The sequence below is a fragment of the Tauraco erythrolophus genome, chromosome 4, assembly GCF_009769465.1.
Source record: "Tauraco erythrolophus isolate bTauEry1 chromosome 4, bTauEry1.pri, whole genome shotgun sequence".
Lineage (NCBI taxonomy): Eukaryota > Metazoa > Chordata > Aves > Musophagiformes > Musophagidae > Tauraco > Tauraco erythrolophus.
In genome coordinates this window covers 35,326,501-35,598,856 of record NC_141468.1, presented here as the reverse complement: position 1 = coordinate 35,598,856, position 272,356 = coordinate 35,326,501, and the positions used below count along the sequence as shown (strand labels likewise).

Sequence of the window (272,356 nt, the reverse complement as noted above, 5' to 3'; positions counted from 1 at the left end):
GCCAGCAAGATGCCATCGTGTGTGTGTGTGTCTGTGTGTTCAGACTTACATGGGATCTTCTCCAGATTCCTGCTCTCTACCTGCCCCGGGTTGGTTTGACTTTCCATAAGCTCCACAGCTGGTTTAGTTGTTTGTGTGAAATATCTTAATGCACGGGGATCACTTCAATATGCAAACCCTATTTTCAATACTGTACTGTTGGGACAAGAAATAAAAAGAGGCTACGTGACCAAAGCCATATTATTCTGAAAGAGAAATGAAGAATAAAGCAGTGCTTACAAATTATGGGCTGAAAAGGTTGAATTTGTAAGGAATGCATCACAAACAGTGGAGGCAAAACAGGAGAGGAGGAAACTGCCCAAGGTGACAGCATCTTTTGAATACTCCAGTAGTCATGTTCTTGCTTTTCTTCAGCATCTCTCTTATCACTTCAGAAGATTGTCATGCAACCTGGACAGGCAAATCTTCCATCAATATTACCACTGTGCATTGTTAATTTATAAGAGAAGTCCATATATATGCTTTTTACAAAATGGAATTATATTCCTGCAAACAGATGTTACTTCATTGTGTTTCATGTACAGCAGGAGATCAAAGGAATACCATGCAACTATATGTAGCTGGTAGGCATTCCTTTGAGCCCTAGTCTCTGCTGAGTATTGGATGTTTATGGAGCAGGGACTACAAGAGATGCCAGGCCACTTACAAACAATACAAACAGAACCAAGACATTAAAAATCTGAAAAAAATGCAACCCCCCCGAATTGATAGTCTACATTGGACCATTAAAGCTGTGAAGATTTTCAGACCAAATAAACCTTTTCCCTCACCTAGTCTGTAAATAACAGGTACTCAAGGGTTTTACTGAATTGTCGAGTTCCTGGCAAGCTGCAGTTTTTAAAGAAGTGTTGGCTCCTTGAAAAAGAAGCTGCTTTCTCTGCAGTGTTCTCTTGCCTGCTACTAATTGTGAAGAGGTCATGTTTTCCTTTCGGATGCAGAGGCACATCTTCAGTGGATTTTGGTGACAGCTGCTTGCCTGTTTCTGAGAGAAGGTTTAGCAGAAGATGTTACTGTTTAGGAATTGCACTTCAGTTTCATTGAAGAATAGGTATAAGGTAAACATAGGAAATGCACGAAGACCAGACTTCTCTTTTTTTGAAAAGGGCGAACATTTTTCAAGGGCAGAATCCTTGGGCTCTGGCAGAGGCTGTGGAAAGCTCTGAAGGAAAGCAGTGGTGCTGGCAGAGAGAAGAGCAGTTATCCACAAAACAGTTGTAAGCATCCCCATTTTGGGTCCATGAATAGATAAATTATGGGTGAGGTAAGTGTCCCTGCCCTTAATCTGGTTCAGTGCATCCACCAACATCAGATTTAGACCCATAACAGATATGAGAATTGGAAGGAAAATTATCTCTATTTTTTTCTCAATCCTTTCTCGAAGGCAGAGTAATACTGGTGTTTAATCCCAGCTTTAATCAAAACGAAAATGGTGTATAGATGGAAAACAAGCATCTCTTTCCTTTTGTTGCACACCCTGACCTGAGTATTGTAGGATCATTCTGCTATTGTAAGTAGGTAAGGCACAGTGCAATACACTGTGAAACAGGCTAAAAAGCTGAGAATTGAGACATAACATACTAGCTAAACCTTGAATCAAATCCTTGGAGAGACAGTCAGTGTTACATGAATGTAAAGAACAGAAATCATACTGCTGAACGAAGCTGGAATTCTCTGCTAAATAAAAAATGAGAATGGCTTGAGTGAATATTATCTAATTTATCAATGTTCAAGGTTACTAATCAGTTGGGAGTTCTTCTAAAGGTCAGCAAACTCCAGTGAGACACCTCAATGACCCTTGTTTTCATTCCCTTTCACCTCCTCTTCCCAATTTCCCTCCTGTTCAGTCAAGCCAGTAATTAGTAGCTCATGTTTTTAATTTTCCTTGAAAAGTAAATTTAAATATTATTAAAAATTGATGTCTAATTTCCAGGACTAAATTATCTGTCAGATGATATAGTCCATAAAAAAATTATATTTCTGGACAATGCAGGTACGTTGTGCTCTCTTACTAGCCTTTCATTATTGATGCACTGTTTGCAGTACCAGAATTCAATAACTTCTATAAAGGAATTGTCACCTCTCTGCAGAGTAATTGCCTTAAGTTAATAGACCTACAGGTATAAAGGCAGAGATGTCTTCAGTTACAATGCTGAATTCAGTGCTATAATGAAACAAGCTGACAAAAAGCAGCAGTATTGTAAACTGTTGAAAAGGGAGCTAACTGTGTGGCTGCAGATTTCTGATAATCACAAATTTGCCATGGGCAAGAACAGGGGGCTGGCTGCCTCAGGCCTCCTTATGGCTAGGGAAGTCTTTACCTTCTGTGAGAGCTCCACCTTTAACAGCGCAGCTGGTAAAACATGGTCATTGAGTCATAGCTGAAAAACTAGCCATTGCTTTTTTCTAGGATGCCTAAAAGTGGATATTTACATAGAGAGTGTTGTCAAACTGCCCTCCTTCAGTGCCAGCCCTTAACTGCATTGGGCTACAGCAGATTCGCCCTGGAGCACCTTGACAAAGCACAACCTCGTGAGCCACAGAGCCCAGATTCCAGATCTTTCCCACTCCAAATGCAGGATGTATATCATAGAATCATAGAATGGCTTGGATTGGAAGGGACCTCAAAGATCATCTAGTTCCAACCCCCCTGCCATGGGCAGGGACACCCTCCACTACACCAGGTTGCTCAAAGCCTCATCCAACCCGGCCTTGAACACTTCCAGGGATGGGACATCCACAACTTCTCTGGGCAACCTGTTCCACTGCCTCACCACCCGCAGAGTGAAAAATTTCTTCCTTATATCTGACCTAAATCTCCCCTCTTTCAGTTTAAATCCATTGCCCCTTGTCCTATCAGTACACGCCCTTGTAAAAAGTCCCTCTCCAGCTTTCCTGTAGGCCCCCTTTAAGTACTGGAAGGCTGCTCTAAGATCACCCCAGAGCCTTCTCTTCTTCAGGCTGAACAGCCCCAAGTCTCTCAGCCTGTCTTCATAGGAGAGGTGCTCCAGCCCTCGGATCATCTTCGTGGCCCTCTCTGGATTCGCTCCAGCAGCTCCATGTCCTTCTTGTGTTGGGAACTCCAGAGGTGAATGCAGTATTCCAGGTGGGGTCTCACGAGAGCAGAGTAGAGGGGCAGAATCACTTTCCTCTACCTCCTGGCCACGTTTCTTTTGATGCAGTCCAGGATACGGTTGGCTTTCTGGGCTGCCAGCGCTCATTGCCGGCTCATGTTGAGCTTCTCATTGACCAGCACTCCCAAGTCCTTTTCCTCCGTGCGGGGTGGCATTTCCTCCGTGCGGGGTGGCATTTCCTCCTCCACGGACATGGTGAGTCTCACCTTGAATGGATCACCTGTGTCTCTGCTATGGGGAAGTGCTCAGCTGTGGGGTAGGTTGCATGGGCCAGATGGTATTTGTGGAGGAGACTCTCACTGCAGCACAGTGACGGTGCTCAGCTCACGTGGCATCTCAGCAGGCGGGGACTCCCTGGATTTCTCAGATAAAAATAGCAGCAGCTTTAAAGTAGAGCTCAGCTAGTTATTTTTTAATGGTGAAACTTACTTACAGGCAAATGTAGTTTAACTCGTCCCCAAACCAGTTAATAATTTAAGTTAAAAATCACCAGATAGCTTTTGCCAACTATGTAAAGAAAATCCAAGTAAGAAGACTCGAGCAGCCCTGGCATCTCCTGAGTGGGTGACGTCTCTTCTGCAGTGTCCCAGTGAAGCCCGCTGCTGTCGTGTCCTGTGCCCAAGCCACAGCCGCATTCGCGAAGTTGCAAGCCTGGCCATCTCTCTGTCGCTATTTTAATTTCTAATTAAAAATCTAATACTTCTTCTTGCTTTAGCATGGTGGCCAAATATCTTTCCTGAGAGGAACGGCAAAGTGTACCAGTGGATTTTTGAGTATGAAGGAGGCGTTTTGGAGAGGAGCTGAAAAGAAAAAGACAGTGTTGCAAACCCGATTTCTCAGATCTGTGTGGCTGTTCATCGGCCACATGAACAGCCACTAGCATGCCAGTGTATTTCACTTTTTTGTTTTTGGCAGTATGGTACTAATGCAAAATGAGAAAAATAAAAGATCAATTGTTAAAATCAATTACTCATCTAGATCTGCACTAATCAGTATTTTCTTATTGCCAGAGTTCACACGGTCTGTAAAATGCCAAATAGGCATTGTTTACTATAACACGAGATTTGCAACCCTATATTCTACTAATTTGTTCATAGATTATTTCTGTAAGATGAAACTTTAACTACTACAAACCATAATAATCTATTGATCACATAATATTTCATCCATAAGAGAGCCAAACTCAATTACTATGCTTCATCTTAAAACCTGTTTTTATCAGTAATCTCATTTTACCATTTTAGACTTCAAATGTAAATCCCACAATGTCATTCATGTAACAGCAGCATTGCTTGGAACTGTAAAATTAAATTGTTGAAGGGCTTATTTTAGGACTGAGTCATATTTGAAAACCAAAATAACTAGAACTGCATCACCATGGCTAGAGCATCTGCCTAAACAGAACAGCAGAAACAAGTGCTGACTCAAGTGGAATTTCATGGTGGGGAGGGAAGGCTATTTCATCGAGTGGAGAAGGGAACAAAACAGAAAAACACCCAGAAATCCCTCTGAAGCTAACTCAGTCCTCTCCCGCTGTTAATGACCACTGATCTGAACAAGAAGAGGGATGCAACCTTTTGCATAGCTCCCTTATTTGTTAGAAGACATTCCTCAGCTGATGCTACTTTTGGATGTTTCATCTGACTGAGCGGGCCACAGCCCTTTCCTGTTTATTTTTTCTTAGTAACCTCAGTAAAAGTGTACAAAATGCTCAGGAGCATCACAATGCAAAGTTTTTTTTCCCAAGGTTGGGAAAACTGGGTCACTTCAAACCCAGGCACTGCACCACAGCTGGAGCACCCTGTCCCTAGGCAAGCTGCAGGCACCACTCCGGTGGGGGAGCAGCATCTGAGCTAAAGGTGTCTTTGTGCAGTTTTGCTCTTTTATTAGCTATATGTAGTTGGGTCCTCCATAAGCTGTGACAAGAACGACCCAGCTCAGACTGGCTCCTCTTGCAACCTTGCAAGGCATAATAAACTTCCCTTTTGGCTACCATACATGGATTTTGCAAGTCAAGTGGTTTGTCAATGCAGAGGGATGCGGGGGTAGGACTGGGACTCACCCAGGAGCTCCTGTATCACCCTAACATATGCAGCCCACAGCCCAGGGAAGCTAAGGTCTGCCTTCAAGTCAGGAACAAAAAATTCTTATTGTCTGAAAAATATTTTTCCCTGGGAACAGGCAAGAAACCAGGCCATTTATTTGCTTTCCAAGGCAAAAATCCTATGTTCACTTCATTCACATCAACCGTGAACAAAATGTGAGTGCTCACAAAAGCCACTCGAAGTGCAGTTCTCTCACCTCTTTGGTGTTTTGTGGTGATATGGCTCTCATATGATTCCAAAGAAGTTACCCTAGCCAACTGGGAGTGAGCCCCCCCTCCCACGGCCAGCTTTCCTTCTACAGGACCTTCTTGGGGAGATGGCTGTTGATGCTGCTTTGCAGCTGGTGCCCGCGTTGCCTGGGCTGGGCATCTTCCCTCTCCCAGCTGGGATGGGCTAGTAACAAACAGACATTAAGGCCCAGCTAGTGCAGATGGTGTGAAAATTTAGCCTTGCAGACATTGCTGGTGGCAAGGTAAGGGAGTAATATTGATACTGCTTAAATGATCTTGTTTTAATTAGTCTGTTTTGCCTTTTTAAGTTTCCATTAGATAATAATTACATTTGATGGTCCCTGATGCTCCTGTGAAGAACACAGCGGGTGAGGAAGGAATAATTCGCCTTCCTCACTGGTTAAACTTGAGAGGCTGCTCAGCTGCCCCTGCCTTCAAAAGAAGGAGAGATGCAACCCACAGAACCTGTGATCCCACCAAAACCAGCACAACTCAGCAGAAACACACATGGCACCTGGACCCTGTCCCTGCCTGCTCCAGGCAGCTCCTGCCCTCCAGCCTCAGCAGCAAGAGCACTTGCTTTTAACGTCCCCCTCACAACAAATGAACTCCTTGTCGTGGTTTAGGCCGATCCGGTAACTAAACTCCACACAGCCGCTCTAATAAAAGAGCTGAGGGTCGAGACAAGAACAGAGGGAGCACCCACCAACCATGGTCCCGGGCAAATAGACTCAACTTTCTTAAAGCAAAACAATTTATTAACAGTTACTTAAAAAACAAAGACAAGCAAAACTAGTTACTTAAAAGGATAAAAAGAAAACAAGGCCAGATCTTAAAATCAACACCTCTCCACCCCCCTTTCCTTTTCTTCCCAGCTCTACCTCCTCCCCCCAGCGGCGCAGGGGACAGGGAATGGGGGAGTGCAGGTCAGTTCATTCCATGTTGTTACTGCGACTCCTTTCTTAAAGGAGAAGGAGTCCTTACACCATTTTCCCTTGCTCCAGTGAATCCTCTGCTCACGAGGAAAATCCACAAACTTCTCCAGCATGAGTCCTACCTGCAGGACGCAATCCTTCCCCATCGGATTGCTCTGGTGCGGGCTTTACCATGGTCTCGGATTCTTAGGGAGTTGTGGCCACTCGCTCCGGCGTGGGTCGTCATATAGACTCTAAATGCGTCTCTACCTGTGCCCATGCTTCACGACTGTCCTCAGGCTCAGGCATCTCCTTTAAACAAAACACCTCCCCATTGACAGGGGTCATCCCATGGACTCTAGATGTATATCATCGTCAGGCTCAGGCATCTCTTCTCCGACGTGGGTTCTCCACGGGCTGCGAGTGGGTCTCTGCTCCACCAAAGACCGTCCTGGCTGCAGGGTGGCCACCTGCCGTCTCGCCACCAGTTGCAGGGGAAACTCAGCTTCGGCACAGCTCATCCTGTTCCATCTTCACTGACCTGGTGTCGGTGTGGCCGTTTCTCTCAGATCTCAGTCCTCTCTGGGTGAACTCGGCCCAGTGGGCACCCCAGCAGCAGGGCTCTCCCCGAGTTCCCCAAGCAGCTCCGCCATGGCCATCCTCAGCGGGTGGCGCCAGCCCAACGCGGGCAGCCGCCCGGCCGGGTGCTGGGGGGCAAGGGCAGTGCCCCCTCCCCTCTCCTCCCTCTTGGGCAAAGGCACACCTTTCCGGTTCCTTTGTCCCAACTTAAATAGGGCAATTCGCAGAGGCGCCAATTGGCTCAAACCCCAAGGGGGATGGGAGTCCGATCTGGTGGCCAGCCCCTGCCACCAGAACCTCCCCCGCCTCCATCAAACCATGACACTCCTTCACCATAAAGCTACTGGGTTGGTTTCCTCTGGCTGGCAACAGTGGGGAAAGGGCAACATCCTGGGTTTTGCAACTACATTACCCCTTGCTTAGTGTTTTATTCAGAAAATTATGTGCTGCTCCCACCTACGTCTCCTCTGCGGGCACCAATATCAGAACCTGACAAATCACTTTCAGTGCTGGCCCATCTCAGCAGGGCACTGATGTTTCCCGTAACACATCATTTTGTTTTGCCATGTCTTCAAACTTTCTTACACAGAATTGATTACTCCTTGGGCTAGACATCACTCGTGTGGCTTTAGAGGTTTCAGCCAGTGTTAAATATCTCTTTACAAACTAAAATATATACATTCCCACTGAGCATTTTCTATGTTCCTAAGAACACTGAATTTGTGTCACTGAATTTGAATAAATTAACGTCACTGAATTTGAATAAATTTGGAGTCAAATTCTTACTTTAGTCCCAATTTTCAGAGTTCAGACTCGTCTGTATTTCCTGTTGCTCTGGGACTTGAACCAGACTGAGGAAATGGTTGCTGAAATCCTAATTATCTTTGGTTTTCATTCTGAATGAAGACCAAAGCAAACCAAGGATCCAGATTTTCTTTTTTTAGCAGAAGCAGCTTCCAAAATCTGCAGCCCAGAAGGCCGGTTTGCACCCTCACACTCACAGGTCTAAATTCTTGGATCACCTTACACCAAAATTTAAAATACTTCACCAATTCCCAGCAAAATTATAGATATTCAGACATTTATACAGTCCTTTTTATTTCTTATATAGCAAGTTTTCATCATTTGTGTAACTTTCAAATGATTTTTGCATTCTTCATGTACTTGAATTGCTTCTTGTGGGTAACATCCATTTGCACATAAATCTTCTCAGCTGTTGCATTTGGCTTTCTTGAGCTATTCGAATTTAAGGATCATACATGACATATATCCTTGTGTACACCTGGTCAGCAGAAGGAAAACCTATGGAGAGCTGAATTTGGCCGTGTACATGTAATAGTGAAGGCAAACTTGTGTTTGATTTAGTATTTGAAATAGTTTCTGTGTTTTATTGTGTTCCTCAGCGGTGTTCCAGCAGTTTTGCATTAATGTAGTTTATAACTATAAACCCGGATTTCTGAACAATCAATCAGTACAAGGCCAACTGCGGCCATTGCCGGCAAGGTGTGAATCAAAACTTAAGACACGTGGGCATTTGTAACAATATAGAGAAGCAGAAATTTCACTGTAACCAAAATGCTTTTCATGTACAAAAATAAATATACGGAATGGTTTCAAGTGAATTAGGTAATAAATTTTTCCCCAGGTTTAGTGAAAGCAAGATCAGAGGAAAACTTAGATGTGAATTTAAAGTGTATTTACTGAGTGCTGTACTGCTCTACACTAGAAAATCATGAGACAGCCCCAAATGGACAGTGCAGATATTGGTCAGCTGTTAAAAAACTTCCTCAGGATGAAAAAGTGTCCTGGACTGAAAAACTTCTGGTGCTGAGCTTGAGACACGTTGCACGACTGATTAAAGGCACCTGAACACGTGGTAAGATGGTGATGGAGGAGCAGTTTAGGGATGCTGCTGTCACCTCCTCTCTGCTGTAGTACAGCCGACTCCTCTGTAGCTCCCCTTACAGTGGGTTAGGAGCAGGCACATGGCAGCTACTGCGCTGTGACTGAAGATCTTCAGGAGGTGGACAACTTCTTGTGGATGTCTAATCATACCCTCAGTATCGGTTCATGTTAAATACACCTAATTTTGAAAGGAACCTTCTGTCACGGAGACCTTGCAGCAGTAGGAGAGCTGGTAAAAAGGCTGCCAACCATTAGCTGGCTTGCTTGAAGGGACAGGACCTCTGGCCAAGGAGGCACCAACCAGACATCAGGGAGTGGATCCAAGGCCCAGGAATATCAACAGAGATTTTTCCCTCACCTTAGAACCCAGGCCCTGAAATATTTATGCACATGCTAATTGAAAGAGCACTATCAACTCATGGTTTTTGGTAGGATATATCATATATGGCATGGTGCAGACGTGCTCTTCCATCACTTTCTCTGCAATGATGAAGTGCAAAGAGGTTAAAAATATAAACCTGAAAATTATGTTTACTAGAAATAAAGTTAGTCTATTTTGTTTCACCAAGATAAAAAGAAAAAAATCTGTTTTAAAGTTACTCTGTTTTCCAAGAGGGAGCTGGGGTCGGTAACGTCAACAAGGCCCTGGCTATATCCCTTGGAGTGTTGCAAAGGAAAGGATCCATTTGATATAGGGCAGCTTTTCAAAGGGTGCAGAATTAGGGGCAGTGATGCAAAAAATTATAGGCGCAAAGAACAAGAAAGACTTGCAGACATGTGACTGGAACACCATGGCTGTGGAAAGAAAGGTCCAGTGTGTCCAATTGTGTGCCGTGGTGCCCCCAATTACAGATTCAACCTGTTGGTGTATCTTCAATAGTTTAGCAAGAAGATTATTTTTGCAGTGGTTCCCTGATAAATGTCTGCTTGCTCATTGACACAGCCGACATTTCCTAACTCTGCTCAGATTTGCAGGCTGAACTAATCCACATCCTATTTAGTTCACAGGCTAAAGTTCAAATGGAACAAATTCTTGATCTTATTCATAAGACTGCATACAATTTCCCTCCCTCCTTTATGGTCAGAATAATAGCTTCAAACCTAGAAAAAAAAACAAAGCAAAACAAAACCCCTAAAGCAGCGGAAAGCTCATGTCTATTTATTCTGGGACAAAACCGCTTTTTAACTCTGAATGTAATTTCTTCTTCTTAATCACTTTCACCTTTCGTTCTGCACAGTAGCAGTTCCTCAAATCTGTATTTCTTTCATACTTGGCCTATGCTATAGGTTTACATATGGAACCTATTAAAACAATATTTTTTCAATGTATTCAATGAAAAGAGATGGAGAAGCTCACTGGATAATGTGTATTGTTAGAACTGGCAATGTTTTTGATGTGGAACAATGACATAACATGTCAAACCAAAGCCTGCTTTAAAGAATGCCATTTATCACGGCCTGAATTTGTAAGGTATATATCAGAAAATGTTTAGCCTGAAGAAATGAACAGAACTTGAGAATTCACTGAAATGTCTGCTTCAACACTGTAAATTTTCAGAGTGCAGTAATGAATCAGGTGAATGCTTGATTTCAAGGGCTCCTTGGGACAAGCTAGAATTACTCGCCTAAATAAAAGCTGTTCTCAGCCGAGCTGCACTGCAGTGACACATCTCAGTGCTCTTCTGGGATGGAGAAGCCTGGAGTGTAAGACCCTTCTCTGTCTCCTTCTTCACTTGCCCAGGAAGCAAGTGCCCAGCTGTTACCCCTTGCATCCTTCTGGTTCCACTCCAACCTTTTCCCTATGCTTTTTTTTTTTAATCCAATTAAAAAAGCCATTTATCTTCCCAGCTGAGTGCTGTAGCCTTGAGCCTAGCCCTGCTATCTTTAGCTTGGTTTCTTTTTTGCCCAGGACATTTACATTCCTGGATGCCCAGCCACGGCAAGGCATGGGGTGGGCAAGAGGAAGGATCCACCATCAACATGCCTCTTAAGACCTGTGGCGGAGGCTTTTAAATGTCCTTTAGTGAGTGCCTCTTAGGAGACAGAAAGCCAAATGCTACAGACCAAGGATCCAGTGATAACACGTTGTCAGCACTCGCAACCCACACAGATTTAGAGCTAATCAAATAGCAGAATGGCAGCTGATCAGGAACTTGCCCATTTTGTTTATGGACTGTAGAATCTTTTTGGAAGTATAGTCTTACAGGAAAATAAAAGCATTTAATGATTGATTTTTGATAAAAAAAATAAATTCACACAGGAGATAATCTCAGTGTCATTTTTAACTTATTAAATAGCTTTTATCACTGGACGGCACATTCTTTTGTTAACATGAAAATTCAAAAATGTCATATTAGTCACTGGAGAGTTCCCATTCTATTCCCTACCTACACTAGAAACAAATAGAGCATTACAAGGGAAGCATTAATAAAAAATTGACACTCAGGGCTACAAGGACTGATGCAAAGTGCATTTCCTCATATACATCAAGAGCTAACGAGATAAAAAATTCCATACAATTCATGGTTAATATATTGTGGTTTGATTTTTCAAAAAGAACAACATATTTTACAGTAGACCTAAAATTGTATTCATAAATAATAAACCTCTTGAAAGCATTAGATCAGTGCAGATGAGCAGAAACAGTGGCATTGTAGTGGCTTGTATTATGGTACCGTAGAGTCCCTCCCATGTTTGGGTGATAACAGGCAGGTAAGGAACCTGATCTTCCCTTTCTGATCACAAGCAATTTACACTGGCATGGAAGAATTAAAGTCAGTGAACCCCGCAGAGCACATGAACTCACACAGCCACCACAAGTGGCCAAGAAGGGAGCTGATTCTGCACCACATTTAAACCAAAGGAACTTGTTCACTTCTGTGTGAAGGACTTCTTGCTTTTCTTTGAGGGCCATTAGTGGGACAGAAAAACAAACCAAAGGCCCAGCTTGGGCATTTTTCCTCCTCCCTTTTCCGTTCCCTGGTCTTGCTTTTATGTGTTCCTGGGGTTTTTCTGCTGAGGTTCCTGGCACTGCATGCACAACGATTACACTCGTTAGGCTTGCATTGCTTTCGTATTCTCTGACCACTAAAACCAAACCTAACAAAACAAGACACTGAGGAATACCCAGTGCGTCTGGAAAAGCCAATAGGGCTGTTAGAAGACTAATATATAGACCATGCATTGCATGAACAAGAGGCAATTTAGAAGAACAACCTCATGTCTTCATAAGCAAAAGTGGCTCATTTTCCATGTAGTGGCATGCTTTTGAACCTCTTTCTTGTCTCCCAATTATACGCTTGTCAAAGATAGAGCCAGGAGGTCATGACCACTTTACTCTCCTCACTATATAAATCAGCCAACCAAAACTACTACTTCTTAGTGCATTTCAATTATTTATGACCCCAAACCTAGTTGAACAAATACACTTCTAGGCTTGAATTCGAAAGCTAAAAGGGAAAAAAACGACGTCACGTATCAACAGAAGTGAGCAACACTAGACTGGGGAATACAAGCCCCCTGAAATAGTGAGAAATCTTCCCAACATCCCTTCATTGGACCACAAGTGAAGGGGAGTGTAGGGGAGTGTAGGCATTCTACAGTGGTGTTCTGCAGTGCTCACTGTTGGGGCCTGTTCTCTTTAACATCTTTGTCAATGATCTGGATGAGGGGATCAAGTACACCCTCAGCAAGTTTGCAGATGACACTGAATTGGGAGGTAGTGCCGATCTGCCTGAGGGTCGGGAGGCTCTACAGAGGGACCTAGACAGACTGGATTGATGGGCCAAGGCTAACTGTATGAAGTTCAACAAGACCAAGTGCCGGGTCCTGCACTTGGGCCACAACAACCCCCTGCAGCGTTACAGGCTTGGGGAAGTGTGGCTGGAAAGCTGCACAGCAAAGAAGGACCTGGGAGTGTTGGTTGACAGCTGATTGAACATGAGCCGGCAGTGTGCCCAAGCAGCCAAGAAAGCCAACGGAATCCTGGCTTGTATCAGAAGCAGTGTGGCCAGCAGGAACAGGGAAGTGATTGTCCCCCTATACTCAGCACTGGTGAGGCCACACCTAGAGTACTGTGTCCAGTTTTGGGCCCCTCACTTCAAGAAGGACATTGAGGTGCTGGAGTGGGTTCAGAGAAGGGCAACAAAACTACTGAAGGGTTTAGAGAACTTGTCCTGTGAGGAGTGGCTGAGGGAGCTGGGACTGTTTAGTCTGGAGAAGAGGAGGCTCAGGGGGGACCTTATCGCTCTCTATAATTACCTGAAAGGAAGTTGTAGGGAGATGGAGGTGGGTCTCTTCTCCCACGTTATGAATGACAGGATGAGAGGGAATGGCCTCAAGTTGCGCCAGGGGAAATTTAGGTTAGATATAAGGAAGAATTTCTTTACAGAGAGGACTGTGAAGTATTGGAACAGGCTGTCCAGGGAGGTGATGGAGTCCCCATCCCTGGAGGTGTTTAAAAAACGTGTAGATTTGGTGTTGAGCAACATGGTTTAGGGTCCCTGGCAGTGCAGGGTAAATGGTTGGACTCGATGATCTTGAAGGTCTCTTCCAACCAGATGATTCTACGATTCTATGATTTGGCTTTCTTTACGTTGTTTGGAGCGTTCATTTGAAACTCTGCCATCCTGATATATGCATGTACAGCTGAGACACATGCAAACCCATGCACACCTCCCAAACAAGTAGACTGGATTTAATTTATGTGAGACTAGATGTGCTAGACAGCTCAACACTTAGCTCCTGCTGAAGCCTTGATGGGAGTCAAAATAAACATCTCATCAGTTATATCTGACCTGAGCTATATGCTTGAAAAATATCTTTGCCCAGCTCTCAAAAGCAAAGGCTGGAGTCGGTCCTCCTTGTTAAGGGGCTGCTGAATCTGGCAGCCCCAGAGGGGGACCCTGCTGCAGCTCCCTGTCCCTGGGCCATGCCTCCAGGTGCTCTGCTCTCAGAAACGTCCCCGCCTTGGCCCCCAGACCACATGTCCCGCTCACCAGCTGGTCTAGCTTGGTGCTGGCCAGGGCCGCTCACTGATAGCATCGTGCCCCGTGCTGACACCACAGGCACTCCCACCCCTGGTCCACCCCTAGCACTCAGACCCCAAGCACACGGGCACACAGTCCAGAGAAAATCACTAGACAGGGAGTTTAGTCAGAAGTCGGGACTGACTGCATCCTGGCCAGTGCCTGACTGCACAGGATCAACTCCTTTTCTCCTCTTTTCCCTCTGTTTACCCACACTTGTCCCTCCCCAAACCACCATGATCTCTGCCTTCCCTTCCCTACACATCCCATAATGAGTCCTATGCAGTCTCCAAAAGCTCTTCCCTGCAGCCTACAGAGAGCCGCAGGCAGCGACTCCAGTCTGTGGGGTGACCTGGACAGCCTCCTTGCTGACTCTTGGTGCTGGGTGTCCCCTGGCCGGTGAGGCTGGGGCTGTCCTGGGACAGTCCTGGGGCCAGAGCAAGGTCTCCTGTCTCTGACTGGGACATTGGGGTCCTCCCTGCCATTGTGCCTTCAGGGCTGTGAGGATGAGCTTTTCATGGGCTGGTCGTCCCTGTGAGGCCCCAAGAGGAGCAGGGAAGGGGTGTACTGGGGTTTCCCCAGCTGTGGTGTTCTTTGGGTGTGTGTGTGCAGCTTTTGTCATATAGCCCACCACTCCCCACCATCCCCTATCCAAGAGCATGCTAGGTGACTGTTGGCTTATAGGGACTTCCAGTTGGATCTCACACAGTGATTGTGAGTGTATCCCATGGGGCATTCTGGAGCAAAGAGCTCTCGTTGGAAGTCAGCTGTAATAAACTCTATATTGACAAGGAATTGCACTGCAAATTAGCCAGAGAAGTCATTCTTATGCACCTCTCATTGATATAATGAATATTTAAAGCAGAATGGAAATGCTTCAATAGAATGAAGATGGTGTCAGGTTCTATGAAGCTTTCCAGGACAGAGCTGGCTGTAGCTAAACAGTCGCACTCTCCCGAACAGCAAAACAGAGTGGAAGAGTTATTCATTGATGCAGAGAGTATTTCTGACACAATATTTCAGGTAAAACATGGAACAGCTCTATCCTCCTTTTCCTAGGAAAGCCCTCACTCCTCATTAGCTTTGGCAGGAGGACCTACCTTCAAAAAAGACAACTCAACTGCGCAGTCCAGCTAAGAGGCACCTCAGTCCCTGTGCCTACCCATATGGCACCAATCATTCTTACCCAGCTGGACTGAGTTGAAGATAATGAACTAATTACTCTAATCAACTCAAGGTACCTATCCTGCCTACAAGAGGCAGGCCATTTCCTCCTGTGGAAATGTGGAGGATGCAACAGCGTCCTTGGTGCTGCAGCCCAGGCTGGTGAGCAACAACTGGTGACCCTGACGTGATACATCTGTGAGACCCTGGGAAGCCCCGACTCCCTCGCCAAGCCGAGAGCCTGAGCCAAAAGAGCTGGAGCTGGGAGCTTGAGCGAGAGTCCTTTGGAGAAGAACGTAAAGCTGCAAGCCCTGACGTGGTATTTGTGGGAGGGAAGCGTGCTGGAGTTGGATGAATGGGCCGGGTCTCTGCTCACCCATAAAGCCTTTGTGAAAACAGAAAAAATGGTAAAACAAAAAGGGGGAATTATGGCACCAATCATTATTACCCAGCTGGACTGAGTTGAAGGTAATGAACTAATTACTCTAATCAACTCAAGGTACCTATCCTGCCTACAAGAGGCAGGCCATTTCCTCCTGGCTGTGGAGGATGCAACAGTGTCCTTGGTGCTGCAGCCCAGGCTGGTGAGCAACATACCCACAGCGGAGTTGCTGGACATTCCCAGGGTGTTACAGTCATGAGGAGTCCCCATCTGTCTTCACAGACCAAATCTGGACCTGCAGGGTCCAGCATGAAAAGGCACAGGGTTTGAAGGGATGGCAGACTTTCTGATGGCACCGTAGGTGCGGGAAGCTCTTTGCATGGCATGGCCAGGAGGTACCCACGGACCCTGGCTGGGCAGCACAGGTCCCAGCATAGGGTACACAGCCCTGACCAAAAATCTCTGGGGCATAAGCAGGGAGTTGCAGACACTCCACAGGCTCAGCTTAGTGCTGGTCAAGGGGTGGACTCCATGTCCTATGTTTTCTGCACATTAGATACCTGTATAGATCATCAGGCTTGTTTCTTGTGTTTTCATTATGAGGCTTGTTTATGTTAATTGCTGGGCCTGGGTTTTATCTCCTCTCGTTACTCTTATGGAGCCAGGTTCACTCTGTGTTTCTGTTTGCTTTCGAGGGAATATTGAGGAACGTTCCTACCTGGCTTGCTTTGAAAGAAACCCCAGAAAGCCACTCACGGCCAGCAGCCCATGAGATGAACAAGGTCTGAGCCTGGGAAATACAGCTCCTCCCGGATTGTCCTTTTGCTGTGGCCGTCTGAGCAGCACTTTGTCCATCTCACTGGTAGTGCTTTCTGAAATCGAAATAGGCTTGTTTATCCCCTTGCTTACTTAAATGTGACAGACAGAACGGCTATTTTATGCAATGGTGGTCAGCAGAACAGATGCTTAGGACGTGAGTGCTAGTCTATCATTAAAAGACCTCCTTTGGGATACTGCAGCCCTCTGGAACTTTTTGGCTTATTAAGAAAGTTTTGAACTCCTGCGTTTCTCTAGCAGGGATAAAATAATGTGAACTTGCTACTGGTGTCAAATATTGTAGCCAGGAGCATGTCCTTCTTGTTCCCATCAAAGTTTCTGGATCTTCAGACTTCTTTATTTTGGCTTTTGTAGGTAAGAGACTTAGAGAAGAAAGAATGAAATATCTTATGTTGTTGTATATTGAAATCTTGATTTCTTGCAAGTACCTGCAGGTACTCTTCAATTTATCTTGTAATTTTTTAATTCTAATAGATGAAATTTTCTACTCTGTTTTTCTCTTGTATACTATTTTCTAGATAAGTGATCATTTTAGATGCTTAGATTAATAATTTCAAGGATACAAAATGGATTTGGATGCACACATTTCCTTGAAACGAGCAGCAACTGTGTTTCTAATTTAATGGAGTGATTCTGAAAAATTGCAGACTTACAGCTTATTTTTAATGAAAGAGTTATTTTCTTTTAGTGAACAAATCATCTGTAACATGGAAAGCTACAGCATGTCAGTTGGTTTCTAGCTACATCTGTTTTCACCAGAATAAAATCTAGCAGTGTGTGGTCTATATTTCTTTGGTTAATAATGTGAATTAAGTTGCATTTGGTAAATAGAAAGGTGTGTTGCAAAAGTTTTCCAACATCTCACTTAGAGCGTAATAAACTGTGTGTTGTTTGCCAGCTTTGCAGCTCCTCTAAGTTTCTTATCGTACGGTGTGAGAAAAATCGATATCTCATTTCTCACATCAGCCAGATGGATAGGCCAGGCAAGGGCTTCAGCCAAGGCTTTGTGCCATTCTGACAGGGAAAAAACATGTTTTCACTATTTCAAGCTCTACTGTTTACAAGCAGCTATTGACAGCTTTGCAGTACTTTCTCCAGGTAAGATCTATCATGGTGGAGCTTTAAAGTCTTGCTGGCTCTCCTGCATTTCTCACCCTTCCTCAATTGCCAAGTACAGTTATAAATTCTTAAATCGGTTCTTACTTTTGCATGTTCTCATTAAATGTTGAGATTAGCCAAGGAATAAAGAAGATGTTCTGAATTTACAGTCAGCCTGACTTATGCTGATCTTCACAAAAAAAGGTGTCATGAGATTTTGGCTTACAAAAGCCTGGCAACTTTCATGCCTGCTGATGAAATTAGTTCCCCTGTATGGCACAGCTCTTTATATCTGTTGCAGAACAAGTTGGTGGAGAACCAACTGGCAGCAAAAACAGTGTGTTTTTCTGCTCTGTGGATGTCATAGAACACATTAAAATAACAGGTAATTTTTAATACCGGGATTAGGGATAGTACCAATATTAGTATTAAAAAATATCTTCGAAGTTGGAAGAGAGCTGAAAAGTTATATTTTGCAACGCACTCACTAATAAAATTAAAAATGTTATTAGTGAAAGCATTGATTTTCTACTTTTACACACAATATATCATAATCACATCCAAAAAAGAGTATTAAAAGATAATTGGACCTTGTGATTGCCAAGTGAATCACTCATTGTACAGGAATGCCAAATAAGAATTACCCGTTGAGCTCTGGTTGGCCATCCCATTCACAGTGCTTATTACACATTATTTTTTTCCATAGAGAGACACTGCTTGGCAAAAGGAAACTCCATTCATTTGCCTGATTCATGCTTTCTTGTAAAACCTCTCTATTAACATGGGCCAAGAGTACAGAGTCCTCCACGACAGTTTCATCATAGCTGTGTCACTGCCTACAAGCTGGTTGTGAAGTTGGCTTCAAGAAAGCTAGTGCTAGCATTTAGTGCATCTAAAGCACTATCAGTACAGCCTAAATCCCCTGTAATACAAGAAATTTAAAATTCAAATGCAGGTGCTCCATTTTCCACATGTCACCATCAGGAGAGCTACAGAGGCGGCTGAACTCACAAAGGGAATTTGTGTGCAAATGCAGGCCCTCCATACGCTGGTGGAAAGCAGCAGAATACAAATGAGATCTGTGCAACGCTTTTATATTAAATCCTCTTAAAAGTTCAGACCAATCCAAGTTCTGTGATGAACCCAAGATCTCGAACTGGGCCTTCCCTCTGCTTTGCCACATCCAGTTCCTTCAGATCTCAAGGTCTCTGGGAAGTCAGTCTGCATGCAGATGCAGAGTGACAACAGTCCCCCCTGGGCTGAGTTTGGTTAATCTGGGGCCTCATTTAAACACCCTACCCTGACGTGTTCTATCACAGTGCAACATTATAAACTCACTCTCATCCCTTCATTTCCGCTTGAGATTTCTGGTTTAAAATTTCAAACTGAAACCAGGAGGCTCAAACCTAAGGCAATATTCAAGTGAGTCTCAGAGAATGAAACCAGGAGAAAACGATGACACAGTCCTCCCTGATACCTGGGAAAAACTGTGAAACATAGTGGGACTGCTTAAAGCTTCTTAAAGAACTGAGAGGAAGCCTTGGAAGTCAGCTTTTGGTTTGCAAAATTAGATATAGGGAGGTATGGATCCACTTCCTTTTCATTTGTAACTTCTGAAGTATAGCTGATTCAGACAAAAGGTTCTGTTTTGGCTGATACCAAATGGAAGCTCAAAATCAATGACACCACATATCAACACAGGCAAAGACAGAATATAATGTTCCCTATTGTACTTTTTGAAGCTTACTTTTGTTAAAAGTATACTGTACTGTTCTTCTAGAAATGGATTTTAAAAACAATTTTGTCAGAGACGTCGCAACATGCAAAGAAATGACATTTGCACAATTCACTTTTAGCTGGTCTAGCTTCAAGACAGAAATTTGAGTTAAGGAGGGATCACAAACCATGACTTAAAAGCAATGCTCCCTCCTTTTCTAGCCGATTGCGTGCACAGATTGCACTTAAAATTCTCAGGTGATGTACAGATTGAAATAAAATATTGGTTTGGTGTAATGGAAGCATAGAGGTCATAGCTATAAGCTATTTTTGTAAAGCATAAATCAGTGTCTGAGCATCAAACTGTGGGAATCTAGTATTCAATTCATATATTACCACTAATTATAATTTTTTACTTGACATTATATCATCACTCATGCAAGTAGCTATAAGCTATTTTTTCCACCCATAACCACACAACTTGTGCACAAGGCGATGACTGCTGAAAACTGCCAAGCATAAATAAGAAAAGGGATATTTTTGTTATTGGTAATTCTGTACCCAGCTGAGAAACTGTTCCTTTCTACTACAACCTAGGGCATCAGACAGTTCCTTTCCCAAAGAGTTTATTTTTTAACAAGGCAAGGCCAGTAGAGGCTCAGAGAACGAGATGCATCAGCCAAGAATCCAGACTGAGTGAGAGTTTGCGGTCAGCATGTTAATTCACTGCTTTTTTTTTTTTTTTTCTTAAAAAAGAAACACCTGAAAACACTGTAAGCAAGGATGGGGTATAGAAGCTGTAATAGGGAGAATCTTGACAGCTTTGGAACAAGAGACTAATTAATATGGAGGAGGAAAGGCTTCAAGTTCAACGTGCTGCTGTGACTTGTTTCCTAAACTGTTGGCCTCCTTGATCAGTTAATTTTCAGCATTTCTCAGTATATGCCCTCATGCTCAACCTGCAGCTGAGAACATTGCCTCTGGAATTGGGTTCTGCAGAGCAACTGCCAGCGCTTTCACTCTGGGCTCACAACTCATCAGTGGCTCACAGATGTCTGCTGGCACCAGCTGCAGACGTGATCCTCACTACAGCCCTTTCTGTAGCTGTCTTCATCCTTGCTCCCTTCGCTGAAGATACCTTTCTGATCTCCCACGCTGCATCCTTTTTCTTCCTTTCCCACATCGATGTGAGTCAGAGCATGACACGTTCATTCGGTCCAAGTGTCCAACAGCATCAGAGGTCTATCTTAGATCAGCCTTACAGTGTTTTGAGGTGTTTTTTGGAACGAGTATGTCTTTCCCCTTAATATTATGATCAAGTTGCAGCAGCTCCAGCTAGCTGGAATTGCTCTGATATGACAAAGGAGTTCAGGCTGAGCTTCACTCAGTCCTTTGCCTTTAACCATGTTCACCAAAGCCTCCTACGTTACAATAAAATCTTGCCAATCATCCTGCATTGGTAACCAAGAGCCCTCCAGCTTCAGCCAGACCTGCAAGACCTCGCTGCCCAGAGGGCTGGGGTGGTGGCTGCTTGCCTGCCCTGCTGTCCCCAGATTTCACTGGTCTTTGCTGTAGTCTTCTGGACACCACTTATGCTAGCGATTTCAGCCACACCTACCACCCACCGCTAGTAATTTGCTGTGGGGGAGTTTGCACAGCTCCCTCTTGGTAGCATGCCCAGAAAACAATGGCTCATGTGGTAGCCAAGCAAGTGTGCACAGCCAATGTGAACACAATACACAAAACTGCACCTTCTGCAAGGGAGATTGCCCAAAACTGGTAACTGCCCAAAACTGTGAGGAAAGTAGGAATGGTGCAGTTTACTTGAGACAAGCATCAGACGGATTAAACAGTAGACAGGGATTACCAGGAGACTTAAGAATGTAGAAAGAGTCAGCCTGGAAAGAAGTTTCAAGGATATGTGAGAAGTTGTGACTGGGAACAAGATCTGAGAGCGGAAAGAGGGAAACTGGCCACCGAAGCCAGGGCCAGCATCCCAGAGGGGGGAGGTGTCCCTATCCGTGCACATGTTTGTGTGTGCGTGTGCACGCACTTAGAAGTTTTGGGGATCAGTCATGGAAGGGCGCTTAGAAATTTCTGGGTGTTTAGCAACATTTCCTAAGTGTCTTGAATTGTGGTTTATCTACTGTGTTGTCGATACTGATCCTAAATATGTACTTGAACGCTTGCCACTTTAGTTAGGTGCTTCTGATAATCAAATAAATGGCTCCTATCCCCTCTGACATAGCTTGGAGAGCTAACTAAGCTCTCTCCCTGTGGAGCACACTATGCCTGTCCTCCATGCTGTGACCTCATAAACCCTGGTGTTATGGGATGAGACTGGATGACTTTGCAATCCAACCATCAGGCCTCAGCAGCACCCAGCTCCTGCTCTCTCCTCATGTCGTCAGTGAAAGCAATTAATTTGGTGCTGCCTGAGACTGAGGTGCATTTGGCTGGCTCCAGCATAGATGGCCAACTGGTTTTCAACCTCAGAAGCACCTTGGTGGACCCTGTGGTGAAGGTGGAGCTCGTGGGAAGAGGCTACCTGAGGTGGCTTGAGGAGGATAATCCAGAACTGACCTATGACAAGAGCACAGCTTTCACCAACCAGGCTCTCTACGTCTCCAAAGAAAAGAATTTCTACATAGAGGGTAAAACACTGAAATGAGATGTCATTTAACTGAACAGCATCTTGGCATTGGGCTAGGGAGGGTGAGGAAAGATCTTTTCCACTGGGGAGGAAATCTTCCTTTTTCTAATGTCTATGTGCTCTATTTTTATCCTGTGGCATACTCCTTTTCACTATGTCACATGGCAACCAGGGCTTCACAATGAACAGCAGCATTCTGTTATGAGAGTGTGAGCAGTCCCCCACTAGTCAGTGGGTGTATCTGTGAAGTGATACACAGGTCTTGTTGCACAGTAATCTATCACAACCTGTCTAGCAGCAGGCAGGAAACCCTTAGTTGCAAGCGCATCACTGAAGCATTCTTTGGTCATCTAAAATGCTTGTCTTCAGTGTTCTTGTTGACTTATGGGTCAGCAAGTATCCACTGCGTATACAGGCTTTGCTATATTTGCAAGGATAGTAAAGGCATTATTAGAGCTACTGCTGTATCTTCACCAAGACAAGAAAAATGTGAGATATGCTGAAAACATCTGCGAAAGTGTGATTATTTCACTGAATCACAGAATCGCATAATGGTTGAGATTGGAAGGGACCTCTGGAGGTCAGCTGGTCCAACACCCCTGCTCAAGCAGGACCACCTAGAGCCGGTTGCTCAGGACCGTATCCAAACAGCTTCTCATTTTCTCAAAGGAAGAAGGCTCCACAACCTCTCAGGGCGACCTGCATCATAGTCCTGATGTTCAGAGGAAACTTCCTGTGTTATAGTTGACTCTTGTCCTGTCACTGAAAAGAGCCTGGCTCCATCTTCTTTGCACCTTCCCCTCAGATATCATACACCCCAACATGCACACACATCAATGCAGAGCTGACTATTCAAATAAACAGATCTATTAAAATCAGTAAAGTTAGCAGGACGTAATGATCACCTAAGACAGTTTTCTTTGCAGACCAGTGAATTATTCCAGGGGATGCTTAAAGCAAATGGAAGCCTCCTAGGAGGTGCACACCCCTTTCTCAGCTTCTCTTTCTTAGGGTCTGAAAATTTATTCTAGAGATCATAGGTGGTCACTGCCCTAGATTAGTTTAGTACTGAAGTTAGGCTGTGCCAATGTGTGGAAACTGTGCTTTTGAGCTGCTATCTGCAGTGGTCAGGCTTCATTTCCTCCCAGACTTGAAGGTTGTACCTCACCCAAAGGTCATTTTCCCCTTATGCATGCATTAGAGCCTTAGCCTTGATGTACAGCAGCATGCCGATGCTTCCTGTGGGCTACCAGATGTTACAGCCCTGACAGAAAAGAGGGAGAAAGGCCAAGTGTTAGAAAAATTATTTTTGCCATTATAAGAACAAGTACCTGAAAAGCTCCTCAGTTCTGGATCCTTTCACCTAAAGTGCAAATTGGTGTTGCCTAAAGACACTTGAATCCATATTCTGCCACCTACACATGTATTCCTGTTTTCAAAAGACTTGAGCACCCACATCCATCAAAACTTGCCAGTGCAGTACAGTTTAATAACAGATTTTTACTACTGTAACTCAGTCTTTTTCCTCCTTTTCCATGACTGATTACATCTCTGTAGAAGTGCTCTAACAAGTCCAAGAAAGCCATTTTAAAACATGAAAGAAGATACAGACCTGACCCTTCTTAGCCTGAATACCCTGTGCCCCGCACTGCTGTTGGCGTACAAGGAATGTATGTTTGAACAGATTGCTTCCTGCGACAGCTTTTAACACTCAGCTGCTAATATGCTCTTGATAGCATGTTACTATCTGGTATTTGATCTACCACATGCCCTACTCCGGTCACATCTGATGTCTCTGTAAGAAGTGTATATACATGGATCCAAGCGCCTGCTGACATATTTCTTTTTAACCTTCACACGAGATACTCAGTATTTTCTCTCTGTGAGATAAAGAGCGCTAGAGGAACTGACTCCTGGCAGTCATTGAATAAGACTGGTAACAACTCTAGGATAATTAGATCCAGAAAAGAAAAAGATGAGTTTCAGCGTTACCAAAGATAACCATCCTCATCACCAGCCGAATTCCCCCAGTCAGAGCAAACCAAAGGCAGGAGCTCACACACTACAGGCAGTCCGAAACTTTTCAAGCACTGCTGTGCACCATCAGTCACCCCCAGGAAATCCCTTGTGTCCTTCAGAGAAAGATCACCCTCAAGTCACTCCTACCAGCAGCCTCTTTCCACTTTCCCCACAGTTGCAGTCATCCTCTCCCACAATGGGAAATGCAAGATAAAACACTTTTTGGATTAGGTAACACAACACATTATCTAGAATTGACTTAAATTTTCTGATGTGACTGAAGTTCCCAGCTTCTGCTGAACATCAAGAATGTGATAACCCCAGGTGCCTCCAAGGAGCTAACTCTTGGGGGCACCCTGCCGCCCCTGCAGCTGCTGGGAAACTTTCTCCAGCGGAATTAACTCTGTTGCATGGTTTCAGAGGAATAACGTTTTTGGCACCCACATAGAGGGGAGATGCTCTTGTGCAACGGGGCTCACACCCCTCAGCCATGGGGATCCAAGGAATGTGAGTCCACCCTCTTTTCCAGGGTGAATTCGGGGACGTTGTTTAAGGCCACCGCTCTTTTGAGACAGAAGGCTTGTGTCGAAAGTTAAGCACAGCTTAGCAAGCAGGCACAATTCAAAGAAGTCTCTTTAGAAGTGATGCAAAACAAGCCAGAGGAACTGGGCAATGAAATCAGTACCTGCAAGCCCTTTTGCACCTTGACTGGCCTACTTCAGCTCTGCAAGCAGAACCAGGCTCTCAGGTCATTCCTGCAACAGCGACTGAGAAATTTGAACTCTTTCAGTAAATCCTCACTCTGTGCTGGGGCCGCAAAACAGACCGCTCACACGATGCTGGGCCCAAATGCAGATCGTTCCAGGACGAGAACACTGATTTCTTTCAAGGTTAAATTGCAGATCCACTCCCAGTTCAAAGTCCTTCCTTCTACTTAAAACACGGAACCTTGCCAAAATAACTTTGAGACAATGTTGTGTAAGTGAGATAAGGTGATGGGAATATCAGGTTTCTACAAACTGTCAGAATAGAGAACATGACTTTCTTATATTGCAGTTATCTAAGAGGTTGATGAATTTTAGTTTCCTTTCTTTCAGATTGTTTTAGGCATTTTTTTTCTTCAGAGTTACATCTCTGATTGATTGAAAATGCTGTTATGCCATCTGGTACATCTTCCATGCTGTGAGGAAACTATATCCAGGCTCTTCTGCCAATAAGAATATCCAGTTTAGATTATTAAAACTTGAGGCATCGTTGAATTCATCTGCAAAAGGATGCAGTCAGCAGGACAAAATTCTAGCAGTCTCACATCCCCTAATACTATTGTTCAAAGTGAAGTTTTGGCACAAGCTATTAGGAGGAAGAAAACCTTAAGTTTGGATGATGAAACTGCCAGCAGATGCATGTGTTTAAAAGAAACAGATCTTGGTTGAAGAAAAGAGTCAAGAGCTGGCCTTATCTGGCCAGAAAGGGCCAAAGTTGTCCTCGCATAAGTGGGACAGTCCTTCATTACAGTCAGTGAGACCTCACCCACACAAAATCAAATTTGATTAAGAGGAAGTGGCACAGAAGAAAATACATTTGAAGGAATAGTTCATAATTTTCCCATCTCACAGTTATGCAGAGAAGGTGTCAAATATTTTTTTTTTTTGTGAGTAGAGTCTTTTGCACAGGTGAAATAAAAGTTTCAGATCATACGCACAGACGTTGTAGACAATGATAAAAGAGGAGTGAGAGTTACACAGCTTTACTCTCAAAAAGCCTATTAGTGCTTATCCAGAAAATTAAAAGACTGTGGCACTACATTTTGATAAGTGAAAATCCTAAACAGTTTGTAAGGAGCTGCAGATTTGCTGACCTTGTGTCAAAATGAGGCAGATCAGCAGTTCTCAAATCTGACAACTGGTAGGGGGCCATACAACCAGCAGCTGACCTGCAGAGACAAGGCACAGTCCACGCCATACCATGCCTTTATGGTACTTTGAGTGCAATACCAGATGGTAAGGACACTTTGGATTCTGGGAGAAACATCAAGGTTTCCGTAAGGTACAATTATCCTAAATGTTTAAAAGGCTTCTGATAGCAGCATGTTGTTTGGCTTTCAGATGGCTGGCTGGATTCTGGGGTCCACACCTTTGACTTCTGCTTCAGCTTTCCTCCAAGTATTCCCTCCACATTCACCAGCAAGATTGGCTGCGTCTCCTACTTTGTTCAAGGGACTTGCTGCAGCCACCAAATTGTCTTAGCTAAAGAGGAGAGATGTTTACTGTTGCAAGGAACTGCTGGTGACCACAGGAGCCATGTCAAAGACATGGTAAGGGGAACAAACTATCTGAGTTGGAGACAGATAGACCTAACCTGTTTTGATCCGGAGCTGTAACCACTTACTGCTGAGTGTCCACAAACTTTTAGCTCTTTGAGTCCTCCTTTTAGCATTCAAATGACAGTTCAATATCTTCTACCATCTTTGCCCTAGGGCTTGCACCAAAATATTTCTTTTCTAGCATACAAGGTGTATTGTTAAGATTTCAAGAGTGACATGTAGGGAGTGCTTTGAGATCCAGAATGAGGAAATAGGGAGTTAATTTGGAGTCTAAGCCTTGGGAAAGCATCATGAAATGGGAGGTGCCTTTTTTACCAAACTCTACCTAGACTGGAACAATCAGTCAAAGGTCATCAAGACAGCTAGAACATGATGCTTCCCGTAATTTTGTGTCCATCCTCTAAATTTGGGTATGGATAGCTAAAGGTGACACTGCTTACGTGTGCACACATGAATTCCTTGCACAGATGCTCGGGAGGACTGTGGAAATTCAGCCATGTCACATTTGGTGCAGTGAAGAAAACTGTCCTCTGGGTTAACGGTGGGGCTTGTGGGGAGGGTTGTGCAGCCTCAGCTCTTGCCTGACCCTGCCTGGAGTACTGTGTTCGGCTCTGGGGTCCCCAACATAAGAATAACATGGACTTGCTGGAGCTGGTCCAGATGAGGGCCAAAAAGATGATCCGAGGGCTGGAGCACCTCTCCTGTGAAGACAGGTTGAGAGAGTTGGGGTTGTTCAATCTGGAGAACAGAAGGCTCTGGGGAGATCTTCTAGCAGCCTTCCAGTACCTAAAGGGGGCCTACAAGAAAGCTGGAGGGGGGATTTTCACAAGGGTGTGTAGTGATAAGACAAGGGGCCATGGCTTTAAACTGAAAGAGGGGAGATTTAGATTAGATCTAAGGAAGAAATTTTTTACAGTGAGGATGGTGAAGCACTGGAACAGGTTGCCCAGAGACGTAGTGGGTGTCCCATTCCTGGAAGTGTTCAAGGCCAGGTTGGATGAGGCTTTGGGCAGCCTGGTGTAGTGGAGGGTGTCCCTGCCCATGGCAGGGGGGTTGGAACTAGATGATCTTTGAGGTCTCTTCCAACCCTAACCATCTTATGATTCTATGATTACGGGTTTATGCATGTGGTGCTTGGGAGTCACCCTCTATCCAGCAACAAGAACTCACTGTGCTTTGCCTTTCCATTCACTCTCTCCATGCAGGCCCCACTGGTGGTGGAAGCTAGGAAGGATATAGTATATTTCTGCTGCTTCAGTTGTGGCTCTGTGATCCTTCAGATTTCCTTGGAGAAAAGAGTATTTTACCCTGGAGAAACCATTGTTTTTGTGACAGACATTGTCAACAGAACATGCACGTACGTTAGAAAGGTTGTTTTTACTGTATACTGCATTGTCCTATATAGTGGTTTCAGCAGCAGGGGAGAACGACTCTTCTTGGAAGACCGAAGCGAAGTGACAAAGTTGGTGTCCTGGGCAGACACGGCCCCCTCTGAGATCATGAGAGTTACCAGTGCGCTGGTTCTGCCAAAACCCCTGCCTGTCACCAGCACTCTCATGGATAATAAAATCATGTCATTCAGGTACGAGCTGGTAGGCACCTCCGACCTTCCTTGCACCACATCCACCATCGTGGGCAGAGTGCCCATCATCATAGCAGCCGCACCGGAGCAAAGCACGATGACTCTGCATGAAAATGAAGGTAACAGCTCAGAGGGAGCCATCTTTCATAAAGACATTTCTGAAAATGACCGAGGAGCAGTTGCCAGCAGATCTGTGGAATAAAGGATTTTTCTGCAAGATCCATGCACCCTAGCTCTATGCTTCCACAGGAGGAGCCTACTTTTGCAGTGATGCATCACTGATTTCCAAAACAAGAGGAGCAAAGCTAGCCAAAGCCCAAGGTCAGGAAGGCACATAGGGCGAGCCCGTAATTCTGTTAAACTGACTCCTGGTAGCTGGATAAGGAAGAGCAGGAGACTCAGCAGTGGCCTAGGCAGAGAGGGGACACTTTGCAGGCCCAGGGGATGGCCATGTTCCTGCCCATGGGAAAGCAGCCACATGCAGAGCAAACCCTCAGCGAGCTGGTGGGTGGTGTGGTGCTCGGGAGAGGTCGACACAGCAGGAGGTCATCCTACCATCCAGAGGGATCAGGGCAGGCTCGAGAAGTGGCCGGTCCAAGGAATATGGTGCACGTGTAGCCCACACTGCAGTCATGTGCACATGTGTGTCAGTGTGTGTGACCAGAAGGTTTTGGGATTAGAAGAGTATTTAGGATTTTATTGGTATTTATTAAGTGTCCAGTGGTGCGGTTTAACTGATGTATTGCTGGTATTGAACCTGAACGTAAAGTCCACGGATTGCTGGTTAGTTAGCTGCTGTTAACTGAATGAATCACTCTGATCCTGGTGTGACCCAAGCCACACGAGCCGAGCACTCTGTCCTGGGGCGGGCTGCTGTGGTGGTTTGCCCCAGTGCTGCTCTGCCCGTGCCCCTGCGTGCTCTCTGGGGGCATGGGCAGGGGGGTTGGGCTGCCACCCCAGGGCACAACCTCAATCTCATCGAAGGGCTCTTGTGGCAGCCATCTGGTGTGACTCACCTATCTGCACAGCCTTGGCCTCAACTAACACCGGCACACAAGCAGCAGCACTTCCCGTCCCTCCTGTCTCCCACCCCTGCACCTCTACACTTTGTTCCATGGGAAGGGCGGTAAGGAGTGAGGAAGATAAGCTGAAGAACAGTGGATGCCCCTGGGCCACATTCCTTACATCTGTCTTTGTACCCAGTGGCCCTTTATAGGACCAAGAAAGCACCATTCACCCCAATGGCTCAGCCTCACTAAACACTGGCATGCATCTCAGTGTCCCTCACCTCCAGCCCACCCTCTGTGTTTTTGCACAGTTGCCTTCTGCCATGCCGTCTTTGGCACCATCCAAAATCCTTTCCTGGTCTCCAGACCAAAATAGCCATCACCAGCCAGGCTGGGACAAAAGCTGCTCCCGCTGCACTGAGGTCCCCATGCCAGAGGAAGCTTGCTGCGTCTCACCCACGCTGAAGTATGCTGACACCAGCAACCAGATGGAACCAGATGGAGGCTTCACAGATGAAATGCACAGGCAAAAGATACTTTTCTGTCTGTGCCCCATAAAGTGATGGGATAGAAGACACAGAGCGTGGCCTTGCTCTACCTCCTTGCCCCACCGCCAGACTGGGGCAGAGGCATGGGGTGATGCCACCTTCCCTGGTGCCAGGCACTCGCTGTTAGGAGACATGTCTTGTCACTCTGTGACCAGGTCATCCCGCTTGCAGAAAGCCCCAGATTTCCTCTCTTACCTCTCTTACCCTAATGCTGACCAACTTTAATTTACAGCAGTAGCAGGTCCGTTAGTAGTGACTTCCCATGTGCTTTTGGTAGCAAATTGCCCGGCAGCCCCAGCCCAGGGTTTTGCATGTCTGCAGCTTTCTCCAAAGCTGCCCAGGTGCAGGACCAGGGTTATGCTGCACAAGACTTGGAGGGAGGGCAGCGTTTCACCCACCGCCTGCCTTTGCCCATTCCCTGTGTGTGCACAGATTGACTTTGATCGGCAAAACACCCCAGTCTGGCTGCACACAGACCAAGACACAGCAAAGCACTTGTCACGTTCTGCTGTTCACTTACTCTCTCACCGGGCTAATGTTTCCCCTCATCTTCTCCCTAAAAATAGTATTTATCACACTGACACTGGCTGGGTGCTTTCACATCCCAGATGAGACTGTATATCAGGATGCTACGTGAAGAATCCCATTACAAATAGATAGTTGTTTTACAGGTCTCCCTGTTTCATCATTCAAGAAAAAAATAATGCACTTACAGAGTACGTGACAGGAACATGTTAGAGGAATATTTTTCACTGCTTGTCTTTTGAACTTCCAGCATTGCTTCTCAGTGACACTTGATACAGCTGAAGGAAAAACACAGCTTGGTATAAATGCTGAAGTTGATATCGCATAAACTCTGGCAGTACTTGCATTTACTGTGAAAAGGTATTTAACTACTTCCTTTTTTGCAAAATATCATTTGCAAAGAAACAATAGGATGTCAACATTCAGGAGGTTAGAAGAGCAGCTTTGTAACTTCCTTGCATGTTACTTGCTGTGATAGGAAGCACTGTTGAAGTCTCTTTTCTGGACTCACAATGTCTGAACCCAGACTGAGATCAGTGAACTCAGGAAGGCAGTTGAGGAAGAAGTGAAGTATTTCCACTTCTCATTATGGTCACCCTGAAGGCATTTTCATAGCAGGAGGCAACGGGTGTCTGATACTAGCAAAACTGCTTTCTGATTTCAAAAACTTTGTTTCTCCGGATGGAATACAGGCCAGGGTAAAATATGCCTGCCCCTGTTCCTAGGATGTTTCGTGTCATGCCTGTGTCTATGTGAATCTCATGAAGCAAGTAAAACATCTGACAGCAACAAACTAGAAAGGCCAAAGTCCTAATAGAATAGACAAGCAGCAGGATATCTGACTTCTGGGAACTTGGGCAAGTGACTTCATGTCTTAGCATTTTAATTTTCCTTTCTACCTTTGCATCTCTTTCGTATTGCAAATTCTTCAAGCAGTTCCTTTCCAATCTTTATAGTCTTATTTGTCTAAGACACTTACGTGTTACTGTGGTATAAATAGTAGCAAGAGCAATGCAGTGAGTGGTTAGTTTGAGTAAAGTATGTTTTTCCAACAGATCACAGAAGATGGAGCAGAGATGTCCCTAGGAAAGGTCTTCCCAATGCCTGGTTCACTTCTTTGAAGAGATGGTGGAGATTTTTGTCATGTAAAGTTGGAGCCATGAAAACATTTGCGCTATCTGTGTTTAATCCTTCATGTGCCTTTTACAAGGCATTAAAATATACCCAAATGATCTAGATGCCTTTGAAGTCTAGTCAGATCAGTATTACACTGTGTCTTGGTAACACTCTTTAGAGCAACAGGGCTAACTGTCTAGGTGGAGCGACCTAAAATAGCCATATAGCTCACGTGGACCTGAGCTTGTACCTTTGGACGGCCCTGCATGAATTTCACGAACCTGTTAGTGCAGACCGTTTGCTAACTAAGGACCTGTCACTGTGCCGTCCTATGTGCAGCAACACACATTTCCATGGAGGTTTCATTAAATACTGCACACTAAGCCTACCCATAGTTGATAGGTTCAAGAGTTATACTGGCCCTCGTAGGCAGACTTGCTGTGAAAATGGAGCAGGAGGTTACTGTTGACTTCTGCCATGTCTGTTCTAGCTGTGTTTATATAAATAAAAAACTCTTCAGACCTTGGAATCAATATTCTTTTTTCTTTTCTTTTTTTTTTTCTTTCTGAATGAACAATGCCTGAAGTCTCTCCAGAACTCCATAGGAAAGAGTTTGATCTCTGCCCCCTTTGGGATTATTTCTGAGGAGCAGCTTTCCTGTGGAGCTGGTGGGATTTGTGCAGGTCAGAAGCAATGGAAAGGGTCAAAAGAGAGTAAAGAGATGACACACATGAAGGTAAAATAGGTATATTGTCTGCTCACAATTTAGCTCTAACCTCACACAGATTTTGGAAAACATTCCATTTTTGTATAGCTGATTGAAGCAAAAATAGAAATTTTTATCTTTCCAGTAACCGTGGAAACATAGAAACAATGATTACTGGAAATTATCTGTACTTGTGGGATTAGGTTTGTGTTACTGCTGGATGACATAGAAGTTAAGCCACGCATGCATCCTCAGCAATGTTTCCTGGCACGGCTGCCACAGCCAACAGGGAATGAACCTCACAAAGGTCCTCAAACATCGGGAGCAGCTGGAGCTGCTGCAATTCTGGAATATATTAACTCTAGCTGCTGTTGGCTCAAGCTATACCAGCTTTCATCAAATGATTTTATGAACGATTAAATATTGAAACTGGGACATGTTTGAGTGTATGTTTCAGTGTCCAAAAGACTTATTAGCCACCAGCACATCGACCCCTTTTATGTTCCCCTAAACCTGTCAAGGAAAGGTCAGCAAGGCATGCAGTGTCTCAGAAGCAGTCATCATCGTCATTTATCTCTATTCTAAGGGAGGGAGAGTCCATCAACACTTTTTTTAAAAGCTATTTTTGAATAAGATAGTCTTTTATTACCTAGTTCCTTTGCCTTTGTCTTTCTGTCTTTTAAAATTACACAGACTCTTCAGATAAGCTACTGCTTTAAGACACAAATGTGGATTAAATCGTATTGATTTGTTTGATCTTTATACATTCATCCTCTCCTTTACTGCTTAAACCTCCTGATTTTCTGCAAAGTTGTCAGTCTCCCTTTCACATTTAAGTAATCTGCCACCTTCTCAGACAAGAAGCTGAACTGGGCCGGCTTTCTTCTGATCACCTCTGCTAGACTTGCTGGGAGGTAAGGGCTCCTGAGCGGCACTAGCCAGTCCTTAATTAAAACAAAAGAAACCTTTGACCAGCTTAGCCTTCACCCACATTACATGCAAGCATCGGTCTCTAATCTGTTTTTCCTTTTGGAGGTCAGTTCTAACACTCTTGTGTGTGCAGACACACACGAGGCCAGTAATGGAAAGTCAATATAAATGGAAGTTCAAGAAGAAAGAAGACTTTTTTTTTCAGTTAATCTGAATGATTTTTTGGTTAATAAAGATACCAGTATGGTGGTATAGATTAATGATTAAGGCAATGCATAAGTTCAGCAATTCGTTTCCTACTGACCACTCCAAACAGGTTTTCCAAAAATGTAATAATCCATTCTACTAATGGGTGCTACTGGTTCTTCTAGATGAAATATAATACAGTATGACTCTTTCATGAGTAATTTTAAACATGCTCTCAGGGTAATTGATTACATGAGCCAAGGATTGCAAATTGAAGAGATAACTGACTTCTTCAATATGCAAATACAGTAACAGGCAATAAACAGATATCAGTTACATCAGTACAAAATATAATTACAATGAACTTCAGTATCACAAAGAAACTGTCTTGATTTTCTTCAATGCTTGCATGCCATTTTCTGCTTTCAGTTAAGTCTGTGTAGCATCCAGTAAGAGCTGGTGTGGATTCACTCCCACCGGGCAGAGTGTACCTGAACAGGGCCATGCTCACATCTTGATAGCTCTGGCTTCACACTGTGTCACTTGTCATGGTTTGCACGTAGTTTGATCATTGGCACTTATTACTACTGGGAGTCTCTTTTGGAGCTTTCTACCAGTGGCAAAATTTATACAGCAATACCAAGAAGGTTTTGGAACAAGTTACCCAGGGAGGTTGCGCAGTCTCCATCCTTGGATATTTTCAAGACTTGCAAAGATAAAGCTCTGAGCAACTTGGTTTGAGCTCAGAGCTGACCCGCATTTGTACAAGAGCTTGGCGAGAAATCTCTTCCAACCTGAATTATCCTATGAACCTAAGAAATTGAAGGTGAGGTCAGCAGAGAGGAAAGGAAGAGCCCAAATGGAAACTGCAGAATGATTTTGAGGAGGTTGAGAATCAAACAGATTTAAATAGTGAGAAATGAGAGGAAAGGATCCCATGGGAAAAAGAAACAATGAAAAGGATTAGTTGAAAGCTAAGGAAATGTTCTGATCCATCTCAAACTGCCTCTCTGAAAGATGGCAAAAAGGAGGGAGCAAACAAGCAGTCAGTATTGAATTTTTAGAAAAAAAATATTGCATTTCAGTTTTGACCACTATGACTCCTTTCTACTTGTCTTTCTCATTTCCCTGACCATACGTAGGAATTACACCACGATCAGGCACACCAACAGTACTTGTTTGTCTGAAGAGAAGAAAGGATTCTGCTCTTTCTTAAAATCCCCAGCCTTGAAGCTATGCCAGGCAGGACACACTGCGGGTCTGTGCATGAGCAGGCTGAAAGCCTCTTTTCCCCAGGAACTGAACAGCTAGAATGAAGGCAGACTTGAGGAAAACATCTATTATGTTCATGGGGCTCACATCTCCTTTGAGTGTAGCTGACAGCAAGGCAGGTTACTTGCAACAGAAAAGACAGGGCTCTGCTCGTTTTAAAGAAGTTACACAGTTATGCATCTTCTTGAATAAATACATCGAGTCATAAAAATAACTCTGTCTGTAAACATTCCTTTGTAATGCTCCATGGAGGGACTTGGTTAGAAGGACGCAAAACCTTTCTGGAAGTACCATACAGTGTCACAATGAAACATTGGCACTAGATCTGTCCCTAGGTTGCGACAGAGCCCTAGGAAAGGTACCTGTTGTTGCTTTGGCAGAATCTCCTTGGCTGGGCAGAGCCTGTGTACAGATGGTACTATATCAATAACAACAATTACGGGCCTTTGGTGGGTGATTTGTGGTTTAGGTCACTAACAATAAAAATTTATTGGAAATAAAAACAGAAGAATGAAACAGACTTTAGGGGGGGGTGTGAAAAAATAACAGGAATTTCACAGTCAGTCCCTATCGCCGGCTATCTTTGAATCTGTATCCTGTCACAAGAATCAGTATTAAAATTTGTTGTTTTAATATAAGTTTCCTGAAACTTTAATATCATAGAATCATAGAATGGCATAGGCCGGAAGGGACCTTAGAGATCATCTAATCCAACCTCCCTGTCATGGGCAGGGACGCCTCTCAACTAGATCAGGCTACTCAAGGCTCTGTCCAACTTGGCCTTGAACACCTTCAGGGAGGGGGCATCCACGGAAGATGACTCATTGTGGTGCCGGAGAGGTCCCTGAATAGGTTAGGCAAACACCCTCCGACTCAGTGGGCAGTCCAGGGTGGGCAGGCAGGTTGGATACAAGGGTCTTGTCTTTCTTGGGAAACTGGTAGACTGGTCGAATTGCTCCTGACTTTTATTGAACTGACCTCTATTGGTCAGATACTGTGTCATTCTGTGACAGAAAAAAATAAAGAAAAAAGGAAGAGAAGAAAGAATTCGATATGCAGAGAAGTGCTCCAGATGTCACAAAGCAGCATGAGACCCACATCTATAATCTGCCTGCAGGAATCAGATAAGGTGCTCTTTGGCAGACCCCAATTGCTACACATCAAAGGAAAAGCATGAGATTAGAAGTATCTCTGGGACTGTGCTGCTGCTGTAACATAGATTTCTGAAAGGATTTGATGCTACTTCACTCTTCTTTGCAAAGTAGCTGGATTCATGCTTTTCCTTTCTCCAGCAAGGAGTTTGTCGTGTAGAGTACCAGCCTCACAGGCTTTCTCCTCCGTAAGTTTCTTATCTACTTCCCATTTGGAAAACTACCCTTTTCCTCTAAACAGTGAAAAGCTGCTGACATCTCCCATGCAGAGGAGGGAAATAAGACAGTGTTAAAAGCTAGTCACCCAGAAGAGCTACTCACCCAGAAGTCACCTGGAAGTTGACAATTGTTTGTGAGCATTTGGGAACTAGGACTCACTGCTTCTGTTTGAATATTGAAGGGGATGGAAAAGGTTTCTAGTGATTTGCTGTCTCTCCATTTGTCCCCTTGTGTTCCTATGAAACAGGACTTCCATTTGCATCGATTTACCTCTGAAATGGTCACATAAACCATTCTTTTTACCTCAAGGCTGTGTAACTCTCAGACCAGGCATTCTCCTTTCACCTGTCCTTGGTTGTCCTACTCGGAGTTTGTACAGTAGGCTTCGCAATGACGTGCCACATCACATTCAGGGAGCTCAAGCTCCCCACAGAACAGTTTTGAGTGCACAGGGAAATGAACAAGCCCTTTGTCATCTGCGACTTGCAATGGATGGACAGGAAAGAGACCATACGGGAGAAGAGCTGGTCTGTCTGGTGTTTGCAGAGGCGTCTCTGTTGATAAAGGGACTGCAACTGTTTGTTAATAAATACAGCTTGGATCTTCGCATGTCACTGTCCATAATGCCAAGCACAAGGCCACTCTAACATCTGATAAATGTGTCTTTTGTCTATATCCTGCACTGGGCAGCTACAAGTGAATCAACTTTATGGTCTTATTCGCAGTTTGGTCTGTCTAATTTTTATGGTTCTTCTAATCTGTTCAAAGTTTTAGCTGGTTACTTTCAAATGCAACCTAAAAAGCTGAAACACTCTGCTTGCAGGACTGTAACTACTAAAACTTTATGGCCTGAGATAAAAAGTCCTCTCCCACTGAGCCCCTCCTAGGAGGTTGTTAAAATTAAGGGCAATGTATTAAAAATCTGTTACATCTTTTACTAGTAAGTCATAACCTATTCGCTTGTGGGAAAATGAGCTTGCCAGTCTAGTAAGTATCTGAATTGCTGTCATTCCAGTCTCTGAGAGGTGTCTGCTCTTTGTTTCCAGGTGGTTGTCATGATGGAGGCTATTCCCCACAGGAAAAGCAATAATTTAACACATACTGCAATTCAGTGCAGTAGCCCCAAGTATGACGATACTAGCTGGAGAGGACAGAAATCTTTTAAAACAGAACAAATTTACTTTCAGCATAAATTAGACAAAAATGTAATTTGGTGAAGCAGATAGTGCAATTAAATGTTCTTTTTTTGTTTTATACTTTCTAGGCAATAGAAGCAGAGGCAGAGGAGATGAAACAACCTGGAGCAAGTAACTCATGAAGAGCAATGTAGAATAAAGAGGGCAGTAGTAAATCATCCACTTGAGACACTCAGCAGTTTCCCCCAACAGAATCGACAAAACCCAAGGGTCATAACATACATACAGATACAGGTGTTATACAATTGGATTTTAGACATACATATACACTTTCATAAGCATGAATATTATATTTAAGGTACTTTCTACAAACATTCTTACCTTCTATTAGCTCCACGTCATTCCCATCTCAGCAAAGGTAACTGTGGAGGATGCTAAGGCAATTTATAGGCACCTGTGGGCTCATAAATCTTAAGTGCTTATCCTAGAGATGTCTCTTCTATGTATGCTATTTTAGGCAGCATGGCAGCATCTATCATCCATCACTGTACAGTGTATCTATGGTGAAAAAAGAACTACTCTACCAAATCTGATCTCTGACGAAGCAGACAGAGGCCAGCCCTGTAGTGATGGCAGCTGCTAGATGGTTTATTACAGAGGGCAGAGTGGAGACTTGTGCAGTATGTGAAAAAAATGACACTTCTTCAAGTTTCTTCCTTTCTATGGATTCTTCAAGTTCTTCAGGAAAAGAAAAAAAGACTAAAAAATTTGTGTTAATAGTTAGGCTTTCAGAAAAAGGTCAACCATACATATCAAGGTCCCACTGATGGGTACCAGACTAGAAAGCATTTCAGAGTGGTTTGAGTTAGTGAAGCATTTCAGAATATTAATAATGAACAACAGTTGAAAACAATGAATGTGCTCACAGGAGGAATATTTCCATTTCGGGTAACTAATTTTAGGCCTCTAACTTAGCCACCCAGTCTCCCATGGATCCTTTTACAGTCCACAGAGGGAGACAAGTTGCTTCAGGAGAAGACTGAGGATGACTCTGCATTAGTAGCTCAGCTCAGGAATTCAGTTTAGATCGTGCTCCCTTACTCTCTCCTAATTCAAATCGCATGCTCTCTGCACATGAACGAGATTTGTCTGAAACGTACTCCAGCCCCTATCGTACATTCAGTTTATAAGGACCAGACAAGAGCTGCACTGAAGTAAACCCCTGAAATACACAAACTGTGGGCACTGGGTCCTCAGCACCAACTGTTTCCCTCCACAAACCTATTCCTGCTGAGCTGGGCTACTTACTAATGCAGAGATAAATAATGAAGATACTGAATCACCTTCAGGGTGTTCAGCTCAGCAAGTCTCTATCTGCTTCCAAAGGAGCTTAGGGAAAGCCTAGTCACCTAATCCAGGCTGCTCAAACTCAGTACTGGAAGTGGAGAGTGGCAACACTCCTTTCTTCTCCCATCTGTGTTTCTGTTTACAAATGAGACTCCCACACAACTGAGGAGTCCTTTCTCCTTTCATTAAATTGATGAGTTGACCATGGTGAGTAGCTACACTGAATCTGTTAAATTCTTTATGATTTCATGATATAAGCAGTCTCTCTGCTTGACCGTTAATTTAAATACTCACGCAAAATCCAGGATTACTTGCCGCGTTTCTCTCTTTCATGCAGGCTTATGATGACCTTAACAGCATTAACTCAATGTGAGGTCACAGAATTATTTTAGCTGCGGATCAGTTGCTTAATAACAGTTTTCTCAGAGTCATGTAATCATGCAGGCTGTAAGGCTCAAGTAATTCTTTCATTTTCTGCCTACACATTAATGGATTTAACCACTCCTATGCACAAAAAGGAGAAATGAGCTAACGGAAGATTTTCAGTATTTGGGTTTACAGTGTCCAAAACATACAGAGAAGCATGTATCTGCAAAATGAGTCAGCTATTTCTCTAACTACTTGAAAAATCAAGTGCTGTTTGAAAGTCAAACATCGATATAGTCACTTCTAATATAGTAAAAGCAGGATCTCAGAGTGTTTTACCATTAGTAATTAATAGCTTGTCTTTGACTATATCTTATGTCAATTAAATAAGTTTATAGGCTGCAGTAGGCAAAAGCAAATAGATTTATTTCTAGTCATAATTTTTAATGGACAAAAATTTAGTCTTATTAAAAAGTGAACTTTCTCCTGATGAAATATTACACGTTTCATAAGCAAAATATTTGATTTTGACATTACTGTGATACTGCCTGTCTTAGTTAGTGTCAGAAATATGTATGATTTTAAATAGGACAATGCATGGGCAAAACGTTTAAAAAACCAGCAAAACTAACAGAATATGTTCCTGCCTAATAATAAACAATTGTTGAATGATATTTATTAAAATTGGCTCTCAAGTGACAGTTAATAAATGCATAGTTCTATTATGCATGCTAAATTCAGCATTCCGAAAACTTAAAAGCAGATAGATCAAAACAACAGAGATAAAAAAGTCACAAAGACAAAATACACCAACACCAGTAAATGACAGGGAAATAATTCAGACTTAAAAATGACTTCTTATTTAGTAACTTGTAACAACAATTTATAGAACTAAATTAGAGGCAAATCAGAGTCTTTCTGATGTTTTAGATAGGCAATTTCTCTAGTGCATATAGTTTGATCATACACCAAAGGAATTCACATTACAAAGTCCCCTTCAAAAAAGCAAAAACCCCAGTTTCTCTGTGTCTCTGCTTCCAGCTTACACTTATTCATGGAAAATGAATGAAGGGGAAAAAAAGAGTACAATAAAATTGAATTATAAATCTGTTTTAATTAAAACCCCTAAACATTTCTTCAGTATTTGGAGAAGGTAGACTGTCTACGTGTGATGTGTTTTGTATGTATGTTTCATGTATGCCCAGACCATATCTGCACCAAACCTCACAAATACCAGATTTAATGGGATTTGTCTCCTTTACTGCAATCACTCCATTGGCTCTTTGACGTTGCATAGACTTGGTATGATGATGGAAAGAGTTGCTTCGACCATGTATTTTCACCTCTGTTTCTAAAAGGTGAAGGGCAAAACTTTTAATCAAGGAACAGTTTATCTTTAATTAGAAAAAATATAATTAGGCATTATCACCTAATTGCTATTACTGATGGAGAAAGTCATATTTTCACAAGTAGTGACCCATGCTGTATTATCACTCTGCTGTTTACCGCATAATGAATCTGTATTTGTGTTTGGCAGCTAGCCAGCAAAAATTAAAAGGTAATCAACATGCTTCTCTGCTGTCTGGTCATCAAAGTCACTGGCTTCACAGAAGAGTAAATAACAAAGTCAAGTTGTGATGTCCTAACAGAAACCCTTCTTTAGGAATAACTATATTTATCTCCTCTGTCAAGGCATCAAATGATACCTGAAATAACCATATACAAAAAGCTTTGCAAAATAGATTAGAAGAACTGTGCTCTACATCTGGTGTTGAGTTAAAAAACAGTTTAATGTCTCAAGGCACCACCACGGTAGAATTTTATACCTGCAAGTAATCATCTAATACACTATTATACAGTTAAAGTAATGTATTAATAAATAGCTTGTGCAATTTTGGGAAGCAATCTATAAAGGAATGTTAGATATACAGTAGGCACATACTATAATACAAATAAAAAACAAAATTCCTAGAAAAAGCATGCTGAGCACCTTCTGGTATAGGTTGAGTTTCTTATTCTAAACACTATGTAAATCTTAACTTACAAAAGGTAAAACTGAAATCTTATAGTAACTGCTTATTTAAACTGATTTTCCTGGGTATTTGCCTCTATGTCACAGGATTACTCTTAGGGACAGAGGACTCTGGTACTGGCTGTAAAGGGCTATCTTGTTCATTCAGTTGTGCGTTCAAGTTTTCAGAAGTTAGGAGAGAAGAATTAAAAACTATTTCACTTAAGTCTGATTTTATGGATACAAGATGTGGTTCTTGAAAACTTAAAGGTTCTTCTACTAACACCTGTGTATTTTCTCGTGTCATTCCCATATCTGATGGTGACTTTCGTTTCATTCTCGTGTATGATTTGTCTAAATTCTCCATGCCTTGGTCAGTTTTCTGAAATCGTCCAAAGAACCAGATGAAGAAACCAAACAAAGCAAAAGCCAGCAAACTTGGAATAAAAGCCAGGCATTTGACATCAAGGCTAGAGCCTGTGAATCTGCTGTGCAAGAACATGTCTCCTTCAGCATAGGTCTGGTTGGTCAATGGGTTAGTGTTATTGGATCTCCACTCCCAAGACAGCTTAGTTCTATTAAGGTCTTTCAAGCTTTCTGAGTCCTTCACTGTGTAGATCTTCTGTCCAGGTCCAATATATTGGCCATATTCATGAGGTTTGTAAAATATTTGGTTCTTCCACATATTCAGATCCAAGATTAAAACAAGGAAGATAATTCCATAGTTAAACCATTTGCCTGTTTGGAAAAAGAAAGTTCTGTTACCTGATATATCCATTTTAGAAGCAGTACAAATGCAGTCATACGTAAAAGCTACTCAGAGGAAAAAAAAATTATTAATCTGCAAAGCAAAGTTGTAATAAAATTTCCACCACAGCCAGGTTTACGCAAAGTTGTAATAAAATTTCCACCACAGCCAGGTTTACGCTGAATATCCCTTAGTGTTTCACAATTAGGAGGTCTGGGCACATAATGAAATAATTTTGTAACATAAGCACGGCAGTATATCAACTGAATTCACATTGCAGTGTGTAGGTGACCTGTTGATTAAACCACTAGGTGATGTGGTATAGATCAATAAACCTAAAAAAGCATTAATCCCAGGGCTTAAAAAATATTCATATGGAATTTTTCCGTGAAAAGGCCGTATTTGATAGAACTATTCATATGCTAGGAATGATTGAAGTGACTGAAGTTTTTGGGGTTGTTAACGATCTCAATTTTAAGAGTATGTACATATATTGTTTGATATATCAATCATGGTGTGCAGATATATTCATGTGGGGGCAATTGGATAAACTGGGATTTAGAGATATTACACCTTCAAGAAATAGCAAGGGCTGATTGTAGCCTTGGGAGGCTAGTCAGCTCAGCTTTTCCTTTAGTTGGCATAGTGAGAAACTTCTCCAAGGAATGACTCATAGTCTAACATTAAGCTCCTGCAATATTGGAGGAGGAAACCTTTCTCCTTTTATTATTTAAAATTGCTTTTTTGCATGATTCCTCCAGGCATCCAAAAGATATTAAAGATAACTTTATAGATATAACCAACTATAAAGATAATTGCAAAGTTGGCCCTGCTTTGAGCAGGGTGTTGGAACAGATGAACTCCAGGTGTCTCTTCTAACTTAAGTTATTCTATGAATATACAAACCAAATTATACTATTTTCACAGTCAAAGCTCCCCTTACATTCTAGCTGGACATATGTTCAGAACTTACATGTGCAGTGATGACTGGCGCCACCGAAGAACCCTGCAAATCTACATGTCAGCATTATGTAAAAGGAAATTAATGGAGGAATGTTCCTGCTGGTGATGAATTATATTGGTCTATGTTGGAATCATATTTAAGTATGTTTCAAGTGAAAATGAAAATGAATGTATCTGAGTATCTATCAAATGACTTTATGTCATTGGCTTGGCAAGGAATAAATGGATTACAGTTCCTGAAAGTCTGTGTGTTCAAATTGTACAACCAGAATGCTCCAGGAGGGTAACTCCTTGTATTTCAGCAATTGTGTTTAATAGTCTTCTTTGGTTTAGATTATGCTTAGACTGAACATTAACAAGGCCTTTGTTTTGCAAAATAGATTAGAAGAACTGTGCTCTACATCTGGTATCATTCTCTTGTGTTATTGTCACTATCCAGAAATCAAACTGCACTGAAGAGACCTTGCAGTCAATCCTGTTCATACAATCCCTGAATAACTCCTCTATCTTTTTTTTCTGAGTTTTCATCAATATTATAACTGACTTGTTAAAGAAAATTATGGTTTTAGATTATCATCACATTTTATAATATCTAAGTTCCTTAAATCAACACCAAGACACTGAAAATGATGCTACAATACGAAATACAATAACAAACAATACAATCTAGTTTCATGCTGTTTCCTGTGGATTTCTGCCCTGTATTTCCTGTGTTTACTTCCATCAGAATAACTCGGACTTCCTCGTAACATATGAACTTTCAAAAGACACAGAATATATCTTGCATAGTGTGTGTTGATGGGCTGGCTGAGACACACATATTCACTCATCAACTGGCTGCTGTCAAACAGAATATAATAGCTGACTTCTCCCTGCTTTTTCCTCAGCTGAGCACTAACTTAGATGATTCTCCTTTACCCAACTGCCATTTCTTAGGATGCAATGATAATGTCACTATTTTCCAGATTCTCACCCTCTGAAAAATGTTCTTGAAACTGGTTGTGGGTTCAAAAGTTATTTGATGCTGAATGTTGGATAGAGAGGGAGTGAGACCAACCCACACAGAGAACATGATCATGTAATTCTCATTTCCTTAGGAAAATAGGCTAAACACAATCAACAATGAAACAAATATTAGAAACATACTAAGAATTTGAGTGCTTACCTGATCTAAGACAGATATGCATTTCAATTATTCCTGTTTCATAAAAAGCATGAACTTGAAACTCCCTTGCTCAGCTCCTAGACAGAGTTAGGCAGGCAGGAGCACAGCCCTAAGCTCCGCTGTTCAGATCATTGGGTCAGTGGGGACAATAAAGGGTGCTTAGACAAACAGTTTAGATGCAGACACCCCAGTTAACTAAGACAAATTGTAACCTATACGTCTAAGCGGCAGCTAGTTGCCTGAGACCTGCCTCTATTCTATGGCACCAATCATTCTTACCCAGCTGGACTGAGTTGAGATAATGAACTACTAATTACTCTAATCAACTTAAGGTACCTATCCTGCCTACAAGAGGCAGGCCATTTCCTCCTGGCTGTGGAGGATGCAACAGTGTCCTTGGTGCTGCAGCCCAGGCTGGTGAGCAACAACTGGTGACCCTGACGTGATACATCCATGAGACCCTGGGAAGCCCCGACTCCCTCGCCAAGCCGAGAGCCTGAGCCAAAAGAGCCAGAGCTGGAGCCGGGAGCTTGAGCGAGAGTCCTTCGGAGAAGAAGGTAAAGCCGCAAGCCCTGATGTGGTATTTGCGGGAGGGAAGCTTACTGGAGTTGGATGAATGGGCCGGGTCTCTGCTCACCCATAAAGACTTTGTGAAAACAAAAAATGGTAAAACAAAAAGGGGGAATTATGGCACCAATCATTCTTACCCAGCTGGACTGAGTTGAGATAATGAACTACTAATTACTCTAATCAACTCAAGGTACCTATCCTGCCTACAAGAGGCAGGCCATTTCCTCCTGGCTGCGGAGGATGCAACAGTGTCCTTGGTGCTGCAGCCCAGGCTGGTGAGCAACACTATTCTACAGTGGAGCTTCTCTGAACTCCTTCAATTTCTCTTTTCTAGATAATTTTTCCATCCTCTGCATCACTGTCATGCTCGATGAGCTCTATAATTTTTTCTTTTCTTTTGAAAACTGTTGTCACCAGAACCAAACACTGTATATGAGTAACAGTCTCACTATAACCATATATGAACACAATGACATCTTCCTACTCCTACTCAGTATTCCCTGAAGCCAAGGGCTGCGTTAATCTCCTTAGACACAAAATGACTGGGAGCTAGTGCTGTCTTGGATACATATAGAAAGTATTTGCCTTTTTCTAGAACACAGTGTCCTCTGCTGTCTATCACTCTTTCAAGACACACACTTTACTCAGCTGTACTAGCAGGCATGATAGCCAAATAAGCCCAGTTTACCAAGCAATCCTTCTAGATCAGTGATAAATGTGTTGAAGCAGACTGAACCAAGAGGCCTGACAGTCTCCACTCATAAACACCTATCTGATGATAATTCTCTATAATAAGTAATTTTTGAGAGTTATTATACTAATCAAACTTACCATTATAGAATCACAGAACTATAGAATGGTTTGGGTTGGAAAGGACCTTAAAGATCATCTAGTTCCAACACCTCTGCCAAGGGCAGGGACATCTTCCACTACATCAGGTTGCTTAAAGCCCTGTTCAATCTGGCCTTGAACACTTCCAGGGATGGGGCATCCACAGCTTCTCTGGGTAACCTGTTCCAGTGTTTTGCCACTCTCACAGTGAAGAATTTCTTCCTTAGATCTAATAAAAATCTCCCCTCTTTCAGTCTAAATCCATTGCCGCTTGTCCTATCACTACACGCCCTTGTAAAAAGTCCCTCTCCAGCTTTCCCGTAGACCCCTTTAAGTACTGGAAGGCTGCTAGAAGGTCTCCCTGGAGCCTCTATTCTCCAGGCTGAACAGTCCCAACTCTTTCAGTCTGTCCTCATAGGAGAGATGCTCCAGCCCTTGGATCATCTTTGTGGCCCTCCTCTGGACCTGCTCCAACAATTTCATGTCCTTCTTATATTGGGAGCCCCAGAGCTGAATGCAGTATTCCAGCTGAGGTCTCATGAGAGCAGAGTAAAGGGGCAGAATCCCCTCCCTCGACCTGCTGGCCATGCTTCTTTGGATGCAGCCAGGATACGGTTGGCTTTCTGGGTTGCCAGCGCACATTGCCGGCTCATGTTGAGCTTCTCATCCACCAGCACTCCCAAGTACTTTTCCTCCATGCTGCTCTCAATCCATTCTCTGCCCAGCCTGTACTTGTGCTTGAGATTGCCCTGACCCATGTGCAGGACCTTGCACTTGGCCTTGTTGAACTTCATTAGGTTTTCATGGGCCCACCTCTCCAGCCTGTCATGGTCTCATGCTCTGAACATCTGCCTACACAGGAGTCTGGTTAGAAACATTCTCCCCTCTGTGCTGAAGCTGAACAACAAATGTGCATTGCACGTGAATGCCAGGGGCTTTCCTGTGGTGAAAGAGGTGTTTTTCTTTTTCCTTTTTACAGAAAGGCATCTATTTCTGCCAGCTGAACAAGAAGGTTGGGCAGTGTTTACTTTTATAGAGGTTGATAAGGCCTACAAAGTGTCCACCATCCCACATGCAACTGATTTACTGATCAACTGAGGCAGATCCCTCAGGACCCAACACCCCAAACCATCTGCTCATTCTGGAGCATTTTTATTTTTGTAAGTCCACTCTATAACAGAGCAGTCATGTCCTAAAGATCTCATGGAGAAGCCAGTCCTCAAGCATCTCTCCTGAGGTCAAGACGAAATGTAAAAATCTCACTCATTAAGGCTAGACTCAAGTGGCCACACACTGCAATCACAGCCAGAGTGATTCCATGTAGGAAATGTCAACTTTAGACTCTTATCTCAGTTGCAACTTGTGTTGAAAAACATTCAGACACCTCTGTAAACCATTCAGGTATCTTCGAAACATTCTTCATGTCTCTTGTCACGTTAGTATTATTAGCTAGATACATGCATACAGACCACTCACAGCTGAACTAAGCCCCAAATCCTCTGAGGTTTTTTCACATCTGTGTGCACGGACAGCTTTGTTTTTACCTCTAACCTTTCTAATTTTGCCCACGGACTCCCTCAGGCTTTCCTGTGTAGGCAATGCTTGGCCTGCATCTAGACACGCTTTTGGTTTAGCTCCACAAGCCAGCTGTGCTAGACACTCGCCAGCCATGAAGGTGATGATTTCTCCTTTGGGTGGAAGGGCACTCCAGATAGATCAGCACTCAGAAACACCTTTATAAACAGCCAGAAAAATTTCCCATCTTTTTTGACACCCAAACCTTAACATTGCCTATTCGAAACTCATTCACATACTTGACAGCAGATGCTCCTGGATCTCCATTGCTGCTATTAAAGGGTACCAGCCTGGCCCTCTAGTGCCTTTTAACCATGAAAGGATCTGAAGTAACAAAATTTACTTTTAAGTTTTACAAATTTCCCTGGGTATTATAGAAACTAGGATAGACTATGTATTTTCATAAACAGCAGCCCAAGAAGGAAAACACACACATTGCAGTTAACCGTCTGTCAAGGGAAATCCAGATGAGTTAAGCAGATGCGGGAATTCAAGTTATTTTTGATGTTCACAGATAAAAGCAGCTATCAAAACAGGATAAAAATATTTAATACTGAGTAGATGCTTGCTAGGAGTTCCTAGATGCAAAGAAATTTGAGCAAAATATGGTACTCGGTTTCCATTAAAAATAAGATCTGCTTTTGATAGTAAATTTAAAATTACACTGAAGGATATCAGCTACAGGCTGCAGATGTTAATGCAACATGACTGTCAACTTACAACATTCAGAAATCACAAATCAGGTCTCAGAAAGCACGTTATTAGTTTAAAGTAGCAAGATGGGTTAAAAATTATATGTTTAGTACTGTTTTATTTATCTACTTTTTTAGGCACGGAGTTACGCAGAAGCAATGTTTCATATTTTTTCTCTGAAATCATGAGCTTTATTTTAAAAGATATGAAAGCTGAAATTCTCACATAGCCACTGGATTCAGGAACTAAGACTTTAAGACAAAAAAGCAAAAAAAAAAATAAGCAACTCTCCTAAGACTTGTGATAAAATCAGGAGAGTCAGCAACACAGATCATGTAACTGTGAAATCCTTCATCTGTGCAGAACTTGCACAAAGCCATTAAGCACACACCGACAGAAAGGTGGTTTAAAGTACTTTACTCCTCTGAACGTCCCTTTACTTAGAGCTATTGCTTTGTGGGATTGTTGCTTATTAGAGCAACCCAGCACCAAACAGGGCTGCTTAGGGGAGTCCTAGGGCTGCTCTTACTTATATCAATCAACAGTGAGCAAAACAGACTGTAAAAGAACTTATAAAAAATAAAATTTACCAGGAAAAAGATGGTAAATGGTATCTCACCTATGCTTTCCTTCTCCTTGTTATTTAGGCAAAAAGGGTTTCAAGTTTCTACAAATCAGGGCACAGGTCATAGATTTACAACTTGACATTATGCATACAGCAAGTACTAAAATAAATGGTATCCAGGCCTTAGTCTTCTTTACCTGCTTGCTGCTAAAAAGAAGTCGTATGATTAAATCTCACATTCTGGATCCCATGTATTAAACAGGGCTTAAATACAGCAGGCTTCCTGCCATTGTCAATGTCCTGCCCCGATGTCATCTGCTGCAGTTGCATTCATGTGCATCACTCACTATCTTCATTTTAGATTGTTTTATCTTGTTTTATATATATATTTTGAACCAATTATTTCTTTCTTTTATTAGCTCCTTCATTTGAGCAGAAAATTACAAGTTTCTACACATCCACACAATAACTAGAGCTTGAATATGATCCAAGATGATACCCTAACCTAAGACAAGAACTGATGGCAAGAACAGATGGTTCAAGCAAAACTTACCCAAAGGGAGGTTCTTGTGCCATGTGTTATGGCTGTTTATTAGATCTCCTAAAGGGTGGTGTTGCACTGAGATAAAACAGGCACTCAGTAGACAGACTACGTGATGTGCAGTCAAATGGATTGATTTGTCTAGTGAATTTAATAAATGGATCTTGTTAATGCTGAGCAGGGAAAAATATTCCTCAGCCCCTATTCATTAGCTTATACTCATTAAAAGAATGCCTTCTCGCCAGAAAAATCAGAAAGGCCTCCAGTTCTCTCTGCAGAAGACTCTACAATGCATAAGTATTGGTTTCTCTTGGTTGATTTGTTTTCAAACAGTATCACTGCTAGCAGTTGTATTACTGATCCCTAATTTCTGTTCTTTGCTATTGTTTATTCTTGTTGTTCTCTGATTATCAATATCCCTGTCTCTTCTACAACACAAACCTGTTCTTTGCTCTTCAGTCCCTCTTCTATCACCCATTATTTTTCATCTGCATTAATTATATCCAGAGTCTCTGTATCTGATGGCACAGCCCACCCTACCATGCCTCAGTTGTTGTTCATACACCTCTATGCACTCATTCCACTACTTCTCCTTATACAACTGAGTAACTGCAGGGCACCTGGGAGCCTTGTGGGACTGAGACCCTCCAAACTTATGTTCCAGTCTAGAGAAGTAGAAAAAAAATATTTTTCACTATCTCTGAATACCATACTTATAATTCACATCAAATATTTGATGCTTAGACTCTTTTTTTTTTCCTCTCCTTTCCCTTTTTCATAGATTCATAGATTTCTAGGTTGGAAAAGACCTTAGAGATCATCGAGTCCAACCATCCCTAATCCCCATTAAACCATATCAAGTAGATCATCCACCCTATTCTTAAACACATCCAGGGATGGGGACTCAACCACCTCCCTGGGCAGCCTATTCCAGTGGCTGACAACCCTTTCAGAGAAGAAATACTTCCTAATATCCAACCTGAATCTCTCCTGACTAAGCTTATACCCATTTCCTCTTGTTCTATCACCCATCACTAATGTAAAGAGCCCTTCCCCCACCTCCCCACCATCTTTTCTCAAGTATTTATAGGCCGTAATCAGGTCTCCCCTCAGCCTCCTCTTCTCCAGGCTAAACAGTCCCAACTCCCTCAGCCGCTCCTCATAAGTTTTATTTTCCAGCCCCTTGACCAGTTCAGTCGCCCTTCTTTGGACTCGCTCCAGGAGCTCAATATCTCTCTTAAAGCGAGGGGCCCAAAACTGGACACAATATTCCAGGTGCGGCCTCACCAGTGCCGAGTACAGGGGCAGGATCACTTCCCTGTTTCTGCTGGTCACACTATTCTTGATACACGCCAGTATCCCATTGGCCTTTTTGGCCACCTAGGCACACTGCTGGCTCATATCAAGCCGGTAGTCAACCAACACCCCCAGGTCCTTCTCCGCCAGGCAGCTCTCCAGCCACTCTTCCCCGAGCCTATAGCGATGCTTGGGGTTTTTATACCCCAAGTGAAGGACTCTGCACTTGACCTTATTAAAGCTCATGCCCTCCCTACCCTCAAGCAGATCGACACAGCCTCCCAGCTTGGTGTCATCCGCAAATTTACTGAGGGTACATTCAATCCCCTCATCCAGGTCATTGATAAAGATGTTAAACAGAACTGGACCCAGCACTGAGCCCTGGGGAACCCCACTGGTGACCGGCCTCCAGCCGGATTTAGCCCCATTTACCACCACTCTTTGGGCCTGGCCATCCAGCCAGTTTTTAACCCAAAGGAGGGTGTGCCTATCCAGGCCAGCAGTTACCAGTTTCTCAACCAGAACACTATGAGAAACTGTATCAAAGGCTTTACTGAGGTCAAGGAAAACTACATCCACAGCCCTTCCCTCGTCAACCAGGCGGGTCACCCTGTCATAGAAGGTGATCAGGTTTGATTGGCAAGACCTGCCTTTCATAAACCCATGTTGACTGGGCCTGATCACCCGGTTAACCTGTATGTGCTCATTAATAGCACTCAAGATAACCTGTTCCATGACTTTGCCCGTCACCGAGGTCAGACTGACAGGCCTGTAGTTCCCCGGATCCTCCTTCCGCCCTTTTTTGTAAATGGGGGTAACATCCGCCAGCCTCCAGTCCAGCGGAACTTCCCCAGTGAGCCAAGACTGCCCAAAGATAATGGACAGGGGTTTGGCAATGACATCCGCCAGCTCTCTCAGGACTCTTCGGTGGATACCATCAGGCCCCATAGAGTTGTGGGCATCCAGCCGAAGGAGCAGATCCTTGACCCGTTCCTCTTGGATCACAGGAGCTTCGATTTGCTCTCCCTCCCTGCACTCAGACACCGAAGGCCAGCTCACCTGGGAACTGCTGACCTTATTATTAAAGACTGAGGCAAAGAAGGCATTAAGGACCTCAGCCTTGTCCTCATCCCTAGTGACTAACGTACCCCTTGAGTCCAGTAGGGGTTGGAGGTGATCTTTAGCCCTCCTTTTGTTATTAATATATTTATAGAAAGACTTTTTGTTGTCCCTTACGGAGCAGGAGTTTTGCTCACTTGGGAGAGAAAAATGTGTTCATCACGTATGCATCCCATCCTCTCTCTCCCTACACCTCCTAGTCACTGACCATGAGACCATTTACTTCATCCTGTTCCACAAACCACCAGTGGCTCAGCCAGCCTCATTCAGACGTGCCCCGGTCTTTCTTCCTTCTTCCTAGCTGCCTGTTCTCTCTCAGTATTCCAGCAGGGCACCTACATCCAATTTCGAAAAACTTTCCATCCCTCCATCTGTACTTCCTACTGGCCCATTTGCCTTCCCTCATTCAATAGCCAGCAGGTAACTTTGCACTCATTTTCTCTTCTTTTCTGGTTTTTAATCTGATCACTCAGATTTCTGCTTTCTCTGCTGAAAGTGCCTTTTCTGAGGCCTCGTTCAGCCTATCTCGACTGAGTCCTGGTTTCATCATTCTTGCCTCCTCGGCACATCCTTTTCCTTTGGCTTTTGCTGCCTGCTGAGCTTATGACTCACCTGTTAGCTCTTGGCCTTATCTTTGTATCATCTCTGAATGCTCCTTTTGTCCCTGCTCTGCAGGAATTTCATATGGCTGTGTCATTGGATGCTCTCATCTATCTTGTTCCTGTACAGTATCATGTGCTGCGATTGTTTATATTAGCAGTTAAAGACCCCTGTCAATTCACACCTGCATTCTTTTGCCGTTCATTATTATCCACCTCTTCCCAATATAGAGAGAGGAACTATGCTCCTTCTGCATAGCTTGAAGGTAAAACCAAAATATTTATCCCTATTTAACCTTCTTCTCTTTTTCATTCCCTACTGTTATTAAAATACTGTCTCACAGTATGCAAGGATCAGGTACTTTTTATCTATATGTACCATCCATTTGAATAACTGCAATTCTATTTTATTTGAGGTTATTTAGCTGTCTGCTTCTGCTTAGATGACTGATGGAAGTACGGTTATAAGTGGCCTTTGCCAGATGAGAATGACCAAAGTTATGAAAAGATATTAGCATAAATCATAGCAAAGGCATCTGAAAGCATAAGAGATTTGAAAATGAAAAAAGCCGCTAATTCCCCTGGAGAGTAATTTTAGATAAAAGATCTCTGAAGCTACATTAGGTATTACTTAGTGTCACAAGAAGTTGCTGAAATCCTTAAAAATCAGCAGATCTATCTGAGTCATAAGATACAGGTTCCTAATTTCCCTGAGACGTTTATATATGGATGATATGGATATGGACACATAAACAGACAGAAAAATAGTAACCTAGGGGACACATAGAAAAAAAATATGTGGTTAAGAACATGTCAGCAGGCATTTATTACACAGGAGAAGTTCACTGTGTGACTGCGCCAAAATCTGTAAGATTACATACCTGTTATATGTATGTGATATTCCTCTTTGAAGATCTTTTGGAAATAAGGTACTTTGAACTGCATGTGTGCAGATGGCAAACCTGGAAGATTCACTTCAACATCACCCATAAAATGTGGAAACTCCCAGTCCTGTTTAAAAAAGAAAAATAAGAGCCTAAACATAAGCTCTCACAGTATATTATAGAATCATAGAATAGTTAGAGTTGGAAGGGACCTCAAAGATCATCTAGTTCCAACCCCCCTGCCATGGGCAGGGACACCTTCCACTACACCAGGCTGCCCAAAGCCTCATCCAACCTGGTCTTGAACACTTCCCGGGATGGGGCATCCACTACTTCTCTGGGCAACATGTTCAAGCGCCTCACCACCCTCAGAGTGGTGGTATTTTTGCCCTTTAAAATGATTGAAATTAATAAAAGGGAAAGGTTCTATTTTTGAGCCTCCCATTATTGAATTTTCTTAAAGTTTGACTGAACCACTTGAAATAGAATACCTTGTTTATATAAGATATTACAACATGATTTTTACTTTGGCTCCATGTAATTACGTGTTTAACAGTTCACTTCAGAATGACAATATTGAACCCACTGTACCAGCTGATAGTACAAAATAGTCTAAGCATATAAATACCTATATAGCAACCTTGCAAAACTGGTTACAGCTTCTGTTACTAATCTGGCAAATAGTTTACAGGTAAGAAATCGGCAAAGAAGGCCGATTCAAAACTTTCACATATCTGTATTCTACTTGTCCAATTTATAGGGCTTTTTCAGTATTTGGCCTTAATACATCTAAATAACTGCAAGTGCAGGCCCTTCAGCATAATCTGCCTGAATTAATCCAAACACAGTTTTCTCCACTGCTGTATTTCAGCTGACAAGGTAATGCTGGAAATGTGAAAGCTCTTACTTTTTATTATGCATATTTATTTTGGTAGTGAGTAATAACCCAGCTGAGGAGGAACTGCATTTAAAGGAACTTTTCACTTGGTTACCTGCATCCACCATCGGTCACTTGAAAGCGAATATAATAGCATGGCTCATTACAGCCAAGACTGAAAGTCTAGCAATAGTGCTAGAATCAGTACGATTACTGCCAGAGTGCTTACTCTGTGCGCTCCAGGCTGTTGGTGATCTGCTATTAAAAATATACTGGCCCACTTCCCATGCAGACACCTGGATTTGTATCCCACAAGACAGTGAAACAAGCATCTGAATTAATAAAAGTTTTTCACACGAAAACCATTCCAGTGCAACCATCCCCCCAAGAGAACCAATTCCAACTGTTTTTTTTCAGTTTTATAAGGCTGAAAAGTTTTGTGACCAGGGATTGAGAAAAAAATATTCAAAATCAAGAATTACCTCTGAAAGATAAATCTCTATATATGACTTAACTTCCAAGAATAGCTAAGCAGCTCCGACATTTTCTACAGTGGAAGGGAAATGGAAGAGTTTTATCAGCAGGTATTAGCATGGCCCAAACACTAAGAGCAGCTGATTTGTGCTCACGCATTGTGATACTGAGTTAAGTGGATTAACAGGAGTTCAAGCAAGAAGAAAACCTGACCCCTCTGTACCTGGTTCTCCATGTTCGCAGTGATACAGAAAGTGCCAATTTACAGACGCAGAAGATAAGAGAAATAAGGATGCTCTCCTTTCCCTTATCACTAATGCAAGGCATGCACTCCTGGTCCCAAGGTACGGTAATAACCGCCCAGCTGCACAACCCCTTATGCTGCATCTGCAACCATCCCCTCACAGGCAGTAGACATTCAAAAAGTGCCCAATGATAAAAATTTTGTGGGTGTACACTCTCAGTTCACAGTATCTAATATACATCTCTGGACACATCTGGCGTCTCATGTTGAGTCATACACACTCTCACCCAGGAATAAATAGGAAGAAATACGTTGCATATTCCTGAAGATAAATGAATGGAGAGCTGTGGACTCCGCATTAGAAATAAGTAAACAAGGGACTATAAATCCAGACTCCTGCTCTTTCCTTGCCCCAATGCTCCTACTGTGCCTTTTGCTGATTTTCAGATAAAATTCCACTGTACAGAATTTCTTATTGGACTGTGTCTTTGCATCTGAGTTTTATAAAAAAGTTCATCATTTTTTCTGATCTGTATGAATATTACCTGATAATGAGTAACTAGAAAGCCAGCTCTGTCAGATGTGCAATTTACTGTATCATTTGTCTCAGCAAACAGCTACAGAGACTAGAAAATATTTAATAAGACAAAAGCAAAACAGTGTGCTACTGTTTACATTATAACAGATGGGTGAGTGGAGAGCCAGTTAGAAAAATACATATTTGACACTCCAAACTATGGCCACCTTTCACGCGTACATTATTTCACATTTTCTACATATATACCCCATATTGTATGAAGCATGCCTGAATTGTACCATGATCTCTGTTACCCTGTAGCCCCGTAATATGGTATTGCCATTGCCAGAGAGATGGGCATAGGCTGGCACTGGACATCTCGCAGCTATAAACAGCTCACCAGTGCTCAGCTAAAGAAATGCAGATCTAGGGCTGGACAAAACTGATTTTATGGGTAACAAGGAGAACAATGAAGTATCTCACATATGTGAAAGGCACTGGAGTAAACCTGTCTGTAAGGTGTAGCTTCACATTGGGGAGGAACAGTAAGGTCTAAAAGTGTGTTAGCAAACATAAAAATGCCCCAAAGTAGATCCTAGAGGGAGGAAAAAGAAACTATCACAATAAACATCACATCCTGCCCAGCAAAGGACTCCAGATGCCAATAACACATGTAATGTCCCCACTGACCCCTAACAGACCAAAACTGCCCATTTCAGGACCTGCAGGAACATGGGGAAGGTGGACGAAACACCAGGAAAAGTGGTAGAAGCCAAGACGTGTGTGCATAACAATTCTGACACTATTATTACTGAAACCTTGTCTGCACAGAAGTATTATTTTCTGTAATAGATAGATCTCAACTAATAATGATTCTAGAATTACACTGTTCAAATTTAAATTACGCTAATAATAAATTCTTGGGTTTATCTATAAGGTGTCTCTTCTTTGCCAATAAATAACATTTGAGAATTGGGCCAGTGAAAACTGCATGAGCTTCAAAAAGTCAAAATGCAAGGTCCTTCACCTGGGTCGGGCCAATCCTAGGCACAAATACAAACTGGGCACAGAGTGGGTTGAGAGTAGCCCTGAAGAAAAGGATTTGGGGGTGTTTATAGATGAGAAGCTCAACATGAGCCGGCAGTGCGCTCATGCGGCCCAGAAGGCCAACCGCATCCTGGGATGTATCAAGAGAAGCGTGGTCAGCAGGTCAAGAGAGGTGATTCTCCCCCTCTACTTTGCTCTTGCAAGACCCCACCTCGAATACTGTGTCCAGTTCTGGCGTCCTCACCATAAGAGAGACATAGATTTGTTGGAGTGTGTTCAGAGGAGGACCACAAAGATGATCCAGGGGCTGGAGCACCTCTGCTACGAGGACAGGTTGCAGGAGTTGGGATTGTTCAGCCTTGAAAAGAGAAGACTTCGGGGGGATCTAATAGCTGCCTTCCAATACCTGAAGGGAACTTACAGGAAGGCTGAGGAGGGACTTTTTACAAGAGTGTCCACTGATAGGACAAGGGGAAATGGGTTTAAGTTGAAGGAGAACAGATTTAGATTAGATCTTAGGAAGAAATTTTTCAGTACGAGGGTGGTAAGACTTTGGAATAAATTGCCCAGAGAAGTTGTGGATGCCCCCTCTCTGGAGGTGTTCAAGGCCAGGTTGGACGGTGCCTTGAGTAGCCTGGCCTAGTTGAGAGGCGTCCCTGCCCATGACAGGGAGGTTGGATTAGATGATCTCTGAGGTCCCTTCCAGCCTATGCCATTCTATGACTCTATGATGATTTCAAATGTAAAACCTTTATCAGAATGATTATAAAATCTGTTATTTAAGAACAGTCCCACTGGAAATGCAGAAATAAAATAAATAAAAAAATAATAAAATAAACCAAAACATAATAAAATATATTTGAAAAAATATTAAAAAAGGAAACTAAAATAATGAATAAAACCTACTGACTTCCATGAAAGTCACTACAGCCTGACAGCACTTAGGAAAATGAAGCTTCAATTTAGATGATTAAATAGCCTTTGGGGCTTCATCTGGCTCACAGCTTTGGTAAGTGTGAGCGTTTACTATCCATGTAGTGACATTATCACCTGGGAGCACATAGCTGTAGTATTATTATTGTGCAGGAGAAGAGCAGATGACTATTAGCTTTTCAGGCTAATGCCAATATTAGGCTGTCAAATCCAAACCCAACAAAGTGGCCATTTTGCTATCTAGATTCTAAGAAAGTATTATCCAAAATCTTTTGACTCTGTTATCATTTTTTTCCTTACTGACAAGCAAAAGACAACTTAATTTCTGCAATATCCGGAAAACCATTTTCCCAAGAAATTCAAGGTGCTTAGTAGGAATAATCTACCCCATTTGTTAGTACGCACACTAATAGTGCAGATGTACAAGCCCATAAATCTAACTTCTTCCCTCTCTGGAACACAGCTCAGGTCTGCATCATGCTTTCATACATGCTATTTTCTCTCTGTTGTCTCTGATACCATAGATGACATATGCTACATTCTTTAAGTTCTCAGCTCATAATTATGCAAAGTTCACTTGATCAGCTTTAGTCCTTATTGCTACGGTGTCTGTACTCCGCCATATCTGGGATTTCATTAGGAACTGGGCCCAAAATACCATATTTAGAACGTATCTCTACTTGCACAGTCTGAAAAATAAAGCCATACAGCCACACTGTTAGCTCATATCTCTCACACTACATGAACACATTGTTTCCTCTTTAAACCCATCAGCACCAAATTTCCAATATTCATCTACTTCAGTGGTTCCCAAGCTAGGGGGTCTGCAGCATACCTCTACGCAGTTTATGAAGAAGAAACCAACCCAGAACCAGCAGGCTTAAATCAACTGCACAGAGGTCTCTTAACTTCACTGGCAAGTTTTGTGGGATGTGCAAATCAAATGAGGTTATTGCCTCATTGCACTCTAGTCATGAGGAAAGGGCAGCCAGAGGATAAATTTAAGATCCTGGTGTTGCAATGGGCGAAGGGAGCACCTCTGATTTCCATCAGCTACCTCATTAACCCCAGAAGCACAGGAAAAAATGGATGCTGCAAAAGAGGAGATCAGGGTATTTTGATTTTCTTCCCTTTGCTTCTAGTCCCCCAAGCCAAACGAATGCACACACTCTCTGCTGCAACGCCAGACCCTGCAGTCTTGCAGATGTAAGACCCTGCAGTGGAGCTGGTGGCACTGATTCATTATCTCTTTAAGTAAAGATATTTTTAGTAACGGTAACTGAGCATCAAAACCACATTTCCTGATGTGATCTGGCTCTTCTCTGCCATCACCTGAGGAAAAGAAAAGGTGTTGCCTGGGGAAGCCTTGTCCTGACCCCAAGCCTGGGCGAGCAGCTGCTGCGGGACTCCTGGCTGGCTGTCGACAAGGCTGCCCAGGAGCACGTTGGCAGCACCCAATGCCCTGGCTGGCGGCAGGATTGTTCCTCGCTGTTTGGTGTTTTCTGTTGCAGGCTCTGGGTCGTGTCTCCCAAACCCGAAGGACCAGGACCAGATGCTGGCAGGATTCAGCAAGGATCATAGAATCACAGAATCATAGAATGCTTTGGGTTGGAAGGGACCTTAAAGATCATCTAGTTCCAACCTGCCTGCCATGCCACTAGATCAGGTTGCTCAAAGCCTCATCCAACCTGTCCTTGAACATTTTCAGATGTGGATGGGGCATCCACAACTTCTCTGGGTAACCTGTTTCAGTGCCTCATCACCCTCAGAGAGAAGAGAGAAGAATTTCTTCCTTAAATCTGATCGAAATCTACCCCCTTTCAGTTTAAAGCCATTATCCCTTGTCCTATCACTAGATGCTCTTGTAATAAGGATCATAAGCTGTCTGGGAGAGCAATGCTAGCTCTCAGGAGACCGCATCCCATGCTTCATGCACACATGGCCCCATGTCCCTCAGCCACCAGCCCCTTTCCACCTAGGGAAAACTGCCACAGAGAAGGTGGGACTAGAATGAAAAGCTGGTAATGATTAACAATAAACAAATGTTTTAATCTGTCTGAACGTAGCTTATAGGGTGTTTGGTACACAGTAAACACAAAATAACACTAAAAATCATACAAACACTGTTCAGATATAATCATGAAAGATGATGAACACACACTGAATATTTCTGCTTTAAGTGGTGATGATATATGTTATATTTAATGCTAGGAGCAGATTCGTACTTGAAACCTTTTGAAATAATAAATAAACAAAAATAGAGGGAAAGAACCGAGAAAATGCATAGATGAATGTGTATATGTGTGCTTGTTCCAGAACCTGCCTATAACAATTTTTAATTTATTAAAATCCTTTTAACACATGGGGTAGAAAACTGTGTGTTTTCAGGTATCTTTGCATCTCTTAGCTAGCTTTGTTTCAACTCTCAGAACATGGCAGACAGGCAGATAGCTAGAGGAAATTTAAGGAGAGGCAATGGCTATATATTTTTACAAGTGTTGGAAATAAGAAAGGAACAGCTGGAATTTAGAGACAAAGGCTTGACTCCTCTGTGGTTATCTCTAACTTCATTGCAGTGATGCAGCTTGCAGTGATCTCTGCAGCTGATATCTCTGCAGCTGTGAGCTGCTAACGTACAAACACCATTTTAATATTTCATTCAAACATATATAAGAAGGGAAGTCAGCAGCCATGACTAGAATTCACTTTCATGCCTGTGAGATCAAACCTACTGCTCAGTTTCTGGCCTCCTGTTCTTTGCCAATATCATATCTAAAAAGGAAGGAAGCTTGATAGACACTGCAGTTTCTAGCCCTCACTAAATCAAAAATATACGTCTACTCCTAATATTACCGGTGTACCGGTATGGTTTCGGTGGGACTACTTAGCTCCCACAGTGAAAGATGACCCTTTATTCTTCAGAAGACCTCCTGCTTCATGTTGGTACTATCAGTGCTAATTTATTCATAGTTTTCAAGTCCAGAAAGTGTTATTTGATCTGCTCATTTGTTTTGGCTTCACCTGCTTGGATTGATATTGGCAATAACAATCACAAAACCCCATCAGGAACTGTGACACAAAATCCTAATTGCAGACACAACTACACCTTTTATCTCTTAGTCTCAATTCAAAGAATTCAAAATACGGAAAATCCACTGTAACAGTGGAGTAACTGCTTAAGTTGAGCTCCAAGCTGCTGAGACAGAAGACTAAAGACAGCTTCTAAGACAAGACTCTGGTATAGAAAGGCTATCCATGCATTATATGGCAATGTAAGGCATGGACATACCCACAACTTTGCTGTCATTCTCCATCATCTTTGTGCTTTTCTCCTCCTCAGTCTTTGCTTAGCTTCTTCAAGCTCCAGTCCTTTCTGTAAATCCACCACTGCAAGTCTTGCTCATTTTCTCCTTTATTTGAGAAAATGATAACAAGACAGCAATAACTCCCTCCTTGAGAATTAAAGCAGCAATACAGCCTGTTTCTATGTGTCTGCTTGGCCTTGAATGACCTCTTCCATTAAAAAATCATTACAGAATCCTTTAGTCTATTATCCTTTTCTGCTTATTTAAAGGCAACAATTCCCAGGCCACCCAGGTCTCAAACAAGCCCTGAGTCTCTGCACGTTGAATTTACACATTAATGCATTTTGAGCCTAGACAAAGCTGTGTATGTACATGTCCTCAAAACAGTGACCCTTGTTACTGAAATGTCCAAACTGGTATTTAGCTTTTCCACAGGAAGCTCAAAGTAATCTCAAAATTTCAGACCACCTGAAACAAGAAACGCTTGCATTTCACTGAAAGACCTGTATCCATGCCTATATGCACTGGCAGGTGCCTGATTTGTGATAGACAGCACTCCCTCTCTCTCATCGTGACTACAGCTTGTGTATCCTCTTCTATTCACTCCTTACAACCTGGTAGTGCCTTGATACTGTAGATCTGTTTTGCATAACAAATCACAGATATGACAATTCCTATCAAACCCCACAGCTAAAATTCTTATCGAGGCTCTCATCATCTGCTGTTCAGTTACATCAGTATCTTTCCCTCTGGCCTTCACAAGCACAGTTGTTCTCCACAGACACAGAAATGCTGCTTTAAAGACCATTCTCCTAGTCTGTTTCCTTGACCATGTCACTCTTTTCTTTGATCAAACAAAATATAGGCCGCTTCCTTTCATATTCAGACCCCTTCAGATCTTTCACTACCCTAGGTACAGACTGTCTATATGACAGCCGCTCCTTCAATCAGTCTATAAATTCAGGTTATGAATCTTTTCTCTATTTAAAGAAACTTTCCACTCTGCAGTTCTCTATCAGCTGCAGAGCTTTCTCCTTTCTCCTTTTCGTTTATAACTCTTCTTTGCTATGAGAAAACATTGAGGATGTCACGCATTAGGTATCCTGGCTTACCTGTCACTCTGACTAATGAATCATAGAATCACAGGATGGTTTGGGTTGGAAGGGACCTTAAAGATCATCTAGTTCCAACCCCCCTGCCAAGGGCACTATTGCTTACACTCCCCTGTCTAACCAGCCATAATTCATGGCAATGGAATGCTCTAGGACTGGAGTTGTATTTTGGTTGCCTTTGAGCATCACCTAGCACAATACTGCCCCAGTCCTTAGTGACCATTGCTAGCTCCTTGAAGGGACAAATACTGCTAATACTGTGAAGAATTAATGGCCATGGAGTCTTTCTGTTACATTAGGAACAAACTGTGTTTGAAAACAAGCCAGTGCACAAGGATGGATACTAGAAAGTCTCACATCTTCAGATGTGTAGTGACCAGGAAGAACAGTAATCACCACTTTCAGCTGAGGGCAGGACTGTTCTTTCTTACAGCTACCCTTGAAGTTTTAGTTACTCAGGAGAGTCAAAGAGGAGCAAGATGAAACAAGGTTATCCATGCCAGAGGTGCTGCAGACATCACTAAGCACAAGCCTCTGTGCAATCCAGGATTCACCGGGAGCAAGTCCATCGGGTTTTACTTTTTCAGGTAAATGAGAGGTCTTATGTATCTCAGTGACACTGTGAGGTTCCTCTATTTTGCAACTCACTTTTGCCTGTTGATTATCTATTCACAACTGCTGAAAATGCTGATTAAAAAAAAAGCTACTCATAAGTTAACGTTCTACTTTGTCTCTAAGTTTCTCCAATTTTTGTAAGCCTTTACTCTTGCTTTACTGTCTCGCTCATGTCTGATCTCGGTTAAGCTAAATAGCTATCAGGTAATTCTTCTGGATGAGAAACACCAGTGCAAGCTTTTCCAGTTAATTCTTGAGTCTGATAAGCTGCTAAATAGAGTGCTAATGTTATAATATTGCACACCTGTAAGAGACAAAGAAATTGTCTCCTGCAAAGCAACTGTGTCTTATTCCCAACATGAAACTTCGCTAAACCACCAGTAAGTCAGTTGTAATGGTTTTTCTAACTACCTCAGTGACACACTTTATGAAACCTATTTCTGTGGTGAATAGGAGAAATGAACATTCACTAATAATATGCAACATTTATATTTACAGATTTCTGGAAACTACAGCTTGCTGTCAAGGGAAATCACTTACAACAGAGCAGTCAATCTTTCTGGCACCCCAGAAGACCAAATATCTGACTATGATGTGGAGAATAAAAATAAATTTTAAATACATTGCTATGTAATCATCCACAATACAAGTACACTTGCACTAATGCACATACCATCACATTGCAGAATACATATCCACCTCACAGCTGAACGGTAATATGAAATCTGGAGCATTACAGGATTTGCAAAGACTGCTGGTGCCATTTGTACCTGTTTGAGAACAGTAAGCTCTACTTAGACTTCTGAAGTAATTTTGCATTAAGGCAACTGTCTCCAGCTAATTTCAGCTGCATTAAAAAGTATATTGTTCCTTTCTCTTTCTAAATACCCATATACATGAATTTCCTTACCTGATATCCAAATGGTGTTTTTTAGTATTGCCTAAACCCAAGAAGATAGATTTGCAGTAAAATACCTGAGCAGTTATTTTCCATGTTATGAGCTTTCCAACATAATAAAAATGGTGTTATAGAAATGAAGAATATCGGGAGCAAGCGGATTACTGTATGTTGCTCACTGTAGATGGAAAGTAAATCAGCTGCCTCAACTTTGGAAATGGATGACTGAGGAGCCGTTCCGTTGTCCACAAAATTCCTGCAGATCATATGTGCTCTGAAGAGTCCTGAGAAAATCTTGGGCTGTTTACAAACAAAACTATAAACCTGCCCTTTGGTATTAAGCATGATCTAGCATTAAGTCTGAAGCAGCAGGTTTGGACCAATGGTTTCAGTTTGAAACTTTCATCCAACTTGTTTCGGTTTAGCTGTAACTGTAAATTACATGTGTGCTTGTGCAGGGTTCAACTTGCTGTGATTAAGGTAGTGAAACAGTAATTTTAATTCTCTATTGAAGAAAAAAACGGGATTATATGCTGCATTTGACTGATACTGAGAAAATTAATAGAGCTTAAGAAGATGACAGAAAGTAAAAACAGCGGATGCACATGGAATGTGGGGATAAATGTCTCATAAATTTAAATGTGAGGTCTGCAAACAAGTCAGTGCAAATTCCCTTTCCTTTAAAAATTCAGTAATAACTCTCTTCCAAAATTATTTTCCTCCTCATAACTTGTCTTGTGCTAATTAATATACCGATTTTAATATATAAGGAAAGAAAAAGGCAACTGTGTGAAAATGTTGAAAGAAGAAAGACTGAGTTTACAAAATGGTAATGTGGAATATATTTGGTATTTCCAACTCCCTCTCTTGTTTTTCATTTGAAGTTAGAATCATAGAATCATAGAATCATAGAATGGTTTGGGTTGGAAGGGACCTCAAAGATCATCTATTTCCAACCCCCCTGCTATGGGCAGGGAAAGTTAAAATAATTTTCTATGATGTCCTGAGTTTTAGCCTGCTATTAGGATTAGCAGCAGCAGCATACTACACTTGTGAATGAGTTGCCTTCATTTCCTGAAGGTGACATAGCCCATTCCTTCCCCCCACCTTCTTCCCTACCTCCAGTTTTATTTTCAAGAGCTGTGGTGTGGCCATTAGGCACATCTGTTCCAGAAGTAACCACAGTTTGTTTGGTATCAGTTGAGGTGGCAGCACAAAATGCAGACATTATGTTTGCATAGCCATTATGTCAGCATGTCTCAGTAGCAAAAGAACACATAAAGCTTTGGAGGCATGCATGTAAAATTAAAATCAGCTTCGCTTGCATATCAATATCTCTGGAACGTGTTTTCAAACTGTCATCAACAATCTAGAATGCAAGTGAAAATGGATATATGTTACATGGCGTTTATTTTGTCCATTCTCATTCACATTATACATGCTGCCAAATCAGTCTCTAACGTTCGTTGTGTGGATTAGATTGCCATTCACCAGGATGGGAACTACCACACAGCTAACTCCCTTGTAGCCACCTACATTTAGGGGTCTTGAGCTTCAAGTTGAATGACGCTTGGGGTGTTTCTGCTGAGTCCCACTCCAGAAGTCTGGTGAGCCACTCACGGCTTGTCAATACAAGCTACAAAGCAGATGTCCTTTCCCACACTGAAATCCTTGAGACTACATAAGCCCTAACTGGCAACAATGGCGGGTCTAATGACCTCTGAATACCTTTTCTGTGTTTGTTGTGATCCACCTACTTTCTCCTGTGAATCATAATAATTTTAATAATTATACAAAATAGTTTCTCTTGGCTCCCTCACCAGCTCAGGAAGCTGAACAGCAGAATACTCACCCAGCTGCTGCTCTGGTGAGGTGCATCCTCATCTAACGGAAACATTTCCCTTCACCACCTGAAATTAAAATTCAGTGCAAACTGCTATCTATTTCAACAGAATTTGAACAGAATGGCCCACACTTCTGATAGAAATGGACTGGAAAAATTCCTGGAAAGTACAAATCCATGAAAACAAAGGGAAAGAGTCTTCTTAACTGTGCTGGTGTGAAATACAGACTCAGTCTGGTGCATGAGATACAGACTGTCATATTTAGTAAAAACAGACCCAGGAAAATATGTTTGACCACAGAACTGAAACTGCCACCTCAGAGTCCTCAGCAGCTAGTGGTGCCAGAAGGTTTTCTGTCTGACACTGTCCCCTCAGAGACTGAGATGCTGAAGAGCAACTGGGTCTTTATTAGCCGTCCAGGAAAGGAAAAAGGGGTATGAACACAAAGGTGATCCCTCATTTTAACACAAGAGACCGTGAAAGATAAAATGAGAGGTTCTCACAACCGTAGTGGTCCCGTCTCAGATGATTTCTGGTGAGTACAGAGCTCAGCACTGGATCAAGGCCTCGAAGCAACATGCAACGTGTTTTTTTAAGTATATTAAATTCTGACTGTATTATTCTATTATATTAAATAGTTTCCCAATTTCTAAAATAAGACATTCTTTAATTACAAAACAATTTACTGAATCAGACACCAAACACACTCACCTTCATTCACACACAGAAGCAACGTTATAGGACAACCCAGTTGCTAAGAATGACTATAACATCATTGTCATAAGATACTTTTATCTCATTATATTGTACATCATTTGACTAAAGAGACTTTGAGAAAAATAAGAAAACAATAGTCTCCCTACATATGTATAGGTCTACTAGCTTTGTTATTTTCAGTAATAATAAGACTATATATAACTAGTGTGCTGCATGGATTATTATACTGTATCTTCCATATAGATGAAAGCATCACATTAGTCATTCACTGCAGTTCGGTGACATGAAATATTCTCTTATTACAGAAAGTGTATGTCACTTAACAGTTGCAGAAATTATTTACTGAAGCTCTCCCCTTCCCACCTGCCCTCCCCTCTCCAAAAATCCATTCATTTCCTTATCCCTTGGGGAAATGCTGTCAGTACTCTCTGTATGTTATGCATACATAAATTACATGCCTTAAAGAATGAGGAAAATCATAAACCCAAAAATATAGCCTCAAATGTGAATAAAAATTAGGGAAGATAACTCTTCTCTACAGCCTCCTCTGTGACCCCAATGCAAAGGCTCACTTCCTGAGCGTGAGAGAGGAAAAATGCAATTTCAGCTTTTTATACCAGCGCAATATATTTGCCTTTGCCAAGCACATGCAGAAAACATGAACTTCATCCTAAAAGGTTTTCGATGTTTACAAACCTCCTGGGAGAACTTGTCAAGAACACAGTGAACCAAGTTCTAATTGCACAAACTCATCCTGGTTCTTGACAAACACAACAGTTTGGTTTGAATTTCAAAACTGCTCCCATCAAAATCCTTGAGAGCAGCGAGAATGTTGCTAAGGTGTCTTTTTGAATCTCAAAGACAAAATCAGAGGCTGGTGGTATGCCTTGAACGAATTAAAGTGTACTCCTAGTGAGATTTGAATCTAAATATAGCAACTATGCTGAACACAATGAAAAGCTGAATTATAATTTTTGAAAAATGACAGATGAGACAGGGTGGACAACCTCAAAAGGTTTGGAAATTCAGTGTAGATAAGAAACTATATATACCACACTTGGCAGAAGCTTATGCAAACTAACAGACCCTTCTGAAGGATGCCCTCCTGCAACCCTTCTATTCAGTCTTTACTTTTGATCTGCAAGAAATCCCTTTTCCACCTCACTGTCAATGCTACTTTTGGAAGACAACTTGCTAATTTCCTTCCACAGAGAATTTGCTCTGGGGTCAGTTCTAAGTGCCCCATGAGCCCCTCTTTTTGGCGGGAAAGGTGGTCTCTCCTACTCTGTTTCATAAATTTGGCTCTCTTTCCCCGACCTATACAACCTTACATCTCCGTAATCTTTGCCACTAAGAATACTACTTCCATGCTTTTCCCCTCACTGTACTTTCTTCCATAACTTTTTCCTTAACATCTACAAGTGGTAGAATTAATTCAGTAGTTCGTATTTTTAATTTTAAGAACTTTCCTGACAAAAGTCTTGGGAAATGACATGTTGCCTGCTCTCAGAGACGTTGTTACAAGGGCAGTGAGCAGATGCAAAATGCTGCCTGTAGATAAACGCGTGGCTTCCAAACTTCCAGGTATGACTCCAAAACTTTTAATTACTGGCATCAATGAATCAAGGCAGCTGCATTAAAGCAGCTGAATAATTACTCTCTCAGTGTGATTAATAGACCAGGTAGGGTTTTAAAGCAAGGTTCTGCATGTGTGTATATGCATGTAGAGGAGACGGAGATGTGTGTGTTTTGCAGGGAGCTCCATTTTAACTAGTCAAAACCATATAATGCAGACAGTTATTGAAACTGTCTGGACAGGAAAATATAGAATTCAAGCATGATTTTCAATTGTTTAAAGAAATGCTAAATCAATTTTCTCATCAGAGGAGCTGTTTTAGAGCAATTCTCCAAGTCAAGATAATGAATGAGATGTTCTTTCACAGCATTCCTCGAGGAGGAATTATCCCAAATGATATGGTTACTTAATACGAGCATTTATAAAGGGACAGTCATTACGCGAATTATGTATTTTACATAATTTATTTCAACTTCTAGTTTATAGCAGCACTTTTATCTTTTTTCATTCAGTGATAAAAAAGGCATCAATTATAATTCTCCTAGCATGTCTACAGAACTAATGTCTGCTAGCGAAGTTGTTGTGCTCATTCAAACATATAATTATACTTCGGAGGGTCCTGGGCAATCTACATTTACCAAAATAATGAATAGATAAAAACCACACACTTAAATGTAGCAGTTTAGGTACGAGAAATGCGCTACAAAATATATTCAGGGGCATGCTGGTCTGTAGCAGTGCCACCTACCATGTGATGACTCTTGGCCAGGTACTTTTGCTGTTACATATGTAAATCCACTTAGAGCCCAGAGAGCCATGTTCTTGCTGCCATGTTTTTAAAAGAAAACAGAGACCATTGCTTTCAAGTCTCCTCGGACTCAGTATATTTTTTACTGAGGTTTATCCAGTTTTCATGTACAAAGCATGGCTGCAAAGCATGCAAGTATGAAAGAAATATGAGCAAACTAGATGATAACAAGTATTACTGCATTTTCAAAGAATCTATAATCAGAGGTGGAGAGGTATAATGCAAGAATGCAATTTAGTACCACAGCACAGGTTATTATTACAGCAAGGTACTATTTAGGAATTAAAGACTACTGGGCTATTGGTCTGCATCAGCATGCCTGACAGTAGAGGTTGGCCAAATGTTCTAGCCTGGCCTAAAAACAATTTCACTGGCTTCTACAAGCGAAAATTCAAAAGCTGAGTTATTAATAAAATAATATTTGCTAATGTACTTTGGCAAAGATTTTGTTAGACCTTGCAGGTGCTGAAAGGCTCTGAGAGCTCCATCTCCTAGTCTTTCTACTGCAAATCACAGATATTCACAAAAGACAGACTCCCCTGATCTGGGCTACAAAAAACAATCATCAGAACAGAATTTTTTTAAATCATAGCTCAGGTGGACAGTGTGGCAGATTAGAAGCTCCTACAGTAACACAGTGCCAGGGATCCATGAGGCTCAAGAACACAGCTCACCATAACATTTCCTTGTCTTCTTGTAGTCTTGATCAACACAGAGGTTGATCAAAGTATCAACTACTCCTTAACAATTAATTAGAATGGCCAAACATTTAATAAGAAACTCAAAATAACAAGTTCATAAAACAGGTAGGAAGTAACTGCTCCTTCCTAAAAGGTTTGGGACTTCCCTCTCTCATTTTATTTGCATTTCTCAACTTCTCCTCTGAGTTTTTCTGCAGTCAGCTGCCAAATTTCTTGCTTTAAATGCTGAGTCAAAATACAAGAATAATATCACTCACATCACCCTTGTATATTTTGTAGCAACCATTTAAGAAGCAAGCAGTACTATTTCCTTCTTGATAAACATACACAGTTCCAGTATATACTTATATCTAATTCTAAAGACTTAATTGTTTTCGATGAATCCTTAATAGATATGCAGAAATCTGTATATTAACAAAAATAAGCAAAATCCCATTAAACAGTTTCATTGACAGAAAACAGAGTTATTCAAGGCTCCGTTACTTAATTGGCACTAATGACAACATTCTACTTCCCTGAAAATAACACCAAAAGCTTTCACTGATTTTTGTGATGTAAATTCAGTCACTAGTCACATATCTGATCTCTGGATTTCACTTTTTATGAGTATGATTCTGCACAAGGATTTCTACCAGAATGTGTTACTTTTCAAACTAGATCACTACGGAAAACTGAGCTAATGTTCTCATTCTGATTTTAATGTTATACACGTCTATAATTTCCCCATAAAATATATTAATAACTTTATTTCATTTTCTTGTACAACCTGGAGGCCCATCTCGCCTGTATGCCAGTATGGTTCTGCATGACTGTACAGACATGATTAACCTATCTCCAAGGGAATCTGTAGTTTAACTTTTATATTTTAAGACTCACTACTTTTCTGCATTTCCAATAGCAATCTGTGTCTTATAAACTAAGAATACTCCAACCCAAACCATTCTATGATTCTATAATTCTATAAACAATTGCATTTCATGGATAATCTTGTCCTGACAGGTAATGCTGACGATTTGAGCCCTTCTCAATCCTTAGGTATATTTTATAAGTGCAAAAGAAAGAAACGTAACAAGCTACACTACAGGAGGAGAGATTTTTTGGGGGGTTTATTTTACCATTGAAAGGGCACTAGAAGAATTCATACCACCCATACCACAAGGACACCCAGTTACCACTGCGGCAGGTGCCATATAGGACAGATAAAAATCACAGCACTGCTGCTTACTGTTAAGGTGTGCCTGTGTACAAAATACTGATTTCATTTGCTTATAACTTTTCCAAATTTAACTGCTTGGGTTGAACACAGCCCATGCCAGGTGTCTGCCTCAGGCTGTTTTTTTATCTGTTTGGTTCTATGTTTCTGTTTTAGGGTTTTGACATTTTCAACTAGCAGCATTCAAACACTTCTGAGAGCTAGGGCAAAGAGAAAATAAGCTCCTTTGCTTTGTAGAAATGCCTCATGCTTTGAAGTAGAGACGCACAGTTTAGCAAGGGAGTAACTTCGTGTCAGAAATGTGCCTTTTGCTTCCCTGTGAAAATCTGCCCCAAACTGGAAGAGTTTAAGGTGCCTTTGAAAAGTCAATAATTTTTGTACTTGCAAGAATTTAGCTAAAGGTTCAGAAACAAGAATCTTCACAAACTGCATCACTCAGCATGCCAAAGCATCTCTCGGCCCCTAGAGCTCATCAGACTATGAAACTGCGAGTCTTGGAAGAGAACCAGAACATCCTTGCTGCTGCTGGCAGGACTTGGAGCTGCTCTCAAAGAGGGTTTGAGCTGGCCCCGCACAGCAACGGAAGAATGGAGAGCCAGCTACCCTGTAATTACTGATCCCAAGTACTCTGTGTGCAAATGGAGCCAGGCACCTGGAGCGGAGTGAGGATAGGGGCAGGAGGACTCGAGTTCCAGGTCTGAGTCTGTATCAGCGACGCGGTGGCCCCAGCCCTGTCCTCCTCCCTCCGCACCAGCCCTCTCTAAGAGATCGAGCAGAAGGTTTGGCATATCCGTGTGCAGCCACATGGTTAAATGAAGGCTGTGTCCACCTGGGGCCTGCTGTGAAGGGGAATGATAGCAGAGAGAGAAAGGTTTGATAGGAAAATCGGAATAGGCTACAGAAAGGGAGTGGGGAGGAGGGGAGAGAGGATCAGGGCAAGAGGGTGGAGTGTCAGAGAGGATGGTGGGGATGGGACCCAGAGGTTGGGACGGGCTGGTTAAGGAAAAGAGACCAGATAGAGAGAGGGAAGGGAAAAAAGGAGAGATTTTCATTTGGACAGCAGGCTCGGGGTCGGATGATTAGGATTACTGGATGTAGAGACTAGAAATGAGAGACTCAAAGACTGAAAACTGGGATAAAAGCAATGAGATATGTCACAGAACCAGGGATGAGGAGGACCCTGGATGGGGGCAGAGAGGGAAACAGGGAGAGGGGGTTTGGAAGTGACAAGAAGGAAAAAGCCAAGTTTGGGGAAATGGTCAGAAAGTGTGAGTGCCTCTTTGGCTCTGCAGTTTGAACCAGAAGTACAGTTCTCATCATCCTCTGCTATTAACAAAATGTGAATCCCAGAGGCAAAGCACTTGTCTCCTCCTCCTTCTGAAGTGGCTCATAGGAAGGAAAAACATGCGCTGCTATTAGCAGGTAGCTCGCATGGCAAACAGCCATGCAGGGGAGCTAACGCTTCCAGCACCTTGATAAGACACATCAGATTCATACAGCAAAGTATTGATTTTGAGGCTTCTATCTTTTTGTAAAATCTGAAGGAATTATACACACAGAATGTTCTGCACTAAATGAACTGTCTGGAGGTTTCAGTGGTGAAGAATGATGAACTAGGAGATGTCAGGCTAAGGTTATCTATACTGTGTGTGTATGCATGGTACAACCCTTCCTTAGTTATGTGATCACACACTGTTTATTCCAGAGGACATGACCCTTTTTCATTAAAGAGGATCTAATTCATGATTGTGAGGTTGGAATATATAGTGACAGAGAGCCCTGTAGTTCTCCTGCACTCTGCATCTGCTGCTCAAGCTGGAAGGTGTGTGGGAAGAAGAGTGTAAATGCAAGAGACAGCAGCAGATGTGAAAACACCTACCTCTCATTACGGGGGTCACTGCTGCCAGGAGGAAAGGAATTTGGCCAACTCTGCCATGACAGATCTGTGAGATACTCAGTGAATTTCTAAAATGAAACTATTCCCAAGCAATTATAAATCGTTTGCCTTTTTTCCTGTATGATCGCATCAACATCTAAGCTTAGATTTGTTCAAGTGACAAATGCCCACGGCTGGTATTGAAATCAATGAGAGCTGGATCTGAACATATCGCCAGTGGGGAGAAGAGAAAGGGCGGACAAAATATCCGTAGAGATAGCAGGAGTCCTGTAGTGCACAGCATTACCTAGATAGGACTGCCTGTACTTCTTTAAGATCAGCGTAAAAAGTAACCAGTCTTTTTTATGGAGACAAATATGGGACACAGTTATAGCCATCTCTCAAAACAAGCAAAGAAACTGCTTTTAGAGCCATCTGAATTCTACAAGGGAAAAAGGGCTGTCAGTATAATAATATATAAGATCACATCAAGTAAATATGTGGCTCTGTCTGCTCCTGATGAAATAATATGCTAGATCTTCCTCCCCCAATTAGGTAACTGCTCAGCTAAAAGTTGGGTAATAATATAAATTTTCATAATAATGAAACAGACATCTCAAATTAAAGACCCTTTGATCTTTAATTTCTTTGTGTTTCAGTATAAAACATGGACAATAATACTCCTATTGTGAAGGCTATTGTGAAGATAAATACATTAATGCTTGAAAAGCCCTTAGGAAGTACAGCGATGAGTGTCACAAAAAAGTCCACAAGAAAATGAATGATTTCATCGTCATATCAAGGTTTCAATAGTATGCAGTAAGTAAGGCCTGGGGCCACAGGCTGCACAGAAAGGGCAAACCAAAATATTGGATAGCTTCTCATTAAATGAACACCATTCATCCAGTGCAGCAAGTGAGACCTGTGGAAAAATGGGATGTGAATAGATAATTAAAGATTGTATCATAATGCATACACAAAATAGGGGTGAAAAGTTTATACCAGTGACCTTAATTCTGGCATTTCCTAACTTCTGAATGCATGACTCTGCAGCCTCAGTAGTGCTGTCTCATTTTAACACCATTTTTTACACCATTTTTCATGTGTAATTTTATTTGTCTTGCTTAAATCATCATCTGCTCATTTCTGAGCTTGTTAGGCTTGTTTGTGCGATGCTTTTCATTCTCTCATCCTCTGTATTTGGAACACTTTGTCCAGATATGCAAATCTTTGCAGCCTGACCTTGAGGGATAGTAGGAGTTTGTATAATTTAGATTTGCGCAGTAATTGTTTGGCCCTGATGCCAGAAACATCCCCAAGGGTATTTAACATTCATTCAGAAGACGTGGCTGTTGCTTCGCAACTTAAGGTCAGCACAAAAGTACCAACTTGCAGCCAAGAGAACACGCCGCAGCCCTCGCCTGGGAGGCGGCAGCCGCAGCACGGAGCAGCTGCCTTCACAAAAGCTGCGGGGCAGCGTCCGGATGGTCTGGGCAGCCTTCTCCGACATGCAGCTGGCAGGAACCAGGCCGAATCAGGGCCATCAAAAAGTCCACTTGCGGACTTGAGATGGGACAACAGTCCCTTTTGCTTCTTCTAGCTCTGGCTGCCTGATGAAGCAGATCACTTAATCACTTCTTTTCTGCCACTTACTCCTAAACGGAACGCGTGCTGTACAGGGGATCACTGCTGCTGTTGAGGATTGTTTGTTTCTCCACTTTGGGCACACAGTTCCGGAGTGGAATGAAATTTCATTATAAACCTAACGCGTGTTGCACATTGTATATAGTCAAGCCCAGAGACCGCCTGAGACAAACTAAAAGCAAAGAGCCATCCAAGGAGGATTATAGGATTATATCTTTAAATCCATAGTGAGATACATTAGAAAGAGACGTACACTGTTTTCTCATTTTCATCTACAGGCAATAAAATGGATTACCTAGCCATAAATTTCCATCATTTAATTCCTCGTGTGGTACCTGATGTGGGAAACAACATCACAGCCGAGCTCACTGAGAACCGATGGAGAGTGAAATCGAAGCTGGTTTTGTATGAAAGGAAGAGCTACAACGTCTCTCCTGAAAGATGAAATAAAATCACAGTCCAAAATGACCAGCACCAGCCAGAACAGATACAGTGCAGTCTTCTGGATAACTCTGTCACGTAGCTAATGCTGGTGGGGGTACATGCCATAAAAACACTGAGAAATGCTTTGAGCTGGAAGTGGCCAGGCATGGAGCAGCAGCTGCAGCTGCAGGGCCCAGGCCCTTCTCTCCCTTACAACCCCATGAGTGCTTCAAATCACTCCCAGCAATCTTAGGACATGGACTGCCTTGCTCGGAGCCAGTCCTGAAAGTGGCTCTTCATCCAGGCAGAAACGGATTGGGTGCCTGGTGTAACCAAGTTCAGAGACTCTGACAACTCCATCTTGCATTGGGTGATAATGGATAGTCCCCATCACGGCTGCAGCTGCCCCCCCCTTCTAACAAAGTGGGCAATGAAGGCATAGGGAGCCAGCTGTGCTCATTGCATACTACCTGAGGCTATGTCACACTGGCATCAGAGGTATCAAGACAAGTTCAGTGTTACTGGCTACTGCAGCAACCAAACAAGTATTGCGGGAGGGAGATGAAAAATATAGCTCTTTCCCAATTTGATTAATATCGTTTTTTGTCTCTGTTTGTACCACTTTAACAATAGCGACAATGTGTTAATGCACCTACAGCATCTGTTGGCTCATGCAGGCCTCTAAGGAATCTTAATGAAAAATGATATTGCAAATATTATCTAGGTACAAGGAAGAGATCATAGAATCATAGAATCATAGAATGGTCAGGGTTGGAAGGGACCTCAAAGATTATCTAGTTCCAACCCCCCTGCCATGGGCAGGGAAACCCTCCACTACACCAGGTTGCCCAAAGCCTCATCCAACCTGGCCTTGAACACTTCCAGGGATGGGGCATCTACAACTTCTCTGGGCAACCTGTTCCACTGCCTCACCACCCTCTGAGTGAAAAATTTCTTCCTTATATCTAATCTAAATCTACCCTCTTTCAGTTTAAAGCCATTAAATAGAAGAATAGAAGAAATAGAGAGAATAGAAGAAATAGAGATAGAGAAGAGGTTAATTATTTGGGGACCAGTCGAGACATAGTACAGTCCAAAGTCAGCTGCAGCGCACTACTGAGACTATTTGGGGACTCTATAGGCACTGTTTGGGAGATGATTTAGTTGCTTTGCAGCTCCAGTGGGAAACACAGACTCACAGTGTGTCATGCAGTGCTGGCCCCCAACCTGTCTGTCAGATCTGTTAAGTGCTATTCTGGGGAATCTCCTCTTCCTCATGAGCATTACAGGATGGGCAGGCAAATATAACCAGATCTCAGAAAAGAGAAACTTTTTAGCTTCTGACTTGTGGGTGACTACAAGCCTGGTCGACTTAAGGCCACACTTGTACAACGTCTATGACCCACAGGGACAAGACTCTAAACACAATACAGTTGAGTAATTAAATGTTAGTTCAAAATCAGAAACCACTGCAACTATAATTTTAAATTGCTAAAAGCACTAAGGGAATACTTCCCTTCCTCTATACATACGAGAATCACTTACTGATGGGATCAGCGAATCTGATTCTAATAGATACAAAAATAACTAATGTACTCAGTATCTCAAGACACCCAGTGATTAACTACATACATCCCTTTTGTTATACAAAGAAAAGCAGCAGCTTTACAGCATGTTAGAAGAACTCCAAGGCAATAAATGTAAGCATGTCTTGTTGCTAATGTCTCATATAACAGGCTTCAAACTTTCCAAGGAACTATAAACAGCTGCCATTCAATCAGCTTTGCAGAAATAATGCAGTTAGAGCAACAATATCAGGCATATTCTTGTTTCTGTTTCCCTCTAAGGTTTGATTAAGAGCAACCAAACTGGTTTTGCTGCTTCTCCTTACTTGATCTCAGTATTATTGCTGCTGGATGGATCTGTATGCTCAGGTACAACCTGTCACTAAGTCCTGTAAATTCAGTACGCTGTGTAGCTATATATAAAATACAGACAGGCATAAAACATGTCTTAAGGCAACACTCTATCTAGCGATGGCACACTGATGTTTATCTTTCTTTTTTTTAACTCACATGCTTGTATTTACGAATTGCATGCAATTCTATCACTTAGAAAACAGCTGAAGCAGTTCAATCTCATCTCGGATTTTTCATTTTTAGATAAAAACCTGTGTAACAATGCTCATGACAAAGCAGATTCCCACAACCAAATAATATAGTCCAGAGCACTGCTGTGGAGAGTCGAAATTATCTGAATGTCACCATTACTGTTATATCAACATGTGTCACTGCAATATAATCTTAAGCAATGCAACACTCATCAGACACACATCCCACAACAACGAAGCCTGATTATGGCAGAAGATGGGAAAAGACTCTCCTTGCAACTAAAGATGAAAATAGTCTTGTGAAAGACTCACAAACAATTTCCAGCTTTTCTTGTTTCTAGCATTCCACTTTTTTTGTGCATTTGGGCTGGATATGATGGTTTCAGGGGGCAGCGTGTGAAAATGTGAGGTCGGCTTTTGGAGAACTGCTTCATTATGTCAGGCAAATACCTGTACTGCAAAAGCAGGGCCTAAGTGTCACGTGTATGGCACGTACCCATTGTCAGGGTAAAAGGGAACGACTGTGACAAATGAGAAGCTTTTTCAGCTAATTCATTTTGTGTGTAGTCATCTCAGAGCCAAGAGGCTCCAGCTGGGACTGGTGCCTGATTATGCTGGAAGCTGTACCAAGTCAGACAGCATCCTTCTCTGAGCACCTTAGGGGCTAAACAGACAATCAGACAACTAGTGAAAGAAAAGAACTACAGTTGTTCCTTTTCAGCAAATGAGGAACTGAGTCACAGGGCTAAAAAAAGGGCCCAGCCCTCAGCTGGTATAAATTGGCACAATAGGATTCAGGTCAGCACAAATACACCGAGTTACAGCAGCTGAAGCAAACCCTGGAACAGAATCTATAATGCCTGAGAAAAATATAATGCATCCAAGTAAGATTTAACCTTCTGAAACAAGTGCAGTGGATGAAATGTACTTAAAAATACTGTACTTTGCATGTCTTATTTAACAAAATCCACAGCATAAAATGATGGTGCCGGTTATCAAACCAGACAAGCACAGAATGAAAACACTGCAATATAAACCAGACAGCTCATTAAAAAGGCTGGGTATATAATGTGCAAGAAGGGACAAAATACATCCACCTTCTCCAGGGGAAAGGATTTTACTTATCGTTTACTTATCATTTTCTTATTCCTAAAGTAACTGAAAGAGTCAGAGAAATAAATTCCACTTTGTAGTGGGTTCTGGCAAGGGGGTGAAGGAATGTTTCTGGGATTTTCAAAAATAATTTAAACATCTAGCTGGATCTTGAAAATATTCCAACAGAAATTTCTGGGTTTTAATTACATATAACAATACTATACTTTCTCCCTCCCCATCACCGTTTCACAGAAACACTGCATATACACTTCCATCAAACTCAAAAGGTGTTTCCCTTCAAAATAAAAGCAGTGGACTTCAAATGTTGAAACACTTGAAATGTAAAGTACATTTCCATCTCTTTGCCTTGTTCATAGAGAACAACAATGTGAAGAGGCAGATGGGAAGGAGATGTGGAGAGTCCATGCACCAGTTCCTCAGAGCCTCCCTTCCCTGCCACGAGAGGGACAGGGACAGCTTCACTCTGTGGAACACTGACCCCATTTCTAGCTGCTTGTTCCTGAGCTGTTAAATGGGCAATTTCTAAGACCACAGTAACTTGTCCTTCTCAGTAGATGATATCCAGGCAATAACCCACTCCCTTGATACGAGTCACAGACAGAAGATACAAGAAAGCTAAGAGAAAACAGATGTCTGACGGGATGGATGAAAGCAGAGCTCGGGAGAGCTACTGTTCTGTGTTCAAAATAGAAAGTAGTAAGACCTGGTACCCCCAAAACCCGTGACTCTCAGAGAAATAAAATAAAGCATTTTGGGAGTATGAAATTCAATGCAGATATAAATGCAGGAGTAGCAGCTGTGAAGACAAATTCAAGAAAAGGAATACTTCTAGGACAGGTAAGAAATACCTGTGTCTGACTCAGCAGAAAGAAGCACCACAGTGCCAACAATGCCATGAAAAATATTACCAATATGTTGGTTAATCAGTGTTTAGGAATGCTCAAGTCTGTCACTTGAATTTGTACTAAGTACAAATCTACAGCTGTAGATCAAGAGCTGTTCCCTTCTAATCCTTCTAATTCACTTTTATTTTCCAGGATTATTTTTGAATATTTTACATCAGTGCTAGTAAGGAACATTTCCACATATCCATAGAAGGATGAGGATGTAGAAGGGCCAAAAACAGAGGGTAAAGTCTTTCCTGTGTGAAAGACTGCAGGAAGGAAAATCTACTACTTGCTACAGAATGGTTTCTCCCACAGTTACCTCACTTGAACTTGTCCCCTTCTCCTTCAGAGACCTGCGTGCCATGGGAGGTACGGTACCACAGAGGCAACCCTCACAGTAGGGTTCTTTGGCAAACATTGCACAACTAGCTGAGTACAAGCGTGTGTTTAAAATGCTTACCCATTTTTGTAATGCTATTTGACAGGCATGTCTAAATCTGCTAGTGAAGAGCAATGTACTCCAAGTGGAATGAAACACTGCACATCATAGCTGAAAAAAGCAGTCCAGAGTATATAGCTCCTCCCTCTAAAACCTAGCCATATGGTAATGGCTGGGAACACCAGAAATGGAGCTGGATCTGCTACCAGTTTTATTAAAGGTGAATTCCCATCTATCCTGACTCCTCTGAAACACTCGTCGCTGGTCACCCACCCTTATGTCTTCAGAGGGCAAGTAGTACATGAACACAAAACATAGTAACCTCTCACACACAGAAGGCCTGAATGCCAGAGATGATGCAAAAGTTGTTTACTAACTTCACTAACAGATGTTTCATAAGGTTTTTGACCTGTATTTTTTTATTGTGTTTTCAAACGTTACAAGAGTCATCAAAGATATGATGGAAAGTACTCTGGCATTCAAGTGCTGACTTCTTCAGAAGTTGCCATGCTGAATGAGAGGTTTTTAGAAGGACATTTTAATTCAAAGTTTGGTAACTTCCTTGGGAACAAACTATACATTGGTACTTTTTGCTGTTGCTTGTTAGGAAAAAATAAAATTTATATACCACTCCTGAATCAAATGTACAGCTGAGAGGATCTACTCTGACAGGAATGATAAATTATTCTGTATATCCTGCTTTTCCTGTGAACACAAAAATACTTCTTGGTTATCTGTTTCAAAGGAAAACTACTATACCTGTATGTTCAGCTTAAAGGGTAAATCAGGATTCTTCTCTCATTTGTATATGTGTAAATTAATTCTACCAGATTACTGAGTGTAAATCCAGTTAAAAGTCACAATCGAATTAAGTTTGCAAAGTTAAATAGATTTTCTAAAAAAAAAACCTCTAAAAATCAAGTTTTTACCTGCTTTACATGGACCAGACCATATTTCTGCTCTAACTATTCAAGCAAATATACTTCTACACACTTGAAGTTGTGGGTAGTGTTTTTTAACATGCTCACACATCATACTAGATTTTAATCAAAACAGCCTATCCATCAATGTAAAACTGAAAATAAATGGAACTGTCTCTGCTTTATGTATTTGTTAACAAGATCGGAGTCTGTTCCATTTTGCTGATGTTTCTGTGCTACTGTTTAACAATTACATATACAAAACATAATTAACACTACAAAGTAGCTAAATTAACTACTTTTTTCTTTGAGTGAAATACGAGGAACTAGAAGAAAAAACACAGGAGAGCCTAAATACACATTTTCTTCAATCTGTTAACCTTCTAATTCTCTTATTAAAACTGTACCAAAGACGGAAGACAGACATTCTGCAGAAAACAAAACAAAAACAGAAGTGATGGGCCACCTATTAAATATGTTGATTTTCAACTGCAGTAGCAAGGCGTGATCTACAGTTAAATGTTAAAGCAATTTACATATGAAAATATTATGAAAAACACATTTGAAAAATTGTTATTATTTAAAAAAATCCATCTGCTGATATGCTGATACCTACATAAGCAGTATATTATCCCACTCACTTTGACCTTCATTTCTTTCAAGTTATCTTGAAGAACAAAATTCTATTCTCCTTATTTACAAGAGTATTCCTCTTTGGTATTAATGGGATTATTTTGCTAGTTTGCTTAAAGATTCATATACAAGAGCTTTCTCAAAGCTGCTACAGAATTTCTTTAGTTTACTGAAGAATAAATTCTTCTTTTGGAATCAAATATTACTTCAAGGTAGCTTTTAAATCAGTCAGACATTGTATCTGATTGTACTGTCAGATAAAAAGTTGCAGGAAGTCATAAGAGTTGCAAGAATTTACACCGTGGGACTTGCAAAGTGCTCAGCAAGGCAGCTGCAGCGTGTAACTCCACAGTGATGCTGACATATTCCACTGTCTTTCAGAAGTCTGGAGAAACCTGTAAATGCTCACAAAAGACACTACAGAGATTAAACAGCTCATCTCTCATGGATACACGAGACTTAATAATCCAGTCACCATAGGCTCCGACCCATTAGCAAACTCACTAAGAACATGACATGGGAAAAAAAAAAAAGTAGTATATAGACTAATGCATGAGCTACTGTCTACCTGCTCAGAGGTATTTGAAATGAGAGATTATAGTTTCATTTGTCATATTTACTTTTTAATTAACTGATTTGCCATTAAATCATTGAGAAAGAGAACTAAATATGTGAATTTTTTATTAAAATAATAAAAAGTTCTATGGCATTATAAAAGCATTACTACTTATCCCGCTTTAATATGCGTGGTCTTGCATTCAGTCTGAAACTAAGGCTAAAAATGTAATGATGCCCATATACAACAGTGAATGTTATAGGTGCCAGACATATACATATGTTGGCATCTTGGCATCTCAATTATTAGGGCAGGCATAATTAAACACACTGTGAACATGACTAACTTCATCACTTTCATACTGCAGAAAAAATAACAAACTTGTAGGGCTTTTATTTTCTTACTATAAGCAAGCACATGTCCTTTAAAACGAACTAATGCTCACCTGCATTGGACTGAATTTGATCTGCTGTTTTTTCAGAGAGAAAATATACAATCTCTATATTCAAAAAAATCAGTATTTTTATTTACAACACATAAAATTTGCTGACAGCCAGGATTGAAAGAGAGGCTACTATGTTGCCTCTCAAACAGCCTGAAATGTGTGTTAGCCCTGATACTCTGTCCTAGACCCAGGGAAACGTAAATTCCTTTCAAACCATGGCCAGGCAGCAGTGAGAGAAGTGGAGATCACCCTGCCTGCAAGAGTCAGACATACTCTGAAGAAGTCCCCTTGATAAAACACTAGCAGAGAAATGTTACTTTGGCTCTTTGATCAGCTGTGGAAATAGCTGAGCAGGATCCTTGCTGAGCTGCAGCTCTGGACTCAAGCCATGCCATCCTCATAATGTTTCTTTTGGGTCTGGCTTAAGGGATCGTTACTCTCAGCTCATCATGTTGGACCCATTTATTCTCCGTGGCGAGAAATGTGCACCTCTAGCAGCTGCAGATGTTTAAAAGCACCCCAATAGTACCTCAGTCTCTCAACATTGACTATAAAGACATGGAGATTAAAATTGAGTGGAGATGTATACAAAGCAGCCATCTAAAACAGGTGCTCAGGGTCCCTTCACTTCAGGGAGGGTGGACACGAAGTGATGTGTCACGGTGAGGCTGGCAGAAGAGGTAGGAACACAGCCTGAGCCAGAAGCCAGCCACACTATCCATGAGGTCCTGTGTAGTCCTACAACCTTCTCCATGATCCGTTTTCTTGGATTGTATTAATATTTTGTGGTCATAACTTCCATATGCACATTTCAGTCACTTGTCTATATCCTACTCAGACTCTCATCTGTGGTTGTCTCCCTGATCCATTCCCTGAATGTCCAATGAATCGCTTGGACTGGAGGAGCCTTTGCACCCGAGAAGGACAGTGGGGCTGGGAGGCAGCAAGAGCTTGTTGCAGGATGGAAACCAAAGGAAAAAAGTGCAAGTATCCTTAAGTATCACTCACATATAACTGTCAGTATAAGGTTCAGCTGTCTGTGTTCTCCTCTTCACATGTCTGCCTGAGTTATGTCAAATTGAAAAAATGTAGCTCTTCAGGGCAGAGACTGCTCAGGTCTTTATTTCTTTCTTATGATCTACAAAGGGCTTAGATAAATATTAAATTATAATAATACTAAGAAGGTAAAGCCGGCCTTTACAATTAAGTGATTATTTTTCACAGCATTGAGAATGGATTTCCAAAACTCAATTGGTTTTCTCTTGTTGCTAAACAGTCACATTTGCAGTATTAATGCTACCATTCAGAGGGACAGAAAATGCCTGTACTCAAAAATTAGATGACACTTCACCTGTGCTCTTAGTTAGCATCAGCCTTAAACAGAAATTGCTTAATATTAAGCATTTGGGGTGTGGTTTTTTTTTTTCTTACTTTACCAGTTTGTTGCTAAAGCTTGTAAAGCTAGAAAAAACAACTGTGAAACAGGTAACACTCTTAGAAAGATTTTCTAGAGACATGTAATTCTAAAGCATACTTCTGTCAAAGGATTGTGATTCTGATGATCTTCACTTGTGATTTAATACTTTGCTGTCTCGATCAGTAGCAATGCAATGATGCTAGAACTACACTGTAAATAAGATATGCCAACTTAGTTGCACAGTCCAAATAAATAAATTTAAATAAATAAATAACTCCATCACACAAACATCAGTCAAAAATGCAATTAAAAAGGGCCTCTTGCTTTGTGTTGTAAAAATATGAAATAGTACTCAGGAAACAGTTTCACATAAAATTCTTCCCTACATTGAGCAAGTCCAAGGTCAAAGTACTGGAACTTCATTTTTCAAAGTCAAAAGGATGATTTAATAATTATTTGGTATGAATACAACTCTGTTTCTCTACCCTGAATACAATATCAAATTCAGTATAGCTTGACACATTGTGTATTTTCATTCACGCTTTCATTACAGCCCTGTAAAGTACAATCATTTATTATACATTCTCTTGAATCGTTCTGAAACAGCAAACAAAATGTAAAATGCAAAGGGAGAGAAAAGAAAGCACCAGAAATCTTACTAGAAAAACAGTATTGCCTTTCTTATCCTCCTTGTTCTAACCATGAACTGCAGTGAGCACTGAACAGTGGTGGATGTTGGAAAATAAAACTCAACTATAGGACCTTGGGCAGCTTTAATGTCCTAGTACAGCAGTGATAAATTCTGAGTGCCACCACAGTGTCACCTCTATGATAATTGCTCAAGCAATAGATATCTCATTACAGAGAACTAAGTGTCTCAGAAACAGTCTTTGCTAGTGGAGTTAGTTAGTAACATATTGGAGAGAAAGGACCCACCAGTCCTTCTCAAACTCTTTGCTAAACTTCAGTTCAACAGTCTGACACGTCTAGGACTAACAGCAAAAGTCTCTCAGACCTTCGCCACTCCTTTTCCTTGCCTCAGCCCAAATGACCTGATTTTTCACAGAGCATTGGGTGAGTTATTCACACAAGGCTCAAACCACAGGCAAATGCAAAGGGTAGAGCGCAGCAACACATCAAGGAGGTTTTTGGCCACATACTTGTGACCCAGATTCCTTTCTTAACAGCTAGATTCAAAGGAGCAGATATCAGGTAGACTGCAGGGAATTATCCCCCCAGTTAACCTCGCTGGCAGAAGACATTACAGTACAAGGACCTGTCATCAAAGTAAAGAAATCTTCATGTGAAAGTGGAAAGTGGAATCTTAATAGCAAATTCTAATTTCCATCTATTAAAAATGCTATAATGTGTACATATCTAATATTGTAAATGCTTGAAATATAGAAGTATTTCTTTTTTGTTTGGCTGAATTTCTCTCATCTTCCTAACAGAAACTTTGAATTTACAAAACAATTACCTTCCGTTTCTTTTTCTGATGCCATTTTTGCAGAAAACACTTTCTAATTTGGAAAGTTGTGCAGTTCTTACCTGGCAGTCTAAGAGAAATCAGCGATGTTTTCACAATAAAAGGCCAGTGGACTTTTTTCAAAGTCACTGAGAACAGTGTTATAAAACGCCTCTACTAACAGCGATTGCAAACTAAACATTTATTCACTTTTATGCAGTCTTAGCTAAACACCATTTGCTTTAGAGGAAATAGAGCAACTGGGCAGCCTCAGCAGCTTGAATGAAACATTGGGAGAGTGTACCTGCATGACAATAAGAAGGTCAAACACCAAGATGAAAGAAGCCAAGAAGGCTCTTGAGACCTCGTCGCTTGGCAGAAATCCACGATTCAGCTTGTCCCAGCTGATCCAGTCAGTAGTGATGACAAGCACAACTACCGAGGTCAGAGTAAACAGAACCGTCCTGCAATGGGAAAAAGAAATAGTTCAGAGAGAATACGATAGTAATGAAGATGCATCATTCTATTTTATCTGTCTTCTAATGGTCAGCTAGTGCTTTATCAGTACTTTTCCGCTGATGAAAAGAGATTGAAGGAAATTAAGTGTACAAACAAATCATTTAATTCAAAATAGGAAAGCAGTCAGCTGTATCTTTAGTAAAAAGAAATTCAGTAGCTAGTACTAAGCATGTTGCAAAATTAGGCTGGAGTGTATCATTCTTGTTCTTCATTCCATATTTTATACTGAAGATGCAAACCAATTAAGTAAAATAAGAAAGAAGTAAACTATAATAATTTACCAAGGACTGTATGATCTAGGCTAAATTCAAATGAACAATTTGAGAGAACATTTCCTAAGGCACCAAAGACATTAGAACCTTTGCAAAGTCTTTTCTCAGCCGTAGGAGCTAAAGGACACTAACTGTGAAGTCTAATTTTTATATAGAAACATGTCTGCATGAAAGAAATTTTCATTGCACTAAGTTAATCTTTAATACATTCTGGGTGTTGTAGAAGAATTTTTCTTTGTGTCTCCTAAGATGTCCTTTGTACAGGTTTTCAACACATTTTACGGCGTTTCTGAGAAGTCAGTGAAGAGTAAATTACAAAAGTAATAAAGCCGCCATATGAATGCTATGAGAATTCCAAAAGACACATTTGGCTAATTCATACAATTTTGCAATATGGCATTTGAGAAAACATCTTTCTACGCTATCCCCCTAAAATAGCTCTTCATCATTTCCAATAGCACTTTGGTGATATCCTTCAGAATTGGCAGTGATGACTGATTGAATTCCTGGTACCGTGGAAGCAGGTAAATTTAGCTGGTAATTCGAGGGGGAGCAAGGCTTCTCCCAATAGCCAAAGCTGTCAGTAAATCTGTGCTATAATAGGGGCATATCAACATCTGAATGAATGCACACAGCTAAATAATTGTGGCAGGGTGGAGTTGTTTTCTACAGCAAGAAAGTCTCGTTTTCTTCACTACCGAGGGCTAAAAACAATGTGAAGAGTATTTCCCATGACACTTCCAAATGGGACAAATGCTCAGAAGAGTAAAAGAAACATCTCTACACCAGTAGTCACAGGCTACCAGTCTGTAGGCATTTCTTTTTACACATCAGTGTGTCTGTTTTGGAAGGGAAAACAAATGTGCACATAAGCAGTGGTGTACACATTTGGGCTCCTAAACATAGTTCTTCTGCGGCATGATGGGCTGCGCTCCTTCACAATATAACGAGACACAAAATGACTTGATGCTATCACCTTTACCTCTGAACATTTATTTTTGTTCTTAATAAATAAATTCAGTTATATTCAACACTGTGCGTGGCACCATAACAGTATCCCTTGAGTGAATCACCAGCATCTGGGCCAGAAAGATACAAACGAGGCATATTAGACTTAATTAGACCTAAGCAATATTCAAGCCTGCTTATCCCCAAAACATTTGCTTAGCTACCATCTCACCTGTCAGTACCTCAACCTGACTGACTTTTCTACAGGGTCCACTTTGGCACATACCCAGAATGGCTTACTTTGGAAAGGTGATTCATTACAGTGCTTCTCTCACGCATATAGTCTCTTGAGATCCACAAAGGTGTTTTTCCCACCTATTTTGCCTTCATATCTGAAATTCACATGGAGGTAAACGTTCTCACTTTAGCACAGAAGTTCTCTAGAAAGAACACAGTCCTCAGTGCTTGTCTGCCAGCTGATGCAGACTGCCCTGGCCATTGGGTGCACTGATTTTCCTTGTCCTCATGCTGGGGAACCCACATCTCCTGGTGCACAAACAGTTTAGAAACGTAATTGAAGTCTACGTAGTTTGCTATGGGAATCATGTACCCAGAAGTTATGCTCAACACTGTTCTGCTTCAGTCCTCTTGAATTATGCATTTGCGTTTTGGAGCAAGAGTTCAAAGCAAGGAAGGTTGGGCTTTGGCATGTATGCAAGCAAAGGCAGACATATTTTTATGCATCCTTAATCGGCATGCATGCTAAGACCAATGTGTGTGCTCAAGCCCTGATTTCCTTGAGGAAATGCATATGCACTTTGTTATTCATTCTGGAATGTCAAATAGGGAAGAGGGAAGGAAGCAGAAAATGGGCTGCTAATAGAATAAGAAAATGTAAAACCAATAAAAATGGTTAGAAATAGACTTTTGAAATGGTTGCATTAAACAGCATAATTAGCACTGAGTTGTATTTTTGACCTATGATACTGAAACACAGCAAAATATTCAATACATGCTTTTGGAGTTATCATAAACTGAGTTTGTCTGGGTTAGAGTTCAGTTCATTTCTTGTGAAATTACAGCATTGCCCCAGTGTCCTGGGGATTAAGAGATGCAGCTGAGGGTCTCATTTCGCTTGACATAATTTGTATCAGATGAACCGATGTGAACTACCCTGCAATATTTAGGCCAGTGTAGTTCGTCCTTTATTCTGCAACACACATTACTGAGAAAGAGCTACGCTGTCAAACTACTCACAGCATTCCTGGCAGGACCTCTCCGTCTTCTGCTTACAAAAGGACTATGAGGGGAAAGGAAAGAGAGGATTGACTCGTCTCTGTACTAGACATTAGGAAATTCAACTTCTTTCTCTGCTACACAGAGGAAATACACTTTTATATTTCACTTCTAATTCTAGCTTGCTGTATTGAATGATTATGTGCCCTGAGCACCTATTCAGCTACATTAACACACATTTTGCAACCTAGCCCATACTGTTCAAGACACAAGGTTGCGATGAAGAATAAAAATAAAAAAAAATGTCTGCAGAAAAAACACTGTCCAGGCCAACTGCATATTGAGAAGTTAAAATTATTAGGTAGGTCCAGAAAAGTCAGTACTGTGCTTATCACTGCCAGTGATGATCTAAAATCCTCAGTTCTACACTGAACTGAGGGAAAGCTTGAAGAGAGGAACTTTTACTGCCAGGAACCTCTCAAGAAGCAGGTAATTTTTTTTTTAGATGATAGCTCTATAATCTTTGATAGCTAGGACTGAGTTTGGCCTTGAATTTGTCAAATCAAATCGCTCATGCCAAACTGAATCCACACTGCTGGCCCTCATTTGCCAACAGAACATTAATTTTGTCCTCACACACTCAGCAAGGGCCAAAACAGATGTCTTTGGCTTCTGCACCTTCCCCACCTTCCCACACTGGCACTTTCTTGGACTATAAGCTTTGACAAAGCTGATGAACCACTTAGGCATCTATCGTGCAGCATAATATGTGCTACAAGAGATTATGCACAACATAGGCCAGAAGCTTGAGCAGGTTTTTGTCACCGGGACAATTCCTCATGGGAGACAGTGTCACAACCTCAACCTTGCAGTCTCTGTCATGCAGAAATGCCATTTCTGGAGCAGAAAGGCCATGACACCTCATTTTCCTCTGCACTACTACAATCAGTAGTAAGTACAGAATATCCACATGCCATGGATTCAATAAACTATGCCAAGAATTCGGCATTACTTTGCCTACAATGTCTCCATACTGCCATCCTAGTGTTCTAGAAAGTAACCATCATCCTCTGAAGTCTGGACAATCCAACCTTGATGAATTGTTTGGAAGGCACTTAGAGGCGGGGAAACTCAGAGCTCGTGTCACGCGCTCCCATCACAGGTGTCATCCACAGCTTTGCTCTGCGTGATTTCTTGAACTTTGCAAAAGTCCGAGATGCTGGTCACATATGAAACTTCTGTTTGCTCAGTGGTGGTCATAGTTAGGTGAATAGAAAAAGGCTGTCACTGCAGCATAATGCAGCCGCTGGTGGAGTATCAGGTTTGTGTCTAATCTTTAGAAAACAGGACATCTTTGATTTGGGGCAGTCCAGTACACAGGTACCGACCTGCACTGTAGGCAGTGCTGCATGTTCCCTACTGCCCCTGTGGTCTCTGTTGCTGAAATTTTTTTGGATATGCCCGTAAATTTCACAGCATGCTTACAGAGCATGTATTGGGCTGCTTTGCTATGAGATATCACAGACTTTATTTGTTCACCTAGACACAAGCTTCCTAAACCCTGTGTACATTAAGCTGGCAAGCAGCGCACTGCATAGCTTCTGGAAACAAGGAACTTTGCTAACAACACCACCACTGGAAACAGTGGCCCTCATTTTGCGGTGAGAGTCCATACATACCTACGTTGCCCACACATGCAGTGGTCATCAAGCATATTATCTCTGCCCTATTTCTGCCTGTTGGGCTGAAAATTTCACACTTTTCTCTTAAACACCTCTTGCTCTTTCAAAAGTCACAAAAAAATTCTCCCCAGACTTTCTGTCTCTCTGACCCTTGTATACAATGCCTGAGCTGTCACTTGGTACATGATGATGAGAGATCAAGCTGGATTTTCCTACTGATTTTTCAAACAAAAATCCTGTTGCAAAGGAAAGTAGCTCTTCCTCAGTCCCTCCCTTGCCAGTGCTCTCCCTTCACCCCCTGAGAAAAGCACTCCTCATGATGCTTTCTGAGAAATTTCTCTGCTGGTGTCCCAGTGCCCAGATGTCCTGCGTGCCACACTGGAACAGCTGTGGCCAAAGGTTGAACAAGAACTGAGAAAACTTAAATCAGAAGCATGTACATTAAATAAACAAGACATACTTACAAAATGTAATGGAAAAAATAGACTGGACACAACACCAAAGACACAAAACCAATGCAACCTCACAGCAAGGAAAAGTAACAGAAGCAAAATAGGGCCAATTGAGGCCAACACACTTTTCCTAGAAAATAAAATGAGAATACTGTGTATTTGGGTGAACCGAGCTGTCCCCTCCTTAAGCAGACAATACTCCAAAGTTAAAATGCCAGAGCTACCTGCCTTCATCCACTCTGAAAAATATTGAGGATAGGGTGGGATTTCCTAGAAAGCTCTTGCAGGAGTCTAAGATAAATCCAAAATGTTCAGTGAAAGAAAGCAAAAACCACAAAACCCAGTTGTCCTGGTTTTAGCTGGGACCAGGATTAGCTCTTCTTTTTAGCAGCTAGAAGAGCTCCGTGTTTTGGTTTTACTCAGAGGCTCACTCTGAGAAGAATGCTGATAGTGCACTGATGTTTATAGATGGCACTGAGGTCTCAAGGACTTTTCAGTCTGCCGGGTTCTTGCCAGTGTGCAGGAGCACAACAGGATAAGGGGGGAGCATAGCTGGGACAAGGGGTCCACGACTCTCCTTACGATTTGTACCTGAACTTAAGATTGAGGGCCAAACTGGCCAATTAGTATTCCATATCATGCAGCGTCATGCCCAGTATAAGAGTCAGGGTCAGCCAGAAAGAAGGGCTTTTGCCCTTCCAGGACTCTCACTTTCGGGTGCTCAGAGTGTTTTCCCTCTCTCTCTCGCTCTCTGTCTCGGGGCCTCCCGTTTGTCCGGGATTGCGGTATTGAGTTCTATCTGTTTCGGGATTGCAGTTTCGGGACGAGACAGGCCTCGGTCAAGGGGTGGTGAGCAATTACACCGTACATCACTCGTTTGCATATGTTTATCCTTGTACATATCTGTATATACATATATTGGTAGCGGTAGTAGTAAATTGTTCTTATCTCAACCCTCGGGTCTCTTTTCTTTTTCCTCTTTGATTCTCTCCCTCATCCCTGAGGTGTGGGAGGGTGAGAGGGGACTGTGTCGGGTATAGTTGCCGGAGAAGCCTAACCCGCCACACCAGTGGAGTGAGCAATCCCAAGGGAATGGCTCCTTGTTTTGCTTTGCTTGTGTGGACAGCTTTTGCTTTACCTTTTAAACTGTCTTTATCTCAACCCGCGAGTTTTTTCACATTTACTTTTCTAATTCTCTCCCCCATCCAACCAGGGTGGTGAGTGAGTGACTGAGTGGAGCTTAGTTGTCAGCTGGGGTTAAACCACAACAGTGGTCTGTAACTCTTCTTCCTTTGTCTTGCACCTGCATCATCCTGAGATTATGTGCTGTAAGTTCTTTATGAATGGGATGAGCCCAAATTTGTCTGTGGAGAAAAGGAAAAGCCACTTATTCCTGGGATCTGAAATGCAGTTGTTATTCTCTGAATGTGTAACTGCATTCAGATATATCAATAATTCTCTAGATTCATAACTAGCAAGAAATAAGGACCTTCTCCCATCAGAAGCCAGCAATATGGAAATTCCTTTTCAAAGAGTGTGGCAGGGAACATCACGGTTGATGCGCAGCTTAGTGTGCAGACCATCTGCCATACTGGGGCTTGCAGTCTGTCTGCCCAAAGGGAAATCCTACCACCGCCACCTGAAATGCCTCTAACTGCCATCCCACATCTGTGCAGTCCTCGCCTTGAGAGAGCACTGTGTGCCAGAGCATCCAATGGACTCCTCTGAAACACAAAGTTGGGCTCCTGAGGAAGAACTGGGAGAGCCTGAGCCAGAAAGGCAGAGGAAGGGAACAGACACGCTTTGCAATCAATCTACCACGATCAATGTCAACTGTTGATGCAAACCTAAGACTTTCTGGCTGTATTTCAGGGGAGGGAAGGCCACATTATTTAGTTTTGCTTTAAATCCAAAATAACAGCACTTCCATCAGCCTTACCACTAGAAGATTTTCCTGGCTATATCTGCAATCCGCCCATGCGAGTGCATATACTCTAATTGCTCAGTAATATTATGGGCCATGTCAAAGGCAGTTCAAACTGGAAGGTTGGCTTGTGCTGCTTCATTAAACCAGTATGCCAAGCATGAAGTTACTGATGTTCTCAGAAGTGTTGGCTGAGAGGAGACACAATGTGCTGCAATGATCTTAGGTCCTGGCTGCTTGTGGACACCCTCTTCTGCCATTTTGTGCATCCTACCTCCCACATCAGGAATTCCCTGGGCAAAGTCCATGAGGCCCTGACTCATCCTCTTGCAGCCCCAATGCAGCAACACATAACCATTTCTAGGACATCCCCTCCAGATCTATGCCAGAAGTACCTTTGACTCCATCCAGCCACATCTTCAGGAAACAGTCTGTGTTATTTATCTGTACTGAGTTGAAAACTGAACAAAACAGAATTTGTCCCTAGAAAGATAAAGATGAGCTAAGAAATGTATACAAGTTCACAAAACATTTAACGTTGGAAACAAGAACTGTTTCCAGTCTGAGTCTCCGGATTCTTCATGTCTAAATCAGTACGGCAAAGTGTACCGAAAAGAAATTCTGGTCTATGATGGGACTTCATTTCTCAAACTGTCACATAGTGAAAGTGAAGTTTTCCACTGCTCAGCTACCAAATACAATTCTTTGCACAACCATACATAAGAGGAATATAATACTACCTTCAATTTACCAGCAACTTTGAGCTTCTCATTGTTAGAGCTATTTATAATTTTCTTCTGTCTTGCATGACCCTCTGCCAAATCTTTTATGAAGTTGCAGCTTTGATGATCAGATAGCAAGAGTTCTGCTAAGATCAAATGAAGAGATGAAAGACAAACTTTGGCTATTTTCCTCATCTTCATTTTGTCTTTTCCAAGAGGCAAAAAGCAGTATCTTGCCCTTTGACTACATCTTTTCCAGGAAAAAAAACCCTACCTGGCCTTAGTCAAAAGTAGCTCTTAAATTTGTGTGACATAGCATTGTGCGAATTTTTAATCATACTTTTTCTGCCACTAAGCCAAGTTACTAAAAAATTGTTAATCACTAATAAGCATTGCAGATATTGCTTAATACTATGTATGTTTGGGACAGAAGGACATATTAATAAAGAAACAAGATCATAAATTCTGTATTGCTATTATTTGTGAAGGAAGTGAGTACAATATATACTTAATAAAATATATCATATACATGTGAACTTACTAAATAAAGAAAATTAACTAGCATATAGTCTAGGTGTATTTAAACTCGAAATAAAACTACCTAGCTTTTAATCAGTGTTCATCAAAACTTCCAGCTTTGGATGGTGCTGTAGGAAACAGAAATGCATTTCTAATCAATATTTTATAAATTACTATTTATGTTTTCAATTGCAGTGGTTTATAATGTCAATTTTTCATGAATGTGCCAAAATAGTTAAAAACATCCTGTGAAAACAGATACAGAAAGGGAGGAATAAATTTTACTGCTCTTGATATTTAAAAATGCTTTCCAGTCCTCAGGAAAGAAAGATCATCCATCAAGTTAAATACTCTCCATAATTTTTAATCTGAGAATCAGTACTGGCCAAACATACCGTCCCACAGTGTACAATAACTATAAAGAACAATGCTACTACAGATGTTCATATGCAAATGCCAGCACTTTTTATTTCACTTGTTTTAATTAAGAAGGGTTCTGTTATTAAATCTGTCAAAAATAGCAACTCCAAAACCATTTAAAATAAAATATTTAGTCTGCCTGTTGCTCAGTGTCAGCAGCACTTCTGCAGTTGAGAAAGCGTAAGGGACAGATGCTCTGCTGGCGAAAAGCGTCTGGGTTCTCTGGAGCAGTATGGATTCAAGCCTCCAGCTGGCCACTGCTCTCCTGCCCTGGCTGGGACAGTGTTCTGAAGGGAGAGAGAGAGAGAGAGAGAGAGAGAGCAGGGGCTCAAGAGCTCTGCCTTTATCAGCAGCTCTGGCAGTGCCACAGGGTATTGCAGTGCCATAGAGTAAGGCAGTTGGTGCTGAGAACCCCATATTCACAGCGTTTGTGCCCCGTGGGATGAACAGAGCACCCAAACCATGACTACAGCTGGCTAGATGAGACCCCAGAGAGCAGCTTCCACTCCAGTTGCACCCAGAAGAAATCCCGCTGGTGCACCCCAAGATCAATCCATGCCGTGAAGCAAAAGGCAGGTGGAGAGATGACTGGGAGATCCCCTTCAGAAGTGTGCTGCTGAAGTCAACTGCTAACACAGAGGTGCCCTAGAAGAAGTCACATGCAACAAATGTCTAGAAAGATTTGGAAAATTAATTACACCGGATCTCTTTTGTTAAAATATGATGCTTTTTCTCCTAATGGGGACAAATATGTGGTAAAGAGATGGAATAATATTACTGCGAGAATTCAGAGAGCCACATTCCCCTAGCATGCTCCACAGGCATATGTAAGTGGGAGAAAGTATATTAACATAGATTACCATCAAAAAGACTAATTACCTGAAGTTAAATACCGATTAGAAGAAAATGGTGTTTAATTCAAACTTTTAATTGCATTATTTGTTTTTAAAAATTGCCATCACAATAGTGTATTTCTAATTTCCATCTTTCAGTAGTAAGTAATGGGTAAATAATTCAGTATTTGCCAGTAACTCTCAGTTTCTGTTCAGAAATATCTATCCTGAAATTGCCATTTCTGAAATACTCTCTGTTTCAAATAGGGAATATAAAATGGAACTTTATGTTGGGATTGGTTCAAAAATGCTTATCAATAGCAGATACTGCACATTTTGAGAGCCTTGCATTCCCAGGTAAGTCTTCTACTCTTGCTGTCGTTCTGCCTGGTGACCTGAAGAAACCAGACACTATACAGACTATAAAAGATGCTCTGAGTTTGGCAAAACTGAAATGGTTTATTCTGCATTTTTATACATTCATTTACTTAGAAAAATGAAAAACATTTTTGTGACTGTAAACAGCACTGGTTTATTTTTTCCAGTTATATCAGTTTGTCAAAGAAAGGATATTACCTCTCCCACAAACCTTGCTTTTCTTCTATCCTTTGACTGCGACAGTTGTAATTTTATTAGTGTATCAATATTATTGCAGAGCTATTTGGGATTTTTGCACAAAGATTTGTATAAAGCCTGAAATTACATTTATGTTAATGCACAGAGGAAACATATTACTATGTTTCATGTAATAAAATGAAGAAGATTAGGTAATGTAATCACATGGTGAAATATTAGAATTCTAGAGAGCATCATTTTTTTATTATAGGTAGAAGCATCTGTGAGTTTCCTTTGCCACACCATTAATTTACTAAAATGAAAGCGTTATCTATTTCAAACAGCAGCTCATTTAAATTAAACTCATCAGCCATAAGCTTTAAGTTTCAAATGCCGTTTCCTATCTGTGAGACAGAAAAGGAAAAACAGTTTAAGAAGGTTTGTGGTCTTGCCTGTAAAAAACATTTTCAATCAACACCTATCATACAAGGTAGTATAGGATTCACATGAGTTATATCCAAGGAACTCTACTCCATGTTCAGCTTCCAAAGTTAGAAGTTAATTGCCTAACTCAAGTAGAAAGCAGGTTTTGAAAATTGTGAAAATTGTTTTGAAAAACCTTACAATTCTGTATAAGGTAAAGGGAAGACTTTTTTTTCAGTTTTACTTTCAGATGGATACATCCCTTACTCTATCAACAGAATGGGAGGTGGAAGACAACTGGCCCAAGAAACAACGGAAACAAGATTTTCAAAAATGTTTTCAGAGCATCGAATGTGCCTTAGGATAGACGTGCCTGGCAATTTTTCAGTGAAAATGGTTTCTGTCGAGACAAGGACAGTTCATCAATACATGAAATTTACCTGTGAAGGGGATGATTTCTGTAACGTGAGGGTAGGTGTGTCAGAAATGGGCATGATTCCTGCCCCTTGCTTTGGTTGAGGAGCCAGGAGTTAGGGCAGGATCTCAACTGCACGAGACAGGGCAAACAGACCAGGGCCCAACATCTGTTCTGTGTGATTCAGACCAGGTATTTGAATACCAGTCTTAAAGACAACAGCTGAATGCCATAATAACCAGATTTTTGAACATCACACAGTGCTATCTGTTCAGACTCTAGTTGGAGCTGCTCTACTTTGGATAAACAAGTCAATATTAGTGCAGCTCTCTGGACACGGATTTCCCACACCCAACTGAGTGTCTTAGTGGCTAGTTATTAAGTCTTTATGTTATTCTCAGTCCCTAGCAAAATCCAGGTAAGATCTTGCTCTTCACCATAGGGGGAATACATGAGATCATATGCAAAAACATACAAAACAGGGACTTGAGCTTTCCATGTTTCCAGCATCCCCAGTAACTGTCACAGAAACTGGCTGTGAAGAGAAAACATTCTTGGCTTCCTTCTCCCAGTTATGATGAAGTACTCAGTAAAGTCTTAAATTCAGTGCAATGTAGAATGAGAAAAGAAAAAACATATGTCTTTACATTTAGAAGGCAACTCCTATTTCAAATGCATTTAGATGGTAATAGAAATGCTACTCTAGGAGTTTAAAATTAGAGTCTTCAGATCTATAGCACGAGCTAGAGGTATATCCCAACACCTCCTTGATTTTCCTGAGTTGAAACATGTTATTAAATTCTAGTTTTAGAAACAAGCAAGAGCGTAAGTGTGGATTTAACACCACATTTTCAAGTCTTATCTATGATCTGGGTTATTTGGATTTCTAGATAACTGATTTAGGACAAACTGATTGATTTTCAGAAAATCCAGTTAACAACGTGTAAGTCAGAAAGGTGGTACAAATCAATAAATTAATAAATCGATTATTTCATTAATAAATAACTTAATTATTTCCCAATTATTGAATTTATCAGCATTGTTTGTATTCACAATTTATTTCATAATTAATGAAACTTTAGCCCTGATCAAGGTTTTACTACATAGACAACACTCTGAATGTTTTTTTCAGGATGTTATAGACTCATATTTCTTTTCTGCATTTAAATTATTCAATTTTTTTCTCAAATCACATGCAAAGTCTTTTATGTTTTGGCTACAGCCAATGGAAAAAGTGATCATTAATTTTTTTAACATAGAGTATTTTTACATATGGTTTAATTCAGCACAACTAAAACATTTTATAAAGAATTCAGATTCAACCAGAAACTTAACCATAGATGATTTTTTTGTAGAAATCGATATGTAAGCGAATATATCTAATCTCTCATTACAGTAGACAGAGATGCAGTGTGAGATTTGGTTGCCTAAAAAATACGTATTTACTGTGATTTGGGGCACCGTGAAGTACCTTGGTTGGCTTCCAGACCCTGCAATAGAAAGTCTCCTCTGAGTCTTGTGTCATGTCTACCAGGCTTGTGCATTATTTCAGCACCCTAACACATTTCAAATTGTAATCAATGACTATGTTTAGGCACATTAATCCCACTTTTATTCAGCCGGAAGAGTCTAGAAAATTGTTCAGGTGGCTAAATACAAGTTTCTACTTGAGCAGAACTGAATGACCACCATCTGCATTGGTCAGAGCTTCATTGGCTGTAGTAGGAGCTGGCATGTCAATAGCCATAATGAAGACGTGAATACCAGGCACTGGAATCCAGAGCTGAATCTCAAAACTGAAGTCAGTTTTCAATGTTTTAATTTCTTTCAAGAAAATAATGAAAAGCCTTCTTGAATTGGAAAGCAAACACATTTTATTCAGGAAATGTCAAAACTCATCTTTGAATAAAATAATGGAAAACTTCTATATAGTAACTGTCAAATGAAAAACGCCACTGAGAAGTTGGAATTGATTTGCTTTTTAAAACACATTTAGAAAACTGAAATGACTTTGCAAAGCATTTTGATATTGTAGAGTCTTAAAATTATCCTTGCAAGTTTTTGGAAAAAAACAAGAACAAAACCCATAAAATTTCCCACTGCCTTTGTGATCATGAGTTACAAAGCATTAAGGATAAAAATGGAGTCTGATTTTATGTATGTAGAATATATGGAACACATTTTCCTTGCCCAGATGCTGTCATGTTGCTGCTCTTAAACAAAGCTTTTGATAAGAGTAGGTGGGAGGGCTGTACAGTATACTCTTCTATTCTCATAGCTTTTCAGACAACGTATTATCCACAACCAAAATTTAAAAATACAGTTCAAATTAGAATAAGCTAATCATAACAGTTTAATAGCTTTCTATGTGCTGAGCTAGATTAGCTGTATATGTTAGCTATATAGTAGTTTGATGGAATAAGAAATTTCTCATTATTTTAGGTTTCATACACCATGGTATCTATGGGATATAACTTCTCGTTCATTGAGATGTTGTGCGTTTTACAATTACATTTGTGCAAACCCTATCAAAGTAAAATATAATTACAATTGTTTTGAACTGCTGTTTAATGTTTGTTGGTTTTTTTTCCAAAGCACTTTGAATAAATGCAGGCTCTTTCATCTAACAAGTTGATTATATTTTGATTAAATGTATTTCCAAAACAACTCCAATACACAAAAAAAACCACACCAAAACACTTTAATCTTACCTCCTGAGCAATGTATTTTTATGTCAAAAATCTTCCAAAGAAAATCAATCTTACTTTAGTAAGAAAGAGCAATAGTAGACAGCAAGTTGAGCATAGGTTGAGCATGTGCACTGGCAGCAAAGAGGTCCCAACAGTGTCCAGGGCTGTACTAACAGAAGCATGGCCAGTAGATCAAGGGAAATTATTATTTCCCTCTACTCCACACTTGTTACGACCATATCTAGAGTATCACATCCAGTTTTTGGCCTCTCAGTACATAAAAAGCACCAATAAACTAAAGTGGAGGTCCCCAAGCTGGTTGGGGGCTGAAGCGCTTGTCCTGTAAGGAGAGACTGAAGGACGTGGTTAAGTTCAGCATGGAGAAAGGGTGGCTTTGGGAGGACCTCACAGCTGCTCCCAAGTACCTCTGGGGAAGTTAGCAAGAAGATGGAGACAACCTCTTCAGAGCAGTGAAGGACAGGAGGACAAGAGGCAACAAAAGAGATTCAGATTGGATATAAGGAAAAACTATTTCCGATGAGTCCCATCAGGCAGTGGAAGAGGCATCCTAGAGAAGCTGTGCAGTCTCCATCCCTACATGTTTTTGAGACCCAACTGGATAAAGCTCTGAGCAACCTGGTCTCAGCTCAGAGCTGACCCTGCTTTGACTAGGAGACTAGAGACCTCCTGAGATCCTAAATTGCAGCCTGCATTATCCTATGATCCTATGCTCCTATGATATTTTCCCTCCAATAAAAGAATACTAGTAGTCAAGCATTTAAGTTACACATCGTTAACATTTCTAAAGGAAATATGATCTTATCATCCACCAAGAAATCCTCTTTGCCTACAGAAAAAATGAGAACAGCAATGGCACTAGCCTCGAAAAAAAAAAAAAAAGTATTACAATTCCTCCTGAAAAAGATCTATGCAATAAAAACAGAAGGGATTTTTTTTTGTGCATAGGACTTCTGAATTTCAGCTGACATTGTTGCTCCAATGAAGACTTTACAAATGCAAGCACTCAAAACTCCACTTGACATTTATAGTCATTGCAACGTATATTACTTTTTGCAGATGATTCAAGAAGCGTTGATACCAACTCAAAAGTCACTCCGGAGATAAAAGTTAATATGTGTGTTTTTCCACAAGTTGAGCCAGTTCCAGTATAAGGCTGACACGTCTTCTAAGAAGACAAAGAAAAAATCACCTCTGAATTACCACGATTTCAATCTCCTGGAAAGTTAACCTTTCTAAGAATAGAACAGGGTTAGAAAGAAGAATGAGCAAAAAGAAGCTAATAAAGAAACTCACCAGAATACATGCTGAAGGCCAGTGCTACTCTGATCATTATTTACCCAGTTCTGTGACTATATGAATATGGTCACTTTTCCAGTGATAGATGAACATGAGGAACTTCCGAGAAGCAAGAAGCACAAGAGAACTTGAGAATTGTTATGGCTGAATTCACTAAGATGCTCAGATACATATCTTGTTAAACTTTGAGCTTGTCAGGAAATGCTTATCCTCCTCAAACAGAAACCTTTCAGTATTTCAGAAAAAGCCCTGTGTTCCATCCTGAGACAAATCTGCACTCTTTTCTGGTTGTTGTAGTAAACAGAAATCAGAAAACAGAAATATTCTGGAAGAAATAGCAATATTCAGAGAACTCAGTAAAGGTGCAGTAAACCCAGACTGAGGCTTCTCCCTTCACCTCCCCCCAGTTGAGAAGTGCAGAGGCTCAGATTAACATTCATCCATATGGATTTGATGACCATGCTACAGGCTACTCTAAGGAGACTGAGTCTCTCACTAGTTTTGATCAGAAATTCCTTCTCACAAATGAGAAACATTTCTCAACGGAAGTTTAATCAAAAGTGACGCATTTCTGAAGGTTTCTGTTTTCTGAAAAAAAAAAAAAAAATGTTGCAGGATTCCCAATAAGGTCTAAACAAAGGTCCCTCTCCTCCTGAAATAATTTGTCATTCTTTACTTTCCAGCCTTCTTCTCTTCTACTTCTACTGCCCTAACAAGTAAGACTCAGATGTGAAGATGCTCAGAATTTGCCAGCTCAGTCCCCTGTAATGTACACGAAAATGAAAGCAACTCTTCTACCATTTGCTTTTAGCTGATGTTCTTACTTGGCAGTTAGTATTCTTAAGGTTTGCCATCATTTTCTGTCTCTTCCCTGTTTGGTCTTAAACCCGCTTCTTCCTCTCAACCTGTCCACTTGACCTGACTTCAGTTTCACATGAATTTCAATGTGGTCCATAACCTGTAATATGACCTCCCAGGCCTTAAGACTTGGCAGTGTTTTGGTGATCTAGTATTCATGTAAATGCCTAAAGACACCTTGGCAGGTTCTATGGCAGGGACACAGCCCAGTGTTGGATGCTGCTGCAGAGCTCAGGCAGTGGGGATAGACAGCATGTGGAAAAAAACATCAGTTTTCATTTCTTCCGGGGTATAATCAGTGGCATTTGTTGCTTCTCCCACAGTATATCTTGTAGATCTCCTTTAGGGTTATAACTATTAAAGAATAGATAACCAACACCCAATCTCTTATGCCTATCCAGCCACGTAATTCTTCCAATAGAGCCAGGCTACAAGCTAGGGACAGACCTTTTCTCTTGGCCAAGGAATAGGTGAGCTGTCAGAACAAGGGGTAAAAGTTCAGTCAGGTTAGGTATCCACTCAGTTTACCTTCCAGAGATCCACATACTACATCAAATTTTGCTTTGCCTCCATGATTATACTCAGCTCAAAATAGCCTAGGAAGTGCAATCTCAAGCACAAGTACAGGCTGGGCGGAGAATGGATTGAGACCAGCCCTGAGGAGAAGGACTTGGGGGTGTTGGTTGATGAGAAGCTCAACATGAGCCAGCAATGTGCGCTGGGAGCCCAGAAAGCCAACTGTATCCTGGACTGCATCCAAAGAAGTGTGGCCAGCAGGTCAAGAGAGGTGATTCTGCCCCTCTACTCCGCTCTCGTAAGACCCCACCTGCAGTACCGCATTCAGCTCTGGGGTCCCCAATACAAGAAGGACATGGAGCTGTTGGAGTGAGTCCAGAGGAGGACCATGAAGATAATCCAAGGGCTGGAGCACCTCTCCTGTGAAGACAGGCTGAGAGAGTTGGGGCTGTTCCGCCTGGAGAAGAGAAGGGTCCGAAGTGATCTTATAGTAGCCTTCCAGTACTTAAAGGGGGCCTACAAGAAAGCTGTAGAGGGACTTTTTGCAAGTGTGTGCAGTAATAAGACAAGAAAGAGAGTAGATTTCAATTAGATATAAGGAAGAAATTCTTCACTCTGAGGGTGGTGAGGCACTTGAATAGGTTGCCTAGAGAAGCTGTGGATACCTCATTCACATCTGGAAGTGTTCAAGGCCAGGTTGCATGAGGTTTTAAACAACCTGATCTAGTGGAAAGTGTCTCTATTCAGGGCAGGGGGGCTAGAACTAGATGATCTTTAAGGTCCTTTCCAATCCAAACCATTCTATGATTCTATGATTCTATGATTTTATGATTCTACGATTCTATGATGAAGAGACCCTAAGTTTAATAGACATTGTGCTGACCAAATTTTGTTAAACATATATTCTGTGTTTAATATTCTGGTGAACGCTTTACTCAACGCTGATCGAGTCTCCTTCAGTTTTCCAGCTATATGATCCTTTTCTTCCTGTGAAATACTTTAGCGTATGTGTTTGACAAGCATAAAAGTCTACAGGCTGTCTCCCCATCAGTTACATGATTGCTCAATCAGTCTCCAGCAAGCATCTACAGAGACCAGCTAGAAGAATACTTTTGGAAGGGCTATATTTTGCAGTGCCTCACTTTCAAAACAGGGAACCTTTGTATTGTTGATGAGACTTTGAGACAAATCAGCATTTGGAATTGATGAATGCACTTGGCTTCTTTGATCAACAGCCACTGGAGAGACTAGAATCAGCCAAATTTTTAGACCTCTGCAGAGCAAATAACTACATCCATTACACAAAGGCTGTAAAATGGAGGACAGCTTTTAGGACTTTGTTGTTTTGATTAACTTTTTTAGTATTGTCTCCAGTTTTCTCTTAGGTCATTCAGTCATTGTGCAGAGATGATATTAAGTGAATTCGGCCAGTTTTTCACTGAGTTTTTTGGCTTTATGTTCTTCCTGGGAGCCTTGAAAATAACTATCATCTCTAGCTAGGAGGCCCTGAAAGATGAATGTGACTTACAATCATTCTTAGGCCTTTCCAACCATTACTGGCAATATATCACAGAGATTTCTGGGTTGATAACCCCATCAATGTCTACTCAAAAAAAGGAAATCGATTTCATCTGAGGCAGTGACTACCTTCACTAAGTTAAAGGAGGTCCTCACTTTGCAGTGGGAGTAGTTTGATGCTCTATTTAGGGAGGAATGGACTTTACATTTTAAACACCCCAAATATTGTGAAATACTGTACTAGATCAGTTGTTATTTGAGTTCGAAAAGTGTTCACAAACCCTACAACCAATAATTGCTTATATATGCACATCATTAAACATTTAAAGGTGACTTCAGCGATGGATTTTACAGGACTGGGGTAACCACCGGCTGTGTTATGAACAATAATTGCAGAATGCCATAACATATCCTCTGCAGCAAGCTGCTCTCAAAGCAAGATTTTCATAGCTGCATTCAGTGTGGGATCTTCTATAGCCCAGAAGTTCTTGAGAAAATGGTGCATCATAGAATAAATTTAAACAATGCCTCCACTGACTAATGCTGTTATCAATTCTCTGTCAATCAAATAATAGTTTTCCTGAATTTGCATAAAGCTAAATGCTAGGAAAAAACATGTTTAATTCTTTTAGCTTTCTGAAATTACATTTGCATCAAATTGGTTTAAAAGACAAGATGCGTGGCTCTGTAATGAATGACACTAGCAAAGGCTCTGTTGCTTTAACTCAAATGGGAAGAATTGAGTTTTTGGTTACAAGGCATAATTCAATGACAGCGTATATATAGATCACTCGTTTCTTAAAGGAAAAAAACAGGTTTTGTCATTTAGTTTGAAGTATTGAGACTATTTTCTAGCTGGACTTGCAATATGGACAAATGTCCTCAAATCTCTTTTAGAAAGATGACAACAGAACAGCTCACAATGTCAAGAAGTTTGGAATGAACTATTACCTTATCATAGGTGAAAACTGGTTAAAATCTCAGCTTCTTCTTAACATACTATGCTGGCAATATGTGTCTGCTGTGTTGACAGGTTGTACCACCTTGGACCTTGCCATCAATTTCATTCAAAATAGCTCTGCCCTAGGAGCTCTTTAAAAATGAAATGTTTAAAAACATCTCCAAGAGCTTTCTACTTATATTATCACACTTTATATTTGATAAGCCTGTTGGCTTTTTTTAGCCCAAGGTTGCTAATGATTTTTTCGTTTATTTATTCCTGAAAAAATTAATACAACATAGCAAATTGAAATGTTTCTTTAATGTTTGGGTTGTTTCATAATATAGTCACACCTGTTGCCAAAGTAGAGTCTTATTAATGCTCATCCAGTTTGCTCATGTTGCAAAGAGAACGACATAACTGAGCCTTAACAGGCAGTGGATGTCCTAATGAGTACAGCTGTGTCATAAAGCCAAAAGGTTCCTGACACAATCCAAAATCCAGATCTTAGATGGCATCATCTATACTATCTCCTTACAATAAGACTTTGTAATATTTGCAAATAATATCTTCTTTCTCTTTCTGCTTATTCAGGGAGAGACACCAAAGTTGAATCCTGCCTCTCTGAGTTAAGGGAGGTCTGGTTTTGCTCTTGTGGTGGGAATTACCTCAATCACAGCAAGTCACCTCACTGTAGATATCCAAATAGCATGAATGATCTTAAAAACTAAAATGATAAAACTGAGGAGATAAATTGAAAAATAGCACTACAAAGTAGTGGTCCACGTCTCCTAAAATTGTTTAACCTATCTCTGTTTCCAAACTGATCAGAAAACACAAAAATGAACATATGAAGATAGCTTGACAAGACGGACAGCTAGTTAAAATATGTGAAATTTTCACATGGTCCAGGGAAAAACTTTATGATACAACTTTATCTTGTGACTTAAGCTAGGATCCTAAATCCATAGACAGGGAATTATATTTAAATGATTTGATTTTCTGGAGGACTGCAAGTCCCACAAATCTGATGTAGGTGAAATTCAAGGGAAATTTTTATATATTTAGATACTTAAAATAATAATATAGGACAGTAAATTCAGATGGTTAAGGTACGAATATTTAGGCTATGATTCATTTTCCTGAAAAGGCAAAGTATTTTTCCTATACATCACTTTCTGAGTACAGATACCTAGATCTTAGTGTCAATTTACTTTATTAATCTGATCTTGCTATTGTGAGCCATAACCTCTTGTCACAAGGCATATTACAGTTTAGAACACCACACTACACAAAGTAAGCATGCAACTTCTGACACTCATAAAGCCAGATTATTTGGCCACATATAATAAGAAATAACCCAATCAGCTTTCTGATACAAGAATCATAATGATATAGATCTTAAGAATATTATTATTACTGAAAATCAGAAAATAAGCCTTTAAGAAAAACAACAAGCCAATAGCAAAACTCCATAAATGAGTGAAAAAAGAAGCTTGATGAAGTGGAAACAAAAAAAAAACCACAGAGAGAAATATACACCAAGCACCAGAATTTTGCTTATTGAATAAAGAGAAGATATTCATAGATTCATAGATTTCTAGGTTGGAAAAGACCTTAGAGATCATCGAGTCCAACCATCCCTAATCCCCATTAAACCATATCCTCAAGTAGATCATCCACCCTATTCTTAAACACATCCAGGGATGGGGACTCAACCACCTCCCTGGGCAGCCTATTCCAGTGGCTGACAACCCTTTCAGAGAAGAAATACTTTCTAACATCCAACCTGAATCTCCCCTGACTAAGCTTATGCCCATTTCCTCTTGTCCTATCACCCATCACTAATGTAAAGAGCCCTTCCCCCACCTCCCCACCATCTTTTCTCAAGTATTTATAGGCCGTAATCAGGTCTCCCCTCAGCCTCCTCTTCTCCAGGCTAAACAGCCCCAACTCCCTCAGCCGCTCCTCATAAGTTTTATTTTCCAGCCCCTTGATCAGTTTAGTTGCCCTTCTTTGGACTCGCTCCAGGAGCTCAATATCTCTCTTAAAGCGAGGGGCCCAAAACTGGACACAATATTCCAGGTGCGGCCTCACCAGTGCCGAGTACAGGGGCAGGATCACTTCCCTGCTCCTGCTGGTCACACTATTCTTGATACACGCCAGTATCCCATTGGCCTTTTTGGCCACCTGGGCACACTGCTGGCTCATATCAAGCCGGTAGTCAACCAACACCCCCAGGTCCTTCTCCGCCAGGCAGCTCTCCAGCCACTCTTCCCCGAGCCTATAGCGATGCTTGGGGTTTTTATACCCCAAGTGAAGGACTCTGCACTTGGCCTTATTAAAGCTCATGCCATTGGCCTCAGCCCAACGATCCAGTCTGTTCAAATCCCTCTGAAGGGCCTCCCTACCCTCGAGCAGATCGACACAGCCTCCCAGCTTGGTGTCGTCCACAAATTTACTGAGGGTACATTCAATCCCCTCATCCAGGTCATTGATAAAGATGTTAAACAGAACTGGACCCACCACTGAGCCCTGGGGAACCCCACTGGTGACCGGCCTCCAGCCGGATTTAGCCCCATTTACCACCACTCTTTGGGCCCAGCCATCCAGCCAGTTTTTAACCCAAAGGAGGGTGTGCCTATCCAGGCCAGCAGTTATCAGTTTCTCAACCAGAACACTATGAGAAACTGTATCAAAGGCTTTACTGAGGTCTAGGAAAACTACATCCACAGCCCTTCCCTCGTCAACCAGGCGGGTCACCCTGTCATAGAAGGTGATCAGGTTTGATTGGCAAGACCTGCCTTTCATAAACCCATGTTGACTGGGCCTGATCACCCGGTTAACCTGTATGTGCTCATTAATAGCACTCAAGATAACCTGTTCCATGACTTTGCCCATCACCGAGGTCAAACTGACAGGCCTGTAGTTCCCCGGATCCTCCTTCCGCCCTTTTTTGTAAATGGGAGTAACATCCGCCAGCCTCCAGTCCAGCGGAACTTCCCCAGTGAGCCAAGACTGCCCAAAGATAATGGACAGGGGTTTGGCAATGACATCCGCCAGCTCTCTCAGGACTCTCGGGTGGATACCATCAGGCCCCATAGACTTGTGGGCATCCAGCCGAAGGAGCAGATCCTTGACCCGTTCCTCTTGAACCAACACTGTGAAGAAAGAAATATAGAAGTTGCAAGAGGGATATATTATCAAAGGTGAGGAAAGAAAGTGTTTAAGACTAAACTAATCAAATAGCATACCTGTCATTGTATGCTTCAGAAATCTATTTGTATGGACGCCATGGAGCTTATTAAATACTTCAGGGAAAAATGACCCCTACAACTAACTGAAAAAAAAGCTGTCAATATCTAAAAGAGTATTAAAGTTTCATTGAAGATTACTGGGCTTTACCAATGATTTCAAAAATATGAAGTTCAGGTGCTTATTTCAATATACTTACATGAATGTTCTTTTTCACTAGGAAAAGTCTTGAGGGTTGAAGTGAATATCGAAAGTCATTGACCACCACTCTTCGCAAGCACAGAAGTTTCCTTAATTTTGCAACATCACCAAGATTGCTTATCCTATGCCTGAATTGAAGGTCCTAAATTAATTCTGCTTCTCTAGGACATGATACGGTTTTGGGGCACTTCCATGACATATTGCTGTCATCTCCAGTAACAGAGGTCATATTAACACCACATTTTTTCATAAACATTATTGATATTATTAGCAATTATAGATTTAACTATGGATATAACCAAAGATTTTTCTCCAGATCAGAAGAAAATCTGTTGGGAGGTTTGAGGTCTCACGACTCCATCGCATTTAATAAAATAATTACAGTGTCACCAGAAAGTAAGTTTTGCTTCAATAACAGCCTTGAAACTAGTTAAAGAAACAAAAGCATGTTTCTGGCTTTAGTTCAATGTTTACTTTACAAAAATGCCTTTGCTTCACTGTGCCATTATCCACCAGTAGTGTATGCCATTACTGGAACACAAGCTCTCATTCCACTAATGTTATTGCCTAAAGAATGTATTAAGATGCTGGTGTTCTCATATGGGAGATATCCATACATCTTCCACAAGTAATTACATTACTAGTAATACTTTTGAAAGGCTGTATTTGCTCAGTTGCTTTGCCAGCAGCTCTAAGCTTAGTTATATGACAATCTCACTTACTCATAGTGTATGAATTGATAACAGACGAACCAGCTAATAGGCTGGTGCTCTCTGATCAGTGACAAATCGCAGAACTTAGACCCATCAGAAGAAACAAACTCTCTTTACAAAGCCCCAAATAGTTTGGTTTTATTTATTAGTGAAAACAGTAGAGAGAGCAAAGAATTACTGACACTGAAAATAGTATATGTTCTTTTATACATTTTGCAAAGAATGATAATTATCAGGAAATATAACCACTAACTTTTTAAAGCTCCGGCATTCATGCTGATATAAAAGAGCAGCCTCTAGCTATAGTACAAGAATCTCTTTCATGAAGGGGAAAATCAGCGATACAAAGATATGGAACACAGGCCATATCATGAAATACTCTTAATTTGAAGATCTAAGAATGTCAGCATATCCAGGCTAAGAAGTTTTGCTAAATACTCAAACACTGTCTGAATTAATTCTGAAGACTACTTCCCATACCACGAATGATGTCAAATCTATTAACGAATAAAAACTGTGAACCTGAATACTAACACTGCACTTTTCTACTACAGAGTCTACTCCTTGCTCCTGAGATGGTGATTAAAAATAGCAACTGTCACTGTATCTGTCAGTCAGTGGATACATAGACGATGCAGGAGGCAGTGTGCAGAAGTGGTTTTGGACCATCAAGCAGCAGTACACAGAAAGGCTGTGAATAAATTAAACCAAAAATACAAGCCTCAGGCTGATGTGTTTGAACTTCACTGCAAACATTCTTCATACATATTTAATTGCTCCACTGAGACTGTGACTGTTCTGGAGACGTTCCAGGCATTATTTCCATTCCATTAGTACGCTTGCAGTATGTGTACTCCTTAACCCAAAACGATTGATTCCATAAATGTCTTCCCACTTACTGACCTGAACACTAATTGAGGTTGTGTATAGATTAAAAGAGAGTGTATGCTTCTTGATACCAGCCAAAATAATATATTGTAGTCACTGAAATATCTTGTGGCACAAGAAGAAAGTGGTACTTCCAACTGAAGGCACCAAAATACTGCTTCACAGAAACATTTCAGGTAGGAAGGGCTGGAAATTACACAATGGGTTGAAAAACTCTGCTAAACAACCCTTTAAACAGAAGTTAAACTCTAAGTACAAAGCCCTAACTTTCTGAAACATAACACAATCTTTCTTCGAAATATTATTATCGCATACCAGATGCTTTTGTCTGTGCTTGCATCTCGTAAATTAATTTGCTTTGGGAGAAAGTATAAATTTTTTACATTCCATAAAAATAAAACTAAAGAAGTTCAGATAATTTTATCAATTCAACTGCACACAAGGGGTAAAGCTAAATGTCTTTAAGGTCTTATTCAAACCACGATAATGTTGTAAAATGTAAAGTATTCTACTATGAACCAAAACTTTTACTGTTCAAGGTATTAAAGATAAGTATGATCGAATGGCAGCAGCTCAAACCTTAAATAAGACACCCTGAGGAAACAATCCTGAAGATGTCCATAAGCACTGCCTGGCTTCTGGGTTAACCTGAAAACTATGGGCAGTCTTAAACCCTTAGTCCTTAAGACATTCAAACTAAAATCAGTTGAATCACGGTTTGAATGAAAACAGTTCATGTTCTTAATACACTTCCTTGTGACAGAGGTATGTTCATGCAGCTTGGTCAAGCTTGTATCAGACATTGGAAGAATCCCTGGGAAACACTTCAGTTCATATTATCCTTTATAAAGTTTAGAAACATGAGCATGTTAGACTTCACGTCAAAGAATACTGCAGAGAAGCTTAAACAAGAAATCTAAGGCTGTTTTTGAAAGAAGTTTCATCCTGAGAACTACTACGCTAAAAATTACATTGCACATGCAATGTGCTGTCTTCCCCTAGATTCTCCATTTGCAATTTATTAAATTGAAAGATGATTGTTTCCCACCTAAATTCCAACTCTTTCAACTCAATATATCATTTAAAAGTCAAATAAAATATTTTCAGCTTGTTTACTGTCATTGAAAACATGCCTCACCCTATCTTCTTGCCCCAGACCTATGCTGCCTGTGCTAGGTCAATGGGCATTGAATATTCAGTAAATGAGGTCAGGTCAAAACATGCAAATAACGGGAAGCTGAGCATGTGTCGAGGGCCATTTTTTACTGACACATTACTTCTGTGAGCAGCAAATATGCATCTGTAGATGAGAGATTTAGCACATCTCTGTGCCATGTCTCTTTTTAAAAGTAGGAATTCTGGACAGTAACCTCCCTGGGGCAGAGATTTCACCTGCGCATGGGCTGCGCAATGCCGGCACAATGGAGGGTCCAAATGAGTGCGTTTTTAACAGCTGTTTCTTTTGAAACAATGGCCATGAGTGGTTGTTTAAAGGAAATTAATTTACGAAAAGTTTTAAATTTATTATCTGTTTCAGTTTATAGTAGAGACACCTTAGGGCATTTCATTATTCAAAGTTCCAACAATTATGTATAAATTCACATAAAAATTAAAACTAATCCATCGAAATGAAACGTAACTAACCAACCAGAACAAGAAAGAAAAGAAAAAGAGAAAAGTGTTCCGTGCATTTTTCATGTCATGCAGTTCTCCAATGTATAAAAAAGCAGAAAGGCCCAGGAGCTTGCACTGAAGCTAACATGATCTCAAAGAGAAGGTTTGTTCAGCACTGGGACAAAACTGCATGTAGTAGCTTTAAAATAAGAAATACATTATTCTTTTTATTTTCAGCATATCTTTGAATAAACGAAAACTGCCATAGGAAGTCATTAAACTGAAATGAAAACCTCTTCCATTTTAATGTAATATTTTGACAATTTCTTGGCCTTTGTCCTCTACCTTCCCAATTGCAAGATATTCGTTACTTAATGACATTAATTCAAAGGCCTCTGCAGCAGAACTAGTGGATTCTGGCAGGGTGTGTAAAAAAGAAATGAGGAAGCAGTGAACTAGAGCATGAGGAACAAAGCTTCCAAAACCACGGGCCTTTCTCAAGACTGAATAGATTTTTTTCCCAAATGTTGTCACTGGCTTTGCCTTACCCCTTCAGCCATCACAGATAAGAAGGGCTGATGCCCTTTGCATTGAAATCCAGAAAGATTTACTCTTTGTCTGTATGAGAGCAGCACTGTGCTCGTCAATGTACAAACACAGTCAGTAATACAAAGCAAACAACAGTAAACTGTAGTCAAGGTGTATTTTTCTTCAAGGAAAAGATCATCCATTGCCGTAGGTAAAGAATCGGAAAAGATGGAAAATGTTTAGTACTCTATTAATAGTATCTTTGCTTATACACTGTTTACTGAAGCTCTCAACTTTGACTAGTCAGTATGACAAATTCATAGAATCATAGAATCATAGAATCATAGAATGGTTAGGGCTGGAAGGGACCTTCAAAGGTCATCTAGTCCAACCCCCCTGCAAGGAACAGGGATATCTCCAACTAGATCAGGTTGCTCAGGGCCTTCATCATATTCATCAGGATAATCTCCTGCTAGACAAAGTACCTCAAACACGCATGGTCTGAAATTTAACTGGTATCTGTTATTGTAAGGGCTTAACTGCTAACATCATTTTTTTTTGTGTTGTTAAAAAAAAAAATCCACAAAAGATGCTAAAGTATCAAAACATACATTATGAAACCAAGAGCCCCGAAGGGCACCTTTTGTTAACAACGTTTTGCTCTGACTTTATTGACAATTTAATCTAACCTTTGGTTTAGGTGTTGCTTTTTCTACTGCCACAATTACAGACAGACATCATGCAATTATTTGAAATAAAATATGGCCACAATATTCTCATCATTTTATCTAGCCTAAAAAAATATATTTTTAAACTTGAATGTCTTGATTAAGATAGCTGTCAGTAAATTCTTTTAATTTTACAACCCTACTGATTTTTCTAAAATAGAAAAGCAAATGAGAAATAAAAGAAATACTCCTTAAATCTAAATGGAGATTTTATACAAGGATGAATTGATCATATATATATTCATATTTATAGTTGTGTTCAGCACATCCTGAAACATTAATTTTAATTACATTTTCTTTTTTTACTCAAATGGCTTTATTCTGATAGTGACCATAAGGTATAAGAATCTGAATGGGACAGAATGGGATAGGGGATGAAGTCTGGCAGCATTTTAATAGTAATTTCCTGCTCCATCTTTAAGTCCAGTCTTTGCAAAACACAGTCTCATCATCTTTCTAAATAACTGAATTTGGATGTACCAAGCTACTTTTTTCTTTCTTTTAAAGCATCACCAGTTTAGAAAGTAACTCAGCATCAGCACAGCCACATTCTAGTCCCCTGCAGCACTTTGGATCTCAAACTGTGATTTCACTAGAACCATCGTTACTCTATTGCTGTTTGTTTACATCTTTGCACCAGAAGAACGGGTTGATGTGGTGTTGTTTTTGCTAAATTCTATTTGCAAAATTCTGTTGATGCCCAAGACACAGTAGAGGTCATGTCTTCAAGGACTATCGGGAAATCAAGAGGAATAAAACGTTTTTAATGAGACACTCAATGGATGACAACTGTTATATCTTACTGAAACCGGTGGAAGACTCATAATCTCATTCAAAGTGTCCCTAGGGAGAGTGTTCTCAGTCCCCGCTGTTAAATAATCCCATTAAGGGCAGTGGAACAGTTTCACTGTGTAGTGTTTCCAGTTACACATGAAATCCACAGACCCTAAAACCAGATAGTTTCCAAACTGATTTTCACTGGGCACAAATCAGTTTCAGAACGACTTCTTCACATGGATGTGAAAGCCAAAAAACACTCGATATGATCAGCATTTATGTCAGTCTTTGCCATGATTTAAAAAGTTTGTAGTTTTGTGCATTCCGATGGGCTTTCCAGTCCAGCATGTATAAATACTCAATATTTACAGGAAATATGGGAATATGAGAAAGATGATGAGTCAGGAGTTCAGCTAAGTACATCAGTAAATTCTAAGGTACAAATTTAAACATGTCATTACAGAGAAATACAATCTTAAAAAGTACTCCAGCATTCCAGGAAGGGAAATAATTTAATTGCTTTAATCATCACATTTATTTTACAAAACTGAATTGATTTTTGGAATCCAGCCATGACAAAGTCTATGAACTCTGGCTGTGAGAACAAGCAGCTGAAGCACTCATTTTCTGACCTCCACTGAACTCTGTGGGCTTTCAGAGTGCACATCTTGGACAAAACCACCAGCTGAGGCTGCATCTTCTCCATGCAGCACATCTTTGTGTGATGGATTCCTTAAAGCTTTCCCAAGGAGACTTGAGTTCAAGTTGAACCGAACGCATTTTGGGCTACGATTTTGCCAGGCTCTGCATGCTGAAGCACAGATGCAAGAGAGTGAATTTCTACCTTGATAATCTAAAACGTATCCTTCTGCTGTATGAATAATAGTCCATAGTGTGCATGCTGATCTAATTGCAACATTTGGAACTTCAGACTTGGGGTGGCTATCACAATTATCCATTTATATATAGTTATAATTTGACTTATAGCAATTTTTTCTGCCTACATGATGCATATTATCTGACAACTATACTCATCCTACTTTTAGAGTAGACCTAGAATGAGGTCTAGGCTAGCTGTAAATGCTAAAGATAGAAAAAGATGGTTTTGCTAATAACAAATGGATTTATACTGTGGAAGAGGAAGGAAGGGAAAGCACTTAGGCAGAAAGAGGGCACTGACAGAACAAGCAGCCACATGAGTGATTCTACTCTTCGCCCAGAAAATCTTCCACAGGGCCTGAATAGAGGCAGAGGTGTCTCCTGCTCAGCAAGAACTCTGTGGAAAGTGGAGAGAAGGTGCTAAAAGAGGACTTGCTGCAACATCCTTTCTATACTGGCCCTGTGCCTGAACTGAGGATTGCAGCTGCCAATTAAAAAAAAAAACCCAAAAACTTTTGAAACCTGCTAAGGAAAATCTTTGCCTAAGAATGAGAGCTTTTCAGTTTTTGGCATAGAATGTGATTTTCTGAAAGTATTTTCATTTGGGAGGACCATTATTACTGAAACATTACAGACACTGCACTTTAAGAAGTTTTATTAAAGCTACACATTGGATAAAATATTTTTAGTAACTGTTCATGATATACCTCTTGCTCACTAACAGGGATAGAATAAAACGTACTTTTTAAAAGAGGTGAAGATGGGTTGCCATATCCATCCAATTACGAGGGCTATACTTAGGGATCTAGCAATTACGTAGGAATAAAACCAGCCTTTTTTTTTTCTAACAGGCTATCAGCTATTGAATTGCAAGTAGATACCAAATATAACTCAAAAAGCTTAGACAGGCTGAGGAACTGAAAAGATATGCTTTAAAATACATATGCGCTACAGCAGTTCAAAGAATTTAAAGTCAATCAAAGGTGAAACTCGAGTCTTATGGGCCCAATCCAAAACCCCACTGTAGCTAACGGATGATCTCCTTCTCTCTTCAGTATAACTATCTTTCAGCCAGATTGCTCTGTGCATCTTCTTTTACACCCCGGAATGAAATGCTTCCACACTAGAACTCACCAGGGGAACGGTATTTGAGCAGGGGTGTTAGGAGCACCCCCCCTCCCCTCTATTGCTGTCTCAAGAGTGTGGTGGAGTGTGTGGATGTGGATGTGCACACGTGTGTCCTGCTTCACACGAGAGGAAAGCTGCCACACTACACTCACTCTTGCTCTCCTGCCAACCCTCCTCTTACTCATGCAAATACAAGTAAGAAACAACAGATGTTCTTGTTTGATCTGTAGGAGTCTCCATCAGAAAAAAATAAATAGGATAAGACTACTTTATGTAACTTGAACAAGACTAATGACAACCTAATCTTCATGCTAAAGTGATCTCACAATTACAGTATATTTTTTGAATCTGAGATCTCAAAGCTCCCTAAGCTTGATTTTGTCTCCCTCAAACGTCTTTCCTTCTGAGAAGAAAAGTGAGATGAGGAATAATGTGTCTCATCGTTCTTCCTATCACAAATAGAGTGGGGGAAATGCATGATACAGCCTTTCCAAATATAGACTGTCATAGGCAAGATATGAATTTCTTCCCTGATGATAGGTGAGACAGATGGGAGACTCACATGCACTCCCTCACATATGGATACATTTTCTCTGCTCACATATAAGTAACGTAATGCAAAGCATCTACCTCTCATGCAGTGCATTACTAGTCCATGAATAACATGGTCCATGTGGCCACATGGGTGGCCCATGGACTGACTGCACTTCGCAGACGTATTCTGCCAGGGGTTGGAGTTATTGTTTGTACTGGAAATCAGTGGGGAGGCAGAAGGAGAAGACTGAGTAACGTTTCCAGCTGAAAACAAGTGCTCATTGGAGAGAGTGGATTGATGGAAGAACACTGAATTACTGACACTGTCATCTTCATGCACTGAGGAGTGGGGGGAGGGTATCAGAGAATGAGGTCCCAAAAAATGAGTCCGCCTCACGTGTCATGAGTCTGACTGAAGCTTGAACCATTCTGGTGAGACTTGACCGCTTTCCCATACTAGAAGGTGTGAAAGCGCTTTGCTATCAAATGGAAAATTATTCCTTAGGACATGAAACAGAGAGTTTGTATGGGATCAAACTTAGATTTGAACATAAAACTTTTGTATGAATACTTTAGATAACAACCCTTTTTCAGATAATATAGTAATGGATGGTTAAATGAAAACTAAAAATAGGTAGAAACCTTAAACAACTACCATTTGTAGGAAATAAAGTCCAGTGATCTGGATTATGATGATTGACTTTCAACATTTTTTCATGTTAATTAATTGTAATCTTACAGTTTAGTTTACCAGTAATACTCAGCACAGAAATTAAATAAATGCTATCAAAACCATTTTAGTCATCTCTTGACAAATGGTAATCATGTGTTACTTCCTGACTGCCAGACTAAATGAAACAATTACTATTCATGGACAGTTTTATCATCTCAGAATATATTAACAATGTCTGCCCAGATAAGTAGTCAGATTACTCAGTATAAATCCTCTATGGAGGTCCTTAGTGAATATTTTGTATTGAGACAAAAAAGGAACAGCAAGGAATTTATTTATTGTCTTCCTTATCCAGATTCAAAATTGAAGTTATTCACTTGGTTATAGCATGAGAATAAAAGATTTACTAGAAGTAATAATATGGTCAAATATTTTTATGTTCTTTATATTTATACTATTTATTATACTATACTATTTACACTATTTATACTATTTATACTATTTACCAGGAAATTTGCCTCTCCTTCTAGAAGATTTCAGGTTTCAGTTCAGTAGTCAGTATCTTATTTCAAGACAAATTATTTAAATATGAAAGAATGAATGGATGAACTTAAACCCTCCAAAATAGGGCGAGAATAATGTATGTGTATCTATATGCATGTATATTTTATATATATAATTATCTTGTTGTATTGTGGGACTGCATCACAAAAATCTTTACTCAAACTTAATGAAAGGTTTGTTTTGTTTGAGTTAATATATAATTTAGGTTGACACAGCTATAATGTCTAATTAGTTTTTCTCAGTGCAGCCTATAATTAAAAGAATGAATGTTTTAAGAAGCTGTCTTTTAAAACAAATGTGTGAACTACATTCCTATATGTGAAAAGAACATAATGGTCCAGTGTGCATTTATTATCTTGACTATGAAAGCAGAGAATATGGAAATATAACTTATCAAACCAAACACTCGAATAGGTGCATAATAGAAAATCTCTTAAAGAAACTATGTTTTATTTCTGCGTGGGAGACGTGGCTATCTATCTCATAAGGAAGCTTCCTCTACTTCCAGGGTACAAATATTGCCCAATTAAGAATCCTACACAAACCTATGCTTAAACACAATTCTTTCTCTCTATAAATATGTACATGAATCAGTACTCTGTAGCAATTCTGAACAATTAATTTGAATAAAAGCTTTTAAACCTATATTACTAACTCACTGGATCAAAGTACTGTGATTACTAGCACACATTTCTGAGTATGTGTAGTTTTGTTTTTTAATAAAGAAAGCTAGAGAGAGCTTATGAAAATATATGCTGTAAGATTATTTAGTTTGCAAAGTCAAACACAGCAAACCATAGGGAATCACAAATTTACAATTCTCCCTACTAATTTATTCTTCTCCATGTTGGTATGTGCTTTGTATTATTTCAGACAAGAATCCTATGTCAAAGACACATTATTGCATCAATGAAGACTGATCATTGTGTACACGTACAATGAATGTCTAGCCAGGGACACCATGGAAATGGATTCCAGTGTGCCACTTGCATATTCAAACATTCAGCTTGTATATATTATTCTGTCACCCTGCCTGCAATCAATATTCAACTGCACAATCCACTGTTACTGCCACACTCCCCCATTTGATAATCTACTTTTGAATATCAAATTTCTGTTCCCTGGTTACATAGACTTCAGCAGCTCTCGTCCTCTCTTCCAGTAATCTCACTTCTTTTTGTTGGTGTTCTCTTTTTCCCTATAGCTAGAAGTTCTCATGAAAAACTCTTTATGTCTTGCTCATTGTAATCTCTCCCATTCTCTGTTAGGAAGTTCTGAGGACCAATTATTATTGGAACAGTTTGTCAAAAGAGATTGTTGGGTCTTGCCTCCATTCACCAAACCACACGCACAGTCCAGAGTTGTCCCTAGTGATGTTATTCTAACTACTACACTTGATTCTTCACAGGATGCGACAGGCCACTGCAGAAGATGTTGTAACAGGGAGATAGTGACTTGAGGCACAAATTAGGCAGAGGTTAACCACAGGCCTGGATGGCAGAGATCTGTATGTTAATACGGGCGATGACTATATAACCTGAGTATGTATTGTGGCATTAGTGTGTGCTGCCTTTAACACTGCCAACTGTGTGTGCTGCTAGTGAGAGCTCACTCCTGTGCAGGTATGGAAGAGCCTAATGCTCTCCGCAAACCTTGGCTTACCATCTAGAAAGCCCAGTATCATACAGGTTTGTTCATTTGAAAAAATACTGTAAGTACTATAAAACAGGCATTCTATAACCTTTTACTAAATTAGTTCTAAGTAATTTTTCATGAACTCTTTTAACATTATTCTCTTCCATTTGTAGTTCATATTAAAATGTATTTAGTTGTCCTTCTTCAGTCTTAACAAGTGGATTCCTTATGAAAAAATCCTTATAAAAAGAGACCTTTAGTATAGGTTGGACTCATTCAGCGTTCCAGGGGAATCAAAAATTATTTGAAAAGTAATCAGTCTTCTCCCACTGTACTTCTGTTTTGCTTTCCCTCATATTCAATGTTAAAAATAACTACTGTTCTATACTGCTCTATTATTTCACTTATCACTAGCTACTGCTATTGGCTTGTTGTCACTCTTGTCCAAGATCTTATTCGGCTTAATTTAACAACCTTTTTTGCTTGTTGCTTCTTTCAAATGCCAATCCTCTCATGTCATATGTAATTTGTCTCTCCTAAAACAGCCAAATGATCAACATAGTCAAAAATATCAATCAGCCTACTTTAATTCGCGCTTGTAACTTCGCAATAGTGACGGCAGCCAGAGAGCACTGGAGACAATTGTTGCTCTACCACAGCCTCATCCAGCTGCCAGATGGTGTGGATATTTAATCCCCTGTCGGTGTCTTTCTTTTGTAACCCACAAACACGTCTGCAACACCCCAGTAATTTTCACCAGGGTTCCAGATACTTCATTGCTTTCTAAAAGCCATCTTGACAATACACTTTCTTAAATCTGTAAGAAACTGTATTTGCATTTGCATTGTATCTCTATGCACTAAAACACCATGACGGTGCAATTCACCCCCAGGCCACATTGCAATGTCAGCACCAGCCAACATTGTTCTTGTTTCAATTGCAAGTGCAGTGGGCTGCGATCATCCGTCAATTTCTGATCTCTGATCTCATCAATTTCTGATCTCTGATCTCGTCTACTGGAGCAGTGAGTTGAAACAGTCTGGTACCTTTTTGTCTTAGGTACGTACCTAAGTACAGTGAGTTGGGATGGTTAGGCACTCCCTAATCCCACTGGGAACTCCTGTAGCCATGGGAAACAACCCTGAGACCCCTTGTGCCTGCAGCCCACTGTGAAAGTTGCCAAAAGATTACCTAACACAAACTGGGTGAAATGGAAAAGTACCTGACAAAAGTCGATTATCTTAGATCCTATAAACAGCGATTCTAAGTGAGACCCTTTGACTCTCCTGGATTGCAGCGGGCTGTGACCAGCATCTTCCCTGATTTAGGACACCTCTCGGGTACTAGCTTCGCAGATCATCTGCTGACAAAGCTGATGGAAAGCCAAGGCAAGTTACGGTCCTCGAGTCTCAACTATTGCCCATTGAGGAATACCGATGTGCACAGTCTGTATTTACTCCATACTCAAGAGGGAAATTTTAGGTATAGGCTAGTCTCTTCTATCTATATTTGCTTTCATGAGTGTGTTGTCTATTTCGCTAGGTTCAAATACTTTGTCTGCATGCTTATGCTTTAGACATACGTACACAGATATATATTGATTTAAGATACCTTGTAGTAACTTAGTGTGAATCTTGTAATTTTGGAATGTGTAATTAAGTTGCTGTCTTAATTATAACATATCCTACTGAATCATCTTGTTAATCTTTAAATTGTTCAATCATTGAGTGCTGCTAAAATTCAACCTTTGATTTACTTCATATCATAAATAAATCTTAAATTGCTGCTAAATCATAACCGTGTTAAAATATTCCATCTGTGACAAACACAGTCTGTAACAGCATTATTCAAAGTGCCTCTGGATGGTGGAATTAGCCACTTGGCAGAGCTGGAAATGACCAAACTGGAGACTTTTCTATCACAAAAATCCCAACATCCCACTGTAAAAAAGGTAGAAAGCACTTCAATGAACTCCTTAGTGATTGGCTTGACAAAGGCAAAGAGCAAATGGACATTTTTGAGCCAACTGAGCTGTTTGTGGAAGAATTACATTGTGAAGACATTCAAACAGCAGCCAGAATCCTCAGGAGCAACCAAAAACCAGTTGCTGATGATGTTTCCAGAAAATGATTTAAACCAAGAGATGATAAGCTAAATCAAAACCTTTACTAATCAGTTGCACTGGAGAGCTGAAACATTTCCAAATGAGAAACGCAAAGCAGTCACCTGATCAACTGTTATAACAAGTGGGTGATGTCTTCATCCACATGAAAACCATCTGTCTTTGCTATGTTTATAGACATTTTCTAATTTTACAAAGTGAACTTGAAAATAAAAGTTACGTTAACAGAAAAACAAGTCCAGCATGTATCTAAATTTTTTGTTTCATCAACCACTTTAAACTGTGCATCACATACCTAGTATTTGGAATAACTGAATACAGTGCACCGTATTACACTGTCTCTGCTAAACAGGTGTACCACTAGGAACTGCCCTGAATAAATGGATTTTGGCATACATGTATCTGTGTAGGACACACTATTGAGGATGCTTCATTTAGGACATTTCAAAAATGATGCTGATCACATCACACTGCTTAAGCAACATAAATGAAATACAAATAACCCACATTATCATGCATAAAACTCCCTTCTCTATGTTTCCTACTTATTAGGGAAAAGAGTCTACCTTTACTGATGTCTAACATGCACTATCTAAATAATGTCTTACAGAATGTAGACTCTTGCCCAGGGCTATTTTATTTTCACTGCTTAAAGCTAAAAATAAAAGCATTTATGTCACCCTTTAGGTTTGAAATCCCAATTAAGCATACTCTTTAGTATGAGAATTATGCATTAAAAAAAGCATCATTTTTTACTTTATCTTCATTTAAAACTTTTGGTAGGATTTGTTAATGTGAATACTATTTGAAAGAAAGTGCAGATTTATAACATTTCAGACTGCAAGAAGCCAAAACATCTCTTGAAACAATATTTAAGTACTTTTAATAGTGTTTTATTGTTCTCTTCTGTCTGGCATGTAAATTTTAAATCTCCCTATCATGTCACCTTGCTTTTAACCCTTTTTTTTCCGTTCTTCTAGTCTTTTGGTGTAATTAAGTTTTTCTCGACTCTTAACTAATCTCCTTTCCAGTCTTTCAGACAAGGCTATTCTTCAGACAAGGGTAAAAAAAATCAATGATGTTCTAGACTGAGCTTTTCGCTGACTTAACCAAAGGACACTGTAATTATTGCTAGCCCACTTGGTACCTATCTGAGCACTTTTTTGTTCATCTACTTCACCTTTTTGCCCACCCTGGCACACAGAGACAGAATCTTCCTCTGCACATCTGGCAATGATGACAAGGAGCTGTTTGAGCCCTCTCCACCTTTCCAAGCATGTTATTTTTTCTACCTTTCTTAGATCTCTCTTCCATGTTAGCATTTGTCACCTCATCTTTAAATTCTGTCATGTCACTAATAGATATGATGTATACAAATAATGAATACTACTTCTAACATTAAAAGACATGGCTCCCCTGAATCATCAACATAGCAGGACATTATTATTTTATGTATACCTTTCATTGCACATTTCCAAGATGATTCCTAAATGTTCAGCACGCTCTGTGGGGCATACTGGTTTTCTTAATTGCCTTCAGTAAAGAACTTGTCAAAAGCCTTTTGAAAGTCCAAATAAATTAGATCAAGCATTTCTTCCTCATCCACTATTTTCATGACATGTTCAAGAGTTATAACAGATCAGAGATTTTCTTTCAGCAAAGCTACCCTGGCTTCTTTGAGCAGAATTTAATCTAGAGTTTTGCTCATAATTCTATTATTGATGATATATTCAATCCATTTAGCTAATACTGAATCAGACTTACAGACCAGTAGAATATTCTAGTTTGTGGAAAAAAAAGCAATAAAAGCAAAACAATAGCCAAATTTTAACATTCAGTTTTTCAATAGGCAATTAAGTGCTAATAAAATTTACATCAGCTCAGCCTTTTTAGTTCTGATCAACCTTGTTTGTAATCAGCCATCTCATTCTGCTTTCTTTTAGTCTTTAAATTTCTCATGTTATTTCCTTTAATTGCCTCAATTCAATATCATATCACGTTTTTACTACTTTAAAAGTATAGTATTGCATTGCATTTTCTCTAACAGAATCCATATAAATAAATCTTTCATAAAATAAATATAATTAGAGCTTTCTCTGTAACAATTCCTTCTAAATCTATTCTTTAAAAGACAGCATGTCTGCTGATATTTTCATGAGGTTTTCTGCTTGAAAAAAATCTTTGCATTTTCTATTGCGTTCATACTCCTCTTAGACTATACATTTCCATCTTCCATGTTTCCTGTCACAATTTGTTTTCTGTTTTAACAGTTACAATCTGCCTGGAAGAGGCTATGTTTGGGGTCAAATAAATGCTTACCTCTGGCAATTTTTTCATATTGATTTTTAAATATTTTATTAATAATCTGAGGCTGACTCACCATTTGGAATCCCATTCAGGATTAATTCAAAGATTGCTATACTTATTTTCTAAGTCACAAAAGAACACTCACATATCTACTTCCCTTAATTACAAGGACTGACAACAGGATATCTAAATATTATCACATATAGGAAAAATTTGGCAATTCAGTTATAAACAATACAAAGAATACAAAGAAACAGTATAAATAAATTTTTAAATTACATTTTTACACCAACTATTTTGATTAGGAATTGTTCACTCATGTACAGCTTTTGTAATGTTCAATTATTGTTAGACCAAGTTTCACTTTTTTCCAACCATATATTGTTATATTTCTTACCACCAAAGACAATTTGAAGATGTATTGTTGAATGTTCTATAAAAGATTCATTTACAATAATTAGATTTTACTATTTTCCTACCAGAATAAAATGATTCTAATGTTTCCTTTCTTCCAGAAAGCTCTGGCAGACTTCCCCAGTCTGGGTAGGGTTTGTCCTGAAGCATCATATCAGTGACCTACAGGGAGAGAAGAAATAATACACAGTTAAACTGATGTCACAAAAGAAAGTACTAAGAGGGACTTTATGAACACTTCCTTTTATGTGTGTCATGCCTGCTTTAGTTCTGATAATTTAACAGTTAGACAGTAGAAAAATAGAATCTCTAGAGTTATTTGCAATCAAGATAAAGTATATTGGCCTACATATGTGGCCCCTAGAAGTGCACGCAACTCCTTGAAAAACCAGGAGAAACCTGTGGGGATCCAAAGATAAGAAGAGAACTAGTCTAAAAGTTATAGCAACCTACAGTTCATAAGCTACATCTCTCTATGGCTACGAAGCTTCCAGTCCAGCCTGGGAGAGGGGACCCACTTCACTGAGAGCAGCGTCAGCAGAATTTCCACTCTTCAGATTCCACAAATCAGAACTCCCTGCAGCCAGGGAGTGCAAGCCTGTGAATTAGCACTATATGCCATTTATAATCTCCTCTCACTTCCTGGTATCAGTAAGAAAAGCACACTTGAGACTGGAGACACAAAAAATCCCTTAAAACTTGCACAAAATTTAAAAAGTATGAAATATTTATTCTCATTTTCGTAATTCCTATCTGACGAGACCATCTGTTTCTCTGTCCAGAGACTCATATGCATGCACTACTTGTGGGTGGAACACAAAAGTACTAAAAACTACTTTCAGCTAAATGAGGGAGGTGAATATCCTTCAGGCACTTGCACCTTCGGGAAGCTGTGTCTTCATACCTGTTACTTCAAGTTAACTGTACTAAAAGCACCGAAAGACACATTGCAGTAAACTCATCAATTCCACTGTGCAAAAGATTCAGAAGAGTGGAAACCTACCCATACATAAAGATTAAGAAATAATTGAACAGATAAAGGAAATACAGGTGAGCACCTGCTTCAAAATACAGATAAGTAAAACAAATTCTTATTATCTGTCATTGGTATCAGTACACAATGGAAAATTACTGTTTTGATAAATCTGAAAATAACTCTTAATAAGATTTCAGAGGAAATAACTTCAAATTGAAGTCAAGATTTCTTGTTTTTATTTTCCACTACATTTATTTTGATATACAGAGTTTTTAAATTCCAGTTTATCATCCAGACTGTAAGCTACCACTTTCAATCAACGACACTAATAGTGTTCACCAAAAAGAACACGAGGTCCATGGTTAAATTAAAATTATATTAAACTACATTCAACTTCTAAATTTTGATTCCAAGTCCATTTGGGGTTAAAAGTGCTCTGCATATTAGCCTGAAGGGCTGGGTCCAAAGGATAATAATATGTTAAATAAGTAGAAAAACACATTCTAGGATTTTATGATTCCAGTAAGTCTAGCCTGAGAAAGAAAGATTATATTCTGAAATATCATCTTTACTAATTGTTTTATATAGGTAAATCTTTTCTCAGAGCAGTATGCTATGATACTTTTTTATAAGATCCCTATTAGTTAAATAAATATTTCAATAAATATTAATGCTGAACAAGATCTCTGTAAAGATTTAATCCACTACTTTAGTAATAGCTTTTTCTCTTAGGAAGAGTCTACATAGCAATGAGTATTTGCAAAGAAGAACAGGTATTTGAGAGGTTTATTCAATTTCAAAATATTTTTTCCAGACACTTTCTGGAAATACTTATTATATTGGTAGAAGGATGCAATCTGCTGCTCTATGACAATTATTAGAGTAGCATGTTCATAAGAATGACATTCAAGAAGGAGACATTTTCTGAGGAAAATGGCCAAGACGAGGCAGGAAATGTTCTTTCTGATATCAGACAGTTGGTCTTTCATCTGCCAGCTTTGGCATTATTTAAAGTCATATCACCAGATCAATGTCAGGGCAGTTGCAGCTAAATTGGCTGAAGCAGAGACAGTCATTAAAGGGATGCATTCCATAAAGCGAAATCCAATTACCTTTTGCATTAGAGAAATCAAATTCATTTTCTGGTTTGGTCAAGGACAGTCACTGTGGAAAATGGCTCACGGGAGAAAAGCACTCAACGCTGTCATAGTGCAAATAAGTTTTAGATAGGAACATCAAAAACTCATTGCTGCTCTTAGGACGATGTTTTTAGAAAAAGAAAAAATATAAATTTTCATTTAATTTGTACAACTTAGTATAAAGAGATGTGTGAGTGTGTATATTTCTCTCTCTCTTTGTATTTCACAATGTAATTACTGGCCAGCAAACTCTCTCTCTTTTTTTACTGGACTAGATTTGAAAACACTGGAAATACTCAAGAATAAAAACTAATTGATCACTTCAGTAATTCTATGTATGCATGCATCCTACATAATCAAGATAAAACAGGGAAAGCCACTACAAAGTAATTAAGTAATGTATTTTTTTCTTGACCTAAGAGATGTGATATACTTTAATCATTAATTACACTGCTTCAATTCAGAAAGGAGTAGCCCTACATATAAGGACTTTTACTCTTTCATTTTATTTAGTGTCTCATGAGAGAAATGGTTACAAATGTATTAAAGTACACAAACAAAACTGCATAATACACATTGTTGACTTTTTAAGTCACACAGGTCACAGCAAAATATTTTCATAAAAAAATAGTATGCCTTGCATACATTACAGAATCTGAAATGTTCATTTGCTAAATAAAAATATGACTTTGTTGATTATTCATATTATTCATTTCACAGTAACTATGAAAATAACTATGATGTTTTTAAAAAGTAGTATTACTATCAGTAATAGGAAAATGTTACAATTCATAATTTTTGTTACAGAAAATTCAATTGCCCCTTTTGATCTAATATACCACGATAATTTAAAAAATTATGTCATATCATTTAGAACAAAGAACCCAAGATTCTAAGTTACTTTCACAGCAAGTAACTGAAACAACAAGTGCTGAAAGCAAAATTATAAAAACTCAAAAAACTCCAACAAAACAAAAAGATACTTCAGATACCTGAGATATACTAAGTGGAACAGTAAGACACCTCAAGGATCATTTACTCCCTACGTGTAGTTGCTCTTTGAGCATATTGCTCAGGATGCTCTGCATATGCTTTAGATCTCTCTTCCCGAAACAGTCATGTCAAACGATGCTATGTTGTAAGTCACAAGATCCTTCCCAGCAGAAGCAACGTCTGCAACAGGAGTTTCAGGTAAGGCTAAGGTTCTTTTCTGTTAATAAGCAAACTGTAAGTGAAACTTTCTTTAAAAAAAAATAAGAAAATGACCTAATACTTTGGTCATGCCTTCAAGTATCTTCCAAATCCTTCACTAGTAGGAACTATGCTGTCATCTTCAGAGCGCAAACTGATCCTGCCTGCAAACTAACTTGGCATGGGCTGCTGGCCAAGCTGTTATCATCTGCAAATTGCGTTTTAGAAACTTAGAAGTATAACAGTACATCAAATAGCTTCATAGTAGTACTTCTTCACATAAGAAAGTTCAGAAACTTTGTCTTGAAAGAGAATGGACTCCAGACAAGTTCTCTAGCACTGGATGCATTTTATGCTGTAACATTCATTAAGTAGAGACCAACCCTCAGCAGAGGATTTTCATTGCTTTATTCACACTTGATAAATCAAAACAGGGTAAGAGCAGCCCTCCAGACTTCAACATAATGTAGAAGAAGACAAGATCTACAAGAAAATATAAACCAAATGGTGAACTCTGAAATTTTTTTTTATTATTTTCATAGAGCAATAAGCAGTGAAAGGTCTAATGGACAGTAGGACTTCAACATCTTATATCAGTAAAGAAGTTGTGCAACTACTCGACCGGGAGGACAAGATGTTATGGTACTACTGCTGGAAAATGGAGTAGCCTGGATAACTCTGCAATTGGCAAAATACAACTACGTGACTGATAAGAGGCTGGAGCACCTTTCCTATGAGGACAGGCTGAAAGAGTTGGGGCTGTTCAGCCTGGAGAAGAGGAGGCTCCGGGGTGACCTGATAGCGGTCTTCCAGTACCTCAAGGGGGCCTACAAGAAAGATGGGGAGAGATGTCAGGAGGGCCTGTTGTGATAGGACAAGGGGTAATGGTTTTAAAATAGAGGGAGGTAGATTCAGGTTGGATATTAGGAAAAAATTTTTTACCATGAGAGTTGTAGAACACTGGAACAGGTTGCCCAGAGAGGTGGTGGATACTCCATCCCTGGAGGACATTCAGGCCAGGTTGGACGAGGCCCTGAGCAACCTGATCTAGTTGGAGATATCCCTGTTTGTTGCAGGGGGGTTGACTAGATGACCTTTGAAGGTCCCTTCCAGCCCTAACCATTCTATGATTCTATGATTCTATGATTCTATTCTAAGTGTTATTTTTTTCTATTTTATTGTTTTCGATTTAAAAATTTCTTATTTTAAATCATAAATCTCTTCATAAGTAGCACTAAATTAACTTAATTTGAAACTCAGCCTTTAAATAGTTCATAACTATCACATTCCCACTCTCCCTGAACTCTTTACACAACAAATGTTATTTTCAGTCCTGCAACTGAGGAATTTAATTGATTAAGAATGAGTATCATAAATTCTAAAAGTTTTCAGAAATTGTAAGGATGCCATAGCCTCAGGCAGGTCTGAGGGCAGTTTCCCAGGGCAGGTGCATGCATGTTGCTTGGTTTCACGTAGCACCAACTTTCTTAATCAAAAGAACTCATTGGTATCTTTTGCAAAACTCAACACCGCTTACGTGTTTCTGAAAAGTTGGTGTCTTTTTTCTAGAGCAGGGTTAAATCAGGTTAAAGTAATTGTGTTTCGTGAAGTCACTGAGAGCTAATGTATACCACTGAGTGCACACTCCCTTTGCTTTGCTGTTAAGTGTTTTTAGGTAAGAGCTATATATAGGTGTCCCACTAACTACACATCAATTCTTTATCATATCTCAGTCTTCAAGTACTATATTGTATGATGGTAATGATATACCAAACCAGGGAAACATTTAGTATTCAGTCATTAAAAGCTTCTATCCATCATTTTTGTCCTCATCTTCTTTGAGATATTTAAAACTGCAGAGCTGTCACTTGATGTGCAAAAGTAAGCTATATGGAAAGTGCTTTTATGCTCCTTTCATCTGGGGTGTAGGGAGAAAATTGTCTTTTGTGGATCATAACTCAACACTTCCATGGCTTACACAATGATAATATGAAATGCCTTCTTTAATTATGAAATTGTTTTGGCAGTTGAGCAGAAGCGTCAAAAACTTGTTACTCATCCTTCAGAAATAACTGTTAATTTATTTTAATCCACTCTGCTGCATTTTGGAATATATAAAATGTGTAAATGTTTGAAAACAAATGTAACAAATATTTATACTTAGGCTTACTGACCTATAAGGGGGATGATATATTTCAAGCTAAATATCGTCAGCTGTAAGTACACGACAAGATTTTAAAGTAGTTTTGTCTGCTTTCTACATTTTCAAACATTCCTAATGCAGTTTCAGGCCTACCCTAAAAACAGTCAAGCTCATGTTAGGTTATTGCTCCTTCAGTTTAAGAAATTATTTTTTGCATTTGCATTTTCAAAGCAACAGCAATCACAGAGACAAAATATGGCCCCTCCAATCTACTCTCTAATTGTTTTCTCATTTTAATCAGAGCCAGCACATTGTTCTTGTCTTACCAACACATTGTTCTTGTCTTACCAACACATTGTTTTAACAGTAGGTAAATCCTGAAAAACATTAATTTGCTGTCACAATTCAGTGATCAATATGCATGATAAATAAACTATGGTTCACTTTTGTTCCTCCCGCAACAGACCCCCATATTATTTTGTGCATTTGCACATTTCCCACCAATAAATTGGTTTCAGACTGTTGATCTTAGAGCTATTATTCTCCTGATCCACAGCATTTGGACATGTGCGCTGTCTTACATCTGAATTTTCACCAAAACCAGTTAAAGACTCTATTTTGTACAAACACTGAGAGGACTTATTTGATTATTGCCATCTTTACTGATACACACAAATTTATTTCTCCACTCATTGAGGAAGCAGAAAGCCTCTTCTTTTTTAGCTAGTAGATCTTGATTTAGTTTTTGAATATTATCATAGCAGTTTCCGTCATAGTCACAATCGTTGCAGGGGTAACAGCTCAACAAGAAAACAAGATTAACTAAAAATATATACCCTTTAGGCTCAACTTAAGAAAAGTCACCCTCCCCAGCACTTCTTTTCAATTTCCAAATCAAGTTAGGACCCGCCAGTGTCTGGCCCACAATCAACTTATGGTGAAAAACTTCTTTAGATATCAAAAGGTGAGTCAGGGAGAAATCTAGTCGGCAATTATTTTAGGTCTATTCAAGTTATTCTGGAAATGTCGCATTTCAATATCAGCAGAAATAATTCCTGAATAAATTTTGATTTTAAAAAATGCATCTAAAACAAACAAAAAAGAACAGTTTTCTTTTAACTGCAAATTCCTTGACACTTCATAAATATAAATAACTGTTTAGGAACAACTGTACAATTGAAGTAGGGCTTCTGCAAAAAAATCCTAAGCTGCGCCATCTCATTGCCTACCATGTTTCAAGCCCCTACTGTGCACATAAATCACTGTATATATGCAACAAAACATACTGGCTGCCGTGTGGTAAGCACTTGCTGTTTATAGAACAATTGACACCATGTTTCAGAAGACTCTTTTTTTCTTGCTTTACTGCTTCCTTATTAGTGCTACAAATGCAGAAGCAGAGGTCTGGGTAATATCATGTATTACAGACAAAGCGTGAGACACAAAGCCACACCATGATTTTTATTTAAAGCATTCAACTCAGTTCCATCTCAGGCTGACACGGCAGGAGAGCTTGCTTTACTCATGTAGGGAGCTCGGTGGTTTTGGTAAAAGGCCAGCGGTAGAAGTCATGCCATGTCTGATGTACATATACCATATGCATCTAGACCAATGCAGATTCTTTTTATAGTTAATGAAAAGAAAAAGGCATTTCTGGCGCGCAATTCATTTCAAAATAGGCTCTGTTGTAAAGATATACCTATTTCTCTTCACTCTAAAACAGGACCTGCTCAGATGTTCACATCGCTGACACTGGAAGACTGGTAACATGAATCTCAATCTAGTTTCCCCCAGTTCTTAGTGTTTCTCATCAAAGTGTCATTAACTCAGCTAATGAAACAGGTGATAGCTCGTAGGGATGAGGGTTTGTCATAGGCCAAGGGCCATATTCACACATCCTATGCCTAAAAATTAGGCTTTTGCCCTCAGCAGGCTGATTCAGACAAAGGTATAGAATCCCAAGTTCCTTGGACAAGTCCTGGAGATGAGTATGCACAGCCTAAGGATCATAAAGGATGGATGAATCATATCATGATAGGGTGATCCAATCCGGTGAGCAGAGTCAGCCGATGCAAATACCAGATGCAGAGGTACTTGATAGGCGCTTGAGTCAGGTTTCCACAGGATGTGTTTCTGTATTTTTGAGATTAAAAATGCAGAGCTGTACAGGGAACAATGCCATAGATGCATTGTTTTACTTTTGCACAGCAGACTATTGATTATAACAAGCAAATGGGAGTGCCCATTTTTATTCTCTGATCTCTCAGTACTTTAACCATTGTATAGGCTTCATCCATTGACTTCAATGCTGAAGTGCCTAGGCATCAAAGTGCCTAAAGACACCAAATACCTAGGCCAAGAATCAGCCTTCAGGACTCCTCATCTCCTGTAGCTACAGAATCAGGCTCTTTCACAATTTATCCCTTCTTTCAGCCTATGAATCTTGTACACCTAGCTACAAAGCAAAGCACTGAAGAATTGAGACAGCATGTGACTAGCATATTGGTAGCCTCTGCTACCTAGATGGAATGGACAGAAGGTTCAAAATGCGTTCATGCTGAAAGGGAGTTTTTATGTAAAATGCAAGTAGTAGTTTTTAAGTTATGGTGGGATCCCTAATATCTTGGAATATTGCAGGAATGTGAGAATTTCCTCATTTACCTCCAAACTACAGCAACTACAGGTTCCGGGCTCCCAGCTGTATAGAATCAAAGAATCACAGATTGTTAGGGATTGGAAGGGACCTCAAAGGATCATCTAGTCCAATCCCCCTGCCTGAGCAGGACCACCTAGATTAGATCACACAAGAACGCGTCCAGGCGGGTTTTGAACATCTCCAGAGAAGGAGACTCCACAACCTCTCTGGGCAGCCTGTTCCAGTGTTCTGTTACCCTTACTGGGAAGAAGTTCTTCCTCATGTTTAATTGGAACCTCCTATGTTCCAGCTTATATCCATTTCCCCTTGTCCTATCATTGGATGCCAGTGAGAAGAGACTGGCTCCATCATAATGACAGTCACCCATCCTAATGACAGTATAGTCATATCATATAAACATAGGACTCTTTGTTTTAGCATATATGAAACTATACACCTAATGGTGGCACATAGCAATTAAAGTGTGATTCATTCTCTGACATTGTCTTAACCTAAGCAAAATTTTGATGTCTGAATGTGCCTGCCAGTCACAGACAACAAGTTCAATTTACTGATCTCATAAAGGACACAGAGCTCAGGAAGGTCACTATCAGTAGCAATGAAAAACTGGGAAAAAATCTGGTTTGATTTGGCTTAATACAACATTGATGCTGAGCAGTTCTGGCTAGATTGCCAATAGTTCTGAATGTATCAACAAGGAGTACTTAAGTCTCTAAAACTGTTCTTCTGGGCTTTGCAAACAGGAAGCTTATGAGAGTACCTGCTGTGGAGTCTGCTACCAGCTTAAGCATGCATTCAAAGAAAGTCAAATGTCAACTCCCAAGACACAAAGGAGTCCCATGCAAGACATGTTCACAAGACAAGGACTTCTACTGGTCAAATTTAATTTCAGGTCTGTCTTCTTTCAACATCTCCATCTAACAATTTTCTCAGTAAGGCTTCCATGTATTCACATGCTATATGTGCTATAACAGATGCAGACAGCTTTCTGCATGGGCCATTAACTATTACTCTTTGGCAGCAGCATCATTTTTATGTGTATCACAATGCCCTCAGAGACTCATAGTTAGACTCGTAAACTGTCAATTAAACTTCTACGTAATCTATGTTTCAATGTGCCAGAAGGTCATCATTTGCTGTTCTAACAAGTGTAGTTTTGAAGTTCTGGCTCTTCAGAAAAAAGTTGGTGTCCATAAATGACAACACATATGTCACTTGATGCCTTTTTACCTGTCTTTCCCTTTCCCACTAATACTTTTAAACTATATTTGGTGAACTAATGGATGACAAAAGCCCAACAAATGTATGGGCAACACTTGCAGAGACGACATAGTGTTAAGGTGAATCTACAGCAGGTGAGGGAGTGAAAGAAGAAGAAACATTTGTGACAATGATTTGTGACAATAGCATATTACTAATGAATAATTTGAGAGGTTGCTGTTTTCGTCTCTATTTAACTTCTACTTATTGACTATTGAGGAAGAATCTTCTTGTAGAGAAGGCTGAGTGATGTGAGATATAATGGGTGTGTTTTGCCACTTAATTGCTGGGAATTGTTTTCACTTCAGACAATGTGTTCTAGATCAACAGCAAGTGTTAACTAGAGTAAAAATAAGTAGCACCAACACATCTTTTAAAAATCTCTGTTGGTGTCTACATCATGCAGAACCTGGTAAAAATGAATTAATAAATTCAAATAAAAATGAAGGACATGATTTCAAGCTCTGATGTTTACCCTCTGTCTTCTCTCACAACAAGATACGTAAGCCACAGGAGAATCATCTGAACACTTGGAGGTTCCCCAGCGACGTGCGGGAACAGGCCACTCTGCTGAGACACCTGCCTGTTTCCTCTTGCCAGAACAAAGAACCTAATTAAACAAAAATCCATCTCTACATTGCTGACACCGTGCTGTTTTTCCAGTTGATTCAGAGCTGTGATGTACTGATGGCTCAGAGTGGTTTCAATCCATTTCACTTCTTTACGATCACCGGAACAGAGAAGCCATAGCTTCAGAATACGTAAAAGAGAACTTGAAACCTCCTTTACATGGCCTTTTCTGTTCTGCACTGACAGCAAGCACAGCTACTATGACTATATTTTCACTCCAAGTAGAGATTGAGAACAATTCTGCAGAAAAAAGTTTCTCATAGTTTCTAGAAAAACTAACTTGAAAATGAAAGCTGTTAACAGACAACAAACAGCAAAAATTCATGAAGCCCTTCTGAAAAACCTTCCCATGGCTCTTTAGAGTATTTTCTTTATCATACTACAAGGGATTATACAACTAAAAGAATTTTCTGCTCAGCTCCTGGCTTTGCCAAATTCACGGGCAACATCATTAATTATTTTTAATTACCCTTTTATACTGAAGCTACAACCACATGGAGAACATAATCCATCAACAATTCAGAAATCCTTCTATTTGTCCACATTTCCTGTGCAATGCTGCACTTGAGGTGCAACAATGCTCACAGTTTTGTCCAATCCCCTTTAAAAAAACCTGCTTTGGTATTCCAGAATAAAGAGTGCACATGGAAGGTACTCAGTGGAAGGTGGTTAGGTATCAGTCCCACTTCAACAGAGGAAAATCTCCAGACTCTGTTGCAGTCACTTGATATTCTGAATAACAACTATTTATCTTTGAAAAAGTCACCCAACTATTTTTGTGTCAGACTGTGTTCTTTAAGAATAATCAGTCAATTGTTTAACACCTCAAATTATAATTAAAATGTAAAAATACCCGTCAAAAATGCACAAAGGAATGTAGTATCTTTTCAGAAAGCAGAGAAATAATGATTACTCCTAAACTGTATTGGGATTGTTCAAGGTATTCTCAGTGCTGAGAGAGGAACACAAAATGAAGTATGTCTCTATTCCCTGAATGGGGAATTTTTGGGATTAATTATTCAGAAAATTGAGATCATCACTTAAGTTGTCTATATTAAAGGATCATAATATTGGAGGCCTTTGGGGCTTCCAGCACAGTAATATTGCTATTCCCTTAAAATGGTGTGATTGGCTCAGCTCAGATATACTGAATTAAGAAAGATAGTACCATTAAGTTTCCTTTTATTCACATACAGGTTTTAAGGTTTGTGTTTTTGAAGACTTCCCACCAAATATGATGCCTTGAAATGAAGTGGAAGATAAGACACTCTTATAGTCATACGAAACTCCCAATTTTGGCTTCCAGATAAAATTCTTGCTACTGCAGAGTCAAGACAAAATATTACAATTTTTAACAACTGAGAATATTGATATCTTTTTGTATAACAAACACCAAAGGGGAAAGCTGGTTATTAAACATTAATGGATACAACTGAAAATGTTTCATACTGATCCTTGTTTGGGAAGAATATTGAAGACACACAGGGGATAATGATTTGTGAAGAATTCTAAAGTACTAGATGGGTTGCTAGAGGGTATTTTGGAAAAGGAGGTACAGCAAGATGAGTGCTGAGATAAATTGCTGTAACTCTAGGGACAGGATTTTACAATTCCTTCCGGACTTGTGCTGAAAGATGTTCCACAGCCAATTTGACACTAAGTAGATACCAACTTTTGCAGGCTGGGAAGTCAAGGATGGCTAGAAATGACTGGTAGTAACATTACTTTCTCGCATCTGCATAGAAGATAGCAGTCTTTAACCAAAATGCTTAGTTACCTGAGCATAGGCAGAACTTTGTATTTTTGTTGCTTTAGTGCAATATGGAGTGAAAGAATGACGAAACCTCTGGGTAAACAGAACATTCAAAGAGAATGGAAGGAAATTTGTTCCATTTTTAAGCACACTTGAGAACACAATCCTTAATATGCAGTTGTTATTCAGCCTGCTATATTATAAAGTCTGTGCTCAAGCTACACTTTCATTTGAAATTGAATCTCTCTAATATAAATAAAGAATCAAGATTTTTTTCAGGTTTTCTTTCCTGGCTTCATATGTATCACTGTCTGTCTGCAAACATTTATCCCATGGGGACACAGGATTGATATCAGTCAGAAGAAAGCAAATAATATTAGATCACGGTTGCACAGTTATTTGCCATTTGTTTCAGATGTTTATTCTTTATCTACTGTCTACACACAAAGCCATATGAAGTCAGCTAATGGTCACTCATTAAAATATACTTCTACCCTATACATATTCATAAGACACACTGTAGAGAAAACCAATATATTCTTTAAAAAAGAACAAAGGAGAAAAATCTCAAGGAGACCAACTTTGAAAGGGAAAGTTGCTTTTTTTAAAAGTTCAGATGTTACAAATTAAAAATGCTGCTTTATCAACATGGTGAAAAGCACATTTTTTATCAGATTCTCTTTTGAACAACAATTTTTGGTCAATTATTACTTCTCGTGTGGACATTTCTCAAGGCTGAGCCATACTGTGTGCACAGCTGATATGGTACAATCTTTGCTCTACAGCTGGTCTTGTTTGTCATCTCAGCTTACTTGATTAAGCATTTTAATCAGTGTTTTGCATAAGATTGTACACCTTCTGTTGAAAATTGTCTGGCTGGTATTTAGTTGAAAACCAGTTGACTTCTCAATGTCTCACTTAGGCTTTGGCCGTTTCTCATTCCATAACTTTTGAAGGATTTATAATGAGTATCTTAATTTCCTCCTTTACAAAGCAATAATGAATGTTTTCCAGTAACTGCAAAATTCTGTACTAATAATGTTGGTAAGCAGCTTCCAATGAAGCTGGTAAGCTGTTTCACATCTAGCATAATGCTGTGGAGAATACGTAACAAGACTGCCTTATTTTGCCTTAAGCTTTAACCTTTTAGACTCTAAAAAAATAAAATAATAGTTTAGTATGTGAATTAGCTATAATGTACAATTAAAATCACCTTTATTTCATTCATACTGTCTATGTTTACATATATTTCCCTTATGATATTAACATAGCCCAAGAGCACTATTATTCGGGCTTTTCTAAGTAGACCATTTGAATGAGCTCCAGCTCTTTGCCTTGCTCTCTTTGCACAAGGAGGGAAACACTATATTTGGGGAAAATGTTAAGTCCCTCCTCCAGAGCCCAGATCACATTGTCTTAATACCTTCTGGAAATTTTTATTGATAAATGAGAAACAAAAAGCTCTCCAATGATTAAGTATAAACAGAAGGACTTAAAACAAACAAACAAACAAAAAACCCAAAACAAACAAATAAAAAAAAAAACCACAACCTTGGCCTTATAACTTAAAGAGAAGAAAAAAATTCAGTTAGATTATTGGTATTCTCAAAAAATACTACATATTCTCAAGGGGTATGAGACAACAAAATTCACTTTATTCAGGAAAAGATAAAGATACTATATTTACTGGATATCCACTATTGTAATAGGTAAAGTAAATACATATTCACAGTTCATTTACTTTATATTTAAGTTATATCACCTCTATATCAAATATATACTTTCTGCTTTATTCAAGTCTCATCCTCCCTGCCTTAAGTACGATAGGTCATCTTTGAACCGGTCCCTAGACTCCGGTTTCAATGCCTCTGAGTTCTCATTGTTAATCATAAGTACTTGCCCAGAAAAATGTGTTTAAAAATTTCTCAGCCCAGGACTGAGTAACCTGATTGTATGAGCGCACTGTGGCATTGTAACTGACAACTCTGTTCCACCTCTGTTTTGAAAGACAGTCCGTGGAAAACTAAGCTAGTGCTGATGCCCTTGCATTTTAACCTGGGTACATATTAACCTAGGAGGCACACCGCCGGCTTAACTACTGTTTAGCAGAGTTAATGTGGTAAAACTTCAAGCATAAATGACAAGTACAAGTGGTGATGCTCAGTATACATATAATGCATGAAGCTAGAATATAGATGCTGTGTTTTATCTTGTCACATAAATAGGAATCTCATGAAAATGTCTGTGTCGGCTGAAGAATCAGAATGCAATATTTTAGATTTATTTATATAATCATATGAACATAAATCTATATATGCTTGAAAAGTTTAACAAAGACTCTTATCAGTGTTGAAAAATCTGATCATTTTTGATGGGAAAATGAAACAAGAAAATAGACAATCAGAGATGACTGAAACAAGAAGACAGACAGTCAGAGATGACTGAAACAAGTTCTACAAAGAGAGTGACCTTGATGGAAGACAGGGAGAGAGAAGCATGGAAATGACAAAATACTAAAAATGAGAGCATGAGGTTGAAATAAGCTCAGTAAATGGACATACTAATGTATGGTTGCAAAAGAATGGAGATCCAGTTCAGAGCTTAAAAGTACTTGTTTACACTTCCTTCACCGGAAACGAAGGTTGACACTGACAGGTAGATTACCCCTAGATTAGAGAAAGCTACTGCTTTAAGCTAGATACTAGAATACTTCCTAGGAAATCTCAGATTTACCATTAGTTCCTGAAGTGTTCAAAAGAGAATCCAAACAGCTGTTCAAGGAATACAGGATATCAACCTACAGGACAGGAACAAAGCCAAGACAGACTAAAGACATAACTTCTGGGAGCAGAAAATTCAGGTCTAAGACCTCAGTGTTACAACGTGCTTGAAAGACAGACTGAAAATAGATACTATCTAAAGTTCTTAATTAAGAAAGTACTCCTAATTAGAGTAGTCTCTAGATTTTTCTGCTTCCTGAGTAATTAAAGTATGTTAAAAATACAGAGAATCCAGAGCTGTGATGTGACTCTCTGATGTCTACTGGAGAAACAATGGAATAATTGCTTAATAATTGTAAGCTACACTATCTCATTCGAAAAATATGTGAAGAGATTTTATATGAGACTTTGAGCACCTTTGATCCGCAATACAACAATGTTGGAATGCAGCAAAGAAATCTCTAAACTGGCATCAATACAAGCCAGTGAGTCTTCTCAGTGGAGCACAATGCCATCTGCATGTACTTAACTTTGGTTCACAGGCAGCTGACCTAAAATGACTTGGCCTCCAGAGAGGCAGGCATATTAACTTTGACGTAGTACCACAAAACACAGCTTTTGTTCTTACGACCCAGGCCTGATATCTATCCATTGGACATCCTTGTGCTTCTTACACTGGGGTTTGCACATGTAGATTTGGAATTAGGCTGGACACTTGCTATTTTTTTTCCAATTGACAAATGAAACGTAATGAAGTTAAACTGGTTCACGATGTGAACTTTTCAGTACAGCTAATAGGCAAGCAGGTTAAACTATGTTGTACTCCTGTATTTAGCAGACAGCAATTAAACTTAGTTTAGCATTAGAAGCCTCCTGAGTTTTCGCTTTGCTCTGATTGATGATCTATCAAGTGTTGATTCATTGGGGCTTCTTCTGTACTAGGAGTACAAATGAGAAGGTGATTAGCACTGTTGAATTCTGTAGCTTCTCTGTGCCAGATACCTCCAACACCATATTTTCACCAAGCCCAGGACCATCCCAGCAATCATTAAACTTTTGGGTTCAAATAATATAGGACATAAATTCAAAGAGCTCTTGAATCTTGTGTTGTAAACTATCTATTCCTGGCTTTCCATACAAATGTGTCTACTGTCAAGCATTTCCACTACAAAAATAAGGTTGTGAAAGATCTGGGACAATCGTGCAAACAATTTACACACAGAATTTACAGGCAAGTTAGCGATCAGGTAATGGAAGGACCGACTGCAGAACCACATTTTGCAGTCTCTCAGTTCTTCAACCACAGCACAACACTCACAGTCAGTATTGGAAAGTAATATTTCTGCCATTTTCAGTAAAATTGTTTTTTCCATTTCCAACTACGCAATTACCAAAAATATGCTGGCAATTACCAATGATGGTAAACAGGACATATTTGGAGCTGTTACTTGCAATCTGGTACACAGAATTGGTGAAAACGATCAGAAGAATGACAATTTGCTAGTTCAGTGTAACAGCCAATGTAGTGTAAAAACAGCAAATGACTGATTTCCTGTGTCACAGAGATACTTATATTAAGTCCTCTCACAAGTAGAAAAAGGGGGATATAGGCTTTTGGAAAAATAAATTACTTGAGAAATTACAATTTGTAAAACGACATTAGTGATTAGTTTATTTTTAATGGTGAATCTTTTCATAGCGCACTAAAAAGTGAGAGTCTCATGCTAGAGCAAGAAAATAAGTTTATACATAAACAAGTGCATTTGCTTTTCTTTAAAAAAAAATTTTGCATGACTTTTTGTCTATGCATGTATTCTGTACATAAACATAGGATTAAATATTTCATACGCATATGGCTTTCTGGCCTGAACAGAGTGCTCTTAAGATCAGATTGGCAGAGACTAACAGCCTGAAAAGTGAACTTGAGTCCTATGAGCAGCCATTTACAGACTGCAAAGCCAAACGCAGTCAACAATGCCAAGCTGAAGCTCCTACCCCAGTCTCTAAGGCAGGAAGTCTATTACACTGAACAATCTACCACTCTCTTACTGAACAACCCTCCTGCTTGCCACTTGCCTCCCAATAGCATGCCAGGTCAAACTAGTCTCACTGAGTATCTTCCCATTCCTATCATGACATAATATCATCTAATAAACAAATGATCACATGGCTCAAGACTTTTTTTTGTACAAGCTCAGGGATTAATTTTGTCCTCCATCGCTCCAGTGGGATTTTCTCCATTGATTCTTCAGGTCTCACAAAATGATCTAAAAGTGTTCTTTGGGAGTCAATGAAAAAGCTGAAAGTATGACAACTTTCTGGCAATCTGCAGTGCCTCTGCATTGTCACAAGTCCACTGCAATTATTAGTAACAAAATAATTTCAAAATGCTAGGAAGCAAAAATAGGCAGTGACAAACTGCTTCTACAAATGAAAATGAAGCAGAGCTGAAGACACTATGTTGCTACCAAACTATTGCAAAAGTAAAGAATGAACTACTTCTAATGGAAGAATTAATAGCAGGTTTAAGTGCATACCCAAGCAAAACAAGTAAGGCAGATTACATACGTGGTTTTAGCTATAACATCACAAAACTTCTCATTTGAGCACTGAAAAGCTTATTTCTGAAGGGTGCTATTTGCGAAGGGCATTTATGTGCCAAAATTCATAAATGACATCCTAAGTATATGGTATGTACTCTTCAATACTATTTCATAGCAGAATGCTCATTCGGCACAGACAGCATATGTATGGTTGCTCTTACTAAATACTTTTACAATACTCATTCTTCTGTGGGAAGATACTGAAATGGAGTTAAAATATATTTGCCTCTGCTTATTCTTGTTTTTGTAACTGTCATTTAAACTATTTGGTTGGTTGGAGTGCGACGTTCTTCAATCTAAATTTTTGAGTGAGAAATCCCAAATTGCTATAAATGAATCTCCAAATTACCTTTTTCTCAGCCTCTGTCCTTCTTTCACATTCTATATTTTTTATATTTTTTGGATCCAAGAAGTTTCCGGCTTTTTAATTTTTGCAGTATTTTTATTAGCATACATTGTACAAATGTATTCCAATTTGGAGAAAATCTACTGATGATAATTATTTTAGCAGTTTTTTAGAAGTTTTTACAGATAAGGAACTTGAAAAGATTTTTTCTTTCCTTGTTAGTAGTGCGATAGCAACAAAATTCCAGCTTGAAAAATAAGTCCTGTGGTTTCTGACTACATTCCTTTCTCATGAATTGCACTATAAATTAGAAACCTACCAATAAAATATTATGGCACAATAATTAGGAATAGATTAAGTTGTCAATTGGAACACGACTAGCAGCAGATTCCTATGGCTTCTGTTCTTTTGTGACCTTTCTCACTTATGAATAAATTGGAAAGTTTAAATCTGTAGCTAGCTTCTTAGATCAAAATAATGAAGCTTTTGGCAGCATTGTAAGCCCCGGTGACTTTGCACTGAATGCATGGAGAGGGTCCATGCGAGCCATTCTGCTGACTCATGTATGCGATCGCAATATCTGGCTGAGAGATGGTAGAAAAAAACTGAAGAGGCCACTTAAGAAAGTTCTGTAGGGCCATGACCATCTTCATTTCCACACTTTTGTTTGACCCCAACATCATCATGGCAATAAGAACACTCTGCTTTGTAGCTCCTGTAGGATACAAAAAAATAACCCAATAAATGGTACCAACCACACAGAAATGTTAAGGAAGGCAAATGAACAAAATCCATTTAACTTTAGTTATTCGTGTTCAAATGAACTTGCTCAGAAAGCTGTGAAGCTGTGCCTGTTTGCTATACTAGAGATGTCAGCTTTTTTTTGGCCACAGTATATATCAAGTTTTGGGCATATTTTGGACATGATTTTTTTTTTTCTGGAGTTGTCTTTGCAGGCACACGACATCTGTTTTCCATGTGACAAACAGTCCTATTGTGACTTGCATTTAAGTAAGTTTCTAAAGATAACTGCTTTTTGGTCCAGATCCCTAGTCTGAGACTTGGGCAAGAGAGGACAGTAAAGCTTCAATCCCATTTGTACCCTTCTGCTCCTAAAGCTCTTCAAGCTCTGATTCAGCTCTTAGTGTTCAGACTGTTAAACATCAATGCTGTCTGCTCACCTTTTCAAGGTATCATCATCACATCAATTTCCTATCAATCAGCCAGGCAAATGGCGTGACCTGCTACACCTGTAGCTCCAGCTATAAACATGCAGACTTCAGTGTAGATACCTCACTCCTCTAGAAGCATTGAGGCTCACACACCTGGATTGATGAGGTGTAGTTATGGGCTTGCCAAGGACTTCTTCTTTTTGTTGGGATGTTATAACAAGATGCTGTAAATACAGTACATAATGGAAGTATGGCTGGGACCATTCAGATATCTACTGGAGGGTGAGCTGGTGTGAGACACTTCCCACAGAAATCCAAAAGGCTGCCTATGCATGAAAAATAGAACACATTTCTGTGGAACAGCCCTTTGCAAAGTGAACCTTGTGATGTTTGATGTGGGAGAAAAACTGTGGTGCTCTAAACACGGCAATAGGAATGGGTTTGACAAGCTAAAACAAAGATGGAGGAGTTTATGATTCACAAGGGATCCCAAAATATCTTCTGCTTATTTATGGAGGTTAATAGCAGTTCTGACTCAGGATCTTCATCTTGTCAAAATCAGTGGAAAGTTACTAAGAAAAAGGATGAAAGGGCTAAACTGTGCGCTCCATTACCCAGCTGTAAACTTTAGGACAAGTCTATCAATGTGAATGTATGGCAAGAAGGATCATTATTTTATACTTATCTAAAAAAGAACAGAGTTTAGCCTAAAGACATTCCTGTTCTTGCACTCTTGTGCTTCACAAGACAGCCAGACTTTCCTGTCTCAGTTTATTACAGCCTCACCAGAACTGTTTGATGTAATTACAGATCTGACACTCCTGGTGTCCGTCACTTGTTTCTCACGAACAATATGTAATGCATATAGTACAATTAGCATCAGTGTGGAAGTTATGGTCAATTTAGGAACAGGTAAGCTATTGAGTTGCTGGAAAGTATGAATGAAATACAGAACTTAAAATGACAAAAATTCAGCATTCACTGAACAACATTAAGAAAATTATTCAATTCTATGACACACAGTTTAAGAAATTAGATAAACAGTTTAGAAATTATACAAACCGCAAAATAGGTTCTAAATATTAATTAAGGGTTCTATTTAGAAATATTTCACACATGATTTCCTTACCATCTGTATTTGTAAAACTTGAGAAGAAGAAAAATGTAACAACATCTGGCTAAAATTATTTGAAGGTACTAACACTACATTGTTTGAATCTGAATTCAAGAAAAGTATTCACCCTCTCTGGAAAACATTCTTTTATAGCTGAAAAGAATACAAATATATTCTTTATGTAGACTTGTCATGTGTCTGCAAGAAGTGTCAACTATATTTTTAGCTATGGAGTTACTTAATCCCACAAGACTTTATCTTGCCTTTATGTTGACAAATGAACAAGCCTGAATATGCGGGATTTGAGCTTCTGTCAAGATACACTCGGTTTCAAAAGTCATTGTTCTTGCACAGCTGTTTCCCTTTAAGCTATTGACTTAAACACTGTTTTATTATTCTTCTGGGCTTATTACTGAACTCCTCAGTAGTCGTATTTAATTGTCTCCAAGCTTTACTTTTCTAGACAAGCCAACAGAATGCAGCAGAAATATAACATGATACCAAGATGTGATGAGGGGACTTTGATAACTCTCATTCAACACACACAGAGCTGTGTTCTGGCTAGATATTCTTACTTCCATGTTCCTGTTTTTTGAAGTATACTTGTGGCATATTACCAGATTAATGGAAAAATGCTACTTGCATTATTGTAACACCTTTTAGTTAGTAACGCAGGCAGTAATTATTAGTAGTATTAAAAGTAATGTTTTGGTTCACATTTCAGACTTCATTTTATCTTTAATGTGTCTATATTGAATGATGAAAAAAGACTCTACCAGCTGTTTCTTCTGTATTAATAAACAGCACATCTCAACAGTTTCTAAATTAATAATTTCTAGCAGATTAAACACAAAATTTTTATTTTAGGTTTTATAATAGTTTGTTTTCCCAAACTCTTACATTCTTGGACTAAATTAAACCTGAGAGGAGCCCTAGAATTTTCCCTGTCAGACTAACAATTTTTCCAGATATTTTTAATCCATTCAAAATACTCTGCATTTGTCTATTTTAAGACCAACAAAGACAACCTTTGAAATACATCTAGAAATACTTTTTCTGAGAATGTTAACTGCACAGATCTGTAAATTCAGTAAAATTATATGTACAGCAATTATGTTCATCTTATCAACACAAGCCAAATCATGGACTCTTTCCTAAGTTTCCATTTATGTTAATATAAAAATCTAACACTGAAGTTAGAGAACTGGGAAGTAAAAGTGACTGGTATTGTTCTGTACCACCAGAGAACTAATAGCAGTTGTTGTCACTGTTGAAAGACTTGCAGTGGGCGACCTCATTGCAAAACCAGGACAACAATCACAGATCCAGTTTGCCAGTCTGATGGCCCTTGTGGAACAAGAGCAATCCCTTTTGCTTCACGTCACTTCTAGTAGCAGGTTGTCCATTCCAGTCCTCAGTAGACTATGAGTACCTCACTACTGGTGAAGGGACAAGGAGCCAATGCGATTCCTTGTACTAACTCTGGAAGAAGAGATGTAAGGAGGGAGGAAAGTAGGCACTTCCTACTGTAACAGACCTGTATCTGCTCTTAAACAGTCAGAGTTTTCCTTAGTCACCCCCAGGAAAATTACTAAACCAGAATTGCCCTGGTATAACAAAAAAAGATTATCAATCTGTGAGGGATGATGACATTGTTTCCACTCATTGGAAAAGATAAAAGAACTATTTGGATCAACGATAAAAGATTTTCTTTTTTTAAGTTGGGTCTGGCTAGTGTAGAAAATCAGCATGTGAAAATTCAGCATTCCTTAATTCTACTGACACATGGAGATGTTCTAATAAACTGCAACATCTGTACAATGCAAAGGGTATTTAAGGTCTCAAATAATTTAATAACAACCAGTATAAACACACAGAATATATGATGCGAAAAAGAATAATGTTTCTCTTCAGTACATACATTTAAATTACTTAGCTTCTGACAGAGTAACCTCAGAAGCCAAACAGAATGCAATGATTGAGATCAACATCAGGAGAAAAGAAAAAAATACAAACCATCTATTTTTTTTTTTAGGTTCAAATCCTGTCATGTAGCACCTAACGTCCCTGGCAGACAGTATAAGGACATGTGCATCCTCTCCTAATTCTCTTCTTGGGCACGCTCAGCATCGTCTTCTTTTAGAAAGAAAATGATAGATTTTGGTATATCTTGAATGTTGTCTTACTTACCAACAATGCACACAAGAGCCTGGATTTCTCTCACATAATTTTAGAAGTTAACTACTGTCTCTGGGAAAGACTGAACTGCCCTCTGAGCAGAGACTGGTAGCAGTCTCTCTCCACTGTCTAGAGAGGGGCACAAAGGTAATACTTGGTACATAGGTGCTGCAGTTAAGTGCCTAAATTAGCAAGGTGGCTTGCTGAACACAGCAGCAGGAGACAGATTCCTTGCTTCCAATTTCCAAGCCTTTTCCGACCAGCATTCTTCACAAAAAGACCTCCCTCTCCTGGTTTTTAACATGTCTGATGAGTGAAGGGTTGCTAAACTGCCTATAAGAGTCAGTCGAGTGCACAAATACTTAAAAATAAGTTATTTGTTTATTGCCACCAGTGTAAGCCAGTGCAGAAACATCCACAAAATGCTACAGTAATATTAGTCATGATAGTAGTGGATTTTTCTTCTTGTTTTCAGTGCTTGTGTGTGGCAATACGTGCTCAACAGAAAACACAATTTTGAATAATCCATCAAGGCCTTGTTAGCTGCTCTATGTAAAAATATTTCTAGAGTATGACATGGAAACTCTTTGTACAAGTAGTTAGCCCAGCTGTCAGACATGCTTGTGAGCATCAAGTCTCCTCTTTTTACATTTAGGAAAGGGATATGCACATTTTTTCTTAAAGCACCGATTAGTTTAATGGAAACACTTTTTTGTTGTTATTTTCAAGCAAACTAAAAGCTAAAGAAAGCACTAGAGAAGCAAGGAAAGCAATCAGACTACAGACGGGCTGTTGTTCCTTAGTTACGCAGACATGAATATAAAGAGCTAAACTTGAACAATAGTTCTTAACGGGACATTCTTAATCATCTAGTCAACAACTGCCACCCTCTGAGCAAACCAGGGAACACATAAACCTCAATCTGTGCACATGGAGACTGTGTATTCTGGAGATGTATGGGATGCACAGGGTGCAAGAACTAGTTCTCCATCCTGCCAAATCACTACTTCCTCTTCACTCACAATGAAGACAACAAAGAAATGAAGAAAATCTGTCATCTTACTAAACATCAACATTATATTGGATGAAGTACTGAAAAACATACTTCTCTCCTCCATCTATCAGACACAGACTTGGCAGCAGGCATCCACACGTGTATGACCTCCAGGCTTGATTACTGCATCTCATTGTATCCAAGAATGAAAAACATACATCGTGAAAAAACTCCTGCTGCTACAAAAAGCAGCTGCCTGACTGCTTAGCAACACCAGCCACTATGAACACATCGACCTGGCACGCTGGTCTCCATGCAAACTCCCCCATGATTTCAGAGTACAGGTGAAGGTCATTGCCACAGTCCTCAAAATTCTCTGTGGGATTGGCCTTAGGTACTTGAGAGACTGCCATCCCCTCTGCAGCTATGACCTTCTCTGACAGCTATGCTCCCTTGGAACAATGAAACTGTCAGCCAAGGGAAGAGGCTCAGCAAAGCAGAAGACCTAACTTTACAGAAGCTAAATCTCCATGAGAGCACTAGCACTCAGAAGAGATGGAAGTGACTAAATCTCACCAGCGCAATTCTCAGACCTTTAGCTTACCTTCCCCAATAAGCTCCCAACCCACCCAATCAAATCCTGCAAAATGGATGGATGGATTTTGTACCAGTCATCAGTGTATAACCATTGCCAGATGTAAATATAAAATAGACATAAATAGTAAGATAAGTAATATACTTTCATAATTGCTTTTATTCTGTTGCTCCTAGACCAGGAAAAGAGTCAAGACTCCCTATTTACTCTATCACAAATGTATTTTATATTGAGATCAATGAAAAATCACTGAAAACTGAGTTTCAAGTCATTCTATCCAATTCCCTGTTTGCTGAATTAGAATTATTGGTAAGTAAAATATAAGTTCTTTTCCTATAAAGACAATAGTCCTCACCACCAGCAAAGACACGTCTCTCTCCTTCTCCCATAGAGTGCTTTTTCTTTTACATTGGGGAACTGCTCAACAGTGATCGCAAATTCAAAGCAGTCTGCTTAGAAGTGCTGTATTTTAAACAGTAGAATGCTTGAGATGGACCAAAAAATTTCCTCTGGAGTATTTTTGGAAAAGGGCAGGAAGATTCAGTCTCAGAAAAATTATACCTGCTTTAACAAGAGTTGTTAACATCTGAAAGAAACAGGGCGCAGGCTGTCATAAACATTTATTAGGATCAGATGGAATGGGCCTGAACTTTTAACACTACTCTTATACTACCGTGACGTCACACTTAAGACCTGAGACTTTACCCTCACCTGAGATACAGGTGGTACTGAAGAAAAGTGCTGCCCAGACTTTAAAAAGCTGTCAGCTGGTGGAAGCAACTGGACTGTCTATAAACCTTAGAGTAATAAGATGACCTGGCATGAATACAAATACATATAATTCACTCAAGGGATTACACTTCTGACATCATAAACTACAAGAACATTGCCTGAATGCTTTATGGACAGCAGCAGAGTCCCAAGAGTAAAATCAACATTGCTCTCTGAAGTCATTCAGTATTTTATGTAGAATAGACTGTGAACTCTTCAACATTTGAAGTTCAAAAACTTTTAAAAACACAATGAATAATTCAATTTTTCTCTCAAGTGACCTCAGCAAAATGATGCTGGGGGCTGGATTCAACGTTCATAAGTGAACTGAAACTGGAACAGCAGCTAGTAGTGCTACGGCCTACAAGGAGCAGGACCTCTCTTAAAAATCTTAAGGGACTCCTCCTCATTCCCTGGCGTGTGGGCTTCATCTATATACTGCGTCTCACACGATCATTCTGATGTAGTCAAACCCGTTTTGATAAGGGTGCAATTGTATCAGTATAAATGTGTGTGTTGATTGAGTCTTCTTTTTTCTTTAAAAAAATATCTTGGCTCTAACTTCATCAGTACTTTTAACCTGTGGCTACAATAAAAGCGTTTTCCTGACTTTATTGGTACTATTGCTGATAGTCAGGACACCTTATACAGATGTTCACATGCCGAACGGACAGTACACTCAGTGCTTCTGTAAGGGAGACATGTTTTTGCTCTGCCTGGTGATGTCATTTGTGAATTGTGCATGAGCTAACGCAGTGAAGCGAGTGCATTTTTCCTGTGCTACTATGTTTTAGAATTTGTTTTTATTTAAATACAAGTGATTCAATCCACTCCTCTTCCAGAAATTAACTAATCATTTGCAGCAACTGTTCACTTAATTCTGAAACGCATTATGTTTTTAGCAATTAATTTTATTTCATTAATCACAATATCTAATCATAGAATCACAGAATGGTTAGGGTTGGAAAGGACCTTAAAGATCATCTAGTTCCAACCCCTCTGCCATGGGCAGGGAAACCCTCCACTACACCAGGTTGCCCAAAGCCTCATCCAACCTGGCCTTGAACACTTCCAGGGATGGGGCATCCACAACTTCTCTGGGCAGTCTGTTCCACTGCCTCACTACTCTCAATGTAAAAAATTCCTTCCTTATATCTAACCTAAATCTCCCCTCTTTCAGTTTAAATCCATTGCCCCTTGTCCTATCACTACACGCCCTTGTAAAAAGTCCCTCTCCAGCTTTCCTGTAGGCCCGCTTTAGGTACTGGAAAGCTGCAATAAGATCACCCCGGAGCCTTCTCTTCTCCAGGCTGAACAGCCCCAACTCTCTCAGCCTGTCTTCATAGCAGAGGTGTTCCAGCCCTCGGATCATCTTCGTGGCCCTTCTCTGGACTCGTTCCAGCAGCTCCATGTCCTTCTTGTGTTGGGGACTCCAGAGCTGAACACAGTATTCCAGGTGGGGTCTCACGAGAGCAGAGTAGAGGGGCAGAATCACTTCCCTCGACCTGCTGGCCACGCTTCTTTTGATAATGCCAATCTGAGTTTTCTCTGACATGTCTGCCCTACTACATTGGAGTATTACAGTCAGTGTATTTCAGTCAGCATCTGTGCACCACTACTAATAGCAGGTGCAAAGATGTAGTTTAATTGCAGAGAAAGGACCGCATTCACCAAGCCCTTCCTTGTGCAACTGTACAAAAGACAACAGTCCCAGCTAGGGTTAATTCAGCACACTGCCTTCTGTAATTTCCTTTAATAGTGTTGTGAAATTATAGCCATTAGAACTGGCTAGTGCATTGCTGTGATCATGCCCCTGCTGCATTCCTGTCAATCTCCCAATTTCAGTTACTTTTGTACAGTCCTGTGGGCTGCTTTGATTAAAACCTCAATAAAAGGTACTCAACCGTTTACATTTTATTGACACATTTGACAGAGAGGTCTCTCCTGGGCTGAAGAGGAGCACATAGATATCAGAGAATATGCATCAGCACTGCACAGCAAGCACGGTCCTCGGTGCCAGTGAGAGCTGTAAGCTTGTACACGGTCCCCTCTGAGCATCAAAACAAACTACATCATTGCAACAGAGACAACAACACACACAGGGATGCAGGACTTGCTTCATCGCCCACGATACAAGAGAAGAGCGAAGCAATTGTGCTAATGCTAAAAAATTCAGCCAGTGCTAATGTTTATAATTATTATTACAGCACACCTTTAGCATTGTACAGATTGCAAAAAAAAAAAAAAACAACCAGTAACAGACACAGGCAGTGTCTTAAGTTTTTACAGCATAGTCATGTCAGAGAAAACAAAACACAAAAGACAGAAGTACAATAGATAAAGTCCTCATAAATTGAGCCGGCAGATTTTTAATTCTATGTGAAAGAACTAGAGTTCAATGTGTACTGAGAGGCTGGTCAGTCTAAAAATACTGGGCAAGAGACTTGAAATAAAGAAATGACAAAGGTAGAAAGAAATCTGAAGAGTTTAAGTTATTGCTGTGTGGTGTACAGAAAGAAGGATGGCAGGAAGGGAGACAGGTAGAAACTGAAATTAAAGATATTTGGGAACCACTAGGAATATCCCAGAATACTAACACACAGATATAAGAATAGAAAAAGACAATCTTTTTTTTGCCGCTACAGTTTGAAAAGAATGACAGGATGAGTTCAAAAAAAGCAACCTAAGAGGAAAAAGCTAATTTCTGAGGTAACAGATTATGGCAGCATGGCTAGATTTCAGAGCTAGAACCCACAGATTTCAGAGATACAGAACCCACATTACAGCTAACTTCTCAGTACCGTCCTTTTGATCTCTTCTTGTCAAATCACTGAAATTTTGTCATACTTGTTAGTAATTTGAGTTTTCATCCCATCAATACAAGGCTCCATTGCACTGAACACCAAACAAGTCTTCAATAACCCAACAGAGCAGTAGCACTTAACCTTCAGAGTGGCACGCAGCTCTTGCTGTACCAGATCTTCAGCTCCCAAATCTCTATGTCTTTCCAAAGGTGAAAGAAGATGTACGACTGACCAGACAAGAAGCCAGAGGTACACCCTCACAGAGGAACAATCAACCAGTGTTTGCATCTGTTCTGAAGTCATTCCCAAACATCTGGCTTGGAGCACCATGTGGATAATTCAGGCTATTCATGCTATCTCAACTCATTTAATAGCCCTTAGTCTACTAAATAGCATAAGGTAACCTTGGAAATAGGTTAAATCAATATAAATAGTAGGTTAGCAAAGCATGAATAAACATTGTAGATAGGCCCAGTCTGGCTTTGGTCATGCCAATAAAAAGATGCCTGGAAATCACTCCAGGATAAGAGGTTCAGAAGAAATCAACAAGCTGAGGCTTACTGTGGTCATAGGCCACCTCAGTAATAAACAAGGTGTATTCACTGGCCTAATACAAGATTAGGACACTTTGGTATTAATAATATTCAGTTTCCTCATAAAGATTAAGGCTGTTTTGTATTAGTAATGAAAGAACACAAAAAGGCTCTCTCAAGCACAGTACTGATATGTGCGTGTGTGTGCACACACACATTTTTATCTATAAACGCCCAGAGACCTTCTTTGAAATGAGTATTGAAATTTAAATAATTTATATACCATTTCTTTTTAACAGTTTTTCTAACTTCAAGGTAAAATTTCAAGCTCTGGAGGATACAGTCATGCTTGTTCTCACTACTGTCCATACAATCCTTGATTTCACACTGCTGTAGTATGTGAATTCTTTATGTTTTATTTGCATAATGGTTTAATATACTCACTGCAGCGTAATCTTCAGACTTATGTGAAGTTCTTTTAATGTTTTACCAGGAAAGCCTTGCCACTCTGGAAGTATTCCTTTACCTTAGTTCCCAAGGGATGTTTGAGAGTAAACATTGCTATGCTTTAACTCTGCTAGTTTGTGGGACAACTTCTGGCATTTCTGTATCCCCTGTATCCAGACACATAACTTTAATACCTCAAATATAAACACCTACAACTGAATCACCCTACAATTCCGTTATCACCAGTGGAGAGATTTTTCAATGTGATTCATTTGCATCATTTCAGATGTCAATTATACTCCAATGACTTCACAGTCCTTTTTCTCTCCATTGATTATTAAAATAGCCCAGAAAATCAGCTCAGATTAAAAGGTCAAAAGTCTGTAGCTGTCCGAATCTAAGTCATACCACTTCTATAACCAAAGTATCATCTGGTTGAACAAATCCTATCTTCATTCTCTGGGTCAAGTATTGACCCAAGTGAAACACAGACATCCCCACTTCCCACTTCTCCTATAGTGAAGATCATGTGGCAAATGGATAACTTGGAACTTTATTGTTAGGTGGTGTAAAGCCACACAGGTATAAAGCCTGCTCCTCTTCTGCTGTGGATATTCTGGAGGCCTATGAGAGAAAAAAAAGTGCAGGCAAAATACATCTGCAGTCTGAAAAGCATGGGTCTGCCTAACACAACACTTAAGTGGTGTAACTTGAGCTGTACCTTGCACTAGCGCTGGACTTTCACCAGTGGTACACTGATGTAATCAGACCTACATGATTTGTCCTCATTCTGGTGACCTTTCTGACAGCAGTCCGTCCATTATGAAGTAGAGTATGTTGTCTAATAACTCTACCTAGGTTGTTTCTTTACTTTAAAATTGGGATGTTGGGTGGTAAAACTAATTTTTCCAGCATCATATGATGAGCCAAAAATTTAAGTAAGGATCTACCTAATTTCAAGTTAAGAGAATTGGAATAAGTGCCCTGATTCTCCACAATCAGACATTAGTATAAACTCCATCACTTTGGCAGAGTTACACAAGCATAAATTGAATGCGAAGCAGAAGAAAAGACAGGCCAGAGGTCTCCACAAATGGGCACAGAACAAATCTTCATAAAACGAAAGATATATTCTGTAGTTCATACATAGATAAAGCCAGGAGAAGGGGAAGGACAGTCCAGGGAATCCACCACTTGAAAGCATTCCTTCACCTACATGCAGGTGAACAGAAACCTTATAACATGCTTTAATCACCAGCAAGAATAAAAACACAGGGCAGCTCCTTACCTTTCTGTATCCTCAGTGTGCTTACATGCCATTTCAATTTTCCATAAAAGAAATTATTCAGTATCTTTGCAGAGACAGATACCTTTTAGATACATTGGAAGGCTGCCACCGATGGAGAGAGAGAAAACAATTTCACTTAAACATTTCAGGTAAACAGTGATGGAACAAATACAAAGCTGAGAGCAGGTTCTTGTTTCAGCTCCATCACCAATTCCTTAAGCGACCCAGACAAGCACCAAAGCATTTTCAACCGCAAGATATAAGGACTGAGAATCTGCTGCCCAAAATAAATCTTTTTGTCACCATTTGCACTAACATAAAGGTCAGTGTAACTTTACTGTGGGTAATGTCTGATTAATTTTGCCGCAAAAAGCTTAATCTCTTCCTTTTTCCTTTGCTTCAGTTCTCTATTGTAAAATGGGAATATTAGCATACCTATCTCCACGAGTTGCTATAAAGATCAATCCCTAATGTCTGCAAAATACAAAATCTTTTTTTATTACTGCAAGTGTAGGAGGCAGTGATTTCTTTTGTGATTTGGAGAAGCGTAGTACTGTAAGAAATTACAAAAATAGCTTTTTAATGGAGGTTTTAAAGGTACTTACCAAAGTTTAAGTGAAACTCAACAATCTTTCTATCCATTTTAAAAAGTACTTGAAGTTCCCATTTCAAGTAATGTAAAATAACAATAAAAAGAGACCAAGACAAGATCAGACTCATCTTCCAAGGGCTTTTCATTAAATGAAGTTTTATAATGAATTTTCATTCAAATCCATTGGAAGTTTTTATTTCGATATTTCAGATTTTAAGAAGCAATTGTGTATTTTAAGTCTGCTGCAGTCAGCAGAATTGCACCAAAGTTAGACTTGGGCTTTGGCAACAAAGAGGTTTTGGATGCCAACCTATCTCATTATTCTTTTTCTTTTTTTTTTTTTTCTGCAGAAATTGTGCTTGAACATGTTGATTTTTCAGTGTTTCTTGAGCACAATCACAAATATGGACATGGAAAATCTGACCTTCTGGCTAGAGTATCATAAGTCTAAGTTCAACAGTTACTAAGATTTCTCCATTTTAGGCTCAGCTTTACTGTCATCTTTCACGCATACAGGGTGGAATTAGTGATTTCACTTACAAGTCAGAAATCCTCACTCAATTTGATGCAGGGTTCTACTATTTCTTAGCAGAGTGGATTAAGGCAAGACTTCTCACATCATATTACAACAAATGTATATATTATGCAGTACCACACAGGAAAATGAATTCTGCACTGTATTTACATCATCACTTGCTCAATTGCTCTTCTGATACATTGTATTGATCTTCAGAATGTGTGGGTTGAGTCGCCCTATGGCACTATGGGATATCATTTTAGGATACTGTAGCTGCTGTGAGAATAACCTTCTTTTACTTTTAGGCATAATCCAACACAAAATGAATGGTATTCTGGTAACTCAAGCATTTAAACCATTTCTTTCTGACCTCAGACTAAATATATTTTCCATACAAAACAGCATCGGGGAGGAAATCCAAACAACAGGAATTTATCGTTGATTTCAGTTATGATGATTACACTCTAATGAATGTGGAATAAGTGTAAAAGAGAAGACATAAGTCTATACAGAAGGAAAACAGATACCAGATGCATCTGCAGCTTTTTCCAACCTCATAATAAAGTTTTTCAGCTGAACACCCACCCCTCAAAATAACACAGTTTAACACTAGTAATAATCTCTCCTTTCTTAGTTTGCCAGTTTCAACCATGCTCTCCCTTGTAGAGAAGTATGGATTTTATAAATCACTTTGTTAGGCAAGAGTGCTGTGATATGCTTTTTCATATACAACATCCTCCTTTGCAATTTTCCTTTTACAGAGTTTCTAATAGTTCATCCTACAGACCCTGAAGGAATTGAGAATTAAAGAAGTGCTTTGCTGTGTACCACTGCCATCTGCTGCTAATTTCTCCCTGTGGATACAGAAGGTCTTATTTCATCACATATTTAATCCACTAAAGATATTCAGCTGAATTTGCATGGTAAGTTCAATATTTCTTTTATAATACTTATCAAACAACCTCTTCCCATTCCATTATAGAACTTCTCTTTCACATCTTGGAAGATTTATTGAGGTAATGGCTTCAGTTCCAGTTCCGGTTCCAATGTGAAAATTCTTCTCTTCTGCCAGTCGGTGAAAAAGTTTGTGCTTGTGATCTCACACAGAATCAGACTGACTGTTCCAGAGAGGAAGTGTCCATCTTAGAGACTCCAACAGTTTACATATTTGCTATCTGTACTCAAAGATCTTCAGTAAGAACACGCTATTTCTAGAGTCCCACTTCTGCAGCACTTCTGACACCCACTTATTCACACCATTTCTAAGGAGTACATCATGTCAGAATGCAGAATTGCTGCATAGCTACTTTAATTTATACGGTTCTCTGACTTGTGTTTCTAAATACATGTAACCAGGATATATCAAGATCTGCTGCATAAACACTGTCAAGAAGCAAATACAGTTCTACATGAAAAAGGAGAGTATGATAAAAAGAAAATATAGGACCCTGAATCTCACTGATTTATAACTGTATGGCTAATTTAAGCTACAAAACAAATCGATTGGACAAGATTTGAGTTGTAGAAAAACGTATCTTCTCCCTTACACCTTGTCTTTTGAAAAAGATGGAGCCATACCTTTCATCTACAACATTTGGAGAACAGAATAGCTCCCATTAATATTTGACATGATCCTTCATGCATTTTTAAAGCATCTTAGAACACTAGAGATTTCAGAACAGATATCACTACTTTTCTGGAATTAAAAGAAACTTTATTGTCAGAATAAAATGAACAGATGAGTCTGATATAAAAAGGAAGGAAGTATCAGGCCTCAGTTTTATGTTCACCGCAGTCAGAAGACAGTCACCTTAACTTCTAAGCACACCACTGTACTATTGTCTAGGCGGGTGGTTCTTGGCTTGCTAGCTCACATTCTCCCTCTGTCTGGAACGGTCCAGTTCCTCAGGCCCTACACACAGGCATATGTGTAATATGGAAAAAGCCACCACAGAACCATCACTGGCAAGTGAAATCAGTGATGCAAACTGTGCCCATGCAGGCTCCCTGGGCAAGGTGACATGCATTTTTTGACCACTTCTGCAGAATTTTCATCTGCCTGATGAACCTACTTTTTGCATTGTTTAGTTTTTAAGGGTTTTTGAAGGGTATAAGGGAACACTATGGCAATTGAGCACACAATAGGCTTTCTGTGTTTTAATAGTGAAATCAGCTACAATGCATTAACAAAGACAGAATCTTACCATGCACTAAGAGTTATCCCAGAAGTCTTCACAAGAGATAGCTGATTTCAATTTTGCAATATCAGAAGATCACACAATAAATGTCATGAAAAAAGAAGAGAGATTTCACTTCATTTTTTCAATCAGACAGAGTTCCAAATTCTCAGGAGGAATGCAGTGTGTGCCAGGGCATTCAACATAAAACCTGTAGTATCTGAACAGTAAACATCTGTTTCACTTTCCTACACCTCCTGAGCCTTCTCCATTCTGCTTGTGCTCCACTTACTTCACCCCAGTGAAGAACAGATACATCTTGTTCCTACTGGATTTACTTTTTGCCTCTGTGCCTTCCCAGCAGAAAACTTCTTCCTCGCTTTGATCATGAAAAGCTCAGCTAGGCAGCTGGAGCAAACAAGCTCTGCAGTGGCCCCCATTGACAGTAGCTGGGGCTTTATTTGTTGAAGGCTTAGTGGAAAATGTCTCTCTCCATCCTCTTTTACCTCCTGTCTTTTTCACTCTCCTAGAAAGCCTATGAGGGCACCACACTAACTTTCACTGTGAGCCTCTCACACTGATCAGTGCAGGATGTAGGACAGTAGACAGGATGAATGAGGGGTATTCTCCAATACTGAATTCCTTGATTTGTTTGAACAGTGTACTTAGTTGGATTTTTTCCATAACCTCTTTAGAACAAGTAAATCTTGTTGGACTAAGTGTTGTTTTTATATAGACAACTGCAGCTTCTAAAGAGTAAAAAGAGGTTAATAACCAGCCACGTGACTATTCAAAACATTCAGTTCATGTGTGAGCTTATACTATTGCTACATGAGCATGGCAGTGCAAAAGAGCAGATACTTCTGAAAGGGCACACTGCTGTTCACTACAGCTCCATTTACTTTCCCTTTGCCTGCAAGACACCAAACATAGTCATAGTTTAAATAACATCTATATCATCTGCAAACACAAGATGAAACCATTTTAGGAGAGGTAAGAATAAGTGCAGAAAATGAATGAACACAAGGCCCGCGCATCTTAAAGATCTCCGGTTACCAGAAAATCTCTTTTACCCTCAGTAGTTTGTTTACTTGGACTGTACTTCAGGCTGGGCAGTAAAGTAGCACACGCAGAAACAGTGAGACTACCCAAATAACTACCGCATCAATTATGGGCACCTGTATATGGCATACAGCTTTATGAAGGATTAACGATAGCTCTTCATGATTATTTGGCCAATGCTAGGAGCAGAGACAATTTCCACCAGGAATGTAGCTTGAGTTGTAACTAAAATGTGCTCCAATGATGGAAAGAAGCTTCACAGCAATCTTGTAAGAGGCAGCTTGCTGTCACCACGGTCAGTTACCATGTCAATCTTAGCAAGCATGGTCTAACTTTTTGAATTTGTCTACTCTTCAAGAACATTGTGAGGATTTCAGGCATTTTCACCTTAAAAAAGAGACATCCATCTTGATGGCCTAGCCCAAAGATATGAGATGAAGTGGGGAATAACAAGCACATTAATTTCTTTGACTATGGTAGAAGCTGGAAACTGAAAGTGCAAGAATTAAAGACTGTTTCATAGAGGTATCGTATCCCGGAAGAACACCCCTTCTGGAGAAGAGAAACATCAATGTATACTAGTATCTCATATACATTGCTGAAGAAGTCTCCAAGAAAGATATTTCCATCAAAAGTTGCAGCAGTGACAAGTCACAAGGCTGAAACACTGAGCACACAGGCAACTTCAGCACTCAGTTCAAGTCACTCTGAGAACTAGATCCTTTCAATGGAGAGCATTTTAATTAGTTCCACCAGAACACTACATACAGTAGGGTAGAAGAAACTCATTACTCACCCACTACAGATTATTGGGTTGAGATTGCTACCAGGTGAACCTCGATTGACCATCTGCAGACTTTTGTCTGCAGTAGAAAACCTCACATCACCAGGACTGAGATCTGAAAGTGGGGTTAAGAACCTGACTGAGAACAGAGCTGAGAACCTGGGCTGCTTTTCTGATAACGAACCTAATCTCTCTAGCCAGCATGAGATAGCTCGGTTCTTGTGGTAAAACCATTCATCATCAACCGCACAGCCTGGCTCAGAAGCAGAAGATCTGACATTACTTTTCGAGATAGGGATCCAGACAGTACAGAAATGTGCATAAAGGGTCACAAAAAATGTGTGTATGAATTCACACTCCTTAAAACAAAAATTAGTGGGGGAAATTTCCCATCTATTTGAAAGAATTCCTAGAACTATTTTTGCTTGTCATAGAAGCTATGGAGAAACTTTAGGACAAATTTTGGGGCCCAACTTTGAGGCTTCTAATTCTTATTTTGAGCTCTGAGGTAAAGCTGGCTGTGGCCTTCTTCACATGAAAATTCTGAGGCTTTTACTGCTAGATATACCAAGCACATTTTTTAAAACCTAGAAAATGGTTATTAACAAAGATACCTGCTCTGACGATTAGTTGAAGGAACTCATCGGCTGGGAAACAGACAAGGATGAAGTAACACCTCCGGCAATGCCTGGTCAGAATTCAAATGACAAGGGAACAGGGGAATATAAAAAAAGATCAAGCTTGAAAAGGCAGATAATTATAATCTAGAGCATATGAACAGATGGCTACACCATCAATCAATGAATAAATAATAGTGCAATCTGACTTGATGGGATGATTGGATGAACTCAGATGACACCAGGCACACTCCACCTTATGCAACTAAGTACCAGCCACAAAGTAGAGCAGGATGTGAGCACATTTGTGCCCTACAAAACTGAAAATACAAAACTAGCAGGTCTCATATGACTGGTTATATGAACATCCATTGTGTCAATGGATTTATGTGTGAGTTATCATCTGGAGATAGAACAACTAGCTACAGAACAACTCTGCAACTGGACTGGCCCTTAAGATGAGGAAAGAAAAACAAAACCAGAAACATGGAAGAACAAAAAGGGCAACTGGCATTGTGCCTGCTTCTCTGAATGCAAAGAAACGTGTTGCCACCAATGATGTTATTAGTCCCATTCCTGTGCAGTCCTGGCAAGTGAGTTTAGTAACATGTGTCATCCACTTTGCTCATTCGGCTTCATGCTTCATAGTTTAATTTCATGTCCGTTACTGAAGTACACCAGAGTTGTTAGCTATACAGTATTTCAGATGCCACTGCAAATTCAATTACAGTTTTATTTTGTCATTTGGTATGTCAGTGGAATAGAAACAATCAAGAAGATTGACACTGATCATAATCTGAATTGTCATGTCCAATCCTTGACAGAGGCATGCGTTAGAAAAAGTGTCAGTCATTCAAGACTTCTGACTCTCCAAACTACCTTGGAATGTGCATCAAAATGGTGGATTCTTCACTGCTTGCAAATAAAACAATATACTATGCTTTGCTGAATTGAATTTCCCAGACAGAAGAATGACTTTTTAAGATTCACATAAATTTAAAAGTGAACATTTGTGGTTATTCTTTTAGTTAAGAAGCTACATACAAAATCTCTGAAACTTTATTATTTTTAATGATGGTGTTACTTTTTCTTTCAGCATATTTTTTATACTGATGTCCTTCCCTGTACTAAAGGAGGATTCATTTTTTAAGTTACATTAGTATTTTATTTTCTATTTATTTACACCGCAATAGTTTAGTTTGCCTGCTATTTTCAGCAACATGATAGTATTTGCAGCATCAAGGTTGCTCACTTTGTTTGAACACGCCCTAACAACGCATACCCATTACGAGATGAAATAAAAACAAAGAGGTAAATCAACCTAGTTTCTGAAGAGAGGCAATGGGTACTTCATTCCTCTAACATGTTGGCATAGATAGATAGTCATGTCTCAGAGCAAATGAGAACAAGAATATTCTTTCTTAAACGACACAAGGGAAGCACTTCAAAATCATTGAATAGCTTGTTCTCCCCTACTACAAAAAAATGCCATTTTTCAGGATCACAATGGCAACAGTCAAAAGTAAGTATTTCCAAATATCGTTAAAAATTCTTGCCAGTAGGTTGCAAGTCATCAAAAATGTTTTAATGGCAGTAAGTAGACACCTATTCTTATTACAAAAATGAAAGAAGACAGAACATAATCTACACGTACCAGGTATCTACCAGAAGATAACATCAACTGATGTTTTTATTACAGTGTAATGCATATACTACATTACTTCACCCTATACTGTACAGTATATTAGACCATTATGCTTCAGATTTATGGAGATAGAACACACCAGCATTTATGTGGTCAAAATGAAGAGCTTCTATCACAAACTACAGCAATTAGATTGTGTCCACGGTCTGTACAGCTGGGAAGGAAAAAAAGGTGTTTCTCAGCAACAAGGCCAAGAGGGACCAAGGTTCAAAGAATGAATTTAGTGGACACAGGTTCCTATGTCCAAAATTATGATTCAAAAATTCCACCTAATCATGAAAATAACAAAAACTTGTTAAGATCGTCCCTGCTCAGCCTAAGAGATCCATAAACTATGTAAATTTTCAGGAAAGAGAGGTTATATATCAACAGTTGATGTTCTCTGAAATACATAACCATGCACGTATTCAGAATATAGGTCTAATATAGGAATTAACATCCATGTTCAGGCTCTACTGCCCCTTCTGCTGTGTGCAGGAATATATAAAACAAAGTATTTCCACTTTAATTTGTGTTCACCTGCAAGACTACTTATGGTTCTTGGGCTATAAGACTAAAGAGTGTTGAGGGAAAAGGACAGAAAAAAATTAATGAAAATGAGTTAAAATGAACATACGCATTTTAACTGCTAGGAAATAAGCTCACTGTCTCACTGATAAGCCACATGAAGATGGCTCCAAACTATTCCACACATTCATAGTTCCTGAGCTGCAACTTTTTGTCTTTAACAGAAACAGCACTTTCAGGGCCACCTAACATTGTCTGAATACCTCTTTAATGATGGCAGAAAACACTGAGGCTGTGAAAAGAGTGCTAAGTGGCTGGATCTGTAAATATCAGGAACGGGATAGTTCAGAACAGGATTACCAAATGAGGTGAACAAAGCACATGGATAAAGGAGATGTGGTTCAGAGAGGCTAACCCAAATTTTCTAAAAGGCTTTTGAAAAATCCCTCATCAAAGGCTTCTATGGAAAACCAACAGTCAGAGCTTTAGTGAAGATCTTTATGTTGATAAATAACTGGTTAAAAGACAGGGAACAGAAGGTAAGTAGGTTAGCCAGACAGCTCTTGCAATGGAGGGAGGTCATTAGTGGAGTTCCACAGGGATTTGTGCAGGGGATGCAGTTGTTCATCATATTCCTAAGCAACCTGGTAAAATGAGTGAGCAGTGAGGTGAAAAGACTTTATAATGATATTGAGTTATGCACAGCAATAAGGATGATGGCTTGCTGACTGTGAAGAATTGAGAAAGATCCTTATGGAAGTAAGTCCCTAGGCAATAAAACGACAGATTAAATTCTTTGTAGATGAATGCAAAGCGATGCACAGGGGGCAAAACAATTCTAGGATTATTTATGAAACAATTGGCCCTCAGCTGACCATTACAGCTCAGGAGTAAGATCTTGAGGTTATGATAATACAGTACCATGAAAACATGCTCTTAGTGCCCCAGATTGTCAACACCTCCCTGCCATGAACATTAGGAACTACTAGGAAAGGAACAGAAAATCAGGAAACATTGTTCTATCACTGTAAAACCCACAGTTCATTCACAGTGTGAATACTGTGCACAGTTGTGATGTCCCTATGAAGAAGGACATAGCAAAACTGGAGAAATTGCAAAGAATGGCAATAAAGATAATCAAATACATGGAACAGCTTGTGTATGAGAAATAGTTTACCAGGATAGAGATCATCAAACTGAAGAAGGGATAAATTACATTAACTATGATATATGTCTACAGAACCATAAACATTAGGGAGAAAGCATACAGAGACAAAGCGTTTGTTGTCTCTTCAGTAAAGAACCAAAGGCATCACACTAGGTTAGTAGGAAACAGGTTAAAACAAACAAAAGGAGATGATTCCTTAAACAGTGACCTCTGGAACTTGTTGTCAAGTAATTCTGTGGATGCTAAAAAAAGTACTTGGGCTAAGGTGAGATTAGGCAAGAACAAGGAAGAGACATTCATCAAGAGTTATATACACAAAACATTGTACAGTTGGAGAGAATATAAGAGGACACTGCTGTTTATGATTGGCTGCTTCTTACTCTCCTGGTAGGCTTCTGCTCACAGTCCCAGTCTAAGGCAGGATACTAGGTTGGATGGACTTTTGGTCTGACTAGATACAATTGTTATGTTCTTACAGATGTAGCCTGAGTTCTAACATGGTGCACATGACAGAAGGAAGTTCTGGTTTAGGAGTCTACAGATTTACCATATGCTCGCACAGCAGTAACCATTCACTTAAACCTGTCAGCTATTGATGTTAATAGTATCAAGGACCACATGGACAGACTTCAGCCCTCTGGAGTGTTTTTTATGAACCAGCCACCCACAGACCCCTCTATTAGCTACACTGTGACCAGCCACGTAAGCCATGTTAGTCCCATAAAATGAGATAATACAGAAGCCTCTTTCACCAGAGGATGAAGATAAAAATGCCTAATAGAGAAATGTGAATTAAAAAAACAGAACAAGGTCTATTTCTTTCACAACTAGGAAAGTCAGAACACATAATGGTGTGAGGTTTTTCCTCTGGAATTATAAGACTGAAAATCTGGTCCATTTGGCCAGATAAGTACATTTCCTGGAATTTTTTCAGCTAGCACTGAAAATCTCAGAGAATAGAAAATTCTTCTCACAGAAGAACAGATAAGTTTTACCATGAAAAGCGGCATTCCACCACAAGTTATATGCCATCATGTGTAGATACGATCACCTAATGATATGACTCTTTTGCCTGAGAAACTTCATAGAAATCCAGGCAACTTGTGTATACGGGAGTCATTATCCAGTTCCATTAATGAGGAAAGGTAGGTGTGGATTCATCACTCAGTAAAAACCTTTTGAAATCCCAATACTATGTACTGACAAGAAGTCTTAGGTGGAAAGTCTTTATCTCCATATCCATCCATTCAAGTAGATAGGATGTGTCTATGTCAATGCTGGATAATGGGTTGGTGGAACAAGCGGTGGCCTATCACCCTTCCATCCAGACTATGCTGCAAGTATTGCTTCCTAACTTCCTACTAATTCCTCTGCTAAGATGATGAGAGACAGAATGGTCCTGGGAGTTTTCATGGTCCCAAGCAAGGGAAGAATCAAACCAAAGTCAAGTGAACGTGCCAGAAAGAAGAGCCAGGAATTGTGACAATGATTCGACTTATACTCTAAGACATTGAGCCAAGTACTGTGCTAAAGCATAGTGCTGAGACAAGTCTTGGCTCCTTCTTGCTAAAAAAGAACATGCTGGTACAGATTTGGTAAACACTAGTTTGTTGAAAAATAAACTAAACCACCCCTTGAGTTTATCATTGTTTCTGATGACGTGATCCAGTAGAGTCTCTGCTGTTCAATGATCTCTCAAACATTCTCAGTTCTCTCTAGCAATTAATGAAGGAAAAGAGAATCTCAATTAAATTACCTTCCAGAAGGAAGGTAAATGGGAATAAGATCCCTTGTCAAGTGGATCAGCCCCTGATACATTCATAGAGATTAGTGCCAGCCTCTGTCTGAAGTTAACTGCTTCAGCTTCTGATAATCCTAGCAAACAAGGTCTAAGGAAGATGTAACAAACTTCTACTGTTTGCCCACGAGTGTAGAGCTTGTAGGCAGGGATATATTTTTAACGTAAACGGCAACGGCAGCTGGTAAGTAAATCTCTCAATGTGGTATGAATATCATTCATAGCGCAAGGCCAACATGTAATCTTCAAAGAACTCAAAGAGCCATCACCCAAGTGGAGAATAACAGTTTTGACAGTCTAAAAGCCAACAGTGCCTGGAAAGAAGGAGGAGAGCAGGCTGTTCCACCTCACCAAGAGGCTGTAAAGAATAGAGGAGGCTCCAGGAGGCTCCGGTTGTATTCTGCTCTCTGTGTCCATGCTCAGTGCCATCCACGCCTGTAGGTATACTCTGAGCATACCTTACCACACGCACTCGGGACTGTCCTCCTCACAAAAACATGGCAGCAGCAGGTTGCTCATTTTTACAGAGAGGGTCAGGAGGCCACCCAACTCTAATCATCAGAGACTCTGCCCTGGAATTGGCTCCTTCCTCATCCTGCTCACACTGTCCCAGAAGGCGGCCATAATTGCTAGTTTATAGGCTTGCCTGGGTAGAATCCAATCTTTTTTTCAAAGCTATCCTGCTGTCCAAATCCTGTGGTGTCTGGGTCAAAAGCACTCTTCATGAGAATAGAATGCACGTTTTGCAAGCGCAGGAGCGCATGTCAAAGCAGGTGCAAATACACTTCCCTGGCTTCAAAGAGGAAAAAGGGCAGAGAGCGGGTTAGTATATTGAACCCATTCCCCTCTTCACAGACTTATTTAGAGAATCTAACACTTACTACAGATTTCAGAAAAGATGATTATGAGTAGCAGAATTTCCTGTCCAGATGAACAAAGGAGAAGCTCCTGTGCACCCACGGCATGGTCTCATTCTCATTACACACAGTGGAAAGAATGTTGCTGATTTTATTAGGAATTGTGTCAGACCTTGTCACCAAACTAGTCAGTGGGTTAGGAAGTGTTGAGGGGGAAGGCTCACTTCTGTCTTTTAAATCCAAACCAAACAGCAATCCAAAACATATTTTCCCATTTCAATTACTTTGCTGATTTAACAAGCCTCTCCTTGCTGTGTTGCCCCTTGTATTGGGGCAATACTATTGTTTGTTGATGACTCATTTTTAAAATGGAATCTCATCTGTTCTGTTTTAATCCTGCTTATTACCAAAGTTTCCAATTAAATCAGGAATAAGATCTTAATTCCAGTGTGGTTCAAATAAACTGAAGTGAAGGCTACGTCAGCTTTTTTATCTTCTCCTTTGTAGTCTAAGGATGGGTGGCTTCTTTACAGAAACTTCTTAAACATTACAAAATATAAGCACTCCTGTGAATGGGAAGATGTACAAATGTTCCTTTATAACTTTGTTTTTTTCTCTCCTGTTTCAAAAGAGGATTGGACAACTTCATAAAATATAATAATCCCATATAAGACTCATGTCACTTATATCAAATCCATGCTGAGCTTGACATGCAGAAAGTTAAGAAAATTTAAATATTATAAACAGCATGATAATTTCTATTCATATAGAATAAGATTTTAGAAGTTAGGCTATGTAGGAGGTACCAATGTACACGCAGATGCACCAATGTACATGTCCACTCTCCTCTGTTACTAATATCTTTCTACCTGACATTGTAGCTTTTTTTGATGTTCCTAGGCTTAGCTGCCCTTAAACACTGTCATTTCTATTGTCTGATTCATTCACTTTGTCTGGAGATTTGCATTGCAGAAGCAATCTCACTATTCTCTTTTGCTCCGAAGATCTAAACACCAATCACCACGCCTCTTAATTCTCCTCAGGCAATCAAAGCATGTCCTAAAACACATTGACCCTCTCATCCCATGCCCTCTGCTCTTCCCGAAAGCTAACAAAACCAGCCTTCCCATTCCAAACTGCCTCTGCAGTCTCTCCCAGTCTCTCTCACGTTCTTCAGTGATAATTCCATCCACCACTGGAATTTGCTGTGGCAGAATCCAGTTGTGCCTCCATCACTGAGAAGACCTGAGAGGGCTTTGAGTACACAGAAAAGGATTAGGATTCTCATGCCTCTTGAATCCAGTCATTTCCATGTTTTATGTAGGGCTGTATGTAACAGGTTTTTTCAGGAAATGAGAAAAGAGGGACTGAAAAAATGGAACATTACCTAATGTAGTGCAACTTGTATCACTATCTATCTATCACTGGAGCTCTAAGTCACATATGTATGATGAACACGACTCCTCTCAATTTAGCTTAGCTTGTGCATCATCTTTTCTTCCATAGTGGGATAAAGCTGTGGAAGCCCATAAAAGAAAGGGTCAAGGTAAAGGTGTTCAGAAAAAGCAGCCATGAATTTTATTAGTGATTCAAAAGAAATCCACATTAATTGTCAACGTCAGTCAATGCACCGATTCTGCAATGTTCTTATGGTAATGTAAGTACAGGTGATTTGCTTCGTACTTGCTTTTCATGGCCACCACTTCACAAAGCATAGTTTGTCTTGGACAAACCACTGACATATACTGAACAATATGCTGAAAAAATCCTTCATTTTTTTTTCTCTTCTGTCTGTTGTACAGTATGTTTCAGATATGTGCAGAATAGAAGATAAATTGACAGAAACTCAGATGACCCTTCTAAGACTATTCCTACAGTTTTACAGACTATAGTATTAGCATCTTACAGTTATTCCTTCTTGAAATTACTCCTGTACTGTTTTCTCCTAACACATACCAGAGTCCTAAAATTTATCCACTTTGACTTGTTTCTTTGCTTCTGATGCCAGAGATCATTAGCTACGTACAGTGCTGAGATCTTTTCCATCCATGTATATGTGATTTATGATAAATGTTCATCATCAGGCAACGTTCCCTGTGTGAATTAATTCCTCTAAAATTACTTTGATTCTTTTGAGTAAACAAACAGAGGTATCAATGAATCATTAGGAAAAAAATTAGATTAATTAAAATCAATTCTGCAAGCTTAAAAATCATGGACTTCTTTCCTCAATTTAAATGAATTTCATAGTTATAATTGTTAAAATTCTTACTTACGCTAATTCTAAAAACCTAATCTTACTAAAAAATATCCACTTTTTATCACTTCGTGTTCAAGAAGTTCTTTTCCTGAACCATAAAAATAAGTGCACATGCTTCATTTTGTTCCCAGCCAGCTGCCATTTTCTGGTTCTCTTTCACAAAGCTGATGTTTGCCTTGCCCATATTTCCAGAGAAAACCTTTATAACAACTATGATCCAAATGAAAACTTTATTCTTCCAAATCCTAAACTTAATCTGACAGTTTCACATCTAACAGGCTACCTTCAAATTCTGGAATTGCTTTCTTTCTCATCTCCATTGCTCTTTGTCACATCTTTCAATTTTATTTTTTTTTTTAATCCTTTTCATTAGACTTGTTTATCTCTAGCCCTTACTCACTGTTTCACCAGATAGCAAGTCATGATGTTATTTCACAGTAAAGGACCACTGTGCTGTCCTCACAGAAGTAAGTGGTAAAATTCCCACTTACAGCACAAGAAATGAAATATTGCTCTGTTTTAACTGAAACTCTTCTGGACTCGCAGCTAATTATATCCTGCCATTATGCTGCTTTACCTTTTTTAACTTTCTACTTGCTTGAGTTGAAATACTGGGATGATTCAAGACAAAGAGTTTTCTCTCTTTTCCTCTCCTCTTTCCCTTGAAACCAACAAACATATTCCTTTTATTTTAAAATGTAATATTATGTTTCTTACCATCCATGCTGTGACAAAATCTCCCATCCAAGTCCCAACTGCAGCTACCTTCATAAAATTTTCATTCCTGATGCCCATGAAGTCTGTTATAATGTATGCACTGTGGAAACAAGAACATAGACTGTAAGCTATACACGTTTCCTTAATGCAGTTATAAAGAACTTGCTTTAGTGACAAAATTTATGATTAGCTATGAAAGATTTCCCATTACTTTCATAATCACTTTTTCTGCTAGATTTGAGTTTTGACATAGAACTGAACCAGGACGGGTCAATTCCAATTAGAAATGGACATCTGAATCTGATTTTACAGCCCAAGTCTCTTTTGAAGGTGCTAAAATAATGATAGGCAAAGGCTTTAGGATTATATAAGGCTTCAGGAAATACAAACTGTTTCACACTTTTTACCTCTTTCTTTCTAGAAATAGAATCACAACATTCTTGGAATCAGTGACTTTGCAAAACCCTTATGAAGAAAAATGAAAATCTTAAAGTTCTCTTTAAAAAGATAATTGAGCCACCTGACTTTTCACTCTAACGGTTATGCAACCACATGTTTTTTTAACACAACAGTGTAAGCAAGCTTTGCAGAATTTCAGTGAGAAGTCACTGTGTCTTGATTTACACACAGCATTTCCATAGGTATATTTTAATTAAACCCAAAATAAGCATTTCCATTCTGCTTAAATAATGCAACAAATAGAATTCAAAACCTCATGCAATAATTTGACCTCTACTTTCAAGTTCATCAAGATGCTATAAGGACAATTAAGAAGGTAAAGTTACTTGTGCTGAATTAAAACTTTTTGGAAAAAATCATAGCTTTTAATATACTCATATCCTTTGCTAAAAGACTTTTAAAGTGTTTAAGAAGAGATGACGCTCCTCAAGAGCTAACACATTGAATAATGGCACCAATTACATTTTAACTTCCCAAGTGATATCTGTGTTTTCAAGACACTTGTAAACATTGCTTATATAACATTATGACTATTTAAGGGTGCACTGACCGGTTGCATGTAACAACTTCCTTGACCATTGCATTATCCATTATTCGAATCTTATAATTATTATATACCAAACGTTGTAAAGTCTAGGAGCTCAAAGACCATACTCCTGCAACTGGATCAGTGCAAGCTGATCCCTGTTTCGGGGGCAGTCCTATTAAAATCTAAATATTTGATCAGGATACAGGATCTTGCTAGCACAAGTCCATGCACAGCACTGTATCACTTCTTAGATACAAGTTATCGTGCCCTAGAGTAGAAATATTAATGTCATTGAATAGTTTCATAAGATGTGTAAAATGGCATACCCTAACAGCTCTTTTCATTACACACATTTCATGACCTTTCAGCTAACATGACACTAACAAAAATACCATCTAGTTCTTTTCATCTGTTAAACAGCATATAAATGCTGGCTCAGATTTTCTGCTGGAATTAAAAAACCCACATTTTTTTCCGAGCTATTTTTAATTACATTCCATGTAGTTAATAAGATCATCAATATTCAAAATTTGTTGTATTGCAAATAAGGATGTAAGAACACAAGAACAGTTCTACTGGGTCAGCCTAAAGTCTCTGTTCCAACACTCTGTTTCCAAGAGAGGGCAACAGCAGATATCTAGGGAAGACTGTGAGAACAGGCAAGCACACCTCTCCCAGATATATTCTCCCAGTCTCTTTATAACTGGGAATCACTTGGAATTCCTTTTTTTGCTTTATCTTGGGTATGTCTTTCTCGTAACGTCTATGAAGGTAAAAAATTATCAAGTCTGCGTTCTTAAGAAGGTGTCTCATTAACAACAAAGGCACGCCGTGAATGTCAGTTGCAAGGACTGGCCCCTAAAAGCAACCTGCATCTTTGTCTTTTTCACCACTGTGAAACACATGCCAAACACCACAGTTCTCACTGGTTTTACTCCCATTTTTCATATGCATTATACATTCTCCTATGCATTATACATGATTACAGGTGTACAGAAACTAAATGAACACTTGCACCACACTCTGAAAAACGGGTCACTCGGGTAACTCCTATAGCCCCATCGCACACAGTGGGCTTGTCACAGCCACCCATGTACACACGATGAGTTATCCAAAAAGGCTGAGAGGTCACTCATCATTGAACATAGGTATTAACAAGTAGAAGAGATTTCAAGCCAGATGTAAGCTATTTTTTTAATTTAATTTCTCCATGTAGTCATTTGTTTTTATGAATGTTAAAAGTACCTGAAGGCTTATAATAAGGTTGGATGAGCTGGATACAATAATTAAATACATAGAAAGGCCTTGAAAGCACCAGATCATCCTAACAGTTCTTTTTGTAATTGAAACATGAACATGTGAAACATGAAAGCATCCAAGAAGCCTAGTATAAATTGTGCATCATAGTCTATAAGTAGTTAATGCCTAAATTAAATATAGAAATTGACATACTTTAAGTTAGAGTTAAAATAGCATATTATTGTAATAAAAACTCTTAAGAACACAATCTGTACATATTTTAAGTGCATTTACTGATTAAAACACAACTACAACTTTTTATGGAACAGGGGAAATATTTTTAGCTCTGTCATTATCTTATTAAAAATAGTAACGAAATACACTGCTATTTTATCAACTATTTTATTAACTATTACCATTACATCCTGTCTTTTATGGTCTCTGCAGTATTATTTTCATTTCAAAACACAAAGAGAAATGGATTTTTTTAAAATATGGATTTTTGGCTGCTAAAAATGGAAAAAAAACCCCTCCATTTTTAATTTTCAGGTTTTAGTTTAAATAGAAATGAAAGTAGCTAATATTTTCCAAAAAGCCATGCTTGCCTGATGATGTTACCAGGACATATATTTTAATTTAATTGGTTACTCTGCTTCCTGACTAGGACCCATGTCTGCACCTTGCAGGAGGGCTTATAGCTGTTGGGTTCCATTTAACTGTCGTGGTCAGCCTACATTTTCTATAGCTCATCAAAAGTCTTATGTTTGCTTTGCCATACTTGTATTCTGTAGTAAGATACATTCATGTTGCATGAATAGCACAATCTAAGAAAACACGGAGTGGAAAAACACAGCAGTTAAGGCTTATAACAGAGTAAAAAGCCCTTCAGAAACGGACAGGATAAGCGTAAATAATTAAAGGCCAAGGAGCCAATACATGCGAATGTTATAAGATAAAGGACAAGTTTGCGATTGGAATTTGGGACAAACCCACTATTAACCTTTGTCAGTAAAACTGGAAGCTGCAAAGCCAGGGAAATTGCTCTTTGCAGGCCACAGCCTATGGAAGGTAGAGCACAATTTTGACAGAATAGGACAAAACAGAGGAAACAAAAGATATTTCTGAAACTGAGTCAAAAAAATCTCGTCATAAGGTGCTGCCTACATCGACATTGCTGCAAAAGGTAAGCTGATAACAGTGAGTCAGTAAAAAGATGTATGAGTTCCATGTATTCGATCACTTTTCTGGATTTAGCAGCAGAGTGTGCACAGAACAAAGACAGAAACAACAGCACTAGCCCAGATAAATTGTTCGAAGGAAAATATCAGAGTATATTTTTGAAGAAGGATGACACTTAAGCAGCTTCCAAAATTACCAACAGTGCAAAAGAATATGGAACATTTAAGTTGGATCAAGATGTAAAGCCACTGTGGTGCTATCAACATTGTTCTAGGCACTGGAATAAAAGTCATGGCTGAAACTTGGTGCTGAGATGGTTTTTTCTTGACCATCAGAGGAATCTAAAACTGAGATATAGCTTGAATTTAAACACTTAAATTTAACTGTAAACCAGGGATCCAAGCTCTCAATGGAGCCTAGTCAGAATAGCAAATGCAGATTAGAGCATGATTCGTCCTTACGCTACTGTAGACATGCTGGGTGAAGGATTCGTTTGCCTTATGTTACTGCAGGATGGCTAGCACATCAAAACAGTATGTTCACATATCAAAAGGTGTTGCTAAACCTATGTGACTAAATAATTCCAGATGCTTTGACATGTCCTGGTCTCCAGGTGATAATCCAGAGAGATATGGATCTCTTGTAAGGCCTGTGACACATCTGAAAACCCAGACGCATCTGAACCGAACCCTAGGTCTCCACGGACTGCAACGAGAGCATAGACATTTTGGGAAGGTTTTAGTTACCTTTTAATGCTGTTTTAGTGACCCTGATGCATCTCAACTACACTTCAGCTGGCTTTTTCCCCACTCTAGAGTATCTAAGGCATTGGGCTGGCACATAGCATACAGCGCATGCTCTGTACAGAGTGGAGTGTACAAGAACTGCACCCATAGAAAGTGGTAATTTAAGGCTCTTCGAACAGGACATGAGGCCTCAATATCTTTTGTGTCGAGTAATAAAGAGCCTGTACATGTTCTGCAGTCTAATATGTGCTTTTCTGAGGCAGTTTTAATATCTGGCACTCCCCCTAAATAGCTGTGCACCTGACAAAGCGTAATGCCTTGACAATGGCCAACAAGTGACAGCACGGGAGTTCACACAGGCTGCAAAGAAGTATGTCTTTAGACATGGCACCATGAGCTTCCATTACTCTTAATTTAGCAGAGGCAAAGAGTGTCATAATATCTGAAAACATACACAAAGACTGCAGATACAGTTCCTGATCCGTATTTGTCACTCTAAAATGACAGAATGGAAAATGAGACATTTGGTAGCACTTTGCTCAGTTGAAAAGCTATCCCTCTGCTGCTAGGAACTGAGGTCAGAGCCACAGGGAACTGGAAGATGCAGAGAGACAAGACCTGCTGTCCTATAAACTGGCATATCATAATGAGAATGGCATAACACATAGCTACCTACAAACGGTACAGAGAGCACAACAGCTAGTCATACAGTCCTTAACCATCCCCTGGGCACGCTTCAGAGGTACAGATGATACTTTTTCTATGACACCAGAACAGAGAGAATTAAGAGGCACTGAACCAGGGATTTTGCTTGACAAGACGTCAAAGAGGTAACAGCCACAAGAGGCTCAGCAGGCTAATCTCCAAGACGCAATAAAACTAGGATGCGACAATGGCTTGGCCATAGTGAGACAGATCCATGGCACAGTGCAGAACACCTGAGACTGACAGGCTGATGCTGTAACTGAGTATTGCTGGTTGGTAACTTATTCATATATGTTTTTTTTTTTAAATCAGGCAACAGAAGTGTCATTCTGAAAACCTCTGCTCATCAGTCTACAGGCCCGAGGGCTGCCTAATTTACTCTGGGGACTTGGCTTTTAAAGCTCCCAAGCCATTAAAAGTTCTGCTGCTAGGCATGTACCAGAGCTGCTCACTCCACAGGAATAAGCCATTTGGCTTCTAGCTCACAACCTATATTGATTGATATCCATAAAGTCGTTGTTCCTCCACTTGGTTTGCCTGCAGAGCTCCATCTGTGAAATGTTTTGCAAGCCTGTCTGTAAGACAAAGCCCACTGAAAAATGCAGCAACTGCATTTCTCTCTGTTAATGTAGAAGAGGTGTATGCATGTAGGGAACACATGAGATTCAATCTCTACTTTCAGGGGAACTGGTTCAACGTCTTTTGAAGTTCGAGAACTGAGTCTCACTGTCATGCTCAGTAAGAAAAGGTGATGACTAACTACTATTCGGACAGTGTTTTTTTTGCATGTGGCACTCTCCAAGAGAACGAGAAATGTGTGTTTCAGCTTCCTTTAGGTGAGGGTTAATTGAAACTGCATATTCCATGTCTTGTACAAGCATCGCCTTTCATATATTAGACAGACTTTCCCTTTCCTCTGCTTTTAAAGAAGTGGAATAGATGTCACTGGTCAGGACAAGAGATTGGATTAGATCACAAGTACAGTCCTAATTAAGGTGCTTCAAGCAAGTTGGGACAGAATTTAAAATACATTCCTGTCCTTAATATAGCTTCTTTATTGCAAATTGTAGGAGTCTCTTGTTCTCTCTGTGGGTTTTTGTGGATGCTATGCCAACAATCCTCAAGCGCTTGATGCCCAGTAGAGTCTGGACTTCTCTTTAGAGACCAGGTGGTATTCATATAGATTAACTTTTGCCTAATGATGCTAGTCTTCCTAGGCTGTCTCCATAATCAATGGATTTGACAGCAATTCAGAGCAGGATGTTAATTTAGATTATTTTCACATATGGCATCGCTAAGGGCCAACAGCTTACTTCTAAAGGACCTGCAAATGGTAAACTCATATTGGCAGGACTACTGCCAGGAGATGTAAGAGACTGCATCTTTACTGGGAAAACCTTAGGGATCTGCAAATTTAAAAGCGTTAAGGACCTCCACTATGGGAGGAACGTAGCCTTCCCGGGTTAAAGCAAAAATCTGGTGAGTGCTGGCACATCCTCTCAGCGAGTTTAAACAACAGCATTTGCTACACCTACATTTCTACTATGTCAAGCCTTAAATGACATAAATAAAATCAGAGACGGCCAGTGGCTGAGTTGGGAATGGAGCCCAGACTTCTCCTCTCTCAGATGGGCAGCTTCATCATTGTGTAAGTGCTTTCATGAAAATGCTGTACCACCCCTACAGAGTCCACTACAAAGCACTTCCTATGGACAGGATGGTCTGGCAAAAAGCATAAAAGGTGCCTGACAAAAGCATTCAAAAAATTTGATTTTTCAAATTTATTATATCCATGAGATATCCTTTCCAAATTTTTCAAGATTTTTGCTATTCTTGTGCAATGTTTATCATCACACGTATATTCTGTTTAGTGAGACAAAAGAAAAACAAAGGCTGCAGAGTGCATTCAGCGTCTTCCTGTAGCAAATAAAGGTTACACTACTCAGCCAAGGACAGGTTGCCTGAGACAATTCTAATCCTATTGTGGTACTAGATGAATGCTTACCTAAATATCCATAGCACAGTCCTACCAGCCCCCAGACTCACACAGACACAAGCACTGCAGCTGTTTACAGGTAGCTGTTTATGCTTCTACTTAAATTCTATAGCCACCACATAAGTCGTTTTTACTGAAGCCATGAAATAAAGGGTTGCCTCTTACATGTCTGTCCGATACCACAAGAGAAGATTAAGGTATTTACTTACTGCTAAGCAAGCAAATTGTTTATTGAAAATTGTTTTAGTGGACAACCAAACAAGCTAAGAGAACTGTGTCACTTTTTAGCATCTTTTTTAATAGTCTACTAAAGTTCTGCAACTAATCCACAAGACTGTAGCACGAGCTGGTACATTACAAGCCTTATTTGATTCACTCCATTTGCCTATATACTATGATATCAAAAGAGTTTTACAGTAAAAAGGTCCCAAATGCTAGCACAGGTGCCCAGGGATGTAAATAGGACAAGTGGCCTTGGGCACATCCCTTTTAAGGGTTTAAAGTAGATCTTGACTCATCATACTGCAACACACTGCAGAGACACGAGTTTGCAGTCTCAGCCCTTGCCGTGCACATCCTGAGAAGGATAACGACGAGTGCTGATTTTCAACAAGCTGCTAAACAGCAAGCTAAATTATACACATTGAAGAAAAATGTATGCTCAGAGTTTCTAAGATTTAGAAAAATATTGTAAACTGGTTTTGGGGGATTTTTTTACATCTAATATTTTGTCAAAAGTAGGTTTGCTTATCTTAAAATGCAGACAATTTGTTTGGCAAGGGACATGTAAAAAATAGCTACTAAAATCTGAAAATAAGATTAACCAATTTGAAAATAATGTTAAGAGAAATGAAGGAACATAACAAGCAATGTTACGTTAAGATAGGTTACTAGTTTAGAAAGAGAGAGACACAGTGAAACATTTTCTTTTAAATAAACACTGGCTTTGTTTATAAACTTGGCAGGATATTGGTAAGTGTGGCTTTGAATGATGCTGCACTGGCTGAAGCCTTCAGAATGGGACATGGTTTACGCACATCCACTCCCAGTGTCGACGTTTCAGTACAGCTGAGAATGGATATGGACAGATGTGCAGCAATATTCGCAGAACTGGCAGTTGCAAGAAATAAATGATTCACTTTAAAGAAAAAAAAAAGAGAGAACTGCTCATATCATTGCCAGAATATAAACAAAATTAAATTATGTAGTTGGAACATTACCACTTTGACCAAGTGCTTTGATAACATTTAAAACTTCTGTGAATTCCGGTAAAAACTTTGTACTTTCTATCCGTTTCAGTTTTAGGGATAGCAGAGAAGTTTAAAGGTTAATATTTTTATAATGCTGAATAAACTAGTAACTGTAGTATTATCACTATTCAGAAAGGGGAAATTAGAACAATTTGCAATTGGTACAAAATATTGAATGGACTCTGCTTGCAAGTATCAGCCCAACTAGGAAAGCGAAAGTAGAAATATATTTTATCAAATTTTAGTAGAAACTTTTAAGTATTAGCAGATAATGCAACTTTACATATTGATCATTCTTTAATTTATTAAACTTCCCTGAACCATTGATAAACAGATTTCTTAATATAAATTAAAATAATGAAATGCCAAAACCTACAAATGACATGTCATAAGTTATCAGTTGGAACTGGGGGAACAAAGGAATGCCAGCACAGGATCTCTGCGGACAGATTCTCAGCAATCATAACTGAAAAGAATTTGAGCTGGCTCTGAAAAAAATTGTAAGCCCATAATGTAAAATAAACTTGTGAAACTTTCCTATGAGTTTACCTTTTAAAAATAATTTATTATAAACAAAGTAAATTTTTTTTCCTTATTTAATGATAACATTGTAAGGCTTTATGAAGACTAATATTAGTTTGAATTTGAAGAACCTACTGTAGTGACTGGGTGAAGCAAGGATCATGTGCCTTCTTTCAACACTTTATTTTCAGGAACCACTGAGACCCTGAAGCTGAATGACAAGTGGCCAAAGGATTATCCTTTCAGCATGGACATGTGGAATTCTAGTGTTTTACTGAACACTGGAAGACACTGCAAGAACCTATATATTTGTGACGGGAAGAGGGTGAGATTTTTCACTACAGCAAATATTGGACCAATATTTGAACCTCTTGGATGGAGTTTGAATTTGAGAAGTAATTGGAAATACAGATGAATGCAACCTGCATACGGATGCTCATTTTTAAAGCAGTGGAGACTAACATATGACTCACCCTACATTTTGCATCGAAGTATGTAAATATGTGGTGGAGGAGTGTAATTGCTGGCAAATAGGCTGAAATGTTTGGGTTTTTTTTTTACTAAATCAGTATAGTGTGGTAATTTTTAATTTTGACATTTTTGTTTCCAGAGTTTTGCTGTGGAGACATTTCAGAGTATCCGAAGCACAGAAGACATCTTTTATAGGCTAGAAGGTGATTTCCCTGACACACAGGCTTTAAATGACAATTTCAAATCCATTCACATTACCTTTTGTGTAAGATATGAAGATATTCAATTTGGCTTGTGAGCTTGTAGTACCAGTGCTGCTGGTACCTCTGTCTCTTTTTTCAAAGTTATCAGGAGTAAAAAATAGTCAAGAGAATTTTACTATTATTATAGGTCATGCAGAATCTACAATCATTTGAAGGAGCATATTCCTTTTAATAGCTTGGGGGAAAAAAATAAAAATTTGAAAATATGAACATATTTACAGCATGCAAAAAACTTGCCAGTTCTCAAATTGAAAATAATCTTGTGGTTTGATTTAAAAATTAAGTTACTTAGAAATACTTAGCTTGGGTTTTTTTAACCTCTTTATATGGTCATTCCAGCTTTCTTTTGAAATCTGCATACCATAAGCATTTTCATTATTTTAATTCCTTTTGCTGGTTTGGGACAGGTGTTGCAGCCAAAGTGTTAACAGTAAGGAATGTGTATCAGCGAATATAAAAAGAACACTGTCCTTGAGATAAAAAGGTAGGTTGAAGCTGTGAAAAACACACTGTCCCTGGGAAAAAAACAAGAAGGATGAAACTATGAAAAACAAGATTCTGAGCAAAACATACTAACTGCAAAAATATTAAAATATTGTAACAAATATAGAAATCTGTATCCAATCACAGTGTGTATCATACTCGTGCTTGTCGCGTGAACAGTAGTGCTAGACCAATTAACTTGCTAAGTACAGCGCATGAAGGCATGTACAGAACCGAGCTATGCTATAAAAAGAGCAGTGTCACAGAATGAAGCTGAAGCCTTTTTACTCATCATATTGATGCGTCTTGCTTCCCCGTCTTCGGCCGCAACATCTGGTGACCCCGACGTGATCAAGAGGGTTTTCAAAGACCACAACGCGGACGAGAGAGAGGACGGCCATCCCGGCGCCCGAGAGAGGCGGATAGCCCGAGAGAGGCGGATTGCCCGAGAGAGGCGGAATAGCCCGAGAGGCGGACGACCCGAGAGAGGCGGAATCGTAGCGCTACGGACTGACCGGTGAGTCAGGCAGACCGAGGTCTGGTTCGGGATGGGAATGCTGCAATGACAGCCTGGGAACGAGATGATGGAACGGGACGTTGCATTGTCGTTGTTGAAAAGCTTCTTAGAGGAGCGTGGACTAAAACTTGGAAAAAGATATTGGCCCCTGATTGCAGGGGGGTATGCAAAAGAAGTAAGCGACTGAAAAACAAAAAAAAAACAACAAAAAAAAACCAAACCAAAACAAAACAAAAAAAAACACAAAAAAAAAAAAAAACCCACAAAAAAGCAACAACTGCCTCAACAGGAGGAGGTAAGCGACTGGGACAAAGTGCTAGAGAGACCGGCACTACTAACAGTTCTGACTTGATGGGACTCCCGGTGCTCTTGGTTTGAGTATCGGCCCATGTACCGGAGGCAAGCTCTTCAAATATATACCTGACAAGGACTTGGGACACTATAGACGTTAAACTTTGGCGTGCAGCCACCTGTGGGGATGCTGCCGGCCTGGAAAAGTCATCATCGAATCTTTTGATCCAGGGCCCCGAACGAAAGACAGACTTATTTCTTTCCCCCTCCTCCAACGAAGTCGGTACACCGGCACCCCCGCGCCGCGCCGCCCACCGCGCCCGGCGGCGCCCCGGGAACGCCGTTGCTGCTGCCGGCCGGGGCCGCGGGCGGCGTTTGCCTCGGCGCTGCCGCTCGTGTGCAGGAACGAACCGCGGCTGGAAAGGACGGAGACGCGCGGCGGGCCCCGCTGCGCCGGTTCGTTCGCGGCTGATGGTCCCCTCGGCGGGAGGGGGCGGCGGCGGTTACGGAGCGCGAGCGGCCGGAGCTGCGGCAACAACAACAAGAGCAACAACAACAAGGGGGGGGGCGGCACAGGGCTGCTGGGTCGTCATCGCCACCCCGCCCCCCCGCCCGGCTGAGGCGAGGGTGGGCTGACCCCCCCCCCCCCCCCCCCCGCCCGGCCGCTGCCTGTGGCCCAGGTTGTACCAAGAGAGAGCACATCGTAACTTGGATCGTCTCGATCGGCATCGCGGGAAATAACTAATCCTCTTTTGTTCCAGCAATTTCAACAGTTAATATCAGTGTTGCAAAACCGTAAACATGCACATTCCATTGTACATCTGCGAGCGCACACCACGCTTCCAGGGCCTATAGCAGAAGGGAAACAGGCGAGCTGAGCCTCTCACGAGTGCAGCTCTGGTACCAAACTCGCTCGTGCAGGGAAACATCTTGCATGACTTCTACCATCAGAATGCTAATGCTATTAGGTGACAATCTGGTATAACAAGAGAGCAAGCCCGCTCAATTGTACAATTGTGTAGTACCTGTCAAAATACGATCGTGCCACCAGTGAATGGTGTTAATCTTCGTGGTTTACGCTCGCAGGAACTTTGGCATACACTTCTTATCAGACATATGTATTTTGTCATCATAAAGTATTAAGCATGTTGCTGGTATTTCTTACAATCCTACTGGGCAACCAATCATAGAATACGCACATGGTACTTTGGAGAATATGCTTTTGAAACAAGAAAGAGGAATGATGGGGAAATCTCCCAATGAAACAATAGCTAAGGTGTTATAGGTGTTAAATCTCTTAAATCGAGAGCTAAACATTTTGGGATGAATAAAATGTCACTCATGTCAAAATTAGGCACAGGCAGGGTTACAGCAAGTGGCTTTCCAACAACTGACTGAATTGGCTAAGAGAGCATTAAGACGTGTCCCTGATTTTTGGGACAGGGGAGGCTTCCTTTGCTTCCATTCGGCAGGGAGCACAGGAACCTTATGAGCATTTCTTTGATCAGCTACAAATGGCAGTTCAGAGATAAACAGAAAATCCGGCTACTGCAGATGTGTTGGTATTCCAGTCAGCCATTGAAAATGCTAACACAGACTGCCAACGAGCTCTTGATCTTATCAGAAATCGGGCAAAAACAATTGCAGATTTAGTAAAGGCGTGTCACAATGTAGGCTCGGAACACTATAAAGCAAAATTTTGGGAACCAGCTAAAATCATTGCAGCTTCAATATTTGCACCAGGAGTTGGAGTGGCACAGGTGTTAACTACACTGAATAAGTTGGGTTGTTGGCTTGCAAAACAAATTAATGCTACAGCTTCTGCTTTATCAATGCTCTTAATTGACAGGATGGTTAAAATCTTTAGTAAAGCAGACATTATATTGCTAGTAGTTCTTTTATGCATAGTAATAATCACCCCCTGCCTATTGTCACGCTCCCAGCAGACGGTACAGAGTACGGTTAATCAAGTAATGATCACAGAAAAACAAAAAAGGGGGGAGTTGTTGTGGCATCATACACACAGCTACAGTTGAGGTTTGACCTTGATGATTTAAGCCTGTGCTCTTTTCTGAAGTTGGGAAACACCGATAAAGAGGATGAGAAAGAAAAGGGAGTGTGAACAGCTGGTGCAGGGAGTGTGAGAAGTTGACATGAGGAGTTTGGGAAGTTGCTATAGAGTGTGTGAGAAAATGATGTTTAGTTTAGCAAGTAAAAAATAGCTCCTTTTTAGGCATAGCCAATAGTAAAATTAAAATAGGTGCGTGCACTATTGTTTGTAATCAATCACAGTTGGGTGAGGGCCGCATGGACACATCGTGGCCAGAGTAATAATCTATAAAAGCTGCGTGTATAACAACAATAAAGGTCACTCTGCTATCACAAAAGAATTTTGGACACAGACAGTCACAGCTGCACGGCCTCCTTTAACAGTAATCATTAATGGGAAGGCTTTTCTGGCCTAGTTGACACAGGAGCTGATGTATCTATAATGAAAAATCCTGACTGGCCGCCCTCTCGGCCTCTGATACAAGCCCTGGCAGCTGTGATCGGAGTAGGTGGAACACAGATCCCACAGCAGAGTGCACAGACCTTGTTAGTAGTAGGCCCAGGTAACAAACAAGCTGTTTTGAAACTATATGTTTTTGATGTCCCATGTACATTATGAGGTCGGGATTTGTTGAATCAGTAGAATGTGAGGCTAACCTCAAATTTTTAGCACACATCACTGATGTCCAGCCCTGACTCAAGCTGGCAAGCCGGTCTGGGTTGATCAGCGGCCACTAAAAGGTGAGCGACTGAACTGAACTCAAAAATTAGTCAATGAACAGCTCAAATTAGGACATATAATTCCCTCCAATATTTGTTATCCCAAAGAAATCAGGAAAATGGAGATTTATGTTAAAAGATTTAAGAGCTATTAATACAATCATTTCACCAATGGGTGCATTACAACCGGGTGTACCAAATCCTACTATGATTCCAGAATGTTAGCATTTGATGGCGATTGATTTAGAAGATTGGGTTATTTCACCTTTTTACTTTTTTATTTATTTACACCCTAACGATTGTCCTAGATTTGCCTTTTCAGTTCCAGTGCTTAACAATGAACGACCCACGCAACAATATCATTGGATTGTACTGCTTCGAGGAATGATGAATAATCCTACAGTTTGTCAATTGGTAGTAGATGATGCTCTCTGTCAGGTCAGACAGCAGATCAAGCTTAGCAGATTGTACGTGCCTGCCCTGACCGTCAACGTATTGTGCCTTCAAATACTCCAGCAGGAGTAAATCCAACAGGTTTATGTGCCAATGAATTATGGCAATCTGATATTACTTATATTCAATCGTTTAATCGATCTAAATATGTTTTCTGCCTTTGTTATTGCTACTGCTCACACTGAAGAAAACCATGGGAGCACCAAAGAAAATTGGGACAAACAGTGATCCAGTATGGTGCCTTTTTACAGGATTGGAGAGTGACTCGCACTACCAGCATCCCTCATTCACCTATGGAACAAGCTGTTATTGAACAAACTCATTTAACGTTAAAACGGATGTTTGATAAACAAAAAAGGGGCAATCTTCCGTATATTTCCCCACAAGAGTTAAATTTATTAGGATCAAAATTTGTAGATAGTGCCAGCAACAACCACGTTACACAGACATGTGTTGTTTTAATCTAAGTGACCATGGTAAGTCCATCCACGAACGATTGTAATGGTTTGAAGAGCATTCGGGGAGAATTGTGGTAGAGGATTGTATATTGATATGTAAACTGTCTTTATGTTTCTTATGATTTAGTATATTACGTGTGTGAAAGTTGTTTGTATATATTGCTTGTATATATGCTTTGTGTCTTTTCTCCGATCGGAAAGTGTATGGATTCCACCCGTAGCTACTGGAAGGAAAAGAATTAACTGGTACCAAATTAATGACAAAGAATTACTAACTGGACTTAGTTGTAAGCACGTAACTTTGAAAAGAAAAGCTAGGAGGATTGTTATTGAACAACATGTTGCGATTCGCAAAAACCGCTGTTAGCCGGCAGAGCACATACTGGGCAGCCTTGTTGCGCGCACTGGCCACGCGTGCGGCAACGCCGTGTCAGTACCTTTGTCGTAGACTCTGCTAAGGGTGAAAAGAGATGGCTCAGAGCGGAGCTGAGGGAGGCTGCAGAGCACACTGTGTAGATAAACAGGGGACGCCCTGAAGGTGCCGTGCCTGCCTCCCTTCTCCACAACGACCCTGCCGATTGACACCCTCCTGCTCAGCGAAATCTTGGGTATAGTGGAAATAGTAAGGCCCTCGGAAAGGGAAGTAGTATACTAGAAACTGCTTTTGCAAGGCTGTACCAAAACAATATGCTAGTAACTGAAATTGCCAGTCTCCTACACAGAGTTTTATTCGTGCGAGAAAAGAAAAAGGGGCAACGCTGTCACTGATCGATCACACAAATTTTTTCACCAATCTGCTCGACCTCTTCAGAAAGAGTTTGCACTGTCGCGAGCACAAGCCCATGCCATCGTCGCTGCAAGGCACCAACCCTCGAGGATTGCAACCAAGAGGAGTGTGGCAAACTGATGTAACTGAGTTTCCCGCCTTTGGTCGACTGCGCCATATCCACGTCACCATGGACACTTGCAGCAGAGCTGTATGGGCGACACCAGCGCCTTCTACCGCCTTCCGATGTGTAAAACAACATTGGCTTTCAGCATTTGCTGCCCTTGGCTTACCACAAGTCATCAAAACAGACAATGCTCCTGCATACGCAGGAACAGCATGTGCTGCATTTTTAGCAGATTGGGGAATTGAACATAGAAAAGGTGTTCCGTACAACAGTACGGGTCAGGCTATTGTTGAACAGTGCCATCAAGATGTAAAGCGACTCGCTGCCATTTTGAAAAAAGAGGGGGAGATGTCCCCCAACGCGCGAACTGAAAGGCGAAGGCAATCCAGGAGTTCCCAAAGACTCGGACCTTTCTGCAGAAGAATAGAAGAAGTGCTAAATCTTCCAAAGAACATATTAGACGACTCTGATCCAGACGAGATAGATTTTGCCTTTATCCGTAGTCTGATACGCACGCGCAAAGCTGCAAAATTATACCCGCTAACGCACTGTAGGTGTAGATGTAGAAATTTACAGGCTATAACTATAGAGTGTGGAGGTTGTAGTCGCATATGTCATGAATCGCAACGTGATGCAGTGCAAGGCTGTACAGATTGTAGACACGCTTTAGATATTAACCCATACCAGGCATTCGCTACTTGGCTTAGAATAGAGAACGCGTCACGACACAGGTTAACTGCGTTGTTTGAAAGTGTAGAAGAAGCTATATTAGCACACGCAGCCTTTAGGTTACAAAAACTACTGACTGTTGTAGAAGTAGCACAAAAGACACAAGTGATGGGTACCAGATATCAGAAGCAGTGTAGACATCATGACAAGGATGGAGGAGTTTATTGGTAAGACAATACCTATAGTAACAGGAATCTTAGTGTGGTGCCAAATGACCTACGGAATCAACTCCATCAGCCCGAGAGACAACATATGGGTAACCATTGCTAACAAAACAAACCAGTCATCAATTTGCCTAGCCCTGGGTGGTATTGGAAACCCATTCCGTACCTGTCTCATAGGAGTACCAACATGGAAAGTGGCAGCCTTTAGAGGGCTGGTAAACGCCACCAACCTAACATATAGCAACTTCAATACCACAACGATCTATAGAGCGACCCCTCAACAGTATGACGGAGCAGTACAATGCCGGCTTATTCATGCACTTAATGCTTCCCTCCAGTCTAATCCAGAAGAACTAGACCTGCTTGGTAGTATGCATGCAAACACTACCGCTGGGAAAATAGGAGGATGGTTTTCATTTTTGCCATTAGACCCAAACAACTTGAATAAAAACAGGAAACTATGGGCAACCTTAGATTCTAATCTTGACAGCGCATCGGTAATTCGCTTTCTATACTCGAGCTGCAATGGCAGCAACATTACTGAACCTCGAAGGTTGCCCGAAGGAATTTTCTTAATTTGTAGAGACAGGGCATGGAATGGCATTCCAAAACAACCAGAAGGAAGTCCTTGTTATTTAGGCCAACTAGCCTTATTCCATCCCAATATATCCCTGTTGAGAAAATGGAGTGAAAATCACACCAGGAGAAAAAGAAGCCTTCATGATCTAGACTGTAGCAGTGTAGGCAATCCCACATTTTGGAGTGAATTTGGACGAGTAGCTGCCTCCACACTTTTCCCAGGGTTAGCAGCAGCAAAAGCGCTCACCTTAGCAAAACAACTAGGTTGTTGGGCTCGTGACGAGATAAACTTAACATCCAGCATTCTAGATGAATTAACAAAAGATGTAGAAAGTGTAAATCATGCAGTATTGCAAAACAGAGCAGCAATTGACTATTTGCTTTTAGCCCATGGGCATGGTTATGAAGAGATCGAAGGAATATGTTGTATGAATTTAACAGGTCCAGGAGAGTCAGTGCATAGAAAACTTAAACAACTAAAGGACAAACTACATGCCTTGAAAGAGGTAGATGGCATCGATGGATGGTTGACTTCCTGGGGAATAGATGGTTGGGTGAGAGATCTCATCAAAACGTGCTTGGGGCCTCTTTTGTTGTTAGGCTTTCTTTTGCTTTTTGGACCATGCTTAATGCAATGTGTGACCCAACGCTTGTCAGCTATAGCGCACGCCGTTTTTGAAAAAAGAGGGGGAGATGTTGCAGCCAAAGTGTTAACAGTAAGGAATGTGTATCAGCGAATATAAAAAGAACACTGTCCTTGAGATAAAAAGGTAGGTTGAAGCTGTGAAAAAACACACTGTCCCTGGGAAAAAAAACAAGAAGGATGAAACTATGAAAAACAAGATTCTGAGCAAAACATACTAACTGCAAAAATATTAAAATATTGTAACAAATATAGAAATCTGTATCCAATCACAGTGTGTATCATACTCGTGCTTGTCGCGTGAACAGTAGTGCTAGACCAATTAACTTGCTAAGTACAGCGCATGAAGGCATGTACAGAACCGAGCTATGCTATAAAAAGAGCAGTGTCACAGAATGAAGCTGAAGCCTTTTTACTCATCATATTGATGCGTCTTGCTTCCCCGTCTTCGGCCGCAACAGACAGGAAATTGTTCTAATTTGCAAAAATTGTTGGGAGACTAAAGAAATGTTTCATGTCCAAATCACTTTGGATTAGAATTTACTGTGCAAATTTTTTCTTTCATAAAAATGTATTTCTACCTTAAACCACAACACAGAATAAGGTCAGATATTCCTTCAGAGGATTCAAAGTTTAACTACAGATATTAAAACATTCATCTTTCAACAGTAAGGTAATTTAAAGCTTAATTACATCTGAATAGTATAAAAATTGATTTACCAATTTTCCATTTTCTATTGAAATATTATTGTTTCACAAGACACTTCTCATGTTTTCTTATGCACCAATTCCATGGTATGTAAGTAAACTTGTGAGAGAATGAGTAAAATAAACTGTGCTGATCCTGTAATGACTATTTTAAATTATCCAAACCAATCTGAGATTTTGTATCATGACTGTCAAAATTGTAAAAAACAGTGTCAAGGTTGTAAAACAGGTGATTCAACTAAACTGATATTTTTGAAATCAGTATTTCTTTGAATTATTCTCTACAAAGACAAGTAATATTTGAAACGAATGAGTCAGGTCCTAAGACCAGTCAGTGATAATATCTGAGACTGAACAGATGGATGGTGAGGCAGAGTTCTGTCACTTTACATTGCAGAAGCACACATTTACTAAAAAAGGAGTAAGTAATACCTGCAGAGGAGCTTGTGGGATGTTTGCTGAATTAGTAGAATGGAGATTGGACTTCATGGAAGTTTGGGGATTATTTATTTCTTAAATATTAGATTATTGACAGATCCATCAAATAAGCAAATAGCAATAATTAAATTAAGCAGGTAAAATCACAGGGAAATAAATGAGACTGGAAGTGAACTCAAGGGATAAAGTCATCCGACCATTCATACCAAACAGGGCTAACTGACATTAGATCAGATCATTCAAGGCCTTATTTATGCCTAAAGATTGTTTATTTTAAGTTACATTTATTTAAACTTATTTATTTAAACCTAAAACCTTTATCAAAAGCAAACTTAACATCACTTAAACGTCTGAACAAAATTTAAAAGGGCACTTAGGGTATAAGTGCACTTTACAATTGGCTGCTCTGGATTTCTAGTTCAAGTGATTTCTTTTGATTATGCCAAGACCTCAACCATTTAACTGAGTGCTAAAGCAAGCAAGGATTTGGCACAGAATACTCCTATACAAACAACCTATCCTGTCATTAGAGTTCAATAAAATAAAGTATCTGCTGCTATACATCACCCTGAACAGTTTGAAGAAGGAAGACAGCACTTCCTTTTTAACTCCACATCATTACATAGTTTAGTATTTGTTAAATATGTTCCACAAAATAAGACAAATGTAAGTATTTTATATTCATATAAATAATACAAAAGTTAGCCATACACACAGGCATATATTGCTTATGCAGAATAAAAGTTAATTTTTTTGACACTAAGAGACAGAGCAAGTCAAAATGCTAAGAGTAAAGTTAAATTAAAATATAAACTCTGTTTCCTATAGGATCTTTGTGTTGTATACAGCCAAAGCCTAAAAGAAGTGGAGCAAAGGCCCTTGCAGAATCTCTGCTCAGTTGCTTCTTCATGAACAATAACGGCTCTCACACCTGCTCCATGGATTCCACCAGTGGGTGCTGGGATCCCTCAGCATGCCAAGTTATTGAATGCTCAATTTGACAAGGGCCACAGGGAGACCACCAACCAGCTAAAATCAGAGAAAATCGTATGCAATAGGGAAAGCAGAATATTAAAAAATACTTAAAAGAAGGAAGAAGGTTAGGAGAGATGGGAAACTGGACTGACAAACTTGATGGAAGGGAAACTACAAGATGACTATACACAGAAATGCAGAAGTATACATTTCAAGTACAAAATATTTCAAAAGCAAGAAAGGTCAGAGCCCAGAATGGAAGGGATGTGGTCACAATCCTCAAATGTTTTTATGAAAAGTGTTCAGATTCAACTGTATTTTGCTACTTCTTTTGTAAAGATTCAACAGCAGAATCTCAGCATTGTAGAACAACTTTCCCAGGAAGACGAAAAACAGAGATGCCTCCTTCTTTGAAAAGCACTCAGATAAAAACGTTAATTTCAAACAAAGAAATAGGTCCAAGCTTTCTATAATGTTATTTTAGTGCTTATTGCTGTTTATACATGCTTTGCTGTATAAGGGCGTGTACAGATAAAAGGAGACTGAAATTGCAGTTTGTTCAAGGAATTGTGAGCACATACCAGCCCGGAATATCAGTATGCAATGGCACAAATAACTGCACAGGGGTCTTATGAAGATGGAAAATGTTATTAACCTTACTAGGCTTCTTAATGAACCATGTCAGCAGAAATAATAATTCAGCTCAAAAAACACAAGAGTTTATTCAGATTTAAGATGAATACTACAATTTGATATAGCCATAAATGAACCCTAAGTAAGATCCTTCTGAAACATTATGCAAATGTTTTGTTCTAAAATGTTATCCAAGTTCTGCAGTCTGTATACACATAGACAATACTTTGTCCCTCAATCAGAATGAATTAGGAAACTCTCATATGAGAAAAAGTTATTCTTTAAAGCTACTTACAGACACAAAGGTACAGAAAATATCTTTCTGTTACGTATGTTTGGTTTCGTATTTGTTGAAGACAACTGGTGTATATCAGTCTTGCTGCAATCCATAAAACCAGACTGAGATACAGAAACTGTTGGAGCTGTTAAGAAATAATGATCTACTGTGCTCACAGGTACCTTTGAGAAGAAATAGAAGGAAAATGTGGCATGACAACTCAGAGCTGGTCTGAGGATTTGGTTGGCTTCTCTCATAATATAATAACAGCAACAGATTGCAGAACAGATGGAAAAGAACTAGACTTCAAGCAATGTACAAATTAACAAATTGAGGAGAATGCTTCTTTACTATATTACTTGAAAACGGTATATAAAGAACAACTGGGTCTGGGGCCAGTCATCTGACAAGAACTGGCATATAACCACGGCAGAGAATTTCACATTGAAAACACAGGGAAGAAGACAGCCTGTTCTTCCCCTCCTTAACTGACAAAGCAAACACCTTTATCATGACTACTTGACCATCCAATGGCTGATATTATCTGAAAGAGTCCAATACTGGATCTGCTATAAATTTGCTCTATATCATACTGACTGCTTACTTTCTTGTCCTTACATTACTCAGCATTTTAAATAAAATTGTCATTGAAATAAAGGGGGAAAATAGTCAGAAGTTGCTTGAGGATTTTATCCTCAAATCAACATAGCTCTATTGCAGGCTGTCCGTTTTACAATACTGTCTTCTCTTAATGACTTGCAAATGAGTTATCAGAAGATAGATGTCAGAACCACACACAGCAAGTGTTTGCTCAGGCACTATCACTGGTAGTACAACTACAAGACATACAAATGGACAAAAAACCCACAAACTATGGTGTGAAATTCATCCTCAAAAAGAATGTTCTTCTACTTTTTCCCAAGTAAAGGACTAGCATGTCCTTTACTAGGACAAAGAGATGTATGCATATGCATTTTTCATAATCAGACACTAAACTTTGATGATTTTGGCTATGTTTTTAGGGTGAGTTAGTTATAATTACTGGGTTTCATCTCATCTAACTACAGATTTAAAAAGAAAGTCTCAATTTCAGCTGGTAATTCTAGGAGCTCCTAGAAGAGTCTATTTCACTCCACAGTCAATGGAGAAAAATAAGCACTTCACAAAGGTGATTCATCTGATTTATTTGAGGCATCTGCACTGGATCTGGCTGGGATGGAGTTAATTGTCTTTATAGCAGCTCATGTGGTGCTGCGTTTTAGATTTGTGACCAAAATAGTGTTGATAATCCATTTATGCTGTCTACCAAGGTAAACCTGCAAGAACATCTTTGAATCTGATGAATGATCTTCTGGAGATTTCAGTTCAGTTAAGCATAAAAGTAATTAGTTAACTTTAAACTCATCTCTATTGGATTCTTAAATTATGAGATATGACAAACTTTGTATGGTTTAAGATGACGCAGTTTAGATTAGAACATGGACCTGTTGGAGCAAGTCCAGAGAAGGCCCATGAAGATGATCCAAGGGCTGGAGCACCTATCCTATGAAGAAAGGCTGAGAGAGTTGGGATTGTTCAGCCTGGAGAAGAGAAGGCTCCGGGGAGATCTTGTAGATCTCCAAATACACAAAGGGGGCCTACAGGAAAGTTGGAGAGGGACTTTTTACAAGGGTGTGTAGTGATAGGACGAGGGGCAATGGCTTTAAAACGAAAGAGGGGAGATTTAGATTAGATATAAGGAAGAAATTCTTCCCTCTGAGGGTGGTGGTGGTGAAGTACTGTAAAAGGTTGCCCAGAGGAGTTGTGGATGTTCCACCCCTGGAAGTGTTCAAGGTGAGGCTGGATGAGACTTTGAGCAACCTGGTGCAGTGCAGGGTGTCCCTGCCCATAGCAGGGGGGTTGGAACTAGATGATCTTTAAGGTTTCTTCCAACCCAAAGCATTCTATGATTCTATGATTTTATTAGACTGAAGGTCTAACATCCATAAAATGTCCTTGAGAGTCTACACACATCCCAAGCTGCAACTAAAGCCAATGAGATATTAAAGATAAAATATGCAGTTTGGGAAAATCCATTCTAACTGAAAAAAACTTACCTTTTATTTAGACATGAGGTTAAACAAAGCATTTCCAAATAGCATAAAAGATTACATGACAAAACATTGCCAGTAAGAAACCTTTACAAGAATGAATACATTGCAATTAAGATTTCATTAAAAGAGTAAGTTAAATATAAAGTTGAACAGATGGTTAGCAGGACAGATATAACCAGAATTAAATAAACTGTGGAGTAAATATTCTATCTTTGTCTGATGTTCATTGTCGAAAACATTTCAAAGCACTACTGTTCAACGATAATCTGATCCAGAAATAGTTTTATACTGTCTGAAAAGTTGTCCATATGTTACTAGCTGAAGCAAATAATGTCATTAATAAGAATACCTTAGATGGGCAAGAGTTTGGAGAGGACACGGCCAGGACACCTGACCTGAACTGACCCATGGGATATTCCATACTACATGGCATCATGCAGGGGAAGAAAGGAGTGAGGGACATTTGTGGTTATGGTGTTTGTCTTCTGAAGCAACTGTCACATGTACCGAGGCCCTGCTTCTCAGGAACTGGTGGGAAGTAGTGAATACATTTCCTCTTTTTGCTTTGCTTCCACGTGTAGCTTCTGCTTTTTGTATTAAACTGCCTTTACCTCAACCCACAAACTTGTTATTTTCTTCCCCTGCCCTGTTGAAGAGAGGGAGTGACAGAGTGACTAGGTGGGGGTCTAGCAGCCAGCCAAGGTCAACCCTCCACAATGTATTATGTTCATGCTGACTTTCTAGTAGCAAAAAGAGGTCACAACTGATCAAATACTACTGTGATTTCATTTTAGTATGCCTTTAAATAACATTTCAAACACGAATCATAATGTAAAAGTTCTGGTAGGATTTTCAGAGATGCCAAGCACCTACATTTATCTTTTTGAATGTTACCTTCATATATATTTATCTCTCAATGACATACTGTTAAAATAAACACAATTAGAGATTTCAGAAAAAATAAGTGATTTTCATATGCTAACATCACTTATTTACAAACCCAATACCAACAGCTTTGTAAAATTCCACTTTCAGATTTTGTTCAACTCTAATCGAGATAGAAGTACTGCATTCCTATAGATAGCTCAACCTTATATCATCCACTTTCAGTCACTGTCAGGGATGTTTACAACCTTTAGGTCTTCAGTTCAAAATTTACAAACGAGAAACCTTCACAATAGCATATATTTATATTTATGATAAATGTATCAACTTAATGAGAAATCTCAACATTAACAGGACAAAGCAGATGATTTATGAAAAACCTAAAAAAGATGTAACCCCATGTTTCCGAGTTCATCTCCCATAATGTTTAAAGAACCTTTGCTTGTCTTAGTTTGAAGGGTGTTCAGTCAGTAGTCTGTCATATTTGTGAACTCAAATTCCATTTCTTGTTCTGTACTGCAGATGAAAACAAAATCCTCTGCTAGATTAGAGAAAAAAGAATGGACTGTGACCCTGTCCCTTTTGATTTACTGGTTGTACAGGCACACTGTGCATTACACTGAGTCATCTCTTTAATTTCTCCAAAGGTTGTATCTCAGAGCTGGCAGGAGATCTGCCACTCGCAGGGATCCAGTTCCACTTTTTCACTTCCAGATTTCACACTTCCTTTTATACCAGAGGATGGGCATTTACCAGCACTTAAAGCTGACGGCTTCTACTCTTTTCTGGACTGACCAGAATTTCGCTGTTCTACAGGCGATTCTTTAGTCCAACCAAAAAAAGGCAAATAACAGTGCAAAAGAATGAATTTTAAATATTTTCATGTTTTTATTCTTCTCAGGAAAACGTAGAATAATTCAGATTGGAAGGAACCTCTGGAGATCACCTAATCCAAACTCCTACTCAAGGCAGGGCTGATTTCAATCTGATCAAGTTGAGAGAAGTCAAGATCTTCCCTCAAAAGTAGAGCACAGCCCAGAGTGTTGCCAATGTTTCAGACCTCAACAACTGCTGCAGAGTCAGAGGTAAGGAGCAGCACAAGTGATAGCTACCACTACACTGAGATGCCACTTGGGAAACTGCTTAGGGTTTTATTAAGATAACAGTATAAATACCTTTGCCCACTTTTGCAGATTGGATGACCCATTTCAGGAAGACTGACAGCAGCAAGCACTCCAAAAGGAACGGTTACTCCATGCTCTGCTAATTTAATTACTTTAAATACATTTCAGCTGATCAGATTTGGAAAGATGAAGACAAACACTATGCTCATCTAAATTTGAAAGTTATCTCATTTTTGCTTAATTTTTTTTTCTGATAAGCATTCTGAACTGATGAAAAAGTGCACTCAATTTTTGAAAATTTTGTATGAACTACATTAATCCTGGCAGTAACCATGTTGTTACATAAAGAAAAACAGAGTGTAAAGTAAAAACAAATGTGTTAACTGGTTTTGGACTGAAAAGCCTACACAGATATCTTGTTAAACAAGCATTTACCAATACGAGAAAGAAATGGCTATACATTTGGATAGTTAAGAAGGCGTCTTCATGGACTGGCTTTGGTCTTTAACTGGACTGCTGAAATAGAGAGTAATTAGCAATTTTAAAAATATTTCCTTTTTCTATTTCCTTAAGGGAAAACAAGACTTTGGCATTAAATCATCACATTGTCGGGAAGCGTTTCTAAGGCTAAGAGAATTCTTTCTTACAAGCAGATCACTCAGGAGTGAAAGAAATCATGCCACAGGTGAGGAACACACGGGTCTTCTCCACAGGACAGTTGGGTTCTTATTGTGCTGTGGATATGATACATTTCCATTACTTTTCCAACACACTGTTTCACCTCGTGTTCTCTCTCATCTGTTGCAGGCTTGACAATGTTTGGCACATCCCTGTATCCATACTGAAACTAGTATGGCTGGCTATAATAGCAAGTACAGTGCTGGCTTGTTATGTAAAAGTACCTGTGGGAAGACAGGACTAGCCATATGGCTTTTTCCAGACAGAAGGATAAGTTAGAGTTTGTAAAATAAGTACATGAATTCTCTTGGTATTGTGCCTTCAGTCTGGAAGAGAAATAGCCTCACCAGCAGAAGTTTTCTGAGGGTTTTACATCTCTTTTCTTATTGTCCTTTGTTTACCATGGTCCTAACAGTTGGCTTATTGTTACATGCATCTTTCTCAATGTCTTTCAAGTAAGATTTAGTTACCAGCATTTCCATTTCTCACAAAATGTTATATGACTACCATAAGACAAAACTGAGATCTCAAATGGAAATCTATTTGTAGAAAGTATAGAAATGAGCCTTTTTGCTTGCAAAACGGAAGGCATGTAGCAGCATACAGCTTTATTTTTCTCTGTTACCTTTTAATTGCTGACACTTATAAGTATAAAGAATCTAGTTTTAAAGCCTTTTCATCTACTTAACATAAGGAGGAAATCTCCTTCCATTGAAATCAATGATTCAATAATTACTGTTTACAGGGATGACATTCAACTAAGTAAATGTGTAGTAAGATTTTATCTAGTCACAACACAGATGATTGTTCTTTGAGTCAATTTGGAAGTAAAGAAACCTCAAATGATTTGGCCAGACAGGCAAGATGCAAAACAGCTATGCTTTGGATGCAGTCCCTTATCAAGCATTTGTTTTCATTAAAAAATACCACGTTTCCCTTACGAATATTTTGTGGCAGAAGTGTCTCCTCATTAAACAAAAGCAAACAGTTAACTTCAAAACAATGCAGACAGAAAAGATTGCTTTTGGAATGAGACTAGGAAGTTGATCTGGTTTCTCTAAAAGCTGAAAGGAATGTAGAGACGCTCAGTGTTTAAACTCCTTCAAGAACTTCATTGAGAACCTAATGAAGTTCAACAAGGCTAAGTGCAAGGTCCTGCATGTGGGCGGGGCAATCCTAAGCACAAGTACAGGCTGGGCGGAGAATGGATTGAGAGCAGCCCTCAGGAAAAGAACTTGGGAGTGCTGGTGGATGAGAAGCTCAACATGAGCCAGCAATGTGCGCTTGCAGCCCATAAAGCCAACCGTATTCTGGGCTGCATCCAAAGAAGCGTGGCCAGCAGGTCGAGGGAGGTGATTCTGCCCCTCTACTCTGCTCTCGTGAGACCCCACCTGGAGTACTGCATTCAGCTCTGGAGTCCCCAACACAAGAAGGACATGGAGCTGCTGGAGCGGGTCCAGAGGAGGGCCACAAAGATGATCCAAGGGCTGAAGCACCTCTGCTATGAAGAAAGGCTGAGAGAGTTGGGGCTGTTCAGCCTGGAGAAGAGAAGGCTCCGGGGTGATCTTATTTCAGTCTTCAGCACTTAAAGGGGGCCTACAGGAAAGCTGGGGAGGGGCTTTTTACAAGAGCATGTAGTGACAGGACAAGGGGAAATGGCTTTAAACTGAAAGGGGGTAGATTTAGATTAGATATATGGAAGAAATTTTTCACTCAGAGGGTGGCGAGGCAGTGGAAAAGGTTGCCCAGAGAAGTTGTGGCTGCCCCATCCCTGGAAGTGTTCAAGGCCAGGCTGGAAGAGGCTTTGGGCAACCTGGTGTAGTGGAGGGTTTCCCTGTCCATGGCAGGGGGGTTGGAACTAGATGATCTTTGAGGTGCCTTCCAACCCTAACCATTCTATGATTCTACGAAGAAAGAAAGTAATGAAGAGAGTACTGTTTTCTTGATGCCACCAGCAGTGCCAGTTTGAAACAAACATTAACTTTCAGCATTCTCAGATGAGGTCCAGGGCGGAGAGAGACTAGAAAGTGGAATGACTATGTTACTGGGAGCATTTGTTCCCTCAGATAGTCCAGGGATAAATTCCCCAAAACATGAGAAAAGGAAGTAATATACAATGATACATGTTTGACAGGCCACATTTGGAATGCTGACACTTTGCATTCTTACTATTGTAAGATAAAAACTCATTCATTTGTTAAGCATTCTTGGCTACTTTTTCTGAGACATTTTCTAATAATTATAAGCACTATGGTCAGCTTGAATAAAATATATACGAAGTGTAAGGTAAAAGGGGGGTCCATATTCAACATGCTTCATCCCAAAGTTCTTCTGGCCAGGACTGCAATAAAGCAAAAGAATCTGACCTGATACAGAACACATCAGCAAGAAGAAAAAAAGGGTAATGAAAAAGTTTGTCATCAGTCTCTCTTGGGTAATGGAGGCACCACAGTGAGCTTTCTTACTGGAAAGAGATTTTTGCCACAACAGAGAGGCCTTTATTATTAATAAGTAGTGCAGCAGCAGAAGAGTGTTTTGCTGGTACAAGTACTCATTTTTGAACTCGTTGATTCTGTTGAAACCATCTACAGTGTTATTCAGGTACTGCGTACACACCTGTGCAAGCTCTTGCACCTCCGTAACACAGCTGAACATAGTTTGTGTTTGGATGAATCTCTGCTATATAAAGATTCACTGTTTAAGAAGAACAAAGACTCTGTTAAGACAGAATAGATTATTAATAGATTCTTATTCTATTAAGATAGGCAAAAATAAAGTTCTCAAATTTTTGCTTTTGGATAATTCTTTTGATTAATTAATTTCTTTCATCAGAGACAGGAGAAAGGGGAGTTTATGTGGGTTTTGTGATTAAAAGTGGCTGCTCCTTTCATAAAGGATGAAGGAAAAAAATGTTACCTGTCACTTTTATAAAACTGTGAAGAAAAGTAAAACACTACTCTCTTTCCATTTTGTCTACTTTCCTCCTTCTTCAAAGTCAACAAATAAAAAAAGATTATTACAGCTGACCTGGATCCCACCAAAATTGTTTCTGAGGGGCTTTATGGTAATTGCTGCAATTTAGATGAAAACATTAAGAAGCCACCTGACTTCCTTGAAACAATTCGTTCTACAGTCCTTGCAAACTTAGTCCCTGAAAAAAATCAAACCTTACAAAGGAAACAAGTAGCAAGCCACAGATCAAAATCACAGAATGATCTGGGACGCAACTCTTTTCCTAACGCGTTTACAAGTTCACTACATACATATGCCTAACATATTATCAAAGAATTTTTCCCCTTTTTGCATTGATTTTTAGAGACATTTTTAGGAGACATTAGGTGGATGTTTCTCTCCTTTCTGCAACCAGAAACCTCAAATATCCTCACTCAGCCCGATTCTGATTTATGGTTTAAAAAATCTCTCAATTACAGTCATGAACCCATTGAACAGGAAGCTGAGAACTTGAAAACTGAAGTTTTGGGGAATAAGGTGAAAGAATTTCTTAAAGGTCAATGCTGGGACAACAGACCAAAACTACAAAAGGTTAGCATAATGGATCATCAATTTCCCAGATCAAACTGCCATTTCAGTCAAGAAGAGGAATATGAGCTTTGCAGGTGGGGGGCAACAGTTTCACCGAAGTGGGCCACCAATCTGCCACAGTTCTGGCCTCAGAATTTTTTAAAAACTAAGATTCTGAAGGTAAAAGTGTGAAGTAGCAAAGTGAAGCTGTCTCTGAGAACATAGGTGGTGTGGGCTGACTTGCTTTGGTTTAAAACAGCTGCTTCTTACTAATGCAGATGAGGATTAAACTTCAGAGTGGTAACAAAAAATAAATGGAAAATACTTAAAGCAGCATAAAATAGATTCACCAGAGTCTAAACAGCAAATGCAAATACTAGTAGCAGGCATCATTATCACTGGTTTTCAGAACCTTGACTATTTCCTTCATTTGTTTACAGGTTCTAGAAACAAACTTGCTTAAGATCTGTTGTTCATTACCTCCTGTTCTGAGGTCTAACTCTTTCTATTCAGTTAACATTCTCAGAGTCTTGAGCCATATAAAGAAGACAACTCCCATGGTAATCTAAAGATGTTAGGATTGATCTGTAAGTTAAGGATGGATTTGTAAAGTTGAACCAAAAATGAGGCAAACACACATTTAAATAACACCTGGATAACATTCACACTTAAGTTCAAACATCAATGTGTGTGAGATATTCGGAGCCTGATTTTATTTCAGTTCTTTCTGGAAACAAGACCAAGTCACTCATGTTCAATAGCATTGGTCTGTCTTCCTGACATGATGTTGACTACGGTTCATTTTCATTCCTTTTACAATTATAAATATTAAATGTTATTAATAAATAAAAATTAAGATAGGTAGATATGGAAATTATGCACTTCTGCATTTAAGTTCATTCCCAGCTGATATAATCCAAATAGGCTTTTGTTGTCATTCTTTGACAGAAAGGCTATTATGAATCAAAATGAATGCTTTTTACAATCTCAAATCAAAACACAAGTTCCTGTAAGCCAATCTTGCCCAGAACTCATACTGTTCATGTGCTGGTAGGACTGCAATCTTAGTCATATATAGCCAAGTTTATTGGAAAAGAGTTTTTTAAATTCTGCTTTTCACCAAATCAATATTCCTATTAAAATGAAAGACCAAGTAATGTAGTAACTGCATGGGTTACGATTTAACATCAACAACACTTAAAATGGTTTGTGCAATGAGTTCTTAAACAACTGCATTACATTGCCGTAAAATGAGTCTAAAATATCAGTATGTTATTCATTAATTTATTCTGACAGGATTTCATTAATGGAATTGCAAGGCATCATGTTACTAATCTGCTAGGCTTCCCTAAAGTAACCTGCTCGATGATATTAGGGATTTATGTGTATACTCAGTCAGAGGGCTTGTATCTTGGATCCATTCCAGCCTCAAAATAGGTCCCATTGGGAATCATTTACTTTCAAACTGGTAATAGTCAATAATTCTAGAAACCCGATTTAACAGCTTCAAATCAATGTAATCTACCAATAAATTCATAGTTTAAGATGCTTTTATAGAACTATCAAGTTACAGGATTCAATAATATTTAAGATTCAATTCCCTCCACAACAAAATATAAGTTTAAGAATCAAGTATTACTGTCTCCTACAATCGCAAATTACTTAGAATATCTAAAGTTTGCAGACGAGTTCAAAATCTCAGATGTGTTTTATAATTTTTTGAAATTCTCAATTAACTGTCTTTGTAACTCTTCGAACCTTTGTGTTTTAGAAATCCATACTCAATACCTTAATAAAACTATAACATATCTGAAGAAAACAATATCCCAGGAACTAAGGTATTTCCATTGCTTCATTAACTAACATTAAGAACAAGTTGGCACAAAATGATGCATCAGGGGTCTAATGAAACGATATGGCCAAGTGCAAGACGCAGCACATAAGGAGTGAAACACATGACTGGCCCCTATATTCATGTGGCTACCAGAGACAGCAAGGAAGAATTTAGGTGTTTTACTAGCAATTAGGTATCAAAATATCATTGTTGTTTTGGTAATAAATTCTGCTGCATGCTGGCTGCTGTAGCTGGTAAAGCAGAACACTTACCTTCAGGTACATTATTAAAGCTACTGATATCGGAAAGTGTGCACTTAAATTAAGCCTGTTGCTGAATGGTTTGCTTAACCAGAGTATCCTGGTAAAACCAAGTTCTCCGGAAGCAACATAATAATGCTGGAGAAACAGTGATCTTTTCTTATCAGTCACTACACAGCAGATGTTTCTCACCTAGTTTAGGTGACAGAGTCTGCAGTGTCTTCAACATTCACATAGGAAAAGTGAATAAAATCAAAAGGGAATCTACAGACAATCAGAAAGATTTTTAAATTACTGTTATAAAACTACAGGCATTGCAGATCTAGTTCTCCACTATTTCGTGTGATGTATGCAGCGCTTCCCATAAAGTGAATGTAAAGTTACTAAGGTAAATGGCATATATTTGCTTTGGCAGACAACTGAACCACTGTCAGGAAATCGGATAATCACTCATTATACACATCCCTAAACAATGCAAGCTAAGACCAAGTCACAATATGTAACCATGTCAGGAACATATAAAATCAGAAATAATCTATTAATTGTAACAAAGTAGAAAGTCATATCCCACATTCATGTCAAGATTTCCATGTAGACACTTGGTTGAAGAAAAGACCAATGTAACTAAAAGTTACAAACACTGGATCAGACAGCTAATGAGAGTGACATAGTTCCTTGGATTCAGGAATTCAAACAACTCATGGTTTCATCTCAGCTGGCCCTCCTTTAAGTGGATTCTTTACATTTTCAGGGTCACGTAAGTTGAAAATAAACAGCAAAGTCAATTTGAACAAAAAGGGCTAAGGCTGAATACGGGCTCCTGAATTCACAAGTGCAATTTTAAAAGCTTTCACCTAATCAATCAGTTACTAAACCATCTGTTTCTGGATCACTATAAAAAGTAAAATAAAAAATCATAAAATCCAGAATATCAGTACAAGTTTATCACAAGTTTTCAGTAATTACTCTCAAAATGAATTGATGAAGTAGACCAATAAGTAAATGCAAGAGATCACTGTGAAACTGTATCTGTTCCTGGTCAATTCACTACTAAAAGTAGATGTCAAATAAATTACTAAATAAATAGTTAGATATAGCTCTAGTTCTATTTGGAATTGCCAGTTTCAAAATAAAATTTCACATTATTCATTGATATGCAAATGTATTTTGCACTTAGTAATTGAACTTCAGCTATATGTTGGCTTTATGAGTCAAACTTAAGAGCAAAGAGATCAAGTATTTAACTGTAAATCTGAAACTCTGCACAAGATTATGAAAAGCTGTAAATAGATGTGAGCTCATAGGTATCAATTGAACTGCACTGAGTTACATCCACTGATGAGCTGACCCTACCTTCTACATCTATCTCATTTCATTAAGATACATTAATGATGGTGATTATCCAAAACGGAAATAAAACAAGAACCTCAAGATGAGACAGATGATGGTCATTAGCAGTGCATACTACCTTGTTGTTAAATTGCATAGAGATCGATTTCACCAAATACTAGCATTAACATATAACAGAAGGCTCAAATAATAATACTTAAGAAAATTGCTGTAAAATGAAGAATTAAATATCTATACGAATTTGTGTCTATTACATGTTTGAATTTGCTCCGCTGAAATAGTATCATCAGCAAAGTACTTAAGGGCACATTTAACTTATGGTAATTCCTCACAGTTCAGAATTAAACACACATACTTCTGAGCTTTTTTGACTCAGATCTAAAACCAACAGACACATTACCGTATTTTTATTTCCCTTATTTTATAGTATTTTACAGCAATTGGCAGTGTGTACAAATTTCTGTCTGGTATTAATATATAAGTGTGGGGGAAGATATCTGATTCCCTTAGTCACATTCCCATTGCTGAATCTTGATCTACAACTTTTGTTTACTTGCTTAATTCTGTCAACTCAGTTTTTTGGTTTTCTGTGTTTCTCCTTATGCCAACATTCAGCTTGTCTGCTTAGATTGTGGATTACAGTACTAGAGTGTGATTCAAAAGATGCTGACACTGCAAATTTTCTTGGCTGAGGAGGAAATAATTCTGTTAAGAATGAATATCCCAGGTATAGACCAAGTAAACCACCTGGAGCTGACGAGAGAAATAAGATTATGCCGCTAGAATCACTTGCCTTGCTGAAGAGAATGCCAAAATCAGAAGGGTTGACATTCCCACTTACATTTCAAGGTTACAAACATGAATAGAAATAATTTAACTCATAGTAGACAGACATTCACTCTAACAAAAGCACTGAACACAGTTTAGCAGTTTAAGAGATAGCATTTCAAATGAATACTAAGGTTACAGAAAAAAGAAGTTGGGTCTGTACAGATTAGCACAAAAGTGCAGTTCTAATCAAATTCTACATCGACATGGGATGTAGAATTTGATGTGTTTATCTCACCACTGTTCCGGTTGTTGGTTACATTCCTACAAATTCCAAACTAACTCTGATGGCAGAAAATAATTTATGTATCTTTGAGATAACACATTTTTTTACTTCCAATAAATTACTGGCATGGGTATCTCCATCCAAAGAAAAAAAGCAAAACTAATGCAAGGGTCAGATGTAACTGGGCATTTGGGAACGCTTCAGAGAATCATAGAACCACAGAATGGTCTGGGTCAGAAGGGACCTTTAAAGATCATCTAGCCCAACCCTGCTGCTACAGACAGGGACATCTTTCACTAGATCAGGTTGTGCAAAGCATTGTCTGACCTGACCTTGAACTCTTCCAAGGATGGGGCATCCACAACTTCTCTGGGCAACCTGTTCCAGTGCCTCACCAGCATCATCATAAAAAGTTTCTTCCTTGTATCCAATCTCTTTCAGTTTAAAATCCTTCTCCTTTGTCCTGTCACTACAGGCTTTGGTAAAAAGTCTTTATCCGTCTTTCTCACGAGTCCCCTTTATATACTGAAAGGCTGCTATAAGGTCTCCCCAGAGCCTTCTCTTCTCCAGGCTGAACAACCCTAACTTTATCAGCCTGTCCTCATAGGAGAGGTGTTTCATCTCTCTGATCATTCTCATGGCCCTCCTCTGGACCTGCTCCAACAGGTCCATGTCTTTCTCAGGCTGGAGGCCTCAGAACTGGAAACAGTACTCCAGGTGGGGCTTCATGAGAGTTACATGGAGGGAGGGAATCACCTTCCTTGACCTGCTGGCCACACTGCTTTTGATGCAGCCCAGGATACGGGGCTTTCTGGGCTTCAAGTGCATATTGCCAGTTCATGTTCCATTTTTTTGGTAAAACAAAAGAGGTAACCCAGATATCTTTCCCATATTTTTATTTACATAAATGTCTAGCTTCAGAGTCACAGACACTGAAAAACTTAATACAGAACAAAATACATGTAAGTGACTGTGTTAATGAACTGTTTGCACTGCTTGCAGCAAGTTAAGAATATTAAACCTTTGTTCCTGCCAAGTATAGTAGATATTTTCTATTTGTTATCTCCCTAGGAACTTGTCATAGTGTCTCACGGTTAGGATGTTTTTACATTCTGTAGTTAATGGTTAGTAGGTAAAAAGTATCTGCTTGAGATCATTGATAGATTATATATGTCACCTATATGGTGGATCTGACAGTAGTTTAAAATCTGATTATACAAATGGTCTATAGCTTAAAGATAACTGGTCTTCCTGTAGAAGAGTTCAAGGGGCTGAACTTGACCCCAGTTTCCTGGTTGTGTTTACTTTTAAACAAGCCAGTGTATGCCTTGTTCTATCTTCCTACAGCTGCTTTGATGTTACTTATTATAAAAAATAATATCGAAGCAGCTGTAGGAAGATAGAACAAAATGCTTGTTCTCACTATTTCAAAAGGTACAGACCCTGAATATTGTTTTGCACAACCTGAATGACTAATTAGAAGTACACCAATGTTTATAATTTTTAAACTTCAGCATCAATCATAACATCATATTGTATTTGCAATTATATAGGCTTAATTAATCTGAAATACCTGCTGTAACGATGTAAAGATTTTTATTTCCTGTATAAATAATTCCTTATAATTATTTCTTTACATATAAATGCAAACTGAATGCATTCCAACTACTCACATAAAGCATGCATTTTGCAAAAAAGTGGTTACTGTTGCTACATCCTATTATTCTACTATTCCTAGTCCATATTATATAGGCCAAATATGTAAAATACTCTGTACTTTATTCCCCCAAGGTTCCCAAGGATATTATTTTTTGCCTTTTATTTAAATAAAAAACAAGTAGGTGGCTGAAAAAAAATCCCAAATTAGTTAATTTTACATACATATTTAAGCTGAGAAAAAAAAAAAGAACTTTCAATTTGTGGATAATACAGGAAATTTTTCTGAGGAAAAATGAATTCTGAAAACTTTCAGTTCCAAAATGTAGTTTTGCAGACACATCTCCTACACTGTGCTGTGGACCATCCCTCTTCCAGAGAATCAGTATTGGAAAACTCTTTCAAAAACCAGCAGTTCACATCACATTTCCTTAAAACTGAAAAAAAAAAAAAAAGTGAACACTGTCCTGTTGAAAATTTTCATTTGGCAGAAAACACATTTTCTGTAGAAAATTCTGAATTAAAAGTTTTATCCAGTTGTAATACATATTTATGTGGTTGGTTTGGTTTTTTTTTTTACCCTTTGCTTGGTCTGACTGTAGTGTCAGTCTATGGTCAAGCAGCACACTTGAAGAGCCAGAACATTTTCCACCTAAGTCTAACTACAGTTATCTTGATAGCAGATGTCAAGAAAATCTGCTGCAGGGAAATCAGAAAGAGATGTGGAACAGAAAGACGTCAGGAATGGCAATGTAGAAACATTTTTAATGAAATACTGCAGAAGTGCTGAAAACCAGTAGTTCAAGAGTTTCAACCCACCGATGAAAACAGTAACTTTTGTAAATACAGACATGCCACTCAAGTCCTCTGCTGCATTTTCTCCAGTAGATTAAGTGGCTGATAGAAGATATAACTACATAAAGAATGCAACCCTCCTTGTAGATTAAAGAAATTACATAAGTGCTAAAGAGCATTACTGTCATTACAACAAAGTCAGTTTATTTATGAAGGGGTTAGAATCACTTTTAGACACTATAAGGCCTCATTATTAAAGTCTTAGTAAGAAACTATAAGCAAAGCTAACCTTGTTCCACTGCAACACTGAAGCCAAAATGGAAGAAATAAACAGCAGAAAATGAGGTATTTTGTACATGGATTTCCATGTGTATCTAGAAGGATGTATGAGGAAGTTCTATGACACAAAACCCCATTTGGGAATATTTATACTTTGCTACTTCCATTTTGGCTTTCTTTGCTCTTGGCCTTGCCCAGTTATCACTTTCCTATTTCCCAGTGTCTGAAGTGGCTTCTCAAGAAGCTTTCTAGCTTTATTCCAGTTTGCAGCTGCTGATACCAAAATTGTATGCACATAAAACACTAGTAAGAGTCTCAACAATGCTCACAAAAAGAAATGATCATACCTTCCCTTCTCCTATTCTCTCCCCTATATTTATGAAGTGACAGACAGTCTCCTATCCCAACTTCACCATTACGTTTCACTTCTCTTTGTGCCCACAGGTAGGAAGATATCGTTGAAATAAAAGCGTTTTCAATCAGATTATCCCTTTCAAAGCCTTATTACTGAGCAATAGATAGAATAAAGCTCTTCAATTTGCACTGCAAAACTTCTGAACAGAGGACATATCATGCAAAATTAATGCTTTGTTATGAAACTCAGTCATCTGTTGTGCTTGCACAGAGCAGCCACCGATCTCAGCAGAACTCATCACCGATCTAATAAAACACAACAGCGTATTTTCACTCCATCCCACTTCGTAATTTTTCAGTTTACTTCCATTTCAAAACAGTAACAGCAGCACAGTGCTACCCCTGAATTTCACTGTCTTGTACTGTAGTTCAAGTCACTTGTTCATCCAGGTTTCTTGTCTTAACTAGTTTTACCTGCAGAAAGAACAATCAAATTCTTTAAAATCAATCATAGAATCAGAATGGTTTGAGTTGGAAGGGATCTTAAAGATCATCCTGTTCCAACCCCCCTGCCACGGGCAGGGACACCTTCCACTACACCAGGTTGCTCAAAGTCTCATCCAACCTGGCCTTGAACACTTCCAGGGATGAGGCACCTACAACTCCTCTGGGCAACCTTTTACAGTGCTTCACCACTCTCATTGTAAAAAATTTCTTCCTTAGATATAACAAAAACCTCCCCTCTTTCAGTTTAAAGCCATTGCCCCTTGTCTTATCACTGGACATCCTTGTAAAAAGTCCCTCTCCAGCTTTCCTGTAGGCCCCCTTTAAGTACTGGAAGACTGCTATAAGATCATCCCGGAGCCTTCTCTTCTCCAGGCTGAACAGCCCCAACTCTCTCAGCCTGTCTTCACAGGAGAGGTGCTCCAGCTTTCGGATCATCTTTGTGGCCCTCCTCTGGACCCACTCCAACCAGTCCATGTCCTTCTTACGTTGCTATGTGATGATATAAGTAGGAAAGGAAAAGCTTTCAGTGTATACATGTCCACTATGGAAACCATAAAAAAACAGCTAAAATTTTGGTCCCGCAGCCTTAATAACATCCTTTCTATTGACACAGATTTACAAAAGGTTTTTTAAGTGTTTTGAAAAGAAGCAACAATCCTAAGTATACGTCATCTGTGCATATTAAGATTTAGAAATGCCATTATAATAGATAAAAAGTAGACAAAATATTCTTTGAAGCAGTGTTTTCAATAGGAGCATTCCTTCCTAAGCCAAAACACCACTGTTGTCCAGCAGATAGAATAATGCCATTTCAGTCATAATGAAACAAAGGCTGAATATAGGAGATACTATACAAAAAAAAAATCCTTCTCTCTGCTCTGCTTCACTGCTCTCTGAGTGTAATAATCATTTTTTCAATGGCAGTAAGCAGAAAGTTAGTTTTCTTTTACAAGGTGTCTGGTGCCAGCTACACTGCTGCACGAATACATAAGGAGTAATGAGAAATTCTAAGGGAGTTACCTCCATGGAGACATTACAAAAGGAAGGAAAATGCAGACTGTGCCAATTTAGGGAATTCATCTACCTAAAGTGTATGAATTTCCCTTTATGGTGTGATTTTTAAATTTTTCTCTCTGAAAGTAAATTTCATTTAATTTGCATTCTCTCATGTCATTCTTCCTTCACTGTAAACTCAAATTTCACCTGGTGATGACCCTGAATGAGCAATAATGTCATTAATTCAAGGTGGCCTTTGCCCTCCCTCTGCTCCTTTTTTTTTTAACAAATTAGTCCCCATTTCTGTTTGTTGGCTACCACTGAAAATAACACCATTTTTGAAGTTTAAATTGGACATGTCAGAGAAAAGAAATTAAACTACAGCAGAAGACCTACACAGGACCAATATAAAAGGAGAAACAATAAGAACAGATAATATTATTCATTCTATCCCCTAACATGAAAATTAGGAAATAGCCAATGAAATTATCTTAAAGGAAGCAAGAATTTTCCACAGAGTGCATAATACAAGTCTGGAGTTCTTGTTGGGTAGGAAGAAAAAATATAAATTAATTGAAGAAAGCCTATTAAGGGCTACTAATACACAGATACATCATCTAGGCCAGAAAACACCTGAGCACTGCGCTGGTGGAAACTGTGAGGGTACAGCAGGAGAAGCATCACTGTATCCTTCTCCTGTGCTCCTTTCCCAGATCTCTGACCACTGTCAGAAATAGAATGTTTCTAAAAGTTAGAAGAACAGTCTGACACATTGCAGCCTTTCTTATATTCTTATGAAATGATAGATATCCACAGGTCATAACACAAAACAAAAAATAACTTACATAATGTGTGTAAACAGCCTTAAGAAATATGTTGGTGTGTTTTCAGAAGATCCTCCGTACAGCCTTAAGCTAAGGTGGAAAAAAACCTATCACAGAAGCTTTTTGTTGATGCTAGATCCCAGTGAAAACAGACATACAGCAACAGGGTTTTATTTATGTACATGCTGGCAATGCTGACAAATAATTTATTCATGTCTTAATGTTCCTTCTGATACAACACAACTTCATCCAAGGACACTTTGGAAAACTTCATAGAGTAACTAACCACTGTGCAGTGCAGACAGCTCCAGAACTTTTTAACACTGTGCATATTTTAATCATAGTAAATTTCACCAGCAACTCTCCTTTCTAAAGAACTTTTTCTTCCCAAAAGAACAGCAGTACAAGACAGTCTCCCTGAAGATGTAATGGTCGTTGGTATACAATACCAATAGGCAATCAACTCGGTGCATCTAGTGAGCAAAAGATACTTTGATAAAAAATACACACTGTAAGTATATAGGAATTAAAATTTAGTTATCTCAGTTTAGCCCCTAATTCTGCTCTACAGTATTGCACCCAGAGAATCACCAGTTTGCAGACATCTCATTTTAGTGATGACCAGAACTTCAGAGAAATTGCACAAAAGGAAATTATTACAACCAGCCTAGTGGCCTGGCAGCAACGTGCTTTCATTGCACTTAATCAGATGTGGTTCCACATCTCTCTACAAACCATCTGTCTGTCCAAAACACGAACCATTTTTAGCACTGCTTTACAGAACAGTGCTGGTTTGGATCCTGGACATAAGCTGCCTCCCAGTGGTGAGGAATACAGAAAGCTATATGTAAAATATGAAACAGAAAAGGAAGGCTGCACACTACTGAGCTCCCAGCTTCCTACTCAGCTCCCACCTCCTATGCTCCTGCAGTGGCACTGGTGCTCACACCAGGCCCAGGCTAGAGCTAGGCTGAAGAAACTCCCTCACACACCTCAAATTGCATATAGTGAGGATACTCAGCCCTCAGCACCATTTTTTTTTTTGCTTTACAAATCGACTTTTGTTTTGTCAGACAACTTGTTGACATACATATAGGCTGCATAAATTCCTCTTGCTTAGCTGAAAGCAAGATGAGTCTGTGTTTATCTTATCCTTTTGAGAAGGTTACCAGTCAGTCTTAGCTTAGCACAGAGCCTATTCTCATCACTTAGACTGTATCTAACTGTGAAAGAGATGACACTTCATGCCTTTGCCCTTTCCATGCAAGGGCAAATTTTGACCTGGCAAAATAAACTAGGAAAAGCTATTTTAGACTAGATGTAGGCTTTCAACAGGAAAAGGTTTCGATATCCAAGCTCATAAAACACATACCAAATCAGAAGGTAAATTATCATAGTGGGTGTCACAATAAGAGTCAGCCCTTCAGGAGCAGTAGGGCTCACCCATGCTATGTTGAGTCATGGATGGAATGAATGAGTATAAGCACAGTAGGACAGGGAACCAGCCTCAGAGATGGTCTTCTGCGAGATGCAAACAGATTCGGGGAAGCAGAAAGCGAGACTCCATCAAATAAGTACTCCCAATAAGGAAAAAGACTAACCAGAGCACTTCTTGGCTGTGTCAATTAAAGTGCCTCCCTGCAGCTAACACAAGCCAGAGTACATCAGCTAGTTAGGATGTTAATGTGGAAAATGTATAGATGGCAACTGATGTGAGTTTCTTTTTTGCTGCAACATAAGGAAAAGAGACTATAACTGGTGGCCCAGAGGTGGCTCCAGAAAAGAAGTCAGACCATGGGAAGAAAGTCCATAATTTCAGCATTTAAGAAATTAGCTAGATCCAATGCATGTGAAGTGACTCATACGAAGCCCTTTACAACTTAAGTATGTAAGAAACATATTAAATCCTCTCCCTTCTACCCTCTTGAGGTGGAGAGCAGTACATTGCAAATGAGTCTATTCGAAGACTTTATGTCTTGTCTGGTCCTAAGACACGCAGCCCTGTAGTCTGGCTACCTCCATTCAACTTTCCTGCCTAACTGTTAGGAGGCGATGGCGGAGGCCTCTGCTTCTCAGACTCTACTTCTTCCCCTCTTTGAATCTCTTTTTCCACTTTCCATGCTGGAAAACTCACCTCTAGCCAGGAATGAAAAAAAAAATGTTCCCTGAAGTAACTGAGTTATCCAGAAATATTCAGTGGCTAGCCTATCCCTGCTCCTTCCCTGAATCGTCCTTCAAGTGCCCGCCTCCCTGAAAGGCAGAGCAATGGCCAAACCAAGCCATGCTCATCATCAGTCTGAAGCACATTTCCAAACACCATAAAACAGTAAATCATGTGCAAATGAAGTCAGACTCCAAGGATCAGTTTCCAAAGCAAAAACTGATTAAAAAAAAACAGGTACAGACACATCTTTTTGTAGCAAATGGATTACTAATACTGCTGAAGAAAATGGGTGACCTGGAGACTTGAACTACACTTGTCTGTCTCCCATAGATGTTTTCACTGTCCTGCTATCTATGCTCATTGTTCCTGGGGTATTTTCATTTCTACCTAATGAATTAGTTGCTTCCAATTAATTGACAGCAGCTTCATACTGTATTACCAAAGGGCTACAAATTAAATTTTAATTATGGTTCATTGTGCAGGAGAAATCAAGCGTAAACATAATCATGCTCCATTATAAAGTAAGTACACTGGGCTTTCTCCACAACAGAGGCACACTGTCCAAATTATAGTCAATTCCGATATATTGTAAACAAGCTAAGACTCATTTATTAAACTGAAAGTATCACACCTCCCACACATAAATGCATGAGACAAATGTTTAAAGCTTCCAATTTTCACAGATGGTAGCAAGAAAGAAATACTCTTAGAAGACAAGTATTCCATGCCTGCAGTCTACAGCAGTCACTAGTGTTCCACTGAAAGGAAAATAAAATTCCCAATATAGTTTCTCCTGTACCACAGTAGCAGTAAAATCCCTTAATTGTCACTATGAGTTCGGTCTGACATCATCCAGAACTTGGTCCCTAACAACAGGTTACCAGGTGCCTAACTCCAAGTTGTTAAAATACATGTTTGAAAACAAATTTAACGATTGCTCAGGGCAGAAAATATTCTTTGCAGTAAGGGCATCTGACATTCAGAAAAAATAACTGGGAGAAGAGAGATTAGAGAAGTGGAAAATACCTCTCAGGAAAAGGGTATCATCATCACTGCAGTGCCTAGGAGAGGACAGCTCTGTGTTCCTCCTAACTTTCTGTGAAACTTCACCCGCTCTGCGAGAGCAAGCAGAGTATTTTTAGAGGTAGTGGGAGGAAGAAGGATAAAGCAGAGACATATCTCCAGAGCAACCGTTTATTTTTTTTTCTTGAAAGGTTGACATCAAAACATCTGATCATCAACCTATCCAGTGAATTCAAAATTTAATACATAAGCTAAGCCAGATCTTTAGCCGATAAAAATTTACATAGCTCCATTGATTTCAATAATGGGAAAGGTGAGTTTTTGAGGAGCCGAGAAAGACAGCACTTTTCACAACCAATCTGCAAGGGCACTGTCTATAGGATTTGATTCTCTTTAAAAACATTATGCATGAACAACTGAATAAACTTTTTTAACAAAAGAAATAGGATCCATATTTTGAAATGGTTGCCAAAGACTTTTCACTTGTCATCATTTCACTCCACTGATAATAATTAACATCCTGAAAAGTACCACTTCATCAGATGATAGACTCCATGTAGAGGAGTATTCTCAAAAACACCAATTTAAAAGTCCTACCAACTAGAAGCCATCTTTCAAACATGTGCAGCATGTGTAGAGGCAACAGAACACAATCTTTCCAAACTATCATGCTGTCTGAATGCTAAAACAAACCAATTCTTCAAAACTGAGATTTGAAAGAATAGGCAGTGAGTTCTCTTGCGTTATAAGATGCAGTCCTGTACATCTCCTGGGTTCCTACAATATCAGTTGTCACTCATCTGAAAACACTACGAGTTTACTGTTAATAAAACTGCAGATGATGCAGAGTTATATCACAAATCACAGACACAATTATGTAAACTCGATCATCTATTACATTGTGTTCATTCAAGTAACATTTTAGTATTCAATAAAATAGTGCTAATCTGTAAAACAAGAGAGATATGATCCGAGAAAGCACGCTATGAGCATCATTACAGCTAACAAAACACAAGGTCCCAATGCAGTACTACAGCCAATGGATAACAGCATCCCTGGGAATATAAGCAGAGGAATACCTATCAAGACTGCAACGATGGTATTACCCCTAGGTATGGAGGTATTTTTGGACAGCATGTGTATTTTCAGAGTGCTGTTTCAGGTTCTGATGCTCCAATGGAAAACAACAGAAAAAAAAGGAAAAATATTTATACAGGAACCACTAGATAATCAGAGGACTGTAAGTTTGGCCTTTCTATAAGACTTAAGAATCTGTGTCTATTTGATCAAAGTGACGTTTAAGAGAGGACTTGATTACACTATACAAGTACCTACATAGGAGATATTGATAGTAGAGAGCTCTTTAATCCAGCTAAAAAGTGAGTAACAACATTAAATGGTGGAAAGACTAAGTTAAACACCACAAATTAGAAACAAGGTAGACATGTTTAACTGTTAAAATAATTAACCTTTGAAATGCCCTGACTTTAAAAGTCTATGAATTATACACAATATAAATCAGTAGAATTTATAACAGTAAAGAGAGATGCCTCCCATAAGCCTCAGTTCTAAAACTTGTGGTTTTTAAGGAAAGTATAATGCAAAAAGCTTCACTGGTATAAGTGAAAAAAAAAATCAACAACGCATTCATTTAATCTCTAATGCTGTAATAGTTGCATTTATACTATATGAATGTAGCTGAAATTTAATCTATTGTCCCTCATCCTGTTCCTGCACAGGAAATCCTTGAGACTCAGCAACGGGTTTCTGAATACACAGGTACACATTACTAGCGATACCCAAATATTGCCTTTCAAGACCACCAAGTTTTCTACATGTTCTACAGAAGAAGCAGAACCATTTATATTATCTCTTTGAATTAATATCATTTAGTCAAGTAAAAGGTTGGCCACTAACTGGAGTTCATAATACTGTCACTAATCTTCACAGAAGGTTTACACTGACATGCATACAGACACGTCAAAAAGAAATACGTGCTCACATCACAGTCAAATGACTGCTGGCAATTTTTCAGGCTATATTGCTGCTGTAACTTTAAATGTATTCATTGTAAGTTCTCACATGGGACCTACAGTCTATTACAAGATGCTGCTTTATGCACACTGCAGACACTTCACTGTCATTTAGCAGTCTGCTGACAAAAACAAAATTATACTAGTGACATGCAGTAAAAATGTGTTATCTACATGATTTGTAAAAAGGAAACCATAATATGTGTACACTTGTGGTGCTAAACAGTATGAAAATCGCAAATATGAGGACAGACACTGAACTAATTTAAGAGCTTGAATGTTTAATATGTTGCATGATACACGCAGATGTGTAAGTGTAGGTGTCAGAGAGACTGAGAGGAGCTGATTTATCCTGTCAAGCTTTCAAATGCTTCCTACTTTGGATATTTATAACAAGATGTCACTCTTCAGGGTCACATTACTGATGGCTTATTTAGCTAATATTTTAGGACTGTAGGGAAAACATTTGATGGAATATATTCAGTCCAGTGTCTGATAGGTGCTGTTTGATGTGAATGAATGAACTGGAGACTGACTGAATGAAATAGGAAGTTTTCTCTAGTATAGATTTGTTAACAAACAGAAGGATTTGGACAGAACTAGAACACACAGTGTACCCCAAGGAATTTACAATGTTATCTCTGCTGCATCACAAAAGGCTTTCAAAATACCTTTCCATTTTTATTTTCTAATGTCCATGATTCACATATTTCTTTCAGCCACAGCCTCTTTTAAAGGAAAGGACAAGATTTTATAACAAAAGCCCAGTAAACAGTCTGACAGAGGTCAACTCATCAGCTTGCTGATAGAACTTAAGTACATTTATGTAGCATTCCCCAATCTTTCACCTATTTCTCACAAAACACTTCAATAATTCATAATCTCACTTACTCTTTTGCAACATTGTTAACTTTGCATTGTAATCCTTCCTATGTGTTTAGCAGCATTGTGTGAATGAGAAAATATCATTCTCTGATGCATATTTAGCTACGTTTGATACGAAGATCATGTACTGCTGCAACTCTTCAATAATATATACTGAATCAAATGCTACAATTCCAAATAGTATAGTACACGAACAAAATTCCAAATAGAATTAGACACAAGACTAGAACCTCCAATGGGTAAATAAACACAGGCCAGCATTTCTAACCAATCTTCCCATTTGTAAGTATATATATATGAGTCGTCAAAGAGGAAGCTTCACTTTTTTCACTTTTTTTCACTTTTTGTTTTTTCCCCACTTTCTTGCTAAGTTTCCTTTCAGCGCGAAAGTATCTCCAAATTTCTAAGGTCATCACTGATGATCTTATCAGCAGTTCATGTATCTGGAAGATAATTTCTGTCTTTCATGAGATTACTTAGAGGAAGCCTCAGAATGCATGAATTTTCTGCTCAGAGAATGGTAGAATGGGCTTGTTGGGGATGTGATCTGTAATGCTCTTCAATAAGTATTTCATATGGCTCAATACAAACATGAAACTTACTGAAATATCTCTTTTATTATGATTTAACATTTAAGAAACATATACAACCAGAACAGGAATATTATAATGGCTGTACTTTGCCAGATGAAACATCTGCCCCAATATTTCACCTCTGACAGATGCCCAAGGAAAGGATTATAATAGAGAAACCCTATAGGTGATACCTCTCCATCAAGGACTCTCAGGTGTCAGCAACCCGAGGCTCAAGAGCTTTCTCAGCCAAAGGTGGTATCATTGTGTGTAAAACTCCACTATACTTTTGTTCCAGGAGTTTATGATTTTGCATCTACATACACATCTGCAATATTCTGCGGCAATGAGTTCCACAGCATGTCTTGTGTTAAAAAAATATGTCCTTTTGTTTTCATCCTAGCCTTGATATTTTTTGATAATTCCTAAACTTTATAGCATGAAAAAGAGTGAAAAATTGTTCTTATTTCATTTTTTTCTGTGCCACTCATGATTTATAGACCTTTTCATAGACTCTAGTCTGCTTAGTTTCTTACATGGAAGGTGTTCCTTTGATCATCCTTGTTGCCCTTCTTTATGTATTCTTGAGTTCTTCATATTATTTTCTGAAGGGGGAACAGAATCATGTATATTATTCAAGACACAGCAGCATTACAGGTATGAACAATGGCACAATGATTTCGGTTCCGTGTTCTAAACTCACTTCGTTGTTCTCTGCGCTTTTCCTAGTAATTCCTTACATTCTCTCCTTTTCCCTCTGCGCACCTTTGCACTGACATTTTTATACAACTACCTATATTAACTCCAAGCCCTGTTCCCTGAGAGGCAATAGCTTGTCATTTGCCACATTGTCATCTACTAATTTCATGTGAAATCCTTCTGCAGCTCTTTGCAGTGAGCTTTCATTTTTGCTACACTGAATAAGGCTGTACCATCAAAACCTTTGCCATTCTGCTCCTTACCCTCCTCTCCAGTACACTTCTGCAAATGCCAAGCAGTACAGACACCAGCACAGATCCCTTTAACATACTAATAATAATCTCTTAATTCTTGAAACTGACCATTTCTTTCTACCCTTTTTCTTGGCTTTTAAAAAGCTGCTGTTCTCTGAATACATCTTCACTCTAATCCTGACCAAGATTTTTGAAAGACTTAGATGAGAGACTTATCAAAAGACTTGGAAATTCAATTAAGTTCTACAAGTTGGATTTATTAGTCCACATATTCAGTGATGCCTTAAGGGCTTTAACAGGTTGTTGTAAGGCATGACTTCCCCCTGCAGAAGGATTCTATTAGAGTCATCTTTAATACAGCATATTTGTTTACAGTTCATTGATCCTACCAGTTTGTTGAGTAAGGATATCAGATTTCTGCATCTACAGTTTCCGAGTTTTCCCCAGTTGCACTATAAAGAAGTAACTGCAAAAGTGCCCCAAAAGTTTATGTTTATTTCAAAATTTTAAGTTAATTTGACTTTCAAACTATGCAACACAAAACTTTTTCAACTATAGCAGCGCTCTCCCTCTCCAAAGCACGCTTGGTAAAATGGACAAAAATCTAAGAACTACGTGCTTCAACTCTGCAGAACCCTTTCAGAACTTTTGTAAAGCACTGCTCTGCATTTTAGAATCATTTACTGTTCTTTCAGAGTATACTCCATCTGTGAATCTGCCAGCCTGTCTAGTGTGACGTTAGAGATTTTACCTACTTCTTCTGAAAGTGTATCTTTTGTACTGTTGCCACTATCTCAACTAGAAATGAATCATATACCTTTTTACAGTTATTATCTATTTGGCAGTACCCCACTAACAGCTTTTTATTAGTGACATACAAAAAGGCGTAAACAACACATCCCTGGGTGCCCTGTTTCACAGTGGCAACACTGTCTCATGAAATTCCAGACCAGAAGGTAAGACTACCACAGATCTTCTGAAGATACTTAGAGGAACGTCAGTAAATACTGGATGTTAAAACCAATGAGCTGTTAATCAAAAGTACATTTTAGGACTATCTGGAACCTGTCAGAATACTGAATTTTCTACAAGTGTAGTAATAGCCATTTTTATTTATTAATGCAGCAAAATGGAAAAAGTACTGTCTACTATTAACCAGGAAAAAAAAACAAAAAACAAAAAACAAAACAAAACCAACAAACAGCTGCTATCGAATAACAAATGCTCTCAGCAGGGAACAAGGTAGTTTCCCATAACTGTAAACAGCTTCAAAAGACCTTAGGTAAACACTGTGATGGTCAGGAACTCAAGTGATGTAGAAAGCACAATTATATGGGAAACAAACCATCGTAACAGGAATACTTTTAATCCAAAAGTGACTACCACCTCTACAGTTTCTTACTAGCACATGCAGTGCCAGTACACGGGATTCAAACATCCTCTCTAAGCTTTGCGTTACTGGCTGCACTTTGACTCAGCCCCTCCTACACAAATCTTACTGTTACCTCCTGTCCATGCCAAACAGTGTTCTTGCAAAACAGTCAACTGCTGAGCACTGAGGGCATGTGACTTGCAATGTACTAATTTCACTATTTGCTCTATCATATAATAAAGTGAGCCACAAGAAGCCAATTACTATGCTCTGCCTCCATGGCATTTATCTATGCAATCTGTCAGGTTCATTCTCCCTGTTCCCATACCCCATCTCCTTCCTGAAGCTCCAGCGGAAGCTCATGACACACCTTGTATTCATGTGTCATGACATGACCCTCATTCTCCTTCAAAACACAGGCAGCCCTGTTCTAGAGGCCAGAAGAGGTTTTAACTGGAAGTCCCTCTGGCTATAGGAAAAACAGAAGAAAGGAATAAAGTTGCGTAGTGCAAGGTGTATCTTGGTATTCACCAATGCAAACTCAACTGTTGGACAAGCACTGATGGAAGCAAGCAAAACACTAAGGATTCCAGGTGCACCAAACGCCTTTTCTTTCAGTACCCTCTCATGGCTCCAATACTTCCAGTGTGTGACTAGGGGTAATGCTAAGTGTCGTATTTCACACCTACCTCCTCATATACGTGGTGTCAAGATATCTCATTGTTTCACTCAGGCTGTCAGCATGGGCTGCAGAAAGTTGTTCTGTAACAATGTAATGGGTTATCGATGTGGCAGTCGCCTTAGATGCTGCCAACATAGCCTTTGCTGTAAGCTTTAAGAGGTATCTTCTCCTGTGTATTTCCAACAGCAGCTCTGTACTCAAAAAGTGTCTAAAGGAATAAATAGCCACAGGTACTAGACATCACAGGGTCCATTCTCCCTATAGGGGGAGTAGTTTAGAAAACAAACAGTGAAACATGACCACTGGTCTTTTCATTCAAGAATTCTGTTTCAAGCAGTATTTATCAGGGCTTTTTTTCAGTGCTTTTCCAAATAGCCACAGGTAGTAAAAGAAAAATCAAAGTGTATATTAGACTGGTCTAATATACTGGTTATACTGGGAGCAATGTTAGCTAATTGAGGAGTGGATGTGAACGACAGACTTCACTAGAGGAGGGATGCAGGCCAAAAGATTCAGGGAAATGTGCAGCTAATTTGCATCAATAACAGAAGCACTCTGCAGCAGAATAGAAATTATTTTACCTTTGCACACTGATACCAAAATGCTGCATACAGTTCTAGAGTCCACGTTTACAAAGCATGTTGAAAAACTGTGTCAAAAAAAGACTGGAGAAAAGACACGTAAAATAGGACTGAGGGGTGATTTGGTCACAGACTACACATATCTTCATGAGGAAAAAAAAAAAAAAAGCACCAGGGACAGAAAGAATCTTTAATCTATTGTGGAATGGTATAAAACCATCAGGAGTCAGAGCTGAAAAGTTTCACATCAGAAAAGCAGCACAAGAGTTCTCAGAACAGCTTACCAAAGGAAGCAGCAGATTCATTGTCCATTGACATATTTAGTTCTTCAGATCGAGAAGATTTTAGAGCTGCAGATCGACCTCTGTGAGACGGCAGAGCGTGTATATCCTCGTGCATGTTACCAAGAGAAGGCAGGAGCCTCCAGGGTAGCATGTCTGAGCCCTGTCAAACCCACTAAGGTTCAAAACTAGGTGATGTTTAATGGCCCCCAATATACAGGCAGGCAGGATGGATAAAGGGTAAACATCATCACAGACAAAGCTCAGAGGACTGAGAAGTAAGCTTGTCCCTAAAAGCAGGTGAAGGGAGGAGTTTTACCTGAATCCTAGGATGCAACATAGCAAGAACTCTGTGTATCCACTTGTACACACTTGTACCCACATAAATGCCAGATACAGGAGAAGCAGGCAACTGGATATGCACCAGCCTCCTCTAACATTTCATTAGTAAAAATACAGCCTGACACTTAATCACTCCCTGTCTGTCTTCATTTATCTGGAAAAGACTTTCATCAGTGTAAATCGGACTTGGAGCCATCCTGCCTTTCTAACTACATGTTTGACAACGATGCACAAACAAGGAAAGAACAGATGCAAGAGAAGGTATTTCTCTATGTTTAGTCTTAAAATACCTAGATGTACAGTAAGTACATTGTCAACAACGATAAAGAATTATTATGAGGACCAAAACTGCTCACTGGGCTTAAAGGATTATTAACCAATCAGAATAAAAGCAGTTTTCAGGCTTCATTACACATAAATTAAATCACAGTTTAAGTAGTCACAAAACATTGGTCCTGGTTTACATTGATTTACCTAAATAATAAAAGAAATCCTATTCTCTGTGGACTTCCGGCACTATACAAAATTACACCTATAAAATAAGTGCTTTGCAGAATGAACTGCTAAGAGGACTCCTACTTAAAGCATGCACTGTATTGAATCCTTGAGTTACTCTGTCTTTGATCTTTATACCACAAAACAGAAGGGACCCAAACAATTCTCCTGTTGGGCAGAGGAAGGGAAAAGAGACAAAAGCAGCCCGCTGTACCCTCAGTTGCCTCAAACATACCTCAGAATTGACAAAATGTTAATGTAGGGAGTTTGCTTTCACGTCGAGACTCTGAGTCTCAATGAGAGGAATCAATTATCCTTGGTAGTTTCCTTGTAATCTAAGGATTCTAGCAGATCAATTTGATTCTTCTCATACCTACCGCCATAAACTTTCATTTCTTTTGGTGGTTTATTATAGCAGTTTTCTCCTTGAAAGTAAAGAACAACCAAACTGATAAAAATCTGTTGCCTTTAATTAAAAGTACTGAAGGTTAGGCTGGTAACAAGCCTTACAAATCATTAATTTAATACACTTTGCACAAGCATTTGTTTAAGTCAGCACAGTAGGTTCCAATTAACGTTTTTAAAAGTATACTTGATGCAATATTCACAGAAGTAGAATAGCTATTGGTAGAGTGACAAAAATTCAATACCTATATTTACTCTTTGTGAGCCTACTGCAAATTCAGATGTTCTACAGGCTATACTTAGTGCTGCTGCAAAGGTGCAGACACATATTTTTCAATGACACTGGAAAATAACAAGGCCAGAAATCAGGAACAATAGGCTCAATCATAAGCAGCCTGAAAAGAAAAAAGCCCAGCCCCTAAGGACAGAAATCATTTTATCTTTGCCTTGAGCATGCACTCAATCCACCAATAAACTGGCTCAGCTGTTACCTATATTGTCACCTTCCTAAATAAAACACAGACAAAAGAGAGGAGTTGAGTCATGGTGCAGCTGCAACGTGCAGCATGGAACTAGTCCCAGCTGAATTGCACGGTTGTGAACGCTTACCAGCACACACCAAATTAGGTGGGATTAACATATGATTCCATCAAATAGAGGGTGTAATTAAATAAAAGTAGTTAATTGGTATGTGATTTATGTAGATAAAAGCATTCATCCATGTCAGTTGTAAACTTTGCATTAAAGCACCATATACATAGCCACGTTGCATCCTGATGAAATATTAAGCCAAGAACTCTGGAATCGTGAAAAATAATGTCATATTTCTTTTGATTATCACCATTTTTATACAGGAAACAAAAGCTAGCACTCTGAATCACTTATTTTAAATTGCACTATAGCCCTAAGTCTCTCAATGTGCCACATCTCCAGAAAAGATTACCTTGTGATTTGGAGTGATTATCTGGCACCTGACTTACTAATTCATAGCAGTTTACTTATGGACAGACTCAGTGTAATTTGCTCACATGAGTACCAATTCACAATAGGTTGTTTTGCTGGTTTAAATGAGGTCATAGGAGGGCTCAGGCATTCCTCAAGGAAATCTTTACAACAAAATCTGACCCTAAATCCAGCCCTGCCAGAAGCTGCCATTCTCAGTAAGTCAAAGTCTGGAATCTTTCTTTGATAAATTTTCCATGAGATTAATTTCACAGATGAAATATTGCTAGTTATGTATGAAGAAACTGATCAGGTTAGAGAAACCCATTTTTGTTTTACTCAGTTTTGCAAACATTCAGAGTAAAAACCAAATAAACTCACAAAGTAATATTTTATGTGCTGCACTGAATCCCTGATCAGAGAAGCAACTTCTGGCATATATAGGAATATCTCATCTGTCACTTCTCTACATACATAAAGGTCCTAGTACGACATACAGATAACAACTTCTCTTAACAATTATTTATTAATTAGACAAATATGAGTAATGGATAGAAGATTTCAACATCTGAAAACATGCAGATGGCACTGTAAATATGTATATAGTTTATAGTCAATATATTCTTTTGTGGGAATTCAATAATACCCCATTCTGTATATTTTTGGCTCTTCATTCAAAAGCTCATCAAAGATGGAAACAGCATATCTTTCAAATGCTTTTTTATAATAATTTTGATGCATTCTAGAAGCAACAAAAGACATGAGGGGTAACTTTAAAGCCATTGTTAATGCTGAATTATAACTTATGTCTGGCAAGTAAATCAGGTCTCATTAAAAGGCAGACTACAAACCTTTATACACAGTGCCCTCTAGCTGCCTTAATTCTGATTTTATAACGTCAGTATACGCTTCCACACACAGAAGCAAAAAATTCCTGGACAAACCACCAGCTTTATACCAGTACAAAATGAATCCACATGTCTGCTAGAGAGACTACAGGCATCGTTACCTGTGATCCATCTACCTGGTTTTTCTTATCACAATGACCCACTCACCCCATCCCCAAAGCATTTCTCTCACATCTATTAAACAAAATGTATTTTTCTTATTGAATTTCCCAATCTGAAAAGTAGAGATCAGGAAACCAGTCTCAAGAAAGTAAAAACTGATTCAACATTTTTATTAGGACCCGAACAACCTCAACAGAAAGAATGGGTTTCTACCTTTCATTACTTTTTACTTTTGTGTGCAATCTACACTGTCTGCTTTGAAGCAGAAAGCACCAGTAAACATTGGCAGATCCAGGCTGACCTGCAAAGGGTAGGCGTTACATAAAATGTGAAGTCCAGGCCCTCTTCTCAGACGACATCAGTCAGTTGCAAACAGACACAAGCAGTCTATCATGTGTTTTCCTAATCCAACTGGCTTAGGGAAGTGCTGGGTTACTTTTCAAAGTCTTTGTCTTTCAGGAACACTGTCTGATGGACACTTGCTCTTCTCTTACTTCTCCCTTCTCTTGAGGCCTAGATTTTGCAGGCTTAAGACCTCTTCAACCACAGCCTCCAGACACCTATTCAAATCTGATGTACTTGGTGTGTTACTTAAATACACCTTCACAGCTGAATTCTCTGTAACAACATGCACTTTGCTGCTTTGTTAACCTTTAATGGACAAGATGACTTACATACCAGGAATTTTTAACCACAGTCATTTTTGTTTCTAAAAAACACCAGATAATTGCAGATCTTTAAAAAATAAAGATCTGTTTAAACTATTCTGCAATGAACCATCTTCAGCAGTGTGCCCTTACTCCTGTAAGCCTGAAGTCTGACCAGTGCTTTGGACAAGAAAGTCCCTTCCCTGACTTTCTCTTTCCAGCACAGTCTTCCTCTACCATATGATAGTGGATAGCCCCTCTTCACAGAATGTGCTGTTCCTTCAAATTCACTGTTTCTTCACAAAAAAAAAAAAAAACCAAACCAAACTCAAATCTTTGCCTCCAAACAGGGCTCTGTTTAAAATCACAGATTCATAGAATCATAGAAAATAGAATAGTTTGGGTTGGAAAGGACCGTTAAAGGTCATCTAGTCAAACCTCCCCTGCAGTGAGCAGGGACATCTTCAGCTAGATCAGGTTGCTCAGAGCCCCACCCAATCTGACCTTGAATGTTTCTTTAAGAACTGAAAGGCCACAATAAGGTCTCCCCAGAGCCTTCTCTTCTCCAGGCTGAACAATCCCAACTCTATCAGCCTTTCCTCATAGGAGAGGTGCTCCAGCCCTCTGGTCATCTTCATGGTTCTCCTCTGGACCCTCTCCAACAGGTCCATGTCTTTGTTACGTTGGGGTCCACAGAGCTGAATGCAGTACACCAGGTGGGGTCTCACCAGAGCAGAGCAGAGGGGCAGAACGACCTCCCTGGTCCTGCTGGCCATGCTTCTTTTGATGCAACCCAGGATATGGTTGGCTTCCTGGGCTGCGAGTGCACATTGCTGGGTCCTATCTCTTGGCATGAGTCAATAGGTAAGAAGCATTCACAGTTGATGCTACATTGCTCTTCACCAGCTCCACAGATACATATGTTCAAATAAATGCCAAATTTCCATTAAGAAAAAAGGTGCTCACTCTATAATGATGAAAAGGGTAATGAAAATAAAGGTTAAGATTAAAAACTGAGCAGAGAAATCAAAATGTTACTCATACGGCAAGGTATAACTTGTGAATTTATGCAAATATAAATCAGTATTAAATATAAATAAAATAATCATATAAATATAATAAATAATATAAATTAGATTATTGTGGAACTGATGTTAATCCAGCAAAGGAGGGTGACAGTCAGTAATCTCTGATCTAGAAGGGAAGCCTATTACTGTTAAACTTCACAGTAAAACCCCGAATAACCCTGACAACTACACAGTTTTGCCTGTAAGTGTCACAAGGTGACAAGAAATATCATGAATATGGGCCAACTGCCCGAAGTCTGAGCATGGCTCTCACAGTTTCTTTGTCTCCAGAAACTTTCTTCGTAAAGTGGCATACATGTGGTATAAGCGTCCCAGTGACCACTCTAAACCATGCTCTATAAAGATATGCTGGTCTGCTGCCAGCATTACTTGTTTCCTCAGCCTCCTTTTGAAGAAGAGTGGTGGGATTTCCTGCTCGCTGTGGAGAACAAGGAGCTCTACTGAGGCACCATTTGCTTTTTATTGATGCTACAGTATTCTGAGACTGTTTGCAGCTTCTGCATAGAGACAGAAGGATGACATACCAGCAAGAACATCCAAGCCCTTCCTTAAACATAAAGCATATTCCTTTTGATTTATTATTTGATTATATAATTTGCATATTTTTGAATTTTACTTCCAGGACTTTTCTTTTTTTATCCTTAGGGTCATTTTAAGAGACTTGATCCCTTCACTTCAGTGGAAACACTCCTGATTTATTATGGTATTAGAGACACTCGTGCAATTCTCAGGTCAGTCTGTAACCTCTAGAATAGAATCTAGGCAGAAGGTAGCCACCGTAGGCTGGTTCAGATGCCACGGAGTCTGCTTTAACATGAACAGCCACTCTGGTGATCTCAAGCCTCCCACTGGGACTGAGGGATCTCCAGTCAGATACTTTGACATTCCCAAGGCACCCTCAAGAGCCATGAAGCCTCCCCATTTCTCAACCACTGTGTTTTTCTTGGAAACAGTAAAAATTTACTGAGAGGAAAGGTGGCATCGGAAAACCTAGGGAAAGAATCACACCATTTTAAATTTTCTGACCCAGCCTACTGTCATTTTTAATGTATAAATCCTGAGCACAAGTTTGTGGTAAACAAAAACAATTTATTTATTTACAGCCATTTTCACTCTGTCCTCATTTTGAAATGAAAAGCAGCTGGAACCAGTAATACCAGATGGGAATATACAATCATATGCAATATTCATCACTACAGAATTCAAGCAATCTCTCTGACACTGTGTGCACTCTGCTTATTTACTGCCTGTGAATCACTTCATTTATGCAGCTGCAACATAGGGCAAAGCAGAACAGGGAGAACCCAGATCTTAATATCCACTGTGTGGAACATTCTGGGGTATTGCTTGTCTCCTGGACCCAGGATGCTTTCAGCAATAGATTAAAAACGAGTTTCTCCTCTTCAACCCTGCCAATATGAGAACTGAGCACTTATTCTCCACTTCCTGGAAGAGGCAGACAATTCTTATCCAGAACAAAACTCAAAACTTAAATATCTCAAAAGATGGAGGTTTCTGAGTCACAAGAACTGATCATAGGTGGCTTGGTTGTGGTGCTGATACATTCTAGCTTACTGAACTTTGGTTTCAACTTGCCGGCAGGGATTTTTTGCTGTGTGCAATTTTTTCCATCTTAACTTAACATTCACGTTTTTGTATGCATATATGAAAACCAGCATGGAATGCTTCTGGTGGGTAAGTTTTGTGAGAAAGCCATTTTTAATTATCAACAATATAACTCTGAAAAAGACTAAAAGATGCCTTTGCAGCCTCAAGCGCTACATGTCACTATACATATGAGGCTAAGAGGAATATTTCAACCCTGGAAACTTCCAGGCTTTTGTGACACCTGTTTCTGAAGTCTACAATGTAAAGTTTCTTTTCTTCCGCCCCTGACCCAATCTTGCAAGCCTTGCTACTAAGCCTAAGCAGCACAGCGCACACAGGTCACTAATAGCTGGTGTCACACAAGCAGAACTGCAGGTTTCTGCCACTGCTGCCACACTGCTCGGGAGGGGACCTGCTGCACAGGGAGGCATCGGGGAGGTGGCAGGGTACTGCCCTTCGCTCCTCTGAGAAAAGAACAAAAGCCCTGTGCAAGTTCCCCACTGCGCTTTATACAGAACAGGGTGTCATCCTCCTGTTACTTCAGATGGCTCAGTGCTAAAGGAACATTCCCTTTCTCAGCCTCACAAGTGTTTCAAGGCTAGAGAAAGGTTCTTTTGATTCTATTATCATTTATTCATCACTGGAGAACTAATTGTAGGTGTCAAATGCTGCCATTACCTAGTATCAATTTAGTTCGCAGCTACCATTATGTGTTAGATAGACTGGAGGTATTACAATGGGTCACCTGAAAGAAGCAGAACCCATTGTGCATCTTTACTTTTCAGAGCATGTGTCACTGAAAGCCATTTTATCACAATTCTTTTTACAGGTTGCTTCCATTTAGATAGGTTCTAACTGTGTCATTTTCAATGTTTCATTATAACTTTTACAACCAGTGGTGCTCTCCATCACAGTCATGCTGATTCTTTTACAGTAAAAACGTCTCTAAAAATAAATTCCCAGCCTACACTTTGCTAGGTGAGCATTGGTAAGCGGCAAAATATTTCTAACCTACCTGCATAGCACTCGAGAATTTTCTGTAAGAAATCTTTGCATGGAAAATGTATCCTAACTGCCATTAATCTTTTTGCATGCATATATGAATACCACTATGGCATGCAACTTCAGAATTTCGTGCTCAGCTATTTTAAAGCTCATTCATTCATAAATTGGTGAACTGCATTAAAAGTTTTACTTTAAAAAAAAAAAAGAAGAGAAAAAAAATCTTTAAAAAATAGACTCCCAGTAATGCCTTTAGGCAGAAGCGTACATCTTTAGAATAAAAAAAAAGCCTTTTCATTTTTTTAGAAATAGCCATATATCACTAAAATTCCCCTGTCTCTACATATATATATAGGTACCAATTCACAAACAAACACAACCAAGACATTCTAAAACATACTGTTCATTCCTCCTTTCATGGAAAATCCCTACGGAATGGACAAGGTAAATACCTCAGTGGATGTAACTGCATTTTGTCTGAATGATACTGAAAATTTCATGTTAATTATAATGCTTTAACACTAAATTTAATTGAACAATGGTAACATGGAGAAAGCTGTGGATACATTAATTATAAAAAGTTCTTTTCATTAATTTAGCATTTTTTTCTGTCATCTGGTACAGCCATGAGTAGTTATTTGTACATTAGTCAAAACAATCTTTGAATTCTTAAAGAATTTTGGACTGATCATTAACTTTTTACGGCAAGCATTCAACATTTTATTCACAATAATAACTGTGTCAATTTGCTGTAACTGGTGTTTTGGCTACTTATTCAAGCGTAAAGTTCCTTTGAGTGCTGAAACTACATAATACACAGTTTGGCGCAAATACCAAAAAAACCCCACAGTAGTAATAAGTCCTGCCTGAAAACTTTGCATATTTTTGCTGCACAGCAAATAAAAACATTCATTTCAAAACTTGTAGATGAGTGTAGCAGGAAAAAGGCTTAAAATGTATTTTTGTGAAAAAGGCTGAAGAAATTCTAAGACACTATTTATTGTTTACCAGTAAAAGAAAGTAGGGTGTTGCAGCTATTACCAAGCAAAAATCCTGAATCATCCAGTGAGTATTGTGACTAAAGAACTCAAGATTTGGCTCGAACACTCACAGAGAGAAGAAACAGCAAATGTATCTGAGTAATCAACTGGAAAAAAGTTATGAAATAAAGCAAGAAAGCCTTTAACCTCCTCACTATTTTTGTAGACTAAATTTCCTTTATCAAATATTGAAAATTTCTCCTCCCTCCCTCCCCAAATTTACTATCTTTTTTCCTGTTAGGGGACTAGAGATGAAAGTTTCTCCATATTATGAGTATTGTTTAGAGAAGACTAAGGATTCAAGTCCAAGTCCATAGTAAAAATACTGCTAGTTTCATTTTAGATTAACTCAGGTGAGTATCAATTAAAATAATGCAAGTAACAGGAATAAGATGTGTTATGGATCTACCATCTTAATTTGTGACCTTCACTGTCCGGTAAACTGAATATTTCCAATCTCTCCATGACATCGCAGGAGATCAAAAGGTTTGCAGCAAACAAGCAGATTTTCAACCATTTTTCTTTTACTGGAATATAACTGGTTTTTTTTCTAAAACCTCAAAAACTGCTCACAGCTTCCATTTCGCAGCCAAAATGTTAAAACTCTCTAGTTTGGGTGAAAAAAATCATAAAATTTTGATCAAAAAATACAATATTTCTAGATTAGAAAAAAGCAGCCAATTTTTAAATTGTGTGAAACATTTAAAAGTTCCCATGTGCAAGCACATCTCTTAATCTGCTGATTTGTAAAGTTGTGAACATATTAATGAGCAGGTGTTACCTATGAGCCAGATACTCTGTTTTAAAAAGCTGCAGTAATATTGCACATTAATTATTAAAGCAGAGTTTTATTTACATCACACTTAGAGATTCTCTTTAAACAGGTCTAGAACATATGCAATTGCTGAAAAGGCAGGTAAATATCTTTTAAATGGACCATTTATTTTTGTTACAGTTGGAGTTTTAGGGTGATTGATGGTTATAACACTGGATAAAGCAACAGGGAGACATGTATTATCACTTGCTAAACGCAGACATTTCTATAAAAGCGTCTGTGCAGTGATTTTTCAAGATGACAACTAAATATGTTTTACAAATGCATGTACTTTTAACAAGGCCTGCAACCATAAATGCTTAAATAAACTCAATTCACATTTTCTCTGAAGGTAAACCTGGTCTTTCATTTTCTTCCATTTTCTCTTGTACTGCTAAACGATAAAGAAAACAGAAAATTTAGATTGTGCTCTCTAGCAAGAGCAGTTTAACCATCAGCATTAGGGCAAGGACTACCACCTCAAGTGCTCAGTTTCATCCACACAAGTAGTCACATTTAAATGTGAGGCATTAAATGCAGCCAGGGCCAACAGAAGGGCACTACAAGAGACCATTATCCCAGGTGTCACCGTGTGGGAGCTGAAAGCACGACATGGGCCAAATATGTCTGAGTCACAGCAGCTGCTGCTACTGCTGCTGCCAGAGGAAAACAAGTGCCTACAAAATTTCTTCCTACACTTCTTTCTTTGGAAAAATGGACTTTTTGGAAATTGGACTTTCTTCCAATTCTTTCTCTTCTCTGCCATGGCTTTCATGTTCAGCAGTCTCCATCACAACAGCACCCTCCCCTCCAGCAGCCTAAAAAGGCTGGGGAATAGGCTGCCTACCCATCTGCTGACACCATCTACCTCATTACTGGCAGAGATGCTAGGGACAGGTGGGCTATATGCTCCCCAGTTCTGTAAGGATGACAGAAAAAGAGAATACAGCAGCAGTACATAGAGCAAGCAAATGTCTCACTAGGGCAGCAGCTGTGCTACATGTTTTTCCATTCTAGGTACTTGGTATCTTCAGGGTTTTCAGCCAAAATGAAGTATGAGAAGTGCTAGGAAACATTTTCCTTCTAAAAAAAACTGCTTTTTATGGAAGTGCTCATTATAAAATTTCTATTTATTAAAACTTCGTGTTTATCTGAACGTCCTCCTACGAGCTAAGAGCAAACCAGAGAAAGAAAGACAGTTAACGGACTAACTCCTCAGCTAGCGGAAAGTGAGCGTGGTTCCCCCTCAGACTGCTCTGCAGAAGATAAGTGTCAATTCTAGTTTCATCCCTGGCAAAGGAAAAACCTCTTAATTGTCCAGACTACAACTTTACAGATTTCCTAGTTCACAGTGAGAAGAGGTGACCTGAGGACCTAATTTCCTACACAAGAAGACACTACACTCTACCCAGATCATTCTGATAGGCCTATATCCTAACAGAACTCAGGCGGTGTCTTTGGACATCCAGCCTCCTACATCATGATTAGCCATAGACATACGGCCTCACGTCATGAGCTCCAAATGCAGGCTAACCAACTAACTTTAGCCATGTTATTTTTCCCTTTGGAATTCAACAATCTGGGTTAAAGAAAAGCATTTTTCAGCCTTTGGGAGACTCAATTCGTCGTGTGTCACAAGCAAGGAAAACAAGATACGTAAGCAGTAGTAACCCTATGGTTCCTGAAATGGAAGAGGGCTGATGGAGCAGAGTATTTTCACATAATCCCAATGGACAACGCCACAGTGACAATGTCACAGTGTGATTAAGGGAAAACACTCCCAGTGCCTAGATGTCAATTCAATCCAGAGTGTTATGAAATAAAAAAGGTAATGTTGTAGCCATTACCTGTGCCTTCAAAAAGGTAAAAAGACATCAGTGAGTGCCCACAGGATGGGCAGAGGAAAAATCTGCCTCATTATTGCACTTCTGATGTGAACAAAAACACTTCAAAAATGGCCGACTTTACTACACCATCAAATAATGAACAAGTTCCTTCAGGAACTCTTTTATATATAGTTTCATATTAACACATTCATTGACATTTTGAATATTTTAAATTGTGGAATTTTTTCACTTTAAGCAAGCACAATATTTTTTAAAAAAGGTTTTAAAACAGGGTTTTTTTTTAAATTAAAGTTTGTTAAAAAAATATTTTAAAAAATATTTAAAATAAAAGCAAATATAAAATATGTAACAGCACTATAAATTAACTTTTGCATAAGGTTTAACTACATTGTGCCATGATCAATTTATCGAGTCACTTATCCCTAGCACTGGAAAGGATACTTATTTGAAAGGTGGAAAGAGGAATCAGTCTGCACAGGCCTAAGACTTTCCCAAAGTCACATCAGTGTCACCATGGCAACACCACAGGATAGCTGTGTCACAGCCACAGGGCTACTTGCTCCAGGGCTACTTGTCCAACACAGGGCCTGAGCGTGACTCCTTTGGTGCTGGACATGCCTGTGTCTCTCACGTGCTTTTCCCAACGCAGCCTTCAGCATCCTTTGTATTTGCTGTTCTTAGCTAACAGGTCTGTCTGTGCTCAGCACTTACAGTTCTTCCCTCTGGCATCTCTGATCAGTGACAACCTTCTTAAAAGCAGAGTCATTAATTTTAGCAATAGGAAAAAGCTCTTAGAGAAAGGGATTTTTACAACAGTGCTACAACTATAGTTCTTACTTAAACACTTACAAATACTTGAGAGTAATTCAGGTAGTACACATGACAAGTATATAACTCCCAAGCTGGGTCCTCTGCCTATGTCTTGACAAAGAACTTCCAGAACAGACATTTGTCGCTCAAATCTCTGCGATTCGGCTTTTGCTCCTAAGCTACCTAAAAGAGTTCACAGAAAAATCGTTTAGATTCAATATTCTTTTTTCCTTGCAGTTTGGTTTTCTTCAAAAACTCCTATTACTTTCAGCCATTCTATCAAAGTGATTAATATTGCTCTCAAACTGATCAATCTGTATTATTCATAGATTCATAGAATCGTTAGGGCTGGAAGGGACCTTCAAAGGTCATCTAGTCCAACCCCCCTGCAAGGAACAGGGATATCTCCAACTAGATCAGGTTGCTCAGGGCCTCAAATGGATATATATATTATGGATACTTCATGATAACAGAGCTCCAACTGTGCCACAGTTTTTTGGCAGCCTTTGATCCTGCTGACCACAAGGTACTCCAGAGATGTCTTTATGGATAAGGGAGCTCTTTGGTATCCTGTCTGCATCCATCCACCCAGAGATCTATGACGATTCTATGCTGGTTGTTCTGTGATGTGCAAGACTTAGTTAGTCCTCTGTGTCTTCCCAAATCTGGGGTTCATTTACCCGGTGTGCAATAGACCAATTCTCACACACAGAGACGAGACACTGTTTATTGGATCTTTGCACAAAGACAGGCGCCTGTCCCAAGACAGAACACCCCTTCCAAAACTCAGAGAGCATTTATAAAGTATGTATTAGCATATTTACATGTTCATTGTCATTCCCTTAAACGACTGGTTAGTCTTCTCTCGCCTAGAGTGTAAATTAGCTTGCATGCTCAGTCCATTGCCTCTGCTCCTTTCTTTTGAGTCTAGGGTATGTTTTGGGTCGGTGGTCATGATCTCCCCCTGCCATCTTTACCTTTGCCCTAGTTACTGCTGACTCTTGCTTACTTTATATTTGTGGTATTCCAATCTCATTAACCTTCCACATAGTAAGACATTTTCCTTATCAATCTTTGAAGTCCTTGCTTTGGCTCCTCCTTTAGTGATTAATGGCTAGCAGAGTCATTAACACTTGCCAGATATTTTAGACTTAGAAGGACATGTCCTCCTCTTCAAGAATGTTTTAAGGCTCCTCTGCTATCCCTCATTATCTTAAAGGACACAAAATCTAGTACATCTTTGCATCAATTCATATTTTTTCAGGATGATGTTCTTTTAAGGACAGCTTGACAATTCAAGGATGATCATCCTGGTTTCAGACATTATATACATATTTGCTTTATCTAAGTACATGCAAGCAGGCTGCTATCTTAAGTCTTGGCAAATTCAATTAAATCGTTTACTTAAACCTTTAACTTCTTCATGGCTGGATAACATCTGCACAGAGAGTGTGGTTTGGGGAATATGTTTCTTAGTCTTTAAAGGGTTTGAGATGTCAGAATCATCATCTTTTAATTACATCTAAACTAACCATTTTCTTTGCTTTGCCATTTCCTGGCTTAGAAGGAAAAGCTTGCTGAAGTCTACTTTACAGAAGACAGAAGCAATATGGCAGATTTAACACATGGAACCAAGAGGTACTTTTTCACTAGGTGATATGACAGAGTACATTTAGCTATAAAGGTTGAAACACCTTGAACTAGCTTGGAAATTTTTAACTAAACTTTAATTTTCAAGTACTAATGCTGGCTCAAGAGACTTTTCAATCACAGTGACTTGGCCAACATGGTTTCTTTTGCTGATGTGATCTCACTAGACACAGTGCCTTAGGATCCCAGCTAGAATAACAACCTACAATAAAAAGCCTCACTGGCAGAGCACTTAAAGACTGCAGCCTTCTGCATTCTTGGAGCAATATTTACATCTGTAGTGCTTACATCTGTATTAAACTTTCTGCCCTCTATATACACTACATAGTGTAAGCTTGTCACGGCCTGTTCTGTATAGAATCTACATGTATTGTGAGGCGGTCCCTGTTTTCCATATACTATTCGAGAAACACTCACGATGGCCCCAAAGGATTAGTCACTAAGAATGGCATAAAGGACTTACGAATTTGAAACCCTTCCTTCCAGCAGTTCACAAAAGCTTGAACTTTCTGAAGCTCACAGTATAACACAATTATCTTTGCCAACTGAGTACGTACAAATATGAAGCCTTTTTTCTAGCTGAGAGCTTGAATCATAAAAAAGAAAAAAAAAAACCACCCAAAACCCAACAACAATTTAGGATTTGCCTCATGGTATGACTATGGTATAAATACATAACTAAAACAGATATATACAAAGGATACATCAACATAAAGCTCATGAAACATGGCTAGGTAGACACAGCTATGAAGGTAATTTGGAGGGCTAATATAGATCCACTGTGGACCTTGTAGTTCTATAGAACAGTAACAGTGGTTAGGAAAACACATTTCTGTTTGTTCCTAAACCTTGCTCTAAAAATTATGCTAATGATGACTAATTCTTGACTCATTAAAAAGCAATCAAACAAACTAACACACAGAATCCTGAATAAGATGTGGTATAAAGTCTCCAGTAAATACACATTTCCAGGGACACAATAACCTGTATGTAGCTGCAATCCAGGAAAAAGGAAAAGGAACAGTAGCTAATTTGGATAAAGGTAAAGTATTTAATAGAAAGTTATTGTTGCGGGTTTTAAAAATATATATAGCTGTTTCCTTGTTTCAGCTTGTTAAACAAAACACAAATTGTCTTTATATGCATTTGTCAACTGCAGATTGTTTGTAATTGGGTCCCGATTCATTACATCGCTTAAATAGGGTCCTCTTCAAAATGAACCTTAATTAAAATTAATTAAAGGAATGGGTTTTATTCCTAAGGAATTTCCGCTATTAATGTAAAGTGTTGTCATTTCACACTTCTGTGAAAGAAACAAGCAATAAGAGAAGACAAAAGTACACCAAAAAGATATACTCTCTCCTACTGCTTTATAAGAATAATTGAAACCCTTTGACAGCACAGGTAATAAATTCACTCCAAACTCTCTCCTGACACGTTCAGCACTCAAAGAAGACAACCCCAACAACCTGTATTATTGCTAAAGTAATGTGACAATTAGCATCAAAAGGGAAAATGTTTTGTGTCTACAATTTTAAAAACACTTTACAATATTGAATAATGATGCACCTGAACATCCTTTGGCCAACTGAAAATCGCTTTATCTAAGACAAGACAGCTGACATTTGTGAGACAAGCAGTTACAACCCTGATTTTTGGATGTCGTATGAAAAGTACATCACTGTGTTGTCATTTTAAATATCGAAGCACTATTTACTGACGCAGGTTCCCAAAGGAGAGAATAGATTTCCTTTGGACAATATATCCTCCACTTAAAAGGAATACAATTGGAAAAACTTCAATACACGTAGGTACTGACTTAAGACTGTCTTGGTATGTTACGCATGCAAAAGTCACCTATAAACGACAGTAAAAAATATCGGACAGTCCCTGGTCAGTGCAAGACCCAGAATTCCTTTAAAGAAAGACACGATAAATTAAGGACCGTGAATTTGCTTGTGGCACAGCAAAATCCAGAGAAAAACTTTGACCGAAGGGATCCCGGTACGCTTCCACTCGGTTTCGCTTTTCTACCGTTAAAACGCGCCCTTTGCTGCCACCGCGTGGGCTTTGCCGCAAAGCACTAGGGATGAACACGAAGACTTCTCCATCCCTCTGCAATCTTCTTCTTTCTCATTTGATTAAAGAAAAAAAAAAAAAAAACAAAGAAGTTCTTTCCTTTCATTTCTGTTTCAAACACAGCCTTAAATAAAGAAGCTCTGTTCCTTGCCTGTTAGGTGTGTTACACAGCTCAAAAATCACTGCTGAAGTTCAAGAGTCTAAATGACTTAACAAATAAAACCACACAAGTCCCTCATTTTTTTAACAAAGTATTCAATGGTACTTTGATAAAAGACATACAACACCTACACTTCACCCTACCTGTTTAGATACCACAAAGTTACTTGTTGTTCCAAGAGTTCAACAGGTTGGGAGCTAGATGGGACTTCAAGCAGTGGCTGGAGTTACTTGATAGCTGTCAGGACTGAGTCCACAAGGCCTCAACCACATGTACATCGGTCATGTTTACACACAAAAAGGCTGTAACAAGCTTTCAGTCCACTTAAAAAAGACAGTGGGATTCCTTGTGTACAGCATGGTCAGCTTCCCAAATCGATGGCAACAAATCTAGGGCTGGGGCATAGCTCCAGGAAAAGAGAAGCTTCACCCCGCAGAAAGCAAGAGGGTAAATTGACTGACAGCAGTTATTTTTTAGTACTAGGCTGTGCCTATTTCCAGGAATGTGGATGCCGTTTGCTACACAGTCTCTTCAGTGCAGCTAATGGAAGGTTGTAACAGACATGGGGAGCAGGAATGTTGACAAGGACAAATAAACTCTGATTTCCAGACATGAGTCAAGCTTTCAAAATCGTTAATGCTTGTCTAACAGCTACTTACAGTTTATGGAGCATTAGAAACACAAAATATAAATCTTAACATAATACCAATAATAGTATGACTATGTAAACAGGGAAGCCAGAAACCTGCAATGCTTCCACCCTCCTCATTTCAGGGATGATTATGTTGCCTCTTATCAGGCACCTATTCGTGTTTACCACATCATTATCGTGATCGTTTTTGAAAACACTTGGTGATTCCATTGCTTTACCTGCTTTGCATGAATCGACACATTTAGCCGTCATGTCACAATCTCATGATCAGCCACACTGGTCTGTGCTTATGTCACTCACTCAGTGACACCCAGTCTGCCTCCTACTCACCTTTTGTTTCACATCCCGTTGTTAACAGGAGTTTATACACTACAGATTTTTGTTGACACACTGAAGATCTGTAACACACCACACCAGGGCCTGTTAAATAACTCTTCATCAGACTCTGTTGGTATGGCTCTGATATTCTGCTAAGAATATCAGTTATTTGCACTGTTCTTCAACTCATACATACGCTGGGTTTCTTACTTCTTGCTAGAGACTCTTCAGATGTTATCTTGCCTTTCATGAACAACAGAACTGCGTATTTTTGTCTAATGAAGTAATTTTATATGTATTAGATAATAATGGAAATTTTTTCAGGAAAATCAACATGTGAAAGTGGTGTTAATTTTGAGATAATAGGACAAAGTAAGTCTTGTTAACCCAGAAAATTAATATAAAAAGCTCCATTTGAAATAAATCCAGATATAATAAAAAGATAGCTGTTCAACCCAATTATAACTTTGCCCTGTTGAAACACCTTATGGGGAAAAAAAATAGATTTTTAAGAATATTTTTAACAAACTGGATCAGCAAATATTATTGTACATAACAAAAATAGCACTATACTACACCTTTACTGTTTGTGTTTTGAGTGTGAGCTTCCTCAAGTTCAGATGTTTCAATTTCTTTTAACTTTGAATTTCCTGAGCATGGACAACAGTAACGCTCATACTTTTAAACTACTTAGCCCCAACTGCAAATCAAATTTGTTGAGCTATAACTTCAAACAAAATAAAAAAAAAAGATATGTTCATGAGTATCCTGGTGTAATAGTTGCTATCATTAGACTAGGACCCCACTTTTTATAACTGATATGTTAATCCTCCTGGCTAATTAACCAATTAAATTACTATTCTGCCTAAATTCAGAAAACAGAGGAATAAAAAGACAGTGAATACTGGTATGCTTACATTTTGGTAAGCTCTTGTTCACTGAAAAGCAGCATAATATGAAAAGTTTCCAGTAGAATATATTCTAGAGCACAAGAGACAAAAAGAAACTCTGTGACCTACCTCATATTCCCTGCCATAATGAGGAACAGATTATAAATGTGAGAAAAAATGAAGAGGAAGAGGATGGTACTGAAGAACATCGTCATCCAAGAACCATGGTCCTCTCGAAACATTTTCAGACGGAGCAACTGACCTGTGGTATGAATATTATGAGAAAGCATATCTTAGTAAATACATGTTTATATGATAACAAAACCAAAATAGAGCACAAAACTGTATTTCTTCTTATATCCAATCATTCCATTGTTTGTGGGGAGGGCAGACTCAGTACCATGCAGACAAACTACTCTTCTGTAGTTTGGCATGAACAGATATTATTCCTACAAAATTTCAAGGTCTCTTCTCACAAACTGATGAAAAACTTGTTTGGGCTTGCCCAATCAGAATCACCAAGGTGGAAGTCTAAAGAGAGTCCACATCACGCCCGTGGTACCTGATCTAAACGTGGCTGTGTAGACACTACATGTGATTCTACACACCATTAAGCAGCTTTTGATGTTTCCCTGTTTCAGTCATTAGTATTTCCACCCACTCTGCTCTCATGCTGGCACAGCAGGTTGAGCAGCCATGCACAGGCAAACAAGAGTGGGGAACTGACCCACCTAAAGAAAAAGAAAATTAACTTTTTTTTTGTTTTTTCTTTCATTTGAATTAGTTCCATCAACCTGCTGACCTAGAAGCAGGTCAGTAGTGCTGCACGTCTGTGCAAAAATGGGAAGGAGTGACGGACTAGAAGGGTAACTGCCTAAACCACCCCATTTTCTAGGAACTGTTACATCCTAACACTCCAAAACAAACGACACAGCAGGGAAAATCTCAGGGAATTAGTCTAGACCTCAAGGCAAGAGACAATTTTTGGTGACATTTGAGCACTGTTTTGAGAAACAAGTCTATTTATAAATTTTGAAATGTCCTAAGTACCTCAAGCTGTGTGAGATCCATTATTTGCTGCCAGTTATTTCTTGATCAGAAACAAAAGAGTCATTAAATCTTGATTGTTGCCTGTCTCTTTCCACAGACTATAGAAAGCATGAGGTGAAATACCATAAGACATCATAATAGCGATCTCATCATACGTGTGAAAAACACAAACAAGGAATAGAATTGGGGATTTGGGACTTTCGGGCTCATGAGAAAAGGAGATTATTTTCTTGTCTGAGAAGATGACTGCAGGATCAGTTGAGGATGAAAAAAAATTGCCTGGACTAGACAGAAACTCCATGTATTAGAGGAAAGGCCATCCCTTGAGTCAAAGACAATCTTGCTTAAGCCCAAAAGTACACAAAAATATACAGTTAGTAATACATAAATAATCACCTCTCCCCTCAGCCAAATTGAGATAACAATACTGTGCAATCTCATTGCTCCTCTGTTTCGTGAGTAGTACATGGCTGCCACATGTTCTTGTCTGCCAGTCATTTAATGTCAACATAAGAAACTCTGAAAAAGTCTTAAGACTCCAATACTACGGAACTGCTCAGCTGGGATGACCTCACTCAATGGCGAGATACGCATCAGGCAAGTGCCAGGAGCCTTAGAATCAGTTTCAAATTCTACCAGAGACATCCTGTGACATTATGGACAAATCATTTACACTCAAGTCCTTGATCCACAAAGGTGAAGAATAATATTATTCATTCTTACAACATAGACTTTTGTGACATTATACCACAGCAAGGCTACAAACCAATTAAGCCTGTAAGTGGTAACATTAAAAAAAATCATGCCATGAAACAGAATAGAGCTTATAGCCATAGTTATGATGTAATTACTGTTGATATCCTAGTCAGATATGTACACCAAACGTTGTCACCACATCACAAAGAAGTAAACATTCCTTAGAGTATTTGAGCTATGATTGTTTCTCATGGTAATGTTCTTGCCATTTAATAAACGTAATATTACAAGTTTGTCAAAGCAAGATTGATTTTACTGTCCTATCCTTAAAAGTTTTACCGCAATACAACACTCTCCCCATCCTGCTTTTTGTAGTTTACACTTGGTTTTAATGGTTCCTGCTTTTTCAAAGGCTATTTACTTGCAGTGATTAATGAGCTAAACAGGAGTGGGTGAATGGTGGCGGAAAGGTGTAGAAATATTTTCCAGCTTGACTCCTAGCAAGAACAATACCTACCATCCTAGATGGGATTTCAAAAGGGCTTTGTACCAACAGATATTATTTAACATGTTTAAGAGCAATATAGTTGCAATATAGTGGTCATTTTTACTATTAAAGTAACTTCAGAAAGACTGATCAACTACCAAGTACTTTATTAAACTAAAATTTGTCAAATGTTGAATTATAATGCCTCGCTAAAATATTATAAAATAAGCTCCTATAGTCATACTATTTTTTCATCATTCCTAAATAAAGAAAAATCTCAGTTCCTTAGGCATGTTTTTTCTGTATCCTATTTTCAAATGTTACACACTGAACAGGAAGTGCAAAAGAAAAAAAAAAGACTGCAACTTAATAATAACATTACTTTTTAAGCAATGCTGAGAAAGATTACAGACCATTACAATTCATTTCAAATGCTAAGAAAAGATTACTGATTCATACATCATCTTCCTTTTTATGTCTAAGAAAGCTTTTCTCATGTGAAGTATTTGAAGTAAAAGTATGTCCCCTGATATACATTATATGCTTCCCTAATTTCATTAGGAAATCAAATTACGAGTCTGTAGAGTCTTGTACTGTGTATTTTTCTTAGACCTAAGCACTAATCATGTGATGTGTTACACTTTACTTTGCAGAGAATGCCTTTTTCAAAGCATACTGGTATGTCTTGCCATTTGAAAAGAAGCTCTGCTTACTGTCACCATTGGTGATAGGTGAAACCTTTCTCATGCTTTCTCCAAGAATGTATTTTTCCTAGACTAGTTTTCCTTCTCTGTCTTCTCTTCTTTTTCTCTTTGTTCTTCTTCATGATCATAAATGAAGGAGTTTCTCAGCTCTTTGTTTCCTGTAGCCCTTTATCCTTTTCACCTGCCCGTACAATGTCAGACTATCCAACTTCCAGCTCTTCTTTATGTCTACGCTCATCCCTCTTTTCCTCTTCTGAATGTCTCAGTGTCATTCAGCCCTCTCCTTTCCTAAAACAAACGTATCTACTGGTTTTCAGCATCGTAATAGCCTCTATACTTGCTTCTGCAAGAATACCCTATAACCTTTTTGTCTTTCATCTCTAAACTCTTTAGGCACACTGTTTATTCGCTGTCTGGAGTTTTTTTCTACTGGAGCTCTACAAGTCTGGTGTAGTCCCTTGAGCCATTCTTACCAGAATTTCTAATGACCACTTTCTTAGTTAAAGCTCAGCCATACCAGTGCTTCCTCATGTGGGTGAGTGTCACTCACCTCAATCCAGTTGTACATACTCTTCTTGACATCTTGACCTCCTTTTGTGTTCACAACTCTGTCCTCTAGCAGCTTTCCTTTTACCTTTACTGATTTTAGTAGATAGTTTGTGTAGCTCACCATCTCTCACACTTGCATGTCCCTATAACTAACAGAGTATCATTGTTTTACCATAGATGGTCTATCTTTTTCCCAGACAAAATTTTTCTTTTCTAAAAGCAGCTGGATTTTTTAACATGTTCTTTGATTGTTTGGAGCATTGAAAATCTTACCAGTGCAAGAGATGGGAATTTACTTTTGCAAGGTGGAGAGTGCCACAGCAGAAGCCAAGAAGGGTAAGGAAGACAACCCATAATTCAAGCAGAAAGGTGAACGACAGCATCTAACAAGCACATAGTGGAGTTAGGTGCTGGAAGATGTCAAAACAGGGAAAACAGAAGGAAGATGAGGAGCTGGACAGGAAATATCAAGAGAGGTGATATAGCAGACTGAGAGGTGGAACAGTCTGGGATGGAGGCAATCTCTGGGAGCTGTTGTGAACTGCAAAGCCCAGTTTCAGCATGGATTAGGGCGAGATGCATACAAAAATTAGTAAAAAACGTGAGGTATTCGTTCAGAGAAAGAAAAAGGAAGATCCCAGGTGTGCACTGCTGAAGACTGGAGATGTAGGTTTGGGTCAGAAAGAACGGAGAACCTGGAGCAGACCTGGGCTATAGGCTGAAGGGGTAGGTAAGATTTGAGCTCCAGAGGAAGCAGAGTTGGAGGATGGGAGTCCTCTGACAGAGCTGAGATTTTGGAATGAGTTGGGTATCATAAGGCAGGAGAAGTGATAGACAGGTAAGTAGGTGGGGTGAACCAGGCTCTGCGATGGGATGAGAGAAACATAGGTCCCCGGACCAGTCCAGTAGTAGGGCAGCAATAACAAGGATTCTGGCAGCGAAGGAGGAAGGAAGAAGGGAAAGTGCAAACACACAAATACATGCCCCAAGCCTCTGTACTCCTCTCTCTCACCGCTAGAAATAATGAAAGCCCCAGGCCTGTATAGACTGGGGATGTGCAAGGTCTGTCCTTCCCTAAAAAGCAAGCAGTGGCCGCTATGGCAATAGCAATTTATCTTGACTTACTGGAAGGAGGGGCTTAACAATAAAAGATATCTCTCTTGCAGTTTGACACCTGCTCTCTGAAGAGCTGTCATTGCATATGGAATATTACCAAAACTTTGGATTAAAAACAGCACTCGTGAAACAGAGTTGTGGTTTTAGAAGGTCCAGATTAATGGAGAGTAAAAGCACAGCCGGGAGTCTAGACTTCTATGAAGTAGATCATTACAACTTTTCTAAAACAGGTAAGAGAAAGATTTATTAAGTATTCATCGCACCTGTATTCTCCAAAGCAATATAATTTTCCCTATTTCACTGTTACACGCTGATTAATACATACATATACGTATAAATGTCATATTTTTAGAAGTACTTTTTCACAAATATTGTCTTCGGTAGGCAAATTCTTACTCCTTAACTATCCTTCTATTGCAGCTTATGCTTGTCATACAGGACTTCATTAACTCTCAAGTAAGTACATGAACATCATTTTTTAATGAAAAAAATAGTAGTTTAATCACAATACAGATTGAGTCATTAAGAATAAAGGAATTAGATATTAGCATAATCTACTTAGCTAATTGTGCACAAATACTGCTGCATATTACTTACTGTTCCCATCAAACTAGTATGTGTAATAATCTAAGTGTAGTTGAACTAATACGTGAAATGCTCCACTTAATAGTCACATTGCATTATATCCTTCCATATCAATTCAGTTGAACATAAAAAGGGAATACATGAGATGATTACTTTATAGGTAAGATGTTAAAGTAAAAATTGCAAATAATGCTTGGTATTTTTGTAACAAAACCTAGGACTTCCTGTAAAATGCTTTATTAATTTTATAAGATGAGCTAAAAGGATATACTTTAAAAGCACAAGTATCAGAAATATATTGGTGTATGAACAGTCAGAAATGAGGAGAACATATCTGGTGACTGGAATACATTTGTCCTAGATTCAAATACAGTTGCAAACAGACAAACAAAATTCTCAAGAGTAATCCAAACAAATAAAACAGTTCATGTAAAACCAGGGCTTCTACTAGAAAGAATAGCAAGCAAAAGGAGCAAGAGGTAAACATATAATGGATAAGGAATAAAATGACATAAAATAAGCTGTTAACTCAGTTAAATCTCTTAATCTTTCTTCAGCCCAAATTACTCGCTTATTATGACCTTGTTAAGAATGTTAAAAAAACCCACAAGTACGTCAGGGACGAATATGGTTCCTAGGATATATTTACACATACAAAATCAGATATTTTTTAAATAAACAAACACACTAAACCTAACGGAACTTTGCAAATAGCAGTTAAATGCCATATGAATGACTGCTAGTGATAAACTGTGAACTACAATTAGCTATATAGACAAACCAAGATTCTTTTTAGTGACACAGTGTTTCTTAGCTCCAAAAGAAGTTTCCTAAAAAAGCAACAAGGAGGACACAGAGAAGCAGAGACTTCATGATTTAGGGCACTGCAACAAAACAGGCAGTAAATCAGCTCATCATCTGAAACCTGCTTGACTTTTTATAACAGTGTGCAGATGCTGCTAGGGACAATGACAGAGGAGCTTGTAGACACTCATTGTCAGAGAGTCACAGATCTAAGCCCTATTTCTTTCAGGTCTAGCAGAGCAGACAACCCAATAGGCAGACAGAAAACCCGAGTCAATCGAACAGGTCACTTTTAAAAAAATTAAAACTTTTCTAGCATCTTTAGATCCACAACCCATAAGAGGATCGTATTCATTAGACTGCTTCTTACAGGAGAAACATAAAAATTCTACCCATGAATTCAGCACACCTTCTTGTCTTAATTATGAGTGATGGAGCCCATCAAGTTCAACCCTTTCCTGGGCATATGTGTAATACTCTAACATCAAGTGCTCCACCATCAAATCAGAAGTATTCCTTTAATTTTGGATGCCCCATCATGCGATTGCTCTTTCTGTTCATTTAATGTTCAGGGCCATCTCCATCAATGGCTGAAACTGTTCAGCTGAAAAATTAATCTCAATAAACTGGAAGTATATTTTAGCCTTGAAAGCTCAATCCTACTTTCATCAAAGTCTGGCAAGTCTGTTCTTAGTCAGCACTAACAGCATATGCAACTCCTCATCTGTCACAGTATAATGTCACGGTGCTGTTGCTCATTCTGCCACTGCTAAGATGTGCGCATGTGTGTTGGTTGGCTTTGTTTAAGAATACATGGACCTAGCAGTGAACACAGCACTGTTCAGAAAAAGAAAGTTTTCTTAAACTACAGATGCCAAATTTTGGATTTGAACTGTGATGATTATCTACTCACATCCTGTAGCTTGAGTAATTCTGTTGCTGCTAAGACAAAAAACTTGCTGTTGTCTGATACAAAAAAAAAGTCACTTCTGAAAATTGTTAGAACACATACACAGATCTACTGGACATCAGGGTAGCTCCAACGGCCTCAGGATATAGCAGGGCATGCTGACTATGTCTGCTCACACTCAGTGATTGTAGAAGAGTCTTCAAATTCTTCTGATGGAAGACCAGAAGATCTTGTTATAGCACCAAGCTGGGAGTCGAACCCCTTGTGTTCTTCTCTTGCTTATTATGTTACCTCAGGAAAGGTTCTATTTACCTCTGTACCTGTTTCCCTGTATCCACCTTGTAAGTCGCTTGCACCAATGGCAAAGCACTCTGTTTCATGAATCTAGTCTTGAGGTTATGGCCTCTAAGCTCTACTATCATACAAAAAATAAATAGATCATAAGAATATTTTAGAAATTCCAAATATGAATCCCAAGGTAGACACATGGGAATGCCTACATATGCAAACACAGACATATTTTCTAATGACTCTGAGCTCCAAATGCACCTTACCCAGCTGTGCAGTTCCAGCCCCCTCAGCTACAGAACTTCATATGGCTCAACCCCAAGTGCAGTCCAGTAAACTGAAGGTGATGAAGGGCATAGGGAATTTATTAGTTCAGGTCTGTAATTGTGCTAATGCAGTTACAAGGCTACACATCCAGGCTTTATCCAGCCAACTTAACAGCAAACTGGAGCAGGTGGCACAGCTGTCTGCCTCCCTCCATTTAGACCTACCTATCGTCGTTTTCCAGGAGCTTGATGAGATCAGGAATCTGGCATTACAATTCCCTCACGTAGCTATGGCCATGCTGTTCGTAGCCACTTCAGGGTTTATTTATGCTGCCAACACAACTTGGAATCAAGTGCTTAGTGCCTTCATTCGTAATTATTGAAAAGGAAGGCAGAGAGGTAGGAAATACAATTTAATTCAAATCACACATGACATTGAGTCAAGAGGATCTTAGGAAAAGATAATTCCTATACATATTCAAACTCGTTTTAATTGAACACTGTCTAAGAAAATGCTACTTAACTGTATTGTACCTATTAGGGTGGCTACATTTTAAAGAATTTACAAGGATATCGTATAAACTTCAGCTGAAGAAAAAAATTACACAAAGTTTGATACTCACAAAGGCAATGGAGAAAAGTAAGGAAAGAGTACAGTTACCCAGGTTAAAGTACAGCGCTCCAATACTAAACAAAATACATTTAGAGAGCAAACATTCCCCACCTGTGACACACACTGCGAGTAGAACAGATGGCTTTCTATCCGTATTCATTTTCTGGAAAGTCATTTGACTGTGTTTGTTGCCGAGCTCCTAGAGAAACAACTTTCCTTCCTAATTTCATTTTGTACAGTCTGAACTAGGTTTTTGTTAGTTCACTGTCTGGGTGAAACATACATTTGCAAAGCAGGGTTTCACTGCAGCTCATGTTTGTCCTATTTTGACCTGTGTCTGTGAACATACACTTGGAAAAGTCATATTTTATTAAGGTAGACATGAAAGCAAAACATTATGTTCCAAAAACCCACTACTATCAACTTGATGGTTGAACCTGTTAGAAAATGTTCAAGAAATCAATAACATTTTGATAAAGTCCTCTCTTCCATTCAAAGTGTGCTTTGTACTGAGTAAAATTTTGTCCTGTCTTCCAGTCAAGCACCATAGTGGACTTGGTGGATAGATAAATGGCTATTCGGATGACCCTTGCTGTTTGGATGATCTTCGTATAACAAAGATTCTACTTGGACAAACCTTACAGTTTGGCATCTGCTGCATTATTGGGAGAGAGGTTCTAGAAACATGGAAAAACTGCAATAGGTGACAGCTCATTCTGGCAAAATATTCTAGCCTGTTTTTTGTTTTACTAGGAGTACAAAATCTCTAGCATTAAACATAAGACTTTACAAGTATAAAAACCTTGCTTTGAAAAATACACTGCAGATCTATATTCCAGATATTCCATAGTGGGCATTGATACAAACTGGGCCGTAAGACAAAATGAATTCTCTCTAACCCTTCCAGAAGCCAAACTTTCTTGGCCTGGGACGTTAATTTATAGATGAAGGTTAAAATAAAATTTTAAAAAAGGCAGTTTATTCAGCGCTTTAAACGGAAAGATTGCTGTGGCCTTCAGGACAAGCGGGATTTCATCCTGATTTGCTTTGATGTTGTCTTCTGGATGTCAATCACAGCTCGCTGCACAGCTGCTCACATTACACGCAGCCCTGGGCCCAGTATGGATACTCAAGGCAGTCAAAGCAAGAATGGAACGAGCGAGGGGAATTACTATCCCCCTGTCCTCTCCTCTGCTTCTTCCAAAGCTGGACACAGGTACATTAGTGGCTGTTGCTACTGAGGGTGCATGCTTTTTTTTCTCTCATCTATCGTATAATACACTAAATATTAGAAAGGAAAGAATATAAAGGTTTGGATAAAAGTTCATGAAGATCTGCCTGTGCTGGTGTTCCTGCAGAGTAAGCTTTACGTGTTATCTACTTGGCATTTACCTTTTTTTCAGATAGAGGAGAGTCGTACAGCATACTATATTCTGAGCTCTTTTGCCAGTTCAAACATACTGGATTTAACATAAAAGTTTTTAATCTTAAATTCAATACATTTAATTCAATTTTTATTTTAAAAGTTGTTGGTCTCTCTTTTCCCTTCAGGTGTACTCCATGAAAAGATGATGAACGGTACATGCACTATTTTCATTTGCAACAAAAATACTAAGCCGGAGTGGTACTGTTACTTGCTGATTCTGGTTTCCCTTTTTACTTTCTAAGCAGGATTTGTCAGCAATATACTTGCACTACGACATTATGTGTACTGCATAAAGACATGGACTACCAATACTATATTTCTATTTAATTTGGCACTGTGTGACTTTACCTGGACTCTCACGGCATCTTTTTCAGTATATTAATAGTCTCCAGGAGTTAGCTGTCTGTTCCAGTCAACATTTTATCAGATCGTAAGACTATTTTTTAGTATTAATATCTGTGGAAGTGTCTATTTCCTGACACTCATCAGTTTTGACAGATACATAGGTGCTGTCCATCCTATCACTTCGTTAACATGGTGGGACAAAGGAAGGGCCGTGTTTTGTAGCACCGCAGTATGGATCTTCATAGTGATTGCATCGATGCCACAGATCTACTACACAATTGCAGCTGGAAAACAGTATGACATCACTGATCCTCTGGATAGAATTGAAGGACCTTTACAATTCGCAGTGCCATTCACACTCTCCAAGATTGTATTGCGATTCCTAATTCCAGCCACAGTCATCTTTACATGCTATGTGTTGACTCTCAAAGCATTGCTACAACTCAGTAAACGTCAGCAAGGAAGGAACAGACTTATAAGACCTCTGCTACTGATTTCAGCCGCTATGATTGTATTTGCTGTTTCTTTCATACCTTATCATGTTATGATGATGGTGGTACTAATTTACAGAATTAATTGTCAACTATCCTGTGGGAACTTAAGCACATTAATTGCCATTTATAAAGTTACAGAGATCATCTGCAGCATCAATAGTTGCCTAGACCCAATCATTTTTACGGTAGCAAATAAGACATTCTATCAAAGAGCTAACACTATAAAATGTCATCCCAAATGCCTGTGCTGCTGTTGTCTGACAGGAAGGGTAAGGGACATCACTCTGTCCTCAAGGACAATGACTTAATCACCAGTCGACAAAAACATGCATCTCTCCTTGCCCATTTGGCTTCGTGTCATCAGACTCATTTAAAATTTGGTCTCCTGTGTCATACAGCAATGTCTTTAGTAAGCAAGAATAGACAGCAACGCAGTGTAAAACTTATTGTGTGCATCTACTAGAAAAGAAACACTAGCAACTCCTAGCTTTACAGAGTTGGCATTTTAAATATTGCCATAAACATGCCTTAATTTATTGTGAAATAGCACTTCTTACCTGTATGTACATATAACATAGAATTAGCAATGAAGAAAAGTTCTAAGTATCTACTTTAATTCTTGGCCAGGAAAATACAGTAACATATAGAGCACACAGTGTTGCGGAGCCTTCTCATAATTTCTGTTAATTATTTTTTTCATCTTTTTGCAAGTGCTGCTGTGATTGGTCTGTACAATTATTAACAATCATGATGCTTACAGCTGAACTTCTCAAGCATTTACAGACAGTACTTTCTACAAGTACTTCATTTTAATGCTGCTTGCACTAGAGTTCCACTGACACTGCTAGGGGAACCTCACTAACCTGGGCAAGTGCAGCACATTTTTGAAAACAAATCAACAAACAAACAAAAAACCAAATAGTAAGGTAAAGTCTCTGAGACAGTCAGAGCCACAGTGAATCTGTTCATGAAGCAAACAGGCATGGATTGAAGACCTTTATTAATTCTTCCCCTAGGCAGCCAGTGTTCCAGATCGATAGGCAGGGCACACTAGAGGTGTTCTCCAAACCCTGGGCAATTACAGCTGTTTCTTGTAAGTGTTCTGCTTCAGGGCAGCATGTGGTTCTGACATGAACTCTGAACTCATCAACAGGGAGAAATGTGCACAGGAAAAGTTCTGAAATACAGAGGTGGCTGAGCTGCAAGAAGAGTGAGAGACGCTGCTACAGGAGTGCTGCTTCTCCTGTTCAGTTAAGAGTCTTAGCATCACAGTTTTAGGAGAGTCCAAGGTACTTAGTCTAGAGTGCATTACAATCATTAAAACGACACAATATATAGTCAGCAGAATGTCCACCTTCCAGAGTAATTACATACATGCTCTTTCAACACATTGTATGGGCAAAATAATCATGTTCCATAATCAACCACCTGCTAACCTGCTTTCTTGCCAAGTCCCACATGCTACCTTGTTAATTATAAAAGTCCATGTATCAGTGAGTGCATTAACTTTATTTTCAGACGTTACTAGTGACAAAGTACTTTTTAATATACTTCGTACAGTGTCTTAATTCTTTAATTTCCATAGTTCAAATATAATTTTGTTCTCACATGTCTCTATGTGAAAATAATTCTATTCTACATGGGTCTTAAATCTCTCTTGTATATTTTGATCGTTTTGAGTAAATATTTAAATATATATAATATCTAGAACAATGAGGGTTTTTTTAATTATCTATAACTGTGACATGAAATGAAGAACTGGATCAGGATAATCTGAAACACTTCATGTGTATTCTGATGTACCAGCAAACTCACAGCATCTGGGAGCAAAATTGCGTGCCTATATTCCATGCAGGGGAGTTATGCACTCACCTCATTGGAATTGCTTCTTTTTTACTTGATAATTTCTTAATCTTTCCATTTCTCTTATTTTAAAAGAAAAATATTGACCTTTTTTTTTATTGCATGAATTGTCTATTGGAAATATTAACGATGCATTAGCTTCCTTAAGAAAGAGAGCTTTTTAATCCATGAACAGGCACCAACTGGCAATTACCTACTATAATATACACTTACATCTCAGACTGATATAGAAACAATTTCAATGTCATTTAATGACAAAGGTGCTCTCAGCATGAAAAAGGGTAGAACAGGAGAGATTAATGTGAAGCTCTCTCAGGGCTAAATGAGTTTATTGTTCCCACCAGATTGCACCCAAGATTGTAAACAGTAAGCTATTTCCAAAATCAAACACTTGCCATTTTTATCTTTCAATCTGTCTTTAAAGGTATAAATACACAGTCTCTTTCTCTTTTCTCTGCCTCAGTATGGCTCTTCAGTAAGTCAATTTGTCTGTGTTCAGGTGGGGTAAAATTCAATGTGAAATCAAAATAGGCTTTTCTAGACACAAAATTAAATATGAAAACTCATTGCAGTCCTGGGCTAGAAAAGATAACTTCACACCTCTGGGTAGCAGAGATCCTCACGGTTTACCTGCCAGGATTTCTAATATGTGAGTTTTTTCAGGAGAAACAACAATTACTTAGACCTCCTCTAAATTTTCTAGAGATTTTGAATAGCAAAACAGTTGTTTTTCTGTTCAGATAGATCATTTTATTCTCACTGCATATCTACTATATAGATGTTAATGTTACTATTACATATTAAGCAAGTATTATTAGAAAGATCTTTTGTTATTAATAAGCATTCAACTCAGGAGAAATTGTGAAAAACATTATCAAAGTCACTTCTTGATTTTGGAAAAAATTGGAATGGTTTCCTCTTGAAGTGCTGCCTTTATAACACCTATGAATGCAGCCTGTGCTCACAAGTACCCAAAGTTGGTGAGAATAAAATTAAAAAGTTCAATTAAAGATGGATTAAAAGCCTCCAGGGAGCTCAGGATGAATACAATAATTAAAAAGCTTCTCAGATAACCCTTTTACAACTTATATGCCATGTCTTTTGCAAGTAGCATTAATGCAGATTGCAGAGATTCTCAAGCAAAGTCTAGGGTTTCTCTGCATGTGTTTCAGTGTGTAAAAACAAAAACTAAGGCAACAATAAGGAAATGCTTCAAAGTCAATGTGAGAGTCTGACTTAAAAAAAAGCTAGGGAGACATTTGATTCTGTTTGGCTAATCAGAACATTAAATGCATCTACCTGAACAAGAGCGACCTTTATATTATCAGTGTGACTGAGCTATGCAGTATATTGACACAGAAAGATGCAAAATGAGATGCTTTTTACTGTCTGTCAGCATCACCCTACCAAAAAGCTGCATTGTCCAGGGCACACCTGATGGAGCAATGCCAGCGACTGCCATCTTGAGCGTGGGAGAGTATCAAGGAGCACTCACTGTGCTGTGCCAGTGACCAGGGAAGGACCGGGGAAGCAAACAGGCAGGGACCTGCTTTTGCAGGGGAGAATCCAGATCTCAGCCAACTTGGAAGATAAAAATTGTTACTAAATAGCAAGTATCAAGACGATACTGATTTCTGCTGCATATCCTTTGATCCTCCCTGACCCTCAAGAGTATAAGCAAGAGATAGAGGCAGCATGGATGGTAGCCCTCCTCTAAACTCTTTGCTGAGGACAAACAGGAGCAAGCTGAGGACTCCTCTAGTTCACTTATGTAGGATTGAGTAAGGTGGGTGTCCAAGCTCCTCAGTTCATTGTTCCGGGCTCACCTTCAGAACAAGGCACAAACTGTTAGGACTCAAACTCTAGTAAAATCTATTTTTCTGTATTGCTCCTTTTCATGTCCCACTGAAAGAAAAATATGGAACAAACTACGTTACAAAAGTAAATCCTCGCCTCCATGCCTGCTTTTGTAGCTGAATGTAATCCTACACGGTCCACACAATCCTTTAAAGCTCACTGATTTTCATCAATAAAGCCAAGGTACTCACACACGTAAGAGAAAAAGGGGAAGGAAAAGCAAAGAAACCACCTTATGCTTCTGAAAAGATTACTCTCAACCAACACCAAACCATGAAGAACAGAAAGGAAAAAAGATGACAGTGGCATTCCTACAAAAAGTATCTGCGTCACAATGTCTCTGTTGTCTTTTGTCCGGGCGTTGGCATCTCACACAACATGCCTTGTGCTGGCCTGGGTCTAAAGGCACTGGGTAATCTTTAAAAATCATCTTCAGGACACAAAACTCATGTAAAACCTTCCCTCAGCTGTTCATGTTCCTCATGATATGCAGCTGTGAATACACCCTGGTAGCTGACAAGGCTTCTAGACGTTTGTTTGCCTGTTCATAAGTGATCCTATAATCAATTAAACACACTTTTTTAAAGCATTTTTGTTCAACTAGGCTGAACTAATGCTAATGTCCTGACTGAAATCACAGGTTTTCTACAAAATAAGACTTAAAAGGCACAAGACATCTGTTCATATTTACTTGGTCATATTTTTATTTGGAAATACATGCTCCTAAAATGCTTTATTATAATATTCCTCAAATAGAATGACATAAACAAATAAAATTAAATAAGTTTATTCCATTTTGTTACAATAAGTGAACTTTACTGTTCACTTAAACAGTAAAAGAGCCAAAGTCAACATCTTCTACTATGACAAGCATGTTGCAATACTGATTTCTCACAGATCTTTGTTTGGATTAAATCTGAGAGCACGGTATCCAATTAAATGCCCAACTGTTATAACGATTTTGAACACATTATTGAATGTTGGAACAACGTATTAGCCTACAAAACTGACTACAAGGTACGGGTAGCTTTCACGTACCATATCTAGATTCTGAGATATTACAGCGATGGACATCTTTGTAATATACTGGATGAACACAAAACAGATCACAGCCTGAAGGATTTGATTATTTATGTGTGCGCTCAGCTGTGACCAGAGAAACAACTTTCTTACTTACTACTGTAAACTCAGCACTGGTTTGTAAGCAAAAGTTGCTAAAACAAAATCCTCTAAGTTAAAGAGGTAAATTTTGCTACAAATGTCCCAAAGCTGCATTCTAAGAAAAGCCATCTTTATGCACCCACTGTTCTCCATTTGTCTTTGTAATACTTTTGTCTCACAGACAAACCACCTGAAAGTTTCACACTTACTAAGACATGAGCTTACCTTTTTTAAATAAAAATGTTCAAATGTTCCTGAAAGTTCGTTTTTCTCTTCAATATACATAAATGAATGTATTCCGATTGCAAAGCTTTTCTTGTCCACGCCTCAGAAACACTTCACTTGGCAAAAAGCTATGACAAACAGCACCACAAGGCAGGTAAAACACTTCACCTTTGTACACTGCTTTCATCAATGGAAGTCAAAGCTCTTTAGGCGGAAGAAAAAATATGCCTAGACCGATTCTACAGCTGGAGGAAACCACAGCAGAGGCAGGTAATGTGACTAAATCCACCATTCGCCTTGCAGGGAAATGTAGCCTCTCTGTTCCTGTTTAAGAGAAACACCTGAGTCTCAGGGCTGCCAAGTCTCCCCGTGCTGTGCTGGGAGCCCGCAGCCAGAGGAGACAGGATGTGCTGGCCCTCGTGCAGGGACCTACCACCTCTATAGCCCCCCGAGCTCTCTTTTCAGGCCTTCTCCCAACTTACCACTTCCCAGCTCAGTCCCTTTCTCTTCACATGACTCAGCATGGACAAGGCTTTCTGCAGATGGGAAAGGTGAACCTTCATCAGGAAGAACTGCAGTTCTCAGCTTTTGCAGTCTAAGTTAAAACTCAGCCTAACGTCACAAAACATACGTATTCAAGGTCTCAGCTACCGACCTAGCTAGAAAAGTGATGTCCTCGCAAAGTACATCATGTGCTAGGGCAATGGGAACCTTGGATCTCCGGTTTCCCACCACTCCAGCCAATGCTGGTCAGAAGACTGACATCTGCTTCTTGTGCAGCCAGTCTTACCTGATTTGGGAAGTCTCAAGGACTTGTTGTGAACTAGAAACCGCAGGTGAGCAAACGTAGGTAAAACATAGAGCACTCTGCCTTCCTCTAAAATGCCACACAGTCTTCAAAGACTGCTTGCTATTTCTAAAATTAAAAAGGACAGAAATACAAATGTTCATAAGAAGGCACATTCATCTTTGAACGAAAAAATAAGAACAGGAAAACGGACTTTTGCTGCTGTAAGGAAAAGGCTGACATTTTCCTTCGTGGATTACGCAAAGGCGATGGAGAGCGGTGGTAATGGTCAGTGCCATCCGCTGTACTGAACATTGCAGGGGATTCATAAAGGCACCACATCTCCCTCGCTGCTTTTACATTAATGTCATTACTACTACCTAGATGCAAAACCTTGAGTCGCTGTTGTGAAAAAGCTGTAAAACACAGATAACATGGGAAGACTTAAAGCTATGCCAGAATTACAGTGTGTAGGCAGGCTTAACTGAATTTTTCTGCATCTGTCAATTTCCATTATACAGATTTAACATATAATTTTAATTATAGACTTTACTCTTACTGATGTTATTACTTCAGGCTTAGACAATTGTGCTGATACAGTTAAAAGGAAACCTGTAAAAATAGATATTGATTTCCTATAATGCTTTAGAACATTTTTTAGTAGGAAAGCGACTTAAAAACCTGTGTTAGCAATAAAAAATTCTAATGCACTTGATCTTGAGGTGCAGATTTTTTATGTGACTGTATCCCAGGTTATAAAATAAATGCGATCAAAAATATCCTCTCTTTAGATGACCTCACTGCATAACGAAAGAAAAGTTAGTTACAGGGCATGTAATTACTAATTATATTTTTGCACTTTTTATTCTTTAAGATTTTTTAGCATTTTTAAGAAACCTGCTTTTTTTTAACTGTCAGATCTATAAAAGTAATTTCACGATCTCATGAAACTTCTTATTTCAGAGCTATAATGCTTCATCATCTTATCTGTAATGCCTAATGGAAACTACACTTTCCTTCTTTGAATTCACTGGAATCCAAATTTCACAGCAGGTAAAAGAAACATAGCAGTATTTGTATCTCATATAATGCTGATGTTGAACTCTGAAGGGCAGTGCTGTAACCTCTGTTTTTCCATATCTGTTCAGTGATACCCTGTAATGACTTGTCGAAATAATTTTTTCTATTTTTTTTCCTAAGTCTTTGTTCTTTTCTCCTGAAAACTGCACTAACTCACAAGCTTATTTTTAACAATAAATGGAGTGGCTTACACAGACTTTTCAAATAAACATTTATAAAGCATTTTTTGAGTTGGAAAACAAATCAGATTTCATCCTCATCCACCTAGGAGTATCCACAGGTTTACAAATGGTCATTGCAGTAAACGATCCCAAATGCAGTATTATGGTGCAGTAAATTACAAACCTGTCTTTAATATAAACATACAAAAATATAAACATAGTTTAATATGTTTAGATGTAAATAGTTCAATATGTTTAAATAATATGTTTAACTCATAGCAAAAACGTACAATAAACCTTTAACCTGATTTGAATGAGCAATGCCCCTTTCTATCAAACACATGAAGCTGAGGTCAGCAGAAAGCAGCCACCCACAACTAACACCAGTACTGAACTGGAACTCAAAAGAGATTTAGATTTGACAATGAGCTTTGACAGAGATTTTCTACGAGACTAAGGCAAGTACCACTATCTCTGGGACTCAGTGCAGGGAATGTGTCACTACTAAGCCTGCATGCTGAGCCATCAAAGACTGGCAGAGAGCAAGAGAGAAAAGAAATTTTTATTTCCTCGAGGCAAAAAAGTAGTCACTTCATCAGTCAAATACAGAAGATACGAAGTGTTCTAACAATAAGAATTTGTGTCTCAAAGGAAGTGAAACAATGACGCTCATCTTAATTTAAAAAAAAAAAAAAAAAGAGCTAGACTCTCTCCTGGTCAAGAAGAGAGCACACTATTTTTTTGTCTAGACCCCCTCAGTGGATGAGTGCTCCCATGCAGGAAGTTCCCTCTCTAGTTCTAATCAGAGGCGTAAAGTATGCGGAAAAAAAGAAAACCTGAGCACAGACAGCTTTCTGATTTAATCTCAGTATGTACAGATTAAGCATGGGTTTTGGTTTATTTCTTGTCTTCAATAAATATTTGCAACTATGCTGTCTGGTTTAGACACCATGACTAAATCTCACAGTGCACAAACAGAACTCCACGGGTTACAGAACGTGTTTGCGTTTCCAGTCCACAACACAAGAGGAGAATTGATGTTGTGGGACCAAGAGGAAGTACATTCCAGTGACAACCAAGACGGCTCTCTAGCCTACAATGAAACACGGGGGCACGCACTTAGACCTGAGCATTTTCAGACTTGGTGAAAACTATTGTTTCATAAGCTACGTATTTCTCAACTAGCATCTGTAGTACCAAAAAGGGATGCAGTCAGTTAATCGAGTCCTCTCTCACTATCAGTATGTGCTGCAAGCTGCACAGATGTGACACAGGAAAGCTGATGACTATTATTCTACCAGACTAAAAACAGCCTTAGGGTTACTCAGCCGTACTTCTACCAAGCGACTGTGTAGCACTTGCAATATTCTGCAGAACATTGTGCCTACTGTTATCAAAGCAGTTGACATAAACCCAACTCCATCAATTCTGCCCCAAGTTCCCAGTTGTCTTACCAGCCCTTTGCCCTCTTACCATGGGATGAAGGATGCAAAAATACTAGCTGTTTCAACAAATCTGTTTCATAATGGCACAACCAAAACAAGTAATATGGAATGAGCTTTCACTGGTTAAAATGTTTGCAAGACCTATTTCAACCTTGCAGAGGTCAAAAAACTTCATCAGGAAAAAAAGGTCAAGTTCCCTACTTTGATAATACAGGATTATGTTTACAGAATTAAAAAGTGGAACTATAGTTGTGTCTTCTCTCAACCATCCACAAATTGGACTTTTTGTATTTGACGTTTTTTCAGACAGTTGCAAAATTCAGAGGAAATCCATGAAAATCTAAGTATGAATATCTGCTTCATACAGATAGCTTCCACTAATGCACAAATCTCCTGAAATGACATAATATTAAGCATTGCTCATTAATCCTAATTTGCCTTTCTAGAAATAGCACATCATTCATTTGCATTATGTACACTATGTAATGGTGTCCAAAAAGGATCATTTACTACAGACAAATTGAAAGAGTAGAAATCCACAATATCAGTTAAATCACTAAATCTACTGTATTTAGTAGTTACTTTGGAAAAATTGAATTTTAAATTATTTGATACTATGTTATTTGCAAAAGTAATCATGGCAAATATTATATTGAGAAATATCTTTACTAGAAATACACCGAATGGAGAAACTGGGTTAACAATCAATGAAACTTTGGACAAAATAACCGTTCCATGGCAAATTTCCTTTGGAGCTAAATCAGATACATAATGAACTCAAAAAAAAAAAAAAAGCCAAAGGATGGGTAGGTTCCACAGTAGAACACGTTAAAATACTATTTCATGGTAAGTGCATAGCAAGGTAGTAAGCTAGTAGGTTGGCAGTGGGGGGAGGGAGGTCAGGGAATGCTGAAATTGAAATATATTTTAATTTTTCCAAAGATATGCTTTCTCTACTCGGGCTGGTTTTTTCCTTAATTTTTAAATGGATTATCATTTTAATCATAAAAATAGTGTATATAAATATTCATTACTATTCTTCATCTAGCGTATTTACATCTCCCTATTTAGAGAAAACAACCTGGTTTAACTAGCTGCCATACTCATTCAATACCACTAGACGGTGCTCCTCTGTTGAAAGATAGTTATTTCTGTCTGAATTGCTTCTCAAAGCTAATTTTCCTCTTGTAACTGTGGTTCTGGCCAGTTGTTTACACAGACTGTAATTGCAACAACCACCCCTGTTATACAACAGCAGGACCTCAGACACCATAACCATTACCACAGCATGAGAATAACAGATCTGCTATCACTTCATATTCTTGATAAATCCAATTCCCAGCTGAGCAGGACTCCAGTCAGTACTGCTGGAAGGTGCGGCATGGAAACTGTGGTGGAGGTGATGCATTATGAAGAGTCGTAGTTTCTGCAAGGTTAGGAATCACAGAATCATTTAGGTTGGAAAAGACCTTTAAGATTATCGAGTCCAAGTGTTAACCTAACACTGCCAAGTCCACCAAACCCATTCCTGGAGTAATTCAGGGCAGAATGCATCCCTAGAGAGACATTTCCATGCCTGCCTGAAGTCTGAAGGCAGAAGGAAAATCCAACGTAAAAAAAAAAAAGAAGCTGTAAGACAACCATACAAACACAAGAATGTGATCTACACCAATTCCACACCAATAGTATCACGACATCAAACCACATCTGGAAATCCAAGGATCAATAATTCGTATTTCACACACGACCTTATATGAGCCTCAACCAAGTTAAGGTTTAGTTTGATACCCAGAAAGGCATTCTGACAACCTCTGTGCGCACACAGACCGCCTCTGTAAGCTCTTCACATATACAATAAAAACCTCAACTGAGAGCTGAAATAATTGCAGTTTTTCTAATAAAACACTTCAGCCTGAGCAATGTCTGAAGAGTTTTAGTCATCTGTGGTTGGGTAAAATTTTGATGAGAAATGAGAAATAAAAAGGGAAACAAGGATGGACTGACTGGCTAAGGTGAGATTCTGACTCTTTTAGCTGTAAACTTTAGACAAAGTCTAAAAGTGACCACTAAGAAATGCAATGTGTGGACACACTTTGAGAGCCTGGACTTCATCAGCTCTTTTAGCTCAGACAACAGTCACTGGAAAGGAAATTTTCTCTGAGAGAGAGTAAAGGAAGAAAATCACCATGCAGTTCAAACAATTTAAACAATTAAAAACTAAGGTCAGCCTCCAGGGAGAAGAAGCTTACTGCTGGTAAGGAGACATACACGTGGCCTTTCCCAAATTTCAGTATCACAAGGAAAGCAAGCACAGTATAATCCTCCACTGGAGCACTTTGCAGAGGCTGTTGCAAGAGGCAAGCTAACTAAGCTGAGAGGCTACTCAAATAGAGTTTGATTCACCAGACAGGTCTGAATGATCACAATTGAAATAATCAAAGGAGAAAGGTGATGAGGAACTCTTTGGGATGGAAGCCCTTTCAACCCACCTCTGTACGTTAATATGGCAAAAGGCTGGTCCCTGGCAAGTCTGATGCTACTACAGAAAAGCATTCCACCTCTAAAGGTGCACCTGTCCAACTTTTAGATGGATGATCATTTATATAGTCCAGGATTTAAGAGAAAGAGAAATAATAAAGACACGTCAATGATGCAGCTTTCAGGTCCAGAATGCTTTATGTGCAGCCTGAGAGTCCACTGCATCTTCATCTTCAAACAGCCAAAACGGAGCTCTCCATCTCGAGACACTAGTGTCTTAATAAGGAATAGACACAGAAAACAGTACATGGCACTTGTTTCCTTGAGGTTAAGGAGCACTTTCTCAGTTTTGCTGCTGAACCTTTCCAGCTCTTTCAGAAGAAGATCCTTTCCCTCTCAGAGTAAGGAATTCAAACCTCTTCAATGGAGTAAAAAATGTCTTCACTCATTTTGAAGTTGCCTTTATTTTAGGAATATCTTGTTAGACTACATTCAGTACATCTTGTATGTATTGAAAAACAACCATGAATTTTGTCTTGAGGCATTTACGGTGGTCACAAAATATCCACTAAGACTCATTGAGAAGTCTAGTTATAAAGGAGTTCAGTTTCACACAATATGAATTATTCAGTCACAAAATGAATAGTGCTTTTCATACTGCCAAAGACACCTAAGTGATACTGACATACTTGGGAATACACACGCTCTTCCTTCTCCAAGGAAGCAGTCTTTGAAGGACTTCACCTTTCCACAATACATCACATCAAGCAAATGGCTAGAACAGGCTTAACTGGCTTCCCTCAACAAGACAAAATAGTGTACAATGGCTTTATGGCATGTCTCTTGAGGGATAAGGTTTGTAACTATACAAACGAAAAAGAGGGATTGAATATATACTTACATTGAATATACCTCAATGTAAGTAATGTGCAAATTCCTACTCTCAGTTTTGGTCTTCTAATTCAATGGTACCAGGTGTCAATCTGATTTCCAGGACACTACCCACAGCAGAAGGTGAGTGAAGAACCTGTGCTCTGCAGCAAATGCAGTAACTGTTGCAGGGGAAAAGTCTTATCTGGAGTAGCTGATCTATGGGAAGAAATTTGTACAGTATCAGTGGAAACGAACTGAAAATTTATGGATTACCACCAGAGGACACAATACCAAGTGAGAGTTTTGCAGCAAATGTATGACAATACCATAACATTTGAGACAAAAAGGATTTTGGCTCTCTAGAGTTCATGGGCGTTGGCAGAGTGCTGAGGGTAAGACTTTTTCAGGTACATTGCAGGCCAACCCTGTGCAGGCAGCAGTGCTGTGGTGTAGCCACTTTGAGTCTGAAGAAACCACTGATGACTGCCTTTGTTCTGGTATGTGCCACTAGCGCAGCAATCAGAAACAGTCTCAAGAGAATTTTGGGGTTTTATCTGCAGCCTAACAGATGGAAATCTGTAGATACCCCTGAGAGTAGCACTCCTGTTTTACTCTTTGAATTTAAATAGGTCATACAGAAGTGACTTCTAATTTAGATAAAAATTGCTCCACCTTTGTGTGCCACAGAGAGGAAGCGCATGGGATGTAAGCATGGCCCCAAACCACTTCAAAGAAATCTACGCTGGTATGTATCAAGAAGAGCATCAAGCAAAGAGGAAGGCAGGGAGAAAACTATTTGCAAAGACTTTACATTTTTATTTGTTATATGAAAGCGATGCAAAATCAAATGCTGTGCTAAGCCCTGAATTCCCCAGGTCAGGAACTCCACAGCAGCTCTATATAAAATACTAGTTTTCTGTTTCTCCTTCGTTTTCTATACCTCCACCACATCACAGTCTCAAGAATTAAATTAAGATCCATTTTTTTTTGTCACTTACATCTATGACCACAGATTAGCAAGAGAGCTAGAATATTTGTGAGGTTTTGATAATTAAAGCTGGGATCTCTCAGTTTTTAGGCCTTGTTCCTTTTTCCTCAAGTAAACTAAAATTAAATATTGTTGCTGCTGTGACCCTCTAGGAACATTTTCCTCAATCCTGCCTCATCTCTTTATGCCCTCCTTGCCATAATTCTCATTTTCATTATTTGTTTGGCATGTTTGACTTTGGCTGAATCTTGTACAGATTTAGTTTCTTCTTTGCTTTAATATTAAAAGAAAGTGTGCTTCTTAGTAGACACACATTCGATCAGTGGGCCAGAAATAGAAAACATTATATAGCATGTGCATAAGTGAGCCTACAAAGCCCTAAGCAGCTGTCCACTTTGAAAGATCATATCCCAGTGTTGAAGATGAAAGATGAATTCAAGTCATTTTACAAGACAGGAAGACCTCAGCAGAAGAATCTGCCTCTTTTCAACCAACAGTTTGTTTTTAAACATTTTATTTTTTCTGGACTTCGGGCAAATGGCCAAACTCAACAAATTTCCCAATGTCTTAACAGAAGTAGGAGGATGAAAGAGTTGGTAAATTTGGAGGTTTATAAGTATATAAGAAAATTTGAGAAGGACTTGCTTCTTAGTAACAGGTAGGCAGGAACAAAGACTTCTGCTAAATACTACCTTTATTATTTGTCTTCAGAATGACTGTCAAAGGCATCTAAAAATAGACATATTTGTGTTTGAATTCTGAACAAATTGTTGGGGGCTGGGAAACTATTCTGGGAGTTATCAGTACAGTCTTTCCTATTCCTGTACCTTTATCTCAGTATCCGCAGTGGGCTACTGTCAAATACTGAGTCAGAAGCATCACTGGTTTAACCCGTAAAGTTTTTAATATTTTAATATCTAACAAATCATAATAATAAGTAGCTGATAATCACATTTAAATCAGGAACTTTGCTATCATTTATTCAATGGTCAATTTCAGTATGCCAAAGCTATTGATTTTTTTATTATTCCAGGTGATTAATTGATAGATGCATCTATCAATGCAGATAAGGTAACGTGCAAAACATGAAAACATGGATGTAGCTTGTAATTTTTAACTCGTGTCTTAAAAAATCATTTTTCTTTCTCTTTATTTGGATATATAATCTAAGAAATCTTAAATTCCTGCTTTGCTGAGCTTGAGGAAGGACACCACTTTAAACATGTTACATGTTTTTGGGTATTTACATCGAATAGGAAAAAACTCACTGTTTTTCTAATTACCATTGCCATCATTTAAATACCCCCATAACCATTTTTAAATTATCATCAACATTTTTACTTGAAAATTCCAAAAGAAGAGTCTTGCTCCCAAACACCTATGTAGTCATCTGCTCCTAGGCTGTTCTCCAGAGACTGGGCTGCTGCATAACTACGCAGAGTGAAAGTTCTAATGAGGCCTTCACAGCAGCATCAGGGAATGATAACATGGTGATGCTTGGGCAATAACAAGTGAGGGCTATTCGTGGATTAAATGTTAAAGCATTCCTAAAAGTTAGGTACATGACTCATGGTGGAATTGACTCTGCTTAGCACTAAAATGCAGCTGTCTGGAATGAAACATGGTAGATGGGTAAGAACATCTCACCTTACTTAGAAAACAAAAGAAATTTTAATGCTTTATCTGAACCAAGTTTTGAGAAAATTTGGATGGGAAGTTCTTTGTTTGTAGAAGCTTTGCACGATCATTGCTTCTTACAATGAGTCACTCAACACTTACTGTCAAGTCTCAGTTCACCTTGCCCTAAGGCTCTGCTGCTACCTCTACCCAGACTACTGTCTGCCCTGAGAGATTCCTTTCCCACCTGAAAGCACCAGGGAGTGTAAATCCTCAAAGCAGAGAAGTCTCTGCTGCTCCTGCCATCATCCCCTGGCAGGGGCTACCCAGTGGCAAACGGGGTACTGCCCCTCCCAACGAAAGGAGAGAAAGAAGAAAACAAACTCGTTTTCCAGCATCTGAAAAGAGGTTGTGCGCCTCGTCTGTCTCAGGAATCACATTTAGAAATATTGCATTGCTGCCCTACCTGTCTTGTAGGGAACAATTACTGACCCCTCCTCCTCAAAAGTCACTCTAGTTAGTGAGTACATTTATAGTATTTTTTACTTTTGCTGTATGCAAAATATCGATGAGAAACACATAAACCACACTCAGTATTTGCTAAATAGTTCTTAAATTACAAGAACTTATTCAAAGTGTTTTAAAGCTCAGAATGTTGGGGTGTTGGGTTCTTTTTTCATTTTGGAATTCTTTTTTAAAAAGAAATATATAACTTTATAAGGCAGACGCACAGGCTGACTTGGAGCCCCAGCAGAATCACACAAAAAGAAATGTCGCCTGGTACATGAAGGACCTGCAAGCCACTCTGACAGCCTAAGGGGACCTTTGAAAGGATACAGCATGACCAAGGAGATCACGTTCTCCTTGGGGCTCTCCATCAGGCACATGGCAAGGTGATGTTCCTCTCCATCTCCTCGCTGTATGGAATAAGGATAGAAGAAATTTGCCCCTGCACTAGGTTGCACCTGCACTATGCCCATCAGGCAGCTTCTGCTAGGAATAAACTCACTTCTATTTCTGGAAATCGGGGAACAGAGACATATTATTCCTGTAAGCAGTAGGCATCATTCCAAACTCACTCCCCATCTCAAATGGAAAGAAAAATTTGAAACTCATGTCAAAAAGATCAAAACACAGAGTTGACACCTCAATATTAAGTAGCAATGAACTTATTTTTAGTTTTCAGTCACTAGATTCTAACTATTCTCTAGAGCCTTCCCATTATGGATAATCTGACACACGTAGCTCTTCTCACAGTCTCATGCTACTGCTTGGGGAATGGGACACGCGCCTCCAGTAGAATCAAAGCTTTCACTGAAAAGAGAACAATCTTTTAGCAGCTACTATCTGTACTTCTCCAATTAAAGTCCGTATTTTACTACTCAGAAGTAATATGGTACGAGACCGATCCCACAAGTAACGCTAAGAGCAGACAACAGCAGTCTTCTCATTGAGCCTGAAAAGAGGAAGCTGTAAGATGTTACGGCTCTTCTAAAAACACAAGAGTAAAAGAAGAAATTAGGAGGTCACTTGCATGCTTTTCATTTATATTTGAAAGGTCACTTGTGGTGTCTTTCATGAATCATGTAAAGTTTATTTTAAACTGACATCTTAATTACTGGCAGTGTGCCAGAGCTGGAATCTGATGAGCCTGCACTTGTTCAGTGGCTGGCTGCAAGCTTCTCTCTTTTTAGGTTTTTTTGTTGAGGATTCTGGCTCTCAGAAATGCTTGCTCACAGTCATTTGTGCGTTATTATTAGCAAACTATTAGATTGGCCCATTGGCACACATTTTGTAGGACCAAAATAATCTTATTGTATTGCTCCAACATTTTACTGGAAACAAAAGAGGTGAATTGACTGTGAAGCAATCACAGTAGACCTTGAATGCCTTCAACAGCATTAACTCGATCATTGTTATTGAAATTCATACTGAACAGGCTCTTGAAGACAGTATTTTTTTACCAGCTATCACATCAGTTGCTTTCTACTAGGCTGAAGTCAACAATGGAAAAGAAAAAGGAGGAACAAAGTTGCTGGGTATTAAGTGACAGATCTTATTGTAATTTAAGATACAGCGCTGACAACAGAAAAGAATATGCTTTATCAATCAGGTTAGAATTTTATGCAAGTATTGCCATACACCCACCACTTGTTCCTACAGATAGGGGCACAACTGTTCATATAACTACTATCAAACAAGAACAGGAAACAATCTGGCTGAAAAACAACCATCCAAAAGTCTTTATCTTTTTTTTTTTTTTTTTCAAAACAGATCACATTTGGTTCATTAGCTATTGCACAAGCACCACTATGAAAGTGATACGCCACAGCAATACTCACAGCAATACCACAGCCCACACTTTACACTAACATGACCCCTGATATATCAGGATACTAATTAATCATACATGTACCATCGTACAAATTTATCCTATGTCTGCTAGCCGCCTAACAGATTCACTTTTCTTATGTAGTGCACTATCATCCTGACTAAACCCCATTCTGCCTAATTTCCTTTTGCAATCTGCACACATGCATTGCTTCAGTTGATACACACTTTAACTTTTGGTATAACAGCAGACACTGAAGAGTCCGTTCATAATAGGATTGCAATATCTTTTAGAGCCTTCCAGATAAGATACTTGACAAAAAGAGTAATGCTTTCAGACAACAGGTCTTCAGTGGGTGTTTTGTTTGAAACCATCTATCATGAAATTGCTCCCAGCATGGCACTACTGTCCATTAAAAAATTTGCAACATTAGTGTGTACCCACAGCTCAGTGCAATTCCCATAGTGACTGCTTTATTTATTCACTCCAGTGTCTATGAAGCTCAGATTATCATTTAATTCTAAACAAACTGCATACTGTGAACATTTATAAGAAAGCAACCCATTAAATTCAACATTTATTCAACTCTGATTTGCTTTCAGTATTATGATGCCCCTATTTTAAGAAATACGGCTTTATCTTGTCTTCTGCAATTTGTCATAACATATTAAGTATGGTTTCCATCCATATCATTTTGAAAGGAACTTACCAATATAAATCCAGGCACACTCATTGGCAATTGAATAAAATCCAGTCTCTGTAATCACAGGCTTTTAATCAGATTTTAATACATCCTTGTAATCACTTAGAATCAGTAAAATGAGCAGGTAGACACATGCACATTTTGTAGTAAGTATGTTTTTAAAAACTGATGTATCTTATATGCAGCATAAGCTAAGGATTATTACATATGGAAAACAGTCAAAGCAAAGATGCCAGACCGAGAAAATTAAGAAATTATTTTTCTTAGTATACTGCCAATTTATCAATACTGCTAAAAGTCTATTCACATGAAAGATGATTTTAAATTTACATGAAAGATCATATTTATATATATTGATGAAAAATGCACACCCTGAACTTTGGACTTAAAAACTCTCCACTGAACTCAGAATTTGGGCCTGAGGTTGGAGTATAGAACTGCAACTGTGCATTTGCTGAGAAGGTGCCGATTAAAACATACACTTTCTACACTCTAAATACAGTGTTATTTTCTGGAGAGTGCCCCAGAGCCATATGAAAAACGTGCAAGAGCTTATTTAGGAATTTCTTTTAAGTGAGAATTTAAGATTTGAATGCATTTTCTGAACGCATAGTGTCATCAAACAGGGTCAATTTGTAAGCTCTTTAAATCAAGAAATCTCTAACTAAGCACAAAGAATATACCACTTTTCCCTGCCTCAAGTAACTCTCTCATGCAGAACAAAAAATAACAAAGGTATTTTGTTATTTCCCCAAACTTCCAATATTCATCTATGATCTTTCATTTTCCCTTGCAAAATCAAAAGCATGGCAGAATACAATACCTAACCAAACAGAAGATATGCTTAGTGATGAATCAAAAGAAGATAGTGGATAACAGCCAAAAGGCAACTTTGAAATTCCATTTGTTCTGAACCATAAATGTACTAGATAAAGGCTGTTTTCCTTGGAAATATTTATCACAGTAGACATACCAAACGAAGTAAGTTATTTCTTGACTGAAGAGCAAGAAATGTAATTGTTTTCTAATCTTGTCTTAAGTTATGAGCAGTGTCTTGAGGAAGTCCCTGAAAAGATTACTGTTCAAATGCTGTAATGAATGTTATCAACTGAAAACTTCCCACCGTCCTCTAGTCAAGATCTCTGCTTCTTAACAGTATAGTTTACCTACTCCCTTATTTCTCTGTAAACTCAGAGGGATGAAGCCTAAATGGTGCTTCCAGCACTTCTCCTTTCACTTTCAGAAACATAACATGCTCAAACTTAATTCTATTATTTTTATAGTTCATGACAGTCACAGCTATCAGACAGTGTCTGTCACAGATGGTAAACGGTATGACAATGTAGTTCTAGCTACAGTATTTTTCTAGTTCATATGCAAACTCAGCAGCAAGAAATACAAGGGACAAGGGACAAAAGAGCAGGAAGGACACAGAGAAAGAAAATCCTTTCCACTACTCTTCATCTAAAGTGAGATGTGCAGACTAATCCTTCTCAATTTCAATTTGCAGCATATACTGTGAGCCAAGATCTGACAGGGGAAGGTTGGTGCTATTTGGTTTCCTGACTGCAGGAAGTTATTCACAGGCCACAAGAAACAACCAGTCACAATTTTCTCCACAAACAGAATTTAGTAGAGAAATATAAATAAATGAACAAGGATTAAAAAATAGAATGGTTCCAAACCATTATATATGAAAAAAAAAAAAAAAAGGATTAAATAGAAAAAAAATGACAGAATCAGCAGCTACTTAAAAAGATAGACTAGGAAAATTAAAAAGGGGTGACTTTATAAAGTGTTTGATGTCAGAAGATTCAGAGGGCACACTCAATGAGGATCTCAATAAAACTCTAGCAAGTGAAGACACTAAAATAGCAGCAAATAACTGGCAGGAAATATTCAGCACGGGCTGTACAAATCTGGAGACCCAGAGATACACACAAGCTGTAAACCCACATCATCATCTCCTCAATGCAACTGCTATGCACACCAGCTACTTTACAGCCAGCTCGGCCACGTCAATCAGCAATACAGTCAGATCTTCAGTCACTCAGTCTTCCATCTGCTCGCACAGTACCACAAGCGACAGCATGTTTCCACTGACACACTGTGTAGGTGCAGTCCCACAGCACTCCAGCCAACACAAGGCAGGGCTGCTGTGGCCCCCGGCTATCTTGGCTGCACGGTCCTTGGCCGTCGCATCAGCACTGGCGCCCAAGCGATCGCGTCAGTTCAAGGAGCTGCTGTAGACAACAGCAGAAGCAACTGGTTTTCCATGGCATCAGCTGCCTGAGCTGGCTCACTGCTCCATTAGATTAACAACAGCGCTGGCTCGAGGGAGGCACCGAAACGATGTGGCTGGGGTTAGGAGGGTGGAACTGTGGCAGATCTACATTGGCTTAAATTCCCATGAAACAGAACGTGCAGCAACTAGCCTCAAATCAGATTGTAGCTATGCCCATGTTGGTCACCCAGACCACAACCATAAATAACAGTAAGCCACAAACACTGGTATGGCCAGAGATACGATCATCACAGAAGTAAAAGACGGGTACTGCTAACGTGGGTAACTTCCCTATCCTGTTTCACTGAGCAACTGCACAAAAGCACAAAGCAGCAGACACTGAAGTCTGGGCAGGCCTTCTCCTTTTGGCAGTCATGCTGATTCAAGCCACTTTAAAATTTATGTTAAGCTACGTCCTATCTATGATATATACTTACAAATCCAGAAGGAATTATCATAATAACCTACCTAGATAGAAGGTAGAGAAATACTCTGTAATCAGACTAGAACATACTCCCCAAAAGAAAAATTCACGTCTTGATGGAGCCACGTCCTAGAACAACTTGATCCACTGATTATTTACCCTTTCAGTCAAAAAAAATACTGGCTATTTGCCACTTCCAAGCACTGGACCTTGCAATACATTTGCTGGACTGAAGGTTCTGCCCTTCAAGTCAAATTTGAGCAAGTCATCCTCCAATCTTTCCTTTATCCTCTCAATTCTCTCACTATAGGGCTTATTTTCCAATATTATCATCAGTTTCATTACTTTCCCCTAATCTTCTCCAATTCAACAAAATCATTCCTCAATTGTGGAAGCCAGAATTGAAAACATTATTGCGACAGTGCTTGTTCCAGAGCCCAGGAATTAAATGTCTTTATGAGGACATTTTACATTTACCATTACATTAAGGTAAAATGTGCACCGAATAGCCATCAAGATGCTCAATTATTTTTCAGAATAAGTGCTTCAAGAGAAGTCTGTATTGAAAGAAGTCTCTTAATGAGGCTTCGCTTGTTCATTCCTTGACATAACAGTTTTACATTTGATTTATTGAAAAAATAGTGGCACTCTCTCTATCTTAATAGAATGAGACAGACTAAGGAAATGGCCTATCACTCATGTGCTTCGAGGTGTTCCAGTAACCATCCATCTGCAGTTCAACCAGTACAAGAATATAAGACTAGTCCATCTAGATCAGCAACAACACACCTAGAATCAGATGTTTCAAAGAATGGTGCAGCTGGCAGGAGTGAAGTAATTTTTTCTATGATTTATATTTATCTCTAAAACTTAGAGACAGCCTTGAGCCCTCAGATGCAACATTTCCTATGACAGTTAAGACAATGATAGATATTTTTGCATCTCTATATATTTACATCCAACTTCTCAGCTTCAGAACTTAATCCAGAGTCATTCCCTTCCTTTCAGTGAGACCTTGTGCAGTAAGTTCCCCAGGTTAGTCACATCTTGTGTTTGAAAGCATTTACTGTCATGTTTTTTCCCCATTTCTACCTTTCCATTTCACGGACTCGCTCTTGCACTAAGAGACAGACAGGTCCTGCTTCTCTAGAATTCCTATTTTCACATGGGACCTCTTCAGCACAGCTCTGCTAATACTAACAACAGCCTCTGCTTCCACTTGTGTGATTTTTGACAAGACATGTAGTGTTGCCGCCCCAAGGAACAATGCTTTTTCCACAAATTGCTGAGAAAATTATATAATAAGATTTAAAAATCGGTCTGAAGATGCAAAGGAGTATTTTTATACTATTGAAAATCACTGACCTCTCAAGTATTTCAAACATGTCAGTTTTCATTATTTTTAGCCTTTTTTGACTGAAATCATTGCAAATTATGCTCACATAAGTAGACATGGCAATAATTGCCACGATGATGTAAGCTTTGATGTACTGAGTTCCACACAGCTCTAAACAGTTGAAGCGATTAATAGCAAAGCTTACAAAATTGCAATGAGCAGAAAGCTAAACGGAGAAGTCAGAAAGCCATAAGCAAGAAGTCAGTTGGTGCATCATGCAACTTACCAAACAGGCGCTGATGGAAGAGAAATTTCCCAGCTATCAGTCCTGTGAGAATGGCAAGCAGCCACAGAAGCACCTTCAAAAATCTCCAGCCTCCTCCTTCAGGGTATTTGTTTGTTACAAAGGAGAAACAATTACCAACAACAATAACATTGGCTTCTGTCTGACTGTGAGATACTGGGTCCTCAGCAAATATTAAGAAGTTAAAGAAGATCACTAAGTAAGCCACAACTAAGCGAGACCACGGGTGCTGGAAGTAGTAGCGGAAGTCTTTATCCATCCTCAGATACTTCAGAACTGTTCTTTGCCTGTATGTAAAGACACAAATGCAGAACGTTACATATATACTCAGAATTCTTGAAGCTTAGGAGATATGTGCACATTCCAGAAATCAAATCCCTGTAACTTTGTCATCAGTCATTTTTACCACTTCAGACTTGACTAGCAATGAAAGTTTCGACCAAATGATACTGTTAGATCCAGGTAGAGAAAAACTGAAATTTCTGCTCATTCCAATGTAAAACCAACAACCATATGCATTATAGCACAAGATTTTCACTTTCAAACATTTCTGTATTATCTCTTTAAAAGTACAGCTCCATATGGGCCATGAGAATACAGCATGTAAGAACATGACCAGCTACATGAAACTGAGTGCCTCTCCAGCTACATTCCAAAAAATTACAACACAGATTTACAAACGTCCATGTTAAGCCTAAACTGAATCTTTCTCCTTATAAGAGAAGGATGGGACAAACCCGTAAGTCCAGTGAGGTCTTCGACTGCCTCGTCTCCTGGAAGCTTACAATCATATACCCGAGCAACATCAGAAACTTGTGCTTATATGAAGGAATAATAGAAGAGTTGCCAGAATTAATCCTTGCAGGTCAGGCAAGTCTGTGGAAATCTTTTGATTGACTTCAGGGAGTACACCTATAATTAAGCATATTTTCAAAAAAGGAAAATAAGAGTGCCCTGAGCACAGACTGTTTTGTATGAATACAAAAATTCTATTTTGAAACTTGCCTACTTACGAAGTATAGCTATGAAAAAATGGAACTGAGCATGGTTAATGTTTCAGTTGTTCGCCATTTGATTTCTTTTTCTTTTATTCACAACAAATTAGCTGTTTCATCCTGTTGAATCAATTTGTATGCACAAAGATACAAGGCCTTTGTGTTTTGGAACACCACAATTATTCAAGGGACACGGAGTGTAGGAAGAAAAGAGGAAAAAAAAGAGTAATAATATTGCTTGTTTATTACAGCACAATCTTTGAAGGATACAGTGTACTTAACAGAACAGAACAGATTTTTGCAAATGTCATATGCCCTGCAGAAAAAAAAAAAAAAGAAAAAAAAAAAAACCACAACAACAACCAAAACCACAAACGCAATTCACAGCAAAAGACCTAAACAAATAATCATGTACTTATACCTTCTTGGACTTCTGACTAAGTATCACTTTGCAAACTTAGAAACGGCTTGAATTACAATGTCTCTCTTTAGGTAGTCCCTTCAAAACTATTTAACTCTATAATCGGATATATTTTCATAAAATTACAAGGAATCCTGTACCCATTAAATCAAAAGGATAAAAGAATTCTTAGCAGATTCAGACAACGCATTCAGTAAATAATAAAAATAAATAATGTCCTATTGTCATAAATTACATACGAAAAAGCAAAAAAAAAAAAAATTAGAGTTAAAAAGTTGGCACAAGGAAGTAGCAGCCCTTTGAAAACTTTATTAATAAAGTGGTTTAAAGTAAGGGTCATTGGCCCAGCAGCCTAAAAAGGTACCACGCTGGGGAGATTAAACTGCCTTTAGACCCATAAGGATGCCCAAAGCTATTTTATGCTCTCCTTTCTTCCTGTTAATGGAAAGAAAAGTTTTGATATTTCCTTACATGTATGAACCATCTTAAAGCCGAAATGGAACTGGAGATAAACAACTCTGTGTGCTGACATTTTTGGCAGCAGCCGGATACCTGAGAGTTATCAGACACCTAACTGAAGACACAGCTCTCCAAGGAGCGTTTTGTAGCATGAGAAGCCAGTATCTGAAAGAGCAGCAGTGCTAAATCGCTAATAAAAAGCCTCCCTTTGACCATCTCGACGCCAAAACTGAGGGTGCCTAGAAAGCCGCGCACCAGACGTCCACCGCAACCTGTTAAATCGACCCATTTCCCCCTGCCCCCCGGCGCAGACCGGGGCACCCGCGGCCGCGTTACCCCGCGCAGCTGCGGCCGCCGCCGCCCCGCCGGGGCACAGGGCCACGGGGCACAGGGCCACGGGCCCCCGCAGCGCCGCCGGGCCGGGGCTGCCCGCCCGCCGCCCGCCCGCTGCCCAACTCACCGCGACGGGGGATCCGGCGCCGCGGGCGCGGTGCTGCTGCGGCGCGGCTCCTCGCCTGCCGCGGTGCGGCTCTCGGCAGCGGACGGCCCCGCTCCGCTCCGCCCTGCTGCGCGCCGGCAGCCCCCGCAGCTGCCCGCGGCCGGCACGGCCCCCCCGGCCCCTCGGGCGCTGACAGCGGCGCTGGCGCTGCCGCGGCGTCCCGCCCCTCGGCCGCCGCGGGGAGGGAGCGGCGGGAGCGGCGGCGGCGGCGGCGGAGACTGTGCCCCTCCTCTCCGCTCCGCTCCCGGGCGCGGGCGAGCGCCGGCGGAAGGAGCGCGGCCGCCCCGGTCCCGGCAGTGCCGCAGCCGCGGCGGCAGCGGGCGGCGCCGCTGCGGCAGGGTCCCGGCGCCACCGGCGCCCGTGCCTGTCCCTGCCTGTCCCTCCCCCGGCGCCTGCCAACAAGGACCCGAAGCGTGCGCGTTATTCCCGCGAGTGTCTTTATTACCCCCGGGAAATGGTGGCCTGGGAACTACGGGGGCTTATCCAGACAGGGGAGGTGAAAGAAAGCAGAGCGACGCTCAATTCCCACCGCTCAGACTTCAGTATTAAGTAAATTAGCTGCAGAAAATTACAAATACGGGAAATATGGGGTCAAATCTGGAGGTGCATTACCCGTAAGCAAAAGCACAGGGCTGGCAATAACAGCCAGCTCACCCAGGAAGATTTAAGATAACCCTCATGTTTGGGAGGGGAGGGAGGTCTATTCCCATTTTGCTGACATGGGAGGGGGCCACCGTGAGGCCACGGCTGGTCTCCGGGGTGCGCACACCGTCAGGATTGTCACTGTGCCGGGCAAAATGCCTCCGTGCAGCCTGACAAGAGTTGTTGACATTGCACTTCAGCCGAATTGTCAACCGAAGCCTTTTTATGCGGGATGTGGTCCCTAGTGCCGGTGAGCTGGTATTGCTGACACCCCCGGAAAACGTTTAAAGGATGCTCCAAGCATGGCATTATGCCTGGGTCTTAATGCAATACCTGCTAGTTCTGCTCATAGCTGAAGACAGGTAAAGCCAAACCGAAGTTGCTAGACACAGCCTCAATGTATTGCTGTGAAAAGTCAGGGAACTCCATTGGAGCAGGAAACTGAAAATATGGCATCAAACTTAAAACATGGATAGACGTTTGGCTGCCTCAGGCCAAGGTACGGAGGAATGTGGCTGAGGTCCCCTGAGGAATGTGGAAGGGCCTTTAGGTGAGTCATGTTGTGAAAGACCAGCGTGACCAGAACAAGCACCAGATGAAGAACATAACTGTATTGAAGGTTTCTGACATAATCACCACGTTATCTTCCTCAGTGGAATAACCACTGGAGACCCAGAGATACACACAAGCTGTAAACCCACATCATCATCATATTTCGTCAGTGAAAAGGCTGCAGGTCTGAACTAAAGAGACTTGTGGAATTACTCTGTTCAAAAATAAAGCAAAAAGAAAATGCAATTCATTATGAAAACCTGTGTATCCAGGACTGTAAGGTAATTCTGGAGATGGAAAAAAAATGTTACAGCTTCATCTGAGAAAGCTCTCTGATATCCCATGTTATCTACACGGGCTGTACGCTTGGCTGCTTGACCCACAAAACTGTAGGTCACTTAACACCCATGAAATTTCACAGTATCGCATCATAGCTGATGTTGGAAAGGAACTCTGGAGAGCCTCTAGTCCAGCCCTCTGCTCAGAGCATGGTTGGGTCCAGTTGGGTTTTGAGTATCTCCAAGGCTGGATATTCCACAACCTCTCTGGGCAACCTGTTCCAATGTTCAACCACCCTCACAGTAAAAGGATTTTTCATCAGTTAAATGGAAACTCCTGTATTTCAGTTTGTGTTCATTGCCTCTTGTCTGTTCACTGAGTAGCACTGAGAAGAGTCTGGCCTCATCTTTACTCCTCCTATCAGGCTTTTAGATATATTGGTAAGATCCTCTCCCTTGAGCCTCTTCTCAAGGTTAAGTAGTCCCAGCTCCCTCAGTCTGTCCTCCCACTCCTTTCATCTGTGATTGCACAAATGCTTCTTTCCTGGCTTGCTGCTTGGAAAAAGTACTTCATACCTCAAAACCCCATTACTTGGGGATTGTGCTCCTAATGTATTTTTCTTCCATCCCACTGGCCTGTGTTGACCCTGGCTAACAGGTAAGCACTCACAGAGCTGCGAGCTCACTCCCTCTGCCTCCTTCCCCAGTGGGATAGGGGAGAAAATAGAAGAAAAAGAGCAAAAACTCATGGGTTGAGATAAAGATGGCTTAAGAAGTGAAGGAAGAAAAGTGTGAATTAATAAAATGTAGTAAGTGAGAATAATAATAAAAAAGTGATGCTAAGGCAATCACTCACCAAGGCCCAGAAGCAGATGGATGTTTGGTCAGTTTCTGACAGCCAGCTTTGAAGTCAACCACCACTCCACCCTTTTCCTCTACCCAGTTTTATTGCTTAGCATGACGTCATATGGCAGGGAGTATCCCTTTGGTTAGTTTGGGTCAGCTGTCCTGGCTGTGTCCCCTCCCAGCTTCTTGCCCACCCCCAGCCTGCTCGCTGTGGTGGGAGTGTGGGCAGAGTGGGAAAGAGCATTGCTTGTCCCTGTGCAAGCATTGCTCAGCAGTAGCCGAAACATCAGCATGTTTTCAACGTTGTTTTAGCCACAAACCCAAAACAGCACAATATCGCTGCTATGAAGAAAGTTAACTTAATCCCAGGCCAGAGCCAGCACACCTGCAAAAAACGTCCTTGGCAGAAAAGTTTCCCCCATTGAAATTTCACAGTTGCAGTTACGGCCACCTGTCTCTCACTTAAGACCTATTCATTACCTGCATCCCCAACTCATTTCTTACTGTCTAAAAGAAGAGAAAGCAGCACATTAAAACATGAAACAAATGGAGAAAAAAACAAAACCTCACAACAGTTAGTGTATAAGTAAAATGTCAAATAATTAAAGAACTTAGAAAGAAAAAGCAAAAATATATATTCCATGGAAAGTAAGAATGTTAAGTTAATCAGAGATAATGATGTTGCAAACACTGGTACTGCTTTACTACTAGATGTGAAACATAGAATTGTCTAAAAGAATGTGGAAATGTTTCTATTGCATATTTGGAAAACATAAACAGTTATTTCACATGATATAACATTTACATACTTTCCATTAAATCAATAATATGAAAGGATAGTAAACAGCAGCAACTTAGATTAAATATTTATTTTTAAATGCCAGGTCAAAGAGTTATTAGAAAAATAAATGAAAGACGTGTTAGACAGCAACGCTAATTGTTACATTTGTTTCCTAACAGCTTCTGAAACGCTGAGGAAATTTCATAGAACTAGAAGTTAATGTTGTAATAATATTTAAAGGGTAAATAGGATGACCTACTTAATTACAGGCTTTCCAGGCTGACAGCAAGCATGAGGAAAAACATGGGAAATGCAGATTCAGGTCTCAATTAGTGAAGGAAGTGGAAGGGAGAAGAACCAGAATAACCAAATGGAAGAGTGGTGCAGGCTGTGCAGCCATGCCATCCCTCCCCTCCACACGCACACCCACTGTAAGTCAGAGTAGTCACCAGATTTAATGGTGATTTTGGCCTAACTAGTGCCTCTGTTTCTGCAAGAACAACCAGCAGAGCTGACAGAACACACTCTGAAAAACTGTTCTGATGTCACTGTAGGACACCATGCGTTTGTTCGGTTAGGTTAGTACTGACATACATACACCTGAACTTTGTGATCAGATACCTACTGACACGTCAATGAAAGAACGAGAATGACACAAAATCAACATTATACACAATACATAGACGAACTAGTAGGCTTCTAAGTCATGGGAAAGGGCCTTATTTCTGGTGCTATTTAACATTTTTCATCAATGAAACAAGAAAGAGATGGCAAATTACCTATGATAAGGGAAACTAAAAATACTGGCAAAAGTATTTCTGACACTAAACCTCTGGACTCTTTGATTGTTGAATACAACCTAAAACATTTCAAACCAAATGTAAATATGAATAGGAACAAATTATACCTGCTGTTTCTATAAGGCAGCAAAAAGTGAAAAAAAGAACTTGGATATAGATTTTAGCGCATATAAATGATGCCCTAGCTAAAAACGTTAGTGGAATCTTGGGATTTGGGTGATTAATATGTACTTTTTGATCCTTGTTAAGGAAGTTTTCGTTTACCAAAATGTCCTGGTTTTGACTGGGACACAGTTAATTTTTCTTTTTAGCAGCTAGAAGAGCTCCGTGTTTTGGTTTTAGTCTGCAATTTGTTATGAGAAGAATGTTGGGAGCGCACTGATGTTTATAGTTGGCACTGAGACCTCAAGGACTTTTCAGCTTCCCGTGTTTTTGCCAGTGTGCAGGAGCACAACAGGCTGGGGGGAGCATAGCTGGGACAAAGGGTCCACAACTTCCCTTGTGATTTTAATTTAGGATTGAGGGCCAAATTGGCCAATGGAGTATTCCATATCATGCAATGTCATGCTCAGTAGATAGATGAGGGTTGAATGGGAACTAAGACTCTTGCTCTTCCAGGAACTCTCTTCCGAGGGCTCTCTTGGACTCTCAGAGTGTATCATTGTTATTATTATATTGTACTTATATCAACTCACAAGTCTCCTTCCCTTTTCCCCTTGAATTCCCTTCCCCATTTCCCTGGGGTGGGGTAGAGTGAGCGAGTGGCTGTGTGGCATTTAGTTACCAGCTGGGCTAAACCACGACACAAGATGACATTAGGGGATGGTTGATAGGTTAAATGACAAAAAAAAAAAAAATATTGAGCAGAATTTAATACGGATCTCTAATTTTGCAATGCCAATGGAACCTGAAACAACAAAAAGCAGTAGGAGAATCAGAACTTTAAGTGACCTTTTATATATCATGAAACAGAACTTCAGTCCTGGAGCCAAATGATAAAGGGCTACCAAGGTTAAAGCAGAAGCTGTACTGGAAGTTTCAAAGATAATAGTTAAACAATAAACAAAATTTACACTTGAATGAAGTACTTACTCCTTTTAATCCAGACCAAATTTGCTCCAAGTAAACATGATTCTACTTCAAATACTCTATACCAATTTCAAACAGGCAGATAGTACACACCTAGCCTAGATAAAATCACTAAAGAACTGTCTAGTGAGGTGAGTTTATATCACTAATTAAATACCTTTTAAGTGCATCTGCTGGCCAGATGGATGCTTTCAACTAGTAGAACAACTACATGTGACTTCTGTACTAGGAAAAGAAAGGAATAATCAGCTCACAGATACTTTGATAGTTGCATATACAGAATTAGAGAAAACACAAATTAAGCAAAAGTGGAATCTGAGTTCAGGCTTCCATGGATACCGCTTAACCACACTGTCCAAGTTTATTGCAATGGTAAAAGAAGACTTCAGAAAAGTAGAATTAAAGCTGGAAGACAAAAGGTCAGAAAAATACAAAGTGGTAACAGAAGGTCTTCAGGAAAAGAAAATGTGCTCTAATGTTGATGAAATCCAGTAAGAAAAATACAAGATCATATGTTTTGTTTAGTATGAACTTTATATTCTTTTTATATTAGCAGGCCTCAGATTACTATCTAAGAGGAAAATAATTTAAACTTTGTTGGTTTATTCAATACTAAAGAGGAATTTGATTAAAATAATGAAGGGTAATTTCTTAACCTCAGGAAAAAATGTAGGACTAAAAAAAAAATCTTGTGTTTTCAACTACTGTATCTCATGATGTGTTTCCAAAGTGTAATGAAAAACTGTACTTTGTATAACTACAGTACAACACCACATTACCTCTGTAAAAGAAAAAAAAAATCTGAAGGCTTTACTGTGTTGTCATATAAATTCCCTGTGTCTTGATCCTATTTCTATTAGAACAAAAATAGGTGTAGCGTGACATAAAAAATTTGCATCTTGACAAAAGGACTGCTATTAAACTCAAGCACAGTGTGATAACTCAAACAATTAAATGACTTAAGTTTCAAATCTCTGCAAACCTGAAATTGAAGTATGTTATCTAACACAATAAAAGGAGTCTGAGTGCTGATGATGGACTGTCATACACAACTGACTGGATCGAGGGAACAGAAACACAGCCAGGGCAGGGAGCACTATGAGACACTGGCTGCTGCATTGGGTGTCTCGACAGAGGTTATGGCAAACCAGACACTGCACTAATACAACCAAGGAGCGAATCTGTCCCTGCTGAAGCAGGCATATACAGGTGTCTTTGTGCAAAGCACGGCTTGTCCAAGCAGTGAATCAAACCCCAGGAATCCAACTGAGCTATGCTTGCTAACAACTTCAATGTGACTGCGCAAATGGTAGCACTGGGTGAATCAGAACTATAATCGCACTGAAAATAATCAAAGGTGCCCATATTAAACATGAGAGAGCTAATCATAGTCTGAAGATAATTAATACAAAAATCATA

The 272,356-nt window shown here is 39.6% G+C and overlaps 2 protein-coding genes across 2 annotated transcripts; one reads left to right on the top strand and one right to left on the bottom strand.

Moving 5' to 3' along the window:
- Positions 1 to 21,549: 21,549 nt before the first annotated feature.
- ARRDC5 (arrestin domain containing 5) lies at positions 21,550 to 27,927 on the top strand. Its single transcript, XM_009991480.2, has 3 exons — positions 21,550 to 21,802; positions 25,926 to 26,134; positions 27,349 to 27,927. The coding sequence occupies exons 1-3, from the start codon at positions 21,550 to 21,552 to the stop codon at positions 27,925 to 27,927; spliced, it is 1,041 nt and encodes a 346-aa protein (XP_009989782.2).
- A 12,415-nt stretch (positions 27,928 to 40,342) lies between these two features.
- On the bottom strand, positions 40,343 to 263,834 carry TMEM117 (transmembrane protein 117). The gene is given in 10 exon segments (XM_086610851.1): positions 40,343 to 40,983; positions 51,792 to 51,921; positions 82,911 to 83,070; positions 84,777 to 84,861; positions 88,289 to 88,306; positions 120,380 to 120,442; positions 120,445 to 120,487; positions 164,400 to 164,499; positions 231,454 to 231,586; positions 263,558 to 263,834. Coding segments are annotated over 10 exon segments (1,650 nt in total).
- Positions 263,835 to 272,356: the final 8,522 nt, after the last annotated feature.

Coding starts and splice junctions, on each gene's coding strand:
- ARRDC5 (XM_009991480.2), top strand. CDS start 21,550: ATGTCGTCAGTGAAAGCAATTAATTTGGTGCTGCCTGAGACTGAGGTG. Junction 21,803..25,925: donor AAAGAATTTCTACATAGAGG/GTAAAACACTGA, acceptor TTTGGCTTTCAG/ATGGCTGGCTGGATTCTGGG. Junction 26,135..27,348: donor GGAGCCATGTCAAAGACATG/GTAAGGGGAACA, acceptor CTCTCCATGCAG/GCCCCACTGGTGGTGGAAGC.